General features: G+C 38.9%; 2 protein-coding genes and 1 long non-coding RNA gene across 4 annotated transcripts; 2 read left to right on the forward strand and 1 right to left on the reverse strand.

Annotated features, from left to right (window-relative positions):
• Positions 1-19161: 19161 nt before the first annotated feature.
• CCDC172 (coiled-coil domain containing 172) lies at positions 19162-37843 on the reverse strand. 2 transcript variants are annotated; one of them, XM_053949339.1, is made up of 8 exons: positions 37569-37843; positions 37286-37371; positions 34022-34138; positions 32483-32648; positions 30414-30524; positions 29623-29725; positions 20178-20265; positions 19162-19336 (listed from the first exon to the last, which is right to left on the reverse strand). In XM_053949339.1, the coding sequence occupies exons 1-8, from the start codon at positions 37645-37647 to the stop codon at positions 19304-19306; spliced, it is 783 nt and encodes a 260-aa protein (XP_053805314.1). In that variant the 5' UTR covers positions 37648-37843; the 3' UTR covers positions 19162-19303. The 2 variants fall into 2 exon arrangements, with proteins under 2 accessions (XP_053805314.1, XP_053805315.1); XM_053949340.1 differs by having other exon boundaries at positions 30423-30524; positions 37569-37840.
• Positions 37844-47917: 10074 nt separating this feature from the next.
• LOC128791582 (uncharacterized) lies at positions 47918-52266 on the forward strand. Its single transcript, XR_008432080.1, has 3 exons — positions 47918-48266; positions 50762-50812; positions 52173-52266. It is a non-coding gene; the product is annotated as an uncharacterized LOC128791582 (long non-coding RNA).
• A 4248-nt stretch (positions 52267-56514) lies between these two features.
• On the forward strand, positions 56515-187718 carry GFRA1 (GDNF family receptor alpha 1). The gene is made up of 9 exons (XM_053949338.1): positions 56515-57097; positions 58190-58474; positions 59693-59776; positions 138772-139111; positions 155737-155846; positions 160784-160918; positions 164000-164178; positions 185889-185945; positions 186655-187718. Exons 1-9 carry the CDS (start codon positions 57058-57060, stop codon positions 186814-186816), a joined length of 1392 nt encoding a protein of 463 aa, XP_053805313.1. The 5' UTR covers positions 56515-57057; the 3' UTR covers positions 186817-187718.
• The last annotated feature ends 32324 nt before the right edge of the window (positions 187719-220042 follow it).

Here is a 220042-nt window from a genome sequence, read left to right on the forward strand (position 1 = left end):
TAGATGAATTACCTGACTTTTCTTTGAAAAGGTGACAGAAATGCTTTTTAAAGAGAGGATAATAGTTCCTGGGGCAGATTGTCACCACATTCAATCACCATGAATCTTCATAATTAAATTGTATTAATTGCAGTAATTTTATTTTTTAGTGTTTTGATAATGATGTCATTTCACATAGTGCTATATTGTTGTTGTACTATTGTATTCATGTTTCTGATCAGACTTTCCTAGAAATCTTTTTTCCTGTAGGTGTATGTGGGGCTTCTCCAGCCTAAATGGTTCTATAATTCTGTGTAGCACAAATGAGAAACCTGCATCTCCACATTTTAATGTTAAACCCTTTAAGTAAAAGGGTGACTACTGACACCTCCTAAGATAGGGGTGTACAGGAAGGGGAGACTCCCTTTTGGTATAATCCCTTCCACTGACTGATGAGTTATTCCATATCTAGCACACACAAATATGAACTGGGTTAAAGTGATTCTTACAAATGCTAGGTACAAAAGCATTTTCAAGGTTTTCCTTTTTTTTTTTTTTATAAAGCTAGCCTTAAAAGGTTGATTTCTTCAGCTGTATATATCATAGAAGAAAATATACCTTCCAACTCTGTGTCCCTAATAAAAAATTAAGAATCAAGGCTAGTATGGAGTTCAGGGAGTTCCTATTAATCCCTTCAAGACTAAGTTAGTTCAGTAAAGTTTTAACTTAGTCACATCAAAATTGAGTTCTCCTCTGCTCACATAATTAAAGTCTGTTGCTGGCTTGCAATTTGATCAATTAACCTGTTGCCCATAGAAGTTAAGTAAACAAAAATGAAGTGTTTAAAAGATGCACAAACAAAAAAATCTGCATCCAAGTTAGGTCATCCTGGACAAAACTGACTTCAGTGATAGTTAATAGAACTCAGAACTGTGATGTATGGTATACTCAGATCTCTGATAAAGCATCACATTTGAAAGTACTTCATGCTTGTTTCTTATATCATTAAGAATTCATAGACAAAGAAAGGTTGATTCATTAGAATTTAAGGGCCCCACAGAAAATTAGTATCCAGTCTTACCTTCTGATTTAATTCTATTATATATAATATTGGACCAAACCATCATTTAATTCCATCCTCACCATTTCTTCACACTTCAGAAGGAATGTTTACTGCAGGTCTCTTAAACTTTTAAATGAATCTAGTTGATTCAATAAATTATTCTTGAATAATTTGAATTCATAGATTTTACCTTACCAGCATATTTTGGTGCCTATGTTCTTAGGGGAGCTCAAGGAATGTGAATAACTCATTACATTAAGAAGCCCTTCTCAAACCTGGTATTGTAGTCCCAAATCATACCTGAACCCTCTGCTGCAACATGGACTCAACTGCAATCTGGTGGTGCAGATTTCAGATCACTCACAAGATTCAGTGACTTTGCCAAGTTAAAATTAAAATAACAAAATATTAAAGTGTTTTTAATTTTACCTAAGATGAGGACATTGCTGTCTCACATCCTAGGTGTAAACGTGTGCTATGCAATTTTTACAGATCAATTCCAGCCAACACTGAGCATCAAATGAAGTTTAACTTACCCAGGCTTTTCTCAGAACACATGAAGTGATTCTTTAGGGATGTTCTTGCTGCCTTTCAGCAGCCAGTGAGGCACCACAGCTCTCCTTCAGTGTTTAAGACAAGGTTACTGGGAGAGCAAGGTATCCTCATATACATAACAAATTAGTCAGAGGATTTACTCCAGCTGACAGGCATGAAATGGGTTTTCTATGCTAGTTTACTAATACCAGGAAAGCTCATAGTTCAGCAGCATTGTCAGATGTCAGCACTTCTGTGTTGGCTTCTAGAAATCTTTGCACTTTAATGGGGTTAACTGCTTCAGTATTATCTGGGACCTGGGTAGGAAGCAGCAAGCAACAAAATGCTGACTCTCCATCCCTTACAAGTGCCTGAGGGTTTCTCACCCATGAGCTTGTCCAAGCTGTCCCTGAGCTCATGCACAGCTCTAGCACACCCAGCATCTCATATCAAGCAACTGTGAGGAGAATCATCTCCTTTCCTTTCTCTTCAGCTGTGCACTGCCAGCTTCAATTCATGCCCCCTGTTACTAGGGTGGAAGGAAATGAACAAGGCATTTTGTGTTTGCCTTCTCCATGATCCTCTTCTTTTTATAGATGACATTCATACCTTCATCTCTGTTCTTGGCTGACTTCTTATATTTAATATTTCTCTTATATGTCAGCATGGGAAAATGGTTGCTCATTCCATCAGGCTGGACAAGGTGGATGTTAGAATTTTGCTCTCCATTACCAAAACCAGCAAGGAAGATTCATTCTGTCCTGAAGTTTTATCACTGTTTTAATGAGGGATGAAGTGGCTAAATGTGGAAGAAGGTTCTTTCTGTAGCTAAAACACAGATTTTTGCATTCTCTCCTCAAATCTCTCTTCTTTAGCAACACCTGTAATCATCTTACATGATGAGGTACTGTGCATATAATATCCTACAATTAAAAAATGGCCTAATAGAGATAATTCAGGCAAGTTATTGTTCAGGGCTGGTTATTTTATTTATTTTTTCTTTTATCTCAATTTTAATTGTACCACTGTCAAGTCTTGATCTAGAGAATAAATTTTCTGGGCAGGAACCTGCCTATCTATGCACATTGCAGGGTGCATAATTCAGTTTTGGGTGTATAAATAACGTGTGAATATTATAGATAGTAACAGTAATGTAAAGGTCACCTTTTCCAACATTTCAGTTGTAACAAATTTGAATGAAAAAAATCTTAAATACCAGCAAGTATTTTTCTATTCATTCCAGTCTGCTTGGCTGCTGAAAAAGATATGAAGGGATTGTTATTCTTTATATCTGCTGTGCCTTATGATCCACCTTCTAATACTTTCTTGATGCCAATCCCAATGTGATGACTCATAGAATAAAATACTTCTTAGCTAAAGAAAGAGTACCAAATGTTAAGTTCCATTTACTTTGTATTTTAATACCATCTAAACTAACAGTTGTTGCATAACTTATTTGTAACTTTCATGTAAGCCCAAGCCTTTTTCTGATTTACATGGGGTAAGATCTGAAGTTTCTATCTTAATAAAGAAAATATATTTATTCCTGCAGTTATGCCTTAGTTTTCATCAAAGAGAATTCCAGGTGAATTAGCTGGTCATCATTTTCTGTGATAAAACACTCTGGTGCTCAGTGCATATTCTGAGGGCAATATTGAATTAAAAAGTACAAAATAGGGACCTAAGGAATATGATATAAGCAGAAAATTTTAAATCTCCTGCAACAAGGTATTTTAAGACCTGTGGGCACTATGTGCATTGATCTAATTTTTTGGGATGTAAATTACTATATTACAGTGCAAAAAATGAAAATAAGAAATTACATTTATTTATACAAGCTGTTAGTCACTATTAAATGGAAACACATAAGTAAAACCCCAGATGGTTCCCTATCAGACCATGGCTGTGATATGGGTTTTTCAGTTTAATTGTCATTTTGCTGGCACTGGTTCTGTTCCACCACAATCCCAACTTCCGTCTAGCACAGAAAGTTTCCATCAGGGCACTGTTATGTTTGTGCCAGTGTAAATATATTCTTAAGTACTTGTGGTGTGGCAACACCTGTAGTGCTTTCATAAAACTTTGTTTTGTGGTACCCTCTCCGCTTGTGACCACAGGTTTGTGTTTGTGCCCCACTCCTGTCGTGTCTGGCAAGGAGGTTTCAGTTTGGAGCTGTGATTTAGAGATTTCTTTCCTCCTGGAAATGCTGACATGAGGAGAATCAGCACATGGATGGTTCCCAAAGTCTGCTTGGTGCCTCTCACTGGCTTTGCCACTCCCTGAACAAAAGGATGGCTTGCACAGGGAATACTCTTTTATCATATTTGCTGATAAGAGCAACAAGGCTGACTGTAAGCAGGAAGGTTTCTTTATTTTGCTTTTGAGTACTGTTTCTTCAGGCAGCTTGAGTTTTTAGTATACTTGAGAATACTATCAGAATTTTATGAATTTGTTGGCCACTACTGGAATTAAATCCAGCAGGTTGGTTTCAATGAAGCACTACCTTCGCCCTCTGCTATTTTTGGAAGGTCTTGCAAAACTCCTTTGAGAGAGGCCAGCTAATACAGGGTAGACTGATGAAAAGTATCTAGTTTATAGCATCTTTCTGTAAATAAAGTAATGAAAAGCTACAGGATGACATCCACTTATTTTGCAGGCTAGTTAAATCAGTATTACATTCAAAATTACTTCAGAAAAATTGAGCATCATCATTTTGATTTTAAGCCTTTTGGCTTTGAAATTAAGAAACATTCCTTTTTTAAAAAGAATTGAAGAAAAGAATAATGAGGAACAGCGAAAGCTTTTTAAAGGGCTTTCCTAAATAAGAGTTATGAGGCAGGGCTGCAAAGCATGAAGTCATTTAAGCCTAAGGAATGTGGGAGTGGGATGTTGCAACCAGCAACATGAACATTACCACACCAATTAGACTTAATAAGTTAAACTGGAGTATTTCACAATGTGAGTCCAACCCAGCCTCTTTTTAAGTGAGCTGAAGTGATTGTCATTGTTTTCAACAAGCAAGGGTACAAGGCTGCACTGCAGCACTGATGTCAGGGTTATGTAGCTGTTTCAAGTGTAAATACCTGAACCTCAGCGCATGCAAATGTCTGAAAAAGCTGTCAGATTTCAGGGATATTTCAGTGATCTGTAACTGGACAACACTAAATGCCAAGGGTGAACAACTGGAGAGTGAAAAGCTTTAGGGCTGGTTTTTGTGTGGACTTCCTGCTTCTGAAAACCAGTTGGGCTGTTTGTGAACACATCACTTGTAGGCGATTGCAGCATGCAGGCCTTGATTTTTCAAGGAGCTGTGCCTGTTTTGGGATTATTCAACACTTATATCTTATGAAAAGAAATTACATCATCCTCCTAAAGTGCATTATAACAACAATGTGACATGCTATGGAGTTGCTAACCATGAAGTGATTTGAGCAGTGCTGGTATGTGCAAAGGAGGAAGTACTGATTATTCTGGGAATTTGCAATACTAGTTATGCACAATGCATGCAAGTGTTTTAAGCAACTATCAACTGCTTTCTGTAACTACCAGCTAGACTGCAGTTTAATTTTGTTGAGATTAACGAAAAACACCTAATGATCAAAGCTAGGATTGCTGACAGTTGCCAGAGATAACTGGTCAAATGACACCTGGGCTGTCAAATGACAAGGGGAGCCTTGAGCACTGGTTTGGGATGAGAATATGCTGTTAGCCAGGCCTTGGGGTTGCTAAAATCCTGGGGGCTACTTGTTATATGAAAAGCAGTCAGAGCCTGCATCAGAGGTAATAAAAGGGGTCTGCAGACAGTTTGCTCCACTGCCTCCAGATCTGAGCCTGGACATCAGAGCCTGGCCCAAAAAAATGCAGCATTTGGACAAGAAATCAAAGGCCATCCTCATTGCTGGCAGTTTCATGGGCTCTGAGAAAACCAGCTCTTTTTTTTTTTTCTCTGAAAAACTTCCTGCCAGCCTTGAAAACACACATCAAAGGGATTGTTCTTTATGTACCTGATGTCTCTTCTTTAAGTAATAATTCTCTATTTGCTTAAAAATAGAAAATTTACCAGATGGCATAGGCTAATAATTTTTCTTTATTTAATTTGCATTTTATAACACAGAATAAAGGCAATATGGAAGGAAAAGGCCTTTATAGTCTTTTTAGTATAACAAAATAACTTGCTTTTAAAATAACTGGAAGTGCATTCACTAGCATGAAATCTTAAATACAGTAAAAATGTCACTTCACGATTCTTTGGTTTGGCCTTTAGAAGTTTTTTTCTGCTTTTCTCCCTTTAGACCAGAAAGATTTCATATTGAAGCTTTTCTCCTATCCTGCAGCAATACTCTACAGACAGTAGATATTTAATAATCTAAATTATTACTTCTTATGCACTGTGTACATGGGTGCCTTTTCATTTGCTTGCTGCACTCTGTGAGTCCGTATGATACATGAGTCAGATATTTACTGGGCATACTTTTTAATGCCATTGAAATTAAATTGTTCAAGTGATAGAAGAGAGAACTGTCTTCAGACAAACACAGAATCCACAGACAGAGAGATAGGTATGTGTTTTCAAAATTTGCACAATCCTCCTCTCCATTGTGTAAGTGCTGATTCCAGGGAGTTCTGGGTCTCAAACAGAAGCAATTACAGCCCTCCCCATCTGCAAGGAGCACTTGCAAGATTGTCACTCACAAAGGCCAAAAAGTTGTGGCATGTTTGGTATCCCATTATAAGATAAACTTATTTCTTTCATTAATGATAAATTCCCCCTACCCTATTCATAAAGAAAAAGTACAGCAATGAACAACATCAGGACAGTGAGCAGCAGGGGAGTGGCCATCTCAGTTACTGAACTGGGAGAGGGAACAAGCCCTGAGTTCTGCCTTTCTGTGCCATAAATGTTCATATGTCTCAAACTGATGCAATACATACATCTAGAGAAATGATAAGGAACGATAACATATCTCAAAAAATTATTGCTTTGTAAGAAGAATCAGGGTCTCATTCTATTAGAGGGCTCCCTGAAAAGCTGAAGCATTCTTCCACAATCAGCCAGGTGGATGTGTAAATACCAGAATCTCTGTCTACCTCTATTTTCAGTTGATTTGCAGAGACACTCTGGTCCCTAATTATGTCTGGTGATTCATCTACTCCCTCAGCCCCAGCAAGGAACATTTTCTGGTTCTCAGGCTGGGGTCTGTGCCCTGACAATGCTCTCATTGTACAAGGGGTGAGACCCAACCTGCACCACCCCCCTTCACACTGCAGTCAGCTGGGACAGGGAGCTGTGTGGGGCACCACCCCTGCCCAGTCCTTCAACCTAAACTAAAAAAACCCAGCCTGCATTGCATTGCTGAGCAGTTCATTACTGCCTTGAAATAGCATAGCCTCTAAACAATACATTAATTATCAGCTTGTCTCATTAGTTAATCCCATTAGACTGATATATGCAGGCATTTTATCAGTAGAATTGAAAGTAAATTCCTAGGAACATCACTTTTCTGGTTGCATTTCCTGTTGTACACTAGATCAAGAGATAACTTGAAAACACTCTTGCTTTGGTGTAGGGCAAACTTGGTTTCATTTCTTGTGTTCAGATCAAAGGGCATCTCATGATGTTCAGGGTAGGATAAATGAAGTGTGTGAGATGGTAGCACAGAGAGTATGCTCTACTTTTACAACCAATTTGCATTACTGGTGTTCCTAGGAAGCCTTGCATGAACCAGGAATGCAAAATGTCAGGCACTGCACAAGAATCATGTCAAGATTCATGTCAAGCTAATCTTAAATTAGAGCAAGAACAACTAAGTGAGCAGTTCTTCCCTCTGGAGTTTGCATTAGCTCAGATATCCCCACCTGAGACACAATAGGGCTCAGCCTGTGAGATGCTGTGACTGCCACAGAAGTATCATTTTACTAACCCTGGCATTGTCAGATCAATTCACCACCTGCCTAAAGGGAAAAGACTTTAAAATATCTACTTAAAATAAATTCCAAGTATTTTTTTTTTAATCAGGTATTAATCTTAAAACTTATCTAAGGGCTTGAATTACTGCAACACTCCATGACAGTTTAGAAATGATAAAAGATTATAACAGGCATCTATTAATCAGAGAAAGAAACTCTTGAATTGAACTTTATGATCTAGGTCTTGAAATGTGCTTGGAGTTTCCTATGACGCTAATAAGTATGATTACAGTTGTAGAAACACCTGAACAGTGCAAGCATTTTATTACTCAGGAGAGGATCAACAACTATCTGTAGATATTTTATGCAGAAGAAAAAAGCTCAGAAGTTAATAGGGAGGGTCGTGAAATTGAGGGCAATTTTGCATGCACCTTTTAACTCCACTTCAGAGTCATTTCCATCATTCTCACTGCCAGTAGCATCACAGCAATTCCCAGAGGGACACAGAGACAAAAGGGACGATCCTGATCCTGATGAGGCAACAGCTGAAAGGAGCAGGAGGGCTGGAGGCAGCAGAGCCCGACAGAGATGAGCCAAGCAAAGACTGAGACATCTGGCAGCAGTCATTGCTGCCTCCCCACAGCTGCCAGCAGTTAATGGGATTCTCTGGGTAAAGCCATGCTGCAGCATCCCTTAGAAGGATTTAAAGGAAGCAGAGATGACAACTATCCTGATATTTTTTTCCTTTCATATTTACTGTTTCATGACGTTCTTTCTGTGAAGTTTATTCTAGTTTATAACTGTGTTTTATATATTAAATGTTACAGGTTGAATTTTCTTATATTAGATGATCTGCATCTTCCTGCTCTCCATGAATGAAGAAAAACATGACTTATCTCTTTGCAGTAATTACAGTGAGAGACCACTCTTCCAGTAGTGAATCAGATACTGCTTGAAAACATCTTGGTGCTATTCAGTGGAGTTCACATTCTACTGAAGCACCATGAACAAAATAAAATAAAATCTGGGAGTTTTGGCGAGTGGACGGCAGTATTTGCATGTTGTTATTAGAGTTTAGGAGATAAGGGTGCATCAGTGCACTTGAGATCCTAAAGTGTATCCACACACTTGGCACCTTCCAGTATCTTCTGTCAGGTAGAGAGTTACAATTTATGTTATTTGAATCCTGTAAGGGTGTAAAAGTTCTATTTATGTACATTCAATTTCACAGGAGTAAACCAGACATGGAGTAATAGGATATTTGAATATGTCTGATGTCCTATATCACATTTGCTTGAATAATATAAAATAATTGCATTGAAGATACAGAGATACAGTTGGAGACAGCTGTGTTAAAAGGATTTAACAGTAATTTAAATTTGTTACTTTTTAAAAGTAGTCTAGTAGTTGAGGTAGTTTCTCTGGAGACTTGGAATGATTATACACAGTACACTTTGTTATTATTATTTTTATTAGTGCTACTTTGTGTTATAAAATAGAAGGAATACACACTGATTAAATGTGTGCTTTCACTGGTCATGGCAGAGTCAGAGCCAGGGGCCAGAGTTACAATTTCTGAGTGTTACAGAGAGATGGATAATAGCTGATACTCCTAAATAGCCTTCAGTGAAAGCCAAGAAGTTTGGATTTATGGATGCTTTTTTATTTTTTAATGGTAGGTTACCTCAGGGAAGTGAATTAACAGAACCTTTTATTTAGTTTCACAACTTTGTTGTGCTCTTTGCACCACCCCAATCCCTGCTGAGCCAATAATGCCAGCCTTGGTTTGTTTGTTCACCTCTCCTGTGGTACATCCTCCTCCTAAGCCACTCCTACTCCTAGAACTTGAGCCCAGTGTGTTCACATCTCCTCTCTCCTTCCTACAGATCACCTGCAAAACATTCCTGAGCTCAGATTCCTGTGCTGAGCATCACAGCAGTGCCCTCAGCTCTTCCCAGGGCAGCTGGAGCCTCACTGCAGATGATCCTTGGTCCTGCCTTCATCAGGCTCTTCCTGCTGGGGCTGAAATGGGACTTTTAGTTCTTCTGTGATGCTCTGTAATTTGTCTGTGCCATGAGACATCTGTTCACTTCCAGGTGCTGTAAATAAATACCAATGCTTGCAGTGAGCTCTAACAGTATTTTAGCTCTAAAGTCTCTGAGCCTCCAAGAGAAATGTTGCAAGGGGGTGCTGGAACTGAGCCACCATCACAGAAGTAAATTTGAATAATTTTGTTGATCATGTAGGTTTTCAAAATCTAGCGTGTTCTTCTGAATTTGGTGATGCTTTATAGCAGACAAGTTATTAAAACCTGCTACCGTGAGCACCTGAGAGATTGTGCTGAGGATACAGGTATGTAAGGCAAACAAACAGGAAAAAAAAAATCTCCAGAATAAGTGATCAAAATGAGAAAGCTCAGACTGAAAAAGTCTTTCTGAAGGAGTGAAAAAAATGATTAGGGGGTTGAAAAAAGGAATAGAACCCATTGTTTTGGTTTCCTTTTTGTATACTTGTAAGCAATAAGATACTATGCGTTTGGTTATAGAGGTACAGGCATGACTTAGAGACAAGGTGAAGTTGTGGGGCTATTTTGAAAGTTCATTCTGAAAAATCTCTCCATTTCTTGATATTTACTACCCCATTCACCTCAGTAACATCTCCTAGGTAAAGTATGTCTGGTTATAGACAGCAGCAGATTTTTTCAATGAGCATCACAACCATCACTGTTAATCCTCGACCACTTTCTCATGAGGAGCAAGTTCACACTACCACCTAGTGCAATTCCTGTTCCAGTGCAGCAGCACTGCTGTCTTTCTTATTTAAACTTTTCTGAATAATTAATCTATCTGAGGTATTTATTGACTGTAACATTAACTCTATATTAATGAAACAGACACAGAACACAGTGGGTTTTCTTCCTGTAAGACCTCTGTAAATAGTACCCTGACTTCCATGCTTTATCTACCCATTTTCTCTCATGTGTATAGCAATTTTAAGACAGCAATCATTCTGTAGCACAACAGTACACGCCTACACCCTGCTGAATTATGCAGCTGTGGGTTTATATGAATGAATAGTGGCTGCTTTGTACAAACACCCTGTTAATATTTGAAGTGTGATTTGGAAAAGGAGGGTAGATTGTCTTGATCTCATGTGCTGTAGTATGTAAGCTCACAGTAAATCTCTAAGTTCACAAGAATTAGCATTCTGGTTTTAACAAAGAACAATATGGATTACCCAGCTAATGTTGCTAATTCCTAGTGTGTATAGCTATTACTTTGGTGCTACTTCTTTCATGAAGCAATATATTTTTTTAAAAAGTGTGTCTGAAAAAAAAATTCTCAAATTATATAGGAATTATTTAAATAAAATTCTTAAGGACAAAACATAATGTTGCTCCTTGCTATGGTTATGTAATAATACATAAAATAATAATACAAAAAGAACACACAAGCCCATTGTCCACTTACAAGGGACTTTGGTATTTGAGTTTTCTATATATTTGAACTTTGTTTGTCTCAATGAATTATTTTATATTCACAATTGGATATTACCACTTTTTAAAAAGAAGCTACACAAATTGATATTTTATTTTTATGTTTAATTCCCCAGCCTTACTTAATGTTCTATCAATAGGAAAAATATATAGAGAATTTACTTGGTGTTCAGCAGAACTTTCTGAAAAATGTTTTCTCTAATCCTAGCTGCATTTATCCTTGCTCAAAAATATAGAATATATACTTATTTCATGTAAAGAAATAAAACAAATCTGTTCATAGATTATTCTGGTTATGGATTAACTAAACTCTGAGGGAACTACATATACTTTAATTCAATAGGCAAGTATTTTTTCCAGACCTCCTTTTTTCTATCCCTTTCATTTGAAAGTCAGCTCTATAGAGACCAGAAGGATCGATCTCCCCATAAGCACATGAATAGCTGAGGAAGTTCACTAATTTGGAATTCCAGTGTGATTTGGGCAAAGGGATCTTGCTTCCATGGAAATCTAAGTGTTCAAAGCTTAGGCTACAGGCTTAAAAGGAAAAATTGGTACTTGATGGATAATTCCTTGGGTTTTAGCAAGACTGGAAGGGGCTCAAATAAGAGCAGAATTTAAGTCAGTTTATTTAATAATTACAAGCAGGAGTATTGCAAGTTTATCTCTAGAAGCTGTATCGACCTTTTCTGACAGAGTGAATGCTTCTAAGAGAAACAGCAGCTGTGGTGTCACAGTTTGCCACCACACCAGCAGTGGCTCTTTCTATAATGTGATATCTCTGATTCTGCTTTCTCTTTCTTGCTTCCATGGCAGGCAGATGTGCCTAGGGATTAACCATGGGAGCTTTAAAGGAGTGAAAGCTTGTGGTTGATGGCCACAGAGCTCAGGTGAATTTTAAGATGTTGGGCCATGCTCCCAAATACATGTTTCAAGTGGACTCAAAATCACAAGGTTGGAAGAGATCCTCAAGATCATAGAGTCCAACCTGTTCCCTGATACCTCAACTAAACCATGGCACTGAGTGCCACATCCAGTCTTTTTTTTAAACACATCCAGTGATGGTGACTCCACCACGTCCCTGGGCAGACCATTCCAGAACTTTATTGCCCTTTGTGTGAAAAACTTTTTCCTAATATCCAACCTGTATTTCCCTTGGTGCAGCTTGAGACTTTGTCCTCTGGTTCTGTCGGTTGCTGCCTGGAGAAGGAGACCAAACCCCACCTGACTACAACCACTCTTCAGGAAGTTGTAGAGAGTGATATCAGAGAGATTTGTGTTACAGCTATTTAGAAGAATGCAAAAAGGGCAAAGAGCTTCAATTCATTAATATGTAAGGAGGAAGCTTAGCAACTGCATGGGACGATTTTTTTAAATGATCAAATCTGGATGATTCACACCTGAAAGTCCATAAAGAAAACACATTTGGCTGAGGCACTTCATGTACACCAACAGCCTTTGAGATGAATTTTGGAGTGCTGAGGAAATTGCAGAGGCATGAATAACTTATGAGTATTTAAAAAGGACTTGTAGATAACCTGATATGATCCAGCTAAAATAGTGGAGAAGGGCAGGGGATTTTGGTGACAAAGATTTAAACTATAGGAATACAATTTATAGGCTTGATTTAGGTCTTTGAGAGATTGCAGATGTAATCATACATGCTGATACCATAAGCTTTTACTGCTAGAGGACATTGAGCAAGCACAATGTGCTACCGTTCATTTAAAATAGTTGCCACTGTAGCACCTACAGTCTGAAACTGATGGGTTAGAAAAATAATGCCAGTGAGAAATAATCCTCTGTCGCACTATGGCACAAAATAACTCACACACACATGCTAAGTGCAAAAGAGGGCAAAAAGAGGAAGTTTATTTCTGACTCTCCAATATACAGAATTCCAAAAGTGACAGTGGATTGGGGGGTGAAATTGCCACCTCTCCAACCACATTGGTCAAACGAACAGTCCATCAATTCTCTCCTCTCACAAAGAAGAATGCAAAACAATCATTGTTTATATGAACAGTGTGTGAGAAACTCCAGTAGAAATAAGTAAACATCAGAAGGCATAGAAAACTTTTAGAAAAACTTTGAAACTTTTAAAAGAATAGGGTGACAATCCTCCAGAGAAGCTGCTTAAAACTGTGTCTTCCAAAGATGAGTGCTCAAAGGAAAGTGATGTTAATTTTATGCATAACCTGACTTAGATCTAAAATCACCACAGATAAAATATGCAGATGACACAGAGGTTTACAGCATGACAGATATTGATGCTGAAGTTGCACAGAGTAACATGGATAGTTTGGTAAACAGAATGAACCCATGTAATTAGCTCTGTTTTAATATACTCACATACTGAATTGTATGTCTGAAAAAAAATCAAATTTACAACTATGGAGGGGAGGATGGTATCCTTGAAAACAGCAACTTTGAAAGGTGCTTATAAATCATCTTGAACAACTTGAGTCAACACACACTTCTAATGTGATGTGTGAAGCAAACAGGATTAATTGTGAATTTGTAAATCTATTCAGGAAGGCAGTGTGTAGGAGTAGAGAGGTAATTTTTTGTTTATATAAGCCCTGATGAAGCTAGTGCTAGAATATTGCTTTCAAGTCAGGTATCAAGTGTTTCTGACAGTGGAAGAAACGGAGAAGGTGTAAAAAGAAAGCCACAAAGATTATCTGAATGCTGGGGAAAAAAAGCCTTACTGTGAAGGACAGAATGAATGCAATTTATTAAGCATATCAAAAAGGACTCTGAAAAGGTAAACGCTGATTGTAGCACAGAAGTAGTAACACGTGGAAAATATATTAAAAGGTTTTTTTACCTCAAAGAAGAAACTATAAGGAAAAGCAAGGGTGAGAAGCTCCAGCAAACACATTCAAACTCTGTTAGGTGATGCTCAAGATGCCAATTAGTCAGCAGAACAGCTCTAATACGTCCCCACTCTTGGAATCTTCAAGCTGAAGCTGTTTCTTTCCAAAGGATGGAGGGTGCCTCACCTCCAGGCAACCCTCAGGTTGTTTATTGGTCTTGGACTCAATGTATGATGCCTTCCCCTTGCACACAATATAGCTCAGTACACTCTCACCCTGCATGGTATTTATTTTTGCATAGAAACAGAATGACCTTAGAAGCAATAGACACAAATATTTTAATGGTAATGTGTCCAATGTCTTTATGTACAAAACTGAAGAAAAAGGAAGCAGAGAGCAGTAGCAAAAATTGTTTTCTGGTTGTGATTATAAAATAAAAATTGTTATACAAGAGGGAACTTTTTTATTAACATGATAATCCCACTAGATGGCACTGAAACATCCCTTTACAATTCTTATCACTTTGACCAATATCCTCGTTATCCAAGTATTTTAATCAAGGCTAAAAAGAATTTATGAACCACAGTATGAAGAATCTAAGAGACATAAAATTCTGATATTACATGAGGAGTTTTCTTTCTTTCTCTTTACTGTGCATAATATACTTTTCACTGTTTATTTTATGATCATCTGCATTATCTTTATGCACTGAAATGTTTGGAGGCTTTGTTTAAGGGAACTTAATCTGCACCAAACTGTATTAAATCCTCCTTAAAACATGGATTTCTGGCTAGGCATTGTTATCTTCCTGCTAGAGTAAATTTAGTTCAGTTAATAACAGCAATTCTCTATTTGAAAGTGAATAGAGGCTATGAGTTCCTCTCACTAGGACATGGCATCAAAACTGCTTCAAATTCTATTAATACACAATACCAGGAATTACTGTTCCAGTAAGACACAAGAAATATGCAGTGCAGTTATAAAAGACTCCTTTCTGGGATTTCATCTGTATAATAAATTATTTACAGGTAAAATTGATCACTTTGAAGCTGTTTCTTCCAAACAAATAGATGTTACCTTTAAGTACTCAAGGCAATAAGTGGGAAGAAAGAAATCAGCTCTCATTTCACATTTTCCCAGAAATTTTTAAGCTCCTCAGCTATTCAAGGTGACTGGCTTGTGGGAATGATCACAGGAATGGTGAAACTGATAAAATAAGGGAATTAACGTATTGGTCTGGTTGAAGAAATTAAGAGGGTATATAACATATAGTGTTTTAAAATTCAAAGAGATAGAGTTTTTTCTGATAAAATTTTAGTCAAAAATAAAATAAGTATAAACCTCAGTCTCATGCTGAAAACACATTCAAACCCTACAAATATCAGCAGGGTGACTTGAGGTGACTGTAACTGTCTGGATGTGCCTTGAGTTTGGCCCTTCAGAGAATGGTAGCTGGCATGTCCCCTCCTTGGAACTCAGAGTCTCTAAGTGTTTTTGACAGTTTGGGCTTTAGGAGCTTTACTTGTGAGCCAGATGGAAACTGTCCTTCTGCAGAAGAAGGTATTAGTAAATATAATTGTTTTTCAGCCCAGAATACAGATGCTTTGCTATACAAAGGGCTACTAACAGCAGCCTGGTGTAGAATATTAAAAAATGCATCTAGAAACTTGATAAACTTAGCCCCAAAAATTCACCAAATGATCAAGCAAATAATTGCAAAAGCCATTTGGATAGGGGGCTGACAAATCCTAAGCAGAAACATAAAAATGATGGGAGTTTGGAAGGTGGGGCTATCACTACAATGTGTAAGCACTACACATCAGATGCAATCAATAAAAGAAGCAGAGCTACTACTTGCTTAAATACTCTATTGACAGGCAAGAGGTAGGTCATTAGACATTGAATCTGTTGATCTGTCTGATCGAGTCATTGATCTGCTACCCAGTTACTCCACTGCAGTGCCACATTCAACCTCAGAGAACTGGAACTATTTTGGTGGTCCTCTTTAGCCAGTATTTGTTTATTGCACTGTCATCCTTGAAAATGAGTGTGTAGCACAGCTGCTAAACCTTTTTCATGGAAATCACCTGAAGATTTTTTATAAGGCCCCTATCTCTTTCTCCAGCTCAGTCAGTGGTGAAATCCTTTTTTGGTTACAAAGCACTATCAAACAGAAGATGACTTGTGCTAAGCCAGTGGACTTGCTCTGCATCTGAGCTTAGCTGAGTTGGGATGAGGTAAAACATGGACTAGCATGACAATATAGAGAGATACCCACAGTTTCATCCAAAATCACTTGGTCCGCACAGATCTTGATGTCTAATTTTTTTTAGATTAGTCAACTGCCAAACTGTCGAGCCTCAAAGCAGGCAACCACAGCCCTGTGGCTGGAGACTGTCAATTCCCTCTGTGACTGAGGACCCCATAGCTGGCTCAGCTGAAGAAGGATATGGGATCTCAGTTGATGTGTTTTCCCCGTGTCATACAAAGGAAATTTTTTCTCATTTTTCTCATTCTGTCATTCAGTTACAGATACTCTTTTTTTATGAGCTTTTTTTCCTTGCTTTTCTTCATTTTATGACATTAATTTGGCTCTATCAGCAGCTCAATCATATTAATGTCAACCAATTAGAGAAAATTTGTGTGGGCACTGTTGCATTAGCTAACTGTAATTTCATTCTGTGGTCAGGTATTGTAGTGGTTTTCTTGTTAGTCTTTGAAATGTTCATAATTATGAATAAAGTAACATGAAAATATGATAGCTTAAATAATTCTTCAATAAGATACAAAATAATTGCATTTTAATTCCTTTTATTTGCATGGGGTTTTTTTCCCCCTCATTGTAGGTGTTCCTTGCTTTAAGAATAGCTTCACCTCTGGAGAAATAACATTAGGCCATGGGGGCAGTGTTTACACAGTTAAACCATATGGTTTGTGTTCTGTGTCCTGGCCTAAAAAGGGACAACTGCATCCATATAATATGCAACCTGCACTTAAAAATATATTTTTATTATGTCATCTCTGAAAGAATTCACTTATTCGTAATAAATCTGTGTGTTTTCATGGCAACCTGGCATTTTTTTTATTATTTATTAAGCATAACAAGAGATTTGGTTCTTTTGCATTCATTATTTAAAAGATTACTTATACTCAGTTTGACAATAAAAAAAAAATTCCACACAATTTTTTACTGATTATTTTAGTTTGAGTCTTAAAAACAGAAATACTGTATTTGTCCAAAATTACATTACTCCTAAGACAGTGGTGACAAATGTATTTTTATACTTGGAAAAATTAGTATGTCTTACATTCACCTTGCAATGACTGGCTTAGTCTGGCATACTTTTTTCCAGAGCTGTTGAGGGATTTGTTTAGCCCAATAGGATTTGTATTGATTTCTGTTTCACTTTTCTTTTTTTGGTGATCTTTATTCTTGGGGTTTTTCCTTATATTGATTCTGAAAGCTTTAGCCATTTGGGTTATTACAAATGTTGCTATATTTATGCTGTAATCCTACTACAATAATCAAGAAGTCAGACTTTCACAGACTTTCATGCACACGTGCCTAACATAAAAAGATGCACACACACAAAAAACTGAACTTTCAATTGGTTTGCTGGAATTTGAAGCCTCTGAAAAGAACTTATCTTCGATGAGAAGAACTGTATCTTCGATGCAATTTTTTTCCACAGATGATTTTTCAGGTGATACAGGGACATTAATCTATGTATTAATTGGTAGTTATTGGATACTATTTCTCATTCCACTTAGACCAAAATTTCAACTATACTTTTGAGGTAAGCCAGTAAGCTCTGGTTTATGTCCTATCTGAATATTTAATCTATATGGACCAAAGAGCTGTATAAATATGAGACCATTTCAAAAGAAATTCAAGGATTTTCATAAATAAAAGCAACTATAAGTAGCCAAGCACAAAATTTAAAAATAAGGTTTTCCTGGTTGACTGCCAAATACACTCAACATAAGCAAGTTTTCTTAAATGAAGAAAAAATAACCAAGATAAACTCAGCCATTCTAGCAAATCCCAGATTTATGTTTCATCAATTAAACTCAGAAATAACACTGCTTGTAGAAATAGCTACCTGTAGATGTTTTGCTATGTAACTGTATTATTTTGGATTTGATCAAAATCCACAAGCAGCAGTTGCCTAACTTTAGAAGTCAGATGGTCCCATAGAAGCCTGTGGGACTAAGTTATTTAAAATCAAGCAATCCTAAGAGGATCTCTCTTAGGGAAGAGACAAAAAAAAAAAAAAAAAAAGTCTTATAAGGACGTCAGCTCCAACAGCACTTGTTATTAAAAATGATAATTCCAACCACTTGGAACTATGCTAGTTAACTCAGTGGATCAGAAGACTCTTTGATACCAGTGCTGCAGATCAAACCTTGCCAAACTTCAAACTGCAGCTGTATCCCAAGAGCAAAAACTTTCTCCATCTAAGGCAGATTTTGGTCAGCTTCCAAAAGTGATTTATTCCTCCCTTCTTAATAAAACATCTTTTGCAGTTTTATGGGTGACAGACACTCACTGTAGCTTGGAGGGCTCAGAGTGTAGAAAAACTAGCAAAGAGCAATTATCCATCCCAGCCCCAGGTGGGAAGCATTGAAAAGTACTTGCACATGCAGTGGGATGTGATGGGACCGTGGCCACAGAGAGGACTGAGGCTGAGCAGAGTGAATGCTGTTACATGGTTTTACTGTAAGCACCTGAATGAAAAAGTCAGTTCCCACTGCGGGGCTGGGAACTGCTCTTTCAGTTATACATCCTACATGCTGGAGCGAATAGGGATTCTGATTTAACCAAAACGCTGCACCAACCCTTTAGGAATGTGGGCTTTTCATTTAGCATAAGGTTTTATCTGCTCTCAAGTGCTGAAGCACCCAGTATTTTGTGAGTTGTGGGAGAGGGAGAAAAGATTTTTTTGGTGTTATCAGAAGGCAAGTTCTAAGTAATAGACTGGCCTGATGCCACTAGAGGCACCTAGAGCTCAGTAGATTTGCAAACTTTTCTGGACTGTCAAGCTGTGTTGCTGGAGCTGAGCTATTTCAGGGAGTTCATTACATTGTTGAGGAATAAATGAAATAGTCACAACTCCTGTTAAGAGTTATTGATGGTAATAGCAGTCTTCCTCTCAAATAAGACCATGCCACTACCTTTAAAAATAGGAGACCATTCATGTGAAAAATAGTACATAAAGAATAGAGCTATTAATGTAGGAACTGAGCCTTATGTGTAGTTTACCAGGTACTGTGATCCATGGGCCACAACGAGGAACCTATAGAGGGACAGCTGCTGAAGAAAAACACAAACCTCCCCTCACTTTTAAATGAATCAAATTTTATTTTAATGAAAAGTAAAGGCAGATACAAAGTGCGAATTAATCAAACAGAAAATAGAAGCAAATCTGATAGAACTGGAGTAAAACAATATTAAAATTCTCAGACTTGATTCAATGACACTCCATATTATATGCCACATATTATTCATTTTCCTGAAGACTTCTTTTGTGATAAATTCTGGAAAAGAGAAATAATGTAATTGTAGAAAATGAAATATTATAAGCATAGCATTTTTTAACAGAGAAATTTTTAAACATTGAGCCATTTTATTTTTCTTTCTGAAAAAAATAATGAAAAAAATTAACAAAGTACAAGTAAGTTACATTAGTTCAACAGAAACTTGAAACTGATTATAAGAATGATTAAAGAAAATTCCTCAGGACTGTCATTCTGCTTGATGGTAGTGGCAGTTGTGTCTTTGTACATCTCAATTAGGGGCTCTAAAATGAACCTTTAAAACCTCTTTGTTTCCCAAAAGGGACTTCAAAGTATTTTTTCTCTTTGTATTGTGACACAGACTGGCAATCAAGAAATTTGAAGTTCGGCTTGACATTCAGAGAAAAACATGTTTTACTAAGTTTTTGTGAGGAATTTGTGAGTGGACAAAATAAAATACTAGATGAAAGGATGTTATTATCATCTTATTTCTCCATACTCCCATCTTCCATTTACCTGGCAGCTGGAGGTAAAGGTTAATTTAGCTCCTAAATGCATAATCTTCTGCAGCTTTCAATAAACTAACAATTTATATAAGTCCCCCCCCCCCAATACATCTTTCTTCTGCTAAAAGCGTATCTTTAAATTCTTTGTGCTTTCCTGTTCTGTAGAAATTATATTCCCGGAAATTTGAAAATAAGCTGAAACAAATGAATATTGGAGTGCATCTGCATTAAGAGGCCATCTACGCATGTGCATAGTATAAAAAACTGCTTATCTAAAACCACTGCAAATCATCCTAAAGGACACCTCTAAAACTAAAATTATCAAACACTTAAAATACATAAGGAAAATGGCATACCATTTGCAGAATTTCAATTTCTGTTTGAAGAGTCTCACAGACACTTTCCCAACTATCATCTTTGCATTTTTCCAACTCTTTCTTAAGTCTGTGTCCAAAAGCAAATAAATTTTGAGGTCAGAGAACTGTTGCTGGGTAACTTTTTTTTTCAGCTTTGGTCCCAATTCTCAATTTGACTTGTGTGAGAAAAGCCTCATTGATCTATTTTCCTGGTCAGGATTTAAGTTTGCTAGTTAGACAAATTTCTGGACTGTGTTGTTTCCATAAACTGTGAAAGATATATGGCCTCACTAGTCATCATTTTCCTTATTTAACCACATAAATTGGAATGGTGATACTCAGAAACTACCATATGTTACTGTTCTTATGTCTCCTGGGTATCTTGTAGCCTCTGCTGGAGACAGAATGTTGGATAGATGGGTGCTCTGCTGCCCCTGTGCCAGCATTGCTCCATACCCCTCCACAAACTCCACAGCTTTTGTTCCTCTTCTCTCCTCCCCGCTCCCTCTATTCCTCAGCACTTACTGTTGCCCAGTACTCCCAGCCAGGAGTTCTCCAACTTTTCTACAATAAGAATTACTTTTAATATAGATATTTCTTCATTCAGAAAACCGTTTAGTCCTGCTCAAAGGAGATACCTCAGCTCTGCACATCAATGACTGTAGTGGTTTAAATTAATACTTGCTAGGCCCAGAGAAATCTCTGGCAGAGCTTTCAGTAGTCTGATAAATACAAGGTGATGAGATTATACTGGGTCTTTTCATGGCTGTCAGAAGAAAAGCAAAATGACAAAGATAAAGTTGTTTACCCTTAATACAGTTTCAGGAAACAATCTGAATGTTCTGGAACATACAGACTGAAAATATTCTGCTTGTCATTAAATAGCCAAACCAATGCATTAAAGCAGGACCCTGTTTCTTCTGAAGTTGGAACAGAAGGTAGCAACTATTTTTGCTTTTATATATTATAATAGACAATAAATTATTTGACCTTATTATAGAGATGATGTACCTCTTTAGCTGTCCTAGTGCAAAGAGAGTTGGTTTTGTACACAGAAATGGCTTAATTAAAAGGTGTATCTTTAGGTAGAGGAATAGCTCAGTCACTGTGCAGCTTTAGAACAACAGACTAAGACTGGATGTTAATTTTGTTGTTCCTGTGGAAAATTCAGATATCTTACCATCAATATGGAAAAAGTATGAGCTCTATGTGCTTGCATTATAAAGCAGTAAATGTTCTTTCCTTCAGAAATATTTCTCATAACACAAGAATCGAAAGGGGAATTTTGACTATGCTTTAAGAAATTAAATTTTCACTGCACTGTAGTACATTGTTAGTTTTCAGTCCATTTCATTGAGAGAAGTTCACTTCAAGGTCTAGGATCAGCTTGTGATCTTGATTAAATCTGCTTAACTTCATTGCCTTGTCTCGGCATTTTTTCTCTCTGTATTCTCTGCTAGTGTGATATTAGAACCCTAATTTGCTTGAGACAAGCAAAAGCCCTACTCAGTTTAATTTACTTTAGGGAAAGACAGAGTCTGCTGGTCTTAGAGAAAATGCTCTCCAGTGTCTTTCGCACTGTAAAACTGATGCAACAGCCTGTTTGCCACTTGTTAGCTAGGAATGATACCAGTCCATGCTAGGCCCACATTAGGGATAGAACAAGCAGAAGATAAGCAGTAGGAGTTGCTTATCTGTGTCTTGGGATTGTTAATTAATTTCTGTCGATGATGTGCTTTGAAACTAACATTTTGTGTATGGATTTAAAAATTTTATTTCAAATATTTTATAAGGCTTTTAATGGTAGTGACAGCACAATTCTTTACATAGCATCAGGTAGTGGTGATACAAGACATTCATTCAGATGTGGTCTTTAATTCCTACATTAATCAATTGATTCTGCTTTCAGGTCTTCATTCTTATTTAGAAGCTAGATAATTACAGTATGTGTCAGGAATAATATACTCACAAAATAAGAGCTGTCTGTTAGGTTACAGTCTACAAAATTAATGCATTGGGGACGCCTGAGTTACTGAATAAATGATGAAGTTTTACCAGAAGGAATGTGAGACAATGGAACTATTAAAAAAAAAAATGTTTAACCTGAAAGCAGATTCAGTTTTTTCATTTTACATTTAAGATAAGCAGGATATTCATATTCATCTTTCCAGTATCAGATTGAATGTGCAAACCAATTATTCATGAAACTACATTGTCTCAATGGAAGGCAGGTTTTCTGTCACTTTTGAAAATGGAAAAAGATGTAACTTTTGCTAGAACAAGGATTAATTTGACAATTATACCCTTTTTATGACTATGAAAAAAGGCAGATCTCTTAGGAAAAATAATCTGAAAAATCACATTACGATTTGGCTTCCCACGTCCTTTGGTTTTGTTTTATTTTTAGCATTTTGTTCTCCTTGCTGACAATAATATATAGCTTTAAAATAAGTCACTGCAGTGGACTAACAGTGTCTTGGCAAGTTACAGTATCACAGGCTCTAATGAACAGCTGGAGCTGAAATGCCACATTTGCAATAGCTAAACCTAGCTTTAAATCATGTAGGTGGGAAAACAACATCAGCATTTTTTGGATGCTATCTTGTCCTAGACTGAGCTCTGCTATCAATGGCCCATTTTCCATTAGTCTTGAATGCTAGAAGTGACAGAGATGAAGAAGGAGGAGATCACTGAAGATGATCGATTCTGCAGCTCTGAAATGAGCCCAGCTATTAAATGTCATTGGCATTTGTGGTGATACACATTCTTCTTGAATTTCAGCTCTATACGCATGTGGCAAAGAGGAAAAATAATTTGAAATCAATACATGCTGGTATTATAAATTGAACTATGAAGAAAATAATGTTATGGTCAAACAGGTCTCTCTGCAAATCATCCATAGATTCAAATTACTGGATCAAGACTTTAGTATCCAAAACTTGCATTCCAAGAATAATTTTATGTTAGGTCTTAAAGGAGAAATAATTTCTTTAGAAGATAGGGTTAATATGTGATTTTAGAGTCTTTTTTTTTTCTAGTGGGGCTGAAAGACCCTAACTAATTGTTGTTGGAATTGCAGAAGGAGCAGACTGTCTCTTAGTCATGTTTAGCTGGCACAAGTGCAAAGTTTTTTCCTTCTCCTTTTTGTCTTTGCCTTGCTTATGACCAACATTTTATTTTTTAATCATAAATTGGAGGGAAAACATTGTGGTATATTATAAAACGGAATTGCTGACACTGATATACAGGGTATAGAATCCATGGTACAAAATGAAATTCCTTAAGAAGCTATATATAACTTGAGAGTACATATCTTGATTTTTCTGGGATTTCATCCAGAAAAATCCTGATATCATGAATATCAGGAGATACATTTATCAATGTTTTAAAACTTTATTGGGACTGAAGAAAAGTATAGAAGACTTTAGTTTATTGTCTCAAGCTCAAGTAGAGGTCAGACATTGAGGTGATTCTCAGGGATTAACATTGGGATTAAATTAATGTGTATGTTTCTACAATGAGAGCAAGATTTTGCTGGTATTTACAATATGCTGACACTTCTAAACAGAATATGCTATTGATACAGTTGGAGAAGTCAATAAATTTCAGACTATTATCAATTGATTGAAGAAGAGGAAAAACAAGTCCTAAATGGAATACAGTATCCCAAAATATAAAGTCAAGTACTTGAGTTACACAATTAAATATAAAAGTCTGTGCTTGATGGAGCAGAAGGATAATAAAATTAAGCAAGTGATCTAACAGCAATAATAAAGCCTAGCAAGAAGATGAAACATGAACACAAAGAAGGTACTAGACAACATAACAGTGGAAATCAAATGCAAATGAAAAGAAATTTAGCTATTTTAAGTAAAATAAGAAATTTTCTGCTTTTGCTGTCCTGGATAAAATGTTAAATGTAAAATACATAGTTACCATTGATTAAAGCTTGCATTTTGTGAATGCTATCAGGCACCTAATCATAAGAGTAGTTAGAGGTCTTGAAAAGTGTGGTGGTATTTTCCAAATACATAAAACATCACAAGACATATTTAAAGAATATATAATAATAGGTGAATAAACATGGAATGGTTAAGGCACACTAAATTGCACATTTAGGATGAGATTTGCTTTTGTGCAGACAGCAAACCAAAGTTGTGTGCATTATTTTTCATTGGAACTATAAGAATGAGCTACATAGGAAAGAAAAAATACACAAGCATGTATGTGAGATGTGAAATGAAATGTGTTTCTAGAGGTCAATAAGATTCCTATTGAAAGGCACGGAAAGTAAATAGGGGTCAATGGTTCTTCCAGTTCAATTATCTTGATTTTTCTATTGAACAGAGAAAATGAGATCTTAATCTGGATATATTAATATGGCTACTCTATTGCTGAAGTTAGTATCTCTGTTATGTACTGCTTTCTTCATGTCTATAATACACTCAGAGCTAAAAAGGATTTAGAATTGTCCTTGTTTCATTCTGCTTTATGGGCTCTCCATGCTCTGCTCATCTTCCAGGTTGAATGAATCTTTTTTGACAAGTAGGTGAGAGATTTGTACAAAGTATTCTTACACCCTCCTGGTATTTTTTTTGGAAATAACTCTTTCTTTTATCTCACCCACAGCTATATTTTCTTTTGATGTTTATAGCTGTATTTTGTAATCACAGTATGCTCAGACCACTCTGCTTCCAGGTACCTGTTCTTGAAGACCCCAATTGTGTACAAGTAGATAAACTTACACTGTTATACATCATATTCCTCTCTTTTTAGTGACTCTTCTGCTTGGTGTAGAGTTTAATTGCTTAAGATAATGTTGTCTTGAAACACTTTCTATTCTAAAGTCATTAATTAAAACATTAAGCAAGACCAACTGTGACTGTTGTTACCTTAGAGTCCCAGGATTTTAAATTGCAGACCTATGACTGTTCTTACTATTACACATTTCTTTACTTAATTTTTTAAGTATGTCTTCCCTAGGCTAACTAGTATTTTTCCATGTGGGATAGCATCAAATACTTTATTAATGTCTGGATGGATGGCATTGGAATTTTCTTTGTCTAGCCTATCTGTTGCCTTATCAAAGAAAGGCATCATTAGTCAGATTTGATCTGCTTTTTGTAAATCCATTCTGCAATTCATAATGGAAAGCTATTTTAACATAATTCAAGCTATAATAGTTCCACTAGGCACTGCTATTAAAAAGAAAAGCTCAAAAAATCAATGAGGAGATTGCCATTGAAAAACTAATTTTGAACCACATATATTACTCCAGAGACTGATCTTTTCAGATTATAAAATTTAACATCAAATTAAATTGAAAAAAAAAAACCAAAAAACAAAAACCTACCAGAAGAATGTATGGGGTGTAGGCAGTCTGTTGTTTGCATGAACAATTTGTTGAGCATTAAAGAATATATTTCCTGTATGATTTGTATGAAAGAAAAAACTTACTTTTTCCTTCCTAATTTTGGTAGTAGGGGTTCTTTTATTGGATAATGAAGAATAAGAAGGAATACAATATTTTTAGGATTTAGACATGTCTACAAAGCTGTGAACTATTTACAAAGTAAGCAGATTTCATGCATTTACTTTCTGCTGCTTATTTTCTGAAGTAGAAGAGAAATTCAGGTTTCAAAGAAGCATTTTATCCTTATTCTACTTTTTAAATAGGTTGAAAGATATCTATTTTAGGTAGAAATACTCTGGTTTTAGTCTAAATGAACTTCAACTAAAATTATTGCTAGGCTGTTTTACTTAAGGCAACACAAAAATTTAAAATTAAAATGTGAAAGAATAAATAATTAATGCAGTAATTACAATGAATATAACAGTGAAACGCCGTAGTTAGGAATTTACTGGTATCAGTTAGTGTCTGTTTGACTCCTGCATTGTTCCACTTAAGTGATGTTACTTGCTCTCTGCCAGGGAAATGGGACTCCAGAGAGCTGATGCCAAAGTTCTTTCCTGCTGTTTTGTGTTTGAGGATGGCATTGGCAGAACAGATGATTAAAACAAGGCTTTTGATCTTAATTGCAGCTCTCTTTAGGGAAAAAAAAAAAGACAAAAACAAAAACCCAAAACACAAAAAAAACCCAAAAAAAAAAAAAAAAAAAAAAAGGCCCTATTTTCTTAAAAAATTCTCTGAATTATGCACCTTTATCATGAGACTTGTATTTTCCAAGGTGCCTGCTGATTACATCTCTGCTTAACATTCTAATTCTGGTTGGATTTTTTTCTGCATCCAGTGTGGATCAGGACAAGCCTCTACAGCAGCTCCAACAGCTGCTGGAATTACTGGTGTGTGCTTCTCATGACCCTTTGCAATTTTTTGATGGATTTCAGAGAAATTTTATGAAACTGCAGATGTGGTATGGGGCATTTTTCTCAGATCAAAGATGAATTGCTGTAATTTGAATTAGCTGGCTACGCTGTTCAGCTGAAATGCAATTTACTTTTAGATATATACTTAATTGCAATGAAGATTCTTGCCTTGCCAGCTACTTTTGATATTGATTTTTAAACTGGGACTAGGGATGTGATACAGTAACAGACTTGCAGGGTGATTTGGGAGCTACATATATCAGGTTATTGATGCTGACTGTCTCTCATGTTTGTTCTAAGGAAGCATCAAAAAAAAGGTATTTTTACCACTTAGAGTGGTGTGGTTGCCAGCTCTGTAAAAATCAGATTTTGTGCTATTTTTTCCTATGCTATATCATAGGAAAAAAAAAGTATTTCTGACCCACATTATGTGTGTCAAAATATTATCATCTTTATGTGTAATAAAAATGATTGTCAGTGAAAACTAGCATTCTATTCTTGCAGTAAACTCTGTATGGGGATAAAAAACCTGATCTTGTTAGGCTAAAAAGAGTTGTTTCTGAGGCACAGAAGGTTCAAAACCATTGATTTTAACATGACCAAAATTGACTCCTGTTAAGATATACACAAGTATATAAGTGTATCTCGAGAAGGAGAACCTTCAAGGATGAAAACTACCCAACCTATCTGAATAAGCTGTGCTCCTCATGATAAAAATGCTTTTTCCTTAAATTCACTCTAAATGCTCTTGTTTCAACTTCCACTTTATGCCTTTTGTTCTTTTGTTGTGCAGATTCTGGCTCCATCCTCTTGATGATACAGAGGTAGCAGGGAGTGATCAGATACCCTCCAGGGGACTATTTATATGCTGCACAATTTACAGTGTCTAATACTTTCAATACCCTTTCATTCTCTTAATTCAAACCAAGTAGTTCAAACCAAGAAGTGATGAGTAGGCTTTGTTAAATTGGAGAGAAAAAAAAAAAAAAAAAAAAAACCCAAACAACTGCTAGACTTGTATGAGTCTGGTAAAGTTTGGGGTGGTTGTAAAGAGCCCAGCAGTGACATAGAGAGGCAGACAAATGAGGATTGTCTGCTTGGCTCCACTGAAAAGCCGAATCTCTTAGTGCTGACATGGAAATACAGCAGCACAGCTCTATTGCTTCTGGCATCTGAGTGAACTTTTTCGGGGCTATCTCTCTCTACGAAGCATTGAGCTTTTCTGATCAAAAGCAAGTGCAAGATAAAAATATGATTTAGGCAAATCTGTCTTAAACTTTTTCCAGTATCTAAAATGAAAAAAAAAGTTTCAATTTTAAGGAAATATGTTGAGTATATTGCTAGACTTCAAGAAGGGCTTGCATTTTGTGATAGTGGTAATAGCATAGGAGCACTTTATATTTTGCACTACGTGCACTTATCAAATAATGTTAGCTTATCTTGACCATAAAAGGAGGCATTTCATGAAATAAGGAAATCTCATCATCCTTCTTGCCTTGGTTGTCAATGACACTTGCTGATTTTGCAGTTAATAGAATTTAATATGTTTTATCCAGTTTTTCACCCAGAGAAAACCAAAGTGTCATTCTGAAGAGCTGGGAGATAATTTCACTGCCTAGAAAGGCACACATGGATTTGATTGATCCTGAGGATCTCAGTGGCAGAGCTGGGCATTAAAAGTATGATAATGTTGGCTACTTCTGTACCTTCCACACAGGAAACCTACTATAGAAAATGAATTACACAAATTTGGCTATTCAGTGGCATCATGGCAGTAAACTATTCCAAGGGAAGTATGTTAGTTGGAAGGAAGCTGACAGCCTTGTGTATCACCAACCCCAATATATCATGATTGAATGAATAATGGAAAGGAGTGAAATATAATGTGCTGTCCTGGAGAATCGTTACTGTTATTATTATTTACATTGTGTCTTCTATGTATATGTTGAATGCAAATTTTTTGCTACTGTATGCAGGATTGTGAGCTAATTAATTTTTATGCTGAGGGGATTTTGGCCATGTCTCAACACTGTGTAAGAGGTTGAAGAGAGTTAGTAATAGGGCTGATATATCATTTTCTTTCAAAAACTGATATTCAGCAAAAAATGGGTCATTACCAAATCGTCTTTCAGAAAATTGCTCAGGGTTCTCTGCAAAGTTATAACTTTCCATTGAAAGTTTTCAGATTAAAAAAATCCCCACTATATTTATTTATTTTTGTCAAAAGGTTATGGATATATAGGAAAAACCCTGTGGTAATATAAATTGTGTTTTCCTCAATTTCTGTTAAAGAATCTTTTGGTCTAGCTTTATAAGGAGTTCCTTTGCATTGTCTATTAATTATTTTTAAATATTCACAGGCATTTTCATCTGGCCCATCATAAAATAGCAAAAAGGTAGTCAATTCTGTGATATGGGGCTTTCTGCATTTGGGGATTAAAACAAAAACAAAAACAAAAAACCATTATTTTCTGTGAAGTGAAAACCTAATGTTTCACTTAAACAAACTGACAAGAAACAAACTGTCACCACTCAGTTCCTGAGAAGAAAACTTCACTGTTAAGGGAGACTGTGCAATGTCTTCTGTCTTGGTTAAGTCTTCAAAATTTTTTTTTAAACCAGTTTAATTAGAAGGCAAACTAGAACTGATAGCAGAGATCATAGAGAAAACAAATTTGCATTTGGTTGCTCCAATAGAGACCCCAGCTAACCAAAGAGGTTACTGTGGCCAGCCCAGTCATTGCAATGGGCTCTGCACAGCCAGGCAGCAGAAATAAGTTTAGCACTGGGCACTTCGTCAGTGCTCTGTGCACCACCACCATTTTTACAAGACCTCAGGAACTGATCTTCCATCCAAACAGCAGCAGTTTGGTCTTCCTCAGGCTTTGACTGACACCCCTGCCAACACTTGCAGTTTTGAGTTTGTTGGGGTACGTATGTGAGGGTGAAATACTGTAAATAACAACAAGACTTGGGGTTGTCCAATAAAAAATGAATGGTTCTGCCGATTTCAGAAGGAATGTTGTGCATGAAAGGTAAAATAGTCATTGTTACCAGGACTAGACTGCAGTTGCACTCCTAAAATTAAATTTTAATTTAATTAACATGAGGCTTTTACCTTAAACATTCAGGATCAGTTTGAGGTTTTTCAGTGACTTGGATTTTTTCTACTTCTAAATCTTTTGTCACTCTTTCTGCTTCTCTGATTACTTTCTCCAGGTCTAAACATGAAATCAGAATTACCCTATAAATATATATTAATCATCCATACTCAAAGACTTTCTACATATTCTAAATTTATATTTTCTAATATTTCTTCATGAAACTCTTTGAAGGGTAAAGACATCTAAATAAAGAAAATGAATTATTTTATTATTGTAATCACATATTGGAATCTAGAAAATTTCATTCATTTTCCCAAACAATTTAGGACCATATTTACTGCTTTTCTTAGCTCTTACTGCAACACATTACTTAGATAGAGGTAAAAGAAGATACTAAAACAGTCATTAACATTATTTTAATTCAGATTTCAAAGTATTCTCTACTGCTGTGATCACCTTTGACACAGAGTATTTTTAGCAATATTTATTTTGATTTTAAGTTCTTTGAAACATTAAATTCTACATTTAAGTATATGACTTACCAGCAAAAGCAAAACTTTCTTTGATATTTACGGCTCATGATTCAGCAGATCTCTGGACCTCAGTATCAATGACATTTAAATTAAATCTCATTGAAATCCATAGTATTTGTTATAATCATGTTTATAAATGATGTATTACATATTGTAAAAATAAATTAAATATTGTTACTACGATTCCTTTTGCTTGAGAAAAGAAAATTGACAACAAACATTTTTCAAAAGCATTTGTCAAGCCAGAAATAATTATCACAAGAAATAGTTACCAGGCACACCTTTGAGCTCACTTTGGAGAGTAAATAAATCCTGCTTTAATTCATTCTTCTGCAGCTGGAGTGCATTTAACTGAACATTTTTATGTTCCATTGACTCCATTTCTAAGAAAAAATACATTTTAAATTAAAATGCATTGCAGTTTTAGCATTTATGATACAATCTTAAATATTCTTAACTAATTCTACCAATCTTCAGCTAGTCAAAAGAACCTTAAATATAAAACCAAAATAAACTAAAATAACATATATAACACAGTTCATAGGAAATTGTGTCACATAATGTATTCATAGATATGAAAGAAATATTTTTTTAATGTTATCGAGCTGTTCAACATATTTTGTTGTCTGGGCATAAAAAGGATGTTTTGCTTTACAGTTAATTCAGGTATAAAAAAAGGATGACTGATTGAATAGGTGGAGAACAGGCATCTCTCAGCAGGACTGAAAAAAACCCACTTCTTAGTATTTTTGGTGTTATATATATTTGAACCTTACTATTAGACAACATCTGGAATTAATTGTGGGTTTTTTTTGTATCAGTTGGAGGTCCTCACATAATTTCCTTGTTATGAGTTGCTTAAACTTTTCACTTCAGAGTTGTCAGTGTGCCCAGGAGCATAGCAAACAAAAAGACAGACAAGTTGTGTCTCAAGAAAGATGCAATTAAAAGCTGGAACTGAGATGGCAACTGAAGAAGAATTTTGGTCACCTTTCAGGTACTTTTGATCATTTAACTGCCCAGCTCTGCCTGAATATGTAAAAATTAAATGCTAAAAGTAGCATTCGACACAAAATAGAGACTTTTCAGTTGTAGATTAGTATCTTAGCCACAGGAAATAAGAAAGAAGGTGTTACCAAGTGCAAACTCCAGAGGACAGTCCTTTTTCAGTACTCTTACAGCAGATATGGGGAATTGAAATTGCTGTTGCTTGACAGATCATGAGGCTGGAATGGACTTTGAGGGGTCATTTACTGCATTCTTCCCCTGAAGACAGGGTCAGCTGTACCTCTTTTTTTCTGAAAAATGCTGTTTTGACCTTTTTTTGATAACCTTGGTAATGGACACTCCTAATTCCTTTGGTAATGGAATCTTCTAAGGCAGAGAGCTTCAGTTGTCCACTGTTCTTAGAAAGATTCCTAAGCTGTCAGACAGACTCTTCTCTCTTGTGCTTTACACTTGTTACTTTTTATTCAGTTCACTACAGGTATAGACAATATATTTATTTCCTTTCTACAGGATATTTATACAATTTGAAGACCGATATCCGTATTTCATCAGTGTTCTCCTTAATAGCTTAAACAGTCACAATTCTTTCATTTTTTTCCTTCTCATGTGCTCCAGAACTCTGATCACTCTCACTGGTCTTATGTGGATTGTCTCCAGCTGGTCTAAACTTTTTTTTTTTTTTTTTTTTAAGTTTAACATCAAAATGAGATGCACAGCACTCCAGTTCAGAGCTTAACTGCCCCAAATACAGTGAGGAACTATTTTCATGTGTTAGAGGTCAGAATTCTGTTTGTGTCTCAGTGTGGTGTTGGCATTCTGATGTCATTGACTCATGTTCAGCCTGTGATCCATGACGACCCCAAATTCCTTGCGGAAGGACTGCCCTGCAGTGTGACCCTGTGCTCTGAGAGATCCCATGCTCTGTACCTTCGCTGAAAATCAAGCTACACTGTGGCAGTAAAGAACCAATCCTACAGGACATCTGTGTATACAATTCTTTTGAAGCTAAGGAAATGCTCAAGCACAGGTGATTCTAAACCTAATCCAGTCTCTGTGTACGACTGTGAGCTCTGTGCTGGCTGAATTAGACATTGGGAGCTGCCTCTTCAGGTTGCTCACAGGTTGTTCACAGTGCTCACATCAGAAAGGCTGAAGAGGATAGGGAACAGAAGAGCCTTTAATTATGCTTGGTATGGCAGACCACACTCTTTCAGTTCAGTGCTAAAAGGAAGCTCCAGACAGTTGGGGAATGAAACTGAAATTACTGGTTTGCACAGCTGTATGTTATCAATTTGTGTTAATCCAAGATAAACTGGTTTAATATAAGACTTACCATTTTTCAACAGAGCTGCTTCATTCTCCAAGTCATTTATTTCAGTCTTGACTTTCTTTTTAATATGAAGCTCTCTATTACTTGTTAGTCCATATTCATTGTTGAACTCTGTTATTTCTCTGGTAAAATTATCTTCCTCTTCAGAAATTTTTCTCTTTGCATCTGCCTGGAAAAATGAAAGGGAAGACAATGTTCAGGTGAAAAAAATGAAAGTCTTTGTTAAGCTAGGCAGACTGAGACACACTGTTGTTTTTTATCCTTAAATTTGTAGTAGGAAAGTAAATAAATAAAAAAAATCTAGAAGTAAAGAAAATATTTACTTTTTGTTATAGGAGCATGAAAATAGGCTACAGCTCTATCATTATGCCTGTTATTTTAAACATGTCTTTTTCCTGCAAAAATGAAGGGTCTCTTCTTGATAACCGAGCATTTAAAAAATCACTACATTATGTTATAGACTTGAACCAGCAGATTTTCAGTTCAACTCTCATATTGAAATTAGAACATTCTGTTTACAGTTACTAGCATAGTATAGCAGCTCTTTTTCTCTAGCTTGTTATTAAACTAAATAAAAGTGTTGTTTAACCCTCTGCAGAATGCAGATGTACTTTAACTCCCTTTACAACTACCAAGAATGCTATTGTTGATAGAAAATCACAATTCAATTTTCTGGTAAAAAAAATATTCAAAAGAGTAAGGTTATATTAAATTTCTTCTAAGAAGTCTTAATTGATTGCTGAATTAAATAAAGGGAAAAAAGAAAAGATAACTTATATATCAAACTTCACACATATACTGGGAATACTTTGGGTGATGCAGAACTATGACTAAAGTTAGAAAGATATCTGCCTAAAGATTTAGGTTTAATACTGGTGATTTGTACTGAATGCTTGAAATTTAGCTCTGCTGGTTTAAAGGGCAAATATATCTACAGAAACACTGCTCCACTGCTCCTCTGTGGCATTTATTTATATGTACAGATCCAAGAAGCCTCAACAAAGTAAGAGGAAGGCAATATTCAGGTTAGCATCTGGGAGAACTGGAAAACTTGTAAGTAGCTACCTTTGAAGAGGTGGTGAGGTGTGTCTGGCACCAAAGAGATTGTGTGCTATGTCAGGATTGCTAAACTGTCCACATTTGCTAAAATGTGGTGTGGGCCTCCCTGGGGTTTTCCTTTGATCCTTTTCAATCTTTTTTACTGTGGATGAGGCAATCCAATTTAAGGTGAGGCTTCCGTAGCTTACTTTTCCAAAGGAAATAATCTGTCAGAATTGGAGTTCACTCATACAACAGCAAATATTAGAAAATGAAGTCAAGAATATAAAATCAACTTTGGAGATAAAATGCAGCCTACACTACTAGATCATAGTTTAAATGAAATGTGAGACTTTATCTAAGTTTACATTGTTACATATACTAATATAAAAAAAAAAAAAAAAATTCTGATTAAAACTAGCTTTTCCAGATTTTCAAATTTTAAAGCTGATTGCTCTTGTACAATAGAAAAGAGCTGTGTGAATATCACAGCTGGAAACATACCATGATTTTAAGAAGACTGGTTCTTTGATTAATAAGTTCAGCTTTTTGTTTTTCTAAGCTGTCTTCATGTTTCTTCAGAATTTCTACATTTAACTGCTTTACAGACAGATGCTGAACCTTCCAAAAGGAAAAAAAAATGGTAAAGTTATTGTTTAATTGTTTCATATACTCTGAAATTGTACACAAGGATCTTGGTCCAGTTTAAAAAGAGTTGGCACAGCTGCTGGACTAACAAAAGCATAACAGCTCTTTTTTTTTTCCTCTATAAACTTTCAGTACACTGCTAAGATTTTGAAAAGTCTCCTTTCTTTGCAAGACTCATTAAGTGTTGCTCCATCATTATGAATTGGCATTTTAAAATCTGCTAGGTTTAGAAGAAATTTTTTCCAGGAAAAATATTGACCACATGGGATCCTTTAGCCAACGTAATTCACTGTCCTCCATGTCACTGTGTAAAGCTCATCATGAATCAAATAAGACAATAATATCAAAATAATATCAGGGGGGCAGGGGTCCAGCATCCTGGTTTTGGCTGAATGGCTGTACATGTCATCCACTCTGCAATGCTGCTATGGAATATGAAAAGGTAAGCAGGATATTTGTCTGAGCACAATTTCTGGAATTTTTAGCTGAGGGAGGGTAATGGGAATTAGCTCACTGGTTATTGACAGTTTGATCATAAACCCCCCAAGCCCTAAACCTCAATTTTACACCTAGGTTTATTTAGCATTTTATTAATTTTAGCCATTAGTTTATCTGATAGGAGGGTATGCTGTTCAACCACTGCATTTTCAAAATTTGCTGAAGGCTTCTCATTTTTCTAGCACATCTATTGTATCATTATCTAACCAAAGTGCAAATATGTGGTGGGATAAACTATAACAATAACAAATAGGAAACAGATAAGTGTTGTAGAGTCTTAAAGGAGGAGAATCATTTATTTGATGGAGTGTCAAGTTCTCTTGATTCAGAGCAATGAATAGGGAAAGCAAAGTTAAGATTTGCCCACAGAGAGTAAAGGCTCAGGGTAAGTATCAGGAATTAAATTGAACAGTCAGGCTGATTCAAGAGTGTTTGTGTGTGTAGAAACAGAAAAGACCAAATAAGAATGGTATTACAGTGGTAAAAATGAAAATATTTTGAAGTTAAATAATGCACATGATTGTGGAGAGGGCACAGATGAAGTACCTCTGATCAAAATAGGAGGATAGTGGAATGAAATACCCAAAGACTGAAATATGTGAGTTGGAAAGGAAAGGGCTAGATTTTTCCTCATCCCTGATATGTCCAGCATGCTAAGTTTGCAGGTCAGAATTTATTTTACATATTAATTCAAAGAAAGTAGTGGTCTTACATCACTGTTTGTAATACTGTACGTAACTAGCTTCAGAGTAGTTTCTTCAAGTTGCCAAAATTCATCTATGCATTTTCAACCAATTTTTTTAAAAAGTCATTGAGCTACAAACAGAAAAATGCTATAATTTGGGTTCAATTACATGCTACCTGGTTTTACAGAAGAGAGGGAAAAATTGCACTTCCTAGGACTCTTTGATTGACCACAGGCAGTGGCTGTGAAATAGATGTCAAAAATCTTCTGAACTCAGTCTCATCATCTTGGTCAGGCATCAGGTGCTGAGCATGCACGTGGTTGGATATGTGTGCTGGTAAAGAACTGCAGTTATTTGGTGTGGGATAAATTGAACAGAATTAGCTGAACAGCATTATTTAATACTATTTGAATTACATGAACTATTAGCAGTAAAGCTAATTCCTGTAGTGAAAAATAAATTACTTTAAATAATGTCAACATCTATATAATCTTTAACCCTAAATACAGTCTGATTGAAATGTATTTTTCTATTCCACTACTTTTCTGTATAATTTCCTATCTATAAATGAATCAACATCAGACTAGGCAAGCAAGTAGAATGTATTTTCATGGACATCAGTGAGAATATCATTAATACTGGTCAGTAAAGCACATAAAATTTAATTAGATGTAGTTTGTCAGCTCTTCCCATTAGTCATTTACAATAATGGCTCTGCTTTCAGAACCTTCTGTACCTACCACATAAACCTTGATTATAAATCACAATGCATCAATAACCAATTAGCAGTATAAACATAAAATTGTGATGTTCATAAATAAACTTATGAGTAGGACTACTGGGGACTTCACCTAACAAGCAACATCCAGATATAATCTGTGTTGGATAAATAAGTTACTATTTTAAAGCACCTTTGGGCTCTGAGATTGTGGCATGTATAAATGTGAGTGTCTGAGTAACTGCCTGCATGATTATAGTCTCAATTTGCAAGCAGTAAATATTTGTAAATGAGCTCTATTCTGATCCCTTCTCAGCAATGTCGATATATATATATATATATATATATATAATATAGTCCATTACAAAAGGCAGAAGAGACTGTTTTAAGAAGGACGGAAGTCATCCTCCAAACATTTATTTTCACAACTAGGTGAGGCAATCTCCCAAAGGTTCTTGGAAGTTGTTTATTTAAATGACAGGATCCAACAGCTCTGACTTCAAAGGAGGCTCCACATGCTTTCCTGTTGTAAACATACATTCTGTCAGCAGAGATACTTAAGAGCACAGGGGAGGGTATTTAGACTTAATTTTCAGACACAAGCAAATAGATTTTTAAATAATTCGCAACCACAGGTGTTGTTGATGAAAAGCTCTGCAAAACCGGTGGCTTAATCTGAAAATACATCTGCAGTTTGATTAAATGGAAAGAGTAATAAAACCACTAAAAAGACTCAGAAACTTTCCTCTGTCTTTGGCCTCCCTAGGAAAACACTTAGGGCTTGAAGCCTTAACTGTAAGCTCACAGAAAGAGCTTCAGTATATGACTTAAGAGCCTGTGAAATAAATGTAAGGAATGTTTCCATATATTTTCTGTGAAAGGCCGTTAATAAATGGCATTGGGCAACCAAGGGATGGTTTCTGCACACTGGAGGAAAGTGCTGTTACAAGTTGCAGGACTGTTGAAATGGGGTCTGGCCTCAAAAGTCAGCATGCCCTGAACACAGCCAGGGCCAGCCCCAAGGGTGAGATCTGTAGGAGGAAGGATGTTGACGGACACATTTTTAATTCAGAAAGGCACAGTGCAGGTTTCCTCCACGCTGTGCTACTCAGCAGGCGAGGCGCTTCCTCGAAAGTGCTTATTCCTGAAAGAATAGGTCGTATATTTGTAAACACAAAGTATTTCATTATTATGTACACTATAAATATGCCTGCTCACCTTGGTTTCTAAGTTAATTTTTGCAGCGCTCAGCTCTTCTTTTATTTGGTTAATTTTTTCATAACTTCTATTTATGTCGCATTTAGCTGCAAGACAACAAAAAACTGTAAAAATATGTGCTCAGTTTGTAGATGTTACATCCTTACAGAAACGTGCTGGTGGCAAGAACCAGCCATGCTGGCTCTGCCAAGCTTTCCCTGGCACGAATCCCCTCAGGACACCTCTGAGGGACTCGTCCTCTGGGAATGGGGAGGCCCCTCAGGATGGCGCCCATGGGGCTGACCTTGTTGGATGAAGCTCCTCTTCTCCCTCGCCTGCTTCTCCGTGAACTGAATTTGCTGGAACAAAGCGTTCAGGTTCATTCCTGGCTTCTCGTGGGGCTCTGTGGGCCGAGCTCTCTGTGAGGGCTCCGGGAGGGTCCCCACAGCTCTGCCCTCAGGCCTGGCCTCGGCCTCCCTGGGCTTGGGACAGAGGTCTGGGGACACGGCTGAGGGAACACAGGGACAGAGAGGGAGGTGAGGGTTTGCCACCCTTTTTGCAGAAAGGGTGGCAAGAGCAAACCTCAAGCAGAGGGAAATGTGGGTGACTGGGTGGGGGAGCCCACATGGAAAACAGGGAATGGGAACACACAGGCAGGGAAGCAGCACGGTACGAGCAGAAGATGTTTGGTAAGGAAAAAGACAGATGGCACTGAATCATGTCAAACATGGGCACATCTGTCAAGCTGGTTCTGACTCAGGATCTGGGGGGTTTTAGTCAGACAACTCTGACTTTTTTAATTCTCTAGGACCATGTGCTCCATACTGATTTTCTGTCATTCAGAAGCTGTTTTTTCCTACCGCTTCCTTTTTCGATGGAGTGACCACTGTTCTTTCTAAATGTTACATCTGCTCAGATTTACTTATCTTTTGAAGACTGATGTCTAACCTGAGAAATCAAGGAAATAGGCTAAAAACTGCTGTCACACAGGAGAACATGGTCAGGTTGACTCTATGGAACTTACAGTGATTAGACTCATGACCATGAGTGTAAAATGGGCAGTGTTTCTGTTCCAGTTAGTCCCAGTAAGCAAAGATCACAACACAGCCCATTTTATGCTCTTCTGGAGCATAATTGTGTAAAAATTTACAATGCTCTGAGTTCCTGCAAAGTTCTGGATTTTACATTACTGGATGGTACACCTGGAAATGTAAGCACCTGGCTGAAAATATAATTCACATTACAGGGTTTGCTTTTACATCTTGGGAAGGATTGACTACATTCCCTGTGGAGAATAACTATGTGAAGTTTGCCTATTTGCTTTGAGGCAGAAAAAGCCTGGAGGAATGAAACTATAGATTTCCAGCCTTTTTAACACTGAAAAATATTAGGATTATTGACAGTCTTGTGTTATAGTTTTCCTCAGAGGAGATACTGTCTTAGCATAGACTGCAGCAGCAAAGTTCAGAAATTAGAAAATCTTTGACCATCAAAATCCAAAACAATATACATGAGAGTACAAATGTATCATTAATGAAAAACCTGTTCTAAGTTAGCAGAATGCAACAGAATTCTGGAAAAATCTTACAGCATTTACTGCTCAAAAGGCACCATGTTACAGCTGGTAGTGTGTTAGAAAATGATGTTTTTTTAAAGGAAAGACATTTCTCTAAGAAAGAAAATGTGGGTTCTGATGAAATTTAAAACCCTGAAACTAGCACATTATGTTGCAGGAAATGCAATTATTTTTTTTAAATGGCACAAAGTGCAACTGAGGGGGAAGAGTTCACCAAAGTGAATTTAGAAAATGTTTCAGAAGTGAAGCTTCCTACCCAAAGGCCAAAGGAATAGCAGATGAGTCAAACGGGAACATTTGGTGATTGAGACAGTGATTTGTTACACAGGTCTGATGAGTGAAAAGTAATTTTACAAGATTCAAGAAAATGAACTGCTCTATCAGTGGATCAAGGAGAAAATAAAATGAAAAGCTTTCTTTGAAGTTTTTGAGACTTGACTGCTTTTGTGTTTGAAGCTGAGAAGGCTGCTGTAGGCTGGGATAGAGCTCAGTGTCACTTATTAAAGGAACTACTGTGTTTTGTGGAGGGTGCTTCAGCGCCTCTAATTATGGCAGAGGAGCTGCTCTCCCCAGAAAGAGGAGTCTGACTCCAACTGCACTTCTCACTGTCTGAGAATGACCATTCAGCACGATTAACAGCTCTCTGAGAGTTTCCTTCAGAAAAAAATATCAGTGGGACAAGTATTTGACATTAAGCTTCACAGCTTTTGACTCCTGCAGCTATTTGCCATGTGCTTGATTTTTATATGGTAAATTACTCACAGTAATAACTCAGGACTATGTAAATTTAACCACACATGTGAAACATACACCAGTAGTTTCAGAATCAGGATCAAGTTGCGGATCAAAGGTGTGCAGTTGCTGGCTCCCATGGAAAAGGCACGAACCTGAATGTTTCAGGATAAAAGTAAAATGTGCATTACCTTCACTCAACTCCAACTTCTGCAAAGCATAAGATCTTTGGTAGATCACTAGCTGCTAGAAAGGTGACTTTAATTTCATTCTGTGGGTCATATCAGTACGTCCTAATCTTAATCTATATCTGTATCTTAATCACTGTGCTGTAATCAGGTCATGTCTTTTTAGTGTTCTTCAAAATTACTAATTGCCCTTTGTAATCAGGCTGCTGTGCTAATACTAAAGTTTCTTCTATGAGTTTTTTCTCTAGTTTGTGTAGGAAGAAAAAGAAAGATTTTGCTCATAATTTCAAGACCCTATAAAAAATTGTTCCTCTAACTTATTTCTAAATTATATACACTCAGATTGTCTCATAAATTGTTTTTCTAAAAGCCAAAAAAATAGAGGCAAAAAGTAAAGAAGGGGCAGGGTGAAAGTTAGATGATGCAATATGGTCTTCGCCATAAGAAATGCATGATAAGAACTAGAAATTGTAGGATTATAGTTACAAATAAATTTTGTGTTTTGGTCTTAGGCACTGTTAGTGTTATTTTTTCTATATACAAATTACACTGCTTACTTTTGAATGGTTTTATTTATAGCAAACCTTCTTACTCTGGGTCTTCCTTTGCTCTTGGTGGTCTTTGTATTTGACAACTACTTTTGTCTACCTCACATGAAGGAATAAAGTCAAATTGTTCAGTGGCAGAAATTCACAGCTGTCATTTTGCATTCAGTGCTGAAGTGCTATTCCTTTACAGGAAATAGCCTATATATATGTGTGTGTATGTTAAAAACAAAAATGTATACGAGAGTGCTCCAACCACTTGGAATGTAATGCTGAGCAGCAATTCCATTGGAGAGAAACCACAAACAGTGAGAAACCTAGTAATTATCATAAACCAACATTAAAAAATCAAAGACTTATTAAAAATTAATTTTATAATGTCACTTCTAAACAGTAAGGCTTTAACTCTATTATTTAAAACTTCATTGAAGTTGTTAAAATACAGCAATCAGTGTAACTTGGTGACATCAAATAAAGTGTTTTCAATGTAAATCAAGAATATTTTTTTGTGCTGGTTCTCCTGCTCTTGCTGGCCACTTAACTACCTCAACTACTTCTAAAAACCTACAGCAGGACAACAGAAAAGGGAACACTAAAATGCAGAAATAACCTATAATTTATGGCCTATCTCAAATTTCCTGAGGAACTCGGGCTAAGAACAGTCTAGTTTTTCTCTCTGGAAGAGTGAGAGCAAACTGCTGACCCACAGGCTGGAAGCTCTCCATTTCTAGTAGAGTGCTCAGCAAGGCACTCATGAATGGACACCCTGTTTTCTCCTTGTAACAGGAGGGAAATGGACCACAAAATTAATGGAATAAAATATAAAATGATGGGAAATTGAGAAATAAATCCCTGGAAAATTATATGGAAACGAGTATCATGAGAAATGAAATTATTTCTCTTTTCCCCAAATCCTTATTTGTTTTTTCAGGTAAAAAAACCTGTGAGTTACTGAAAAGCTCTGTGTGTTTATTAAAAAATATTAAGCAGTAACTTTGTACTCCCCCATTACATGCCTGGCTGCAATGGAGAATTCGTGATACCCTTTTCCACTGTGGTAGGAATGTAAACAACTTCACAACAGATGTTCTTTATAAGGACAAAGCCTGCTATTTGCATTGTGATATCTCTGTTTGAGTCTTACATCCAAGATTTTGTTTAATTCCATCTGGAAAGGCTTCACTGGATCCCTTCAGCTTACTAAAGCAAAGATTATTCTTTTATGGGTTTAAATGTAAGTTTTCTATTTTCTTTGGTCAGAGAACACACCACCTGCTTTCTTTGCTGATTGGTAACTGTGCTGTTATACAGGTATTCTACATTGTTCCTCTGCTGTGGTTTAGAGTCTTAAATACATTTCAGTGTTTCTTTTACTGGGTCAGGGAGTCTATCCTAAAACTTTTATACTCTGCTATTCTTTTATACTCTGCTATTTGGATAAGTAACAAATGAGGCTCTCATTTTGAAACATATATCAGAGCTCTTATTTATCTTGGCATAAGGGTAGTAACTTGCCTAATGAAGAAAAAATTTTCAGATCTGGAGTCCATATCACAATACAAAACACAGCCTTGAATTTGCATTTTCATAGTAAATTTTCTTAATTCTTTATATGAGAGACTGTAGTTTGCTTTGCATCAGTGCTGGTTACCCCTAGGTTGGCACCCAGTGGAAGCTACAACAGAAATAGTGAATAAATACTTCTTACATTGTAATTGTTTGTATCTTCCATTTATAAAAGAGGTTTTTTTTCATTTGATATTAGCAGAAATGTAAATAAATTATCCATTATATTGTAACATCCTATAAGAAGATGGGTGGTAGCATCAAATCCTCTGAAAAAAGGTCTGTTAAAGAAACACTTTGGGACCTTCATGTAAGAAAGTAATCTTGGATTGAAATGCATTAAACAGTCTGTTGAAAAGACTTCTTTTTAATTGCTTAATTGTGGTATGTTTCCTATAAGCATATAATGCCAGTATGCCAGCTTAGCTCTTTTTGTCATATAAATTTTACCTTAATCAGAGAAAAATATTAATAAACACCAAAGGATGAAGTAATAATTTTACAGATAGTTAATCAAATAAAATTTTCTTTTTCCATTTCAGTCAGTTCTCAGAAGTTCACATATAATCCTACTAAATTATCAGGTGAGCAGCTGTCATTTTTTCTTCTAATATATTTCAGATTAAAAAAAAAATTGTTCTTAAAGCTCTCTTTCTACTTGATGCTGCACTTGTAGGAAAAAGAGTATGTGCAGATGACTGAAATGAAATGGCTTTATTGTCTTTATTCATAACAGGAGTGTTACTTAGTGCTAGGTTAGATAACTTTTATCCTTCCACTGTATGCATTAAAGCCAAATCAATTTCTTGCACAATGAGAATAACTCTCATGTGAAACCAAGAGTTGTCCATTACACTTTTAGGCTTCTCTGCTAATAGTTTTCATAAGATGAATTTTGTGGTTCCATCTGTGTTCCTTCTTAAACACATGACAACTTCCTTAGACATTCAGAAGCGCTGGATATGTGCCCATGGGCTGAACTAGGCAGCAGCAGCAATTATTCCATATTCCATGCAAATGCCCAGACCAAGAAAGTTCGAGGAAGGGCTGTCTCAGTTTGACTAAAACATAGACCCTGAATCTGAAAACTTGCTACTGCATGGTCTCATGAAACCTCTTATCAAAATAGGGCCAGATGGTATTTTTAGTGACAACCTGTTTTCTAAGAAAGTTTCAATTCTAATCATTTATTCTGAAAACAAAAGCTATTGTCCCTACTCCCTCAAAATATCCTGAACAGTTTTCAGAATACTTCTTTCCCTGAGGGTATTGTGTAAAAGGTATGTTCTACCTGCAGGTTTTACAAGCTGCTTTGTAAAATCCAATCTTATAACTGTATCTCTATAAAACTGGGCCCTCTTCATTCTGCACAGCCCTTTGCAGGTAGAGGTACATATTTAATAAAGACTTAACCATGATAAATAACACTACATAAACTTTACTGCCTATTGATCCTGGTGTTATGCTGTAATTTCATCTTTTTTAAAGGTGGCATAAAAAAAGAGAACCCAGAGTTAGGTTTCTATCCCTTCCATATTCCTTCCCATTGATGCTTCTGGAAGATTGCTACCTTTAATCCTGAAAGTTTCAAAGGCTTCATGGCACACGTCTGCATACATCTGCCAGGACTCAGAGCACAGGCAGGATAATAAAAGCATTCCATTCAAGTAGAGTAGAAAGTCACAGCTGCAGTAAGCATGTATTATCAATTGTACCACATTCATAAATTAATAATTTGCATTGTATTACAGTCACTTCTTTCCAGAAGCATTAAACATGTCTATTCACAGATTGTGTGAAAAGTATATAAATAATTCTGCTGGGTTTGTATTTTTACAGCTTGTCTTTTGAGAAAGAAGATAACAGAAGGAAAGTGAGTTGGAATAAGTGGCAAAAATGTTTCTCCTTTAACAATAATTACTCTTTTCTCATTTTGAAAAGATTTAGAAGATTCAGAAGATTTAAAATATCTGCACTAAGTCAGTTCTTTGAATACAAAATTAATATCCATAGTTGAGACAGCAGAGTTTATAAAAGTGAATAACACACAGTGCTTTCATGTGTGTTTTCATGCATATTTTGGCCTATTCCTCTTTCTTTCAAAATATCTATCATATTGAGGCTACTGTTGATGGTGTCTTTAACCCTGCACTTCCACTGCTAAAATAAATAAATGTATTTAGATGCCAGTTTCAAAGCAATTGCTGTTGGTTGTGAAAGCTGTTAGATCTTCCAGTGCTGAAAAAAAAAAAATAAAAAAGAATAAAAATAAGATTCTTTAGGTACAAAGAACAATGGAATTTTCCCCAAATGAGCTCTCAGCTAAACAAAGCCTATTTACTCCCAAAAAAATGGAGAGGGTTAAACAATGCCCATTTCAGGGCATTGAAAGAATCCTGCAATGCTGATTTGTACTGAATGCATTTGAAGGGATTTTATATGTATCTGTTCAATTCAGGGCTATCTCAGTACAACTCATAACTAAAGGCTAATAATGTTATTCCCTGTATTCATGAAAAGGAAAAGAGGTGATCAAATAAAATGCAGGTGTGATGGTTTGACCTCAACACCAAGCAAGGTCTTAGAGTAGATTTTGAATGAAAAAAAAAAATTATCAAGGACCTAGAAGTAAATGGAAATTGGGAAAAACTACAACATGATTTTATCAAGGAAGGATTGTATCAGACTAACTTAATATCTTTATTTGATAAGGTAATTGTCCCAGAGAAGAGTAATGCAGTAGACCTAATCTACTTTGATCGAAATAAGGCATTATATTTGTTGTAGGAAGTTACTGAGGGTGGAAAAGATGAGCTTTAATGCAGGCACTGAAGGTGGAAGAGGAACTGAATGAAGGGTTCTATTAAAATGTGGTTCTCTTAAAAATGAAAATACCAAAATCAAAGGAGTTTGCTAGTAGAATTCCTCTGGGGCTGATTTTGGCACTGATTTAAGTAGTATTTTTGAACTTGGTGAAGGAAGGAGAATGGGTATGGCATGAAGAGATGGCACAAAATTGGAATGACTAGTGTATCAGAAAAAAAAATAAATGACCTCATGGACCAACAAAATGGAAATCTAATAGTACAGAAACTACAGGGAGGTGCTTGGGAATTGATGTCATGTTCTTTTAGTATAACCTGGTGTCTTGATAATTGGTGTCAATGGTGAGGGGAAGAGGATAAGTGCATTAGTCAGCTGCGTGACCATGCAGCAGTTTCAGGGTACATTGGATGAAGAATATTCAGTGAAGACTGTTAACAAAGTGTTAATTTTGCTTTACAAGGCACTGGCAAGGCAACTCTCAGAATATTGTTTACAGTTCTCTTGACCCACATTGATGCACAGCAGGTGCAGAGTGGGCTGCTTAGGGAAAGGAGTACCTGCTTTCGCAGCTGAGATGAAAATAGCTTCTCTGGCAAAACAAAGCTTGAAAGGGCATATGGTTTTCTTTATAAGTATGTGTGGGGGTAGATGTGAGGGAAGGCAACTTTTGTGTTAAAGGATAACACTATTTCAAGATCAGATACTTACAAACAATTATGAATAAATGAGAAATTTAAAAGAATTGGCAATCTGTGCAGAGCTCTGGAACTGCTTACAGACAAGGTCACGGAGGCAGGGACCTAAACTACTTCCAGATGGAAATTTATAAATTAATAAAGGGTATGTGAGACATGGTGAAGTGTTCATGTGTCAGAATATAAAGTTTGGGATATACAGCTTTGGACACCTACTGACATTGCCAGGGAAGCTTAATTGAAAACTTGTCAGTGTACTTTCTTTATACAGTCCCTAAAAAGAAATGTTTCCAACTGGTCCACATGACAGCCCTTCTAGTCTGCATTCCCCAGGACTTTTATGTTCTTTCTTGGTGCAAAGTATAGGAGAAGGCGACCGCCCTTTCTTAAATGGTAAGATTAGAAGCAGGCAAAAATGGAGCAATTTTTTAAGACGTCAGGAGTTAACTGGATGCAACCTACCTATATGATCAGGATTAAACTGATCACCTGATTGAGATTAGGAAGTATTTCTTCTCCAAATCATAGTCGTTGGGGTTATGGAGGGTATTGTATTCCTCTCTAACATAAACTGTCTAAAGAGGCATAAAAACTGCTGCCTGGAAAGAAATGCTTGAAAAATGGTACTGCTTTATCTCATTAAATGTGCACAGGCCCTACAGCAATTAGGCTTCTAACTCACCTGTCGTAGTTAAGTAGATACAATCAGATGGGGTGTAAATGTACTGTATTTATAATATGTAATTCTAAAGATTGCTGTTTATACAAATATGGGTCCTCAAACTGTAGGCCACATAGGCCATAATTGTATAAAAAATCTACTGAGTAATTTAGTGTGAATTATTGACATCCATATCTATGCTTGTAGTGGTTGGGTTGACATCTTTCTTGCTAACTAATAAAAACAAGACACTTGGTTTATCTCCATACTGCTTCTTGGATTCTGAATAAGTGTACTTTGAAATAATGCAGTTTATTTTTCATAACCTCTACAGTGGTGTCAGTTGTGAGATGAGGTTTATCTCTTGCAATCTAGGAAGTTGAAGTTTAAGAGGGTTTTTTTGTGTTTTTTTTTTTTTCTTTTTTTCTTTTTTCTTTTTTTTAAAAAAGCACTGGTTACTAAATGACAGTGTAATCTACTGCTACTCAGTCTGTCCCTCTCCTTATATTTCTTGTCAAAGAAAATAGCAGATTCATAAGTCAGGTCAAATCAAATCTATATCTGTTCTTTGTGTCTTGTTTTGGTAAATGATCTTTTAAGACAAATTATAAAAATCTTATAAAGGCATTATAAATATTACTATTATATATAAATATTCACTGGAAGGTAAGTTATCCTTAACATGGCTTACTCTTAGGCCTGAGACATCTATAGAAAATTCATGTCTCTAAACCTGCCAGTCCTCCAAAATCCAGTTGTGCAATTTTCTGTGAATTAAACAAATGCATAGGTGTCTGCTAGTGATGCAAACTGCAAAATCACCAAATTAGTTTTCCTTTGTTCTTCATACTGTTGTCTCTGAGGAGTCCAGAGTTACAAGCCATGGAACCTTGTAAGAAATAGCTGGCAATTGCCTGGAATACAGAACTTTCCAAATTTAAACCCTCATAGATACAGAATGGTTTCTCCCATGCTTCTCAGTCCCTTTTGAGAACCATCTGGAGCAGCAGTAAAATAAAACTAAACTCCTTTCATTATCATCTTTGATACATAAATCCAGTTGAAATTAGCTTCCCCCCCCCACCCCCATTAAATTGTGTGATTAAATTTAAGCTGAAAACTTTTGTTGAGTCATTTTTGTGGTTTAACCCCGGACAGCAACTAAGCACCACACAGCTGCTTCCTCAGTCCTCCTGCCCCAGTGGGATGAGAGAATTGGAAAGGCAAAGGTCAGAAAAGTGTGGGTTGAGAAAAGAACAGTATAAAAACTAAAATCAGAATAATAAATTGGAATGAAAAGTAAAATAACAAAATAGATAAATAACCCCCTCAAAAAAACAAGTGATGCAAATGAAAAACAATTGGTTGCCACAGACAGAATTCTGCCCAGCCTGTTCCTGAGCAGCAGTCCCCAACCAACTATGCCCCAAATTTATATGATGAGCCATGGTATAGAATATCCCTGTGGTCACTTGGGGTCAGCTGTCCTGGCTCTGACCCCTCCCAGCTTCCTGTGCACCCCCAGACTCCTCGCTGATGGTGTAGAGAAAAAAAGGCCTTGTATGGTGTAGGCACTGCTCAGCAACAACTAAACATCAGTGTGTTATAAATGTTATTCTCATCCTAAATCCAAACTCAGCACTGTAACAGCTACTAACTCTACATGGCCAAAAGCAGGATGGTTATTTTAAGTTGGCTTGTTTTAAGTTTTGGTCAGAAACACATTTTTGAAGGCAATTTCATTTTAAGCATTTTAGATACCATAATACTCCTCCTCCTATGTGCCCTAGCCTCTTTATTGTTGTTGTCTAAGTTATTGTCATCAAACATTTATTCTCCTTTTATTCCTCAGGAAAACTGTGATACAAACATCAGTGCTTTTAAGCCTTAGTTTCCTGTTATCAAAAAAGTCCTGCTGCTAAGCAGACCCCAACCTCTGCTGGCAGGAAGTCCCTCACCTTCCTGTGATTCTACTTGTGCGCTGTACCAGTGTCCCAGATCACCTCAGATGGAGCAGCAAAGTGTTTGGTCACCTCCCTTTCAAGGTCCACTGGAAACTTGAGTAGGGCTGAATTTCTAAGTCCACCCACAAGATGGAAAACAAACTCTACTATGTCTAACTGCAAGGAGTCAGCACAGTATTTCACTGCTCATTGTAATTACAAGATACTGGGTTCCTCTGCAAAAGTGTTGGACTGAGACCTTGAAATATGGTAAGAATATGGTGATTTGGGTTGAGGAGGAGGATATCCCACGGGATAAAAGGAGCTTTAAATTTTTTTTTTCACTTTTAGCAAAGATCTAAACCTCAATTTTAAATTAATATTGACTGACCAGTCAGTACATTTTCAGCTTTTCTTCAATACAGTGTCTCTTTGCTGAAGTGAGCTATTTTAAATGTCTGAAAAAAATATTGCTTAATGCCTGCAAGCACTGTCATAAATCAATAATTTTGAAATTTGTGCTATTTGTACTTTAGGGTTGGCATATCACTTTAATTCAGTCTGTTTACAGTAGATTAAAAGTGGGTATGGACAAGTGTCAAAAAGCACACAAACGTGTTGAATAATAATCTTTTAAATTATAGAAAGAATATAATTTTGATATTTGAAATATTAGCTGGATCTTTATTGAAGCTCTGCAAAAAAAGGGCAAATTCAAAAATCAAAGGAAATAACATTGCTTTGATGATGACATGGAACTTGTAGATAGTGACAACTATTACCCTTTTTTCCATATTGAAAATATTTTAAGAAATAGAAGAATTTAAGAAAAAAAAAGCAAAAAAACCCTCTGACTAGCTCCAGTCATAAAGATTATAATATAATCAAATTCAGAAACCATGATATTAATCTCAATTGCTTGGATTTTTGCAATTCTGTGACCATCATGCTTACATTTCAGACTGGCAAGGTGCCATCATTGTACATGTTTAAACAAGTTTGCATTATTTTGTTATAAATAGTGTTCTACTGGATAATTAAACAAGTCAGAAACTTGGAGGGGTCACACTGTGAGTGTATAGGTAATTTGTTACAGCTTTAAATTTACTATAAAGTATTTACATTTTATCTTAACATTTTGTCTGCAAACAGTTTTTTCTTCTTTCATAAATTAATAACTCAGAAATTTTTATGAAAATGAGTTCATCAGAAACTTACTTTTCCTTACAAGGGGCTGAATATTCCTAGTCTTTTTGCCATTTATAAAATAAGTTATACATCTCAACTGCTCATGTCTACAGCCATTGCTGAATTCACAAGCATGGCCTTTAAAAATGTTTCTCAGGGATGGATTTGGTGTGGAGAAAATGGCAATTCCATATCCATACCCCTCACAGAGGGACAGACAGAGCGTGGAGTCCTTCACATGTGGTTACTTCTACTGCTGAGTTAGGATACACTTTATTCTGGGATATTCAGAATACAGCTACATGTAAATGACTTTCAGGACCAAGTTTCAAACTCTGCATTGTTGTTTTTCACATGAATTATGCCTGCCATTGAAACTGCAGGACAGATGCAGACATGCAAGAAAGCTTCCTTTAGTGTTGTTAGCAGCAGGAAACTCCATCCATCTAAAACAAGTGCTGTAGGTTTAACTGTGCATCACATGATTAAACCAGGCAAACCCCCTGAACAGACAGAGCTGTAGTTGATGCAATGAATGCTCACAGAAAAGGGAAGAAACTGCAAATATCATCAGTTGGGACTCTGGCTTTCAGAGCGGCCTGTCATGTTCGCTGCTTTGCTGTGTGCACTGCTCCCTCAGAATTCTGCAGCAGTAGCAGAGAAGCCAAGTAATGGGATTATGGGGTATTTTAGTAGAACAAACAGGTCTTGATTTTCAACACTGTTTTCATCTGATAATCAATTGGATTGAAGGAGAATTATTTCATAATAAGGTTCTTCCTAAACTATATTAAAAAAAAACCCCACATGTTAATTAAGGAGATGTTGCTGATTCAAGAAATATTGCTTTTTCATGCCATACTTATTGAATACCTTTTATGACTAAACCTCTGAGTTCAAATTCTTATTTTTTTCATTTTTTCTGAAGTTTTTGTAGCTATTCTTAAAATTGTGCAAACAAACCAACAAATACTTCTTCCCAACCACCCGAAATAAAACAAATCCACCACAAGACAAAGAAAAAAACAACTTATAAAAACACACAACCCCTCCTTAGTTCCCAACAAGGCACAAAACTTCCACCTTGCCCACAAAAAAAAACCCCACAAAGCAAACAATAACCCTCCCAATATTGCTGCACCTTTACTAGGGATACTGTGACGTGCAGCTGATTACAGGTATCTGAGAATAGTCAGTTTTGGTTTCCCAGTAAAATTCTCACAGCATTCACAACACTACTTTCTTCCACTTCCAATTTTCCTTGATATCCTTTCACCTCCAATATAAATATCTTGTGACTTTTTGTCCCCAAAATTTCTTACCTCAGAGGAAGACTGATGAAACACACATTACAGAAATTAACACTGACAGAGTCACTAACCTTTAGAGAAACTTCCAATAAAATTACAATTTTGGTGATACCATCAGGAGAAAAATTTATTTCACTCGTCAGGGCTATTCTAGCAAATGTACAGAAAATACAGCTTTGACAATCCAAGATGATAATTTTGCCTTTGGTCACTAAATTCTAAAATGACTTTAACCTCCATACATCTTTTTTTGACTTCCCTACACAGGGCAGGTGTCAGGGCAGATTTCGTCCCACAGTTTAGAAGAAGATATGTACAGTAAGTGAAAGCAAAATGTTCCTCTCTGATTTAACATGCTTTGCTCTGTGAGTGTGTGTGTATCTGGTGTGGCATGAACAGTGAAAGCTGAATACCCATCACTGGAGCTGTGCATGTTTGAACAGAAAATCTCACCACCTTTACACATCATTCTATACACAGAATTTACATAATTTTCAATTAAAAATGTGAGGGAAATGAATCTACATGTAAGTGAAGCAGTATGCAAATACAAGATACCAACATTCTCATTTTAACATGGATTTTCTCAGATCAAGAATCTGATTTCAGTGGTCTGAAATGCTCATGCAGTTATGTTTTTAAAGCAGTGTGGATGCTATATTCTTACAGCAATAGACAATTAGAATAAGTAATTTCCTAGCTCTAGTTTTTCTGCAAAAACCATGAGGTAGGTTCATTAACGTAAATATATTTAATGTAGTGCAAGGTAGGGTTTCCTGTCCTGTGGTTCAGGATCAAATGGATTACACAAGCCCAAGATGCTGGTAATCACAGAAATTTTAAAGACAAAAGGTAGGCTCCAAATTACCAAACCAAACTGTGGCCTTGGTTGAATCACATTGGTTGTTAATGCCCAGGGGATGCTAAAGGTTGATGCTGCTTTCACAGAAACACACAGAATATTCTGAGTTGGAAGGGACTGAGAAGGATCACTGAGTCAGCTGTTAAATGAATGGTCCATATGAGATCAAGCCCACAAGCCTGGCCTTACAAGCACCGTGCTCTGACCAACTGATCTGGAAGCTGAAGTTCCAAATGATGCTGTTGTAGCATCTGAACTGTATTGCTCTAGATTCCCTGGGCACCTGAATTACTACTGCTTAACAGATGATATTTTATTTTTTGGTCATCTTTTATACTTTTACTTAACTGCACTACACCGAGTCTCTGTGCAGCTGGATCCTCCTGTGCCACGGAATTCTGATCCTTGTTTTGTGCGGAGGCAGGAATCCCTGCCCACGTCAGCCTGCACTGTCCCTACCAGCGGCTAGGGGGCGGTGTTACCCCATTTTTAAAGCAAAAAGCCCTAAATTCAGGGACCCAGGGATTGGCTTTTCCCAACAACACTTTTTTTACCAGTTTGGGCAAATATCAGAGCCTATGCCTTTAGATAACTACTTAAAGTTAAACGGAATCATTTCTCTAAGATACCTCCACAAATAGCTGCAGTTCCATCAGCATTTTCATGGTTTTAGGGGTAACAGCATGTTGTGTTTCTTAACTACAAACTCTGACTTGCATTGTACTCTTTTGGTGTTTCTGTATCTATTCTACTGAATTTTGTAGCTTTATTTTTCTTCCTTTCTTTTCTTTTTTTTTTCTTTTTCCTCCTTCCAAGTGGCTTGATAGTATATCAGCACTACCTCTCGTGAGAACAGGGACACAAGAGTTTAGGAAAAACCTCCTGGCCAAGAAGAGCTGTGGGAATTCACTACCAGGTCTGATTAAAGCACAGGGAGAGGGGGTGGGGGATGGCAGATGTGAAACGGTGACTTTCTTTTCTTATACTTTTGCATCAATTAAATCACCTGGTAATCTGGATTGCACCTCCATGTGTTTTAATTTGATTGCTGTGTGAATGCTCATTGCTTACTTTGCTTTTGTTTTATGCTTTTTCCCTGATACTTACTGAAAGCTCTAAACCCAAATAAATGACAGGTTCAGTAAAAACTCAATCTTGCTTTTGTGCTGCAAAAGCCCATTCAAGGCTTCATAAGCCCCTCAAAATTGATTTTTGGAGCACTGTTATTTAATCTGCCCTTTACAAAACTTTAATGCCTTGAGCAAATCCTTCTTGCCTTATTCCCACCAAAAGGCACTTTGACTTCATGGTAAGCAGATAAATGTAAGACAAAAAATGCAGTTCAAACTGTTCCCCCAGTCCCTAGTAATTCTCTAACTTCTCTATTCTCCCTTTCTCATTATTGAAGAAAGCCTCCTGTGTAAACACTACTTTTTGTGCTCCCATGGCACACAGACTTTTTCCCATCACTAGCTTGCTCTCCCCCACCTGCTAGATCTGATTCATTAGTTCAACTTTAGCTTTGCTTCACCTCTTCACTCCCCTAAGAATTGTATTTAAAGTTCATGGCACTGTTCTTATTCTCAGTATACTTTCTCTTCACATACCTAGCAGCACTGCAGATAATACTGTGTAATGTTCCTTGGGCTCAGTGGCTCCAACTTCAATATTTTCTTGCAGGTTTCAGTCTTTAAAAGAAGGTCTGTGGCAGAGATGGCAAAGGGAATCTGCAGGCTAACCCTGGGCCAGGCAATGGATTGATTCAGCCTCCTTGTCTGCTCAGGGGTGCATTGTTATGCCAGCCGGACCAACCCAACACAGTGCTCCACTTTGCAAGTGCTCCACTTTGCAAGTGCTTCCACTTTGCAAGTGGAACTGGCTGCAAAACCACATCCACTGCCTCTGAGGGAGGCACCTCTGCATGTGACACCTCTTCAGAGTTTGCTGACATTAGTTTACATGCAGGGGAGGAGGCAGAAGGACATTGGCAGGAGTGAATGCAGCAGAGTTCTGATTTTGCTGTGCATGCCTGGCCTCCAGGAGCAGGTGGATGGTGTATCCTGGGTGGATACAGGCTCCTCTCGCTTGATGCTGTGGTTGCATTCAGAGCATTTGGGCCCAGGCTGCAAGGTGACAGGAAGCTTAAAACTGCCCAGTGTTAGGGGTTACACTTACTTCAATCTACTTGGAAAGAAAAAGTTTGAAGCACTAATTTTACTGAAGTTTTAGTGCCAAATATCCCCACTATCCACATTACTTTGCATTTTCTTTGTGAAAAGTTTCCAATGAAGCATAACAGCTTCCAACTAGAAAGAAAACAGTAACTACAACTACATAAAGACCGAAGTACTGGCAGTTCATGCTGGCAGCAAGTAGCTTGGAGTATTTGGTTCTGCTTTCCACTTTATCTATACTGTTATGGCCTTTAAACAATAATCCAGTGGTGATTGTGTTGGCGTCCTTCCTATAATGAAGTGTTTGTCCTTATCAACTGCACCTTATGTATGTTCTGTTATATTAATTGTTCTGAAACTTTTTTATAAAACTTGACCAGCAGAATATTTAAAAAAGCTTAAATATCTTTAACATATTTGCATTAAGTACTTCTGTGTGGCTTACTCTTTTATTTTTCTTTTATCTGAAGAGACTCATGAATTCAGTGATTGACAGATACAAATTGTGAGGCAGACCTCGGACTGAAATCAACAGCAAGACATTCAATGACTTAATTTTACCCCAGGGCAAGTAAAAGGCAGTTGGAAAACACTGTGCAAAGACCCAAAGGATTATGAATCAAGCCACAGAGTGGCTTATGGGGTTTTGTCTGCAACAGAAATTTATAAATAATTCCATATATGAAAAAGGAAAAAAAAAAAAAAGGTAATTTCTGCTATGGAAAAATGTCCTTGTGGTTTGTAAGGAGCTGTCTCCCACCTACTGTCCTGATGAAGAGTGTGTAGCAGTTGGATATTCTGAGCAACTGTATGCAGCATGGACTCTCTTCTTGGACCTTGACTTTCAAACACGGTTGCATTTTAAACTTTTTTTTTTTTTTTTTTTATTAAAACCTTTTAACCTTTTTTCACTTTGGGTGGTAGTTTTCCAGAGATGAGTCAAAATGCTGGCAAGAGGAGTGTTTAGACAGCATTCAGAATTTTGGGATGCATGTTTTCCAGCTGTTTTGTTATTTCTGAACTGTTAGTGACATTTTATTCAACTTTAAACACTTAAAATGCAAGTTCAGTTTTACTGTAACAAGAAACACCCCACAAAAGCTGTGTTTTATAACAGTAGAAGTAGTTTTTAATGCAGAGATTTACAATGCGTTACTTCTTTAAATCCCAAATAACTTGTGTGTATGTATGTGTGTTTTCAAGACATTAATGCATGAATGGTTTTGTAAAAAGTGGCCTGGATTTCAGTCTGATTTTCAGTTGCTATCCTCTGCTGTGAATGTTGTAGCTATTCTTGACTTAGGCTTCTAAATGACAGGAGAATTATGCTACCTTTGTGTTAGATACACAGATAACTTCTATACAGAGCTCCTCGTGTGCCGTAATGATGTCAAAATTACCAGTGAAGAAGTAATCATCTCTCTGTATCACTCAGCTCAATTTCTATTGAAGTGTTTGGAAGACCAGCTTGTTTCATTAAATACCAGCTATTTGAAAAGCTGAAGCTGTCTCGAATAGTCAATGCTATCACCAACTTAGCACCTTCTAATTACCCTGAAATACTCCAGAAATCTGGTCATTGTCTTTGTTCCTCCAATTACATCCTTGTATGTGCAGCAGATAATAGACTTCGTGACCATATAATAGTGTATGACTCTTCACATTAAACAACCCAACGACAAAACTTGTGACTTAATCAGTAGCAACTTCATATGACTATTACAATTTCACTGAGAGAATCAGTACTTTACACAGGTTTTTTTGGATTCTGTTGGATTTTTTTTTTATTATTTTTATTGCGGACCATGGGGTTTGGGGTTCTATTTTTGGTCGAAATGAAAATCCATCTGTTAAGAAAAAGAGGCAAGAGAGGTGGAAAAAAATCTCGAACAGCAAAGTAAACAAAAATAAGCCCTTTGCATTTGGGTTCTATGAATGTTGTACTCTCTGTACATCCTGGCATATGCTAGGCTTTTAAGTAAGTGTTTTGAAGTACCTTTCAACAGTTTAGCTCCATCTGCCATCCAGTTTTTGCTATAAAAGTGGCCAGCCTGATCATCTCCCATCTCATGAGGCAACTCAAACTCCTTTAGGCAAAATTTATTGCAAGGAGAAGCAAATTCCTTGAGCCGAATGGGCCAAATAGCTTGTTGACAAAACTGCCAAGGAACATATATGCTGACTTCTTTTAAAAATAGAAAAAAATAAACCCAAAACAACTTAACACATTTGGTGCAGCCAGAACATAAAAACACCTGAATCAAATTTTCCACATATGAAAATAAGGAAATCTGGAATCTGAAGCTATTTTAGGCTAATTGCATTTTGTTGGGTTTCGGGGGAGTGGTACATAGTAGCAACTGTGGGAAAACCACTAAATAGTTCTCTGTTTGAACCATCTGTCACGAATATGGGACATATGTTCGCTTTGTTTATTCAGGAGCCAAGTGGAAGCCGATACACAGCGCTCGGCCCCGGCCGAGGGCCGGACCGCACCGCGCACTGCAGGGATGCGGGGCCCGCCCGCCCCGCGGAGGCTGCGGGGAAGGACGGGCGGTGCTCCTGCCGCCCCGGGGCCGCTGCGGGACGCCCCGGACTTCCCCCGCGGGCGGCGGGGCCGGCAGGGGGAGGCCGCGACCGCCGAGCCCCGCGGAGGGCGGGCGGGGAGCGGGGCATCCCGGGGGGCCGCCGCCTCTCCCCGGCTCGCCCGGTGCCGGCGGCGCCCGCCAGGATCCGCTCTCGGGGCCGAGGGGGCCCCGCTCTGCTCGGCGGAACAGGAGCGGCCGCGCCTCCCGCCCGTCCCAGTTTTCCCTGGCAAACTTTGGCTGCCGGCAGCGCGGCCACCCCCGCTCCGCCCCGGCGGCGAGCGCTCCGCGCAGGCTGCGCGGCCCCGCGCACCGCCCCGGCCCCGGCCCCGGCGCGTCAATAAAGTTGCGGTCGGAGGGGTGGAAGAGGCGAATTACCCCGGGGTGGGCTCGGGAAGCCGCAGCTCGGGGCTGTCACGGGGCTGCCAGTGGGGCTGCCAGCGGCTGGCCCCGGCTGCGGGGCCGGGGGCGGGCGGGCGCTGCGGGTCTCGTGTGTGCGCCCCCCTCCCGCCCCCCGTGCGCTCTCGGTCCCTCCCTGGGAACAGGCGCTGCCCACCCAGGGAGGCGACCGGCGCTCCTGCCCCGCTGCCGCTCGCTCGCTCACTCACACACATCACACAGACACACACACATACACCCGTGCGTGCGCCTCTCGCTCCCGCACTGGAGTCAGTGCTTGTGCCTGCAGGTTGCTCAGACCTGAAATCTAAGGGAAAAGCTCAGCGTTTGCGTCGCTGCTCCTGCCGCCTGTGGTGGTAGCGGTGAAGAGGAGAGGGGGTTGTGGGGTTTTTTTGCTTGGTGGCTTTTTTTTTTTTTTCCCCTTGAATTCAATGGATCTGAACTTGGAGCCTTTAGACCTCGGCGGTATTGGAATATCTACATGCTGATCATCTTTGTTGTGACACATCAGGTCGTTTGGGGAAACCATCCGAAGACAGCAAGATGTTTCTCGTTCTCTTGTACTTCGCTTTGCCCTTAGTGGGTAAGTTGCTGATGCCTGATTTTGGTCTGCACATCGCTTCATAAAGCAAAGCATAGGGTTTATGGGACCTGGAGCCTGATGCTTGTCAGTCTATTGTTTAGGCAGAACAGTGAAGTTTCCAGTAGTTTTTATGGCTCTGCCTCACATCAGTTAGCTCGGTCTACGTTTAAAGCTCTGTAGGTTACAGACTTCGCTACTTGCCTGTCTAGCCTCTTGTTAAATTGGGTTCTCGCAAGTTACAGGGAAACTTTTTATTTAAATAAAATAAGGCTGCCTGTGAAGGGTGGGGGATGACAAGACCAGTTGAAGGATTACATCTTCACCTGAACCTGGCAGCATGCCCGACTGGTAGTGGTTTGCAGCCCAAACTGGTTTCCTTTCCTTTGCGTTACCATCCGCATGTGTCTGAGGGAGCATGACGGGGGCACGATGGAGAGGAGGGAGTTAATGCAATTTGCTTTGTTCTCCTGCAAAAGCATCATACGTGGATAGAAGTGGGGAGGAGGGGGGAAGTAACAAATTCTACCTTTATGCATATAGAATAAGCAAAAATGTGTACAGCCTTTAAAAAGTGACTGACGCAAAGGCAGGCTAATATCGATCTGTGAGGACACTTATCTCTCTGAGCGGGTTGTTCCTGGATGTAAGTGAAATTACAGCAAAGCTCTTGTGGAAAGTGAGGCTGAATATTTAACCCCTTAGTTAAATCCTGGAATGGAAAGCTGATTTGTTTCACCAAAGTGGATGATGGAGTAACAAATACTTGTTTTATCAGCCACATTAATCCCTCCGGGTTTTCTTTCCTTTATGTTTCCTCATAAATCAGCCATTAGGGTTAAAAAATACTGTTTCCTTGGACTCCCCCGAAAGTCGATCTAAGCCCGTGGAAACCCTGTGTCCTTTTTCTAAGGCGTAGCATGAAGCCAGGAGGTTTGCAAGGTGCTGCCCCTGGGGTTGGTTGCATGTGCAGCGTGAGGAGGTGCCCCGTGCCTCCCAGATGCTGCTCTGGAGCTCGGGTCGGACGCACCCTGCTCCCTCGAAGAGCGCGTGTTGGTTTGTGATTCCTCTCCATAGATGTACTTTTGTCTGCAGAAGTGAGCGGGCTGCCTGGAGGGGACCGCCTGGACTGCGTGAAAGCCAGCGATCAGTGTCTGAAGGAGCAGAGCTGTAGTACTAAATTCAGGACACTGAGGCAGTGTGTAGCCGGCAAAGAGAGCAACTTCAGCCGGGCCACGGGCCTGGAGGCGAAGGACGAATGCAGAAGCGCCATGGAAGCTCTCAAGCAGAAATCCCTGTACAACTGCCGCTGCAAGAGGGGCATGAAGAAGGAGAAGAACTGCCTGCGCATTTACTGGAGCATGTACCAGAGCTTGCAGGGTACGTGGCGAAGCGCAGAACCCCCGGCGCAGGGTGCGGGTTTGCGGCTGCCCCCGAGCCTCAGCCGGGCTCTGAGCCCGCGGCTCTGGCTGTGCCCGCAGCTGCCGCCCGAGGAGCCCCGTCCGCCCCAGCACAGCTGCGGCTCCGCTCCTGGGCTGCGAAATCGACAGCCAGAGTTTCCTCCAGGGGACCCAGCTGACCTTTCTAAACCACAGTCAAAAGATAGGGGCACGAGCATGTCCAAGAGCCACAAAAACAGTCATTTGGAGACGTTTTCCTAATAATATTAAAACTCCTTAATTAGGACTCACCTAACAGAACCTTGGAACTAGTTTCTTAGCCTTTTTGCTGAAAGTTAAATATAATATGAAGAGAAGATTGTTTTAAGTAAAAGTTTGTTTTTTCCTTTCCTGTATTTACCAGGAGTATTCCCTGGGCAGGCTGAGCAGAAAAAACCCCAAAGTTTATGGTTCACACAGCATGTAGATGTGCCAGTTAGAAGAAGAGATATGACAGTGATTGACTCAGGACTGCTCTGTTATTCATATGGCAAATTTCTCTTAGTCTACTGAGAACAGTCAGGTCGTTATATGAGAGACATCATTTTTAGTCCTGTTTTGCTGTGGCCCTGGAGTTGAAGGTGCAGTCTCTCCAGTGTGCTCCCCATTTAACTTTTTTTTTTTTTTAAGTTGCTTGTGCAAAAAGGGAAACAATCCCTTTCTGTTCGTTTATCCATATGTTTTAATGAGTTCGTATGTATTTTTTTTCTAAAGGTAATAACAGACGTTTTCTACATCATAAAAAGTTTCTCTTCTAGCAGCATCTTGTTAGGAATGTTTCATACCAAAGATGCTAGTTTTTGGCTGTTAGCTGAGCTTCTCTAAAAAAAGAGCTCTGCTACGGTGAATAAAGAGGAGCATCCTTGCTACAGCTTCTCTCCTGCTGGCATGACATGGGACAGTCCCTGTGATGTCACAGGCTGTCTCTGCAAGTTACGACCTTACCCAAGGAGGAGTGAGAGAGGACATCTAGTGACAGGGATAAACAATTAGCTTCCTTCAGGTGTTTTTATAGGTAATTCTTTGAGAAGGAGTAGCCATATAAACTTTTTAAAGGGATTAAAGGGGAGTGCATTTCACTGTTATGGAGTAAAAGTAAACAAAAGATGTTACCCTGATTTTGTGTGTAAGAAAAAATCCAAATATTTTTTGTCCTTAGGAAATGACTTGCTTGAAGATTCCCCTTATGAGCCAGTCAACAGCAGACTATCAGACATATTCAGGCTAGCACCAATGGTTTCAGGTAAGCAGACTTAAAATTCTTTAACTGACACATGATTTTGTAATTGAGTTATGGAACTTTCAAGCAGTACTCATAAATAAAAAGAAATGATAATGGCTTCCTGGATTTAGGAAGCTCATGATATAGTTGCACAAAAGAAAAGGCTAATTGCTTTTGAAGTGAAAGAATGCTTGGCAGGATGGCAATTTGTATTATTTTTGAGTCATTCTTGACAATAAATGCTAAATTTTCCTGTAGGTGGCAATCTGATTCCCTGCGTTCCCAATTTACAAATCAGTTCCTTTTTGGAAATTTGGTCAGTGCAAGTTACCTCATATTGACATTACAGAAGATCAGAAGATACATCTTTCAAATGTTTGCATAAGAAAATGCTTTATAGTTTCCTACAGTTTTGTAAAAACAGAAAATTCAGAATTAAAGCTTGTCCTCTTTTCTGGAACTGCTGCCTTTTTAAAGAGCTTATTCACAAGTTCCTCCTTTTTCTATTTTTTCTTGTTGCTGTGTGGCTGCCTTTCAGAACTTTTTTGTGGTATTTTGAATATGTTGCATGGCTATTAAACAATGATGTTGGTTCTTTATCAGCCTAAGTTGTACTCATGTGGGTGACGTTTATTGAAAATGTGTTTTTTTGGGGGCATTCACTGGGATTACAGAATGGAATTTCATTTCTTTTTAGGAGCTTCAGAAGGTCTTTTTTGAGGATGCAGTCTGTACTCTGGATTTTTATTTCTTTAGCTCCATAAAACAAATCAAATGTGCACAGCTCAGTGTGTAAGTTGGACAGTGCTGAAGCTCTACTTAACTGACATGCTATGGATAAGCATTAGGAGATGCTTCTTTAAAAGAAAGGGGGGAAAAAAAGACCAGACAAATTGGCTTGACCAATTTTCAGATGTACTTACACTTCTTAGGACTCAAAGTCCCTTTAAAAGCCAGGGGTACTTAGGTTGTTAAGTATTTAATGGTACAGATTTTCAAAGGCATATAGACACATAAAATGTAGATAACTGCCCATTGGGATTTTCAAAAAGGACTAAGTGATTTAAATAGGCGTTAGATGCCCAGGCAGTTTTGAAAATTTTAAGTGCTTAATGCATCTTTAGATATATTAATGCCTTTGAAAATCGTCCCTTTAGTCACTTTTCAATATGTGACTTCAGATCCTTATCCCATACATCTTTTGAAAGCATTGATAAATCAGCAAAGATAAATCTCCGAATAATCTTTATTTCTTTTATTTTTTATTGCTCAAAACTCCAACTTAATAGAAAACCAAGGCAAAATCAGTGCAGAGGAGTTCCAGGCTGTTTGCTTAAAGTTTATGATCAGCCAGCCTGGGGCCAAATTCTAACATACCTCAGCAGTTTTTTGATGTCCAGAGGAATACCCTATCTGCATTCTGCCTTTCTGTTGTTTTTTTTAGGTTCCCCAATTACTTGCAGAATAATTACCTTAAAAATGTGATTTTCATGCACCTATTCAGAGCAGCAGTGAAGTAAAATCAAGTTGCCAACAGATGATGTCCATTCTACCATGGTTAGGACTCATCCCATGTTTTCAGTGCCCCCCAGATTGCTGCTCCCTTGGTCAGAAATTTCAAGTTTACAAGGGTGGGAGGCCTAGAATTCGTAGTGAACAACAAACAAAAGTTGTCATCTAGAGGAAAAACATCAGTATTTGAAAGTATTGTCAGCTGCAAGAAAAAGATTAGCAAAAGCATTTTTCTTATTGTCATGGTTACTATTGCATGTTATATTCTTTAAAGCTCCTCAGCCTTAACGGTTTTTTTGCAGAGCTCTGCAAATATAGCAGGACTTGGTAAAATTTGATTAAAACAAACAAAACACAATCCCTGTACAAGTAGTGTTGGCAGGGGTTTCATAACTGGTGTTCTGCTAATGTGGACATTGTGTTTATAGATGTTGCTGCAGTGTTCACTCCCATTAAAGTTAGTTATGTGAAATTAAAATTAGCAATTAACCCTTTCATATCACAAAGCCCATTCTGTGGTCCTATATTACTTGGACTTGCATCAAGTGTAATGTCTTTGCCACCTTTTGTATTTATTTGTGTGGTAGTGTAGAAAATCACAATAGTTCTCTTTTGTGGTATGTAAATCACTGGCTCATCATTGGCTGAGATGACTGTTTTGTGTCAGATAAATCTTCTGTAGTAAACATAAGCCTGACCAAATGAAGGACAGTTTTTAAAACCGGTTAAGGTCGATGTTATTCTATGCTGATAGATGTTCAAAATTGCTTCCCCTATGGAGAGAGGATGCCACATTCTCTTTAATTCAAGCATCAATATGTGGATTTAGAAGAAAAACCAGGAGTGTATGGCTAAACCTGTTCCTAAGTTTGAGTCTTTGCAGTTGAAAGACTGGGCTGTCTTGTTTTCGGTTTTGGGCATATCTAGGTTTGAAATTTTTTTATAACTGCTATCTCAGATGTGGTGCTTATGCCTCAAGGGTGTGAATTTCTTCCTGTTAAGCAGCTCTTCAAATTGCTGAAGACTTGCGTGTTAGTTTTGGAGGGTAACAGATTTGGGTTAGTTATTACGATGTAAAGATTTTGCTTAAACAGACATTTTTGCTTGAACCTTTACAACTTTTGAGAGGTGAAAACATTTTAAGGCCATTGACTTCTGTCACAACTACAGTAAATTCAAAATCTGTTGATTGGATTTCAGAATTGAGTTTCACACTACATAAAGGAGAAATGCTTGAATTAGTAACTTCTTAAAGCTGTCTGTGGCTTTTTACTACCTGGAGAACAGTTTGCCTCTTAAATTTGCATTGTAGTTGACATTGAGCTCTGCAACTGTAAGATATGTTATTATTTTGGTATTAGCTGATACAGTATAGTGGTCATCTTGGGCACCTTGTAAGAAAATATCTTGCATAAAAAATGTAGCTGCACATACCTGTAGAAATATTTAACAAAGTAATGTTTCTGAAATGTCTCATTCATCTCAACAGAAAAGGGAGAGCCACTCCATATGAATGAAATGCCTCAAGCCATGTCTGTGAAGTGGTGTAAAATGAATACTCAGTGTTAAAAAGAGTTGGCTATTTAGATCAATGCATTTAAGGTGACAAAATCCTCTCTTCCCATGGATTCACTTCTAAGTTGCCTAGCTGTTCAAACACAGTGTTTGCTGTTAATCTGGGAAGAACTGGTTGGTTACATGCTGCTAGTTAGGCCTTGTTTCTAGTTGCTAAAGCACAGGACTAGTAGAAATTAATTCTTTTGCCATTATTCTTAGTGTAGTAAACTGTTTTTGCAAAGTTCATTTTGCATCATTAGCATATCAGAGAAAGAAAATGGATCACCTGATTTTGTGTCAAAGGGACTGTTCTGGTTCTTCTGTTCTCATGAGAGGCTGCCTGATCTAAAATCTCTGGGAATCTTTTGTTGTAGAAGGTATATGGAAGCTTCTATTTAGAAAAGGGTGTGTTTTATATTTATTATAGTAAACTTGTAAATTAAAGCCAAGAACTCAGTAGACAACACAGCATATCGGGCTTCTTGCTGGAGTGTATCATTCCACATTAGAACTCAGCACCTGAATTAACCAGGTTTGATTTGCCCACTGAATAATCTGTAAGTGCAAACAGAAAGAGCTATGGTCAGTAAGGTGGCTTTTTATTGTGTGTGAAAAGTTGAGAGTAAAAAGCCAGCAGTGCTGGAATCTCAGGAGTGAATGTGTGTGTGCTGGTGGCTGTTAGTTACACTCTTTCTGTGGGATGCATGAGGATGGCCCTGGGTCTCCCTCTAGGATCTCTCCCTTGCTCAGAAGGAGAATCGGTTGATCAATAGTTTGCCTAACTTCCTTTGAGTTTTTCAAAGTCTTTTAGGCATTTTGTATAGTTTATTCACAAATCGCTAAGTTGATTGTGGGGAAAGAATTAATCCAGTGTGCAAAATATCTTCTTGAGGATAGGACAGACTTTTATGAGGGAATAATTCCCTCTCCCCAGCATAAAACCTGCTCTGAGTATTGATGGCACCTATTTGCCCCTTCCCCATTATATTTTTCTTCTCAAGGATGGGGTAGAGACATCACTGACAATGAACTGCTGGTGTTTCCTTGGAAGAGTTGCCATCAGCAAAGGTGGGGGAGGAAGGTTGGGGTTTTCCAATCTGAATTCCCACAATGCAGAGAAACAGAGCTTCCTTGTCTTTGTGCTTCTCCTGTACCTTCTCCTCCTGCTATTCTGTTGAATTAGAACAAGCTGTGTCACAGTGAATTAATATCCCCAAAAACTTTCATTACTCCCAAAATTCTTTTATTCAAGAATAGAGGGTTTCCCTATTCATTTTTGTAATTCTTGACCTGATGTAAGAGCTGTGTTCTGGGTAACAAGTCCCTGACACTTTAATTATTATTTACTTCTTTTTTTCCTACCTGATAAATGAGTTTTCATTTGTAGAATCCATATATGGCCTTTTTTAGATTGTTTATCAAAGAGATAAGTTAGAATCTCTGTCCTGGCCAAGAGATGCACTGCTTTTTCCTTTTGGGGTTTGTGCCATGTGAATTAGTGGCTTCTCCCATGAATTAATACTGTATGACATCTCCAATTCCTGTTGCCTGAGGCCTTTAATCCTCTTTCTGTTCCTAAGTCTGCATGTATTTCAAATGCCACATATTTTTCTAATTTAACACTATGTTTTTTTATGAAACTTCTGTAAGATTATATGAGATGCCACTTTTCTACAAAGGCAGTTTTAAAATACTTTTAATTAAAAAAATATGAAAAATGTTGATTTCTGTTGATGCTCTGCAATGCTTTTATTAGCTCTTACCCCCTATATCATTGCTGCTTAGTTAAAAAGTTGAGGTACCTCATGTTAGTTACCTTGTGCATGCACCCAAGTTCACAAACAATAAACCAGATCTTATTAGGCTAATAGGAATCTTGCAATCTGATTCTGTTCCCACTGAAGAAGGCATAACATATCAAAATATTATTTCATTATGATGTGTTCTGTTTCCCGTTGTATTTTTTCTGGCTTAGTTCTGGTTTTCTGATGTGAGGTCGAGCCCTTTGATAACAGAAAAGTAAAAACTTCTTATATTTAGTCTAAATTAGATTGTCACGCACACAACTGTGTTTTTCTTTATGAGATAATATGTTAAAATAATAGCCCTTGAACTAATATTTAATACTGGTTTTACAGAAATCCAGTCTAAGTCTGTTTTGCCCCAGTGAGAATTTGTGTCCTGTTACAAGACAAACAGACAGACGAGGCACCTATTTCAGCTGCATTTAACAAAATAAAAATAGTTTGACAAAAATAAATCTAAGCATGTACAATGCTTGCGTTCTTTGACATTTCTGAGTGCAGATTTTCTTTGCAGAGGCAACTAGGCTGGGTTCCAGGCAGATAACAAGTTATCGAGGGTGCATAGATACCAGTTCCTGATTTCCACTTCTGCATTTTTATAATCAGATTGGACTTCACACAAAAGAAAATCACTTTGGTGACTGTTGGCTTGTAGGAGCTCTTTGAATATCCCGTTTTCTGCATTTCTTGAAGCTAGATCTGATTATGAGAGGGGAATTAAGTACCTTGCTGAAGTAACTGATTGACTGGCCTAAAAAGGCAGCGCCTACACTCTTTACCTTCATCAGGCCTTGAAAATAGGAATATGTAAATACTCTGTTTAGTCCATGTTGCTTTCCTTGTTAAGATTATTGGAACCTTTTTGCTAATTTCTTTGAAGAGCTGTAAAACAGAAGATAAGGTCTTTGTTTCGCAAGTATTCAAAATGCACAGCTTTGAGGAAGGGTATTGTTTCTGCTTGTCCTGTTAGTCTAGACAGGCTTTGTCTGTCCTGTTTCAACATGGGACACAAGATGAAATCCATTCTGTGGAAGGAGGAAGTACCTGACTGAACACAAAGCATTTATATATGAATATTCAGCCTCTCCTTTAATGCCAAGAGTAGTAAGAGAGAATACTTAGAAGTCTTGAAGGAAACTCAGTGTTGGGCAGTATTTTCCTGAGGCCTCAAAGGGAAGTGTTGGGATATAGCAGGTTGCACAAGCATGGCCATTTGGTAATAAAGTACCTCCCTTAATATGGAATATAATGTATGCAGGGAACCACATCTTTTCTAGAGTAACATCCTTGGAGAATGGAACTGCCATCCCTTAACCTGTGTCTTTGCAGGAAAGCCTCAATTATGGTGTGGTGGGTCAGATGTTAAATGCACATGTATGTATGTCGCTGCAGGCCCCCAGCTGGGTGATAATTAGTATTGACTCCATGATTGCAGAAGGCTGATTAATTGCTTTATTCTCTCATCCTATACTATATCATATTATACTTATTAAGAAACTCAGTAACCCTTTACAGCCCATCTGATACAGCTTTGACCTAATTGGTCAATTCATCCAAACACCATCCAGTGTTCAATTAAGAAATCACCCTTTGGTAAACAAATGTCCATGACACATTCCACACGTGCACAACAACCGGTGCAGCAAGTGGAGATAAGAGTTGTTTCTCATTCTTTCCTCTGATCTTCTCACAGCCTTCCCCTGGGAAAGTCTGTGCCTGCTCTCTGTGGCCAGAGAGCTGCTGCCACATACGTGTATACATTTTTGGGCAGCAAACTGTGTATTCTTGCCTCCCATTACAGGACAGCTTTATGGTTCACTTTAGTGGCACCTGAGTTTCTCTGAAAGAGGAGCAAAGGACAGAGGAACTGCCAGTGGTGTTGGTGGGATTACGAGATCAGGCAACTGAGGAGGGAAGCAGAATCAGGTTATCTGTTGAGAGAGGCAGCACCACTCCAGGAGTGCAGTGAGCAGGAGCAGGCGTGGGCTGCTGGGCACCTCAGACACACAGAGCTGGCTGGCTGCCCTGTTCTGTCTGGTGTCTGCAGACTGCTGTGTCTCAGGGGTGAGTGGTGGGACCCACTGAGCCTGCTGATGGAGCAGCTGGAGGTGGGACATGGTGAGAGTGAGCAGAAGCTGCTTGGTTCATGTGGTGACCACACTGTTGTCACTGGTTCAGTGATAAAGCGAGGACTGCATTGAGCAGGCAGATTTCTATGGCAGCCTTCCTTGCAGGGCTTCCAAAATGCCTTGTGTGGAAGCAGTTTTCCCTAGTGAAACCAAAAGAACAGCATCCTGCAGCTTTCTGTCTCTTGATGGCACAGCAAGGTGCAGTTTATGGCAGGTGTTCTACACACTGGCTCTTTACATTTGACGATATTTTTAAACTTTTTTTTTTAATAACCCTATTTGTATTGGACTCTCAGGGATATCTTTGACAGTCTTGGAGAAGCCAGTGCTTTCTGTCAGGAGTTGACAGTATGTTAAAAATGCTAAGAGTAAAATGCTTGTAAGAATAAAATGTGTGTGATGAAATAATGACTTCTGGATTGCAAGGCAGATACTTATTTATGATAAAGATCTAACATTTCTTATTTTAAGATGCACATTATATTGTTTTAACCTTGGAAAGGAATGTGTTTACAGCTTTGATCTTTAGAAATGTGATTGGTTTTGTTCATGAAATGTAATTCTATAATTTATGTTATTTTTTGGTAGTATTTTTATATTCTTGCATTTTCCGTGGATGAAAGTAATGCAGCAATAATGCTGTCAGTATAGTTACAGCATTACCACAATTAAGTTATTTTTGGAACAGTTCTTTAGTTGCTATGATGCTTTGACAATTTTTCCAAGTGTCAGGCTATTGTCCTGTACAATCTGCACTCAGCTTGAAACTTAACATAAGAGAGGCACGACACAAAGTGTAATGGCATAGAGATAGCTCTTGCTGCATAGAAATTTGCAGAAATGATGGGTTGTAAAGAGACTTGAAGGTATCAAACAATTTGAGTAGAAACCCATAAATAAAGATGAATTTCTGCATTCAGTGGTTATATGATTTTATCACTTTCTGATGTCCATAAAATGCATCTTCCCATTAGCATTTTGTCATGCACCTGATGAGGTTCAGAAGCATTAAAAACTTCCGTGCTCTTCCTTTTAAATTCTGCACCCTAAATTCAGTACTAAAGCTCAGTTCAGCAAAGCCAGAAGTGGCTGTTTCCTTGTTCCTCCTCCACTGGAGACAGCACAAGGATTCTTCCTGCTCCCCAGTCCCACAGCCTCCATCCCACTGCAGGTGTGTTTTGGGTTTAGGCCTGGCAGTCAGGCTCATGTTAAGCACTGCTGCTCCCCTGAGCTGAGAACCCCAGCTCATTCCTGCCTTGGAATGTACCTTGGAATGCCATGGATGTACCTTTTCCATGTCCTGCCTTCCCTTCTTGGATTGTCGACTTTGGCCTCTCCTTGTGCAGCTCCCCTGGAGCCCCTGCAGCTGGAGGGGATTTGGTGTGGGTTTCTGTCTCTGTTACTGCAGCATGGAGTGGCTCTGCTTTCCACTTCGCTGCTCCTCTGAAATCTGGCTGCACTTTTTCCCATTCCTTTTGTGACATGCTTGTCACAAAACAAGGATGTTCCTCTGTCCCTTCCCTGGTCCTCAGTTCTGTCTCCCATCTGTGCTCTGCAGGGCAGCAGGTGCTGCTGCTGGCTGGGTGTTGCACCCGAGCTGAAGGACTCTGGGTCCCCACTCCCTCTTCAATGGCTCAGAGCCAGAGGCACGTGTGCCTTGTCAGGTCTACTCAGATATAAAACTGTGGTTTTTCATAAAATTTGTAGGAACTTCATATTCATTCCTCTGTCAGATTTGTTCAAGTAAGAAATCACTGGGAGCTGCAAAGTGTAGAGAAGATAGAGACTGATGTTTAATTTACTTAGATTTCCTTGAAAAATTATGATTAAAAAAAGTAAGTACAGCTCCTGTCATATCCCTAAGCATTAGACTGTGACATACCTCATTCTGGTCTCATAAAACATCTAGTGTGTCATGCAAGTGATATAAATAAACACGCAGTGGTCTTGAAACATACAGGCAATTAAGAACAGTTGATGGCTGGCAGTTGTGTGAGATAATTGAGCATCTCAGGATTCTCTGAATGGGAAATAACTCATTGTTTAGGTTTGTTGGCATGCAGATTATTTATTCAGATTTAGAAATGAAACAGGAAAGAAAGGAGCTGTCCAAAAGCTGTTCTATATGAACACATGTATTGCATTTGACTATTTGGATGATACCACATTGTGTTTACAAATGACACTGCACTTTGTAGAGTCATCTTCTTTTCCAGATGGAATATTTTTAGGATTAATGATTAAGTTTTGCTGATGTTTGTTGTCATAAGGCCATAAACAAAGTTAAGTAAGACAACACTAGCATTTGGTAGGAGTTCCAAAGAATTCTTGCCTCTTGTGAATAGAGTGGAATGTATTCTCCACAGCAGTGGCTTTGCATTAATGAATATTTAAGCAGCAGATTAAAATTTCTGTATTAAAAAATAGGTTAGGATTATATAATAACACAAGTCTGGGATATTAATAACAGTAAAGATGATTTTATTGAGCAGATTAGGTACAATTAAATCTCAACTACAGAATATTTAAATACAATACCAGATCAAAACTCAGTCCCTGCAGCTTTACTTGCTTTCCTTCACACCTACAGGATCAGTACCTGACAGCAAAGTAAATTATAATTTTTATTGTTGTTCATTTTCTATTGCCACGGGAATGTACATCATGTTATCCATTAGGCCCCAGACAGACATGTCTTTTCTCCACATACACAGTTATGAAACAAGACATGATTGAAGACAGCGAGGTGTCGGCTGTATTTGAAATTCTATTAGAAATTGATGAATTTGCTTGTCAGATTTCTTTAAAGGATTGCATGGGTAAGAACTGCCTATAGTGTTCTCATAAAAAAAAGTCATGAAAATTACAGCTTTAAAATCAACCCATATAGACTGAGAAATGGTGTCAGTTCTTTCTCTTGTAATCTATTACTTAATTTTAGTCTCCTAAACAGTGAAATAGAGACACAAAACTTGCAGTGGTTGATAACACTCATGAACTGATGAAGTAAACTGATTTGATCCTCTGAGAGGTCAAACTGTGTGTGTTTCTAAGCAAACATTCCCCAAGGCTGCTGATGTGTGAGATGTCTCTTCCCCTTGCCAAACATCCCACCTTTGCAACAGAAAATTAAAGAAGACTTGCAAAGAAATGTGGTGTGTTAGTGTATAAATCTTGTCTATAAATTGCTGTGAGAATTGTTGAACACAGGGTTTGGTGATGTGTTTGGGTGGTTTTTTTTTTAATTTTTGCACATTTTCAAAAGACCTAGACAGCTCTTTTTGAGTTGGGTAGAAAGTAAATGTTTTAACTCTAGCTGTGTTAATATTTGGGGAGAAAGGCATACAGTGTTTTCAAAATTGGTAAATAAAGAACTATTCAAATCTGACTTGGGGCTGCATTTAGTTTTTTAATACATTTCTTCTGTATAGCTGAAAATACCTTATCTGCATGCCCTTGACCTTTCTCTGAGAGCTGTGGGAAGATTCAAAAGCATAAATGAGAATAAATTTAGTATTTTCCTATTTGAAGAAAAATGGTACCACATGCCTTAGCTCTCTGCAGACTGGGGCTGTCAGTCCTACATGGCCAGTCTGGCAGAGCAGAGCAGGGAGCCCTGGAAAAGGACAGTAGTTCATTTTTCATTTCCTGCTCAGTCCTTCTCTTCCTTGCAGGAGGTGCCAGTTACAAAAACGATTTCTGTAGCTCAGTTGTCTGTCCCTGAACGCTGCCCTTTCTCCCCAGCTTGTTGTGTGTAGTTCCCCATGCAGCTGTGGAAGTCCTCTCAGTCATTTCCCTCCTGGGCTGTGCTTGAAGTGGTGACTCAGAGGTGAGCTTGTCAATATATTAAAGACATCACTGCGAGTAACTGTGATGCTTGAGCTTTATGTTTTTATTTACTTATTAAAAATGTGTTGGCATTTGGGTATCCCAGATGTCACAGGGATATTTCTGAAAGCAGGTGGCTTGTTGTGACACCACTGCAGGCAGGCACTCTGCACTGCTCTTACCTGCTTTAAATCCCTCACTTAGCAGGGCAGAGAATGGGTGCACTTGTGGAGCTGTCATTTTTAGGGCTTGGGTACTGCATTGCTGGGCAATAATTACACAGTCTGATAGTAGCTTTCATTTATGCTAATTGCAAGTAAGTTTATAAACCCCTCAGCTTATTAAAAAGAGATTTATCTCCTTCCTGCTGCATTAAGTCAGGGATTTAAATGTTGCAAACTTTTAGTCCTGCCTTAAAGAGGAAAATGTCACCATAAGAATCTTCCCAATATCAACACTTTGTCAGGCTAAGAAGACAAGAAACCTTATTCTGTTTTGCCTTTCAAAGTTGTGTTTGTAGCATTGCAACTGTATATACTGATGTTAATAATTATTTTTCGTTAACTTAGTGTTTTAAATATGTATTTAATCCTACATAGACATAATAAAATCAAAATCGTGCTTAAAAGGTAATCAATAAGTGACTGTAGCCTGGACACTAACAGGAGGCAGGAGTAATTGATCTCGAATGGCAATGTTATCTCTAGAGCTGTTTCTAGTAAGATCTTCAGAAAAAAAAGTCACTGGTTTCTGTAATGCAGGCAGTGTGCAATATCTAGTGTAGACTGTGAGGAGAAATGTAATTTATAAGTTGCAGAATGAATTACTCTGTTGTGAAAAGAATAATACAGAGCCAACAGTTAGCTCCCCTTGAGCAGTGATGCCTGCTAATTGAAGGACTGCATTGTAAGAGTCAATATTCAGGCTTGTAGTATACTCAAAGTGTCTAGTTCCTGTCTTCAGCCAGCCTGAGAAACACAGTAAGTAATTCTGGACCTGGATTGTGGTAAGAAGAGCTGCTGCCCACTGCAGCTGTCAGAATGGGAGATGTGCAAAGTGCTTGTAACAGATAGATGGCTCCTCTGTCTCCTGAGCAGGTTGTTCTTCTTCTGTGGAAAAGTGTTGCCAATAGATGAGGGTGACAATTCATAATGTTCCTAAGCACAAATGCTCCATGTTGAACAAGATGAGACTGTCAAGGAGCATGTCGGAGAGAATGAAGGTTTAGCACTTATCCTTCCTCTTGCCTTTCAGAATTTTGAAGGTATTTCTAATATTTGAAAAGTGTTCAAACTCGGAAAATGTTGTTACTTCAGAGTATTACTTTACAAATCAGCTTTTCCCCAGATTGTAGCTGAGTGCAGTGGTCTAATTCAGGGTAATGACTTTCTGTTGTGTGAAATGATCCAACAGCAGCAAAGTATTTTAATAAAATTCTAGAAATTACTGTGCACATTTGGAATGATTTATCATACTACAAGAGGAAAGCTAGAAAGGGTTTTTTTTAATGGTGTTAATTTCTTAGATGTGTATTATTAAGGTGCAATAAATGTATTATTTTGTTGATTTTTAAAGAGTGGTAAAAGTATTAAAATATATTTCTAAATCACTCTACAGCTACTTCTAGAGACAAGGTTTTGGCTAGCTGCCCAAAGTGCTGTACAGTGGGTATCTGGGAGGAAGAAAAGGTTTCTTTGAGGTATTTTTACCGCTGGGGGACTCCTGCTGTTCACATTTCTTCTGTATGGTTTGAAGCATCCCCAAAGCTTCAACCATTTCATTTGTTTGAAATGATTGAGTTCACCTGACAGGTGGGGGGGGGGGTGTGCTGCTATTTGCTGTGGAAGATCATGTTCATTTTAATTGTCAAAGGAAGTGTTTATCCATTTCACATTATAACACCCAGGTTGTTTCTCTTTGCATCCAGCACCAGCATGAGAAGCTGTGAGGTTTGCAGAGAATGTGGCTGAGTTCATTCTCTTGATGGTTTTATCCTTAGTTGTTTTAAGACTTGAGTGAATATGTGCTGACAGGACTCCAGCTTTTTTTCATATTAAATGTAAAAGCAGAGCTAATGTATATTTGGCAGACACAAGAACTTAGAGGTCAGGAGAGTTAAAGCTTTAGCTTTTTCTCTCCTGTACAGTTCCTTTCTAACACTGGCTTGAAATTGAATTCAAACACTGCTTTTCCAGGATGTGGTATCACAGAATCTGCTGAGTTGGAAGGGACCCACAGGGATCATTGAGTCCAACTCCTGACCCTGCACAGGACAAGCCCGAGAATCCCACCATGTGCCCAGGAGTGTTGTCCAAATAATTCTTGCTCTGTCAGGGTTGGTGCTGTGACCACTGTCCTGGGGAGCTTGTTCCGGTGCCCAACCACCCTCTGGGCAAGAACCTTTCTCCAATACCCGACCTAAATCTCCCCTGACACAACTTCAGGCCATTCCCATGAACCAACGATCCTGATTTTAGCTCAGTTGGTCAGAGCATGGTGTTAACAGCTCCAAAGGTTGTGGGTTTGATCTCTGTGTGGGCCATTCACTTAAGAATCAGACTTGATGCTCTGGGTCCCTTTCAACTCAGAATACTTATTCTGTGAAATGCTGTACCAGTGACTAAGATCACCTTTACTGATGTGGTTAAAACCTGACTAATGTGTGCATGACAGGAAAGTTAAGGTAGAAACACATCTTGAATTCTGGGCCTTGCTGACTGGAAAGTTTCTTTTCATAAATCATTCAACAGCAGGTTTACTGAAAGAAAGGTTAGGAGGCTCATTTGTGTAAACTTCCACACATTTCCCCAGAAATAGCTCTTTTCCACTGGAAAAAATGCAGTTATCCTAATTTCCTGGCTGTACGCTGGGTTGGTTGTTCTGGGAGACTGTGTTTAATTCCTGTTAGGAGTTTTCAAAACCTTCATTGGTGGCAGTTTGTACTGTACAGGAGATGTGTGAGCATTTCTGTTCACAGAGCTGGCCAGCAGTGTGCAATCTGTGGAGAGCCAAACCCTTCTGTTTGTAATTCAACGTGGTGCCCTTAAACCATAGGATTTTAGGTCAGCACATGTTTAAAGGCACTACCATCATAAGGCCAAATATTCTCAAAGCAGAGTGTTGCTCTTTTAATCCCTATCACAGTTTATTTCCTGCTCCCAATTCTTCTGTCTTTATCTGTTGCCTCACAGTGGAATCAGCTCAGGGACGTGAGTTGGTAAGAAACAAGGATGCACAAATCCCATCTCACATCTGGCATTCAGAGGCCATTTATTTTATTAGAGTTAATAAAGTGAATTGTACTTCAGATAGACAACCATGCCACAGTTTTATTTAATAAAACAAACATGGAAGAACCAAGTTGGATTTGCTTCATAAGGAAAATCTGTCTTTTGTTGTTTAGAGGATGTATCCTGTGATGACTGTCATACAGCATTAATTTTTATGCTGTACTTAGAATTTAAATACCTGCATTTTTGGCAGTTTCTTTTCTGCATTGGTGACAAGTAGATGTTGAATAATGAATTGAAATACAATTTTAGAGAAGTAACATCTGGAATGAGGCAGACAAGTAGAAGGGAAGAAGACAGCATCTTGTGTGTGAATAAAACTAAAATGTGTCAAACTCTGAACTGGAGAGCTTCAGGTAGTATAAAATGCATCTTTAAACAGAAAATCCTCTGTTTGTTTTCACTCTCCTTTCATGTGTATCAAAAAGCTACTCCACTGAGTACCAGAACTTGAAAGCTGGCAACATATTCCTGGAGGAGGATGTGTAGTGCCTCTGTTTGGTGTTGGCTAGAAGGAAATGACCACTTTGCTCTCTCACCTGGCAGAATTCCACAAACTCTGGTATTATGTTACATTCTTATACAATCACTCCTGATGTGTAATGGAATATAAATGTTTTTCTGTTTGTTGTTTTCACTCGTTAACAGTTGCCTGCTAATGGGAATCTTGGAGATACGTTAAGAAGAATTCAAGTTATACCAACATCAGTCAAATTGTAGCAGCTATTTTGCAAGCTAAATCATGATTCTTAAGGATACTTGGCAGAGGGAGAAAAGTGATGTTTGCATGTTAAAACCTGCTTATTTCATCAGGTCACATTGTTATTTGAAGAAAGTATTTTGTAGTAATTAAGTAGTGTGCTAATTACTTCTTTTAATTACAGATTATATTTTATTTGTGAGGATAGCATCAGCCACTGTGACATTGGCTCCTCATTGTTTTTCTATTCATGTATGGTGGAACACTGGAGCAAAATACATTTTGTATTATTTTGCTGCTTCATCTGGAAAGAATTTGTTTTAAGCTGGAGAACCCATATTCATAACATTAAATTATGACAAATATGTGTTATAGTTAACTGGAGCAGTGTTTTCTCTTGCTTTTAGGCACAGGATACCATTTACATTCTATTATCAGGGTCTCGTTATGAGCACTGTAGGCCCTCTGCTACCATTGAGTCTCCAGTTGTTTCCCATCAGAGCTGAATCAAAATCAGCTTCACTGGATCAGATTTTTAGTCCCTCCTTGGGCAAAATTTTTGCTAGGATCACATGGAGCTTTCCCAAGCAAACTGCAGGATATAACCACTCTGAACAATGATGTAGCTTTGTGTATTCTAGGTTGAAAACAGCTTGTCTGTGTGACCTTGAGATGTTTTGATTAATTGCATATTTCAGAATTCTGTATGTGTGTTGTGCCTGCTTTTTTCACACATAAAAAGGGACACAGCTATTACCTTCTCTCTTAAGTTATGTGAGGAAAGAGGATTGTGTTTGCCTTCTGTGATATATATCTAAGCTTTGTAACATTTAAAAAATACTTTTTCAGCCTTTGGTTTAAATCCAAATGTTATTTTTCATTACTCATGAAAAATATGGATTAAAAGCTCTCAAGAGTTTTTATATAGGCGTTCATGCAGTAGTCTGATGTCTCTGACAGATAATCTCAGGAGATACCTTCCACAAAACAGGACTTGTTCTTGATAATTATTCTCACATTATGACTGCTGCTTCTTTGCTTTGAGCAACCTGATAAGGAGACTACATCATGCAGAGGCAAGAAAATTCCTTCCAAGTAGAGGAGATTCTCCATGTGGGCAGCTCTTGAACTTAAAAGCTCTGTAGTTATTTAAAATGTGTAGGATGCTCCATGCTCTCCCTTACCCTGATAAAAGTTCATCTGATAGTAACACGTGTGCTCAACACTTCATGGTCTGTCTCGTATTGGTCAAATCTCAAAGACCCTTTTAGACACAAGACAGGTTTTAATGGAGCACTTTAGTGTGTTTGTGATGCTTATCATGCATCTTGTGTGCATTTTAAACACAGCTGTGATCATCGTCTGACTCTTAAAATTGGTATTCATTTCAGGAGAGCAAGCAAGCTTTAGACAGTTATGGTATAAAAGCTATATGCCTTGCTCTGTGAGGAGCAAATAGAACTGAGACCTTGTATGAAATTCATTTATAAAGGTGATGCCTGAATTTTACAGAGCAGAATTGGTAGCTTTATGTTTTTCACCTACACTTCATGCTACAGATGGAGAGGATTATTTATGTGAAAACTCAGTTTATAGCTCAGCAATCAGACAGCAGATGTATTTTCATTCATTACCAGTACCTCAGAAACATCTTGTCCTGTTTGTAAAACCATCTACTTTATGAAAGTTAGAAGGCTCTGAAACAGAACAAGCTGCTCATATTTGTAAAGTAAGCAGCTGCTAGATCCAGAGCTGATGCTCTGGGAGAGCAGTATTCCCATCTTTGTTTAATTGATAGTGTTGGCACTTTTCATGCCACCACTCTGAAAACACTGCAGCTTAGAAGTCACTCTTGCCTGGCTTTATGCTGGCACACACCCAAAGGAAAATTAAGACAGCTCTCCTATGGCTGTTTGAGTTCAAGATGCTTTAGTCAGCTGAAGTACAATATTGTTTTTGACATGCTAAAGCAAATTTGAGTGTATTTATCCCAAATATGCTTTTTAGGTACCTCAAATTTCTGGTTTATAAATGCTGTTTGTAATATATTTCTCTCTGATACAGGTCGTTCTTGTAATTATAAAACCTGCCTTCATAATTGAAAAATATATTGTATAAAACTTTGATTATTTTCCAATGTCTGATTTAAATTGCAAAGTTTAAATCAAACACTGAAAAATTATCGAAGTCAATAAGCTTTCTTTGCCCAGCTTTGGAAAATATATGCTTTATAAATACTCTGTACACCAATATTTAAAAGGCTGTGTATTATCTGAGAAAACTCATGCAGAGAATCAACAGCTCTACCACAGGAATTGACCAGCATAGTACTGCAAACAAGGGACCTTTTGTACCTCTACAAGTGCAGAACAGCATGAATTTTACAACTGCTGAGTGTACTCCTAAGTTAATTACCATTTAGAGTCTAAATAAAACAATTCTCCATTAAAAAAATGTGTTGGAAAAAAGTTTACTGGCCTATAGCATCCTATTATTGTTTATTAAATTCTAACTGAAAATGTAGTCAGAAGTCAGACTTAAATCACAAGCTGTGGAGAGAAATGCATCTTTTCAGTAGGGTTAATTAATTTGATTAGAACAAAGTGCTAATGAGTTCCTCAATGTATATTTGAACTGTATAGACACACCCCATGATGCCAAGGTCTTATATTTAATAAAGGGGCTGAGAGGAATTAAATGTAGCCACTTACAGGATCTAATTGAAAAGAAGCACCATGGTTGTTCAGGAGTTGTTTCAAACAGGGCCATGACCAGTGTGCTCAGCACTGTTTCAGTGTGTACATTTGCTGTGTATGCCACAGTTTATGGTGTATGCAGACTGTAGGAGTTACCCTCTCACAGTGGGCACTGCTTCCAGGGATCAGCCTGACTAAGGAAAGGTGCCACAGGTGGAATGGGGATTCTTCACGAAACGCTGATCTGAGCAGAGCACTTGTGAGGAGGAGGTGCTGCCAGTGTTTCCCCTGTGGTTCACGGACTGCAGTGAACCTGCACCAGCTCTGGCTGTCACTGCACAGTTCCCAGCACCTCTGGTTATGTCCAGGCTTGACAAAGATCAAACTTCCCAAGCATAACTCAAAAAACACCACAGTGTTTTTTCTCTGAGGTACCTGGCAATTGCATTTCCTTCCTCTGCTGACTTTTAATTATTATTATATTTAATTATTAATATATTTAATATATTAATATATTATTATTATAATAATTATATTATTATTATTATATTTAATTATATAATTAAATATTATATATTATATTTATATCAATAGTATTGAGCTTTCAGGTGTTTTGCATTGTTTCAAAGAAGGTTTGTTTCCATATTAAGCTAAATAAAACTCTTCAATAGTGTGCTCAATGCTTATTACTTTGTGTAATCACTGCTAGATTACAGCCTGTAATAGACTGTATCAGATTTGTGATACTCAAAAACCTTTCTCCTTTCAAAGTACCAGATCTTCTCAGTCATTGTCTGGTGACTTCCAGAGCTGTCTTTATTTATAACCAAAAAACTCCAGAAGTCATTTTGTAGGGTTTTACTTTCTCATCTCTGCTTTTGGAGAAGTTCCATTTCTGTCAAGCATTTATTTTGCTTGCTGTGTAGTTGAGCACATTGTCTCATGCCTTGCCACATAAAGCTATGCAATGTAACTGATGTGGACAAATTGAGCATGTTATAGTTCCTAGGATTTGGAAAACATACTGCTTTCAGGAATAAAGAACAGCTTTTAAGAGTTTGTAAAATGGCTATGTTTAGTATTTACTTCTGACTGGATTAGGCAAAAATAAAAATGTTTTCAAGTTAAAAAAAAAAATAATGTCTGTGTTATTTTTGAAACATTTTGACACAAAAGATCTTTCTTTTGCATAGACTGGAAAACAGATGGAACAAGGAAGGGTGCACGCATTATCTGCATTCCTTTTCTTTCCTTCTGTTTTGTTTCCAGGACCAGCACATTTTGGTGTTTGTGTTTGGAGGCTTATGAGAATTGCATTAAAATGCCCGAGGGATTTGACTGGCCATATTATGAGTTTAATGCCATTATTACTGTTACTAACAAATCCTTGAGTTTCCAGTTTTAGAAAGAGAATCTGTTCCAGGATGTAAACATCTAAGAATGGGAAAGAAAGAGGCAAAGAAAACTAGCCAAATCCTAACTATTGGCTGAGGTGCCAGTGGTTGGGACAGATGGGGGACGAAGGGGTTTCTTAGTATTTAGATTTAGCTGCTGCTGTCTTTGGTATTTCCTTGCTCAGGAAGAGCTGTGAGAGTGTATGTGTGGAAAATAAAGCTGGTGTCGTTAAACGTTGTAGGGATTGTCTTCCCACAGACTTGCTGAAACCATCTGCATCTTGTGGTAGCACTGGACAGAGAATTTATTCAACAGAAAAAAAAAATTAAACTATTCTCAACTCCAAAATACTACACTGATTCTGCTAAACTTCCTAAAGTGACCATCAATTACTATTTCCCTACTCTGTGAAATCTTTGATGCGGTGTCTCATCAAACTCTCAAATGAAGTTGTGTGGGTTTTATTCTGTCGTTTGGAATCTTTCACCTCCATTTCATGCAGCTGTCTGAATTTTAGACCTGTTGCTGTGTAGCAGGACTATATCACCTGCATCCACTTGAAAAATGCTTGGATATCTGATGTATAAACTGATTCTTCCATTAAATGTGTGTGTGTGTTTGGTAAAATACTGAATTTTTCTGAAGGAAATGCGATAGATAAGTATAAAATCATTGTCAACACTGTTACCATTTACACCAGTAAAACTTTCTGGATATTGATTTGGGCCACAGCATGACGATGAGGACTCAGTGCTAGGAACTGAATCACTATCTAAGCTTTTATTGCATTTCACATCCAGAGATCCTGATTATGCAATATTTTGGTGCCAATTTTATATAGTGATGATTGCTGTCTTCTAGATTTTTAAAATAGTGTGTTGAAATAAATGCTGTGCAGTTTTGTTGCCATCCTATTTGATTCCAGAACTAACTTGCTGCAGTCACTAACTAGGACCTCTGAAATAACTCATGTATTCTCCATAGGGAATATATAGATGTGATTTAATTACCAGCTGTCTTTTAAATACAGCTGAAGGAAAATCAGAAAAAAAAAACCCATCTGTGATGTTTAGCAACTTGAATCCACTGTTGGTTTGGGACATATCAGTTGTGTTGCAAAAGTATTTCCCTCTGGCCTGTGGGTTTGGAGAAAGAAATGGAATATCTGTTTTAAAGAACAGAGTGCTTACAGAAGATGGTCTTATTATAATATAAATGCATATTTGTATTGGTTTGGCTTTTTTGCATGTGTTTTTATCTTCATAGGGGATATCACATTGTTTATAATTTCATGAAACAGTTTCTTTTTCAGTGAGATGACTTTGGGAAGGATCTCACAATACATGCCTTTTTGGAGACTAATTTCATGACAGGCCATGGTGGTGTGCTGCATCTGGTGTACATGTGAAATTTGTACTGGTTCTCAAGAGTGTTTGGCTCTTCTGGAGAGCTGCATTTACAGAAACTCTTTTCATGATTGAAACTGTAAACTCTTGCCTTTCTGTCTGATCTGCAGCTGCTTCACGTCTTCTTTGTTGGGCATTCCTTTGATGCAGTTTCAGCCATGATCAAATTTGTTGGTGACACAAAACCAGATGGGTCAAGAATGGACGTGTGGCCAGGCCAGAAATGCAGTGACCTTGGGAGGTTAGAAGAATAGGGGCCATGGGGAGCAAAGGAAGATTAACTGTTCCTAAATACCGAGTTCTGTAGGGCAAGGGTGCAGAACGGTGAAGAAGGATTAATATTAGTAGTATTAAGGGAAAATTCAATTTCCAGACTGTTGTCTCAGTGCTGCCCTAACATGTCTTTTTATGAAAACAATCAGTTCAGACTTCATAGTCCTAAAATAGCCCAGATGGAATGAGGGAGAGCTAATGCGCAAAATGAAAAACTTTTGAGGATACTGCTGTAATACAAGTAATTTACATTTCAACTCTCAGACAAGTGACCTTGCCAAGGTATTTGGGAAGAAAAGTAATATATATTGCTTTGCTAGACTCAGATAAGTCATCAGTAGCTGCTAGAGGGATGGAGTTTAATATATTTTTATAGCCCAGAGAGTTTAATAATACTTGAATTCCTTATGCCTGAATTGCATGTATTGTAATTAAAAAGTAATTCCATTTCAGAAATTCTAAATAGATATAAACTGTGGTATACTCATAGTTCTAATAATAATATGCCTGCTTCTGAATTTGGCTTATAGTTTATGAACAGAAAAGAGTATTGCACTTCAGTGTATTAGGTTAAAAACACTACCACTAAATTCGGCTGTCTTGTAAACTTTGTATGATCCATAACAATGAAAGCCTTCCATAAAAGTTGTAAATGTATTACTAGTTCACTGCTATTTTTATTACTCTGATTACATATATATATATATATATATATATATATATATATATATATAATCTGTTAAAAGATCAAAGCTATAAAAGCATTGCCACAAAAAGCAATCCATTCAACATAAGCAAGTGTATGTGGAATTTCTTTTTGGTCATATGTTTCTCCACGATTCTTTCAAAGCACAGCTAGCATTTATAGCTCTTGCAATAGAGATTCATGCTATAAAGATTTGAAGAAGGAAAAGATGAAACTATGTATGTGTTGTATATTGCATCATATTGAAAATGGGAAGTGATCTGGGTCTGATATTCTGAAACTTGTGAATTGCAAGGGATGGTAGCAAAATGTCTAGAAAATGAGTCCTGACAGCACTGGGCTGAGATAATGGAAAACATCTTCAATTGTACAAGATACTCGGAGACAGAATAGATGCCAAAACAAAGCAAACGTCAGGTAGAGGCTTGTTCCTAATCATAAAAAATGAAAGGGGTTCAAAAGTAAAAAAATTGCAAATCTGTTAACAACATATATCAAAACACATGATAATTCAGCAGGGAAGAAATGAGCAGTACTGTCATAATTGGTTTCCATGAGGCAGAACAAAGGGAGACCTGAATACCCAGAGGAAGAATCACAGAATGGTTGGACCTTAAAGCTCATCTTGTTTTAACCTCCTGCCATGGGCAGGGACACTTTGCACCATCCCAGTTTGCTCAGAGCCCCATCCAGCCTTGCCTTGAACAATTCCAGGGATGGGACAGCCACAGCTTCTCTGAACAACCTGTGCCAGGGCCTGCCCATCCTCACAGTAAAGAATTTCTTCCTAATACCCCATCTGAACCTGCCCTCTGTCAGTTTGAAGCCATTCCCTCTTGTGCTATCACTACATGGCCTTGTAAAAAGTCCTGACTTTGCTTCTCTGTGTCCTTGTGAAGAAATCACACTGCTCCTGTGGTTGAATACCCTCAGGAAGGGCTTCAAATGCTGGGCAGAGTGCTTTGCCAGTAGTTAGGCTGTAAGGTGATGCTGAGCACTGATACTCTCTTGCATTGATCCACACTGAGATATCCAACTTTATCCTTTCTTCATTCAGACAGATTTTGTGTCAAAAGAAAAATGCATAAAAATTTCTGTGATTTGTCCCAAATAAGATATGAAAAGGAATAAGGTTACTTAATTATTTATTTTTGTACAGGTGACACATGCTGAGCAATGTTTTAAAGTGTACTTAGGCCTTTTTTTGAGTCCCCACTGTAGTGGGGACCAGAGATTTTTCTCCTGGGCTGCCAGTTGCAGCGAAGCTGGGATGTGTTTTGTAACAGGCTCTGTGTGTATGGGAAGAGCTCGTTCTGACTTTGTGCAGTGCTGTATTCAGTAATTCAGCACACAGAGCTTCTCAGTCTCTCTCTCTCTCTCTCTCTCCCCCCTCCATTGTGTGTGTATATATATTTATACATACCCCTCATCTATATCCATCTACAGATCTATAAACAGCTGCCACAGGCACGTTGTGAGCAGAGCAGGGTGCAGGCAGTGGGGTGTGACAGGCAGGGCCCTTTGCCTGCAGCACATCTGTCTGGGCTGACCACCTCTGCAGCCACACTGCCTGGCTTGCTGCTGCTCGGGCAGTAGGAGGGGAGAGGGCAGGCAGGAATTGGGTGTCTGCATCAGAGATAAAACGTGCTAATCACTTTTTGTGAGATAGTGTTAAGTATTGTAATCACCTGCGTCCCTGTGTGAAATTACTTCTCCCCCTTGATCACAGCCCCTTACGTCTCATCCCTAAATTACATCACTGATGAATTCCATTTAATACAACTGATTTGTGTCACAAACCCCATAAAATCATAGTGTAATGATCTGCAAAAGGGTGATCTTTCCTCTGTTGTGTCATCTTGTATTATTTCCCTCTGAATCTTGTTTTCTAAAATGAACTGAAAACATGGTTGTCTTTTGGGGTTCATATTTTTATTTTATTTTGTTTCTAAATGTGTCCTGTTCCATAATCTTTCTTCAGAATGATTGTGTGGGTGGAAAAAAGTTGAACAGACCTATTAAGAAAAGATGAAGAAGCTTGATCAGTTGCCTAAAATGTTTATAATGTCTTGATTTTATATCCTATCTTCTTAATTAGTTTTGCGAACTACACCAATTTGCACACTGAGGTTTTCTGGATATTAGAAAGCATCCAAGTGTAAAATAAGCATTAGGCTGATGCTCTTACGCTGTTATTTTAGAAATACCTTTTGGTTTAGTCTAAGAAAAGTGGTTTGCTTGGGCTTTTTTTATCTGAAGTTACAGCTTTTATAGCTCTGCAGTCTATGATACAACATCCTAAGTGGACTAACCAAATTAATATTCTAATGAGTGTAGTTTATTTTGGAAGATGGTTTCTCATCCCGTTTTGTACCTTTTAGTTGATTTCCCATGTTGCAATCAAATAATTAGCCAGTTTTGGGGAACTTCTGAAATAGATTTAACATGTATTGTGTTTATACATTTGAGCAATGTGATCCTCTTTCTCCTGATCGTGTACAGAAGCAGTACAAGCATTGATTCTGATATAGCCTTTAAACAGAAGAAATGGTTCCATTCATGCTAAATCAGGTTTTGGCTTTTGTGTGGAGACAGTCAATAAACTGATGGGATTCTCCTTTTGTTGCATGCTGTTAGCATTAGAAACTCACCCAGGGATACAGCTTAATGCTTGCTTACTTTACAAATGTGATTAAACTCTGACTTAGATAAAAGGAGAATGAGAATAATTTTGTGGTAGAGGCAACAAAGCATGGTGTGAAGTACACAGATCCTGTAAAAGAGCATGTGGAACTGTGTGATATGTGCAAACTCAAAATAGGGCAGTTCTTGGAAATGATTAAGTGCAGGGGGAAAGCTTAGTTTGGGATTCACATCAATTTGGAGAAAGAGGAAAGTTTTCTTCTTTGGTCTGTTTTATATACCCCTCTTTGCAGGGTAGAAGTTTGAGCTTTGCTTGGTTGCAGTATGGAAGGAGGAGATACTCCTTCAGCAAGGAAGTCTCCTAGTTCCTGTTCCTGTCCTCTCCTTCTCTGTGTTTGTGTCCAGCAAAATTCTTTCACTTTCTACTCCGGCTTCTTGGATCATGTGGCTTATAAGACAGAGAGTTTGGTATCCAAATGTACAACTCAATTTACTGAAATCTTTTCAAAATTGGAGAGGAGCCTCTTTTCTTTGACCAAATTGGTTGAAGTCATATCCTCTCTTGAAGTCTTCTACTCATGAAGTCTTCTCTTCTGAGCTTTACTGTGAGGATTCATGTACAGGACAGAGAAAACCAGATCTAGGCTGGGTTTTTTAAACATTGCAGTTGACAGAGGAGGTGTAGTTCATTGAGAACTGCATCTCTGTTCCCAAACATGAATGACCTCTGAGATTTTGTCATGGTAAATCTCAATTTTCTTAGATAAAGCAGTTTTCAGTGTTTGGGTATTCTCTTGATTGTTACAGAAATCAGTAGATCTTGGGTGGGAGTGAAAATTAATTACCAGAGGCAGAATGTGAAGGTGCAAGGGTGGAAGTTCTTGCAGGAAATGGAAATATGAAAAACTTGTGAACTTACGCTGACAAAAATATATTTGAAACAGACAAAAGAAATTTAAAACAGATACTAAAAAAAAAACGAGCCCAGAAAAAATCCTGTAACTGTGTTGTAGACAGCTGTCTGTGGTTTATTCACTGGACATGTATAAAGATAGAATTCCTGGAACAACTTCTCTACAGCAACTTGGGAAAGAATCCAGGAATGGATATTTTGTCTTCAAAAGACCCATATCCCTAGGCCTAGAGTTCATGTTCCATATAGAGTTACCTATGATTGCTTGCTGCTAAGGTCATCAAATTTCACATTGCTAGCATTTGTTTTAGAGAAAACCATTTTCAGAAGCTTTATTCAACATGCAAAAAGCTTATGCTCATGCTTTCGTACTGTCTTTTGTGTTTGAGACCAGTAGCTTTATTGATACAATAATGGATCTTTGGACAAATGAATCCTGATTTATTAGTTCCATTGATACTATTATTGCATGAGAACATAGGAGAAAATTTTATGGATTGGGGTTATTTCAGTGCCCACTTAAAGGGAGATCCTGAGAGAAAAGCTTTGCTCTAGATTATTCTTGTCTAAGACTCTTATTTGGTCACAATTAACTTTTTGGGATATTCTTCTGAATAGGGTGATATTTTTGTAAAAGCAGAAATGTGCTTTTGTAGAATGAATTGTTCCTCTGATGTTTTTAAAGACATTTTTGGGTTTTGAGGAGTGGGCCTTGTAAAGGCCTTGCTTTACACAGAAGATTGAGACTGCCTTTAGTGCTCACAGAGCAGGGGAGGCAGCATCTCCCAGAGACGGAAGGTACACTTGGCCATTAAGAAGGAAATGGGCCCTATGGACAAGGGACTAAATTTGTCTCCTTGGCTGTTTTGCCCAGCATATCTCCTGGCTGCCCTTTGGCAGAGTGTTTGCTAAGCCAGATGCATAGGTATAAATACATAAACAGCCAGATACAGGGATATAAATTAATGTGCATTAATTTATATTCCTGCAGACTGATTAGAGAATGTACACACTGAAGTCCACACTCTCTCCTTGGAAGTGTCAAAACATTTGGATAAGCCCTGAGCCACTTGGTTTGATACTGCAGCTGATCCTGCTTTTAGCAGCGCTTTGTATCCAAGAGTCCTTCCAAGCTGAGTTTCTCTATCATTTTTATGAACAAACAATCAACAACATTTGAGAATATGTGTATACTGCATTTGTTAAATAAGGCAAAACTGCTTTTCCTAAATGGTATCTGGGTGTATTATACAGATCTCATTATGCTGTAATATGGCTCCACTCCGTGTATGAATAACAGATTGTAATAGAAGGCCAGTTCTTCATGGCTGAAAGTCACTGCAAGTCCTGCCATCCGCAGAGGGGAGGCTCAGAACTCTCATTCACAATTGATGAGTCATAGTCTCTGCTGCCTTCTGCTTTATGGAGTCCCTGTCCCTGTGCACAATGGGCAGAAAACATTTTATCAAATCACATCGGGCCTGAGTGTTTTCCATTGTGCCCTCCAAGGACGTTGTGGGCAAGAGGCACAGAGAAGGATGGGATGGCTCATGGTTGTCTCCTTCCCACTGATCTGCTGTGTTTGAGAGACCCCTCAAGGAAGGGGGTGTGCTGTGGTGGCAAGGACTGATCCACCAAGCAAGTGGTGAAGATTGCAGGTCTGTGACATCACTTTCTGACATCCTTTTAAGATTAATAAATGAAATACCAGATTTTGGGAATGGATAGCTGTAGGCATGTTGATGTTTTCCCAAAGATTTGGGAAGCTGGTATGTTAATTGGATTAATTAAATAGTGAAAGTACTCTTCATTTATACGGCTATCAAAATGCAGTTCATAAGATTCTATTTATTTACACAGTTGTCTGTCTGTCTCTTGAAAGTCAGGATGTATCAATGATTACTGGGGGCATATGGCATGGGAAAGAAGGTGCTTACTGTTTGTAGGCTGTACATTTTTTATTTCCAGAGGCTATGTAGTAACTTTTTTTACTGACAGAGACTTTCTGTGTAATGTATATAACCCAACATCCTGTGAGGTTATAGTTAGTTGAGGTTGAACAAACAAAACTGAAAAGGGGATGAGGCTTGTTTTTTAATGAAATACCTGTTGTGGAAATGCATATCTATTGGGACTATTTTCAATTGGATTGAGTCATCTAGACAGCTTTGGCTATTACATGTTTCATAAATTAGAAATAACCACAACCAGGAGGGTAGATTGTACTTTTTATGTTACCACAGTATCTATTTGTGCTGTGAAAGTCTTTCTGTGTGCAAAACACAAGACAGATTTATCACGTAGGATGATAAAATCTAAGTGCATAATTTGTGAGCACCACTGAAGTGCAAAGAATAAATTTAGGTTTATTACTAAATAGCTTGCCATACTTTGTACAATTAGCCATTCTCTTGGTAGGATTTGCCAGTCAGTAACATGATGTGCTGTTAAGCATAATCTTCTGAAAATTTCTCATAATTGGAAAGTCAGTATCATTTTTTTAAACACTGGAACAGTTGTTGTTATACTGTTACATCCTCCCATGATTATCTGACAGCAGTTTTCCTATTGGAAGGAACATTACAAACACTAAGAAAAACATTCTAAAAATTTTTATTCTGTGCAAGGCAGTGCTATATAAAAGCATAGAAATTCTGTCATGTTTTTTTTCTCTTTTGGGATGCAAGACAGTTAAGAGTTGTTGGGCTTGATATACGGTTTATTACTCTCACTATTTTAATTCAATCTTTGCTTAGAACATTGAAAAAGCAACCCAAATAAAGCTGGTGTTAGGTTCAGCGAGTGTATTTGAAAAGTTATAAATACAATTGCTTTCTGAATGACACATTGCACAGTTGTGTGCTGTATGTTTGGCAGTATCACATAAAATCTAAATTTTTTATGTAGTGGCAGCTTAATTCTGAGAAGAAATATCAGAAAAGCAAGAAAGAGTGGTGGGGTTGTGTTTTAATGAAAGAGAAATTTTGAAAATTGCCTGTATTTGTCAACATGTGCATAATTGCTGAAGTTATGTATTGCTTTACTTGGGCCTGTAGGGTGTTTGTTTTGGAGCTTTCCAGGGCTAGAAAGCCCAGAGCATGAATGTCACTTTGAAGAGTTCTCTTTGGCTCCAAATGGAAGTGCCAAAAATGTAACAACTCAAAAGGTGACGTTAGCCTGCAGAACAGCGATATCAATGTTCATGTTCCATAAAAGTGCCGAGAATATGCCACTTTCAGCTGCACTAGCTGCTTCATTCTTACTTCAGAGGCAAGGCAGCGGCTGAGCCTTCATAACTGCCGCCGCTGAATTCAGAGCTCTGGGCTGGTGACTTGGTTTGGTTTCTGCTTTAACGTGAGTGAAACAGGAATCCAGCTAAGGAGAGGGTGTTCCTAATGCCAGTAGGGAATATTCAATAGGCACTGTTGTCAGAAGGCTGTGGGAGACGCCATAAACGTATGTGCAAACTGAACTTTTTGTTAATATCCTTTTATACAACAGCCATCATGTGGATGAAGGAGTCCAAGTGGACTTGTGCTTTCCCTGAATCTGGAAGCTACGTGAAACTTCTCTTGTCCTTGACTCCCTGGAGGTCACTTCCTCATCCCCCTAGACTTATACAGAAGAATCAACCCACTTGGGTGCCTGTTTTTACCTTAAAACACCTCTTCAGAATACCAGGAGGAAACCATTTGCTTTCTGTGTTTCAAGAGACTATGAGGAAAGTTACACTCTCAAATACCAACAGGAAATGTTACTTTTGCTGCATTTTCTGCAGCTCTGTAGACAAAGCAGTGCCTGTTACGAAAAGATGGTAAAATGTGTTTTGATATGAATGAACATTTTTGTTATTAGCCTGTTCCAAACATGTAACAGATATGGAACCTGATACTCCAGGGTCTCCTATGTATCACTGCTTCAGTAACCTGCATTTATGGGTGAAGGAAGGATTAAGAAAGTTGTGAGTGACTCTTGCAGTTAACATATGTGCATCTGAAGCAAAGCAATATCTTGAGTTGTTTGCCTGCCTATGGTGAGTGAGAGTCAGTTTGTAGTCTTATATTTAAGGAATGGACAGATGCTGAGGCACTTCGTGGTTTAGCAGTATCAGAGTTTAGAATATAAAGGATTGGGTGCAGGTAACCTTTGATAAAACATTGTAAAAAGCTTCCCCTGAGTAATCAATACGTATTTATGGCCTTAATTTTGTCTTGAGGTTTTTTTTGGCATATCTCCAAGAGTTCAGCTCCCCTCATTTCTCAGATCTCCTTTATTTCCCAAATGCCTGTCTGATATATTGAACAGTTATGGGGCTGGGGGGGTGGGGAGGAGGGGAGAAAACCACCCCCAGTTGACACGCCACAAATGACAAAATTTATGACAAAAGATTTCAGTGAAGGAGAGTGGAAGGAAAGCAGAGTTTTAATTATGTGACAAGGGGAAAAAATGGAATTTATAAAGCATTTCAGGCTTAGCAGTGTAGGAATACATGTATTAATTTACTGTCAAGTTGTTGCTGGAAGTGTTGCCTAGCACTGGGAGCAGGGAGGGGAAGGCAGGCTGGTGCCATCCCCCTGGTGCTGCAGGGAGCAGGCTCGGGGTGCTGGGGCAGAGCCCGTGGCAGGGAAGGAGCCTGCCCTGGATGGGAGCTCATGCGTCTCGCTCCCCCACTGCAGGAAGGACTGGAGCTCAACTCTCCTGAGGCAGCATGTCCTACATCGCTGCCAAATCTACTGCTTTTGGCACCAGTCTAACACTTTTATGAGTCATCTATCATTCTACCATTTTTTTTCCCCCTGGTTGTTCTATCACCATTGTGGAACAACAGATTTTTCCCCTCCTTTTTCTAATCCTGCCCTTGCTGTCTGCTTCCAGGCTGCTGTAGGAGCAACATGTTCCTGCTCATCCACTGCTGCCCAATGATGGGAACTTGGCCCTTTGTCACTCTCCCTAGGTGCTGGATGGGCTCCATGTAGTTCAGCTTCTTCCCCATCCTTTTTCTGAGGAAAATAGCTGGCAGGTTCAGGTGCCAGAGCATGTGTTAGCATCTAGGTTAACTTGTGCTGCTGTGAAATGTATCCCATTCTGTATGTGTGTATCATCCATTTAGTGGGGAAGGGGGCCCTGCCAAGGGCAGACTAGGACCCAATCATCTCATCTGCTACTGCATGAATTTCAAATATTACAAGGTAGAGGCATGGCTGCTCAATGTCCTTTACTCACATCTCAGTCTGAAGCTGTGATCCAGCCCTTAAACATTAAGAGAAGCTGCCAGTGCTCCTGAAATTGTCTGTGAAACTCCTGTTTTGACTCACATACCGTATTCTCGTAAAACATTAAGATACAAGTTCAGTATTCATTTCAGCAAACAGGAGAATTGAATTCTCTCTTCGTTAGCAGTGCATGAAACTGTCTGCGGGTTGGTTCAGGGCTTTGATTTTTATTCTAAACCCAGATGGAAGTATTTGCATAAGTCCTACAGTAGTCCTTTGTGAGGGCTTTTTCGTTCTTCTCGCCCCAGTTAATATTGCAAACTTAAGAAATCCTCTGAAATTAATCTTTTCCATTATGCCCATTTCTGAGTATTACAAATATGACAGAAAGATCCAGAAATCACAGCCCGGTGCCGCTTTCCAGCGGGCTGTGAAGCTGCAGCGATTATTTGTGTGTCGTGTGTGTGTTTATCTCTTTTGGCTAGCGAGGCCTTCCGCGTTTCCCCATTTTTATTTCCCCTTTCCACACACTCCTTCACAGCTGCCGTAACCAGCACTCGCCCTCTGGCCAGTGTTCTGGCTGAGCAGGCTGTGAGGCTGCTGGTAATGCCTCTCCGTCGGCCGCTAGACAGGACGCACGCGGCGGCGCTTGGCATCTGCTCTCCCCTCGCTGCCGGGCAGCCTGGTGCCACCTGGTACCCCCTGCTCCAGACTTCGCTGCTGTGCTTGGTGCTGAGCACTCTGCAAAGAAACCCTGCCTGGGCCAAAAGCATCCCCAGAGCAGCTTCTGCTGCGTCGCTGTGAAAAAGGACGGATTTGGCGGGTTTGCGCTGCGAGAAGCAAGATGTTGAATAATATTTGTTGTTGTTTCATTGAAATTCTACTTACAGCTGTAGCTGTTATCTCTTAGCCTGCATGGAAAATATCAGTGATTATTTTGGTTTTTCTTTTTCCAATACAGCAGATCCCTGATTTTCTCCCTGAGAGTCCCTGTGCTTGAGGTTGTCTTGTCTCATACTACTACTGTCATTATGAGAGGGGAGGCAGTGTATGCTTAGTTCCCTGTACAAGGGGTGGAAACACTTGCTGAGACAAGGCCTGAAGGATCTGGAAAAGGGAGTGGTTTTTTTTTTTTTTTTTTACTCCACTCACTTTATTTCATTGGTATTTATGTTAGTAGTAAAATGTAAGTGGATTCCCTTTGTTTTCCTGCTATCTATTTTTATCCTACCAGTGATTTACCTTCATTTCTATATTAAGTATGGTGCCTGTAGAGTATTTACTTGTAATTGTGTGTTTGCGTGTGTTTCACTCTAGAATATAAATAACATCCCAGTGTCTCTTCAGTTTAGAAATTCTGCCAAGCTGTCACAGAGATCCTTTCATGATCCATATCCTTCTTAAACTCCCTGCCATTGGTTTTTAAATGCTGGGGCCAGTGGACCGTAAGTTTGAGAGTTGCATTTGTTAGAGATGCCATTTTGCATTCACTGAGAAAGGGCTGTTGGGTTTTGACACCATTCCCTGTTGCCCTTCTCTGTTTTAGACCACTGTGAAATGAATTCAGAGATGTGTTTTCTGAAGTGTAAAAATAGGTATGTAGTAGCCTAAATTGGGAGGCTGCTTGGCTCTGTACATGTGTGTACATGTGAGCAAAGCCTGTATCCATCTGGAAGTGCTTTCTGCACTACGGCAGCACTACAGCATAGAAAATCAAGAAAGGATTAAATGTGTGGCAGCAGTTGGTGGATTTGGGGTTTTCCATTTTCAGTTTTTTCATTTCCAGTTGCCCTGCGTGTAGCTGGTTTTAACATCTTCTGGTGACAGCTTTTATGACATTAGGGGTCAGAGTGAAATTGATATCTACTTCTTCCTTCTAAAAGCATCCTTTGGACAAAATCTGGTCCCTCTTCCCTTTGGAGTGCAAGTGTTGAAAGTATGGAAGACATCACAGCTGCAGCATTTGGGTGTATGGGATAGGTGCAGGCAGTAGAGAGCTGGTAAATTCCATGGAAGCTCTTTTCCCAGTGGTGTACTGAGGATGCTGAGAAGGTTGGCAGTAGCAGTGGGGGAGCCTCCTAGCATTACAAATCCCTGGCCAGTGCCCCAGCACAGCCTGTACATAGCAGGCATAGCTATGTCATGGCTCCACAGCTGTTCCACCCCCTCTGTGACATTACATATGCTGAGTGAAGCCTACCTAATCCCCACACTGGGCTTTGCTTCCTCAGGGGAAGAGCTCTGGGCTCTCTGACCTTACAGCCTCTCTGTATAACATTTCTTGGTTAATATCAATAATATCCTGATGTCACATCGGATAATTCTGCATCTCTGTTCCACAATCTGAGTGAGAGCAATTGTTTTCCTCTATTTTTGCACCTCCCTGACACCACAGTCCTGCTTTTGCCCATTACTTACTCTTCTCCTTCCATCACATTTTTATTTCTCAGTACTCCTTCTAAAATAAAAGCTTACATACCCAAACTAACTGAAAAGTTGGACATCTGACAACTTTCTTTGGGTTTTTTGTATTAGTGGTATTATCCAAATCAGGTTAGCCAACAGGAAAACAGATTATGGAAAAAAGACATTTCTGAGTGGAAGAAGGTGATGATATCAATGCAGAGGAGTTAACAGCCATAAAGAGCAGTAGGCCCAAAAGGTTGTTCTCACTTGTATTTGTATGATGCTCAACTGAAAAAAAAAAAAAAAAAAAAAAAAGGAAATGCTTTCACTTCTCTTTAAATAAACTTCTTAGGTGGAATTTTGTCATGGCTGCACGTCATCCTCTATATAGCTAGATTTGCCTGACTTCTTGTCAAGTCAGGGTTTATTTGTACAAAACTAATTTTAGAGTTTTCTCTTCTACATAAAATGTTAGGGCTGTTTTTTTCCCTTTGATTTAATTTGTCAGTATCATGTAGCATTTCTGCCTCTATCTCTGTATCCATTTCTAGTCAGCTTCTGGATGGTGGCACTGATTTGACATTCAAGGTTTTTTCATGGCTTTTAGAGAAGTAAAAAAGGCTGACAGTCACTGGATGATTGGTATGATAGGAGAGGTCAAATTTAGGATCAACATCACTTTGTGTAAATGTAAATAAAACACCACCATATATTTATCTTGGTGTAGTATGCTGAAATTGGACTTCAGTATACAAACTAATTAGGGATAGAAACGCTTGAAAAAAAATATTAATTGAACTCAAATATAACCCATACCAATATTTTTTGAATTGCAGAAGCAGGGTTTTGGGGTTTTTTTTTCATAATTATGAGTGCAGAAAGTATGGATTCATAACAATGTGAAATTCCAGTAGAACCCGAAAATCTTGTGAAAAACAATTTTCAAATGCAATAATTCTACCAAGTTGCTTTACTGTTGCGCTTTACCATTTGTTTTCCGTAAGTATGTAATAAGAAAACTCATTGCTCTAACTTCCAAGTGTAGTTTGTACCAGTGGTGTAAAAAAACCCCAACATTACTAGAGATTCCTATTTCTTACAAGGAAATTTATAGTGTGTGCTACCACAGAACCAGACTCTCTCGTACACCATGTGATCAGATATTAACTTGAGACCAACATCAGACAACCATTTTTGTCTTTCCTTTATTTGAAATACGACATGCACAAGTATAATTTGGCTTAAGAGACCAATTTATGCTTGAAGTGCTAAATAGTTTTTCTGTTGGCTTTAGATGAGTTATACTGAACACTTACCCAGTTGTCACAAGGATGAATCCATCTAATATAAAGTAATCCTTTATTCATACCAAATAACACTTTTTACTGCTTTACTTTACTGTAGTCAAGTCTCGGAGAGAATCTTTCTAAGTAATCCTTTGAGAGAGGGGAGCTGGTGACAGAACTATGAATTCTCTGTGGACTTAGGAATTCATCATTAGACTGTCTACACTCATTTTTCTAGGAAAAACAGTAATTTCTTGAGAAAGAGGTAGGAAGTAAATTAAAAGGAAAAAAAGAAACATAAAAGAATCGACGCACACTTTGGGTCCCCAGCGGTAACACTCAACTGCAGAGGCTTTCCACGGGTTATGGATAGAAGTAAACAATTGGATTATTGAAATCATTGCAAAACCACACGTTTTTTGCCTTAGAATTGGTCCAGAAGAATATGAAAAGCTGCAATATGAACCATATTTTGATGCAGTATATGCATAAACGTTTTTGCCCATTGATAATAGGTTAGAATCACTTTAAATCCAGTTTCACCTACAGATCTGGCTAATTCTTAAAAAAGGAAACTACAAATGATATTTTCTTGAATCACTTAGCAATACCCAGACACAGATCAGAATTCTAATTTCTCTTCGTCAGTAACAGATAACATAAAGATAAAAGCTGTTGTAGAATAGGAATATTAATTTTTAAACCATATTGGAAAAAACCTTCTGATTACTTAGGCCTGTGTTTTTGAAGCAATATTCTGGGAAGCAGCTGACTGAATCCTATTAATTTAGATGAGAGCCAAATGACAGTCTGTATGGACCTCTTTGAAAATTTGAGACTTAGTTCTTTATTCTTATTTCTTTCAAACTGTTGTAGAAGACTTTCATGTATTCAGTGGACTTTCAAAGGCAGACATGTATAGTGCAGTTAAAATACTGCAATTTAGTAGTATTGCACTGCCTAAGTTGTCATTTCCTGCAGAGTAAAAGAGTATGGTTAAAACATGTTGTTCTACGTGATGCTGCAAGATTTAAGACTTCTGCTTGTTCTCAGTGGAACCGGTGAAAACTTTATTGCCTGTTGTCAAAAAAAAAAAATCAATTTAATTTTTGAAGCAAATCTAAATCTTAGGTCATGCTTCCTTTATAATTACACACACTTACTGGAATGGCATATGGTGAAAATATATAGAGCTTTGTGGTACAAAAGAAACGAGGAGAAATGCTAGGCTTTTATGTTGATTGCACCTGTATGGGGGCTTTATAAGCTTACAATTTGTATCATTTATAGATAAAGACTCAACATACCCTAATGTAACTAGTACTGCAAAGCTTTCCCCCCCCCCCCCCTTCTTTCTGCTGACTGAATGATAGGTAAAGCAATTTTCAACAAATCTCTCCCTGTAGGCTGTCATCATGGAAGCGTTGTAATCCTGCATTTTAACCTCAGCACTGGCGACTATCCAGAAATTATTTCATTTATGCCAAACTGTTCTGCACAAAGCACTTTCTCTCTTACTGTATGGGAAGAGAACAAACTTTAAATCTTAACATTCCCATTGTTCTATCAGATCTTAATAATTTTTGTTCACAAGGATGTAGCAAAAGTGAAATAGCCACATCTTTGTTTTCGTGGGGTGATCTTGGTTTAATTAGGAGAGTAAAAATTTGAAAACTCACAGATGACTTAGGTGCCTACTTGACATTTGTACTTTTGGGAATGTTTAATGTTGGAATCGGATCATTACAAAAATGAATTATACTTCATCATATCCAAGCTGTTTCCTCTTTAGTAGTTTGGTTTGTTTTAAAATTCACATGCAGCCTTGTGCAGAGACTCAGGTGGCAATGTTGCTGCCTTCTATAAAACCGTTTTTGTAGTTGTTTTATGCATATCTGCTAATCCTTTAGTGTGGGCTAAGAGCTTTTCTTTAAAAAGAAACATAGAGCATAAATGATCCCTTAAATTAAGACTGAATTTAGATTTTATTCAGGATCAAGTCATGAATAAGCTACTCTTCAGCTCTGGTAAGCTATAGAGCCTCGCAGATTGTCTATGCCCTCTTTCCTAGACTTTGCACACCTAAAATTACAGCAAACAAAGTAATGTAGAACTGCAAGTGCACATTTTATTTAATCTCTAGAAGTATACTTGCCATATATAACTAGTTGGAAGATATATTTTGCATTAAATTCATAACATCAATTTTATCTTCCCATGTGATCTGCATCTCTCTATCAGTAAACACAGTAATAACTTAGAGGTGGAGATGAGCAGGTATTTGCATAACATTATGTTATCCCATACATATGAAATCCATGGTGATGTACTTTGTTGGAAGTCCTTTGCATTAAATTTCACATACTGAAAATGCAGTTTTGAGTTTTTCCCCAGCTCTGAAAACCATCATTTTCAAACTCTTGACAAATATCCTTCTCCTGTGCAAGGTATTCTGCACCACAGCATGGTACAAAGAACAACTTCAGAGAGGGCTGTGCTGCTCCATCCTTTCATTGCACACTGGGACAAGGAGTTTTTCTTGCAGACCTTCTTGGAGACAGCATTCAGAGGAAAAATCTTGCCTGCAAATAATGCTTTATGTTAGAAAATGATCCACTCCTTGAAATTGTTGTCGTGTCACAATGGCTCAGGCAGATGATATTTTCAGCTCCTTTTCTTACTGGGTTTTTTTCTCCCTCTTTTTTTCTTTTTAAACCTCTCTGTGAGAGGAGCTGTCACTCATGCATTAAATGATTCCTGGTTAGGCAGTGCTTTTCCACAGATAGGATGTTAGCCTCAGAGTCACCAATCTAGATTCTGTTCTGAATTAATTTGTTAACTGAGCAGCCAGAAACTTGTAATTACCTGCATTTTAAGTATAGGTCAAAGTTGTTGCAGAAGAACCAACTATTTGCTTAAGTGTTTAAATATTCATTTCTCTACAAGTCTTGACCTCTGTGGTTTTTTTGGCTTCATTTCCTGTTTAGTTTCCAGCTTTCAACTACATCTATGTTACCCACTGTAAAATCAAATATTTTCAGCCAGTTGGTTCACTTAGTAAGGGTGACAAAACAGATGCTGTTTTGTCCAGCATTTTTTGTGGTTGGAGTAATGGAAATACAAAATTGTCTCAAGAAAAAGTGCATTGATAAGGGTCAAAGCATTGGCCTCTGCTGCTAGAGCCTTTCAAGCAAACAGGTAAAAAACCCACCAAAATCACAACACATGAACAACTGGGGTATTCCAGTGACCAAGACCTTATGTTATCTAATAGCTTCCAGAAAGATACTGCCATGTGTCTGAAGTGTGGGAGCAAAGAAATTTAAAGCAGTGCTCACAGGCACAAAAATACTCAAGAGATGACTTTCTGAGATTTGGTAAGCAGAGAAGTAAAAGCACGTTTAGTGAAAACAGAAAGGAAAAGAGAAATGTGGATATTGATGTCCTTTATTTAAGAGACTTCCAATATTGTGTAGTTGGGAATTTTCCATCAGTCTGTTTCTTTCATGCCAGTGCTTGGTTCCTGTACATGATGAGTCTGATGAGGAGTGGCTGAGGGAGCTGGGGGTGTTTATCCTGGAGAAGAGGAGGCTCAGGGGGACCTTGCCCTTCTGTACGACCACCTGACAGGAGGTTGTGGCCAGGTGGGGTTCAGCCTCTCCTCCCAAAAGGCAGTGACAGGACAAGAGCAAACAGCATCAAGTTGCACGAGGGGAGGTTTAGACCAGATATTAGGGAAAATTTCTTCACCTGCTGGGTTGTAAGCACTGGAAGGATTTAAAAGCCATTTGGGGATGTGGTTTTAGTGGTGGACTTGGCAATGCTGGTTTAGTGGTTGGACTCTGTGATCTTAGAGATTTTCTCCTGCCTAAATGATTCTATGATTTCTACTGCCTGGAGAGTATAATTCACTAGATATGGCTGGGAAAAAAAGGCAAAATTTCACTAATAAGAATCTCACATAGACTATTAAGTTAAAACTTCCAAGAGATCTTATTAGTTGCAGGGGTAAGGGTCAGGTCTCTTTGTGGATATATCTTCTCTTGGCATTCAGCCTAACAGCTTTAGGGGACATTAGCTTGGAACTGAGCAATATAAGCAGAAACAATTCTGGTGCTCCTGCCTGGTGGGAGCTCACAGATGCTTGTAATAAAAATTGTTAAAAATTGTTTCATTAGTTTGCAAAAAGCAGATTTCTTGGAATACTCTGCCTTCTTTTGCCAAGAATTTTAAATTTCTTTTAAGTTCTGTATATGACAAGCACTAGCAGAAGCTACCTCTCAATTAATTATGATGATATATAGGACTTAAAATGACCACTCAGCATTTTTCCATTTGCATGTTGAGAACAAAACATAATTGTGTCGAAAACAATATGGTATTTAATGCCTTTAAGTATCGCATTTTTCCAAAAGATAAAGGCATACCAACCTTCTAGAATTACATAATATCACAGACATAAGTAAAATTAATCAGATATGCCACGTGCCCTCATTTTGTAAGTGCAATAGCTCATTTAGCTGTTAGCAAAACCTTGCTTAGTGATGCATCGATAATTAGAAACTGTCACTGTCTGTATATGAATAACACTTTTTCTCCCTCTTGCTATTTTGATATTTGGGGGGGAAAAAAATCATCACATACCACATTTCATCTGTCCTGGAGTACAAACATAGCTGGACACTTCAAGAAGTCTGTGTAGAATTTTTAAAATACTACGAAATGAAGTGTTTTTATACTTAAAATTACAAACATGTATTTTTATCCAGTAGGCAGATGGGAGGGGTTGCTCTTGAGATAATCCATTTGCAAAGCAGCCTCCTCCATGCAGTGTTCAATGTAATTAGTTTTCATACAGTTTGGTAGCATGCACTTTAGAAACAAAAAATTTTCTTGTTTGAAAGGAATGTCTGTACTTAGACCTGCTTAGAAGGTGAGTAGAAAGCCATTTGCTGGTGACTTTTTGACAGACAAGCTTCTCTAAGCTCATAGCTGTTCATGCATTAGGCAGAATGAGCAAAGGGAAGTTTTGTCTGTCAGTCCCCAGGAATCATTAAACCACTGCGAGCCTGGGCTGCAAGCAAGGTGGACAGTACTGAGAGATGACAGTGTTTTAGTGTCCTTTTCTTCACAGATCAAAAGGGTGTCTGTGCACACCTGTGCTGTTGCAGGCCACCTTTTCTGAGGACACAGCTCCTGTGTTCTCCAGGGTGTGTTTTATGTGCAGCAGCACTTTGTGCGTGGCCCTCCTCGCTGGCTCTGTAGTTGCATTTCCACTGAGCGTCAAAGGAAGGACAGAACATCCATATGGATGGATTTAGGGTCAGGCACGTTGCATGAGACTATTTTTATTTCATGTTTAGAGGCTTACCCTCTTCCTTACAGTAATTTTTATATAAAGAACAGAATCTTGACTAAACTATTATTGAAATAGTCTCATTTAAATCAAACCTACTCTAAACATTCCAGCATCTCTGTGTCAGTGATATCCACATTTTAGTGACCACCTGTGGTCTTCACTTGGAGTAGGTGGGAGAATTTCCCTTTTCCTTCAGAGAGATGTTTAAGTGGACAGTGCTGAACGTTTTCTGGGTGTCTCAGCCTTGTTTTTCCACTAAAAATGGTGGTGGTGAAAAGCTCAATGTCTGTAGTCTAGATAAGACAAAAATCCAATTGACAATTAGGTAACTCTGGTAAATGAAGATAAAACCATTTATCTGGTAAAGCCACGTAAAGCCATCCATGCTGAGGAGAGGACAATGCAGAGCTGATTTGGGATATTTACATATATTCAGATTTATAAACAATAGCTTTAAAAAAAAATTGTTGACTCTGTTTTTCAGTCTGCTCACTATAGCCATTTCTCTGTGAAACAGCTTATTTATACCCATATGGACCCCACATTTGGATATTGCAGTGCACCAGTGGCTCCAGAGGCTGTTTGGAAGCTCACACATAGTCCTTAGTGCAAATGTGCACATTGCTCAGTGGTAACTTCACATTACTTAGTGGTAACACCTTCAGGGAGTAGGTTGCACCACTTTCCAAAGGCAGCTTTGGCTCCCTTTTCACTGGTTTGCCCCACAGTGGATGATACGCATTTAGAAAGCTCTTGTTGAGAGAGAGACAGCGTCAGTGCTACAGAAGTGCAGATCACCTGAGGTGTATTCCAGCCACTAGTTTAGCTGTGAATATCTGGGCACTCTACAAATTTTAGATGGCACCAAGCCAACACTAAATTTGGGGTTTATTATGTAAACTAACTCTTTCCAATTCTTTTAAAAGGAAAATTTAAAATTTTGAAATAACAGTGTAGGACTTCAGAAATTCCCAGGACAGCATGCTCATCTGCTCTAGATTCCTACTGTTTCCAGGCTGGTGGGATTTCTTAACCTGATGCAAAGACCAGCTGCCTGAATTAATAGGAAATGTATTAAAGGTGTGTGATGTCATGGACTTACATGCATCCATATATAAATGAATAATGGGATGGCTGTAAGAATATGGACATAACCCTTGGTCCCAGGTGGTTCCTTGACACACAGTGCCAAGACATTCACTCCCACACTTGGGCTCTGGAGGGGAAATTTCCTTTTCCGCCTGTTGTATGTAAAATATGACAGAGGATTTTTTTAAAGCCTGTGCACTTTGTTATTCACAAGACATAAATATTTATGGACTGTGAGGAAATGCACCTGCTACAATTGTTCCATGTGAAACAAAAACCCGGGAAAGAAAATGCTATAAACCAAAGGAAATGCTGAAACATATTTTATCAATTACTGATAATAACTAGAAACTAAAATGATTTTTTTCTCAGAGACATAATGAAATAAAAGATAGCAGCAAAATTAAGCCATCCAGCTGAAGAACCTGGCTCCAAAGGCTTCACTTAGTACAATTCATGAACAATAACTACAGTACTACCTGAAATAGATGATGGTTGAGTAGATTAGAAAAGTAAACTCTTCTCAGAGTTTACTCTCTGTTTTCAGAGATGATTATGGGTAATCTGTGTAGAAAGACCTCCTGGAGGAGCCCCATTTATTACAAGGCTAAGGGATTTTATGATCTGTCTCACATGAATTGGCATATGACTGTGCACTGCTTCATACATTTATCTGAGAGACCTCTTGGTTTAGATTGCCTGTGTCTACATTGCATTCAGTGTGCAAACATTTGAATTAAATTTGGAATTTGGATCCATGGAGCCTCACTGGCATGTAAAATACTCCAGACTGCAAAAGTACATCTGGGAACTTGGAGCAAAACCTTTTTTGAATGCTAAACTTGTGCTGTCTTCAGTACATGAGTCTCAATACAAAAAGTAGCTTTTTGAAGCATTCAGTAGAAAATGTGCTTGTTTTTATTAACGAAATACCTACACTAAGAATTCATAATGCTTACTAGGATGAAAATCGTTTGGTTTTAAATTAAGCTACAATGTTATAGTGAGATAACTTCTCAGGAGTTTCATAAAAGAAACCTCTTTTTCTCCTAGATTTTAATATGGCCCATAGGTCAGAGGGAGCTGTTTGCTGTCTCTAAGGTAGACACAGTCATTTCCTACACAGGATTTCTCTAGATGGAGCTGCTGCAGTGCTGCTTTTTTTTTTTTCCCTTTTGTTTTTATTTCTTTTTTGCAACTCTTGCCATTTTTAGTAGATGTGAATAGTCCTGCTTATATGGTGAAAACAGGAGGTAATACTGTGTCTTACAACAGGAACATGAATGATTGCAGTGTTTCGAAATCTATTGTGCAGTCAAGGAGCAACAGCATGCTGTGATTACACCTTGCATTGCCAGGAGCACCTATACACTGCTTAGAAAACTTGAGTTGTTCTTGTTTTGGCTTCTAAATGTTTGTAGTGGCATCTAACAGCCTTACAGTAGCACAGGGCTTCTGTGCAAAATCCAGTATGTGAATTGTCTTTTACAAGCAGGTGATGTCTGTATGCCCATGGGGAATCTTGGAATTCCTGCCTGTGGCATGGAGTGACAGAGCTCTGAGCTTCGACGTCAGCCTGAGGTTTTTAATAGCAGGTGTGGTACAGCTGGAGTTGGCTCATTGCTCCTGCTGAGCACACTGTGGTGAGGTCTGATCAGACCTTGGTAAAAATTAGTGATGCTGGCAAAATTAGCTTCTGGGCCTTGAAAAATACTAATTGAGTAGTCTTCTAATAGTACAGTGTAATTCAGCTTAAAGAGCTTAATCAGAATCTATTACATGCTGCTAAAGTGGCTCAATAATGGAAGGCTGATTCATAACCATCATAATCACTTCATTGCACTTTTAGTTTAGATCTGTTTTTCTTCTTGCTTTAGTGCCCAATAGAGTCCTCATAGTCAGAAAAACCTTTGAATTAAATGTTCGTAGTATTAAAATTTGGGGTTGTACCTATGAAATAATGAAATAGTAAAAGTGTTAATTGCAGGGCAGTGGACTTCAGGTTTTATTGCCTTACTAGCATTTGGGGTGTAAAAAGAGATTTTGACCAGTGTACCGAAATTTATTTTTACATATTTTCTATCATCTTGCAAAATCCAAGAATTCTTTTTTTTTTTTTTTTGAGGGAGAAGCATCTCATTTTTGAGACTGTTTTTCATGGAACTCTGTTTCTGGAACTATTGTACATCCATGCTCAAATAACTGATCTGACATATATGGCTATATGATAGTGAAGTTGGCCTGTTCCTATAGTCTTTGTTCAGGTTCTACAACTTTAATTTTTGGCTCAGTAGCAATGTTCAGAAGTGTAGACCAAAGACACAATCTTTGAGGGGGCTCAACTGGTGACCATCAGCCTTGTTCTTCAGGGAAGGCAGAGCTGGCTGGTCAGCAGACCTGAGTTCAAAGCTTTAGATGTGCCACTGATTCATTGACTGCCCTCTCTGTCTCTGTTTATCAATCTGTTTGATGGGAATAAAATAAATTCAGCTTTCCTCTAGGACAAACTGTGTGTGCAAGTTCATAAAAAGGGCTTTTGAATGTGTACAGTGCTGTGTAGGTGAAGTAACCTGCTATGGTAATATATTGGGACAAAGTGGATTAATTTAATTAATCATTCTTGATTTAAATCATTTTACTTTAAAGTAACCTCTATTTGAATAATTGATTTAAATTTTGCTTTGCATGTTACCATCTCATGATTTATCTAAAGAAATATTGATTTCTAGTTGTTAGGAAGCATTGATTTTTCAGTGAGATACACAGTGAATTAAACTGATTATTTCTGTTTAGGCGGGGAAGGTTTTGAGTGTTTTTTGTGTTTGGTTGCGGGCTTTTAAAAAATTTTGAAGGTGTTGCTCTCGTGGAATGATTTGCTTATATTTTGCAAAGGAAAAAACTCCAGGCAAAACTGTTCTGGATGCAATAAGAATTGGCTCAATTAGGATGCTTACTTCCTTTTTCAAAATAAAGGCAAGGATTATGTTCCAGTGGCTAAAGTCAGGATAAAGGAGGCTTTTTTTGAAGAGATACTTGAGAAAGCATAACAGAGAGCTGTGTTTTGGAAGGAAAGAAACAAAAACATTTTGTATATTCAGTGTTGTGGTGGCATGCATGAGGCCTTGGGAGAAACAAGAAGGAAGAGGAAGTGTGTTTGTAGGAAGCAGGAGAAGAAAAAGAAAGTGTAGAAAAATTAAGTAAGAGGGGAGATGAGCTAAACCTTGGAAGAGTCAGAACCTTGAGCTTAATGTAGAAAGTAATGGTTAACTTTATGTAACTTTTCTTTTATTGGGTGACCATTAAAAGTCATGGTCAGTGGCCAGTTACAATGGTCAATGTAGGCAAGGAGGGTCATTATTTTAGCAGCTGTATTTTAGATATATTGGGGCGTTGGGAATATGACCTTAAACTGGAATTTGCTGTAACTGATGCAAGTGATGCAAAACCTTGGACAAGTATTTTAGAGGAAGCATTGGTGAGGACAGAGTGCATATTGGAGATATCATAGAGAAGACAGTGACAGTTTGAGCTGTGATCAAGGAATGGAGAAAAGTGTTGAATGGGCCATGAAATTTGAAATCTTGAGAATCGAGAAGGGTAGTGATGTTGTCAGCAACAGTGGCAAGGAGGGGAGAATTGGAAGGAAAGATAAGAAGTTCAATTTTCAAGAAGCTGACTTTGACATCAAAACTGTGTGTTTGAGAAGCAGGCAGAGAAGGGAGATAGCCTGCAACGTAGGGGAAATGAAAGATGCGAGTGAAGATTGGTGATTCATCAGTGTCAAAATGGTGCTGGAAGCTGAGGGCAGGTGAACCTGCTGAGACAGGAGTAGGGAGGAGGAGGACTGGCTGAGATTTCACATTGGAGATCAATGGAAGCAAAAGGAAGAAAAAGAAAACTTGGACGTGTCAACTCCTGTAGTGGACATCTAAGGTAGGAAAGAGGAGGTGTTACATTGCTCAGTCTCAAGTCAAATACAGACATGGAAACCTTACTGATTTCAATTTTAGAATGTCTTGTAAATACATTTTAACAGGACCAGGTATTTGCATGCATGGATATAATTTGATTAGAGGCCTTTGAGAGAAATGTACATGTATTACCTTTAATTTGTGGAGCAAGTACATCTTAAAGAGTATTTACATGATCAGTTCCCCCTAAGTCTTAGATACCTTATGGGAGGATTGCTGAACACATCCAGTAAATTCATAATTCTTTCTGAGATACTAAATATTATATTTAGTTTAAACATAGGGAAAGAAATCATTTTTAAAGCTTATTAAAATGTTATGTGAATATTTTTCAAATATAATTCATATTATCACTGGTGCATAACTTTTCAAATGAATAATTCACAGCAGCAAGCAGTCGCTTTTGATAATCTATAGTAATGTGTTATGTTGGTTCTGTTGAGAGATTAACACTTATGGCCTAAGGAATAAAAACAGAGAATCTAATCCATTTGTTTGCCTATTCACAGTGTCAGATATTTTCTTAAATTAAAACCTATTAGTTTGAATTCTGAATCTTAAAATTGAATCTGTTTTAGCTCATTTTAGACTTCTATAAAACAGGATTTTGATATATAATGTATTGCAGGCAAGTAAGTATGGAGACGATTGATTTTCAGCACAGTTTTTCTATCATAAACACTGAAGAATGTTTCTAAGAAAAATTTATAGGATATTAAGCAGAGAAATGGTTTCAAAAGGCTATTGGAAGACCCAGGAAATGGGATAGACCCTGTCTTTAATTGGTTGTTATAAATTTTCTGAAAAGCACCTGAATTTGAAATGGTTTTTCACCACCCATTATGATTAATTATAAATAGTGATGTAGGAGAAGTTCAGGTTTCCCAGAGAAAACACTGAGATCTATGTAAATTACATTCTTTATGTCTGTTTGACTTCTCCCATTTATGATCAATTAAGTTTTAACTTCTGTAACAGAAATGTTAGTGATGTATATTACTGCTTTTCTTGTGGGTTTCTGTCTGGAAGCAATGGGGTAGCCACTGGTAATGTCTCCTGGCAATCTTTCAAAGTTGGTTTGTATAGTAATGTGTAATGCAGCTATTGCAGGACTTTGGGTAAAATGCCAGGATTGTACTTAGGGATTAGAGTCTACTCATATTAATAAATCATTCAAAATGTAGGATGTCATTGTTAGGGTTTTTGATTTTCAAGTAAATGCTGTGGTTTAATTACAGTGAAGTATTTCTTAAAGGAGCAAATTTTATTCTAAAAGTTATTACTTTAATAAGCAATGAATAGGCAATTAAATAACTTGAATCTGTTTTCTTTACCAGAGTTGGCATTCAATGTATACTTGAAAACCACCAGCAGAAACAATGAATCAGATATTGTTTGCAAGTTTTGCTTAAAGAACAAAAGCTAAAGTTTCTACAAACTGAATCAGAGGGATCATTAGAATTACCCGTGGGACTTCATGTTGTCCTGCCTCTGTGACACTACCTCCCAACCTGGTATAATTTTGGGATATAGTCCCTGACTGCAGGCTGAAAGAGAAAACTTTCATTAAAAAAAAAAAAAAAGCAAAAAAGCCCCCAGTATTATTTGTGAGTCTGGTGTAATGTGGCTAAATCAGAAGTAAATGTATAATTAACCTTTTTTTCATGATAAATTAACATTAATTTTCTCAGGATTAGTGTGAAATAGCATAATATAGGACAGGTTTAGCATTCAGGGAAGTGTCACATGGGACCTTTAACACTCTTACAGGATTAGTGCAGCCAGTGATTCATGCTGTTACCATGCACACAGAAATAGTGTGCAGCTTCTGGCCATCAAAGAGGCTTTCCTAATTATCAGCTTTTACAAGTGAGCATAGAAAGATTAGAATATAAATATGAGGAAGATGGCTTCAGAGTTCTTGAGGGAACAAGATAAAATACACTCTTTCCCCAGCGAGTAGCTCAATTTTCGAAGGAAATTTTGCAGTATTGTTCGAGAATGCATCATTAGGAAGATAATTAATGAAAAGGTCTGTTGTTAGAGTCTGAGTGAGTGTGGTGTCTTTATGTTCATGCCTCTTTTTTCTTTTACAAGGGCATTTCTTCCTTGTCTTCCTTGTCAGAAAGAATCTGAGCATTCTTTATGCAAAGAAAATGATGAATAATTTTTGAAGACTGGGAAAGAAGAGTTGAACTTAAAAAGCACTGGTTGAAAGTGTACAGCTTTGATGATACTGAGAAACAGGCCAGCTCTGTTTAGGTACTCAAATACAGACTCAGTGTATTGATGTGCTTAATGTTTGGAATCCAAGAACCCAGAAGCGGAATTCTTTTTCGTAAACACTTGAACCAAAATAGGAAATGAAAACACAGATGCTTTAGAAGCATCATTCTGGTAAGTCCTGTTTGTGGCCAGAAGCTCCTCCCCAAGCTGTGATCTGTGTTTCTCTGCAGCCTGGCCCAGAAAGCTGTGGTTCAAAAGTTAAGGACAGATGTAATTTACCCTGCCCTGATGCTGCTCCCCAGAGGGTGCCCCCAGACTGGGGCTCACCAGTAACACGCTGAAACATTCTGTAGTGTGAACACACCCTAGATGAGAGGTAAATTTTCCAAGCAACTCACTCCACCTTCTTTCCTTGTTTTCATCTTTTATTGTAGATGCAACAACTTATTACCTCTAATACACCAGCTCTGCTCAAATGGGGCTCCTTTGCACCTCCTTTGCTAAATATCAGCCCATGCAGGGGGTAACACTTGAGCAATACCTGAGGAAGAAAACATGCTTACAGCCAATACCCTGTTAATATATCAAATACAACATTTTACAGCCTAGTGAGCTCTGCTTCATAACTCAGAAAGAAAAAACAGTGGGGTTCATGACTTCTCAGTGAATATAAGATTGCAGATAGTTTGGGCCATTAATCCATGTCAGGCACCAGTCATCTGCATGCTCCTGGACATACTCTGTTTTGCACACAGAGTATTGTTCATATAGAGCAATATAGAACATATCTATTGTTCATATATATTTCAGAGGTTTAAAAGATTAGTCTGGGTTTTGTGGAAGTCCTAAAAGTTTAGATGCTACCGTGTGGACTGCCATATGTCCATAAATCTCAGACATCTGGCAGCCCAGCTGGAACTGGTGTGCACATGAGGTCTGGTGTAGCCATGCACAGCAGCCACTGGGAAGTGCTGGATTCCCTCCTTCCACATGTGCTGCACAGCTGACATGTGTATGGAAATTCCCTGAGCTGCTGGGCTGGTTCATTGCACATGGACACAAATACCTGCAATTTTTCTTTGTGGGTTTTTTTCTTTCTCTAGACCCTGATACTTTGTGCTGGTGAGCCTGGGTGAATTTGAATGAATAATGTAAAAATATTTGTTCCTATGTAGTACGTCTGGGGGCTCAGGCCTTTGGAGGCAATGGCCCTTTTTCTGCTATTATTGATTGTAAATTCAGAGCACCTTTTGGATCTCAGTGCAGTTTTTCTAGGTTTGCATCTTAGAAGCAGGGATCAGCATGGGAACTGCTCAGTGGGACTTGTTTTTCCTTTATCTTTGCTAGCCTGAATATTCATATTTACCAAGAAAACCAAGAAGGCTGAACTTGAATGATGTGTGTGTTAAAAATGAGCCTTTTAGTGCTTAATGTATATTGGAGAAATTGTTCAAGAACGATTTATTCCATAGATTGTCTGTGCAGTGCTTTCAGTGACAGCTTCCTCCTGGGTTATCAGCTGTTGTACGTGCCAGTTGTACAAAGGCATTTTTAACTTGTGCACTTGGTTTGCTTTGTAGTCAGATTTTGCATTCATGAGCAGATACAATTTGCTTATTGTTTGGAGCAGTTCCTTTCCTTTTATGTAAATTCCTTGTCTTTCTTAGACTCCCATACCTCTATTACATGTCAAGCAAGAGTCTGATCACTGGACAAGATGTCTATATGTGAAATAGAAATTGAGTGTAGGAAGGGGCAGCTGGGCTTTGTTGTGTTTTAAATTACAAAGTTAGATGGAAACCAAAAGCGTTTATCATGGATGTTCTGCTCGAGAAGGGCTGTATAGAACTGCATCTTTGTAGGCAGTTCCTTTCTGAACCCTGCCCAAGACAAAACCTACTTATAAATAAGAATCCTGGTAATATGAGGATGTTTCAGATGAAACTGAACTAGTTGAATGAGGTTCTGTGTGTAATTATCTGAAAACCCACAGGCACACCTACACATAAAGTTCAGCATTGTTTATATGGATCTATAGGGTAAAGGTCTTCACTTTTTTCATCTTGGAGTGCCAGGGAGATGGTTTTGTGTTGTAATTAAGTCTTCATAATATCAGGAAGAAATTGCTGTGCTCCAATCTGGAAATTCATTGTGCAGCTAAATGCTCCTCTTTGCATAGAAACTGTTCTTAATTAATAATCTGTTTGATGGATTATTAGTGCCAGACTGGATTGGCATCTGCACTTTGGACATGATGTACCTGATTGTACTAACAAGTTACAACAACATGTATCAACTACTGTAATTATCATGTTGCCACTGTTTTCTGCAGATGTAAAGATACATAATTCAAGCTGACAAGCCCAAAGATTTTATTGGAATGACCTATGATACCCTAAGTTCTCATTAATATACAGCCAAATGCACAGTATCAATTAAGTATAAGATACAATCTCAGGCCTTCTTAGCATTAGCAGCAGTTAAAATTAGTAATGCAGCAGAAGTTCTTATAATTTTATTTTCCTGCCATGTTGAAATGAAGAATTTTGCAGTATAAAAGATTTCTTAAAAATGTGTGGTTTTGAATAGTCTGTTCTTTTTTGTGTTTTCGATTCTGACATTAGTATGTAGTAGGAGTAAATAGCATTTAAAATGAAGCCATTGTTTATTCACAAATCAAATAAGCTACCGACAGCTGCCCTAGTGGCTTCCTCATTCACTTAAATTAATGCCTAAGGCCTTGGGGTGAATAGTCTTCTGGGGAGAATGTGGGCATTTATTTTCGATTTCCATTCAATGTTGGGTCTTTTAATGCCAAATCCTATTTAATGTGCACATGTTATGTTGAACTGTGTGCAAATTTATTCTATGGACAACTTGACAGAATTCATACTATTAAAGTCACATATAATTTGTACTCAAAAAATAAGGTCTTTTCTTTTGAACAAGCAGTGTAAAATTCTGTCTTTATTTTAGTCTAAGATCTGCATAGCACTGAAAATAAGTCCTACATAATAGTGGGTACTTTTAAACTAAGCTTGGGGTTTGATGTTTGGGATTTCGTCCGAGCCCTGTGCATTTAATCTGGATTTTCTTGTGCCCTCAAGTGTTGGGAGTGCTGTGACAGACACAGTTAAAGGACTTGAGGGGGAGGGCAGTTTTGCTATAGTTTCAAGTATCCTCCTTTTAAAATTTTTTTTTTAAATTTTTTTCCCCCTTTCTTGGAAACTGCATAAATGTATTTGGACACTGATATTACGTCAGGGCAGCAAAATTAATTAGGCCCTACGTCCACATAAGGACTTAGACCCTGTGACAAAAAGAAGATGAGAGGATGTAAGAGTGATAATGATTCTCTAATGTAGTGGTCAGACTTCTCCTGGGGAAGTGGAATACAATTCCAGTTCTGCTCCAAGAATTGCTTTTGCATTTAACAGAAATAATTGAATTGGATGACTGTCACTATCTCATTTCCCGTCCCAGTGCCGTGTTAAAATGACCACATTTTAACAGTGCACAGTTTATTAAGCAAGTTCAAATAAATTCCAGTAGACTTTAAGCTTCTTAGGTCTGAGAGAGAGAACATTTCCTTTGTGGATCTTGAGGGACATTGTTATCAACTAAATGGAAAGCTGCTTTGCCCATTAGCTGTGAGGTTATGGACAAATGCAGAGATTGAACTTGGAATGCAGTTTAGCAACATGAGAGAGGCAGTCTGGCCATGACCAAAAGCCCAAGGTCTAACCTCAAACACTGGAAAACTTTGGAGCTGTTAATAAAGTGCTTATGGACTTTGTGGCTCTCTTTAGTAGCAGGGGTCTGGAACTTGGTAATGCTGGATTAAGTACTTAGTTTCCAGCTAAAAGCCAGCACAGACAAGCTTCAAAGATAGCTGGAAAACTGGTTCTAGGTGTTTGCTGGGAGAGAAAAGTTGAAAGTTGAAAAAGAAACCAAGGGCCGAAGGTTTGACCTGACAGCACCTCAGAGAGGATGTAATTTTCCTTTCTTGCATCTGTAATTTACACAGCTTTTGTTTTATGAGCTGTCTCTAAGCCTAGATTTGGCATAAACTGCTAAAAGATTAGACCTCTTTTTGCAGCTCTTTTGCTTCTTTGCACTTTCTTCTGTCTGTATTCTCAGATTTGCATACTCACTCCTGAAATGGAAGGTGAAGTGTCCTTCTCTGGTTGTTTCTCTGCCTTCACACTTCTGCCTTTTCCTCAGCCCTTCTGGACTGGGTAAAGATCACAGCCCTTCCACTGTTTAATGTTCAGTCTTGCTTTATTTTGTGGAGCTGGAAAGGAGGGGATCCCAGCTACTGCAGACTTCTCTGGCTCCAATTCTGCAGTGATTTTTTCGTTTAGGAAGTGTAGCTGGTGCTAACCTGTGCTTCGGTTCTGAGATTCCCCAGTTTACAACAGCATGAAAATGGCATGACTTCTGAAAGCTTTGCAGCAGCCCTGCATAGTTCTTAATAGCATCAGTGAGTGTTGAAAATGAGTGTTGTCAATTTTAGGGTTTTTTTCCAAGTTAAAAGCTGTGAGCAGCAGCTGAGAGGTGGTTGTATGCTTTCCTCTATTATTTTTTTGATTCGGGTTTTGATTTGGGTCAAACACCTCCACCCCAACTGCTTCAGAAAGGCAATTCTGCATTTGCTTTACCTGCACTTTGCTTTTGGGAGGTTATTGTTGTAACTAAAGGGCTGGGAAAGAGTGGACAAATTAGTCAAGCCTGTGTTTGTGAAGATAGGCATTTCATTTCCTCTTGAGGTACTCAGAAAAAAGTGATTTTCAGAGTTGTCATATTTCCCCAGCCCCTACTAACTCAAGATGAGCTTGGTTTGTTGAATATCTCTAGAACAACTTTGCTTTTTTTTTGAGAAGTATGACATAAGGTAACCTGGCACACCATTTTGCTGTAAATTTTCATTAAAGTTTATATTCTGAAAGAATTAATGGTTGCAATTCCCTTCTTGCCAAAGAGAGCTTCCAGCTCAGCCTGTAGTAGCAGAATTGTCTATGCTTGCTGAGATATGAATTGTTCTTGCTTGGTTTTTTAAATATTGTTATGGTGTCCAGAGAAGTCTTAAAAAGTGGGTACTTTATAGTAAAATTTTGTACTTGTAAAAAAAGGAAAGGAAAAAATGGTATGATTTGAAAACTTCTTACATCTTTTGGAAACCATATCTTCATAGTCGGCATGCTATGTGAACAAAATGGTCATGTAATATTTTTCAGTATCTTCTAGGCAGTGCTTCTGCATATTATTTGAATAATTTTCTAAATTACTCATATTCTGTCATCCATCATCTGTTCCTTTCCATTTGTTTCTGTGCTAGGTCAGCATATGTTTACACATCTACTGCTTTCATCACCTCTCCTCTGTTACTCCATCCCAAAAAACTTTGTTCTTCAATGTTTATCTTCTTTGTAAATGCATTTGAGGCCATCTTTTTCCATTCTTAAAAGCTACTTTGTCAGGAATACAGAATTCCAAAGCATGGATGCAGAAAGTGTTATTTAACAGGGTCAGTTAGATACTGACATTGTGCCCCTTGCTTAGGTTGGTTCCCACTGGAGACACTTCTTCCATGTTGATTTGTGAGCTATGTCCTGCTGTCTGCATTTGCCTCTGCAGAGGCCCTTGTGGGAATTGAGGTGGAAATTTCCCCCTCATGGATGGAAATATCCTGTGTCATCTCTCAGCCCAAAATCATTTTGACCACCAGCCTTCTGGTGGTTAAAGCTGATCTTTCTCTCCTTCTCTGGAGGACAGAGCTGTTTGTTTCAAGTTTGCCAGCTAGAAGTGTTTCCTATTTTAGATTAAACAATTTGAGTATTAGACAGCCTTTTATGGCAGTGGGAAAATAGAAAATACAAGTCAATGGCACATCAGTGTTTACTGATAAAATCTGTAATATTCTTGGCTTAGGTGAGAATCAGCTTAAACTCCAGGACCTCAGTCAAACAAAGTACCTGCAAGTCAAGTTCCAGCCCCACTGTTTCACCCTCTTGAGAGCCTACATGCTTTGGATCTGGACATAGGAAAAGGAAATTACTTACAGCCATACATCTCAAATAAGAAGAGCACTTACTTGCATTTAAAAGGTGTTCTCAGGGTCTGAAAAGACCAGGTTCCCCTGGAGCTGGTCTCAGTGTCAGACCTGTAGTACCTCTGGAAGGTACAGTCCCTTTGTGACACTCACTCCAGTCCCCTGTATGCTTAAGTAAGTTTAGACCAGATGATCCTTCAAGGTCACTGCCAGACTGGGCTGTTCTGTTATCCCAGATGAATTCCAAAAGGAATTTGCCCGAACTTACCTGTTCCTTGGCAGTTCCATTTGTTGTCTGGGCTCAGTAGGGATTGAATGTAGCTCTGTTTGGCCCTTGGCCTGCTGCCCCCTGGTGAGGTGGCCTCTGTGCACCCTGGGAGGGATGCACAACCTCTGTCATGCTACTCATGTGTTCCTGGAGCCAAACCCAGCACATCATGATAGAGATCTTTATCAGCTTATTAGAGCTGCTGAAATTGGCAATCTCAGAATGGACAGGACTACAAAAGGAATAAGAAATTTGCATTAGCTCTTATCCCAACTACCCTCTCATTTGCATGCACAAGTGATAAATTCCATTTATTCTCTTGCCTGGGATATTGATTTTCTTTTAAAAATCCTGTTTCAGGATACATATCATATTCATTGCTCTTATATGCACCTGTTTAAACACAACACTAAGAACCCTTAGGCTTGATACAGAGAAAACAAATCCTTTGTGAATTTTTAATTAACCTGTCTATATGATTTGAACTGAATAAACAAAATTTACTGCATATATTTCGATTAACTGGCCTTTTGTATTCTCACAGATCTAAGCAAAATCTTTCTGGGAGAAGACTCAATTAGCATTTCGATCTCTGTTTCACTTGAACAATTCAGGCTTGTTTTTAAGAATGTAGTCTTTTGTCTGCAGATAAACACAGAATTAAAAATCTAACCTGATATGTCAACTAAATTAAAATTGGACAGATTACCCTCACCCATCAGACATCACCTGCAGAGAATGTTTTCTTCTTGCAGCCTGAGAAATTCCACTCCAATGTGGCTGTGTGTGGTACCTCATTCTTGAGGTACCACAGGGAAAGGGATTTGTGGGTCCTTTGGTGCAGACTAGGATACCACACCAAAGGAAGATGGGAGTGTATGTTAAACTACCCTTATACAGGAGTAATCACTCTCAATCCTTACACTTTTTTTTGTTTGTCCCCTTTCTGAAGATATTGATGCAAAAGAAGTCTCTAAACAGATGAAAGGTCATAGGTGTTAATGGGAACACCTTTTAATCAGGTAAAAATTGGCTGGTACAGATCCATGCACTACTAGATGGAAATGAAAGTATTCATTTCTGTAAACACAAACAATGTGTGCTGCTGTTTCAAACAGTGCTCTCCAAGTTACAGTTAGAGTGCAGCACCTCAGTTACTCAGGCGTAAATGTTGTTTTATAATGGCAATGTCATTGGTTCCAGTGTTCCTGTGAACACATGTAAACAGATCAATTCATTTTGGGCTTTAATTCCTCTTGTTTTCTCTGACATGTTACAATTTACAAGCAGTAATTAAGCAAATATGTTGTATTGTATTGTGTTAATAGTCTTAATATCCAAGTTCCATTTTAAGACAAAATAGATATAAAAATGGTGGCAATACAGTGAACACCAGTTGTTTCTCCTACAAAAAGAAATGAATCCAGCAACATGCATTGACTTAGGTTAGCCTTTGCGTCTACGAATAAACATCCCACATCTACTTCAAATGTAGGCAAAATTCAGTTGTCTAATTCTGCAGGCAGTTTATGAAGATACTTTGATAGGTGTGTCCTTCTAAATCCTGTATCAAATCAAATGCGTGTCACACAGCATGACCTAACATAGCTCAGAGCAAACTAGCACATGCAGAACTCACATATGCATTTGCAAAAGAAATTCCGTGTCTTTGTTTGTACCTTGTCTGCTGCTCTCTATCTTTTCATCTTTGCTATAATGCTAAAGATGTTTACACTCGCAGTCCAAAGCACTTCACCAATGCTGTCTGTAATCAAAGAGCTTTTGACCTTTCCAAAAAAGAAAAACTACTGAGGTTTGCTTGTTTGTTTGTTTTGGGGGCTTTTGAATTCAGTGTGAAGTGCACATAGGCACAGATGAATAAAGGTTGAGTCCTGAGGCCTTCTCCCAATTCAGAGTTCCCAGTAACCTTGAATGCCTTTAGAAGATGTTTTTTGGAGTAAAAATCTTCCTAAATAAATGGAGACCTACATTTTGGTAGACCTCTGAAAACAGACTGTTTTGTATGTGAAGTGTGTTTCAAATGTCACATCACTAAAACTCCTCCTGTTGTCCTTTGTGCCTCTTTCAGCCACTCTGTTGCCTGAAGTGCAGTTACCATTATGAGAATCTGTAAAGCAGTACTTTGAGGTGGGGTTTTTTGGCCCAGGAGAGGCTGTTGTACTAATAGCTCTAGAGCTGTGTCTGAGACTTTCAAACTCCTTGGCTGGTGTTAAGCTGCTTTGCTTTTGTGAGCATCCCTTTTTCGAGGCAGGGAGAACATCAGTGTGAGCATCCCTGTGGGGTTTCTGGTTCCTGTGGTTGTCGGGCTCCAGCTCAGAGCTGTAAAACCTGCAGCCACTCTGCTGTGTAAACAGTGCTGCAGAGTGATTTCAGAACACTCAAGTTTATAACCTTCTTTGAAAACCAGCTCCCTTAATGACACTTAAACATGGGTTCCAGATGTGACAGTTAAATATACCCAACCCTTGGGAAATTAGGAGCGTTGTTTTATTTTTTTTTCTTTTTTCATTACTAAGTGTCCTCTGCCATTTTTCACACTCTCCCTCCAATTGTCTCTCAGTCTCCCTCTGTACTCCACATTACAGGAGAGACTGCTGTGCTTTGGTGCTTACATTCTCAGGAGTGGAGGAACAGCATTATTGCCTGACTTTCTGTAGCAGCTGAACAGTGTAAAGTCTCACTGCACTTAATCCTGGTTACAAAGTGCTACTGGACAGCAGTATGTTGAGTTTCACATTCCACTGGATACCCAGTGTGTGTCTGTGTGGATGTCTCCATATGTTGATGCATTTACTCACAACAAGGACGTGATCTGTTAAATGTCATTTTGGTTAAAACATGCAATTTTGGTCAGTAAAGTTTTGGGGGCTGGTTGTTTGTTTTTTTCATTTCAAGTAGAAGGATAGCTTAACTGAAGAATCTCAAAAAAAAAAAAAAAAAGGGGAAGCTCTGTAGACATGAGTTCTGCTCTTGGATGGAAATACCTTATGTCATATCTCAGCCACAACGTTATTTGCCTTAGTTCTGAGAGTAAGTCTGTTTGAAAGACTATTCTTGAAACTAACATGTCATTCCAAGCTGGAATATTGAAGAGCATACAAAGAGAGTTTTTAAATAGTATTGCCATAGAAGAATATTAATGGCAAATAAGAATCTGATTAGCTCCTTATGAATTGTTACAGGGTCCAAAGACAGTGAAATAATATTCCCAGGTGCTAATAAATGCTACATATTTTTGTTCTATTGAGGCCCTGTTTCACTTAGCATGCACTCCTTGTCTCTGGTTGATTGGGGCACTGACTGTTCCTTTGGTGTTGCAGGTAATAATTAAAGACCCACAGAGCAGACCTGATGCCACCAGACCTCTTGGCAGGGCTCTGCCTGTCTCTGTGATTAACCTGTTGCTGCAGTTTGGCTTCACCCCCTTCCCTGCAGATGTCCTGCACCCAGCTCCTTCCTCCCTGGAGTTCTCTCACTACAGTGCCCACCTGGAAGGAGGAGTTCACCTTACTGGGGCCTATCCTACTCAAATATTTCATCTGTTTTTTCTGAAGCAGTCCTGGATTACATACCATTGAAAATCTATGCAGTGCAGCACGAAGCTGAATCTCATCAATCTCTCGTTGCTTTATTCTTTCATCTTTTTAAATCTATACTTCAGGGAACCACATTTTAATAATGAAAAACATCACCATGTTTATCAAATTAAAGCAGACAGTGACCTGGCCATCTATTAACATTCATAATATTCTTAGGACTCAACTTACACAAATTCATGTTACCTGCTTAGTAAATTAAGGTCCTGTAACAGAATTAATCATTCATGGTTGTTATTGACGTATGCCTTTGTGCTTTCTTTCAGAGAGAACATGTTAAAAAAGTAACTAATTAAAAACAGTAGGCATAAGAGTAGCATAAATCTGTGTATAGCTAAATGCCTAGTAGTCCATACCACTCTGAAATTTCTAAATGAACAGTGGGTTAAAGACAGTATATGTATTTTTTGAAAAACTGTACAATGGTCATTGATTTATAACCCATTTAGAATTCTAGCTCTTACAGCAAAGTAGACTTAGAAGTGCTCTAAGAAGTTGTGTATTCATGCTCTATGAAGTTGTGTATTAATTTATGGTTTCACCACTGGCAAGTGAAGTGTTCAGCCTTTTCAAGTTTGTTTCCTCAAAAAACAGTCATGGCCATTTTAAGAAGAAAAGACTTCAGTGGGGTAAGAGTTAATTTGAACTGTCCACATTTGAAAAAAATTAACCTTGGCTTCCTCTGTACATGTTACTGGGAACTCTGTCAGACTGGAGATATGGCTTTGACAGATGAATTACTAACTGCATGAAAATGTAAGTTTCAAACTTGCTTCAGATGTCATTCAAGACTGGTTGGAATGTCTCCTTTAACATGCATGAAAGTGTTTGTTTAACAATGCCTAGAGATACCTTAAAAGCTTTATTAGAATTTTGATTTGGGGATCCACAAAAAAAAAAATTCTTCTGATATTTGGGACATTCTTTTAAGGCTTGGGACAATGCCTAAGTCTGTTTGCAATGTTAACTAAGACCTTAGGATAAATCGCATTTTTGTATGGTGTTCTGATTTTGTTCTTTTATATTGTACTATCCCTAAGCTCCCTTCTCTGCCTACAAAATCTTCATTTTTGTCCTCTAAACTCTTGTGCCTTGCCTTGCTTGTCATTTTTTGTTTATATCTCCAAGGCACAAAATTTACCCAGCTGTATGTTTACTAAAAATCCATGGTAAAAAAAGGGACTTGTGTGTATAGTTATTTTGTTATATTAACAAAAAGAAGTGGTTTTTTCATAGTAGATTCATGAGGGTTTTTCATTCATTTTCTTATTGATACAAATGTTACATAATCAGACAAAGCCTTACAACTCATGCTTGTCACTTTCCAAGCTAAAACTGGTTGGAAAGTGACAAACTAGAAGAATGGTATGATATTTTAAAGGAAAACTTAAGATATTAAAAGAAAATTTTCAGAAATTCCTAGAAAAATGAAGAAAATTATTCAAATCCACTGCATAATTTTAATTTACCCTAATGACCCATAATTTCCTTTTTTCTGACATGTGGCCCCACTGCATGAATCACATCAACATTGTCATGGTGAATTACATTCGTTAAAAGGGTGCTTTCGTTATTCTAGTTAGTTTACAATTCACTGTTCAAGCTCTATATCTAGTGATGGTGCTTTACAAAAAAAAAATAAAAATTTTTGGCATTTTTTTGTTTTCCCCTTTGCCTGAGGTAACCAGCTTTTGTTAAGATCTGACCTTAATTTACAATATTGCTTCAACAGGTAAATCGAGCAGTTCTTGAATTACACTTATAACAGTGCATACTACAAAATATTTAAAATATATCTAATACTGCTAGGTCAAACCTAATTTTTTTAAATTGTCTGTTGCTTTTTTTCAGCTATTGTACTGGAAATGGATTTGTTTATTAATCAATTAGTAAATTAATTAATAAATGTTTATTTCTTACTTTCTGTAGGCCAGTTTGATAAACCCAAGTTGATTTTTATAGCCATTTGTTTTTAACAAGTCTGTAAAGCTTGACAGGTCTGTCCCAGTGAGTGTTACAAGTTTGTATCCAGATGATTGCTGTGCCATGTGACATCAGGCATGAGATACCCATGACATCTCACAGTCAGGCAGCCAAGCTTTAAAATTTTCACACAGCACCAGCTGACCTATTGTTGAATTGAGAAATTTAACTTATTTATCTCTTTCAAAGTGGAAAATTTGTCCATTTGTTACTGTATTTTTATGACTGAAAACATGACCTAATAGATATATTATTGGAAATAGCAATCATTAGGGCAGCTTTTTACAAGTTTTTCTGGTGATGGTTTTGTCCAAGTTTATTTTCCACTAAAAAGAAATGAATTGGTCAAATACAGAGTAATTGCTCCGTTCAGCCTCTTATGATTTATGCATGTATTAGGAATTTATGAATAGAAAGATTTCTGCAGTGAATCAGAGCAGCTGTCCATCTATCCCTGTCTGACAGCAACCAATAAAAGCTGCTTTTGAGGACATTTTTTATTTTCTTCCTCTCCATTGAACTCACTGGAGCAAGATGGCTGTGTATGTGACATGGGATCAAATCAATTTGCTGTTAATACAGGTGTAGACAATGCTAATTAAGTATCAAATCTGAAGTTCTGCTTAGAAATTCATTATTTGTGTTTGAGTAGAGGCGTCTCCATGGGCACTAGAACAGACTTCTTCCTCTATTTCATGTACAGATTTCTGTTATGCATTGCTTATACTGACAAAGAATAAATACGATCCTCATTTTCTCAGTGTGATGCTTAAGGAGCTGTAAATTAAATTCCTTGTTCTGTGTTGGTCTTTTCTGAAGATAGGAAAAGTCTGTGAAATGGGACAGAACTTGACAACTCTTAGAAAAACAGTTACTCTGAATTTTTGAGTCTAATTGCAAGCAGAGAATATAGTTCGTTGTATACACCAAGTACATCAAGCATTTTTCCCTCAAAATTCTTGGGAAGCTCCTAGGCTGGAAGTTTAAAATAAGCAGAGACCATTGCTGCATGCTGACACTGGAGTGTGGAAAGCGATTCCTTCAGAAGGTATTATCTTCTGTCACTCTTTGTGAGAGTGATGGAGATGATCCACATATGAATCATGTTTATTACATAATGCTCAAGAGCTATTTGGGAACAAGGCTCCATTCTGCCAGGCTGTGCACAAGCACTGCTGCAAGATAAACCCTGTCCTGATGAACTTCCAAAGTAAATCAGGATAGGCAAAGGGACAGAGTGTGCAACAGTGAGGAGTGTGGTAACTGCAGTGAAGGGTGTGATAGCTGCAGACGCTGTTGATTGATTTAATTTTACTGAATCTGCATGTTGGTGAACACTTGCTTCTTCTCTTTAATGTCCACTGTAGATATGTTTAATCAAGGAAAGGGAAGTAGAATGAAAAGAGAAGTGTACCTGACATTGATAGAAATCCTGTTTGGACAAATTGTTCAGGAAGAGTTCATCCATGTGAAAATATGATCCTTGTAAGTCTGCCAAGGTCATTGAGGCCTGTGGAGATCTGATGAGTAAATGCTGGTCACGCCTGGAGGCAGCTTCAGCTTATGAACTCAATTCTTCAAAAAATGTAAAACAGTTTTACAGAAAAGAATGTTTGTCATTAGCCTGTCAAGGCTGTTTCCCCCTTGTTTTCTTGGTGCCCTTTTCAACAACCCTATGTCCGTTTATGTACCTGTCAACTGCTCTGGGTGAGTAGGAAGAGCTGAAATGTTGGTGCTGGTTTGCATTCTGCTGGCCGGGAGATATCTCAGCCTCCTTGTGGGGTGTGAAGAAGTGCAAACTTTTTAATGGCAGGGCCTCAGCAAAGTTTTGTACCAGCCCATGGTGCTCAGGCTGCCCAAGACTGATGGTTACACCCAGTAAACTACAGCTGTATGGCCACCTCAGTGAGAGGAGCTATCCTGCTGTCTGCATGAGAGTACTTGTCTGTTAAAATACTCAAATCTTCATGTAGAAACAGCTCAGAGTCTTTAATGAGAGCAGCACTGGTTATTAGAAAGAGGAATCCTTTCATTGCTGGTCCTCCATCATCCCAGCTAATTTGCCATCAACCATTACCATATTCAGAATCAAATACACAAAATATTTGGTACAACTTCAGTGTATCTACTCCTCTCCTAGACTCACTGAGTGCCTGCAGACAGTTCAAAGAGAGTTCATTTTGTTCACCACAACTTTTGGGAAGCCTTACCACATTTGCTTTGGTGCAAATATGTCTTCGTTCTGTAGTATACCTTGATGTTTGAATTTGCACATGATTTAACATCCCTTCAGCATTCATATTTTCTTTGATCCCCTTGCTTATTAAAAAATGCAAATCTAAATTGTATCTTATTAATGTGCTTCTTTGTGCTAAAGCTGTGGGGGGTTAAAATCCCAGCTTTGGTAACGTATTTGGATTCTTAATGTGCGAAGTGCAAAGAGAGCTAGACTTCTGCAGGCCATATTTTCTAATCAACTGTTATGAAAGAGATTTTTTATTGTGTTTCTGTTTCTTCCTCTCATGGAATTTACAGGAATAAAAAGAGTAATGACTTCATTGTTATACAAAAAATATTTTCAATCATGGATAGAAATCTTTAGTAATTTGCTGTAATTTCTCAAAAATGACAGTGAGGAATCTTGGATGAAATTTCAGAAAAATATGTATTTGAAATATAGGAAAGCCTTTCAGCTGGTTGACTTGAAGTAAATACTAACTTTTTTGTTGTTGTTGTTGTGGACTGAGTACATGGATTTTGTAGTAGTAAACAGTGGTCACTCATTTTGCCAGTTAAATATAGTAGCTTTTAGGAACCGAGTGCATCCTGTAACTATTAAAAAAAAAAAAGAAAAAAAAAGAAAAAGAAAGCAAATGCTGTAAAATTACTGATGCATTTAAGGCCATTAAAGTGCTCCTTATATTTCCTTTTTGCACAAATTGACCTATTCCTATGCCCTGGTAAAAGCTTTCTCTTCATGTTTAATAGCTTTTTTTCTTAGCATTGCTGCTTGTTTCTGAATTGCTTTTTATGCATCTGCTTAACTTGTTGGGAATTTGGGTGGGTCATTGTTACTTGAGATTCAGCACTGCATGAACACATCATAACAAAATGTAAAGCATCATGTGAGACTGATTAAAAGAAGATAGGAAAATGTAAAATTTGTTATAGTGCTGTGTTACTTCCTCACGACTTACTTTGCAGCAAGCTTTACATACAAATAAAAATTTCTTCAGAAGCAGTCCAATCATTAATGAATTTTGGAGAACTGTTTGGATAAAGACAGACTAGAAAAGTTGATTATTTGATTTTTTTAAGAAAGGAAAAAAACTACGTTAGAATTATTGTTAGGAAAAAAATAATGATGGGAATATTTATGCAACTTGTATGTTGAAGCAGCTAATCTTTGTGCTGTTTTTGCAGTCACTGCAACTTTAGGGCACTCAAATTCACAGTAAATTGTTGCCTGTGATAAATTGTGCTTCCTTTACTGTCCCATTCCTACTCCTGCTGCTTCAGAAGCCTGAGGGATCCTGCTGTGAAATGGGAATGGCAGGTGTGGAGTTGATAGCCTGGTCTTGAGCTTATTCTAAGCTCTTCCAAACTCAGAGGAGGAAACTCTTCTAATAGCCATTCTATCGTACTAGCAGTTCTATTCTACATTAATTTGCCTTGAAAAGAATTACTGATTAGGGATGGACAAAGTGCTTCATCCAGGAACTAGATCTCCTGTGTTTGTAGCCAGGCTTCGCAGAGTTTCACACTCAGGGAATCATTTAATGGCTGTGGCCCTCATCCGAAGGCCATAAATTACATTTCGTGCAGTATTCCCTGGTTCCATCTCTTTTCAGCTCCCTGCAACTCAGGGAATGAAGGCTGAGCAGACTGACATTTCTTCCAGGAGCCCTTCAGAAATGGAAACTGATGCTCCTGGCACTGTCCCTTCACTGGCTTCCTGCAATTTTATAGATGAATGGGAAGTGGTAGGAGAGTGGGCTTGGAGCTCCCCAGGCTCTGGCTGCCTGACAGCTCTGCAGGGGTAGGGCTGTGGGGAGCTGACCAGCACTTCTAGTCCAGTTTCCACTGCTTTCCTGAACAGATCAAACAGCCCCTGTTTGTAAGGCTCAACAAACTGTCATTGCTGGGGACAGACTGTGTGAAAAAGCCCCTTGCTGATCTGACTGTCAAATATGGATTGTAGAAGTCCTTCCCTTGCTGGATGTAGCACTGGGGATCCTGACTCAGGCACCCCCTTTGCTGTGGACAGTGAGGGATCTGCTTTGTGCTGTTTTTCTTCCTGTTCTGTCTCCACCTGGACTTGCTGTTTCATGTTCTCAGCCACTGCTGCTCCAGTTCAGCTGTGGTGACCAGGAGAGAGATAAAGAGAAATTCCAGCTTCTGCTCAGGAAAATGGGAAAGAAAGCAAGCAGTTTCCATCCATGTGAGATTCAAGAGGGCCTTATTTTATTGCTCCTGCTGGTCGTGTGCATGTTTAAGAGGGCGATCAGGACACTGGGAGGGGATGGATTGTCCTAAAACGGTGGCTTTGAGATCTCTTTTCAGTAATGACACTTTGCTCAGAGCTTGGGACTTTCAAGCTCTGGAGGTGTGAGTGAGTGCGTGTTTGAAGATCCTGGTTTTGCAATAGAAGGGTTCTGTTAACATGAAAGAAAAGCTCATGAAAAACAAATGTCTCACAAACATTTGTGTTTGTTCACAGAGAAAACAACAGCAATGAAGTTTTGGCCAACTTTATGATAATAAAGGCCTGATTTACCAGAATGCTTCTATGGTGAGACAGAGGTACCAGAAATCTGGTTTAACTTCTCACGTGGAGTGAAAGTGTTTTTCCTTCTCCAGAGTAGCAAAACCACCCCAGACAGACAGAGTCTGCCAATCCCTCTAGGCCTCACTCTGGTCTCTGTGTTGCCCTTGGTGACCTCTGTGTATTGGAGGTGAAAAGAAAGATTTTAGACTATGAGAACTGCTTTCTGTATTGATAAAAGACCATCTAAAACTATTCAACATAGCTCAGCAAGCAATTTAGGAAGGTAGTTTTAAACTATTTGACCTGTAACATGTGGTATGTCACCACATGATGTAGCATTTAAAAAAAAATTCCTTTTTAATTTCAAGTTAAAATATGTCTTCAATAGAAAAGAAGAAAAATATTCTAGAAATGTGAGGGCTTTTTTCCTTCTTATGGCCTGATTAAATTATTTTTAATGTACTTAATAAACTGAAGCTGTCACTAAGCTATTAGCAATTTGAGAATTCATGGAAAGAAAATGAAGCCCAAAGGGGCTACTGAAAAACTAGTGTAGAACCTACTTAAAAAAAAAAAAAAAAAACCACACGCACATATATATATATGTGTGTGTGTGCATATATATATATATATATATATATATATATATATATATATACACCATCAATAAAATAGACCTAGAAAAAAAGCCCAGGGAATTATGATCCAGTTCCCAAACACAGTGCTTGGAAGCATGATTGAATAGGGTATTAAAAAAAATGATTTAAAAGTATCTAGGGGATATAAGGTGATCAGGAGGGTCAGTGTGGATTCATTAAGAACAAATGTCAAAGCAGTGTAATATCCTTTGTGACAGGGTAGTTGTCATTTGTTCTGAATTGTAGTGTGTAGTGTTTAGGTTAGGTATTAGAGAAAAGAAATCTAACTTTAAAGATAACTGGACAGTGTATGGAATACTATGGAGGCTGTAGCAGCACAACCACTGGGAGACTAGACCAGATGATCTGCAAAGGATGGACTTATTTTGGCTTGCCATAGTAGGATGAACTGAATGGCCAATACAGGTATCAGACCTGAATTTGCCTGATCTGCCTAAAATTTCCATGCACAAGTTTTGAACTGCTTGATAAGATACTTGACAGTGAGTCATTCCCTAATTTATTTATTCTTGTTTGTGGTAGGAAGGCACAGCACTCTCTTTTTCTGCCATTTCCTATGCAAATCAACTGATGCAGGTTTTTATAATTCTGTGATGGCTCTTGATCACAGGCCAGGGCATTCTTTTCAACTATCTCTATAAATCAGCAAACCTCTGAGTCCTTACGCCTTATGGAACCTGCTGGGTGACAGTGAGATGAGTGGGGCTGTAAGAGACCTGGTTATAGGGGTCAATTACGAGATCATTTACTGGTTTAATCCATTTTTAACTGGATTAAAAAAAAAAAATCCACCTCTGTCAGTACTGCACATTTCATTTTGTCCAGCATTTGACCTGGAGGCCCAAAAGTACAAAACTTCAGTGTCACCAATTCCTGCAGTTGGAAGTTCTGCTTTTATGTCCCTTTTTCATTTATTCTGAACAGCAGAAAGAATTAAACTTTATATATTGTATGCAGCTGAAATATAAACCCAAATTTTGCTTTAATCTTCACTCTTACAGTTATCTCATCACTCTTATAAAATAATGAGTGAATGCACCCCATTTTGCTTAAAGCAACAGATCTATAGCCAGTTAATTTGTGGATAAATATGGGTTTCTGCTATTGATGTTTCTTGATCCACACAAAGTGGTTATATTAATACTGAAACATTATTAATCAATAGGTAGCTCTTTAAAAATACATCACTAAGACTAGCCAATTACCTTTAAGTATATATCAAAGGCGACAGACCAATCATGGTCCATTAAAGAGTTCCAAACATTTTAATTATTTTTATCTTCAGTGAAACTTAGAAAGGAAATTTAAATTTCTCATTCTGGCCTCAAAAAATTAGGGAAACCCACCAAACCGTTTCTTTAGTTTTTCAGGTTTTGTTTAGGAAAGTACAAAAATGTGCTTAATTTCATCTTAATCTCCTGAATTAAAACTACATAAACTGTGTATTAATTCACATTATTTGTAAAATAGTCTACTCTGTAAGATCACAAAAGTAAGCTATAAAGGCATGTAATTAAAGGGTATAGTTCTGTTTGGTTTATAATGCTAATTAACAGTATTGACTCTCAGTGAAATGGAAATTCTGACCAAAGCATACAATCTATCTGTAGCCTCTCAGAAATGTGTTCTTTATTCAGAGAATTTAGGCTGTAATTTTGGGAAGCAAAAATAGTATTTTTTATATCTTGTTGAAAGTTTAAATACCCATTTTAAATATAAAACCTACTCTGCCCTATTTATCAGTCAGCACTGATGCTTCTGCTTTAGGAAGGGAATGCTATGGCTGGAGTATTGCATTGTGTTTTAAAATAAGATGGCAAACTAGATTTTCCTTTGAGATTATCATACCATTCTTCACATAAATTTCCTTAGTTAAGGAGACTATTTCCTCTCTGGCTCCTCTCCCTCAGCAATTACCCAGCACAAGCAATCTATGGAGAATAGCACGAGGTGTAGCTGATTGTCATTCAACGCAAGTGAAATCTTTAGGTGAACATTAGTCACTCTTTTAGACATGTTTGCTTGAAGTGGAAGCAGTCAATTACAGAGTAGAGGCTTTATGGCTACATTATTACCATCATACTATTAGATTTTCGTCAGCAGCATTCTGTTTGATCGATCCGTGCCAAGACATTGATGGATAGTTTTGTTCTTCAAATGTCAAATATGTGGGACTTTTATGCTTTATTTATTTACTGGTGCACTGCTATATCGTGGATATTTTCCTTTTCCACATCATTCTAGTTTCAGCAGCTAATCATGATTCATTTTATTTGAAGTTTTGGTGTTGATTTCAATAGCATTCTTAATCATTCTTTCTTATGCTCTTGAATTACAGAGGGAACTGTGCTATTGTGTTGGACGTGCACTTAGTTGGACGTGTGAAAGTTTTCCCAGTAGTAGGAGGGCCTTGGAGAGCAGGAGCTGCTGCTGGTTGAGAAATGTTTGTGTACCCAGTGTGTAATGAATTTTAAGGTTCTGTTCTCTCCTCAGTGCTTCCATATATAGTGCTTTTTCTGGGATTGGGGCTCTATTATTTTATGTCTCTCTAACACATGGCAACAGTATTAGAGCATCACTAGCTTCAAGATGCAGGTTTAGTTTAGCTCTCAGGCTGTAACATGAGTACTATTTTTAACTGAATATATGCATTTGTAAGTGTATTCAGAAGTAAAATAAGGCTAATACCCTAATCAGGTATATAAACAAACTCTTCTGTGTTTTAGATGAGGATGAAGAAACGAGTAAATAAAAACAAAGAGCAAATATATGTAGAATGGTATTGATCTCCTGTCTCCAGCTGGGCTAAGAAACTCCTCATCAGCCTGTTTGTGAGGGGCACTGACTCTGACTTCAACCATTGCTCAGCATTTTCCTAGCAGTGTTACTGAATCAATTCTTCAAGAGAAAGAGTAGGACAACACTGGGAAGCTGAAGGTTACCAAAGTTTTCTACTCAGTTTGCGAAGCATCAAGGTTTGCAGGCAGAAATTAGCAGTGCAAAGGTTCTGCACCCACGGCCTCAGTGACTCAGTCAGAGCTGCAGTCATGAACTAGAGCTGTGTTTGTGCAAGGAGGGGCAGGAGCTGCAGTCTCCATGTCCCCATGTCACAGAGTGACCAGTGGGCAGTGTCATGTGCCTGAGGAATGACACTGTTCAGCTCCTGGGAGCTGCACTGCTGCTGCCTCTGCAGCACTGCACTGGCTGCACCCTCAGGAAGGGAATGTGTTAAAACATTAACAGTGTTAATATTAATGTTGTCTTGAAATGGGTTCTTCACTTACCGAGACATGTTAAACATAATTTGCCTATTTGGAAGCCATACATCACTAGTCAATTACTATTTCAAACGCATCCATTTTAGTCAATACTGTGCAAGCATCCTAGCAGGATGTGAGTTGGGATCTCAGTCTTGAGATATGAATTCCTGGCAGCAATAACACTTACTACCTGATCAAGCAGGAGTATGAATGTTGAAAACAGAATTTAAAAAAAAATGTTATAATTTTGATTACAGGAGCACTATGCACTATTGATTCATCTCTTATGCGTGTCCCTCCAGTGCCTCTTGGACAGTGCTGCTGGTGCTGTATAGTTATTATTCTCTACTGCAGAATTGGCTGCAGTTCAGTAGTGTGCATGTGTGTGAAGTGACTCTGAATAAAATAGACTATTTAAATGTAAATAGTGTTGTCATTTTGCTTAGTGAGGCTCACTCCTTGCTAATTAGGAAGACATTCATTTGACTTAAGTATTTGAACACCAAAATAATCAATTTTGCTATAACACTGCTTTTCTCTTCCAACTGTGTTTACTTTTGTCCTGTGTACCTGTGCATTCACATATTTGCAAATGTGTATGCCAAATAAAAACCAATATATTCTTTATGTATTTTAGAGTTAAAAATTGAGCTAAGGAGAGTGTAAGCTGATGCCCAGGTCACTATAGCACTCAATCAAATGAAATGGGTTTCAAAGACAAGATAAATTTGGGCATAAAACTTGGATTCAGAGTTTTTTGAAGTAAATGGAAGTCAAAATATTGTGTTCAGAGGCAGCACCTCGAAAAAGGGACACAAATGCTGTTAAATGTAATTAACAAGTCAAAATAATTTTATTTCGTCTTTGCCTTTTTTCAGAAAGAAACACATTTTTACATTTGGAAAAAAAGAGATATTGGCCATTTATAAGAGCTATGGAAAGGTAACTAGACTAGCTCAGGAAGGAGATCTGTGGGGACCAGCGGAAAGCCAAGAGCACTGCAGACAAAACAATAAGAACCTTTTTGTCTATTGCCACGTGTTGCACGTGCTATAAATGAAAGTGACAGGTAATTGAGATTAGACCGTAGGCAGTAGGTCTAATTGTTAGTGTGGTGTAATCTCTTAAATATCTTAATGATCTCAAGTTAACAAACCCCCAGTTGCACTGTAGGTAAGTGACATACATCATACACAGCTGCCTCACCTTCATTTTGTACATTTTATCTTCTGGGCACGCAGTAGGATGGGGACCATCATAAGCATTATTAACTCTCCAGGGCAGTATCATTGAAGTGACTTATTTCCAAAGTATCTTGTTTCCCTTGATCCATTAGGTACACCTGCCTCAGTGCACACATCTCCCTGTCCCTGGCTCTGGGGCTCAGCAGAGGGACCTCAGATGGAGTCAGCAGCAGCACAGTGACTGAAGCTCACATAAGCAAATCCATGAACAAAAAGTTACCACTGCTATCCTCTTCAAATTGTGGTGAATTTATTTGTATTCAACAGGAATTCACTGGGACCAACTGATAGGAAAGAGAGGAGCAGCTGGTGGTGGATTAATGGAATGAGGCTCGTATTGTTTGGTCGATGGGCCAGATAATTGCCCCGAATGGTTTTCAGTGGCAGCAGGGAAAGGGGGGCTGAGCTGGTGCCTCCCCAGCTGCTGTGGATTTTGCTGTTCTCTGTCTCTGTTGCTCTCTCCATGCCATGATGGTACCCTCTGCCCCACCCCTGCTGCTGTCACTAACTGAGCATCTGCCCTGTGGCTGTCACTGCTGCTTTCACTGTGGTTTTAGCCTCTTCTCTCACTTGTGCTGGTGGACTTTTGTCATGAGACATCTGTGATTCTGCCATCTAGGAACAGTGGTGCTTTCCTCTTATTCTGGAGAGAGGATCTTTCCCTTTCTCTGCCTTTAACTATTCCCTGAGTTACCCATCAGCTGCTCTTGTCAGACTGGAGTCACAGTCACCTCTCCAGCCCACTTTCCTTTCTCAGTTTCCTTCTGGAAGAGTAACGCTGCAGAATAAGCAGGATATTTTTCCTACTAAGGTTTTATATACTTTGACTATTTTTTTTTCAGGTTATAGCCATCAAGAGCAAGCTGCTGTCAAAGATAAGCTAATATATACTCCTAGAGCAGGCAGTCAATGTGTGTAAACCATCCCTACCTACACTGGTATTGCTTGAGGCTGGAGTAAGCTATGCTTCAGCAACTCTTGAATTAACAGGTTTTGTCTGTCTGTAGCAATCTCCTGAGTACAACTTGTACAGAAATTTTTGGTCAATGATTTGGGGGGGGGGGGGGGTTTGTAACCTCTTGTTTTGTTTTTTTTTCTTTCCCAAATGTGTGAATTAATAACACGAGTTTGGATATCCAGAAAATGCATTTATGTTGTGAAGAAAGAATATGAGGGGGACTAACTTAAAAGACAAGTATTAGGAGAAGGAGAGTCTTCAAGAAATTAAAAAGCCATTGTTAAGAGGAAAGGAGTAAATGTAGGAAGAAAATGGGGGAATTATGTTGCAGAAAGTGCTAGATAACATACCATGAAAAAATTTTAATGGGATGAATTGGGAATACTGGATAGCTGTTCAGAGAGGCTGTGAGTTACTGAAAAACCTTGTGATTCTGATATCAGATATGAATACTTGCTTTAGACCTTGTATATCCAGAATTTCCTTCCTGCACTGACAAGGTTTCCTTCCTTGTCATCTCCTTTCTCTGCTTCAGCCTAAATGCTGCAAAATCTGGGGGGCTTTGGGCAGACTTAGCTGAGAAACACAGAAAAATATACCTCTGTTGATAAAGGAATTCTTGGCATGTAGTTGAAGCATTAAAATATGTGTTGGAAATGAAAAAATCTTGACCCTCAAAACAGACACTGTCTTTACATTGGATAGCAAATATTATGGCTGAGACTGAACTAGGACAAGATGCAGAAAACTAATAACAACTAGCTAAATATTTTGGATGATCAAAAACATATAGTCAGTTTATTAAATAGTTCTAAAAATCCTTGTTACTATTTCAAAATCCAGTTAAAGTTCTGAAGTTTTTCTGAAAAATATTTGGATGTTTCGCTTGAGGCTTCATGAAAGTTTTGTTTCCTTTTAAGATTTTTTTCCTCCTTCCATCAGACTTAGGGTTCATAACACTCTGAGCTTAAGTATCTTAGGATCAGCCTTAAATTAGACACAAACATTTGGATTTTTTTCTCAAGCTATTGTGAAATGACACATGAAGCCAAATAGTGCTGAAACATTCTAGTACACACATCTGTGTGTATACAAATGTGTCTCTATCCATCCATGTGAGGAAGACCTAGGCCATTTTAAAGTAAGAATATTTTGTGCTGTCACTGTATGTAACTGCAGAGCTCCTCTGATTGTGGTCCACCAGTGTTAAGAAAGCAAAATCTCATGTTGAATTTAGTTTCACCAACTGTAAGATAGTGTGGTTAAAAAAAACCAGGCCAGAAACCATTGCTTGTCTGAAATCTGTGGTTATTTCAGGTTTGGCTGTCATAGATAAGAGCATATCTGGCCCCTTCTTTTCTGTAGCTGGCATGGCTTCAGGAGTAAAGCAGTTGTGAGTGAGCAGAGAAGGGACTTTGGAATTTCCTGCACTCCTGCTGTGTAGATTCAGACTCTTAAGTTTAAATAATGGATGAAGCTAAGATTATTATAATTGATCATTGTATGATTTATATGGAGTAATTATAACTAGGTTGAGAAAGAATTTTCAAAAGCTAGTTTCCTGGTAGCCAGAGTCATTAAATAACAGTGTGCTGCCAAAACAAAAATTAGGTGGGAACGTAGCCACAGAGTTCAGAATGTCTGTCCTCCACCTGATTTATAACTGCTCTGATGATGACAGTATCAGTGGTATTTTCCTGTTATGAACAGTAAGAGCTGTTTCAATTGTTCTTCTTATCTTTCTCACAGAGCTCCACATTGTTTTAAGTGTAGTCAAGCATAATAACTGGAAAACTGTAAAAATCTAATGCATAACAAAACGAAAAGGTGTAAGAGGTTGAAAAGGTTAATTAAAAGTGTAATGATCGCATTTACTGAGACAGTCCAATTAATCACTTTATTCCAGTGGTCATGTGATACAGAAACCATTGCTCCAGAAAACTGATTCCTAGTGCTGGGATACATGGTCCGTGTTCATTTAAATGTGTATTTTTTCTATAAATGGAAATTTAACTTTTTTTTTTTTAAGCTGTTTTTATTTATTTGAAATTATTTAAACATAAGCTACTAGTAGCTTATATTTAACCCTGTGTCCTCACATAATACACTCTTCTAGCTATGCTCCCTCTGAACAGGATAGGAGCATTGCCCCCTTGATACTTGCAGTCTTAAAGCCCCATGGGAGGTTTGCTTACAGCTTAATGGGCTTGTAGGTATAGAATAAATGAAGCACTAGAAATACATCATTATGTAATGTGATCTCTCTGAAACAGTGTATACAACCAACAAAGTGAATTCTCAAGTGTCAACAAGCACAGCTAAATGTGGATTTTACCATGTCAACTGGCAAAAAAAGGAAAAAAGAACCTTGAAGGATCAATTACAAGGGTCATAACCTTGTATTATCTGATTTGCTGTAATATTCACACAAGCTTTATTGGAATGGAACATAAATTTGAAAAATAGTGAGATTAGAAAGGATTGCAGTGCTAGAGCAAAGAGCTAGAAGCTTTCTCCTGGCTTATTTTGCTGGGGCAGCACTTTAGAGGGAGCCCATTATAAGCAGGAGAAGAGTAGTTATGTTAACATGGTAATTAATCAAGTCTGAGGAAAAGAGGAAACAAGTTGTGAATTCAATTCTGTAGTAATAAAAAGAAATGCTGAAAGTTGCCCTGTAAATTGGCATGACTTTGGCAAAACAGTCCCTCACTGTGTCTTGAGAACTTGCGTGCAGTAAATCACTTCTCGTGGCAACCGTGTAGGTTTGAATGTTTTCACAGGTTTATTCTCTGTTTCCGTGTCTGCTGGTTCTTTCCTAATTCTGTTGACTTAGTATTTAGCTAATAATAAAATACTGAACTGTATAAGATGAGAGCATATGCAGTAACACGTTTGCACTCTATTTTTAAGGGGAAATTAATTAGAAGAACTCAGCTGAAACTGTGGCCTTCCACATCACAAGCCCAGCCTCTCTCTCAGTACAGAGCATGAATTGTGTGTGGAATGACTGAATCCCTCACAGAAAAAATTGTATGCTGTACATGGCCCCAGTCATGCATAATCCATCCCTGGTGTTAGTGTAGTGTCGATAGGTTAAAATGATCTTTACACCCTAAAACTCTTCAGGGTAGAACTGAAATCATTGGTGCGGTAATGTGAGAAACAGTGACTGGATCAGTTTGCAACAACTGTAGCTTCTTTGTTTAGCAAGTCTCTGACTTTATTAATGTGTTTCTGCCTCCTAAGTGAGATACTTTGGGCAGAAGTAACAGTAGCTTTAAAGAGCCAAATTCATAACTTAAATTATTGAAAATTCAGAATAGCTGCAGTGAACAAAATAACTCTGCTGGCATAAATATAATGTAGAACTGCTGTCCTCAGTGCCATGTGGAAAATTAGGGATGCTGGCATAAGCTGTCATTAGATTTGTAACAGAAATGAAAGGTGATAGATCAAGATATTTGTGAGTGAAGACAGAATTTCAGCAGTGTATGCCACAGTATTAACACTGGGGAGCAGGGTTTCCTCTCCCTCTCTGCCCTTGTGGAACTAAAATTTAAACCAGATCACTGTAGGTTTATAAGACTTTCCTCTTACATAACTTGTAAGTTGAGCAGATGTCCCTCAGCCAACCCACAGGGCTCAGCCACATTGGAGTTTTCTGCTCAACTTTTCCCCATTCCTCCCCAGTAAATAATTAAAGTGTTAAAGGAAATATTAAGATATAATTTCCCCCTTCTTAATCACTACATATGCAGCTTAGGAGTTGCAATTTCACTACAACCTTTATTTGCAGTATCTATGAAATTCACCAGGTAATGATTAACTAAAGCAGGCTCTAAGTCTAAGTATAGACAAGAGCTCTGTCGAGTATTAGAGCCCAGATCTAGTGATGAACTTGGGCAATAAAAAATGCAGCGTTTAGAGAATGTGGCCCCATTAAGGGAGTTAAACTTCCAGGAACATACCAAGAGATAAATGTATCCACTTGAAAGTCAGGAGCCTCTGCTTTGAGGTGATGCCTAAAATCCATAGAAGATGCTTAGAATCTTTATAAAGTACACAAGAAAAGAGTTTTAACAACAAGCGAAGAAATTAAAAAAGGAACAAGAAACTCTTTACTGTGAGGGTGGTGAGGCAGATGGCCCATCCCAGGAAATATTCAAGGCTGGGTTGGATGAAGTTTGAGCAACCTGGTCTAGTGAAAGGTGTCTGGAAATACAGAAACTGAGCTTTGTTGGAAGGGTTTGGACTGGAGGAGCCAGACTCGCAGCCTCAGGCAGGAGCATCTGCCCACGCAGCAGTCAGTGTGTGCTCCTGGGAGCAGATAGCAGAAATTTAATGGGCACCCAGCACAGGGGCCCATGGTGCTTCAGCCACTAAGGTATTGATCAGAACAGTCCTTGAGGAAGTGGGATGTCTTTGCTCTCTGCTCATTTCTCTGGGATTTCAGAAAGCCTGGGAGTGTACCCTGTGGGTTTGGCAGTACCTTGGTCTGGAAGGAAGGCAAGGAGATGTGCTATAGAAAGGGTTATGTGTTTTTTGAAGGGATTGGAAGTAGGGAGTACAAGTGGGATCATGCCTCTGCAGGCTTATAGAGTCTTCTTGAGGGAAGGTTTCCAGTCACTGCTCTTGGAAGAGAAGTAACTCTCCTTCCTGGGTGCAGGCCAGCAGCCAGCAGTCTGCCTCCCAGGGAGAGCTCTCATTCGTGGGCTGAAGCATCTTGCTCCTTCTTTGTTTTGCAATATGCACCATTTCCTTGTTGAGAACACTCCGAAGTGAGATGGTTTGAGAGCCCTTCTGGGAAATGAGAACAGTGTTTGTGAGTCTCATGTCACGGAAGGCATTGAACCAAAGTCTGCAAGATCCCGGCTGATGATTCACCAGCGGAGTCTCACAAAAAAGGCCAGGGTGTGTTGGGAAAGACTTCAGACACAGCAGTTCTGCATAACACAGTAGCTGAACACTTCCAAACACAACATGGTAGATGAACACTTCCAGATCATGCTTGTTGGTTCACGCTAAGCAACGTGATTGTTCCCAATCTCTAAATGGCTTGGACAGGAGATGCTATTTACGTCCTCCAGTAAATTTATGGGGGTATTCAAAAAAGAATTCTAGAGACCTAGGCAATTTGCATGATCAAAGACTTAATGACTAACCAGGAATGTAAAATGTTCCAGCTTTGGTTTTAGGAAGCTGAAGTCTCATTTCAGGCAGTTCTGTTTGTTTAGATCTTTTTGTTGCTGTAGCTTTGGTTGTATCTTTCACAGGCATCAGTCTCATCTTTGTCACTTGCTGCCATCAACTGTAATTTCAACATGCATCTTGTTTGCATGTGGTAGTATTCTGAATATATAGTAGCTTTAATTTAAAAACTAAGTCACCTGCTTTTTAACATTGTGGAAAAGGTTTGAAAAAGGCCAGCTGTTTAGTAAATGCTGAGCAGAAGAGAAGTAGAACTTCAGAATAACACTATCAGTCTCAGGATTTTTTTGGGGATGACTCTTTTTTTTTTTCTCTGCCATTTGGGATTAGAAATAATTTGTCCAGGAAAATGGTAGTTTATTTTAATCCAGATTACAATATTTGCTATGCTTTCATTACTTTTTAATCTGCTCTTCTTACAAAGCAAACGTACTTTGGTGAACCCCATAGCAGTACTTTTGTTTAAGTGGGATCATGGCTCTCTTCTTAATTTTGGTCAGTTTTTGGTTTCTATATGCCATATTCTGCACCTGTGTTGGAGTAGGCCCATACCCATGTGGTCACCTCTATCACTTTGTAATTTTGCCTTCCATCACATTAACATTTATTGCTCTCTTTACAGCATTCCCTTCACTATATCCACTAGAAAACCTACTAATGCTAATTACTTGCAAATAGTAATGGTAATTTTAATGACAACCTCAGTAAATTGCTTTTTATATGCTGTAAGAAAATTGAAAACTAAATGTCCATTTTGCTGCTTAATAAGAATCTTACAGAACAACTAATATTCCTTGTGCTCCTTCTGTGTAGTGGGAGCACAAGTAAGAATCTCTCAGTACCCACTGAGAATCCTTTTTGAGTACCATGGGGTGGGTTAACAGGAGTTGAGGAGACATAGTAAATAGAAATGAAACAGAAATGGAGGTGCAAGGAAAATGAAAGAGGAAAGTAGAGAGACTGTGAAAGAGGGTGAAGCATGAGGGTAGAGGAAGCCCTGTTAAGATTCTAGGAGCACCTCTGGATAAAAGACAGGGTCTTTTGGCTGGCTTTTTTCTGTGGTCTGTGGGAGGTTGAGTGCAGGACTGCTGCAGCTGTATCAGTGTTGGTGGAGGGATGTAGGAGGTAACAAACATCAAAGTTTGTACAGGACTGCTTTTTCACCAGCAGAATTGGTCAGAAGACATGCCACACGTGTTACACGTGCAGTAGAAGAGCTGGAGGTGCAGGTGAAGGCAAGTCAGTGCCAGTGGCCACTGGTCCTGCCCCAGTTTGTGTGCGTGCTGTGCAGCAGCTGCCTGCTGGGAGGGGGGGTTTAGGCATCCCAATGCTGCTGCTGTCCCACCAAGGCACAGCTCCTGGCTCTGCCTGGGCTCTGCCATCCCTCTGCCTGCACCCCATCAGGGCAGCATCCCCAGCTGCTGGGTGGAGGCTCCTGCTGGGAGGCAGCAGCATCCTGGTGCTTCCAGCTCAGCTCTGCTGGGCCCCGTGCTGCAGACAGGACCCGGCGCCTCGCTCACAGCCACGAGGCACCACTTACACCTGTGTGAAGTGACTTCCCACGGCTTCTGTGGTGATTTGGCAAGAGTGGAGAGCTGTGTGGTTTGGCAGAGATTTCCAGAATGGGCCCAGGCAAAGTGGATTTGAGAGAGAGAGAGCTCTGGGTTGGGAGATGGTGATGCAAAGAAATCTTTACTTGTCCCAGGCTCCTGCCCTGACTGCCCCCAGTTCATATCCTAATGCCCCAAGAGGGGGGAGAATTGAAAAAAGATCACCTTACACAAACATTTCCCAGAGGATTCTGGCATGAAAAGTAGCTCTGGATAAGATCCATTTGCTTTTATAGTTAGTACCTGGTAAGAGCCAAACTCCTGCCTGTCTTAATAATTTAAGCTTTGCAGAACAGAAGCTGGGTGAAATTTTGACCTTATAAATTACTGCTGCATAAGTAATCCTCAGGAACACTCCCAGTATTGTTAACTGTTTGTAGTTACCCCAGGACTTGGGAATAATTCTATGCTTCTGCGATAGAAATAAAGCATTAAATGTGTTGCAATTTGAATTTTGCATTCAAATGTGATTTAAAAGCTTAAGAGAAGTTGGTCTTAATGAGAAGAGTTGCTTTAGACAGTCTGTTTAATTCAGATGCAGTTGATGCACCTCTTCTACATTTAGTCTTGGTTTTAAAAGATAAAAATAATTTGTATAATGTTACAAGTATGCCAGAAACAATAGTTAGAGACATATGTATCAAAACAGAAAAGGCAAGGGGCAAGGGGCACGTTACAGCCAGGGCTGGTTTAAAACACAGAACCCTCCAAACCAGTCTGTATTCAGAGTTGATGTGTAGAGGAATGTGAGTTTGGGGCAGATATAAATTGAATGACAGGTATGAATATGCATAACTATGGTTTGTGAAGACTTTGCACCTAATTCAACTTTCACCCAAGATATCTCTCACTGCTGTTTGCACTGTCAGTGACTTGGCTTGTGTTCTGCCTTTTAAAGAAGATTGATTAACCTGTCCCTTCTGATTTTTGAGATGCTTGTATTCACAGTGCTTTTTAATTCTGTAGCAGCATATATGAATACTGTAAGCTGAAGTCTGTTCATATTGCAATACCCCATTCAGAGCTGTTCCACAGAATTTTGTTTTAAATAGTGGAATTCAGCAGTTGACTCCCAGGCACAAATAACCATGTAATTACTCTGCAATCACATAGTAATTAGCATATACTATTCATATATTGCATAATTATATGCCCTGCAGATTACATAGTAATTATATTTGTACTAAACATATAATTCTATATACTGTATTAAAAACTTAGAGAGTTCATAGTTAATATTATAGTTGTATGCTAATGTAGTACAACATTTTATATAAAAACGTTACAATTTTATGAGAGGGTTGCATCTGGTGTTGCGTAATCTGTTGTCGGCTGCTATTATAAGAAATGCTGGGCTCTTAATTTATAGTCAAATGTTGCATATTTACAGTTCTGTAATTTATGAAGACAAGATGCAAAAGTTGCCATTTTGTTGCGCAAACAACTGAGACTGGGAAGATTGGGTGTGATTGTTAAATTACAAAGGTTAAATGTACAAACACACTGAACACATTTACAGCACGCTGCTAGAGTGAAACACAAATCTAATGCTCCTTAGCTTTGTGGTACTTTTGGGTAGGTAAGATGCATGGGACAGTTGCAGGTGATCTATTTGAATAATGGGAAGTGTGTGCAAGCAGCCAAGGCCCATCTTGGGCACAGTGTGTTCCAACAAATGCAGCACCTCAGTGCAGCATCTCAGCCAAGCTGCTCCGTGTTTTTCCTGCTGTGGAAAAAGAGAAAAGGTTGATGTCCTGATCTGGGAATGGCAGGCAGCGTGGTAGGAGAATGGAGATGAGTGGCAGTGAGTTGTAGAAGGACCTTGGACTGATTTTCTGGGTAAAAGTGAAAGATCTAGGAAAAAAGAGCTTTTTGTAAGAGTAATTTAGAGCTTTGGATCGTTTAAAATGTTTTATCTTCGGCCAGCCACCCCCAGGAGGTTGCAGCAGATTTTAGATATTTGCAAAATGTTTTGTTCAGCTTGCAAATTCTGTAGCAGTGGGAAATTAATCCATTTTCTTGGATCTCTGACGTTGGCATTCCTAACGTCCAAAGCAGCATTACGATTATTCTTAATTGAATTTTGCAATCTGATGCCAGTTGCCTTAGTTTTCAAGCAAAGCATCTATTGGGTTTTAATATCTGGATAATGTATTGAGTAATTAAATGTGTAATTATAGCCTTAACTTACATCTGAGTTTAATTTTTACTGTAATTTCTTGTAGCGTGTGTGTGTGTGTGAGAAAGGGGCATCCTTGTTTTAAAATGTTTCTTTTACAATTACCTTTTAATTTTATGTCAGCTTCTTCAAAGCTTGTAAAGTTCCTAAATTTTCCAGGGTTCAGGTGTCATCTGTAGATCTTATAACAGAGTTTTACCTAATCATGGAACTTGTGGGTGGCCTTAAGAGAGCTCCCAGACATGAGGCTGCACCTGATTTCCTTCCTATCTGAGTGGGCTGTCCTCAGACCTCAAAAAATGTAGTAATGGGCATGTCTACTTTGTGCACAGTACACAGAATACTTTTAAATGTTGTCACCTGCAGTAGGCAGGTCATTTAACTTGTTCAAGGGAAAAAACTGGGAAATGTCAGAGCTTTACAAAACCAGAGTTAGAAGCCCATGTTCTCACTGTGTTCCTATGCCAGACGTATGCTTTCCAATTTACCAGGGATTTTAAGAGCTGTTTAGTGAGACCAAGTCTTACCCAACACTCACCCTGCATGTCTGCTACAAAGGAGATGAAGCACAGCCTGCCCACAGTGTCATTTATTCACCAGCATTCTGCCCTCACGGCATGCCCATGCTCTTGTTCACTTGTTCAACCTTCACCCCGAGAAACAGAAGGACTGGTCCCAGTTTCTGGCACTGAAAGCTTTGTATGTAACAAATATATGTATTCAGGATCTCGTTAACAGTGAAATAACCACAAAGCACAAAGTGTAAATGTGACGCCTTTCTCACTGCTGTTGTGTTGTTTTTTCTAGTGGAGCCAGTACTTTCAAAGGGGAACAATTGCTTGGATGCAGCCAAAGCTTGTAACCTAAATGATACCTGCAAGAGGTTCAGATCTGCTTACATAACCCCCTGCACCAGCAGCACGTCTAATGAGATCTGTAACAAGCGGAAGTGTCATAAGGCCCTCCGGCTATTTTTTGACAAGGTCCCCCCAAAGCACAGCTACGGGATGCTCTTCTGCTCCTGTCGAGACGTAGCCTGTACAGAGAGGAGGCGGCAGACTATTGTTCCTGTGTGCTCATATGAGGACAGGGAGAAACCAAACTGCCTGAATTTACAAGAGTCCTGCAAGAAGAATTACATCTGCAGGTAAGATAGCACACGGCAGGGGAGTGATTAATGAGGTACCGGAGAGAACTTTTTGGTGCTGATGGATTTGCCAGGACTAGGGGTCAGAGTACCCACTAAGGAAAAGGATGAGTCAGGGAAAAAAAGCAAATGCCTCTGACATCCTTAACAGGGTAACAAAAGCCCTCATTTGTTTACAATGTGTGCATTCTCCAAAACTATTCGCAGCTACTCCCTCGCATTATGGAGGAGTCTTTAAACCCCCAGTTTAATTTTTAGAGATTTTTGTTGGAAACATTGTGTGTCATTACGAAATAATGTCTCAGTCTAATTTTTATGTACCATTAGTGACCAGGTAAAAATAGAATTTTTCATTATAATGGGGTTTATTTTCGTTTTATATGTGAGTGCTGATAACTGGGAATACAAGCTTCATGTTGGACTTTATAAATAGTCACAATGCACAGACTACTCGTGTGTTTTTAATTCTTTGGAAAAAAAGGAGTCCACATGGTCGACAGAATCCCACTGTCTTCATAGAGCTGCTTTAGCCTTGAAATTGTTTCATCTCCCCTCCCCTGAGCAGAGTGCTGGGCTGATGCAGCTGGGAGGTCATGGAGTCACTGACCTAATTCCCAGCCTCTTTCCCGGAGTGCTCTGGCAGTGCAGAGCCCTGCTCCACGGGACAAGCTGGGTCCTTTCCCCTCGTGGGGTCCCTGCAGCTTCTCACACAGAGCTCATTCCGTGGCAAGCAGGGCCTCCTCTGCCCCCAGGAAATGCTTTGCTCCTACTTAACATTGTGTATGTTTATATTAGAGCATTGTTGTGCTAATGTCATATTTATGAAGTCGTGCCCGAGAATCCTGCTCATTTCTAATGTGTAAATTTCTTGTAGATTATCCAATTCTGTGAATTAGGAAACAAGGGAGATAAACACCATTGTAAAATGTCAAGGACACTGAAGATACGATCTAAATCTTAATAAGTACTTACTTATGCCTGGTAAAATATTTACTTTGAAGTTTGTTTACGAGATTTCCACTGCTGGTTTTAGGCTTTTTGCGGCAGCACTTCAGTTGTGCCTGAGTGTTGTTCGGAGGTGAGGAGGTGAGCAGTGCCCTGTCCTCCCTGGCTTTGGGGGAATCTGGAGACACATTTCCTGCTGGCCACAACAGCAGCAGATTTAAGTCAGAGCAGTCTGACTTGCATTCAGCACCTTGATTGCTGATGCTGGTGGAGTTTATGAAAGTTGAGTACATGTAGCCTTAGAACAATCCATTTTCTATTTCCATGTTGCTCCATTAGCATTTTTGCTTCTATGTATTGCCTTCCCTATACACTGTTAATTAGGTCCTGTTAATTAGTAGAGTTACAGGATCTTTACTGTGTTTTCTGCCACACTCTCAGTCTGTTACAGTGCCAGTGAAATTGGAGAGAGGATTTTATAGAGAGACTTCTCCCTGTTATTTGGGTTGTAGTGTTCTGAAATTAACTTGTTAAATTAATCCCATTACTTCTCTCATGACTGTGTTTTTCTTTTGGTCAGCTTTGATCTAATGTTGTCTCAGCAGTTAAGTTTTTAATGGCATTTTGTTTAATTTAACTTCATGAGTCTGGTGTTGCTCTTTCTTCATTGCAATGTTGCTTGGGAAAGCTTGGTAAAATCCCTACCTGAAGTTGCAGCCAGCACTGATATAAAAATGGATTTATTTGTAAATGAACAGTGGCTTCTTTTGCTTTAGAACATCAAAATTAAAAAGTTTTGGCTCTTCCAAGGCTCAGTGAGACCTGGCTATGAGGGTGAGGGGCACAATGGTACAAGGGAATGGGTGGGCAAATGCCTGCGGGGTCTGGGGCAGACTCAGTGTGGGCAGCACTTAGGTCCTGTGGAGGTAAAGCAAGCCTGGTGTGTTGCTGAGAGTCGCCTCATGTTGGTGTTACAACCTCCTGGGCTCTCTAAACTGCTGGTGGTTTAATACCTTCCCTCCCTGCTGTCATGGAGAGGAGGAATTGGCACCAAAGCTATCCCAGCCTATCAGGCAGTGAAAGACATTTGGTCTCTGTGAGTTGTGCACTTAAAGGAAATTGGTGAGATTTGTTCCTCTAGTCCTGCAGGAAAACAGGGACTTGGACAGGGCAGGAAAGAAATGGGAGATCTCCTTGCTGTTGGAACTACTGGCACTGATAAATACCAGTCTTTATAGTAACTCCAGATATGTTTAGAATAACTAAAAGCAGCAGTCAGTAAGTGTGTAATTCTAACTCTGATAACTTCTATTTCATTTTGAAATCAGAGAGAGTATCCAAATGGCAGAATAATTTGAAAATATAGTGAAACCAGGTAATTTAGAAACTGTTCTTTGCATGCCTATTGTGCCTATTGAAGCCTTTTCATAATGCTAGTTTAGACAAGGGGTACAAGTTCTAAAGGTTTTCTGAAAATATGTTCATAAAATGGTTTATGAAAGCTGCTTACTCAGAAGTGCAAGATTTGAGTCTGCCTGTACTCTCTATAAAATATCAGCTGGGCCTGTATAAAGTATTTAAATATTCAGTTTTGAACACTCTTGAAAACGTTTACCCTGGTGTATATATCACTAAATCTGTTCTTGAAGCAGAGTTAAGAGCAGGGAAGCAATCTGGCCAAACTACAGGTAGCATTAACATGGCAGGATGCTTTCCTTTTTTATTCCTTTTTTTTATTCAATTCATTAATCTGTTATATAAGAAAAGCTCAATCAAGGGATAAAGAGACCTGAAATGTCAGGAAATGCAAATAAGTTCTGACTTATGTAAACAGTCCTAATTTTCAACTTCATCAGGATGCTGAATGGTTCACTTTCATTATCATTTGTCTGCTGCCTCTGCTTGTATCCCAGTCCATATCCAGCTTTGAAACAATTGTAGTCTCTCAGGCATGTCTGTCAATGCTCAGTGAAAAGAAAAAAAGAAAAGAAAAGAAAAGAAAAGAAAAGAAAAGAAAAGAAAAGAAAAGAAAAGAAAAGAAAAGAAAAGAAAAGAAAAGAAAAGAAAAGAAAAGAAAAGAAAAGAAAAGAAAAGAAAAGAAAAGAAAAGAAAAAAAGAAAAGAAAAACCAAAACAAAAAAAAACCAAGAAGAAGCCATTAGAGTTATTTTCTGTTGTGAGCATAAACAAATATTCTAAGAAAAGTCAGTGTACCATCACTGAATGTAGAATCTTTCACCAGTGATGTCCTGGACTAGCACAAACCTCTAAAGAACTTTGTGATCTGATCACTTCAGCTAACAACTAGAAAGTTGACTGGCATGTTTTAAGAATATCATCCTGCTGTAAATGCAGGGCAGGGTGCTTCATATTTGCCACTATCACATTTGACAGTACTGCAAATACTATTTTGCTTGAGTAATGAAAGTGTGAGTCATTAGTTTGGTCTTTTTAATAATCTGTGTCTTGAATTTGCATACTTGGGCTTTTTTCCTTGATATGTTCAGAAGACACTGACCAGAATGATAATGATACAGATACATTATTTATTGAAATAATGCTATCAATCCATTCATGTGCTGCAGAGATCAGAAAAGAAGGGCAGCATTTTTTTGCTAATAAAAGAAACTGGTAGGAGCATGTTTCTTGTCCTTCACAATAATTATACTCCAAATGACTGGTCAGATCATTGAAGTTCATTTTTGAAGCTTAAATAGCCATAAAATAGTTCTTAACCAATTTCAGAAGACAGTTGTCTTCTTAATTTTTTTGCCTTAATTCTGCAAAAGGTACATATTGCTGTCTGCAGCTGTTTGACACTGAAAAAAATACAAAAATATGCGTAACATATTTAAATAACTTCTTCATGTGGGATAGGGGAGGGATAATAATGAAATACACAATTAGGTTCCAGTACGTGGGTCATCTCCTTGAAAATACAGTAAAAAATGTTTTCTGCACTGTGTGTTCAGAGGGTCAGATCTTTATAAATGTGCTTTCACTGGTGTGTTTTTACCTCTTGACCAGTTTTTGGTCACCTATTCTATCCAATCTTAATTTTGTTGCAACCACCCATTCAGCTCTGCATGAAGGATGTCTGCCTCTGCAGGTATCAGAGCTCTCTGTGAGGATATGCAAACGTTGTTGTCAGTGCAGAGAAGAATTCATCCACTGGAAATGTTAGAACAGAAGCTCAGCTGCTTGCTGCATTTCCTGAAAACATCAGGAACTTGCCAAGGAAATAATTTTCCTTCGTAATATTCTGTTGAACACTTCTAATGACAATTTACCTTGGAAAGGGAGTTACTGTGTCTGTGCTCCTTTTCTGTGAGGCATGTGAAAATCTGCAGGTGCTTTACACCCCAGAACCTGTTGGTAAAAGTTTGGCTTCTCTGTGTGGGTCCTGTGGACTGCTCCTGCAGCAAAAGCCACTGCTGACTGCAAACCCTGCACCCTCGTGCTTCAGCACTAGAGACAGGTCTGTGGTGAGATGTTATAAATGTGCAGGCAATCCTTTCTGTCCTGCTTCAGAATGGGGGAGCCCACTATCTTGTTCTAGGAGGGAGCAATCCTCAGTTCCAGAACAGGGAGCAGTGCGCTGGAGGGATTTGCAGGAGGAGATGGAAGAGGGGAAAAAGAAATTTCCCCTTTTCTTTGCATTTTCTATTCCTTATACTTCTCTTTCATTTTTCTCACTTTTTTCCATTGCTTTTTTTCCTCCTCCCACCTCTTCCCCTTGCTTAGTCTCCTTTCATCTCCTCTTCCCAGATCTTCCTGCAATTACCTGACTTTCACCGCCTCTCTGACACGTTTGAATTCCATTACAGCCACTTATGGTGCCTCCTCACACACTTCTCTGCATGTTGTGCTTTTCCTCCCTCAATATCCTGCCACGGTCCAGTGATCATCTGTAATTCAGCAAATGAGAGGGAAAACAGAGGTGCTGCCTCCCTTTCTGAACCTTGTAGCTGATATTGGTGACAATTCAGTTGGTCAGATAAAAGCCTGAGCGCTCCCTCTCAGCCTGACTCTTGTTTTGCATTTTAAAAGGGCACTTGGTGGGTATTTTTATGAAGGACACAGTAGCATTACACAGTTTGGGATAACAGAGCTGGGTTTGGGTCCCTCTGGGGCATTTATATCGATTAGGCTCTTGGAGCACTCTAGCAGCTCCTTGAGATGATCAGTTTGCTGTGGTTATGCAAAACCAGGACAACAGGGCAGTTTCTGTAATGCTGTTAAGGTCATTAAGAAAAGGACACCCTTGATTTCTAGAGAAGTGCAGGGTGTGCCTGCACTGAGTGTTTGGAGACTGAGTCAGGGAGTGGGTGCAAAACCTCTCGTGCCTGATTCACCCTGCAGTGGGTGTAGATGCTTGCAGTGTAGTAGGGTGAGCCTGAGCTCTCTGCACCTGCGCTCAGGAGAGTTCCTGTGTCTCTAGAACACCAAGTGGAGCAGAAAAACTGTAAGCCTGCTTTTTGGCCCATGCCCACAAGCTCACCTCACATAGCCTGAATTTGAAGAGTGGTTTTTATACATATATGTATATACAAGCATGTAAATGTATGCATATATGTCTATATTGCTAGAAGTTAATTCATTTAAGTGGAATAAAAAGACAAAACAGGTGTTCATTCATTTTAATGAACTAATAGTGAGGCATGGTGACAGTTCAGAAAATTCAAAAAATGGGGTCTGAAGGGAGGTGGGAAAGAAGCTGGTGTATTCTGCAGGGGAAAGTTGATGTTGTAGTGGAATATGTGTGTGTGGAACTGCTAGCCTGGAAAAAATATTAATGCAGTCTTTGCAAAATAAGCAAAAAACTTTCAAGAAAGGCAAAGTAAAGATAGAAAATACTGCAATATTGTATTATTTTCTTTCCTTTCAGTCCTTTACATGATTCATTACTTTGATGCCTTCTGTTAGCAGAGCAAATAGACATAATATTTATTGCTCTCCCCTCCCCCTCAGAAACAAAGGTAACTTTAAATTTCTTCCATCTGAATAAAACTCAAAATGAATCAAGCAGTTCCTCCTTATAAGGTATTCATAAATCCCTTTGGAATCAGAAAAATCCAAACATCCTGCAAAACAAGACTGCTTTGTCCCTTTTGAAGTGTGTGTGGATCTCCTTCTGCAGTGCCCAGATCTGCTTGGCTGGCCCTCATGTATACTCTCTCTGGTCAGCTCAGGAGGGGCTTGCAGATTAAAAGCTTGCTGGGTGATTGACATTTCTCCAAAAGCAGGAGACACACAAGGATACAGTAATTAAAAAAAATGGCTTAGCTTTAGTCGTGCACCCAACTTTCCCTTGGCTTTGTGCTGTACCAGTGAAGAGAGCTCATGCTCCAAGAAGCCGTAACTAGACAGTATTTCACACTGGGGTCCCTTGTCAGGCAAGCTCAAGCTCTCCAGGCAGCCTCCCTGCAGTCAGGTAGATCCTCTGCTGATCAGGTTAAAAATAACCTGTGGTGCTGAATATTCTGTGCTATCTGTCTGCAGGGCTGAAGAAGTGGAAGTGGGAACAAAGAGTGCATGTCTGAGCATACAACAATCTCAAAATAAACTTGGATGCCAGTGATCCAGGTGTTGCTGGCTGTATGTAGATACCCTGCTTCCATGTCAGTCTCTTTCTAGGAAAATGACTCAGTGAGCTGAGTGAGGTACTTGTGACCATTTCAGCTCCAAAAACTTGGGGCGCTTGTATCTAAATGTGATCCTTCAGGGCATCATTTAGGTTGCAGAAAACCATTAAGAACATCAAGTCCAGCCATAAACCCAACACTGCCAAGCCCACCACTAAACAGTGTCCCCAAGTGCCACAGCTACAGGTCTGTTAACTACTTCCAGGGGTGGTGACTCTACGACTTCCCTGAGCAGCTGTTCCAATGCTTGAAAACTCATTCCATGAAGAAAATGTTCCTAATATCCAATCTAAACTTTCTCTGGCACAACTTTAGGCCATTCTTAGCCTGTCACTTGTTACTTGAAAGAAGATCTTGCTACAGCCTCCTCAGGTAGTTATAGACAGTGATAAGGAACACTCCCCTGAGTGTTCATTTTGTCTGAAAACCCTTACTTTGTTAATTTAAATGGAAAAGAAAAGCTGCTTGTATAATTTAAGAACTAAGAACACTACAGATTAGGAACATGAGCCAGGATGGGGGTTACAGCAGGACTAATGTGACCCATTTTGTTTTGTTGATTTATCAGGGCAGGGGGGAGAGATTAAACTACATATTCTAATTAAGCAGTTTCACCCATGTTTAGTCAAAAATACTGAAATCCAGGACAGTTAAATTTGGCATTAAACTTTTAATAGAGATCAAAATTTGAAGCTACTCATGTCCTTACAGTTATGCAAACACTTAATTGCTTTGCTGGATGGGGTTCCACTAGGACTACTGCTACTGCTTGATTTTTTGGAATGTTAGTTGAGAGATTGCTGTAGAAAGGAGTTTAGCATGCACTGGTTTGATGAGTAGTTTCCACCCCGATCTATTAGAGGCAGTGTAGAGAAGATCTGTCATGTACACCCGTCACATTTGGCTAACTTGCTGTTTCTGGGGCAAAGAAGGGGTGTATATATCACACAATAGCATTTTCTTTAGTAAATCAAAACACTTTTTTCATTCACCTCAAGCCATGTATATGCTAGAGTCAAGAAGCTGCTCTGTGTTTAATGTAAATAACAGATCTATTCTATCAAGTCCATTCCCAGTGTACTTCCTCTGACATCAGTGACTTCAGTGGATTTATTCCAGGGGTGAATTTGGCTCTTCCTGTTCTGTGTAGGTAAATCTTCAGGCAGTGCTAATTAGGAGAATGTCAACTGATTTTGCCATTCCATTATGCTGGACTTTGTAAAGGTTATTTATATCATTCTGCATCAGGGCCCAGAGAGAGAATATTTCTGGTGGCAGTTCATCTATTAAAATAGCTGCAAGAAAATGTAAGCACTGGAGCTAAAAATAAAACTTTGTTTCTCAACAGAGCAAGTGACAGCCACATGCATATCTTCAAATTTTAGCATTCTCATGTTTACTGAATAGAAATTGCATTGCTTTAATTATGTTAATAATCACTACAGTGTTACTGGAGTAACTCCTCTAAGTGGAAGGGAGATGTAAATGTGGCAGTGTCTGCAAAGACTTCTCAGCAGAGGTGGTGGTTGTTTCCTGTGGTTGTTTCCTATGCTTTAATGATCTGTTGGCTTTAAAACAAGTGACACAGAAGGGGTTTTCTGGTGTGTGTTTACTGTTGATGATAGATTTTCTGTGTGAGCTGACTGTGACCCTTGTCTGAGGTTATTAATCGATGACCTTACATCAAAAGATAACATTTGTGCTTACATTGTATTTTTTCAAGCACATTGTATAAACCATTAAAGAAAGCTTTTCTATTGTAAAGCACATACGACTAAGAACCCTGTTAAATTCAAGCTATATTATTTGAGTATTTAGTTCACTTTCTTTTGTTCCAGTTCAAGCATAAATCACAGTGGTTGTCCTCTCAGTTACAATGCACCCTTTGCCAATTATGACCATTATGAAATGCTGGAGGTACATCTCAGTAGCTGGCCATCATGCAGCATTTCAAAATATTTTTCAGAATGGACAGTTCATTTCAGAAAAACCTCTGTAAATGTCTGGGTGTATCACAGGCTGTCAACTCCTCGCCTCACATTTTTTTCTCTGCCTTGTGTGTTCACATTTTTTTTGAGTGGAATCAAAAAAAAAAAAAACCTCTTGATGCGGCACATCATCCTTAACTGGTAAAAATTGTTTGTTTTGCAATCTTACACTACAAATCAGTGCTTTCTGTACTATCATTATCTACCCATATTATTTCTAAAAGGAAGTAAAACATGCTGAATAAGATCAATGGTCTCTTGGCTTGCTGCTGCCAGAACTTCTTGACTTGCTGTTTGGTGGGGCTGTTTTGTGCATGAAAAAATGGATCCACATAAAAAAGACTCTACTCTGCTTTTATCTTCTGTACTTCTGATTTTATACTTGTTGTCTTACTCCAAGGTCAGAGCAGTATTTAGAGTAGCTCCAGGATGGGTTTCAGCCATGCTGGCTGCCCACAGACCCTGCTCAGCTGAGTGCAAGGACACTCTGGACACCTTTTCTTTCCTTGAGCCACCCCTCTGACAAGGGGACATGGAGTTTTTTCCTTCAGGAATGTCACCACACACACCACTGAGAGATTTTCTTAGGCAAAGAGCATTCCTGCATAACCCCAGGAAACCTGATGTTCCAGTACATCTACCAAGAGAAACTTTTCTGGTGAAGAGAGAACTTGTATTGGACTTTTTAGATTATTTTCCATCTCCAAACTCCCATCAGTTTCATGCTTGAGCTAGTAATAGTCTATTATAGTTTATTCAAGTGGTTACAGGGAATATTATTGCCATGGATGTCTTTCTCAGGTACTTGGAAGCACATCCTTTCAGTGTGCACTCACAATGTAGTTATTCATAAACACTGAAGCGTCCAGTGGCACACTCAAGGACTTGCAGTGGCACTTCTTTTCCTTGGCTTGTTTTTTGAGAGTGACAGTGATTTTCTTAGGCTACCAGCCTGTAATTCAGACTGTTCTGCTTGCCCAGCTAATGAAGTGAGAATAGTTCTTTCCTGAGTAACATCCTGCCAGGAGACAATGAGGCTTGGGCATCTTTAAAAATGCTAGTCATTTTTATTTAGAAAATTAAACGGCATAAAGGAAATTAAACAAACAGTGTAAAAATTCATGATAGTTGGAAAGCAGCTGGTGGATTTGTTCATGTTATTGGAGAGCTTTGGTACAGAGACAGGTGGACTAAATAGAAATCTTACCAGCATCCCCTGATAAAATCACTGGCTGACAATTCAGCCTGTCATTTTGTAGAGGGCTCTGACAGAAGTGTTTTCTTTGCAGCTGGGAAGACAGAAACACATTATGAATGCTTAAGGTCGATGCAAGGAAACAGAGCCCTGCAAAACATATTTAATATAGGTTTGATTTCCTGTGGAATGTTTTCCAGATGTTCTCTCAAACAGGCCTCTAAAAAATGATGTGAGGTAATTTTTTTTTTTTTTTTTTTTCCCAAAGAGAAAGAGAAAATTTTGTTCTGTGTAACAGCATCGGAGAATCACTGTTTTAATTCTTTATTGCATTACCTTGTGCTCAGGATTTTCACCATATTTTTCAAAATTGGTTTAATTACACAAAAGGTCAGAAGTATATAAATATTTATATAACCCAATTTCAAATAAATCATACTTGTTTAGAATCACATTTGAGCTTAGTAGTTTCCCTTAAACCCAAAGGAGACCTAATATATTAAATTAAAATTACTCTCATGCATGATCTTGAGTCGCTTAGAGGATTTAATTAACATTGATAAACTATGGCATTAGTGTTTTGTTAAGTTCTTTTGATTTTCTGTAGCAGATACTGTGTAAAAAGATCTAACTGGTCTCCAGCAGATGACATGAACAAAGGGAAAGGATAATATTAACAGAAAATGATACAGAACTTATTTTATTTTGCTTTTCACAAGGTGCACAAGAACATGGGTGTAGGGTATTAATTTCTTAATAGAAGAATAGAAAGAATATAGTGTTTGTACTTTTCATTTTAAAATACAGATATCCATAGGTGGAAATGCTTTTCATTTTGCATGACTGAATTTCAAAGAGTTAGATCTCCATTTTCTGGGGTGTTAAATGTCCAGCAGGCCTCTATAAACAAAAAGCCTGAGTAGTGACATAAATGCTGGCAAATGTGGGGACATGGTACAGGCACAGAGCTGGGTTGAGTGTGGGTGCCCCTCTGGAGGGACCAGCCTTGGTGGCTTTATGCCTGTGACTGACGCTCTGAGCAAGCACTCCTGCTGCTGGAAGGCATCTCAGTGAATTTTGTGTGGTCCCTGGTGTTTGTTCTTGTGTCTAGTTATCCCACAATCCAAACAGGCTGCCTCTGTGTAATTGGGCATTGTCCATATTTTGCTTCCAGATGAACAACACAGTTTTGAGAGGCATGTTGAACCCAGAATCAAATATTTGCTTGGGTTTAGGCTGCCAGACATTTAAAATAACAAAACAGCAGCAAAACCAGATAAAAACCAACTTCTTTCCATTGGTAGCTGGTATTTGGGGCCTAAAATCCTGTAATGGTTTCTGCCAGTGTTAGAAAAGATTTGGATCAGCTCATGTGAGAGAAACTGCCTTTAATATTCAGGTCTTGGGAAGCAAATGGTTTGCCAGCAGAAATTTACTTTTTTACCCTTCCCACTCCCCAAAAGGTACAAATGCTGAGATGGATGTCAGGATGCAGCATGGGATGGGCTCTTCCTGGGGCTCCTGAGGGCTCCAGGGACAGGCAGGACAGACCCTTTTAGGCTGGGCTCATCCCTCCAGTGGGGCAGTCCCGGGCATGGGGCATCTCCCTGGGGACAGGATGGGACATCAGCCCATGGCTGAACAGAGCAGGAACATCAGTGTCTCAGGGCCTGGATGCTGTCATTGCTTGAGAAGGAGGGTAGCAACCAAACACAAACCAGCCTTTTTGTGGGAAAAATTTAGTTGCTGTTTAATAAATACATGGGAAAGTGACCTCTTAAATAAAAATGTCAAAATTTGTAGTTGCTCACAGGTGCTCAACAGTGTGTTTAGATAGCTAAGGAGGTGTAAGATTTATTAATATTACACAGCTCTAGTGTCCTTTAATGAAAGAAAGATGGGTCAAAGCTACTTCACTACGTGCAGGGAGAGTCATCTCTCGTTATGGAGTTCTTCTGAGACTTTTTTCATCCCACTGGTTGATAGAGTTGCTTATGTGGCCTTTGCCTCATTTTCTCACTGTTTATGAAAAAAAGAGAAAATGAAATGCTCCTCCAACAATGAAGCCATTAATTTGGCCACATACCAACCCTTGCAACCAACTCTTGCCTCCCAGCAGAAGCAGCACCACTCCAGCCATAGGGGAGCCATTTGTAGCCAGAGTAGGACACTGCAGTTGACCCCCATGAAAGAAGAACAAGTATTTTGACTTGTTGTTTTTTTCTGTAATGGTGCCATTTATCACTATGACACACATTCATTGACTTAGTCTGGCTTTTTTCAGTGTGGGATTTATACCTCTTTTCTGTTTTGAATATTGATGCAGCACTTCCCTTACGTGACTGCACTGCCAAATGGTGTCTAGACGCTCGAGCAGCTCTGACTAATTAGTGTAGTCACCTCAGTCTCTCAGCTCTGGCATTTACCTACTCTTTATGGTTCTGCTATGAATAGGTGCCTAAACACAAGCAGCAATGCAAGGAGAGGTGGCAGTGAGCATGTCCAGACCTCACCTGACATCCCTGAGGTGTGGCACAGGAGCACTGGCGCTCTCTGCATTCCTGACAGGGCAGGGTGGTTGTGAGCACTCACTTGGACATCACAACCTGTGTGTGGGCAACCAGCAGGAGACCTGAGTTCAGTGCCTTGCTTGGTTTGAGCATCACCAGTGCCAAGGCAAGGCTGGGAGAGGTTTCTCTCCTCAGGGCTCAGCCCTTGTGTACCTGTAACAACACAGTCAGAGAGAAGAAAAGAAGAGAAATCAACACCATCCCAATGAGGTGGGTGCTTGTTGAGGAGGAATCTGGTTCAGGGTGTTGCTTTCTGGTAGGTCATTATTTGCACCAGATCCAAACTAAAAATTGTAAATATTTTCTGCAACTTCACAATTCTTTTCATACTTTTAAACATTGCACCAATGCTAAAGCTGAATTGACCAACCTTAAAGAGGGAGAACTGAGAAATATCAAAGACATCAAAGAACTTTTACAGAACCTTGAGAACAAAAAACCTAATCAATGTTGCCTGTGCAACAAGTTGTGCTAATATAAAATTAAATTGCTTCAAAAATTATATGCAGATTCAATACAATACTGCTATTAAAAAAGCTTATTTGTAAGCAAATGTGCAAGTTTTGAATTATCCAACTGAGTATTTGAAGAGCCACTATCATAAGGAGAGCAAATTAACTTTGCTTCCTTTGTATTTTTAACAGTTACAAATTATTTTACTGGTACTGATACAAAGCATTAGAGAATAGCAGGTTTGGGATTTTTTCTCTTCTTTTCAGAAAGGCTGTTTGTTGTTTGAGCAGATTTTCTTTGAATTTGCTGATGGGATTATTCTTACTTTTCCAGCTAGTGGTGTACAAAATATTTAAAACAAGCTTTCCAAAACATCTGCAGGTTTTCCAGGGCTAAGATAGGACTAATTTAATTTGTGGGGTTTTTGCCCTATGAAGAGGTGATTTTTTTTTTTTTTTTTCCTGGGAGGAAGATTTCTGAGTAGTACCCCTTGTTTATGCAAGGAAAAGGGAACACATCATAAATGTGGCTGTGCACAATGAGGATTTTGTGACAGAAAAATGAATTAATAGTTCCTTTTAGATGTGGTCCTGCTACATGGTATGAACAATATAAAACTGCCTGTCAATCTCTCTCCAGCAGTGAGATACATCTTTGTACACTTCACATGTAAAACTGTGCACATTGAAGGTACATGTGGCAAGCTCTGTTTATTCTCTGGGTAACAAAACTGCTCAGTCATGGGTTAGAAACCCTCAAGTTGCCACCTACAAGTTGCCTCCTGCTGAAGGAGCACTAATTCAACACAGTGTGTATTTTTTGATAGGACTGCTATTATCAGATTGCTCTCATTCTGCATCCCTAAAAGGATTGTCTCTTTTACCCAAACAGTTCTTTATATTCATGTGCAATACTTCAGGATTAATGGTTCTCATTAGGCTAATTTGTCTCTCTCTCTAGATAAATAGCAGTACCAGTGTTTTGGTGTTCACTGATGAGCACACTTTCATCACTGCCAGTCTACTGGAAATGTTTTGGGGGCAGATCTTCAGTGAGTGTTAATCAGCAGATATTCACTGAAAGTATTGGAATGTTTTATGGCAGATGGAGGTCTCTGCTTTTATTTCTGGCCTTAACTTCATCTCCAGTGCAAATGAATCCACAAAAGTATCAGGTGTAGTTAACAGCTCAGGAGAGGGTGAGAGCTTGGGTTGTGTGAAGTTTGGATGACTGGCTAGGGAAGGGTTGTGTGATAATGTCCAGTAATGCTCAGACCAGAGCTATCTGAACTATATTTGACTTATGAAAACTTAAATGTGCAATGTTGTCACATCATTACTTTTTATGACCACAAAAATTCTTCAGAAATGCACATGGAAATGAAGGTGTATGCAAAAGAGATCAGCAGAGCTATCTTTAGCCTCCTTTTGGGTTTACAACAAATAAGTTCTTTAAGCAGGCTGGGTAGTAAATGGCTGGGTTTATTCCATGGTTATAAGTCCTTAAAAACATTTAGAGAAGAGGAATAGATTAAATGATCTCTGGACCAATGCACCTAATAACCTAAGGGAGAACTGGACATTCAAGAATGATGAAATGATTACAAGAAGTGTTTTCAGGATTATCAAGATGCTGATTGTATAATCCATTGCCAAAAAGATTTATTTGTGGTCACATAAATAATGAAATTCAGATCTGAGGAGCTACTTTGTTTTAGAAATACAAGAATACTGTATATGCAGAAGGCTTGCCCTTTCTACCATGGCAGAGGTTTTTCATACTAGATAGATGTAATAGGCTCTATTCGGTTCTAAACCTCACTTCATCCAGGTATTAGTAGAATTAGAAAAATCCTTAGAAACTGTCAACTCTCTTTGTTCCCAATTGATTCAAAAGCTGGATTTGAGCCACTATCTTAATTACTGACTGGGAGAGGAATCACTGTAGTGACAGAGGGTTTCCTTTCCCAGATTTTCTTCATGGCGCTGCCATTTATCTCTTTCATACCTTGAGACCCATTTCCTCTCAGCCTGTCTCCTGGCAGGTACAGTACATATTCACCAGCTAAGTAGGGATTTTCTGTAAATTTAGAACTAGAAGTATATTACATATATACACACACATATATGTGTATATATATGTATGTATGTATGAAGGTTTGCTAGAGAGGTTGACTTTTTAAAGCTAATAAAGGCAACCGGGTACAGATTTCCATCTCAAGGTTAAGTGGTTAAATAAGGCAAGAGAGGGAATGAAAAGCTTAGGGTTGACTGTGGCTTGAAGGCAACCATGGATTTGCTGGTGTCAGTACAGTTAGCAAGAGATGGAACTAAAATAAGGCCATGAGAACAGCTCTCATAAATTCAGGTATAGGTTGCATGGAGTTTATTTATAGGATGCTTTCTCAAAGCCTCTGAACCTTTTGATGTTTGCCCATCGTTACTTTCAGGCCAATTAATGATGTGTATCCAGTCCCATTCTGGGGTAGGTGAAACAATAAAGCAAACAAAGATAATTAGTCTCCGGAGCATGTAAACAAATAAAGTAATCACTTGCAAATCACTTGTTTCTGTTAACTTTTGTGGGGTTGTTGCAAAACTGAAAAAGAGCATTTATATTGCAAATCTGCATAATCCTGGAGCAGTAATGAAAACTCATAGATTATATTATTCTGATTTTGAGAGGGCTTTGCAAACATTCAGCATCTTATCCTGAGACATTACTGTGGGTTGTCAGATGCAAAAGAGCATTTTTATACCTGTTTCACAGAAGAGAAGATTGAAGTAGGGAGGCGATTTTTTTTTCAGGGATGAAGGAGTAAATAACACTTTGTAAATAAACAAAAGTACTACTCCAAAATTGTAAGGCTAAGATGGGCAGGGGAGTGACAGTAGGATGTGTGACCTTGACCCAGCTCATCAATGCCTTGCAAATTTCACAGACCTGAATGGGAGCATTATATGGGCTTTAAACCACAAATAACCAGAAGAGATCCTGTCTGTTAGCCCTTTTAATTTCCAGCATGGTAGTGATCAGTTGATCACAATACAACTTCACCCCTCGTCTTAAAGCACCTCCAGCATGGAATCAGTGCTCTCCCCTCCTTGCCCATGGGCTGGCTGAGGTGAGTGAAGATAAAAGTGGCCACTCAGCAGCAGAACTCGATGCAGAGCACAATTTCCTTTCATCTCACCCCTGGAGTCAGTACTCTGGAGTTTGGATAAATGCAGGTTTTACAAGAACAAGCAGATCTCAGTGCTGTGGCTCTGGGGGTGAGGAGGCTGTGCCAGCTGGTCCTGCCTGCTGCCCCAGCTGCTGCTGCAGGCCAGGCCAGAGCAGGGTGAGCCCACTCTGGAAATGTGGGACACCACCAAAGCAGGTCCTGCTTCCAGTCCTGCAGTAAGAGTCTTGCTTGCTCTGTGAGCACAAACATACAGCTTTGTGTAATCAGTAAAACAGCAGAAACTGTGTTCTGAATAAAAGACTCCAGTTAGAGTTCAGATCCAGGCGAAATGACTCCTCATATGATAAAATCAGTCTTTGTCTTTTTTTCTTGGCATGAAAATGCAGAACATTTCTTTTAGTAAAGGGCAGGCATTTCCCTGTTGTTCTGTTACTTTTTGCTGTTTTGTTACACTTTCTTGTTCTGACTTCAAAAATAGATTCTGGAAAGAGATGTGTCTTAAAAAGAGACTGTCAATAGCTGAAATGTGTCCAATATGCATTTAAGTTAAAGAATATTAAGCCTTGTCCAAAACCAGAGAGTGTTAAAAGGTAAGAATGCCTTCAGGCTTGATTTTTAAAGATATGCATTTTTCTTGCTGTTGCAGATCTCGCCTTGCAGATTTCTTCACAAACTGCCAGCCCGAGTCACGCTCTGTTAGTGGCTGTCTGAAGGAGAACTATGCTGACTGCCTGCTCTCTTACTCGGGGCTCATTGGTAAGAGGGCAAGGAAGGGTGGGGGCTTGCTCATGAGAAAAAAACCCAACCTGCATCTGGAAGGCCTGTGTGAAATAAAAGCTGGAATATAATACTGTATGATATGATACTAGGCCAGTTTCCCCACCTACATGGAGTGGCCCTGCATTGCCTTACAGAGATTTTTGGGGTAAGCTTGTACATTACAAGAAAATTAAGGATGGAAGATAAGGAGAGAAAAGTGCGTGGATTTGAAATAAATGCAAGCTTAAAAAGTAAAGCTTATTTAGAGGGTTGAATGTAGACAGGAGCAAGGAGTAGGAAGTTAACAAGTGGAAGTGCAGCTTGGTTGATATTGCAGCTGTCATTGCAAGTTTAGGTAAACACCTTCAGAGAAAGGTACCTGAATCTGAGGTATGAAGCAATAGATCAATCCAGCCTTTTATCAATTCCCACTGCTATTCTTTCCATGTTATCCTTCTGTCCACTCTAAGTGCTTTCAGAGATGCCTGTCAGTGAGATGAGCTGAGACCAAATCTGCTCTTCCCTCCCCAATGTAGTTATTTTTATTTGTTGTCACCTTCCTGAGTGTCATCAGGCACAAGGATGCCTTTGTGGAAGCCAGATTCTACATGCCACCCTCAGTATTTGATTCCTGAAAGAGAGAGCTCATGTCAGGAAGCTGAATGTGTTGTAGAAATATCATAGTTGGGCAATAAATAATAAGTGAATGTCAAAACTCTGAAACAAATAAATTTGAAAGGCCACCAGATAAAGTGTTTTTAAGCTTACAGCCTGCACCTGCTGCATTGCAGTATATCCCCTTCTGTTGGGTATGAAGGTGCCAGCTGAGGCCCTGAAGCTGATCCTGCTGTTAAATAAATGTCTCTGGAGATAAGATCGAAATGAAAATATTTCTGGAATAGGTTGGGTTTGCTGAAAAATGACTGAAAGCTATCCTCAGTGGCTTATTGTTACCATTCTTATTACTCTAGCAGCTACCAAGTGAGGTAAGTCCATGTGGCAATGGGTAAAATGAGATGTGATGGCTTCAAAGGATATTCTTCTACCACTGAAGAGATTAAGACAGTATGCAAAGGCTATAACATCTGAACAGTTATGACAGACTGTCATTTGACTCTGAAACAGAGAGTTGAATAGCCTTGAAATCTGATCTTGTCAATGAGATTAAGAAGTCTGGCTGCTGGCAAGGAGTAACTGTTACTCACTGATACTTCTGGGTAAGAGCTGCCAAGTTCTTGCTGGACCTAGAAAATTTTGCTGGCAGTTTAGTTGTTTTCATTTTTCAGTTTAACCCCAAAGATGACCCAGTTCCTCTTGTGAGGTGTTCTTGTGTTACTGGGGATGACCATGCTGCAAAGCACTTCCACACATCTGAAATATGGAAAGGTTGCCTAAGTAGTGAAAATCAAAAGGAGATCTACTTTTCAAAGGGAAAAAAACCACATTTTTCTTCCTTCCTGCTACCCCCTAGAGACCTGCAAAAGAGGAGCTGACTGGTGTTACAAGAGTTTTTGCTTCTTAGTAGTAATTCTTTTAAATAAAAAAATTACTAACATGTTTCTCGTGCTGAAGCAATAAATTTCTGCTTCTGATATCAATCAGTTATGAAAGTGGAGTAAGGCAGAAATCAGGGGTATAATCTTTCAAATGTCTGCCTAATAGATATAAAACACAAGAATAAGAGTTAGACTGTGGGTGGTAAGAAGATGCTACGGATCCATTTGTTCATCAGAGCTTCAGGATCTCCATTTAATTAAGATAAACTATTGTTCATTAAAATAAATATTATTTCGTTTAGCCATTTCATTAAAGGTAGCAAAAATTGCACCTCCACAGAGTTTGTTCAGGAAACTGAGGCTTCTCTATGGAAGGTACAGTGAATGAGAGTCTTTCCTCATAGGGATGTAAATGAGTTAACTTCATTGAAAGTAGTGGAATCCCACCTAAAATTAATGACTTTAAATTGAAATAGAGCCAGTCACAGTTTTTGCATGAGGTGCTTTATCAATAAAATGGAGAATAGTCTGTAGAAGCTGCTTTAATGTTTGCATCAGGCTGTTATGTATATAATTTTAAAGATATGTACGCTTTACAGGAAATTGAAAAACCTCAATTCATTGCTTTAGGCTCCTGTAGTATAGGGATAAGTTAATTTTTTTTTTTTTATTTAACAGGAAAATACAAAAAATAAGTAATGTAAGAGGAGACTGTGGATAGCCATATTTGAGTCAGTGCTTTGGTTAAAATCTGGTTAAGCCATCTGGACCTTCTGCACTCCCACATGAATAAAGTTTTGCTGGAGTTGCTTTGGACCAAAGAAACTTCAGCCCCTTGTCCCTTCTCCTAGACTCACCATCCATCTCCTTATTAATTCACCTGAATTTGAGCAACCTCTGGGCTGTGTTCAGGACAGCACTGCTTTTGTCTAAAATTTGGAGGTCTCATTGCTGACTTCTGAGACCATCCCAGAGCTGTTTGATACCTAGAGCTCAGAAAACCAGGCATGTCCTATTTTACCATGGTTTCTCTGATCCCTTAATGTCCATCAGCAGAATTTCCAAGATGCCAGCTAGTGGAGAGGGGGGGGAAGGGAAAGGCACACACGTTGCAGGGGAAAAAGAAAATCCACCCCAGGAAACCAAGCATGTAATCTGCTTGGGTTCACATCTGCCCCCAGGTTTAAATGACAGACTGATTTTCTACTAGCTGCTCTTTCAGCCACTCTGTTTTTGCTGGATGCACAATTTGTGTGCTGTGTACACACTTTCCTTGTCCTGTCTTTCCTGTATTCATCAACCCTAATTGTACCTTGGTATCTGTTACACTTTTAACCCCTGTCTTAACCCATTTTAATTACCTTTGTGATAAGAAAGTCTTACCTCAGTGACCTTTTTAATTTCCTCAGTACCTTTCTGTTTTTTCAACCCTTCACTAAGCATTTGCTAATTTGAATTTTTTTTTGAGCCTACTATTTTCTTTCCATTTGCAAAATCCTCTTGATTTTCACTTTCTCACACTTCTTTTCAGATCCTGTTGCAAGGCCGAAATAGTGTTCTGAACCACCACATGGATGAGGGAGAGACATATTAATGTGTTTTAATTTAACATCATTCCTCTTCTTATTTATCTACTGTCCAGTTTTCATTAACAATGCAAATTAAATTTGCCTATTTTACTAAATTCTCTATCTCCATTTAATGAATTTTGAACCATGCTGTTTACTCATGTACCAATCTCATGTAGAATGCAAGCAATTATTAGTGCAACTATCTGTTAAAAGCTGCAGGAAGCCAAAGGTATGGGATTATAGACAAATTTAAGAACATCTCCTGCTTTTTGTGAATTTCACAATGGGACCACATTCATTTCTACATCCATTACTGTCTTCCTCAAGCCAGCCCCAATGTCTGTTGTCCTTTGTCTTCCACGTCACATATGAGGCAGTTTGCATGTTGATTTGTTCATTTCCCAGCACTGCCTGGTGACTGAAAGGCTATTAGACATCACTCTGTGATTTGTGTTATTTCTAATGTTCCTTTTTTTAGCTTAATGTTTGATAGCCCTTTCCCGTCTGTTATTGCAGACTGTTGGACCCCGGACCTGTGGACCAAATTTTCTCTCCTTGTGTACACTTTGGGTCTCTAACATTTGTCCTTCATCTATTCCATCTTCTTAATGACTACTTTGATGTCAGTTTTGAGGAGATGTGATCACATTTCCTCACAATATATGACCTGTCCTAGGATTGCAAATTACTAAGTGAGGAACATGTTCCCTGAAGCAGCTGGCAGCTGTTCAGGTCTGGAATACCGTCCCCTTTTTATTTAATTTTCCAGTTTTGATCAGACAAATAAAATAAAGATTGGAACTTCTCAATTCTTAGGAAAGTTTGAAATATCTGACCTGCTGGGGTAATGCATTCAGTGACACTACTGGCTTGGGGAAGCGCTTATCATACAACTGTTTCCTGATCCAGATGAGTGATAACACTTGTTATACATCTTTTAGGAAACAAAATACCTGCTTTGGTTTAATTTAATTCTTGATTGCCTTGAGCTGGCATATAAATAGCAGAACATTTACCCAAGAGTTTTTAACAGAGTTAGAATGACCCTGTGGTTGGAAAGTTGTTGACAATTTTTAGGAAATAATCACTTTACTGAAGAAGTAGTGAAACAGCAGGATTAATAATAATTTATTACCTGCAAAGAATCTGCTGTACCTTTTCATGCATGCTGGTTTTTGCTCTGTTCATCACCCTAACCCACTCTGCTGGCAGGTCCCTCATGAGCACCCTGGGGTTAACACTGCTCTAAGATGAGGTGGGACTCCCCTCAGCATGAGCAGCATTCTCCTTGCTCATGCATTTCAGAAATGTTTTTCCAGTGTGGCTGCAGACTCAAGGAGGAAGCACAGGTCTGGGTACCATTTCAGCCATTTATTTGCAGCTAGAATTAAAATGAGAAAAAACACAAGCGGGGAAGGATAATGCTAAAGGATTTTTAAGTGCAGCTCTAAGGACACAGTCCACGTGTGTTTGATTTGGCAGCAAAGCCCCTCAAAGAGGAGCTCATCTTCTCCCAACCCATCCCTCCCTCTGTCATGGTTTTCTTCCTGTCAGTTCTGCTGATGCAGCTCACAGTGGGACTCCTTTTTGGAGGGAAGAAATGTGTCTTCAATGTGTGAGTGGCATTACAGTCCCTAAATGATTGCATTCAAACCACAGAGGGTGTGAAATACAGCACAGGGCTGGGTGTCAGAGGCTGAGAGGAGCCATGAGCTGCCAAATCTGCAGCTCAGAGCCCTGCTGTGGGTCTGTGTTGTAAACCCAGCCCCGAATGCATGGCTTCCCAAGGGCTGTTTGCCCTCTTAGGGTGGAAGGAATGTTCCAGTGCAAAGGCTGCTGACAGTGCTGTGCTTCTCTCTGGTGACAGGCACCGTGATGACACCAAACTACATCGACTCCAGCAGCCTCAGCGTGGCCCCGTGGTGCGACTGCAGCAACAGTGGCAACGACGAAGAGGAATGCAAGAAATTTCTGAATTTCTTCCAGGACAACATATGCCTTAGTGAGTACAAAATTAGGTGTCTTTAATGTCTTGTAGATGTCTTTTAGTTGTCTTTTAATGTGTTGTAGAGTGTTTTCTGGAATTGCTTTACTGCTTAAGTGTGTTACGACACATCGAGGCCATCACTCTGTACGTTGTTGAGCAGGGCTCTGTTGTAGGTGTAAAAATTAAAAGAATGAGCAAATATGCCTGATACTGTGGTTTATGGCCAAGATTACAAACATGAGAAGCTCTTGGAAAAATAAAACAAAACCCAGAGTTGTATGATATTGAAATATGTTTACACCACAGGTCATATTTGGAGCCTAACAGTCAGGCAGCATCTTTACCATAGAATTGCAGCACCTGAGGGGTTTCTGTATAATTTAAGAACTTCATATAAAAAAGACATGTAGTTTAGGATATGAAGGATTTGCCGTAAGTAAGTATAAATTGGATTGTGCTTGCAGTTTACAGCCAACCTCATTTTTTTCGGATATTGGATCTCAGATGCCTGGTTTTAACACAAGCCTGGATAGTAACTATTGTAAAGATTTTGTTAAATTATTGATTTTTTTTTTCTGTCGGACTCACTTCCAAATTAGGGACTATTATAAATTTCAGAATGGCTCAGTGGAGTCAATTTTGGCAGGTTCTCTTTTCAAATTTCCTGTCTGCCTGGAGCAGCATAATTGGATGATGTGGAGTGTGCATCAGAGTTTTAATTTCAGATAAATGAGGAGACCAAAAGAGTTTGGCTTCCCTAGTCTAGCAGAACAGGAGTTGAAAGAATATGTGATTCTCCTCTGAAATTGCATTAGCTGGGCAAGCCCAGGGAGGGGAAGGGATTACTTCACCTGCAGGACAATATTGGCATAAGATCAAAAAGGAAGATATTTGCCATACATATTTAAGCTTAAAATAGGAAAATTTTTAACCATCAGTCTAAAATAGGCTTCCAGCAGGAGTTTTGAGGGTAAAAGTGGTTTTAAAAGTCATATTTCATCAGCTTATGCAAAGAAGCAGACATCATTGCTTCTCTCCAAAACAATAAATGAGCTCAGTGATCCAGACTGGCCCATCCAGCCCTACAGACTTGAGCTGATGCTAGGGCAGGGCTCAGAATTTTACTAGAGGGTCTGAAAATCCCTATTGGTAGCTTCTCAAGAGGCAGCATTGCAGTGAAGGCACAGGGAGGTCTGTACACAAAAACCTGAGTTGCTCTGTGATACACTATTTATTAAGCTTTGGAAGAAGGAATCAATTACTCAAAATCATTTAACAAAAGAAAAAGAGAAAAGAGTTCAAACTTTACGAGGGGTAAAATTTAACAATATGCCATCAGACCTTCTTCAAGCCTAATGGCAGTTGCCATTTATATCTATTGCAGTACCTCAGATTTTATTCATTTGTGAATGTATTAATTTCTAAAGTGTTGCAGGTTCCTTTTAGAACATAAAGACAGAGTGATTCCTTGTCCTTTCTTTTGCCATCAGTACAAAAGCACTAATGAAGACAGATCAAAGACATTGGAGGTTACTGGGAGACAAATTATATCATCCTAGCTGCAAGATAATGTCTTCTTCAGGAAGAAATTAAAGGTGTTTCAGGATTTTCTACAAAGTTTTGTCTTTCACATAGAATAGGAATTAAAAAAAAAAAAAATTTCATTAGTGAGCCTTCCACTGCCAGGAGAAAATGTCATTAAAATCCTTCCCACTTCTTTTATACAACACAAAAATTTCGTTTTCCACGGTAGGAAGAAACTAGGAATTTCTTGCTGGTCTGTTTTTCAGTATATTCCCCCTTCAAAACGGAAAATAAACCTGTTATTTAGGGCATTTACAACAACGATCTAGTTGAAGTTGCTCATTGCAAGGGGGTTGGACTGGAAGACCTTGAAAGGTTCCTTCAACCCAAACAATTCTGTGATTCTGTCATAGACTCATAGAGTATCTCAAGTTGGAAGGGACTCAAAAGGATCATCAAGTATGATTGTATGAAATAATTGAAGACTAATTGTAAAGGCCTCTTGTTACTTTGAAAACTGGAAGGATTGCAGGTATTTCTGTGACCATTCTTGCAACAGTGGAAACAAAGAGTTATTGTGGTTTTAGGAAATACTGCTTTTTATATTGCCTTATTCAGGGAAACACAAGAAGACTTACCATACCCCTCTTCCCACTTTGTTTCCATTAATGCAGCTCATTCTGGTGCTTTTTACAAGTTCTTCTCTTTGCATCTTGAAGTTCTGAGAACTAATACCAGAATAAAATATATCTTTTCTGAAGAAAATTACATGTAAATTATTTTGTAAGGCAAGGAATGGCACTGAGAAGAAGTGTTAATAACTTCCACATATTAGTCTCCAGTGAAATTGTTTGATTTCTTGTACAAAGAATTTGAAATAAGAAATCCCCAAATCCTTGTTGAATCCCCAAAGACCTGATTAAGAACTGTTTTTCTATTTGTTTATAAAAAACCTCCAACCAATTTACTCTTGCTATAAACACACTCTTTAATCCTGTGAAACTGTGATAAGCTTTTTAACTTTTATATTCTAAAGTTTTAGTTTAACCATGTTTCCCTTACCCAATTATGCAGATTTTGATTGAAAATGGTAAGGAAAAGATTGCCGTAGTTAAACTATTTTGTAGTTATAGGCATATTAGTTTTACTACAACAAGATGTGGAAATAAATATTTATCCTGTTCTCTGTTTTTAGTTTGCTCTGTAACTTCACCTGCCTGAATTAGGACATGACATTCAAACTTTTTTTAAAATCTTGAAAGCAAATTTTTTGAGTCTTTTGGATGGTAGCAAATATGATTATGGTAAGTCCTAAAGCTTCTGTCAAGAATTACTGTAAACATTACAAAGAAGAGGCTGCACCAAATGATTACGTGACCCCAGATTTTCAGTTCATTTCTGATAGGTTCAAAAATAAGACACATTTTTCAGCATAAAATTGAGTTTCTACAAATACACATTTAAAATGTAATAATAATAATAATGACGGCAATAAAAAACAACTCAGTTCTGCTTTTTGCCTTTTTTTTTTTTTTTTAGAAATAGAAAATTGCCTGTAATTTATTTTCACAGAAAATGCAATTCAGGCCTTTGGCAATGGCACTGATGTGAATGTCTGGCAGCCAATCCTTCCAGTACAGACCACTACAGCCACAACTACAACAGCTTCCAGACTTAAAAACACAGGGTCAGAGACCACCAACAACGAAATACCCTCCCACAATGATTCACCAGCATGTGCAAACCTGCAGGTAAGAGAGTTTTGTACTTCTTGTTGTGCATAAATGAAAGCTTTTCATAGATACCTGTCAAGGAGTCTCGCACTGCCTAACTAGATGCCTGCCTAAACTGGAATATCTGTTTATTCCCATGGTGTAGTTACAAGCTGCATATGTTGTGAGCTGTCAGACACTCTTATTTTAAATCAGGAACTTGCATATCTCAAAGTGGACTTTATTGCCTCGCTGACTCAGGAACAAGGGATGGTACTTAATTTCTTATCACAGGTTTGAATATGAGTGTGGCACTCTCCAAATCCTGCCAGGATATGTCAGATTAAATTAATCCCTTGAGTACTCCTAATTCAGAGGGAACCCTTAATGTGAGCTAGCATGTCCTGCTGCCTTCTTTCTTATGTTATTGGCATTAAACTCAAGAATGTTTTTTGGCTAAGTAGTCCTAGATATTATAGAATATATGGTGCTGCAAGCTACACATTGAAGAAGGTGGACAAAGATAAAACTATGTTGAACCAGGCGCTCTCCTAAACTAAAAAAAGGTCGAGGTCATGTTGTGATTTTGGCCAATGGCTGTAGTGATTTTCTTAGACACTTAAATTAGACCACTGATAGTAGATCATTGATTCTGGATTTAGAGGCTCACCACTTGCTGAAGATGGTTTTTGCAGCCCTTTGAAAGATTGAAGGACTTGGGCAGGAGAAGACAGCAAAATCAAGGCAGGAACAGGGTAGTAGGAGATGTAAAATTAAAACATCCTTAGGCCAGATTGGAATTGGGCTGTAAAAATTTCTGGTGGTTTAAATACAAAATTAGGTCAAGCAGGGATAGATCAGCTTGTCCTGTTTATTTTTGTCTTTACAGAAGGAAAATTGCTATGTGACACAAATACAAGTGTCCAAGCTTTAAGGTCTCAGCTGGTATTAAGAGAATTTTTTCTGTCTTTCTGGATTTCACTGTTAAAGCACTGATTTTTCACTTCCTGTAAAAAAAAAAAAATCACTTTGTTTTCTTAATATTGAATGGTTCCATGTCCACTGAACCAGAAATATTTTATTTCTGAGAAGTATGTTTGCTTCTTAATTTTTCCTGCGCCGCTCTCTCTCCTTCATCCTTTTCCAGTTCCTGCATCTATTTTGCACTGGAAAATTGTATCTGCATCAGCATGAGGGACATTACAGAGTTACAAAGTACAGGGGGTTAATGATAGATGGTGCTGAGTTTAGGTCCTTCTGTTTTAATTCTGTTTTTTTTCATCTGTGCATTCATTACTATTTAAGCTTTGTAAGTTATTGATAAGAGAGACAGTTGGAGGCTATTTGCAATAGTCATTTAACCATATAGAATATGCTGAAAGAAACGCAGCCTTTTAAACGTGAAACTTGGAATATCTCACATTTAGAACAAAACCTTGATGGGATAATACTGAGTCACTTCATGTTATATTAAAAAGTTGTATTATGGGAGAGATCACTTTTTTCTTCAGTGTTTGTACAGCCCCCTGTAGAGTAAGGCCTCCAGATGCTACCAAAGTACACATAATAAATAAAGAACTGAAGAAATGGCAAGTGATCGCAAATCCCATTGGATTCACTTGAAATTGCAAATGTTCATTAAGCCTGAATAGATGTTCCTGTGTTTTGAAAATTACTTAAATTCTTCCCTGTCCTTCCTCCTGTTACTGTGGCATTTTGAAGTCACATCCCACATGAGTTTGTCAGCTCTGGTTTAAAGCTGTGCTATGACTTCAAGTGTACCCCCTGATGTACTTGGCACAAGAAATAAAGATTAGTAGGGAAAATAGGTTCCTTTAAATAAATGATCTCTGGTGTTTGGCAGAAACTGTAGATAAAGTCTGCACTAAAATGTCACTGAAGTTATGTGAACCAAGCAGTTTTTGAATATTGAAGAATATTGAAGCACAGTATTCTATGCCTACCACGTCCTTCTGTCAGAACTGAAACAGAAAGAACAAAGCTCTAATATTTTAATGCATTTTTCAAAAAGTAACTTGTGAACAGAGCCAAAACAAGCCCACAATTTCTTGAAAAGAAACCGATGTTTTTTGGACAGTATGGTGCCACTTTGCATGTGAGACTTAAACCCTAATGCAAATTTTATAAAAGAACTGGTATTCATATTGCACTTGGAGAAGGGTATTCATTCCAAGCCTCTCCCCCATGAAAATATACCTTTGTAGTGTTTTCAAAATATGAACCAGTGCAGCCAAAAGCTTTTTTATATGCTTAGCAGCTGAGCTGAAAGGTTTCTAAAAGGCAATATCGCCTGAACGCTGTGAAAAGTCAAATTGCAAGCATCAGTCTCAGCACAAAAAGACAGTGGCAGAGGAGGGCTAAGGAAGTGGTCATTGAGATGCAACAGGGCTGCATATTCTAGTTAGTGGGCTTAAAATTCGTAAGGAAGAAAGAGCAGGAAGTGATTGATTATTATAAATTGCATTGAAAGAAATACAGCAAGGGAAGAAGGAGCAGGAAGTGATTGATTAGTATAATATGCCACAGAAATGAGCAAATACCAACCTCCTGGGGCTGTAAAATACAGGGCACTAACCCAATCTGCCAAGAGCACCACCAACTGAGCAATTTTCGATACATTTCTTTCTGACTTGTTCAGAATGGTCATATGAAGAGCAGGAGTGCACCCATGGTTTTGTTGCTGTGTCATGTTCACCTGCACAAGCAAACCTGGGAATCAGAAAGGTGGTGAATGCTTGAAGAAAATATGAGATATTTTTTGTTTACCTGTACTCAGTGTTTACCTAAAAAACATGTTGAAGATTTGGACTTTAAAATAATATTTATTTTAGTGATGCTGTTTAGAAGTTGTTCTTCATTTGAACTTATCATTGCTATGAGAATTTGCAATTTATCCTATTATGGGGTATTGTCTTATTTCAGGTTGATACAGCAAAATATTTATTTCTGATATCTGCTTATTTTATGTTTACTTATGCACAGATTTAGTAAGATACTCTCTTTTTCTGTCCCTCAATTAAATCAGCATTCTATCTTTGCCAGGAAGATGCTTCATTTATTCAAGAATCCTCTAAACTCTTTTTACGAACCTGACTTCTAACAGAATTTGCTAAACAAAGTAAATAATAGTTAGGTCTATATGAAATGCTAAATTTAAGTATATTTGAAGTGCTTGACATCTTGCAAAGAATGCTCAGCACCATATAAAAATAACATAAAGTATTGTGAACAAAAAGGAAGATGAATCCCAACAGCATGTTTCTTACACAGGCAGATTTTATTAAGTAATTGCCAACCCTATCTTTTTTCTGGTGGTTTCACTCTGATGTTTTCTATTTAACTGACATATATGTTAATCCTTCATTTTCAGTCATAACTTGCATTCAGTATGCCAGTCAAAAAATGGTTCTAGTCTCATGTTCTACCCCCACTGCCTGAACCATCATGTTGGATTATTTGAAAGGGACAAAAGAATGAGTTTGGATGTGTACTCACACCATGTATTCTTCAAAAAAAAGCTGTCTTTGCATTTAGGAGAGATGGATAGACCTGAAGGATGATAATGAAATGAACCTCAAGTGATAGATTAGACCAGTTGTTCCTGGGTCATTGCAGAGATAGATAAAAAACTCAGACTTCCACACTGGGTTTTCTATAATATTTTAAAGGATGTTTTGCAAAAGACAAAAATTGTAGAAGTCAAGATGGTTAAGGACATTAAAGTAAATGTATGCATCAAAGTCTTGCTAGCTAGCTCCATACTTCGTTTTCCCATATTTATTATGTCTTGCTCTTGCCTTGGGTGTTCAGCATTCAAAGAGAAATTAAGGTTTTTATGCTTTTGAAGAATGTAGCAACGGACAGATATAATTGAGATACATGACCCTTTGGACTGAAGACGAGTACAGTATGTAAAATTGTTTTGCTCTCAGCAGCAAAATTTAAAAAGTATGAGATTGAAATTGAAAATATCAAATATTTTGTGGGGAACAGAGAAATCTGGATACTTAAATATATCAATTCTTTCTATTTGCACGTAAGACTAGCGAGTGTTTATAGCAGATGTGGGTGATAATACAAGCTGCTCTTCCACGTAATTCACGTAATACTTGTGATTTTAAAAAAAATATTTATAATGGTGAATCCTAGGACAAAAACAGGAGAGAAGGCTTGCATTACTCTGAGCAGAGCAGGACTTAAACGTGACTGAGACTGAAAATGACTCTGCTTTTGCCATGTAGATCTGTCTGTGCAGGCCTTCAGCACTGTGCAGGGAGCTGCTAATCTGCTGGGTTAAGTACCCTCTGTAACTGCTTAATGTTGCTTCCCAGGTGCTAAATACCATTATTCCAAAGCATTATGGAGATGTTTGGAGAGGGTTAAAAGCTCCAGTGTAGCAGTCTGAGGATCAGGACACAGCAGGTGTGGATCTCCACGGGCTGATAATTGGGTGGTGGGGTGAACATAAGCAAGAAGCACAAGCCGTGTGTAGGTGAGGGAATGGCACAGCTGCTGAGATGGAGCACTGGGGTAGAGACAAAGCTTGTTTTATCCCCTGAGCACCATTGTTAACCCACCCATACACCTGGCATCCTCTTTTCCCCATCCCTCACACAGCCCTTGAACTTTTTGTGACATACAAGCACTGATTTGTCAAATGCCCTGCCTGCTCCATCCTTGGCAAAGTCCTGCTTGGACCTCTTCCTTTGGGCATTCCAACTACACAGAAAGATACAGTCTGGGGCAAAAGATGGACAACAATATGAAACTCTCAATGCTGTGCTAGAACCGAAAGAAAAGAGAAAAAAAGAAAGACTTAATGTTTTCTATGAAAAGATTGAAATCTACCTCCTGTATTTCCAGGATTAGCTGGCATAATGGGGAGAGCCTGCTGTTACAAGTGATTTAGAGAACACTTATTGGCAGCTTTTCTGCTCAAAAAGCAGTGTCTTTAATTTGCTTTAGTGGCAAGTCCCTTTTACCTGAAGAAGTCTTGAGTGCTTTGTGTATACAGATTAAGATCTGACAGCCAGGACTAACTTAAAGTTTCATCTCTAGTCTTACACTTCTGATTTGGGGAGCACTAAATGAAATTCTGTTTGGCCACAGCAGATACTGCTTTGTCCATTGATTTCATTGACACTGGTTTCAGCAAGGTTGATCCTTGTTTTCTTCAGCACCATGCTGGAGTGGGTCCTGAGAAAGTGTGGATGTACAATTCCGTGAGACTGTAGTCATTTACTGCATGACTCCTGCAAGATCCAGAGGAGGTGAGGGGACCATCATGGAGACATGTTGGGGTTTTCAGTCTGTGTGGAAATCCTGGTGTTCTCTGGCAGGAAAGCAGCCCCAGCCCAGCTGCCTTGCTGTGCAGACAGTGGATCCCAATGCCACAGGCTGGTTTGCAGGGAATGTGCCCATACACCTGCGTGTGTTCCTGGTATGGTCGTGTGGGTGCTCCCACTCCGAGCAAGACTGAGTTTTTCACCTTCTTTGCCAAAGAGTTTCAGGACCACACAAGATAGGTTGTTTTCAAGTTTGTTAAAATCCTGCTGAAGTTAAAGATGTGATTCATACAGCTGATCAATGTCTAAGTGCAGGGAGTCCTTTGCCTCCCTTTTGAACAGAGAGGAACAGTGTGAGGATGTAGCCATGGATCAAACCCAATAGCTCAGACACATCATATCACTGTCAGTGCTGCTATGAGACATCAGCAGTCAGGAAAAAATTGTTCTCATTTACCAGGCTTGGTTGAACTTCTGAGTTGAACATCAGGCCCCCTTACAAGATCAGTTATGATTTGTGGAGTGAAATAAAGGCTAAAACTTTACAACAGGAAAGGAATCACATCTCTGTTGTTATCACCAGTGCTTAACACTCAGTCTCTTTGGCATGGAGATCTCTCTGTAAGACTGGACCTTATATTTAATGATCAACACTCTGATTTTTAGTGCTTGAAGTTGGGTGTAATAAACTCCTGTTCCTGAAAGACAGTGACATGGTTTATGTTGCATATTAGAATTACAGTTTAAATTGTGTTTTTTTGATTAGCATGCTTTTCATGAGACCAAAATATTGTGCATGTATACTGCTGAAGAGCATAATACTTCAGAATTATTTCATCAATGATAAAATATTTTATGGTTCATTTAAAAAAAAAAGTTTTAATAGTCTGAGCGTCTTTAGTGTATTATAATAATACAGCACTTTATAGCAGACTGTAAAACTCCAGACTACAGTTTTAGGAATTGTGCAATTTTGTTTTATAGTTTAATAATTGTTCAATTGAAAATGAGTATGAGGTTACTAAAAACCAATTGAACGACTTAAAAAAATGCAGCTTTATGAAACTGTACTACTCACTTTTACAGAAAATTGAATTTTTTTTTGTCAGATTATAGTTTTTATCCTCAGAAAGAATTTTACAAATTATTGCTACTAAAAGCAGATTTGCATTTGCAGTGTTCCCCTAAGCTACAGTTGTTTCTGTGTTTCACATGAGTATCCTCTTAGAAGAATACAACAGAAATACAAAGTGCTAGAATAAACCAGAAGCATAAAATTGGATCATATCAGATAAGCCAAATCAAGCTATTCATAGTCCTTGTTATTACTTTATGTGGTTCTTCATCATATTGAAGGTATTCCTAATGTCAGCCAACTCTAGTTCTCAATCAAACACCTAGTCCATCATGTATTTCCCTTTTAAAACAGATAGCTCACTATAGTCTGCAAAAAACAGCCATAAAAAGCCATACAGTATTATAAATTAATTTTAAGGCATAACTACTACCAATAAAAATTCTAGGTCATTGCATTGCGATGGTACATGTTTAATCATATTGTCTTTGGAAGTAGAGTTCAGAATATATTGTGTCTTTATGGGACCTGACAAAGTGCTTTGTTTAAGACATATTGTTTGCTATTAGCAAATATTAGGGTTTAGTCATGGCTCTGCTCCCATCTGTACTGGAGTGAACGAAGCTCTGGTTATGCCAGCAGGCTGACCCTGTTCCCAAGCAAGAGTAGGCAAAAGTGATTTTTCCACCAGGTTTGTAATGGAACAGAAATCAACAGTAGAAGCCTTACAATCAAGAGCAGAAGCCTTGAAATCTTGAATACTTTTTTTTTTTTAACAGGATTAGCTTTTAAGGAGTCTGTATTATACACCAAAATCCCATTATACTAGTTATTCCAGAAATTCATAATGAAAAGGTAGTCTTGGCCTTAAAAACCCAGTTAATTGCTGTTAACTTCATTGCAGCTATCACCTTACAGCCTCTATTTGTTCTGAAAACCACATAGTGTGTTTGAGTGCTTCAGAAACAGTAACTACTTTACTAATTTAAACTATGTTAATACATTAGGTTATCCTCAAAAAAAATATATCCACAAAGATTCATGAGGAAAAACAAAGTAAAAGGCTTTATCAGATATAAATATATGAGATAATTAATACAGTTGTCAGTAGAGAAATGTTTCTTGCTAAGGTATGAAAATAGCTCAGCAGTTGCCAAAATAGATCAAAATTTAACAAATAAAATCTTAATCAGTTCTGCCATTTTTGCAAAGAACTGTTCTCTCCTAGGTAAGGATTTCACAAGACTTCTATAATTGAAATGTACTTTTAAACACTTTTATTGAAGTGGTATTGACAATTTTGTTTTGTAGTATGATGGCTTAGGACAAATGACTGTGGAGGCTGAAAATTTCTGGATAGTGGAGCATTTTAGTCACAGATGCATAGAGTTTATGAATTACCTACCCTCTCTCTCCTGGAGGGGGATGGTGCAATGGGGTGAGAGTTTAGGGGAGCAGGGCAGCAATTTGTTGTACAATCTCCTCGTTCCCTGGAGGAAAATGCTCACTAACAGAGATGGACCTGATGAGTTGTGCACAGTCCTGGTGCAGGGCTTTGCCTTGTCTCTGGTTATGTTCCTGAAATCCCCAGAGGTCAGAGAAATGTTCCTAGATCCTAGAGTAGGGGTGTGGGGCTGCCTGCCCGAGTCTTTTCCCAAAAGTGTTGTTCCCTGAGATTTCTGTGACTCCTTCGGTATATGAGTGGGTAGAGAAGAGCTCACTGATGGGAACTACATTCACATTGTGCTATAATTTTCTCATTTACTGTCACCCTTGGTGGCTCTTAAAGTCTTGCAGACACTACTGGACACTATCTTAATTATCAGCACGTTGTTTCCATAGATGAGCTATCTATTTCCTAGAGCACAGCAAACCTTTTTTGGGACAAGTGGTTGATCATATTTAGTCTAATCCTAGAGAAAAGTATCAATTAGGGTTCATGGTCTTATGCTCACTGGCATATCCACATCTGAAACATCACTTCCAGTTAGCCATTAGTCTTCATTAGATCCTTTTCCTGTCTGTTTTTGTTTGGTTTGTTTGTTTGTTTTGCTGTTTTTCCTTTTGTGTGGTTTTTGTTTGTTTGTTTTCTTTCCTTGTGGTTTGGGTTGTTTTGTCCTTTCTTCTTGCAGATCCATTCTGTAATGTTTGGACGCTCAACTGCCTCATAGACTTAATCTGCTATGAAATTTATTTATGTTATTTTTCTGTATTCCCTGTCATGATTTAATGGCTAAATGCAGATTCGGGGAAAAAAACCCACCAAAATCTACACCAGGCTGAGCTGGAAGGGTGTTGGGCCTGTATGGTACTGGAGTAGTCACCGTGCCATCACTGGCTGGGCTGCCCTAGAAGGCACAGTGGAGAAGGGCAGAGGGGGGTTGTGGCTGTACTGGGCTGCAACTGAAATTGGAGTAAGTCTGCATTTTGATTTGGGTAAAATGTCTGAATCAACCCTGTTTCCTTATCCTTGATTAGAGAGAATACGTTGCCTTCCTCTGCCAACAGCAAACCCAAGTACCTGAAGTATGTTTATGCATATAAAGTAATTTGATTTTAAAGAGGCAATCACACGACCTAATCAAATTCTGCTTTTGTTTATACACTTGTAAAAAGGGAATAACTCCACAGTTGTGTGTATTGCAATTATCCTTAAGTGTACATTGTAATTATCCATTACCCCTTACATGTATGCACACCATTCTTTGATATTTCTGTGTAACCCAGAGACTTAACATTCTTAAAAAATAAACTACCCAGACTCTCAGTTGCCATGTGGCAGATATGATCAAAATCATTTCAGGAATAATAAAGAAGACTTTTTAGGAATAGTTTCTTCTGTGTTGCCAGCAGTAAATGAAATATAGAAAAGCCCAGTGGAAATCAGAGTGCAATAATAAGTAATCATTCCAACCCATAAGTTGCTGACGAGGCAGCATAGCTGCAAAAATACTACAATATTGAAGAGCTAAAATTTGGAACCTTTTCCATAGCATTCAATAATTGTTCAAGAAATCAACCCAAGTTTGCAGGACAGAAAATTAAACACAATCTTTTAACCAAATTGGCTAATCTGTACTCTTAATAAAAAAAATTAATGACAACGAAACAGCTGAAGAGAAATTTTTGTTCGGTGTTTACCCTGTCTGCTCATTTTACTTACAGTCTTCACTATACATTAGTAATCAAATATTGGGAATAAATCACACCCTTTATCTCCTACTTTTTATGCCCATGACTCCAAATCAGCTATCTTACCTGAATAAGAGATCTTTATGTTGCATCAAACCATCTCCTCTACAGTATCTTTCAATTTGCTCTTGAGTTCCAGAGCTTGAGACGCTGTCACCCATTTCAGCTCCTTGTCATCAAAATCAGTAGGAGTTCAAAATGTTTATTTTAGTCAGTACTCTGGAGGAGAGCCTGACTGTTTCACACCAAATCCTGTTCCCAATCAGTGAACTTGGCCTAATAATCCCACCTCAGGTTAGGCCCTTCTGCATGTTTTGCTCTTTTTATGAGTCACGGGTAAACAGACTGATGTGCATAACCTAGAGTATTTTTCATAGGTTCACTCAGCATGTTTCCTAAAGAGTTGTTATCCTCCCTCATGTCTTTCTTAAAACAGAATTAGGTATTCAGGGAGTAATTTATTAAATACTGCATTACATGGTGCTATAGTTTTCCAGATTGACATTTTCAGAAGCCTCAAGAAACCTCTGATTCAAGGCAAGTTACTACACGTTACCACATGACCCTAAACATTTGGATGTTCTAAATTCATCCTCAGATTTGAAATGTGTGCATTTGAATTTTTTATGTGCGTGGCAGGTAAGACATGTACCGGGCAGGCTCTAAAAAGCTACCTGCAGCCCTAAGTACCTAATTTGTGCAGAGAGTTGGATAAATGGGCATATAAATCAGGTGTGCACAGACGAAAGCAAAGCAGTTACAAGAATCTGTGAAAACCTGTTCCTAAATTTGTGCCTGCACAAATGTAAAAAAAAGTTGGTTTGATCAGAACTGTTCTGATGAACAGTGCCCAGTATGGTTTTTACAAAGGCAGAAAAAGTGGTGCATTAACAGTTGCTTATATCTTGACTGGTCTGTAGTGATTTCTGTGTTGCAGTGGTGTTCTGCACACCTCAGTCACATACACACTGCAATTGTCTGGTTCTCAGGGCAAATTTAGAAGTCTGTTCCTGCAGGGACCTAGCTGCTTGTATACAGTCTCAGAATCCAAATGCAAATGCAGTGGAGAATAATTATCCCTTTTTTCATAGTGGTTTTGAACTTTGAGAAATTCTTGCAACTGTTTGCAGAATCCTGCTCTCATCAAGCCCATGTTAATTTTGATTAAGATTTCGTGATTATTCCTAAGGACTCAGTCATGGGTATATGCAGAGAAGAAATTCAGATTGTTCTAGACACAACTAAACAGGTTTAGATAAAAAACACAGTCTGTCTATACCCAGAGAACAGCTTAATGAGAATACTTAGGAATAATTAATTAGGCAGAGGCTTTTCACCTTCAGGCTGGTGGCTCATTTTATAATTAGTATCAGTGCAGCACTTTGGTAAGTGTCCTCAGTGAGAGAGAGAGCTCTGCTCTCTGGGAGCTGAACTGGTCCATGTCACAGGGACAGCCCCTAAAATGTCAGTCAGACTGGCTTATGTCCCTGTAACAGGGGACTGGACTCTGGTGTTTCATGGACATTTAGAGAGAGCAACTGGCAAAGCTTCAGCTCCACATCATCTCCACAGCAGCGAGACACATCTGCTCATACGTGCTCTGCAGGCCCTCGTCCATCACCTGCTGCCCTTTGTTCTGTGCAGAGCCTGCTGGAGTGCAGCTCCATTCAGCTGTGCACAGCATCTCAGCAGTGGGATGTCTCGTGCAGCCACTGAATGGCAGCAGCACAGTGATATCCCAAATCCCTCCTAAGGATGCTGCTCTCAAGCACTGGAGAGGCTTAGCCTGTCTTGGCCACTGAACAAGGCATCTCTTCAGCCCATTTAATTCACTTCTGACAGACAATAGTGCAGTATCAGCACTGGTGTCCATACACAATAGCATACAGTAGGTACTGTCTGCATCACACCCATCCCTTGTTTCTAGCAGTGCTGTCATCCTTGTGACTTTCCACCCTCTGATCTGTAGGTAGGAGCAACACAAGAAGCCAGACTGCTGCTATGGTCGGCACACACACAGTTGTATTTTTTTTTTTATGCCTCCTCTCTAGATATTTGACGGCAGTGTATTGACACTGAAACTTGCTAGGAAGACAAAGCTGATGCTAGTGAGGGATTAGATGCATCTGAGTAAGTAGATCACAAAAAAAACCACCCCTCACTTGGTCTGTTTTCTACTTGCTTCAGCTCAGTCCAGAACTATTAATAAAACCATTATGCACTCAGGGAAATATTTGTTGCCAACCATCATCAATCAAGAGTCTCTTCAGATAGCACTCCTAAGATGTTTTTCTAGGTGAAATTTTATAATCTTTCTCTCTTGAGTTCCACCAAAGGATATTAAAATTCGGTAGCACAAGGTACCTTCAAGATTTTTGTACTGTTTGCAGTAGATTTAGAAAAATCTGAGCCTAGAGTGGGACTGTCCCTTTTTAACACAGCAGCTCATCTCACAGAAAAGGAAGTGAAGGGCATAGGAAAACATCCTGTGTGCTTTGCGACATTATAATCCTATACCCCATTAATTTCTCAGTCTCTGATGAAGTGCACTGCCTGAGGTGCAAATTAGTGTCATTTTTGTGCATTGAACCTGTCTTGTTTAGAGAAGAAGTGCTTCAGAACCACCTCCTCATTTCAAAACTACTACAGAATAGTTGGCAGTATTGACCTGAGTCACATTAAACAAGCTACCTTGGAATCTAAGTCTGTATGTCCCATTAATAATCCCCTGAACTATCCAGTCTACCACAATATAATTCTTCAAAAAGTAGGCAGACTAGTCAAAACTAAGCTTCTAAAGCTACTTCCAGTTTAGTATAGAAACATTTCAAAATATATGCAAAGTGATGTTGATCTGCATTACTGACATTATTAGCATTCATCTGTTTTTATTTTCCAGTTTATTAAACGTAAACATAAATTTGAGCCTTCTGTCCTTCTGTGAAGAGCTTGTGGGATGAAACAAGGATTATATCCTGTGAATACAATTTTGCATTATCTGGTAATCATTTGCATAATCTGGTCATTATAGGCACGGTTTCATTTTAGTAGGGTTATAATTGGTAAACATCTGATATTCGTAGTTCTTAAGAAATTTTTTTCAGTGATGGAAAAAAGTCCTCCATACTTCTTCTTACTTCTCAAATTTCAGGCCATATATGCAGATGATATTAGGAAGTTGCTTTTGATTTCCAGTTGGTACTGCCTGGCAAGTGGAGAAATTCCTGCTGATGTTGTGGGATCAGGGCAGTAAAAATAAGGCACCTTTCAAATAATGCCATGATTCTTCAGAGATCTCTTAGGAGAGTTTCTGTGCTTTTTTGAATAGCTTCATTAATTACAGTGTGGCTGTTGGTAAGAGCATCATTCATGTGTAAATCAGGGATATGAGGAAGGCCACTCTAATGCCATCCATTAAAGTATGGTCCACTGTAGGATAACCCATTAAAGAGAATTACTGTCAGGGTTTCACTGATAGTATTTCTGAGAAGGGGTGATTTTTCTTTCCCTCACTCACTTCAGCAAGGGGAGAATGAATGTTGGATGCTACATCAAAGTCTCTCACAAGTATTGAGTTTTGAGATCCATTTTGCAGGGGTCTTTTAATAACATTTAGGAAGCTGACAGGACAAACCAAGGACTAGCTTAGCTAATGGATATCTGTGGATGAGACCAATTGGATTTTTTTTTTCAGTCATGACTTAAATCAGTTGAAAAATATGCTTCTCTTAGAAAATAAAATGCCAATAATCCAAATTGTATGATACTTATTCACTTTTTTTTTTTTAAGAAATTAAAATGCCTTGAGAATTATTAAACAGGAATGCTAGTAGTGAATTTGAACACCTTTCTGCAGATTTCTAAAGGCTTTTATTTTAATGAAAATAAAAATAGGTTGTCATAGACATTGCTAGCAGCTATGCTTAAAGATGAAGTTGTCTTACATTTCATATTAAAAAAGATCTAAAACATTAATTATTTGGGTGAAAATTTTCACGTTATGTGTGTGGTTCTAGCTAAATTCTTGAGGAATAGCTGCCCATCAAAGCCACAATGCACTATAACCTGTTTTTTTTTTTTTTTTTAATACTCACCTTGCTAGATTTGAATCCACTATTTTAAAAAAAAATTCTATATTTTTATTGTAAATGGTATTGTCAGTGCTAGAAAGGAACTGAGACAAGTACTGCAGCAAGTTCACGGCAACTGCAGCCCTGCCAGTTCTGAGGATGCATCTGTGCACCTGCAAAATTCAGCTACAGGATTAGAGAAGGGAGTGAATGCTTTAAATTTTTATTTCAGTGGCACTTCTGGAGAGCAGATTGTGCCAAAATGCGAAATTCACTAATTAATCCAAATCACAGCTGTTCAAGAGTGGATTATTTTAAAAGAAAAGAACTACCCTCTGAATCATGCCATGATTTAGTGGGACTTGGGTACACCATCACACAACTGTGGAAATTAATACGCTGGGCTTGAAATGTGCAAACTAAACAGAGGCAGGGAGGGCATGGGTGGGTGCTCAGATAACTGGTTTCTTTTACCTTCTTATGCAAGGCTACTTCACAGTTAGTTTGTATTAGCCTTTGCCTCTCTGTAATTGCAGGAAGAGTCACTTTTTACCTGAAGTGTTTTCACCCTTTTAAGGCTTTCTGCGTTTTTTGTCTCTGTGTAAGTGTGCCAGTACTCACAGTGCACACATGCATACACGTGTTGTTAATAGAAAGTCCTGAACATTTCAAGGTGCTTAACTAAAAGCAGATGTTCATGGTCGTTCCCTTGCCTTCCTTTTTCAAATTAATGAGTGAGGGCAGCACTCAGAAAACCAGCAATAATGCCGGCTGCTCAAGGTTGGCATGGCACGAAGGGAAGCTTCCTGTCGTGCTGAGGCTCAGATTGCTGTTCAGGCAAGCTTGCCTGATCTTCCCTTCCAGCTGCAGAACCACAGAGCAGCACCCCTGGTCCTGCTGCCAGGGCACAGAGGCAGAGCCTGACCTTGTTTGCTCCATCCCTTCCCCTCCCACAGCTCTGAACTGGGAGTCTCATGAGGCTGAGCATCCCTGCTGAGCTGCCCTCCGCAGCTCTGCTTTTGCTGTGGAGGCTCCCTCAGCAGAGTCCTGGCTGCACTCTGTCCTGCTGTGTGACTGCAGCGAGGGAGATTCTCCAGTGAGCAGCAGGCACAGGGAATTCTGCCTGCCCTGGAGCACCTGGAGGTGTTGCTGCCCTGCAGGAGCCCGGCATGGGTGTAGTGCCTCTTCCAAGGCTCACTAGGGAAGAGGTCCCACAGCAGCCCTGGCTGACAGCTGCTCAGGGCTCTTCCCACCACACTCGAGGGCACCATGGCTAATCCAGGAGGCAGCAACTTCCCCTGCTGCCAAGCTGAACAACTTTGTTCCTGTCTTTGGACATGTGAGGCCACACACCCCAGGCTGGAGAAGTGTTGTGGGATCTCTTGTGCTTCAATTACTTACCTGTCCTCTAAATTAAGAGCTGAATACATCTTTTAACTTGGATTGCAATGGCTTTGTGTTCCTGCTGTTTTTCTTCAGGTGCTGTTCAGTGTGCAGCAGCCAGATGCTACCTGTACCTGCTGTCCATGGCACTGGGTTGATCTCTGTGGTGAATCACTTGAGAAATGTGTTTTAATGATAAAATCCAAAACAACTCAGCTTTGGATTACGTGGATGTTCAGTTTTATATCTAGAGAAAAAACTCAACAACCTAGGCAGCCCGAGATGCTGAGATATTAACCTAGTAAAACTTTTTCAGTCTCTGCTTTTTAGCATTCTCTTTCCTCCTCTGCCTTTCTTAATGCAAAAATATTTGCTTGCAGCAAATCCATAAAAAGACCATATTAGGAGAATTGTATAATATCCCCTAAAAATAGGAAGGAAGAATCTGGGACTATAGAAATTCATTTTACTCAGCTAAATGAATGACTGAACATGAAAACAAAATTGTTAGCAAGTTACTGTACTGCCATGAAAGGTAAGTCAGCTCAGTTGTCTTGGCTGGGTGTCATATTTTGTGCTGTGCTCACTGGGAAACTAATTGCTTGAAATAAATATTTGAAGATCTCTGTGTCTGGTCCTTGTAAGCTGTTTGATCAGTTTGGTGTTTCTGATAGGATCTGTTTTTTATAAAACCTTTAAGATTGCTGTTAGGCAATTTTTGTGCCATGTTATCCCAGCCAAATAAGTGCAGTGAGAGATGGAACTTAATGAGGTCTCATGTTTATTAACATAAGGATCTGGGAATGGTCTAGCAATAATGAATATCATATAGGTCATCTTTCCTTCCTTCCACGCTGTTTTCAGGTCATTTTGGGAGGATTACTTCCAATTCTTACCTCTTCAATCAAATTTTCTAACAATTTGCAAATTGAAGAAGCTGAAGGGAGTTTACCCTCTCTCCATATCAGACTTTATCAACTCTTCTGCCCATTTCTTAGAATTCTGAAGTGGTGTCTGCTGCCATGTGTGTTTCCATCTGCATCTATCAGTAGCCCCAAGTGTCTGCAGTGTCTGTGAGACCAGAGCTGTTTTGAGTTGTTGTTCCTCTGCAGTCTGGGAAGGAGATGCTGCTCCCAGCCCACCTGGCCCTGGCCAGAGGGACTGGGTGGTTCTCCCTCCTTGGTGAGTGCAGAGCTGCCAAGCTGGCTTTAGCACAACAGGGACCTACTTTGTTCCAGCCCCTCTTCCACAGGATTCCTATAGACCTTCTCTTTCCTGGCCAGAAAACAAACTGCCCTGCTTTAAGGTTGCTCTCTGTTTCTCATTTCTCATGTTTAAGTCCTCAGATCCAGCAAGAATTTATTAATGTTGAGGGATAAGGGGAATGCTGTAAAATCGCCTCAGTGTGTGTTTTCCCAATGCATATTTGGGGATGCTTAGTTTACTTTATTTAATGTCTCAGCTGAAAATCTTGTGATTTGCTTCTTTCTGTGGTGGGTGTTATCTATGTAGCTCTGGAGCATAGTGCCAGTAATGTCTTCATGATGCTTGTTTCTAGAAGATACTTTCTTCTCTCCACAAAGTGTCATGACAGAACTGTAGTGCTTTTATGCAGAATGACAACTGATAATTTCATGCCCCAAGCTTGTGTCTTGGGGGTTGATTCAGCAGAGAGGAAAAAAAAAAAAAAAACCAAAGCAGAAAAAAGAGCTGGCTGCTTTGTTATAGGACAGTGCAGAGCTGCTTGTTTTTATAGCTTAAATAACTCTGCACTCTGGCTGCATGGTGTGGGTTTCAGAATTACCCCGTGCTGAATTGGATCCTTATTTCAGTAGCCTGTGTCTCTGACCCACACTTTTCTTATCTTCCCTGTTGAAAGTAATTATACTCCAGTGTGGCAAAGTACTCCTGTGCTAATAAGAAAATACTATTGTCAGTTGTGATAGATGCACCATCCACGTAGTGAGCACACAAGAGTTAAACTGATTGCATTTTTACAGTCTGTATATTTCTCTGCTTATTGTTTGTGTCCTGCTGTTGGGGAAAGCAGGTTAGTTGCATAGTAAATCTCTCTAATCAACACAGGAGAAGAACAAAAAGAACAAACACTCATTTGTTATAGCTACTTTAGAAGTGTGGTCATTTGAAGGATGCATTCTGGGAGATTTGTCCCTCTTCTTCAGAAAGGCTTGTTAATATGGGCATAACTAAGCAGGATCTCAGGAGAGGACAAGGGCTCACTCATTAAAATCAGCTGTATAAACAGCCTACCTAGCAGATATCTGTCCTAACGGTGCTTCTATTGCCTCTTCCTGTCCAAGCAATACGTTCCATAAAGGCCAAAGTGGGTAGCTAAAGAATGGGGCTGGGTTCTGAATTTGGGTGCTCACTCTGTGCCTGTTTGCATTCAGAGCAATGCATTCAGCTCTCTTTACATCCTTTTCCTTCCCTTCCCTCCCTCACATTAAAGCTCACCTCCATTGGGAAACATCCCCAGTCAGAGATTTTCCTTGCTTTGAGTAGCAGAAATTGATGCTGTAGTGAACTTATAAAAATACTGCTGGGTGACAAGCCATAAGTGTGTGAACTGACTCCTGGTGAGACACTGCTGCAATGTTTAATGCTTTTATTAACCATGCAGTGCTGGGATTTGCAAAAGCTGGATGCATAATTGCAAGATTGCATTTCTGGGTATAAATTCAGGGCTGTAGTGTCTGCAAAGGATGGATCCAGAGGGATTTGGGGGAATGGAAAGCAGGGAGTTGTTTTAGGAGGATCTTACAATAATTATTAGGTACAGGGCAAGAAAAGACTAATTAGGGACATACAATTAAACTCATCTAGGATGCATTGGGATCAGAAGGAAACATGGAGGTCCACAGAGTCTTCTGAAGGAGAAACGTCTCTATAAGCCCTATTCCTTTTTCTTTTCAGAAAATCACTAGGTCATCTGCTGATCCTGATTTAACTCTCTTTCTAGGCAAGAAAGAAGTAAAATTTTGCTTCTCATAATGAGATTTTTTTTTTTTCTGGACATGCTGTTGGTTACTCTACCAGCCCCTGACCAAATCCAATATTTTAGTTCTGATACTGAAAACTAAAGGGTTTTGAGACCAAAAGAAGGTTTGCATGTGTCTAGCAGACATGATACTGTAGCTCATCAGGAGGTGCTTAAATACAGTTATCTCTAAATATCTATTGTTTGTGCTGCTACAGTGAGGAGATTCTCTGGGAAAGGAGATATTCATTTTTACAAAACATAAAAGCTTCAGTGAGGTCAAGCCTGTTGGCTGTATGGAAGCAGCTTTGCCAGAGTAGCTCACATTAATGAATTGCAATTCCTTGCAAAGCTGGAGTAAGTGTCAGCCCATTTATGTAACTTTGTTTTACAGACTGAGATATGTCACAGCTCAGTGTGTCATTAAGTAAGTCATTAGCAAATGCTATTTTTCCTCAGTAGAAAAAAACTCATATGTCTTTGTTAGCTGCTTATTTTAAGCAGATTTTCCTTCACTGTTTTTTAAAATCAATATTTTTATCAGCCCAGCCCTGCTTGTTTTTTTTATTTAATCATAGAATCCCCATAGATATTTCTGTCACCAGATAAACAGCTTTATATTAAAATTTTAAAAGAATACAAATTTGAATACAGACAACTTAGCCATTTGTGTGTGCTCTCTTACTCCTGTGCAGTTAGGTACTTCCAGAACATTTGAAAACACCTTCTTGCCTGTTTGGTAGGCAAGCTGGATACCTGAGATGGGATTGGCAGTGAATCTTTGGCATCTTGCATAATGAACAACTCTCAATTCCCAAATTAACTGATGGTGCAGTTATTCCAGAATTGTCTGCAGCTGTACGTGATGGACACTCATTTCTCTTGTTTAAATTTTTAGGATAATGGGAGATGTTAGAAAGTAAATATCTGACAGCAGAGGGTATCCTCTTTAATTCAAATGCACGTCTCCCAGTCTGGGTCTATTTCTACCAGGGCTATCAGCATAACCTCTAAACTCTGATTTATTTTTTTTTTTTTTTAATCTCTGATAAGGTGTTACTGTAGCACAAACAAAGAGCTCTGCTAGTTGTAGAGCTATTTCTGCCCCAGACAGGGCAGGAAGAATTTTCCCCTTTGGTTGTAAGTAAAGGACATTCACTAAAGCACTCTCTTCAACATGTAGGTTTGGGTTTTTTATCCCATTATTTGTGATTTAGTGGTGCACTGTTGTATTTCAGTAGTGCAGCCTATGCCAGTATTTCCATTATAACCCATTCTCACAGGTTTATAACTCAACACTAAAAATGTACTCTTCCAATTTGAAACTTGGCATACAATGTCTCATCTCCTCCTCAGAATGACAGTTTTTTCTTTCTGTTTGTCTTCCTCCCAATAAAAGGTTACATTTTGTTGTATTTTTAAATAGAAGATACTGTCCTTTCTGGTTTGATAAGGGAAAAGCCTGCCTGATTATTAAAATTGCTTTTCAGTGCTAAGAGAGGGGGACGTTTTAATAGAGGATGGGTGTGAATAAGTGTTGTTGATGTTACAATGTCTACAATAAGTATATGGATGCAGAGAAGAGTCACCTTCCAAATGAAAACTAGACAATGTTTATCAAAATGATTGAAAAGGGTTTTTTTTTTTATGGTGATTTTTTTTCCTAGCTGTCAATTTTTCCCTTAAAATAGTGTTCTCAATGGTAAATATGTTTTAGCTGCTGCACTCTATTGTTTTCAGGCTGAATGAAGTAAAGGAAGACTTTACTGCATACCGGCAAAATAATGATGTTTTTCTCTTTGCTCATTTGATAAACACAGTACAAAAGGCATATAAATTCTGACTCTGGTGTTGAGACCAGCTATCAGGTGTAGACCTGTAGTTAGCACTGGGCTGTCAATCCACAGCAGGTGTAAGCAGCAAAGCAGTGTTTCAAATAAACAAACACATGTGGGAATAGAAAAGTTAGCAATAAGTAACAAACTAAGAAATAAGAGGCTTGTATGATCCTTACAGCCAACACCTTTGGGATCTGAACCTCTGATCCAGAGGCTTTATCTGAAGCCTCACATTCCAATTCAAGGTATGGGTGTTACAGACCTAAGAAAATCAGGATTTAAATTTACCTGCCTCCTTGGAGCCAGCCATTTGGGAGTTGACAGATACCAAATTGTCTTTAAAAGTAGTTTCCTATCCACTACAAACTGAGCACAAATGATTCACTGTGATGTTTCTTTTTGTTGTACATTTACTTCTAGGCATTTATTTTTCTATTTAGACACTTAAATTTATGCTTACCATAACCACTTTAATAGTACAAATTAGAAGAGAGGGTATATAAGAAGGAAATTTTACGGAGGGTGTTTATTAGTAAATTGAGCTATTATTTTGTCATATATACAAAAAATTATCAACATACATTCAAGAATGTATTATTACTGTATCTAAGCTGTCTTTCTCTTAAATCCCAACTGTTTACAGACAACTTTTTCAGTTGTCTGTAACATGTTCATGTATCATCAAAAGCAGAGAATGTGTTTCCTAATGAGAAGTTCAGTTCTTTAATTTGAATTCTAAAATCAGTAATTAGGTCAAAGACCATTTTGTATCCGTTGGCAGAACCAGCGGCTCTCAGATATGAAATAAAATAGCAGTGTGGAACTGAATTTTTGAGGGCATAAAAATCAGACTGCTCAGCATTTCTCACATCAGCTTTTGTCCAGGCCATCACTGCCTAAACCAGTGAGATTCTGCAGTGCAAAATGAATGCAGCACTCTGAGATTCCAATCTTCATTTTTTGCAGGAAATCAGTTGCAGGTCCAACAAAACTTCCAGGTGGAAGCACCAGATCTGCCCAGTGGAGTCAGTAGTTTTGTAATCCCAAGGCTTCTCTTACAAGAACTGACTTTAGCACAGTTACCTCCTATAAAAGGGTGCTTGGTTTTTTTCTGGGATGTACAAAGAACGAATTGATACTGAGAATCACTGGAGTGCTCAAGTCAGCAATAGCACTGTTTATTGAGTGCACCTTCCACACCTTGGAGATTAGTGCTGCCCTTCTAGAAAAGCAGAAAACACCCAGCCCAGACTTATTCACTTGAGGAATGGAAATATTAAACACCTCCTACTGCTGGACAGAGTGCAGGCTGCTCCTTCCATTTTGGATGATGTCACCTGAAATGCTTCTTGCTTGAGTCAGTGTTCATTTTGCAGCTTTGTAGAAGAGATTCTCTGGCAACCGTGACATATATTAAAATAATATTTATATTTTTATCATAATAGTTGGGAAAATTGCAAGAATCATTAAGGATAAAATACTCATGTGTTGTATATTTTCCTAAAACTGAGGTATATCATAGATTATTTGTTAATATGCAGTGGTACTATGGTAATTATTAACTGTCATATTTCATTTCTTCTCATGAATGTCCAGCAGCATTTTTAAGGGGCCATAAAAGAGATGACATGTTCTGTGCATCTGATGGCACTCATCATTGTAATTACTAAGTATCCTTAGTTGACTGTTGGAAATTTTGCTGTAAATTCAAATGAGAACGTGAATGTTATTGGAAAACATGCAGTTACATTTGGAGTTTATTTGCTGATAATGTGCAAATTGCTGTCAAAATTATAGGATTATGACAACTGATGCAAATTTATCTAAGTGCTTTGTGCTGCTGGAAGTATAAATTGTACAGGGAATAAAATCTGTATTTTTTCATAGGCACAGAAGAAGCGAAAATCCAATGAATCTGTAGATACAGAGCTCTGTCTTAATGAGGTAAGTGTGGATCTTGGATGCTTCACAGCACCGGTGCCGCCCCATAAGAAAAGACATTGCAAGTCAAGATTATCATGGGCTATCTCACACTTGTCTTGTCAGTTTTGTTGTGTTTGGATATCGTAATGCATTAAAGAATGATCTCACTTAGAAGTTCAGAGCTGGGCTCAAAGTGTCCTCTGCTGATTTTATATTTCAGTACATGTATGGTACGTGTTTAGGCAGATGCCATAGTAAACACCATTGCACCTAGCAAAGGTACTTACTTAATAATCTGCACCCATGGATTAAATTTTATATATTGTTATCCAGAAATAACTTGTCAAACAAATTCATTCTGTTGACTGTACAGAAAGTGCAGTTTCTGTAGGGGTCCTGCTTTTGCTATTATAAAATTAACTGGAATGATAAACACAGATCCTTAAAAAATACCGTACTTTTACACATGGAATCATTGCTAAAGTAAGAATTTTTTAATATTCTTCTCTTTTTTGAGGTGTGCAGTTCTGGTGTTAACTAATTTCAAAATACTGTCATTGCAACATCTATTTTAATGCCCTTTTTATCATTCAATTAATGAGATTGATATGTAGGTATCAGTGGAGGGTGGGACATGGACAAACAAAAGACGAATTTCATGAAGTAGAACTTAAATGCTTTGCAATGAAAATATTGTGATGGTGACCGAGAAAGGTGTTGTGTCTTGCAGAACGCTCTGGGGAAGGACAGCACAGCGGGAGTCTCCACCAGTCACATATCCGCGGAGAATTCCCTGGCTCTTCCTACCAGCTCCTATCTAAGCACACAGCTCACCCTGATGGCACTTGCACTCTCACTCTCTTTGTCCCTAACCTCATCAGTCATCTTGTAGCTGCATCACAAAAGGACGTGTTAAAAAAAAAATCAAAAAAAAAAAAAAAAAAATCTGTTTGCTGTCCTCTGTTGTTTATCTGGAATTCCAGGTCTGGGAGCAAAGCTGAGGCACTCCTGCTAGAACAGTCTCAGTCAGCTGGAATTTTATTTTTTTTCTTTTTAAAAAAAGCTTCTTGTGATATTTAGAGGCTTTGTGAAATACTTGGTGCAGTGCTACATTCCAAACCCAAAAGGCTTTTGGGCATGCTGTGTTTTAAAGAGACAGTGTGTAAATTTGCCTGTAAAGCGAATTGGTTGGATTATTTTAATAATTATTATTTTAATTCTGGCTTTTACCTGAGAAAGAAGATGATGGTTTTCTTAAAATCTTGTTTATCTCATTGAATGGTTTTGGTTTTCAAATTGATTGAACTTCAGACTATCAAGGATGCCAGGCTTTTGTCTAATGGTGAATGTTCTCCCAGAGAGTGGACTTTATGAAACTTCTTCATTTGATAAATCGCTACTGATGTTAAACTCTTTCAGTGTGTTAGCATTTTCCTCTTTAAATGTTTACGTACTGTAAGTGATTCTGCGTTCCCTGCTGAGAAGCCATTATAATTCACATACAGGTATAATGTATGTCTTTCTGTTAAATTCTCATAGAGTGTGGCGTAGAACCTTCTAACAGTACATTTATCTTTTAATTATAATCATCTAGCCTTAACAAGAGTGAAGATTCTTTACATTAGCAAGATGCAGCCATTGTGAAAGCTTGATGAAGATACATTTCTTTAAATATGAGGAACAAATATTGCTACAGGGTTTCAGCTGTACAGTCTATGGTCTTCTATGCTTCCATTGTGATAATATAGTCCAGTTATTATACTCTTTGTTTAATAAAAAATGACATACAATTTATTTGCTCTGCTAAAACATCATCATCTGTTTATACATACCTGATAATGTCAGATCAAACAGCTACAGGAACTTCATGCCTTACTTCTCTTATCAAAACATTGTAGAGGGACAAGAGGTAGTAGGATATCATTTAAACCGTGTTTTATTTCTTAGAACTGCTAAAATCAACACAAAAGGATGGTTGATCCAATTGCAAGGCAGCATCATGCACGTGTACCCATGTGATCGGCTTTTCTCACCCTGGTAGATCCTACCACAGACCTTGGCATTGCTAACATGATGAACTGTTTGCAAGACCAGCTCCATAAATTAATTTAATGGTTTGGATGGCAATGTTACCAATACACATGATTTAATGGCTTGGTTCCACTCAGTGGCATTGGCAGCCTGCGCTGGCTCATGATGATTTCCTGCAGTATCTAGAAGGAATTTTTTAAAGCTTTAAATGTCATCAGATAGGCAGCATTTCTCCTAAGGGCTGTCTTTATACCTTACTGTGATGGCTTGTTGACTGTTACAAGCAGTTATGTCTAAGTGATCAACAGTAATCAGTTTTTGTTCCTATTGAAATAGAAGATAACTTCTGCAAGCAAGGAGTTCATCATGTTGAATGTACAGATTTACTCTGAGACTTACACAATTACGCCCTGTCCTGTTCTGAAATGTCCACACCAGTCATTTGCAATACAACTATAAAGTACAAATTATTATTTTATAAACTGCACTGAGGTTTGAGTGTGCAAAATACACATCTTGCTAAGAGACTATTAAATCTATGGACAAGTTCATCTTTTCAGATTTTTCTTGGCTAATAATAAACACTTTCATAAATTTTGAAATTCATTTATGTACTCTTGATTATGGTCACATAATACAGGTCCCAAAGCGATTTACACATGATAGAATTCTACAATACTCTGTGCCACTGAACATAACAAATTAGACAATATTACTTTTTAATTCTGTGTTGATAAGAAACTGCAAATTACTTTCAAAGGCAGCAGAGCTTCTTTCAGAGAAGAGATATATAGACCATCATTACCAGCAAAGCCCATGTGGTTCCTGTTGCTCTTCTTGTAGAAGATAATCAAATTACTGAAAACCAGTGGCAGCAGAAAAAAGATCATGAGATTCATGATTTTTAAAATGAATCAAATTCTTTTATGTCAAAAGGAGTTGATAGTATAACCTATTGAAATGCTAATGAACACAGCATTTTAATTCAGAAGTCTGACATTATCCAATTAAAAATACTTTCAAAACAAATTCCTAAACATTATGATTATTAAATCCATCTTTGATCCACAAATCTTTCTTTAAAATATCATTTGTATTCAGCGCATTAAACATTTTAGCCAGTATCAGGAATTTTAATAATCCCAGTATAGTATATACTTGTGGAAGATTTTCTAATGTTTGCTTTGGTTGCAGTATCTCTCTTACATTTAATACCAATTATTAGGGCTTTGACACTGTCTGATCCAGAGTAAAAACTATTGATCACTTACACTGTAAATAACAACCTAATAAGCTTCTAATTACTAAAGAAACTGCTGGTTATCTGAGTCAATGAGAGTACTTTAGGAAATAAAATTTATATGTAATAGAGGGAAAAGTGGTGGTTTTTACAGGTAGCCAAAAAAGCTCAACAGGTCACTTAAGCTTTTTGTCCTGAAAATTAAAAGTCTACTGAAGTCCTAACTTAAAAACAAAATTGCTTATTAAACAGGCAGAAAGGAAAAATACGCTTGGTAGTCTGACACTTTACATGCATCACCATGGAAATATTGGAGGATTTTTTGAAGTTGCATGTGGTGTGGATGATGTCAGTTTAGCATGGTGACCTTGTCAATGCAGTCACATGCTACAGTACTGACACAAATTGTTTTAATTATTTTTTTCCCCTTTCAGTCACTAAAATATCATGTGTTGAGTGCTTAATGAACAAGCTTAGCCTGGGCTTTATGTAGCCCTTTAAAAGATTAATTTTATCCATATAACAATAATATAGGGACTTTCTAAATAAAGATGTACATAGAGATGATCTACTGTGCCAGTTGTAAATCTCACCAGTTCAGTTGTGTGTAAATTAAATCATAGGCTGCCATAAACACATCCAAATAATCTTGTGCTGGAACAGACACTGTCATTAGTATTATTAATAGCATATTTATGCTTCTTTTTAAAAGTAGTGCACACAAAGGTAAAATTGAGACTGAACTGAAATATATGGCTGAGGTTTTGCAGTAGTCAGCCTAACTCTTAATTCCACAAGCTGTTCCAGTGAAAGAGGCACTGAAGGTGAACCTTTCAGATATTTGCAAGAAGAAGAGCAGCTGAGGGTTTCCCTTGTCCCAGGTGTGGGTGGTGGCACCACCAGCAGGCAGCAGCCCCAAGGAGTGACCATGCAGGGACTTGGTCAGTGGTGGGGGGTGCAGCCCTTGCTTCACTGACCGGCCTCCCTGAGATCCAGCTCCTTCAGGAGGATGGGGATGAGGTGCTGAGCCCTGAGCAGGAGCTGTCCATCTGTCCATCTGTCTCCACCAGGGCTCTAGCCACTTCCCATTGAGCAGCTTCATTCCCACTGTGTTTTTTTTGGTTTTTTTTTTTTTTTTTTTTTTTCTTTTCCCCGAGTGAAATTACATCCCTCTAGAAACCCAGCCTTTTGAACATGAGTGGTCACAATTTGTTGCAGTTCAAATCAGTAGACTGAAAACATGAAAGTATCTACTTTTGCAAACATGAAAGTATCTACTTGTGCAATCAGGCTGGAGATCAAGAAAACAAAGCAGGAACCACCTTGAAATCCCAATTTAATTAAAGTCTGTGATTGTTGGCTAATCACGATGATATTTCCATGGAGTAAAGATGGTGAGAAGCCAGTGAAGTAGAAGAGCAAAACTCAAAACTGCTCCCTGAAGGGACATAAATCTTATGTATGTCAAGTGACAGGAGTATCTCATATTTAGCTTCTAATAAAAGAGCTGGATTCTGCTGCAACAGCAGCTCCTTCAGAGCAAGCAGTAAAAGATGGAAGCACAAGCAGTTATTCATACAATTATAACTTTCTTTCATAAAATGCAGTTCTTTGTCTTCAATACCAAGGTACATCTACCTCACTGAAAAATATGTTCAATATATGACATTATTTCTTTCTGCATTAAACTGTTCTGCATTCTGCATGTTCTGCATTAAAACTGTTCTGGGCTAAAGAGGCCTCCGGGGTTGTTTTATGCCCATAAGGTTAGTCAGATTGTACCTGATGTCCCTGACATCAAATAGAAATATATTTGGCTCTGATGAACTTGGCAGAGAAATTAATCCAGTGACTTGTTAAATATTTCTCAACTTTAAATATTTGCTTTTTCTCAGCAGCCAGTTCCTCTTGTGACATTTCAATTATTGGCTATTTCAGCTTCTCTTTAACTTTGGAAGGTCATTTTGTCCAAATCCATAATATTCAACTTTATAAATTTGCTTAAATGCTGGTTTTCTGGTTTTCTTTTTTAATTACAGCCTTCATTTTGAGAAGAAAAAGATGTGATCAGGAATATGTCTCCACTGAACTAAGAACACCTTTAATGGGGAGGAAATTGAAAGTTCCCATTTTATCTCTTTAGCACTGGTTTAACTTGAATAATCTAAAACATTATGTTGTTATTCCCCAGATGGAATTTAAAATTTAGTTTGGTACTGAATACGATTGAAAACTTTCAAACTCTTTGCAAGCTATTAGAAATATTTAAATATTTCTAATGTATTTTCCAGTTGGAATTTCAGTCAAATAGATAAAGTCTCGCTAAGCAGTAAATTCATACAAGAGTAAGAATTCTCTGTGAGAAACTTTGATGGCTCTGTTCTTAAGGTAAAATCAGGTGGGATGATGAATTCCCATTTTTAACTCAATAATATCCTGACTTTTATACACCCTTGCTTCATGTTCTCTTCTTATGTTTGCCTCCAGGCAATGTTTATACGTAATAGATGCATATTAGATGTGGGCACCTCAATAGGCAGAATGCAATTCCTGCAACTCCTATAACATGTTCCATCTGGTTTTTATCATTCATAAAAGCATGAGCAACAAATTCAATATGTGGCCTAAAAATTACCTGAATTTTAAAGGAGCACAGAGTCAACAAATTTCTCAGTAGCATTTCTTACCAAGATAGACTGATATTCTAAATTGGTACTAAACCACTACTGTCTAGACTATTTACAGGAGTTCTCTGAGCACGTTTAACCAGAGTTTAAACCAGTTTCTGTTGTTTTATCTTATTTAGTGCCAATAGCTGTTGCCATGCATAGAATTAGAGCTAATTGTTGCCTAGATTAAAACACCCAAATCTTAGCCCCTTTTCACCTGTTTGTAGGGATTCCAATATTATAATTCTTTTGCAGCTTTTAATCTGTCAAAAGGAGAACTTCCTAGAATCCAGAAGAAAATAGGTCATAGATTTGAGGTCAATTTTACTCAAATTCCTCCTTCCAAAATACCAAAATATTTGACTTCTTACAAACCTCTGTCCTCCAAAGCCTTTGTGTCTGCTCCATCACTCAGGCCTGTCCAGTTGGGGTGAAGCTTATCCCACACTAACAAACCTGTCAGAGCTACATGCTGACAAATGAGTCATGGCAGGCTTGCTAGCTGCAGCTCTTCAGCTGAGTAAGGAGTTGATTTTTGGCCTCTGCACTTGTCCTTAGGTCAAAGCTTAAATGCTACAGAAGCTAAACCCCACAGATGTAGTGAACCACAGGGAGATGTAAACTCCTTCAAGCTCAGAAGCCAGCAAATCTACTGAAGCTCTGGAGTAATTTTCAAATTAACATGAAAACTATATGGTCCTCTCATGGTAATGTTTATGGAATATGATCTATATGACAGAAGGAAGCTGGAGAAACAGGAGAAAGCCTGAAGATGCAAAAATCACTGCTTAGGGAACCCACCATTTATTTTAGCAGGAGATACTGCAGAAAGCACACTGCTGAGAGAGAAATGTGTGTCCCACTGAGGATAAAAGGGAGAAATCATGGATTTTTTCTTTTGACTGTGTGGATTAGCCCATGGAAACTGTTCCTCCTTCTGAGAAGTGAACAATTCTTTTGGGAGCATGCTAACCTAAATGCTGGGAGTAGAGGGTCTCCCTCTCACATCCCCAGACCTGGTTATTAGCAACGACATCCTCTGCCTGCTTTGGGGTGAGACAAAGGCTTTAACCTTTAAGTGAAAGCTAAGACAGAAGGAATGTTTGTAAGGGTTATCAAGAGGTGAAAAAAGCCTCACAGGGGATTGTGCCTGGCAGTCAGGAGTGCACAACCCAGACTGAGCTGAGTCACACATTTGTTAAAAAGAAAACTAAGTAGAGGTAAAAATTGAAAGAAAAATACGATGTTGACTTTTATATTGCTGCTTTTCTGGGAAGTGCTGCATAAAATCAACCTCTTACCTCTTCCCAGTAGCCTACATTGTTTCTGGATAAGAACAAAAAATAAATCCCGAGTGCAGTCAGTGGGAGAAATTGCTTCAAAGCACTCCAACATGTGGGAAACTTAACTGGTGGCAGTTATTGATCTCTGTGTTCTCCCTCCCCCAGAATTACTGCTGCTGAGTTTGCTCTGACAGTATTTGTGTGATGTTCTGTGCAGCATTACTTAGTATTGAAATGATGAGCTGTGATTAGTACTGCTCTGGCTGGGAGGATGCATGTGTCTTTCACCTGAGGGTGTGTTGAATTTTGCACTTTTTGTGTAAACTGCAAGTTGAAAAGAGCTGCAGCAAAAAGGCAATAGCAGGAGAAGGCTCACATTAATTTTCCTTACATCGTGATGATAAAGCAATTGATTGAGGGTAAGCAGAAGTGGTGAAGATAAAGGTATCAGACAGCATTTCGACCCAGCAGGACTGGCATTCACTGTGATCTGAGGATATCCAATGTTAGTATTTTCCTGCACTTTTTTTCACCTTTTTTTTTCTCTTTGTCTTTTTCCAAAACTGTCTAGAACCTGCTTCCATTTTCTGGAGGAAAGTCTTACACAAACAGTTACCTTCTTGTGCAAAATCTGTGTGGTCTTACAGATTTCTGTACATCTCACTGCAGGTTATTACGTGTCAGGTCTTCAGTCATAATGGCTGGTAATTTCTTGTAAAAAAAAACCCCAAACCACTGTTCACTTGTTCCTGTTGACTTATTTGCTCTGAGGATGTTGCTCTTTGGACTATCCACACTTTGGAAGTCAATCCATGATGTTTGGCGTTTTCTGTTAGCATAATCCTCCTGCATTAGTAATGTACATATCCAGAAAAGAATCCCTCTCAATAAACATTATTCTCTTTTTTTATTAAAAAGCATGTTTTTGTGAGAACAATTTCCTGGTTGTTTTTCTTCTGTTTGATTTATTATTAAAAAAAAGAAGCAGCTTGACTGGCAAAAAAAAAAAAGGACAACAAAGTAGATCTCATTTTTCCCTGTTGTTTTGCAGTCTACCATGATCTAAGAAAATAAGAAATAAAGCTTTTTCCCTTTAAATATCTGTTCATTTGCTTGCTCCCTAGTCTCTTTGTGTTAGTGAATGTGGCCTGCAAAATTACAATGAACAGGCAGTATCAGATGGAAATGATGGGAGGACGGGCACGAGAGGGGCCAGCTGGCCCTATTCATGCTTGTTCACTCTCTGGCACGCACAGACGCCTCCACACCCATCCCACCCCTTCATCCTGCCAGGCCACAAAGAAAGGGCTCACTCCTATTTTCACACAATGGCAGCAGAAGAGCTGCAAAGGCTGTGAAGACAAAAGCTCTAGCGGGAGGATATTTTAGGAAATGCAGAGTGTGCTGGGAGAGGAAAGGGAAGGTGGATAAACAAGCTTTCAGGATGCCTGTCCTCATGTTGGTGACTAAAATCCAAGAAAATTATTTCAGCATTTACTCATATTCAAACTGAGATTTAACAAATGAATATATTATGAGCAAAGAGCAATCACACTCACCCATGAAAAAGCTGCTGCTCAGTAGAGGGCCAGAGCCTCCCACCATTTTAAGGCCAGACAGTTAAAATTGCTGTTACTCAGAGAGAAGCAATGTTTGGGGGCAGGGTGCAAGAGGGAGAGATGGGAGCGGTAGAGATGCACAAAATCCAAGGTTAAAGGTCTGGTCTATGAGGGCTGAAAACACTTTTCCAACTAAATCATCATCATGCTTTGGCAGCTCCAGGAGGGTCTAGAGTAGCAGGGGTGATGCAAGTAGGAGATGTTTAGCTGTCCTGGCATCGTTTGCTACCCAGATGATCTGTGTTTCAGGAGGTGGGAGGGGAAGGCAGCACATTCTGTTTGGCAGTATCCAACACTCAGCTTGGCTTCCTGGGCCAACTATTGAGGTTGCTTGGATTTAGGAGTCATTCTGCTGCTATTAAGTCCTGTGCATAAAGTGCTCCAGGTTCTTCAGCTCCTGCAGTGCCATCTTCCGAACATTTAACCATTTCAAAGACGTGCTTGGAGAGTGTGATGCACAAAAGCAATCAAAATGTTTGCCAGTGTGAGTTAACACTGGACTTTCCTTCTACCTTTCCCTCATTCTCTGCGCTGCCACAGCTCCAGTGCTGTGAAAGAGGAGGATGAGGATGGAGGAACAGTAGCAAAGCCTCCACTCAAGAGGTACAGCTTCATGACAGACTTGCGGAGCAGCCTCTCCTAGGACAGATGAAACCAAGCTGTGTTTGACATCACTAAACAGCCAACTGTGCATGACCAGATGGATTCTTTAGTGTGCCTCATCTGTGGCTATGATTTTTAGGTTGTGTTTTGTTGATCTAGGGTTGGCGGGGTTTTTGCTTTTAATTGTTCACACGTAGGCTGCCTTTGGCAATTTCCCTGTGGGCTGAGAGATCATGGCAGTTAGGGCTACTTTTCCTGGACAAAGGCTGGGCAAGTTAGTGCCAAGGGACTGCCTAGAAGGTGCACAAACAGGAGCCATTGTATTACACTGCCCTTGTTCCACATGAAGAGGTTATGCTGTTAATAAAGAATGAGCCCTCACAGCATCTGGCTCTTGTCATGACGGAGGGCACCAGCATCCTCATGAAGAAACTGAGTTCTCTCTCCACTGTCCTGGCTGCCATGTGTAAAACAGTGCTCATCACACTTTGGCTGACTTCCTTTAGGAATGTTGGTAAGGTCTAGTGATGCCTGGATAAGTGGGGTTATCTATTTTACTTGGCTTTTATAGAATAATTTCAGTTAAATGGGTTGGATTGTGCAGAGACATTTTAAATGACACCCTGATAAGCAGGTGAATGGTTTGGCATCTTCAAAGCAGGCATGTGTCCATGACAATGACAAAGATGGACAGGTTAGTGGGGGCAAATTTGACACCTTCCCACTTGGAGTTTTCTTGGAGATGCATTTCCAGTGTGCCATTAAATTAGCAGTTCCAAGCTGCACAGGAAAGGGATTTTGAAAGGTGATCCTAACCATTTCCCAGGCACGCTCCTAGAGCTCTCCAAAATACTCTGCCCAGGCAATCAGCCTGCCCTGACACTTGCACTGCTCCTGCATGTTGGCAAAAAACCCTGTCTCTGTTATTGTCTGCATCATGCTGAGTTCTGGTTTGTGTTCAGAGACAGAAGTATGATTTCCTGAAACATTTTTTTGGGAACAATAAACTCAGTTGTTTTGGTGACATGCAATACAAATTACACCCCCTAATTCTGCATCTCCAAATTTTTTTATCTGTAATAATTACAGAAAACTGCAGAGCAACAGCAAGGAAAAAGCCAAAATGGGGACTGGGAAATGTTGCTCCATAGCAATTGTGCAGAAGGCTTTTTGGATTGGTTGATGTTGGCTTTTTTTCCCCCAAAGAAGATGATAGAAAATCTTTTGCTCTGAGGTAGAAAGTGTAGTTTACAGAATCTTTAATAAAAAAATCATTTATGTTTTGTAGCATTATGAAATAAAGTCTTGTAGTCAATTGCTTTGGAAGGACCTGCAATTCAAATCTCTGAATTGCTCTTGTATATATGTTTTAAAAAAAGAACACATTCCACCTGTATTCTCAGTGAAGTTAACTAAACAGATGGTATTTATCTCCAGGTTTGCAAGTGTGCCACATCCCTCTTGCTTTCAAAAGAGATGTTAACACAAAAATCTTCAAGAGAAGCAGTTGGAAAGTCTCCCACAAAGTCCACACACAGATATAAATTATAAAAACAAAAATGTAAAAATAAATCTACATTTGCCAATCCACTGCTGGCTTCATTCTGGTTTGGAGAGGCTCAAAGGTAGCATTAACCTGGCTGTGCAGTTCCATTTGCTTGTTTGTCAGAGGTCAGAATCTGGTGGATATAAATACAGTTTAGCTTTTATTTGTCTCCAAAACAGCATTTGTCAATATTTCAGTGCTGTTTTGAGCAGATCAATGGCTGCACATAACTCACTGCCTGAGGGCTTTATTATTAATACAAATGTAGGTAGGCTAAATATTGAGTGACATTATTAGAAAGGGATTGTCCTTCCCTCTGTGACTTTGACTGATGTCAAATGAACATTAAGCTCACTAACATGTAGCCAGGTTTCTGCTCATACTTGGAAGAAACTGTCCCTCTCTCTCTTCCCATCATGGGAGCTATTGAATAATCTAGAGAAGGTTATTCAAACTGAGTTTTAGAGTGCTCACAACCTGAGTTAGCATCTGGAATGAAAGTTGCCTTCTCAGGTGAAAGGCTGAGGCATCTCCATTCAGACAGATGAGGCCAATGTGTGAGAGGCTCCATACCTTTCATCTTCAAATGTTACATGCAGGGCTGTGGCATAATTAAGAACAAGTATGTTCTGGGGAATCCTGCTTTCAAGTACTGTCCCATTTCAAAAAAAATTAAAAAAGAGCACACATAAAAAATATTTACAGCTGAAGTAGAAGTCATTTCCATTTACAACCCAGTACCTGAGTTACCTCAGGGACTGGGACCCTTGCACAGTCTGCCACATTAATCTGGCCTGAGGCTGACCACAAGACCTCCTGGTGCAGTCCAGTGCCTGCTGCATCCCAAATGCCACCAGTTGCAACAGCCCCAGTGGGCATCAGAAGCAGCCAGATGCAAAGCTGAGGCTGATGCTTTCCAGGCACACAGCTGGCTGCAAGGACAGTCGTCCTGTCAGCTCCAGTGGTACCCAAGCATCTGATGTGTGATGAGGCAACTGACTGGTCAGCTGGGCTGTTAGTCTCTTCAAAAATATTTAACCTGAGCTCATAAAAGGAATTCTGTTGACCAAAAGAAAGAGATAAATAGCTACATAAATGCTGCTTGGTTAAGTATGGGCAGTGTGTTAAGTATTTCTGTAAGATCCCCTCCTGAAGTGGCTAAATATATAAGTATATATATATGTGTGTGTGTGTGTAACTTCCTTTTTTTAACTGACTTTTGTAATAAATGGGTCAATCTTGTTGTAACAAGATTGTTACAATCTTGTTACTTAAAATGTGGCAGTGGGATTTTTAAAAATGCCACAGACATAGAAAAGCAATAGTTTTCTCATGAAGAAGACAAAATTTGTGAAGTAGTGGGATTTCTCTTTTGATTAGAGGCTATCTGCACTTGACAATAACTTAACTTTCAACACCCAGTGACATTAATTTCACTTGACTTCCTGTCTTAAGGTCAAAAACATTAATCAGCACTTCTATCATTAGCTGAGTTTCCTTTTCTATTAAACGATTATGATCACTTACTATTAATGAGTCGTGAAGTTTTAATAAATTTTTGCTAGTGTGAAATTGCTAAACAGTAATTATGGCATATACTGTATGGATGGTTTGCTCCACAATGTACATTTTATTTAATGTTGGTTAGAAACATCTACAAAAAACAACAGAAAGTAATTAACTAGTTACGGCTGAGGATGCAGAATGGCCTTTTTCACCACAGTTATAGTCAATAAAAAGACAAAGCAGGTCATTTTTTTTGTCATTCCTGGAATTATTGTATTTCTGGACCTTGTGACTTTGCAGTTCTTTATATGAAATGACACTGCCAAGGCTGCTTACTACACAGGGGATGAAAGAAAATATCACATCTTTTAAGAGCTATTGTTTTAACTTGGGTTATATTTCTACAGTTCTGGCATTGAAACAACAAGGTTAAAAAACAAAATCCAGGCCCTCTCCATTAATACAGAAGATAAATAACACAACAAATCCCATTTCCAAAAACTGATGTCTGAATACTGGCTTGGCTTTCCTGTAGCTTGGCATTACTCACAGACACATCCAAACAAGCACAGCCAGATGCTCGTTGGGAGCTTGGCTCAGGATTTTATTGCTTAACTGACTTTAAAACACCCAACAACCAGGAGCTGGACTCATGGTGGCTGACGAACTGGAAGGTAGCTCTGAGCACAGAACAGATCAAGAGGGTATATTAAAGAAAACAAAGGAGGTTACAGTGATAACAGTTTCTCTACTAACTTCCCCCTGATCCCAATTTTTTGTTTTACTGATATCTGAGAAAGCTGTATCTGGCACAGTCACTGCAAATGTACTCCCTTTTGTACTGAGCCATGTTTTCTGGACCAACCAAATGGAGGAATAGGGTCAACTCAGACACACTGGCTTTTCTGAGCACTTCTGTGACATTGCACCCATCTCACAGAAGACAGGTACTTAAAAAGATTAAATAATTTTGAGTGTTTGTTGCTGTATTTATAGTAACACATATGGAAATGTTGCCACTTTGAATGCACTGGGTGGGAAGCCATCTGGGCCTGTACTGTCCTTTTTCAGTAAATCTTATCAAACTGGTGCTGAAAAATAGGAGATGGTTCCAAGAAGAGCCAAAAGGGTGACACTAAGTGTCTTTGAAAAGCGTGGCTAATAGTGCATCCCTAACTGTTCAATCTCATCACAAACCCACTGTGTGCTGTCATCAACACTGACTGTGGGAACCTAACAAGGAACAGAAAATTAGAAAATAACTAGAAAGTTTTCCATCCATAGACAAAGCTTTAACAAGGCTGGCTGGCTGTTAAATCTAGACCAGTTCAGCATAGAGAAGTGTCGTATTTTTAGCAGAGAATGTAAGTAAACATAGGAAGAAGTAAACAAGATTTGTACTGTGTTCTCCACCATTGAACAAAATCTTTAAAACCAGACAAGGTTTTTTTCCCAGAGAAAAGCTGTGTTCAAGGAATGATTCAGGCAAGTGCAACACCTTGCACAGTGCCAGAAGACAGCCTCTTAATCTATTAAACCTATTTCTCTAGGATATAGCCCTGTAGTGTTTGGGGTTTCAGCTTTAAGATGTTAAAACTGAGTTTTTGCACTGTCACTGGAAATTCTTTGTATTCTAAAATGTAAGAGCAAGACTCTGTTCTGGTTATTTCAACCATGGACGAATCCCAGCAGATCTGGACTGGCAGCACACATGGATGTGTGGGAAGGCTGGCATTGTGCAGGTCTGCAAAATGCCTCATACTGGTTGGCTCCTGTACTGGAGAAGGAACACCAGCACAGTGCAGTGAGAGATGCTGCTTCCACAGGTTTCCTGTCCTAGCCCTGTAGAACCAAGTGGCATGATTCACAGCTGTGCTTCAATTCGAACCTTGTGCTAGTCTGAAATGGAGCAGGTCTTTGCTTTCCACTGTAAAAATGGTGGACACCCTGCATCAGTACAAAAGAATGTCTTGCACAGCCTAGGATTAAATAGAAGTAAAAATAAATTAATGAGCTTCCTATGCCTCCAGCAAAAGCTGTGTCACTATAAACAGCAGTTCTGTCCAAAGTGCACAGTTGCACCATCGTGCTGGGACAAGGTCAAAGCTCTGTTGGTGGCTGAGTGACCATCTGTCTCTGCAGACACTGAGCACCATCTCCTGGGAGAGTTACACAGCAATATCAGACCATACTGGAGCAGCTGCATTGCTCACCAGCAGTTACTGGGATCCTTGCCTGTATGACTTGAACTGATCTGAGGAAGATTATTAAAACATTAATTCATACCTCTTGTCTTCATCTTCCTGGCCTGACTCTCACAATGTTCATTACTAGGTAATGTGCAGTTACAACATCTTAGTTTTACAACTCTCTGAGGATACTCTGGGTCAAAAATGAGCTTGAGATTCCAGGGCACAAGAGAAATATAATTTTTATCTGAAGAAGCAACATAGTGTAGAGAGAATTATGACCAGCAAAAGTCATCATAGCCAAGTACCTACTGAAAGCAATTTTACTTTAATTGCACCTGAAACCGACAATTCCTGAATATGTAGAAAGGACAGTAATTGCTTTGCAGGGATTTGCAAGAAGCTGCTGAATGGTGCCTTGGATACTGTGTAGGATTACTGGGAAAGCCCAGTCATGCACAAAAGTTAGCTTAAAACACATAGTAACTCCAATAATCAAATTTGTTGGATAATCATTATGCAATCTCAAGGATGAGCAGCTGATTGGATCATTAACATCTGTGCCTCATTTGCGAAGGGTGCCAGGACTCCTTGGGAAGTGTAACTAGTGCTGTCACAATGCTTGCTCCGTAGCTAAGATGCAGGACACAACATTCACGTTTGTGTGGCCATGCTCCAAAAATGCCCCTTGCAGAAGTGGGCAGCCAAAGCAGCTGTGAGGCTCGAATCAACTGCACAGTGACATTTTCAGCACTGTCAAGAGTTGAGCCCTAAGTTTCTCCAAAACCCACCCTCGGTACCCAGGGACTGCTGGAGATGCAGGCTCAATTCAGAGCTGGCAGTGGCTGAACAAAGGTTCAAAACACTAAAACTGGACTTGGAAACTTACAGCACCAAGATGGGGAGGAGTCTTGGCACAAACATCTTTTAAAGAAAGAGCACAATCCTCTTGGGTGCAATGGGTAGGCCACAGGACTGCTTTTTATCCATATGTAAAAAGAGATGATAAACACCATAGGCCTTTAATTGAAAGTTGTCACCGGCCATATGGTGACATCTGGCTTTGGGGGTGAGATTATTTGACCAAGCAAGTGGTGCTGAGAAAAAGTCAGAGCTTGTTTCAAAGCTCATTCCTCACATCTGACAAGGGTTTGTGTTGCCAGCTTCATTGTTTCCTCTCAGTACCTTCATTTCTTTCTACTATTTTCATGGCTTTGTACTCAATTACTGGATGGCAGAGTATCTCTAGCTTTAAAATAACAGTATATAAATGCTGTAAAATCACATTTTAGAACAGATTTCAAGTTATAATATTCCCTACACTTACCCAGAGAAAAAGCTCTATATTTTAGTCCCCTTCAGTTTTGAAACACTTTCAGTCCATTAGAGCCACATAAATACAAGGCACAAAACAATAACAGGCTACAAATCAATACATTTGCACAGCCAGCTCTAAATAAATATGATCCAATTGCTGACTTGGAAAAGTGAGAAGAGTCTGAAGTTTCCAGAGTGAAATGCTGGTGGTGAAATAACATTCAACTGCATGCAGGAGATCCTGAGCCTCTTTTCAGGTGGTACACTCAGCCCAAGGTATCAGAAGGTATTTACTAAAAAGGAGGGCCATTTTCCTGAGAAAGTAATGGAGTAGTTAAAATTTACCCTCTTGGGAAGAGTGTTCAGCATTACCGTGGACAGTGTGCTGATAAAGTGGATTGTTAAGTGGTATGAGACAGGTTCAGCTCAAATATTCAAGAGTGATCCCTCCTGAAGCAAGCATTAGGCCTAGCAGGAACTTTATAAATTATACACAATAAAATCTTAGCTTGGAAATTGGTGCTAAGCATCCAGACATAATCATACTCACTGTATTCACACATGGTTGGTGTCGTTGCAAGGGCACCTCAGAAATCCTGCAGGAAGAGACAAACCAGAAAGGATGACAATCTTTATTAATTTTGCCTTGTGCATGTCATGTTTCAGCTCTGCAGCTGGTTTTGTGATAAATAGCAGAGGATGCTCCAAAAGATCTTGTTTCAAACACCTGAGGAAAAAACAAACAAAACCTAAAACAACAACAACAAAACAAAAAGAAACCAAACAAAAAACCAACCCAAGAAAAGAAAGTACAATGTTAGTTTTCTAATTTCAAGCAATGAAGTCCTTTGGATTTAAGCCCAAGTAACAATTTAAAGTTCAAGTCATTTTACACCATATTCCTCTCTTTCTTGGAGTTAGGGCTTTCTAACCCTACCACAAATGAAACATTTATTCCTTTAACCAGGCACAAGTGCCAGCACAAGCACAGTAAGTCCACACACAAGTAAAAGGCAAAAGACAAAGCAGTTGTGAGAGGAATGGCTCCTCTGTACTTCCGCTCTTACATGTGCAGCACAAACTCACACTTGTCCCTTCTTCTGTACAACAAATATATTCTGCCCAAAAAGTAGATATTGCCATGTTTCACACTAGTCAAAGCCTACAAACACATATCATAGTGTAATAATTGGTTGATTTGGATGAAATTGTGTACAAACCATGATAGTTTTTTCTTCTCTCATTCAACCTTCTGTTTCTGTGGAACTATTCCATCACTTTTAGAGTCCAAAGTCCAAAGACAGCAACCTGAGGCATCAGATCTCTCCCTAGTGCAGCTGACTCTCCTAGACACTTCTTGCTGTGAAAAAATTAAAATATAAAATATAATAAAATATTTTATACAGAAGTTCCTTAGGGTGAAAATGTTGGACTGCTCTATGCATATTATGCATGCACCGTTATGTTTGATACATTTTGGCCCCACTCTTTCCTACACAAAATTTACAGGTTTCCACTGGAAAAAAAACCCTCATAAGTGACCTTAGAGATTCAGTTATTTTCAGCAAAACAAAGAAAAGCCCCTGTATCATTTTAATCTAGATGATTCTCATTTACAGTACTCATAAGAGCTCATTAGTGCTAAGCCACATATCTTTGTGTGCTTACCCAGCTGCCTTGAAAGGCAGGAAAATGCTGTTAAATCCATTTTATGGATGAGAACATAAAGATTCAAGCAGTCTAAATAGGGATTAAATTGAAGTTAGGAGCCAGCCTCTCAGATGGTGATGTACAGTATTTACTCTCTACACTGCATAGTCCCAAAGATGATTTAATTCAGTGAGCACCTTCATCCTGGGCTCCAGAGCTCATTAAGCACTTTTGCATGCTGGAAGATCTCCCTGGGTGGAGCAGAAGGGCGCCTGTCTCCAGCCTAAAGTGTATCACACTCCAGGGTTAGATGGGAAAACACGTCAATCTGCCAAGGTTCTTGGTGGAAAACAGTGCTGGGCTGGGGTGCTGAGCTTGTGCTGCCTCCATTGCCTAATTTCCATTTCTTGGAGACATCTGCAAAATGTGGGAAATGCAGAGATCAGGCCCTGCTGGGCCTCAAAGGGTTCAGGTTCCTACTGTGCCCTTCAGAGGAGTACAAACCACAGGGCTGTAGCCAAAGCCAGGCTGGGCCATGTTGTGCTCCTGTGCTGAAGCAATGCTGCCTGAGCTAGTTGTCTTTTCCTTGTAGGGGTAACCCTCCATGAATTCCTCATCTGGTGGTTTCAGAATTCCCAGAGGCCCCCTGGAATTTCCACTGAAATCGGGCAGAACGTGAACAAGTGTTAATCACTGTTGTAAGTGTTGTACAAGCCACAGCAAGGTTAGAAGCGCTGCCTTTTTGCCTTCTCCTGGGAGAAAGGATTCGGATACATTTAAAGTCAACTGACGCCTTCGTTCTTACCTTGTTTTATTTCACTTTGCATGACTACACATAAGAGATGGTTTGTCTGCTGTGAATTGTGTCTCTAAAAGATCCCCAGAGTGGCTATATCCTACAGAAGATGTAGTTAAAGCGTGCTCTAAAATGATAGTCCAGACGAAGAGCACAACTATGTTTGGTGCGCACTGCAACCACTTTAGGAAAATTGTCTGGTAGCACATAACTCATGTTACATGACAGCATTTTGAAAAGGACGAGATAGAAGGTTAACTCATGAAAATCCATTGTTAACAGCCCTCTGAGAGTCTGACCCAATGACAGATAGGTTCTCTCCTTTCCTCTAAGCTTTATACACCCCAGGCTCTCCCAGTTTAGTCTTACCTTCTTGATACAGTAGAATCAATCTGACCCTATCTAAATAATAATTTGAAAATCTTCACAAGACTACATGTCTTTCATCAAGGCAATGGCTGATGGCATCACAGGCTGAGGAAGTCCCACTGTGTTTATTGATTGGTGTACAGCTACAATTCCCCAGTTATCTTGGAAGAAACTGTACTGGATGCTCAACAAAGAAAATGCATTAAAATATTACATTTCCTTGTGCAAATAATCTCTTAATGAATCTCCTAGGCTTGAGATGCACTAAAATTCTGGCTCTATGTCTATGATCTTTGTGGAAAAATTGCTCCATTTGTACTGAACCATTGTTATTACTGGAAAATCCCCTCTGTGAATGGGGAAGGACACTATTTAGTAGTAGAGCTAATCTTAATTTCAGCAAAGATAAAGTGTAGCAGCATGTCCATCCACTTAACTATACAGAAAACAATGTATTACAGTTCTGGGAAGTTCTCAGTGTTGTGTGAGGCGGTAATTTTTTTCACTATCCCTCCCCTTTTCAACAGAGAAAATTCTTAGAAAAATTTCCCTTCTGTTCTTTTAATGAAACCACTCATCAGGAATAATTTGCTACAAATCCATACTTTGAACTCTCAAATTAGGAAAAAGAAAGGAATTCCAAGCAGTTAAGCCTTCTCAGGAAATGAGAGGAGATGAAAGGACCACAGGCACGATAGGGAAATGCTTTGTGAAAGGACCTGTGGGACAAATGAAGTCACCAGCCCAAAGAGAAGAGAACAGTCAATGAGCAAACTTCAGACTGAAGATAATTTTGGCTCAGGTTTGAGACATCTTAAATGCTTCTAAATCTTCAGAGGTTACACACACCAAGCTAGCTGAAAGTCAGATCTTCTTCTAGGCCCCTCTTACCATTATTCAGTTCTGAGAATCCAGCCTTGTTCTGCTCTTTTTCCTGGGCTTTGATTCTGTCAGTTTAAGTTCCCATGTTCCAGTTGTGAGATTGAAGCTGGATGTTGGGCACACCATTTTTCAGAAAGCTGAGCAATTTTTCTGCTCAAAAAAAGCATGGATATGTACACTTTCAAATAGATTCTGGAAGTTACTCTATTCACAATAGTCAAATCAAGCCTAGAAGCCCAGGATTAATGATGTAACTGACAAAAAGTTCTTTCTACCCTTGCTAATGAAAGGAATTCTACAAATAGGCATACAATTCTACATAATTTTTAAGAGATTAAATGTTCTCCTAAATTTTCAACTAAGAGAAAATTAATACAAAGAGAAGCGGAAACAGAAGGTTGTTAATGGGCTTATCTCCAAAATTTTTGTTGGAAAGAATAAATTTATCGGTATTCTCCTTGTGAAGTTACTTCCTTCCTCCCTCTGATGGTAATTTTCATAGCATGTATCCCCAGGTATGCCTGTTTTTTCCTGATTAAAAAAGTGCTTGCTGGCATTGGCCAATCTGTTGATCAATAGGTGTAGTAACCTTTGTAGCTCACAGACTACTTTTCCTGCATGGAAACTGAGGTTCCATCATTCATTATCCATTCATTCTGATTCCAAGCAGCCTCAAATCTCAACCAGTTTGTCTATGGATACAAAACAAATGGTTCTAAAAAGATGTGACCTTCATATATCAAAACAGCTGCCATCTGGAAACCATAAATGCTGCTTGTACCTAGCATAAGCTTCTGCACAAGCATGCAAATTGAAGTCAGTTTTTGGTAACTTGGGCAAAATGAGGTTCAACAATGTTTTAGTAAGATCACTGTTAAAATTGTATCTTAGGAGCCAGAAATTGAGCCACCATTCCCATTCATTTACCCTCTAAAGAAGAACAAAACGAAAATAAAAACTCGTGAAAAGTCACCTCATGTAGTTTTTCTTGTTTGATTCCCCTATGATTTCTCAATGGTCTGTGTTAAATGCCCCCATTATCACAGTGTGTCACAAGTTTTATATTTCCCAGCATTGACTCCAACTCCTACATACTGTGAGACAAACATTCGAATTAGCACATTCTCCTAAGGAATGCTGTGCCGTGAACAACCTCAGGAATTCACTATGCACCCAGCTCCTTAGGAAAGCACACACACTCCTTCCCATGCAGTGAACAGGACACCAGGCTGCACACAGTGAGACCTGGGTCACTGCACAGCACCTTGGCACAGCAGCAAGCCCAGCCCGACGAGTTCCTGCTCCCAGCTGCGCATCCCATCCCAACCCCGCGTCCGACACGCCTCGCTTGTGCCACCAGGAGCATGGGGCTGAGCCCTACCCGGGATTCCTGAAGTGAACTGTCTGAAAATAATGTTAATAATAAACTGTTGTATCAACACAGCTGAGGGGTGATGAACTGCAAGAAAGAGGTGGGATTTGGCCACCACACGTCTTTGGCCAGCTTTGCTGTGGAAATCAGCGTCTCTCTGATTGCTCCTTTCGGTTACAGCAGGGTGTGAGAGAAGTGGCATTGACAGGATATTAAGAAGCTGGTTCGTGGGGACATTTAAACATTTTACTGCTGCTACTGCTGTGAATTTAAATAGCATATCCTGTTCTGCTATATTTTCTTACAGTACCTTTGAGGATGACAGGGAATGCAATGCCAGATCAGCCTGTGATCCTTGCAGTCCAGTGCCTTGTTGTAAACACTGGCCAGCAAGACTTTCCTAAAGAAACTCCTTACCCAAAGCTGCAGCTGCAAGTGAACCTGCTGTTGGGAAATTTCTTCCCATCTTCAGTGGTCTGAACATAGTTTATCAGAAATTCCTGCTCTATACTAATGGGCTCATAGCGACTTTGCGTTTTAAAATCAGTTTTTAATGGATAAAGGATACAAATAAGAAAAACAATCACTAACAGAGATATACTGTGCTGATTTTGAAGCTCAGGTACGGTCTTGCATATTTGCATTCCTGTCTTTATGCTTTGAGAGCCATAGGTGTGGGTGTGTTTGCATCCACACCTAATGCCAAGGCTTAAAGAGCTGACAAATAGACTAGGAAAAGGAAAAGAAATACCCTTATTTTACAGATAGAGATCTAAGACAGAGAGAAATGAGGGACCTACCTTAGGTCATACAGGGAGTCAATAGCAAAAATTGAAAAAAGTTGTCTGGATCCTGCCCAGCGCGCTAATACCCTGACCTTTACACCAAGGCATTTCCACTTCCAAAGGAAAGATGGCTGAGGGAAAGCAGTGCACAGGCAATTAATTACGTTTTACCTGCCATTTTTTCCTTCCCCCCAGTTACCTCCTGGCCCTACAGCCTGAATCATGAATTCTTGAAGAATTTTGTTCATTCAGGAAATCTATACATAGATGATAAATAGAAGCTGGAGGAAAAATACTGAGATGATAGAGTAGGTGGAGGAGGTTTTCTGTGTTACTAATGTATTTCAATATAGCTCTCCCTGAGCTCTCTGCAGCTACTCTGAAGAGAGAGAGAAAAAGCCTGAATACTTGGCTTTTTACTCTAGGTGACAACTGCAGACAGTAGATGTGAGAGAGTATCTCAGCTCTTTAAAGAATGACTGATAAAGAGTTTTGTTGAAAAAAACAGGAGAAGAAAGACCCTCTGCTTTATTTCTTGCCCTGAGAACTTCTAGGCATTTCCTGTAGGTGCAAAAGATTCCAGGTGACATTGGCACTGGTAACTGCAATGGTTGAGGGGGTCAATGAGGATTGTTTTTAAAGCACTGATGGGATTTAAGAGTGTAAGTCCCACTAACAGGTATTACATTCCTTAGCTTTGCCTGAAATGCCTCACCACAATTAACACCTGGAACAGCAGATTTTCTGCATTATCCTTCATGACTGCAGGTGATGTTGGATTAGATTTAATTTTTTTATTACACTAAGAATCTTTTTACTTCTGCTGGGAATGAAGTTCTGCTCGGTCACCTCTTCAGAGTCCCGGCCTGGTGTTTCTGACAGCACTTGGGCTCTGAAACAAGTTGCTGTGACTTGAACTGTTCTGTCACAAGAAACTCACACTTCCAGCCTTCTTCCATGTTTTCTCTCCCTGATGATACCATCTCTCTAATGTCTCCTCCAAAGACATTGAACTGAATAACAACATATGTCACCCTCAGTACTCAGTGTGCTGAATTTTGTTGGGTGCTGCTTTTTGATTTACAACTTTGTGTAAATAAATTCAGCACAGGTTTCAGCCTGCACAACCTCTTTGTGTGCTCTCACTTGGGTGGATGGAAAGCAGGAGATACACAAAGGCAATCACTACTGCCACTGGTTTGAATAGCTTGTTAGAAAGTTTACATCTGGCACAAAGGCACACGTGCAAACTGTACTCTGTGCTCCTGGTATAAAGCACATTTGGGAACAGAGAATGACTGAAACAGAAGAATGAGTGCTTAGTCAGTGTCTTGCCCTTCCCATAGGAAGCAACATCTCCTTCCTGCCAGCAGTCATCTGTACACTGGAGAAAGCTTTGAACAGCTACAACTCAGACATTGATTCTGCTAATCCCACTAATCCCATGCCCAGGTGTGCTCCATTAGCCTGTGAAAGACTCAAACTTCCCCAAGCAGTGGCACTCTGCACTTCAGAAAGGTGGCTCACACATCTCCTCAGGCCCAGCCAAAAGGGGAGCAGTAAACACAGCAGCCAAAGGGCCTGCACAGCCATTGTGCCAAGCATAAAACAAGCTCCTTGGAGACCCATGGAAGATGGTCTGGTTTGTATCCACACACCAAAAGTCACTGTTGGTCTCTGTACATCAGGTCTGGCCTTCACTTAATCCCACTGGCCTCAGCAACAGCTGTTACACACAGCCAAAAGAGCCAGGTACAGCAGCTACAATGATGGAGTGAGAAAAACATTTTCATTTCTCTTTTGTCCCTCAATCAGCACTGCCAAGCACAAGTATGTATTACCTTAGCCCACAAATACTGTGAGCTTTCAATTAAAGATGGCAACATCCATGTGGGAATAGTAACTGAAAGAATCCTCTAATCCTATGGAAACTTGTAGGTAGCTAAAAAAATGGGAAGATGCTGTGTGTGGATGCACATGTGTATGTCTGAGGAAAGGCACCCTTTGTACCAATAAACTTTAAAATATGATTTACGCTGTACAGGCAGCAGCCTCAGACATCAAAGCTTCAGACTTAGTGCAGTGTCAAAAAACCATGAAGGTTTAAGGCTCGACCAAGCATCAACCCCAAGCTGAGGCAGAAGCTTTCACTCTTGAGACTGCTGACTGAATGGATTAGATTAAAAAAAAAAAAATCACAAACCCCACAGCTCTCTAAAACTTCTGGTAGAAAAATAAATTACTAAATGTATGTTTGCTCAAGTATGTCTTTATTTATCCTGCTGTACTCTACATGTAATGCTTAAACTGCCTGCATTTTAAATGGAGGCTAAAACCAGCTGAATATGCTCTAGCCAATGAACTAGTGATAACAAACGCATCCAGCAGAGACAAAGGTTTGCTTTTAATCAGAGAAATGAAAGAAAAGACTGAGGTAATACTGTATTAGGCATTTTGTGTCGTGCTGCAGAGTGGGTTGGCCTAGAGCCACGCAGCAAGGTACAGCTCTTTCCTTCGTGCATGCATTTCTACAGAGCCACAGGCAAGGCACCCAGGGGTATTGTACCAGATGTGTGATCAGGAATGGATCCAACAGCAGGGCAGAGAGACAAGGTGTTCTGCTGCCTGTGCTGTGCTAGATCCTGGTGACTCAAGGACTACAGACTGCTTTGGCCTTTCTGTCCAGAAAGCAGAGCTGTGCCTAAAACTACTGTGGTGCCAAAAGATGGGATCTCCTCATGCTGGAAAAAGCTCATTCAGCAAGGAACATATGGATCTAAACAGGGAAAAAAACCTGGAAGTTTTATAATTTTTCTTTTATATATCAAATATACATCACAACAGAACTCCTAAACAGTTATTTGAGGCCTCTCCCCTAATTTCAGTGGGAGTTCCATACCTGAGTGGCTCACAGAAACAGTACCAGATACCCACCCAAGCCTTTCACATGGTCTGTGAGAGAGGGGAAATTACTACAAAGCCCTCTAGTGGGATTAAGGTCATATATTCTCCATAAAGCCTTGTGGTTTCATCCTTAGATTTTGCCATGCTTTGGTTGCCAATACAACTGAACAGTTCAGCTTTTTGAACTTGTGGCAACCTCTGCTCCTACTGTTTCTGTCGAAAAAGGCATGAAGTCAGTCATCTGACTGATTCCATACTCTTGTACGAGAAGGTGGCTGAGCTGCTAATGGGGGCACACTGCCCCGCTTTCCACAGTGCACTCAGATTTACAAACAGCCTGCACCAGCTGCTGGGCTGCAGCTGAAATGATAGTTGGCATTAGCACTGCTTGCACAGCTTATCTACAGGCTTACTTTCTGAGGATTTCATTATTTGGACTAGCATCACTGTTCTGCACAAAAAAGGATTTCCTTCTTTCCATCAAGATTTCACAGGCCCATTTCATGTTAAGGGATGCTGGTTACTGTCTCCCTCAGTTTCATTCCCCTCTTCATGTGCTCACAGACACCAACCTCTTTTCTGTGTGTCCTTGTGGCAAATTTGCACACTTCAGAGCTCCTCACCTCCAGCCTGCCTGGGGCAAATTGGCAAAAAAGAATAAAAGGCAAACAACAACAACAACAGTTGTTTTGCTACAATACAAAAGAAAACTGACTCTCTTCCTGTTGGTAGCTAAGCCCTGCTGCTGACAAACAAGATGGAAGGGAAAACAAAGAGAAAGATGCAGGATAGAATGAAGATCCCAGGTAGGAGGTTGAGGGTCTGCAAAACACCCTCTCCTCTGCCACTTATAAACACTAAGACCATTTAAGAAGCACTGCATTGTAATTTCTGTAACAGGGCAGGAAACCAAGTTTAGTGACATGGAACAAGTTGTCAACAGGCCTACAGATCTGCAGGAGGACTTTAATTGGGTAAGAACATATCTCAGGAGCTGGGGGGGAAGCTGAATTATTTTTATTAGCAAAATATGTTACTAAGCATGGTAGCTTTTGAGAAGGAAAAAAACTTTTATTCCTTTTGTCTCTTTTATCATAAAAATCTACTAAACCACAAACTGTTCAGCTTTGCAATGAGAGTGCCTTTTGTGTAATTTATATTACCCCACTGTGCTCTTATTATTAAGTCTTATGCTTAAGAACAGCACTTGGAAAACATGTTCTTAAGAGCTTGAAAACTGTAATGCTTTTTTCCTTTACTCCCACCCCAGAATCCCAACCAACAAGTGAATTTTATATTCAGACTCCCCCCTCCACCCACCCAGTCACTTTTGTGTGAAATATTAATTCCCTCTCAGGTTCCAAAAAAAGGAAACCCAACAAACCAAAACAAAACAAAAAAAACAACCTATTGAAAAACAGCTTGAGACACTTTACTCCCTCCAGGAAATGCCATCCAAGACCCTTTAGATGTCTGAAGAGCAGGAAAGTTATAAAGTGAGAGGTGGAAAAAGCTATTGCCCTTTATGAAGAAATGATGAATCTGAAAGACAGTGAAGAAAAACCTGTCAGGACATGCAAATCTGCCTCAGTACACTGAAGTCTCTGAGAGGTGTGGGGACCATGGCAATCCTGACTCTTTAAGAGGAGCTGCCTGAGCCTGTGTGCTGTTTGAGCTCCCAGATTCCATGCAGCTGAGCAGTGTAAGTTGTCACAAGCTCTAGACTAGAGCAGACATCAGAGCACTGTCCTGCTACATGCAATAAAAAGCATCTCATCTCTGCTCTTTATTTTTTTTCCACTATAAATTATTGTCATCAGTGAAAAAGTACTGGACTATCTGAGCATCATGAGATAGAGCAAATGGGAGATCTACCTAGCCCAAGAAACAGAAGGGGAAGAAGGGCCAGAACTGGCAAGTGATGGTCTCTACTCATTTAAGATTCAAGTAATAACAGTAGAAAGTTTTCCAATAGCATACTACAAAGTACTCCTTAACAGAAGAGCTGCTTCATTCAGTAGAGCAGGGCAGTTCTGAGCTGCTTCAGTCTGTGGAGAAGTTTTGGTGCATGAAAGCTCCAGAGCTTTTGGAGGCAGCTAAACCTGAGGCTCTCATCCAGTCACCACCAGACATGGCCACCACTGAGGATGTGATGGTCTGCACCAACAAGGCCTATGGAGAGATTTTTACAACATTCTTGGGGGAATTCCAACCTAGGAGACACAGAAAACATCCAAAGCAAAGCCTTCAAGCTTCCTTTGCCCTCAACTGTGTACAGCTTGTGGCTCACCTGACTCCGAGTCTGCCTGATAAATCCTCTGGCTGATCTGCCCTAAGGATGCCAAATTATTGTTGTACCCAGGGCCCCAGCAACTCTCCTTGGGCAGAAAGGAAGCCTGAAAAAGAGGCTATATAGAGGACTATGTTGTCTCCATGGGTTTTTCAGACTACAGATAGGGAAGTCAGATGTCAGTCCTGTGCCTCTTGAGATACTGAAGAACAGTGGGTCCTGCCATGGTCTTCTCAGAGGACTGACAGAATTTCTAATCTGCCAGAAATGAATGCAAGAATATGAAAGTAGAATGAACTAACACAGCTGCAATGAAAAGAGAGCGGGCAAAGGATTGATGTCTTGGGATCTCTCTTCTGATATTGTCCATGTCTCACTGAGAGTTTCATAGCAAATGATTTTTAATTTCCCAGATGTACATTCATTTCCCCTGAGAGTATCTTTTCAGAGACTCAGATAATACAAGCTCCTGTGTATCTCTGGGTAATATTTTGCCCTTTTTAGAAAGGACTTTAGACATGCAGATCTTAAGTCAAAATTGCATGCAACTGATCAATGTTCATGGTCAAATATAATCAAATAAGACATTTCTCCTCTGATTAATTTCAAGTTCATTGTCAAAGGTGGTACAGATAATATCAAATTCACATTGCAAGTCGAAGGAGGCAGCACAATGTCTCCATACTTTTCAGCTGTCTGGTTTGATGAGAGGGTAAAGATTGCTCCACTCTTGGCAGGGAGTAAGGCATCTCACAAACCCAGAAAAAAAGGAGGTGGTTTTCTTCATGGTTCACCAATAGGGGACAGCCTTTTGCATATTCGTCAGATTAACATATTCTCGGATGGCATTTCCCAGGGGGAATAAAGTGTCTCAAGTTGTTTTTCAAGCTCCTGTGCACTGTCTAAACATATAGTTATGAAATTGCATTGCTAATGCTTGCAGTGGAGAGGCTTCCTAGTCTCTGTTACAATGAAAATATTCAGGACATTGCCACACATATTGGCTGTCTCTAAAGGTAGAGAACAGCATGCTGTGTCCTAAGTAGAATGCCATGAAGTTAAATGATGGGGCAGCAACCAGAGAATATTTCATGTGATGGAAGAGCCAAATTTCATTGTGAAAGCATGTGCCAGCTCACCTCAGCCAAACTGGTTGTGGTGCACTTTACTTACAGCACATCAGCAATATATCTGCTCTGTCTCTTCTAGAAATTTTCAAATCACCATCTCTGTCCCCCTCTCAGCTCATCTTCACTGTTTCCTTCCTCCCTCAAATGCTGCTTCCAGCCTTTTGCCAAGTATTGTAGTTCTGTACCAGGAAAACCAGAAACATTTAATCTCTCCAAAGCCATCCACTGCCCCCCTGCTGCTTTTCCCTTTCCCTCCATCTCCTATTGGTATTTATGAAGGGGGGTGGGGTGGGAAGACTCTAGGGTGGTGATATTAAAATGTATACTTGGGCAGATAGGTTTCACACCTTTAATCTGTCCCAAACTCAGAAGCTAATAGGGTTACAAAGATACACTTACCAGACCAAGCTTCTCTCAGGACAATTTCTCCTTCCCAGTTCCTCCAGCAGTGTAGATCTGTACAAATTTCCTGTTAGTCATTCCTTGGTAACATGGCTCTTTCATTACAGCCATCAGTTTCAATTTCGAAATAATTTTGTTCTGAGATCTGTTTACAGGCTTGACATGAACATAAAGGGACAAGGCTTAGTGCTTTAGTTTAGTATATATTTTTATGAAACCTATATGTCAGTAACAGTTGCTGCTTTGACTGATTAGACAACACCTAAGTAAAATTATTAAATATGAATAACACAGGATATTCATTCAGACTTAATCTCCCTCTCTCAATCCTCAAGACATTATCTGTTGAGAGTTGCTAATGCAGAAAATGTTGCTCCTATCATCCAGATAGCCATATGAGCTATCCCGTGTAAAATTTGATGGATATACTTCCTCACAGTGAGGTGGGAGGTGGGCAGAAGGCAGGGTTTCCAAAGAGCAGGTTTGAAACCCCATGCATCAGAGTTGTCAGCTAACTGCATATCAGACTTACTAACAAGACTTACCAGGGCAGGATTTCTAATTTATCACTGTCTCACACTGGAAGGAATGCTCAAAATACATGACTATTTTAGGTAAGACCTGCAAATTAGTCTCCATCTTCTTGCATCCCCCAGATCGGTACAGTGAAAACACCTGCAGTATCTGAGGGTGACAAAAAGCTGCCTGCTTCAGATCTGCAAATAGCAAAATCCCAGTCCATTAACTCAAACCTGCCTTAATTTCATAATAAAAAATGGCCCATGTTTTGGACAATAAGTATCCATATTCATGATAGATGCCCATCACACTTTTCAATGTAGTTCAGTTCAGCACCCACCATTCGGTTTCTCAGACAAAAATGTTTACAGATCTCTTTGCCTAAAGGCTTCTTACAGCAGGGTGGAAACTGTTACCCAGAAAGCTCCTGGCCAGAGGTTTTGTCCTGTCTGTAAAAAGCTGATTTCACAGGTCCTCACTGACTCCCCTTCCTCAGAAACCTGGGGCTGGCCAATGTGCATTTAGGGTTTTGCAGATGCTTCCTTCCAGCCCCCAAACACATCCATCAGAATATGCAGTGATAGAAACACAGCAAAGATGGCCCCTAAACACCCAAAATGCCTTTAAGTTTTGTTCAAATTCTTCCCCCGAGGGTATTAACTGAGACTCAAGCTCTCAGTGCAGCACAAGTGCCCGGTCTCCTGTTCCTTCTTACTGTGTTTCAGCAGCAGATCCTGGTGTTTGATCTCTTGTTGAGTGATTGAAGGCAGAAACAGTGTGGTCACCCTCATGTTATTTAACGCTGTTTTTTTCCTCAGTTAAGCAATTAGCACAGTCACTGAGCTGTTTTACAGCAGGTGTTACTACTCTGAATTGTTCTACAGCTCCGCAGGATCAAAGAGTCACAAAGGGAGCCCAGTGTGAAGATCTGCTGCGTGTTCCTTTAACTCGGCCTTGCTTGGTATTAATAGTTCTGACTGTGGTCATTAACTCTCTTTCTCTGTAAGATTTTTTTATTTCTTGCAACATATCTGAGAGCTTTGTTCCAGACTAGCAAGCCATGACAGTGAGCCAGGGAAGATGAGACTGATGGAATATAGCCAAGGCTGTGGCACTGTCCTGCAGAAATATTTTAGCCAAGAAAGGAAAGATCTCTTGCTGCTTCAGTTAACATTATCACTGGTGTACTTAAGAGCCCTTAAGGATGTTTTGCTTGTTTTCAAAAGTCTAAATATGACTACATAGCTAGGGAGCCTTAAGGATTATAATATATCCTAAGGAAGCATTAACAGAATTGGCCCAATAAGGAGAAAACAAGTCAAAACTGAAACTGTCAGCTGAGAAAAATAATAAAAGCCTCCTCCTTCCTCCCAAAAATATTACAGCCATAGTCGTTGCCATGTCCCTCAAGTTTAAAATTTCCTCCTGTAATACAGGTTTTGCATCAAGAGTTCTGTCTCAAATTGGTGTAAACTTTCAAAGCCACCAATGATAGATATGATGTCCCAAAAGCTTTGGCAAAGGGCTTTCCAGAGCTTTATGAGCAGGTGTTGCTGCTTGTCTCTCAGAACTAGGACTCTAAAACATAACACACTCCACAGTCAATGGTGAGAGACAGGGAGGAACAGCAGGCAATGCTGAAGGGAGAGAGAGGGGAAGGAGAGGAAAACGGTGTTCCCAGTTACAAAAGAAAAGTGGGAGAGCAGTGGTTTGAGAGCACCAACACACAGGGAGGGTAAAGAAAACACACTAAAGTTGCATAAGATAACACGCAGCAGATAGTGCATGAGTACAGCCATGAGCTACTGCTTTAATTGTTTTGTCAACATAAAAATGAATACATATTTTACCCACTTAAGTGGCACCATTAAGACTTCACAGAACTCAGGCCTTCCTCAATTAACCCCATCAGGCAGTATGCATTCCAATAGCAGCATCAAAGGTATGGATTTCCACTCTATTAAACTCTATTAAGCTTGTACAGATCATAAAACTGTAAACCTGACAACCTGATGATAGTTCATTTTATTTTTCTCTTTCCCCTAAGCCACTATTCCTTTGCTCCTGTGTTTTGCCACTTGACATGATAGGCTTTGTTCTCTTACTTCAAGGCCTGAATTGCTTTTTAGAGCTGCTCTGTTGTCCTGAACATCTTGATAAGATTGGGAAGTCCAAAGTCTGTGGCTGGGACTCAAAGTCAGAAAGTGTCTCCTTGCAGTCTGCCTTCTCATGCAGCTCGAGAGGCACCTTTCACTGAGAAACAATTTCTTTAAACCTGAACAGTAATGAGCACAAAAAAGGGTTGAGGGTTTTCTGAGAGTGTTATAAAATTCTCCCAGCAGTAAGGCAGAGTGTAAATTAGAAATTGTAGGGATAAACATTCTTTGGTTTAGGAAGGTTGATTCTTGTTTCCATTGAACACCACTATTTCTCCCACAGAACATGCTCACAGTGAGACTCATGCCTTCCTTGGGGATGACTCGTCAAAGAGGATATGGATATGGATTCTATCATTTTTCCTCACTGTAAGGACAGATGTTTGCTCTGACTGGCAGATCTAAAGAATGAATTATTTTTCTCTCTGCTGAGATAGATATACTCCCTAGATAAATTTAAGCATGATCAACAGATATCTTCTTTAGAAGACTGACACAAAACGTGAAAAATTATGAACATGTCCCCTGGCAGGAACATCTTCTCAGCAAAGCCGTGACATAGGACTGGAAAAAAAATGATCTATGCTTCTTTCCCATTCCATCATTTTATTCTGTGCTCTACACCTCTATCAAGGCAATCATAAGATGAAGGCTTGAGACAAAGTAAAAATATGGTATATTGCCAAATAGTTTTTAATCGTATTTTTGGCTTCTCCATTGTCCATTATTCCTTAGGAAGAACTTTGTTCCCTGGCAACTGGATCTTGAGTATTCTATGCTGTACAGGGAATTAAGACTTTTCTTTGTAACCTCTTCTTAACTCCATAGATTCAGGGCAGCTAAGAGAATAATGTTTCTTACATTGTAGAAACACCAGAGGAAGATAAAAAGTAGGCCAAATCCTGCTGTGCTACCTGTGAGCCAGGAGACCTTGCCAGAGCTCCAAAGCCTGCCCAGGTTTTGCTCCTGAAGAGAAGAAATCAGCTGTGATAGGAACTGTCCCAGGGGCTCCTCCATGGTCACCATCCTCCACTGAAAAGGAGATGGCCAAAATTACATGGGAAATGTCACTTCAGTCATTCAACCTCCAGCAGCACCTCCTTCCTAAATAGGACAGAACTTCCCCCTCCCATCACTAAAGGATTGAATGAAGCCCCAAAAACCGAAACCAAGACACAGCAGAGACTCCACCAAATCCCCTCAAGACTATGACAGTGGACAAAACTATAAACCCTAAAAGCAAGGAGGGAGGGAGCTATGAAAACCCAGTCAGATAATTCTCCTACTCCATTGGCCTCCTTGGCCACCTGAGCACACACCTGAGCTCATGTTCAGCTGCTGTTGAGCAGCACCCCCAAGTCCTTTTCTGCTGGGGCCAGCCACTGAAGAAGTGATGCAGCAATACCACAGCAACCTGCACACTTACAGTAGCCTCACTGAAGCACTGGAGTACCACCAAAACCCTGACTTAACGACCTGTCGCTTGTATTTTTTTATTTGGTCATCATTTCCACTCACTTTGTTTCAATTCATATTGTAAATCGTTCTGAACATAAACTGTCTTTATTTGTTTCTAACACTCTCTGGGTGCCCAGTACTAATGATCTTCACAGCCATTAATGACTCAGAGGATTCTAAGTTCTGGCTGCACTTAAAAGATCTTCTAATATTTCAAAGCATGGAAATTGATAGTTGGGGCTTTCAAAATATTAATTAATATCTATCCCACTGCTAACCTCTAACTTCTCATCTTTGTCCATTCCCCCTTACTTTTTAAGGTGTGTTTATTCTCTCCAATCAGTTGCTCTGGTTGTGTTGGAAGGCTGCAGCAATATACCAGGGATATATTCCACACAGAAAACCACTGTACTTGTACCAATTATTTGTGCACCACAGAGCTTCCCTTTTATAATTGACTTCATACATTCACGTCTTCAATGCTAAGTGTGTAGCTTCATCACTGCACTAAGCTCTGTTCTGCTCAGAAAGCAAGTGCAATAATTTCCTGATGTGGGCCTGGGAGGTTTATTTGTGCAGACATGCTGCATCCTAAAGCTGATGACATTTGTGTAAATGGGGGCCCGTGCAGAGGGAGCAGCAGAGCTGCTGGAGCCCTGCATGGTGGCTGAGGCATGAGCTGCTCTCTGCATCACTCACTGTTTGCACAGCTTCCCAATCCAGCATATTGATCCCAATTCTCCCTCCTCCATGACTAAAAAGCCTCAGGAATCACCCCAATATCTCCCTCTCATTCTGTTCTGTACCCAGTCTGGCAGGGAAGGAAATCTTGCTGAGCTCACTACTTCACTGATAGTGAATGTGGAGCGTATAGCACCTATTTTTCTTTGTTCTGCATCTGCCCATAAAGAAAATTAAGGTTGGCAGAACTCTACTACAAGATTTAAAGTAAGTCACTGGTAAAACAAACCTGTTTGTAATGGAAATATGAGATTTAAAGTACATCACTGATAGATAAAATCAGTCTGTTTGTAATGGAGATAAAAGCTATTTATATTGCTGTGGTACAGGGTAAACATATTTTTTTTCAGTCAACAATAAACTCACTAAGAAATGCATTTTCTCTTTTCCAGAAGCTATTCCTGAATTCAGGTCGAATTTCCTGATGGTTCCATCTGAGAAAAAAAAAGAAATTGAGCCAGGGCTCTCAGAAGAGCTGTAGATGGTTTTGTTACCTTTGACCCAGCAATTTCATGCAGACCTACTTAATTAATTTTTACTGAGGTCCACTTCCTCTATGCAGAAAGCATGTAACTAAATAAATTACTGCATTTTGTAAATTTTGATGATTTTTCACATCGTTTGGTTCAATATTTCAATTTTGATTTCTTCTGCCTGACAC

Source organism: Vidua chalybeata, chromosome 8, assembly GCF_026979565.1.
Source record: "Vidua chalybeata isolate OUT-0048 chromosome 8, bVidCha1 merged haplotype, whole genome shotgun sequence".
In the NCBI taxonomy this organism is placed as follows: domain Eukaryota; kingdom Metazoa; phylum Chordata; class Aves; order Passeriformes; family Viduidae; genus Vidua; species Vidua chalybeata.

Coding starts and splice junctions, on each gene's coding strand:
- CCDC172 (XM_053949339.1), bottom strand. CDS start 37,647: ATGAACCTGAACGCTTTGTTCCAGCAAATTCAGTTCACGGAGAAGCAG. Junction 37,372..37,568: donor GAGGAGCTTCATCCAACAAG/GTCAGCCCCATG, acceptor GTTGTCTTGCAG/CTAAATGCGACATAAATAGA. Junction 19,337..20,177: donor AAATTGAAATTCTGCAAATG/GTATGCCATTTT, acceptor TCTCTTTTCCAG/AATTTATCACAAAAGAAGTC.
- GFRA1 (XM_053949338.1), top strand. CDS start 57,058: ATGTTTCTCGTTCTCTTGTACTTCGCTTTGCCCTTAGTGG. Junction 58,475..59,692: donor CATGTACCAGAGCTTGCAGG/GTACGTGGCGAA, acceptor TTTTGTCCTTAG/GAAATGACTTGCTTGAAGAT. Junction 59,777..138,771: donor GCTAGCACCAATGGTTTCAG/GTAAGCAGACTT, acceptor TGTTTTTTCTAG/TGGAGCCAGTACTTTCAAAG.